At 43.3% G+C, this 264,367-nt stretch overlaps 4 protein-coding genes, 1 long non-coding RNA gene and 9 other non-coding genes across 22 annotated transcripts; 8 read left to right on the top strand and 6 right to left on the bottom strand.

Moving 5' to 3' along the window:
• Positions 1–2,317: 2,317 nt before the first annotated feature.
• Positions 2,318–26,324, top strand: TTF2 (transcription termination factor 2). Its single transcript, XM_064143217.1, has 23 exons — positions 2,318–2,376; positions 2,469–2,580; positions 2,814–2,900; positions 4,135–4,201; positions 4,668–5,606; positions 6,427–6,553; positions 7,677–7,868; positions 8,316–8,473; positions 11,987–12,068; positions 12,366–12,479; positions 13,308–13,458; positions 14,714–14,819; positions 16,261–16,451; positions 17,383–17,536; positions 18,226–18,317; positions 19,130–19,212; positions 19,638–19,777; positions 20,528–20,698; positions 21,319–21,377; positions 22,472–22,625; positions 23,983–24,065; positions 25,158–25,232; positions 25,928–26,324. Exons 1-23 carry the CDS (start codon positions 2,349–2,351, stop codon positions 26,070–26,072), a joined length of 3,510 nt encoding a protein of 1,169 aa, XP_063999287.1. The 5' UTR covers positions 2,318–2,348; the 3' UTR covers positions 26,073–26,324.
• Positions 26,325–29,944: 3,620 nt separating this feature from the next.
• TRNAL-CAG (transfer RNA leucine (anticodon CAG)) lies at positions 29,945–30,027 on the top strand. The gene has a single exon. It is a non-coding gene; the product is annotated as a tRNA-Leu (tRNA).
• A 332-nt stretch (positions 30,028–30,359) lies between these two features.
• TRNAI-AAU (transfer RNA isoleucine (anticodon AAU)) lies at positions 30,360–30,433 on the top strand. The gene has a single exon. It is a non-coding gene; the product is annotated as a tRNA-Ile (tRNA).
• A 425-nt stretch (positions 30,434–30,858) lies between these two features.
• On the bottom strand, positions 30,859–30,932 carry TRNAT-AGU (transfer RNA threonine (anticodon AGU)). The gene has a single exon. It is a non-coding gene; the product is annotated as a tRNA-Thr (tRNA).
• Positions 30,933–31,227: 295 nt separating this feature from the next.
• Positions 31,228–31,309, bottom strand: TRNAS-AGA (transfer RNA serine (anticodon AGA)). The gene has a single exon. It is a non-coding gene; the product is annotated as a tRNA-Ser (tRNA).
• Positions 31,310–31,552: 243 nt separating this feature from the next.
• On the top strand, positions 31,553–31,626 carry TRNAI-AAU (transfer RNA isoleucine (anticodon AAU)). The gene has a single exon. It is a non-coding gene; the product is annotated as a tRNA-Ile (tRNA).
• Positions 31,627–31,966: 340 nt separating this feature from the next.
• TRNAH-GUG (transfer RNA histidin (anticodon GUG)) lies at positions 31,967–32,038 on the bottom strand. Its single transcript has one exon. It is a non-coding gene; the product is annotated as a tRNA-His (tRNA).
• Positions 32,039–32,185: 147 nt separating this feature from the next.
• TRNAD-GUC (transfer RNA aspartic acid (anticodon GUC)) lies at positions 32,186–32,257 on the bottom strand. The gene has a single exon. It is a non-coding gene; the product is annotated as a tRNA-Asp (tRNA).
• Positions 32,258–37,031: 4,774 nt separating this feature from the next.
• On the top strand, positions 37,032–37,103 carry TRNAD-GUC (transfer RNA aspartic acid (anticodon GUC)). Its single transcript has one exon. It is a non-coding gene; the product is annotated as a tRNA-Asp (tRNA).
• A 462-nt stretch (positions 37,104–37,565) lies between these two features.
• Positions 37,566–37,639, top strand: TRNAI-AAU (transfer RNA isoleucine (anticodon AAU)). Its single transcript has one exon. It is a non-coding gene; the product is annotated as a tRNA-Ile (tRNA).
• A 772-nt stretch (positions 37,640–38,411) lies between these two features.
• CPOX (coproporphyrinogen oxidase) lies at positions 38,412–48,919 on the bottom strand. The gene is made up of 7 exons (XM_064143215.1): positions 48,499–48,919; positions 48,267–48,410; positions 47,538–47,648; positions 45,954–46,095; positions 43,114–43,332; positions 41,266–41,370; positions 38,412–38,949 (listed from the first exon to the last, which is right to left on the bottom strand). Exons 1-7 carry the CDS (start codon positions 48,917–48,919, stop codon positions 38,862–38,864), a joined length of 1,230 nt encoding a protein of 409 aa, XP_063999285.1. The 3' UTR covers positions 38,412–38,861.
• Positions 48,920–49,066: 147 nt separating this feature from the next.
• Positions 49,067–58,915, top strand: LOC135175649 (uncharacterized). Of its 2 annotated transcripts, none has more exons than XR_010302421.1 (3): positions 49,067–49,328; positions 54,573–54,729; positions 58,730–58,915. It is a non-coding gene; the product is annotated as an uncharacterized LOC135175649 (long non-coding RNA). The 2 variants fall into 2 exon arrangements; XR_010302420.1 differs by having other exon boundaries at positions 49,067–49,625.
• Positions 58,916–88,609: 29,694 nt separating this feature from the next.
• ST3GAL6 (ST3 beta-galactoside alpha-2,3-sialyltransferase 6) lies at positions 88,610–141,339 on the top strand. Of its 8 annotated transcripts, XM_064143211.1 has the most exons (13): positions 88,610–89,050; positions 99,686–99,740; positions 99,846–99,930; positions 109,242–109,341; positions 110,435–110,503; positions 111,765–111,842; positions 114,493–114,596; positions 116,375–116,438; positions 125,531–125,626; positions 128,920–129,106; positions 130,360–130,497; positions 135,596–135,748; positions 137,255–141,339. In XM_064143211.1, exons 4-13 carry the CDS (start codon positions 109,253–109,255, stop codon positions 137,333–137,335), a joined length of 1,059 nt encoding a protein of 352 aa, XP_063999281.1. In that variant the 5' UTR covers positions 88,610–89,050; positions 99,686–99,740; positions 99,846–99,930; positions 109,242–109,252; the 3' UTR covers positions 137,336–141,339. The 8 variants fall into 8 exon arrangements, with proteins under 8 accessions (XP_063999281.1, XP_063999280.1, XP_063999279.1 ...); XM_064143210.1 differs by lacking the exons at positions 99,686–99,740; positions 99,846–99,930 and adding an exon at positions 91,191–92,213; XM_064143209.1 differs by lacking the exons at positions 99,686–99,740; positions 99,846–99,930.
• Positions 141,340–143,056: 1,717 nt separating this feature from the next.
• Positions 143,057–251,710, bottom strand: COL8A1 (collagen type VIII alpha 1 chain). The gene is made up of 4 exons (XM_064143206.1): positions 251,624–251,710; positions 186,584–186,699; positions 148,874–149,189; positions 143,057–146,638 (listed from the first exon to the last, which is right to left on the bottom strand). Exons 3-4 carry the CDS (start codon positions 149,184–149,186, stop codon positions 144,732–144,734), a joined length of 2,220 nt encoding a protein of 739 aa, XP_063999276.1. The 5' UTR covers positions 149,187–149,189; positions 186,584–186,699; positions 251,624–251,710; the 3' UTR covers positions 143,057–144,731.
• Positions 251,711–264,367: the final 12,657 nt, after the last annotated feature.

Below are 264,367 nucleotides of genomic sequence, written 5' to 3'. Positions count from 1 at the left end.
ACATTTGGCACTTAACATTGCACTTTGCATGTTCTTAAGCACTGTACAGGCATTATCATGTTAGGCCTTTGTGGGAGGGTTGATTAGCCCTGCTTGCCAAAGAAGGAGAGCTAGGCAAGTCAAGCTGCTGGCAGTGGAACAGACTGCAAAGGTGGAAAAGTCTGTTATGAAAAGGATGAGTGGATGGTACAAGTATGCCCAGCTTGAGGAACCTTTCTGTGCCTATCTAGGCTGGGCCCTTCCTTACTTCACTGGGGGTCTCCAGCTTTGCCTTATTGCTTGTTTCAAAGAGAGGGAGGCATAAGCGAACAGGATAAGTTCTTGTGGGTGTCAGTAGCAAGTGGACTTGAGGACCAGTGGTTTGCATTTGTTTACTCTGTGCCTGCTCCCCCATGCCTCCACGTTTCACCATAAATGGTTTGTATGAGGTTTTGCAGCAGGTTGTTTGGAATTCAGGGGTAGAATGTTTCCATCTGAGCAAAAACCGTACGCTTGTTAAATTGTGGCCGTGTGCGACTTACTCAAAGGTAGAGGAGCAAGCTGCTTTTGAAGCAGAGCCTCAGTCCACTACTGTATTTAGACAGCCTATTTGTCTTTGTTTCTGACTCAGAAGTGTATTTCAGCACCAGCTTATGTCCATCTCTGGACAAAGCAACTTGACTTCATGAACTAGTGTGAATCCCATTGCATTCCCATGTCAGCTAGAACCGCATGCTTAAAATTCAGTACATGGTCTGCTGATTAAGAACAGGCTGTTCAAGAGCACTGAAGCACCAGTAAGATGGTTCTTTGCATAATGCAGGAATGAAACAACTAATAATAGTGAGGTCCTCAATTTCTGTGTGTTTTAGTTCTAATGCAATAGACACCTGTCAGCACTTGTTAAAAAGAAATAATTAAAAATCCCTGCATTTGCCAGGAAATATCCTTCACTGAGATCATTATTGCTGCTATTAACATTACAATCACAGTTTTGTTAGTAGGCTTGATGTACCTCATCTGCATCCCTTTTCTTTGATGCTCTTGCCTCGGAATAAACTGAGTAAAGCTGTTGCTGGGTGTGCAAATTGAGGTGAAGCCAGTGCTAGTCCCAGACGCTGTACATCTAGGAGGATAAATTCCAAGGCACGTGTGAAAGTACGAAGTTTGTTAGTATTGTGTAAAAAAGCACATTTTCCACACAGGTACTGAGCCAAATTCAGCCTTCAGGCAGGTCAGGGGGGTTGCATCACTTCACACCCTGGGTTTGGCTGTCAGTGCTCATGTCACCCATCCCTTTATGTAGTGTAAATGTTAATGGGTTTTGTACACACATTATAACCTGTTGTTGCCAGAGTCATTATCTCACTTGAATTGTCATTAACCAAAGCCACTAAGAAATGGACACGTTTTGTAAAACTGTATTGCCCATCTTCAATAAAAAAGAAGAGATAAAACTTTTATTTGCAGCTTCTGTGGTGTTTTGCTTACACAAATGTTCTTTCACCTTGCACTTAACGTGTATTAAACCAAAGGACTTCGCATGGAATACGTGGAGGCACTGATGCCTCACCACGTGGCTACTTTCCGGCGTGCGGCAGCGGCCGCAGTGCCCCCGGAGCAGGTACCGCCTCACGGCCCAGGCGGAGCTTGAGAGCGGAAGGACTCGCTGTGCGTCCGGCCCGGGCACCGCCTTGCGGCCCGGGCACCGCCTTGCGGCCCAGGCGGAGCTGACAGCGGAGGGTGCCGCTGTGCGTCCGGACCGGGCACCGCCTTGCGGCCAGGGCGGAGCTGACAGCGGAGGGTGCCGCTGTGCGTCCGGACCGGGCACCGCCTTGCGGCCCGGGCACCGCCTTGCGGCCCAGGCGGAGCTGACAGCGGAGGGTGCCGCTGTGCGTCCGGACCGGGCACCGCCTTGCGGCCAGGGCGGAGCTGACAGCGGAGGGTGCCGCTGTGCGTCCGGACCGGGCACCGCCTTGCGGCCAGGGCGGAGCTGACAGCGGAGGGTGCCGCTGTGCGTCCGGACCGGGCACCGCCTTGCGGCCAGGGCGGAGCTGACAGCGGAGGGTGCCGCTGTGCGTCCGGACCGGGCACCGCAGCGGATGGGCCGTGAAGGAGGCCACGCCCCCCCTTCGCCATGGCCTCGTCCCCCTCGGCGGCCGCCAGCCAATGGCAGCGCTCCTTGCTCTTCCCGCCCTTTCTCCAAGCGCTCGAGAATCAACCGCGCGGAGCTGGGGGCGGGAGCTGGGCATTCGCAGACCAGCACTGATTGGCTCCACCGCCCTCTTGCCCCGCTGTGATTGGGCGAGCCCTTGAGCTGAGCAGGATTGGCCACTTTCAAAGGTGGTCGTGGCCGCTGCTGCAGAGCAATGGAGGCTGTGCCCTGCAGCAAACACGGTGAGGGGTGAGCCGCTGGCCGGTTTGGCGCGCCGGCCCCGGTCTCCTTCCTGCGCCTGGCCTGACTCCTCGCTCTCTTTTCTGCCATTCAGGGTCCCTCTGCCTCCTGAAGACGGGTGTCCGCGATGGCCCAAACCAGGGAAAAAGCTTCTACGTGTGCAGAGCTCAGGGTCCGGCGGTCTGTGACTTCGTCCTACCGGCGCCGTAGGTTCAGGGCTGTGGGGTCGGAGGGCCTCCTGCAGCTCTGAGGAGAAGAGTCACACCCACTACTCTTCTGAAAGAACTCCAATGCTAGGCCAGACGTCGCATGCTTTTGCTTTCTTAGATGTGTAGTCTTGGCGAAGATTGTCTCAGTAGCTTGTCACAAGTCATGTTTTTTGCTGTTCATCGAGCAGCCTGTGTTGTCGTTTTCATGCTTTCTCCTTTCCTGTTTTCAGTGTTCCTGCTTCTTACTGCCTGATTCATGAGGGATGCGTGGTGGAGTTACAAGTCCTTGTTCAGCACCAAGACAGAGATGAATACCAGTAAGTTCCTCCAAGTGGAAAAAAAAAAAGCTCGGATGTTTAGGTTTGAATATTTCACAGATTCATAAAATAGTTTGGGTTGGAAGGGACCTTAAAGATCATCTTGTTCTAACCTGCCTGGCATTGTTGTGAACACCTTCCACTAGACCAGGTTGCTCAAGGCCTCATCTAACCTGACCTTAAACACCTCGAAGGAGGGGATATCCTCAGCTTCCCTGGGCAGCCTGTTCTAATGTCTCACCCCCCTTATTGTAAAGAATTTCTGTCTAAATTTACCCTCCTCAGGCTTCAATTTGGAACTGTCTGGTGGCAGCTGACTTGCAGTTTCCTTCCAGAACTAAAAAGCTCTTCCAGCCTTGAGGTCTTCACTTAGCAAGTTTCAGAATGGTTGCTCTTTTTATTAGCTGTTAGATTTATACCATCAAATCATGTTTATTTTTAAGATAATTGAACATCCAAGACTCATGACGGTTGCATTGAATTCACTTGTTTTAATTTTGATACCCTTGTTGCAGCAGTCCTCCTTGGCTGCCAGTTTAAATTAAAAATCACATCCAAAGTTCTTTCTGTTCCCGTGGTGCTTTAAAGGTGAGGTGGCCTAGTTATACTAGTAACTAAAATAATAGCTGTTCCCTTACACCTTGAAATCATAGAATGCTTCTGAGGCTTTGAGGATAAACAGTATTTTTGCCTGAGTAGTTACTGTTTTTTATAGTTAAAATACTCTTGTTGACTCAAGAACCAAAAAGCAGCCCAAAATACTAGGAATCTTTATCCAGAGAACAATGCTTTTGTAAAGGCTATATTGCCAGTGTTCATGGCCTTTTAGTATGTGTAAATCTGGATGTAAAGTACACGTGAAAAAACTTGTCCCTGCAAACTAAGTTTAAAGAGAGCTGTAGCCAGGTGGGGGTTGGGCTCTTCTCCCAGACAGCCAGCAACAGAATGAGGGGACACAGTCTCAAGTTGTGCCAAGGGAAGTATAGGCTGGATGTTAGGAGGAAGTTCTTCCCAGAGAGAGTGATTGGCATTGGAATGGGCTGCCCAGGGAGGTGGTGGAGGCACCGTCCCTGGGGGTTGAAGAAAAGCCTGGCTGAGGCATTTAGTGCCATGGTCTAGTTGACTGGCTAGGGCTGGGTGCTAGGTTGGACTGGATGATCTTGGAGGTCTCTTCCAACCTGGTTGATTCTATGATTCCTTTACTGACTCCAAGTCTTGTTTTATTCTTTGGTAGGTTGTTCTACCGATGTCTTAAGAGTAAAGCGGATGGGAAGAAGTGGTGTGGAAGTGTCCCATGGCAGGTATGAATGTTTCATTTGTACTAGTATAATAAGTATTAACTTATTCTAGCATGACTTTTAATTCTTTCAACTGTAATCACCTCTGTGGCTACCTAGTGGAGCTGTTTGTATTTTCTAAATGAAAAGCTATTGGCCTGCTGTAATCCAGATGAGACTTCTTTTAATCCAGATTTGTGTCAAGTAATCACTGTTCCTCTAGTCTTGAAAGAAACTTGATTTTGATTTCTGGCAGTCTTCTCTTGAGGTTGATGCAGTGGGAACTTGATCCTGAAAAAATCCCATTGGAATGGAAAGTAGAATATCAGCAGTTTTGTTTTCCTTGTAAAATATTTATCTTGATCCTGTTAACATGATAGGAAAGATGATGCTTGCAGGAAACGAGATCTTGCTTGGGAAGATCAGTTTGTATGTATAGTTAGCAGGCTTTAATAGTTTATACACTGGCATTTATTCATATTTTTTGCAGGATCCAAAAGCTACCAATGTGTCACAAACCCTGAAATCCCAGCCCAACATAGCACCTCTCTTCAATCCCAGTGGCCAAAGAAATCCATTCAAAGTGATAGACAAGAATTGTGAACCACCATCCTGGAAACAAAGCAAGCAAGGAGATGGAGAGGAAAGTAAAGCAAAAGAAGTAAAAGCAGAGAAAGAAAGTGCACTAGTGTCCTATAAAGAAAAGAAATCAACCTCTGATCCCTCCAGAGAGCAAGAACCTCTAGAAGGGCTGAAATCTGAAAGGAAGCAGTCCATGGTGAAGACTGATGCAGAGTTTAAGGAGGGCGCAGTGGAAGAATCTATACTTGGTCATTCTGAGACTTGCAAAGGGAAAAAAGTCTTTCAGAAGGAAGAGAAATGCAATGACAGTGACAGAGTATTCAGGAAGCCTTCTGAACATGGGGAAAAAGAGCCAGGTGCAAGATCAAAATTCTTTACACAAGGATTTGGAAAGCAAAGTAAAAGTGGCAAGCCTCTGGAGGAGGAGCGGCTTGGAGAGAAAGGTTTAAAGAGCTACGGGGGTAAAGAAACCAGAGGGAAGGAACATGCTTGTCAGAAGACTGGAGAAAAGAAACTGCTGTCTGAAGAAGATGCAGTTTCCCCAGCAATACCACAGTTGGTATTGCAGCATGCTGCCCCGAATGGAGGAGCAAAGACAGTGACACAAATCGGACCAGAGTTGGGGCAGCCTCTTGATAAAGTCTCTGACAGTGATTACTCTTCACGTAAAAGTCAACCTAAGAACTCAGATGAGTGTTTGCAATCAAGAGAGATTCCTTCAGAAAAAACAGGGAAGAGTATGCAGGGGATGCCTTTGCCAGGAGCTGCACCATTGCGTCACATGCAAGGACCCCAGGATCCTAAAGCTGTTCACAACCATATTGTAGTCCAGCTGAAACAGAAGAAGGTAATTTATTTCACCTATTACACTGTTCTGTTGTTCTGTGTTGAGTGTGGCTTCCCTTATTTGTGACAGGCACCAGAATAGGGTATCCTATCACATCAGGACCTCAAAATACTTAGATGGTTTAGGAAGATGAGGCATGGGAAGGAGTTCAGCCTAGGAAGAAGTTTTAAGTCATGTATCAGACAATTGCCCCTAAGGTAATACAACCTTCATTTGAGGGTGTTCAGATTTGACCTGCCTGAGGTTGTGTCTGTCTTTTACTCATGCAGTAATTTGTGTAAGATGGAGCAGTGCACAGCCAGCTGAACCTTTTTAAATAATTTATGTGTTTCTGATGGTCTCTCTTGGCCTTGTGGAGTGAGAATCATCTAACCCTGAATATTTACAGTAAGATGAAATAAATTACCTGCCCGTTTGCTTTTTAAACCATTCTTAGTAGCTGTGTTCCTTATTTTTCTTTTATTATAACCCCCCTGTTTGCCTAGAGTTCCAAACAGAACTTCAAAATAAACCAGTCTTGGAAAGAAATGTGCAGGTAGGCTGAACGTTAGGTACTTGAGAACTGTGAAGATTGTCCAAGTCTACCTGTTCATCCTTCAAAGAAGGGAAGGCCCTACATCCTTCCATCTCTTGTTAAGTACCCTAATGCTTAATTTGTTTTCTTCTAGGAGACTTAATCACAATGAGTGGCTTTTAGAAATCGTAGAGCAGTATCAGAATTGCTATGGCATGAATGTTTTTAAACTTCCAACCTGAGCTCTACTGGCAGAGAGCTCGGTAAGCACACTCAGGTTTTGAATTCTTTTTCTTTCTTTTACAGAGTACATTGGCTACAGTGAACCTACAGATGCTGCCAGATAAAGGGGAACGGTTATTAAAGCAGGTGCAGGATTTGGAAGCTGCACTTGATGCTCTGAACATTTCAACAGCAGATACAACTGAAAAAGGTGGGGGTAATTTGTTATGATTTGGTTTTTTTCACCCTAGAACTTTGCAGAACGGTTTATCTTACTGTACTTGTTAATACTGAGGAAAAATAGCATAAACTTGCATATTGTATGTGCTCTCTGTTAAAGCTTGTCTGATGGACATGTGCTTAGTGTAAAAGTTGTCTGTTGAGATTGAAGATGACAAATGTTATTTGCTACCATATGTTTCTGGGAGAGCATGAACAACTCAAACATTGGCTCTGAAGTGTGGTTGCCCGAAAGTGTTTCCTCTCATGAACAGGGCTACTAGTTCTATTTCCAGCCTTGTCTATGTGACTGAGAACTTAGCAGTGAAGTGTGAACTTCCTTTTTGCTGTATGGAACCAGGCTGCTTATGCCTATTTTGGCTGTTGTGTCTTAGAGTTTCAGCTGCCAGGTACACGTAAATCATCTGCTGTGCCATTCCTGTAAAATGATTTCCTAATTCTATTAACTAGTATTAATCACCTATGGTAGAGAGTCATGTTGCTGTTACCTGTATGATCACCTCAACAGGAGAGTTACTTTGTAATCATAACATCAATTGTGGTGAGGACAAGATCCAGTCTGACAGCTCTGGAAACAGGATCTCTAGCAAGGAAGCAGTAATTCACAAACTATTACACAATAAGCACTCCAAATGTTTTATGCCATATCTGGTTTTAAGCAAGACAAACCTTTCCATAAAGGAGAGAAAAGCTTACTGTTCTTGGCCCATTTGTTCTTGGATATTTAGATAGTTTTTGTGACCAAAACATAGTCTTCAAAAGGAATAAATCCTTTGGGAAGAACTTGCAGAATTGTTCTTATTTGTATTGTGATCTCAAGTGCAAAAATCCTCGTGTTGATATAAACCACACACTGAGGTCTGAGCTGAGCTGCATTGCCTGTCACATAGGAGCAGGATCAGAGCATGCACATGAGTAGCTCAGGTGCTGTGCTAACCTCCTACCCTGCCGTTATTTGTCACATAGATACAACTAATTGTTCGTACTTTGCATGCAGACTGTTGGACAAAATCAAAGTCCTTCTCTGTCCTGGCATGAAATGCTCTGAGGTCCCTTGTGCAACCTTTTCAACCTGCAATTCTTTTCCTCTTAAGGGGAGAGTAGCACAAGCAACATCTGTCACAAGGAATCTTTGCCTAACCCATTTGGCAGGCCAGGTGGTACAAAATTGACTCCACCACTACCACTCCAGGATCCTACAGCAAAGACGTCTCCAGGCTCACACTGTCAACTCTCTGTTGCTGGTACTTTGGGTTCCAGTGAATATTACAACCACAGTTTTGGAAGTAAGTAAAGAAAGACTTCATTTATTAAAGAGAGCACTAGAGAGAACTTTCTGAAATAATCCTTCAGTGTGTCAATGTACATGAGAGTAGTAAACCTTTTTTTCATTAGTCTAAGCTGCATAGAACCCCACCAGGCATCTGTAAGTACTGAGATCCATCTGACACAGTCTCAAGTTGTGCCAGGGAAGGTCTAGGCTGGACCTTAGGAGGAAATTCTTCACAGGGAGAGTGACTTGCCATTGGAATGGGCTGCGCAGGGAGGTGGTGGAGTTCCTGTCCCTGGAGGTGTTCAAGCAAAGCCTGGATGAGGCACTTAGTGCCATGGTCTAGTTGATTGGATAGGGATGGGTGATAGGTTGGACTGGATGATCTTGGAGGTCTCTTCTAACCTGGTTGACTCTAAGATTCTGTGATCTGCTTGAAAGTTAGTGTTGTGTATCTTTCCAGTGAACTTTGGTATGCAGAACCTATATGGAGGAAGAATGACAGAAGACCGAATCAAGGCTGTACACAATGCTATAAGTGAGGCTGTTAATCATCTTCACAAATCCCTCGAATCTTGTCCAACTGAGCAGACAGCAGCTGAAGATCCCCCTGGATTGAAGGTGAGTGGGCAAGGATGAAGGATGTCATGCTGATCAATGAAATATTATCATTTCAGTGATCATAGAATCATAGAATGATTTAGGTTGGAAGTGGCCTCAAAGATCATCTAGTTCCAACCCCTTGGCACAGGCAGGGACACCTCCCACTAGAACAGGTTGCTCAAGACCTCATCCAGCCTAGCATTGAACACCTCCAGGGAGGTGTTCATGCAACCAGAGAGGTTCATCCACAACATCCCTGGGCAATCTGTTCCAATGTCTCACCACCCTCACTGTAAAGAACTTATTCCTAACATCTAATCTAAACTTTCCTCTTCCAGTTTAAACCCATTACTCCTCATCTTATCATTAGCAGACCTTGTAAACAGTCCTTCCCAGCCTTCCCCTAGGCTCCCTTCAGATACTGGAAGGCGACTGTATGGTCTTCTCGTAGCCTTCTCTTCTCCAGGCTGAAGAGCCCCAACTCATAGCCTGTTCTCATAGCAGAGGTGCCCCAGCCCTCTGATCATCTTCATGGCCCTTCTCTGGACTCACTGCAACAGTTCAATGTCCTTCTTGTGTTCAGGGCTTCAGAACTGCACACAGTACTCCAGATGGTGTCTCAGGAGAGCAGAGTAAAGGGGGAGAATCCCCTCCCTTGCCCTGCTGGCCATGCTTCTCTTGTTGCAGCCCAGGACATGGTTGCTGCCTGGGCTGCACGTGCACACTGCCGGATCAAGTTGAGCTTTTCATCAACCCAGACCTCCAGGTCCTTTTCCTCAGGGCTGCTCTCCAGCCATTCGCCACTCAGCCTGGATTTGTGTTTGGGGTTGCACCAACCCAGATGCAGGACCTTACACACTTGGCCTTGTTGAATTTCACAAGGTTGGCCCGGGCCCACCTCTCCAGCCTGTCAGGTCCCTCTGGATGTCATCCTTGCCCTGTAGCAAGTTGACTGTGCCACACATCTTGGTGCACTCGGTTCCTCTGTCCATATCGCTGACAAAGATGTTAAGCAGCACTGGTCCCAACACTGACCCTGAGGGATGCCACTTGTCACTGGTCTCCAGTGATTCCTCAGAGCATCCTGTCCTTTCAACTTTGAAGTACTTTGCAGGTTTCATCCTCCTGCAAGGGTTGCTTTCCATCCATGAGAATTGCTTCAGATAGTCAATACTTATCACAGTATCAGGGTTGGAAGAGACCTCACAGATCATCAAGTCCAACCCTTTACCACAGAGCTCAAGGCTAGACCATGGCACCAAGTGCCACGTCCAATCCTGCCTTGAACAGCCCCAGGGACGGCGACTCCACCACCTCCCTGGGCAGCCCATTCCAGTGTCCAATGACTCTCTCAGTGAAGAACTTTCTCCTCACCTCAAGCCTAAATTTCCCCTGGCACAGCCTGAGGCTGTGTCCTCTTGTTCTGGTGCTGGCCACCTGAGAGAAGAGAGCAACCTCCTCCTGGCCACAACCACCCTTCAGGTAGTTGTAGACAGCAATAAGGTCACTCCTGAGCCTTCTCTTCTCCAGGCTAACCAATCCCAGCTCCCTCAGCCTCTCCTCGTAGGGCTGTGCTCAAGTCCTCTGACCAGCCTCGTCGCCCTTCTCTGGACACGCTCAAGCATCTCAATGTCCCTCCTAAACTGGGGGGCCCAGAACTGAACACAGTACTCAAGGTGTGGTCTAACCAGTGCAGAGTACAGGGGAAGAATGACCTCCCTGCTCCTGCTGACCACACCATTCCTGATGCAGGCCAGGATGCCACTGGCTCTCTTGGCCACCTGGGCACACTGCTGGCTCACGTTCAGGTGGGTATCAATCAGCACCCTCAGATCCCTCTCTGTCTGGCTGCTCTCCAGCCACTCCGACCCCAGCCTGTATCTCTGCATGGGGTTGTTGTGGCCAAAGTGCAGCACCCTGCACTTGGAGCTATTGAACCCCATCCCATTGGACTCTGCCCATCTGTCCAGGTGGTCAAGGTCCCGCTGCAGAGCCCTTCTGCCCTCCAACCCAGTCACATCTGGCCCCAGCTTATTGTCATCTGCAAACTTGCTGATGACTGACTCGATGCCCTGATGTTTAGTGCTTCAGAATATTTAGTAGTAGTGCCTCAGAAAAAGCAACAAACCCACAACCATTTGTATATGAGTGTCAGAGCAGAGGCAGGTGACTAGTGAGGAATAGAGAATATTGTTCTTTTCTTCCACTTTGGTCTCCCACTGAGCTATAAGAAACAGTCTATTGAAAACAGATTTGCAGATCACCAAGTTCATAGAACCCCACAGACTCCAGAGCCATCTGTTCTGATCTGCCAAAGAGCAGCTATATCAGGTGGTGCAGAACACATAGCTAAGGTTATGTGCAACATGTTGGAAGGTGCATGCCTCTACAAGACAATGTGTTCATGCATGCATGTTGTGTCATTTGTCACATCCTCTCAGGACCTTCTCAGCGAGGGGGAAAGCCATGTAATATCCTATGATGATAACGTGTAGTCATTCATACTATCTTTTAAGAGCCTTGAGAAATGGGGAAGCATTCTCAGTCTCTTTCCAAGACAGCAGTGTCTATTGTGAGCAGGGCTTACTTGAGTGGGTTTTCCATCTGAACCATGCCACCTTTATGTGTTCACAGAGCGCTGTGAGGTGCTAAGTTGGTTTGTGCATGAAACAGGTGCAATGCTGATGTGTTCTACTGCTGACCTTCTCTGCAGGATTTGCTTATTTTGAGTATGTATGTCCATATAGGAAAATAATAGGAAGGCAAACTCCTTGTAGTAAAATTGGAGGAGGACTTTGGGGTATTACTTGATGAAAAACTTGGCCAGCAATGGTCAATTGCAGCCCAGAATGCAAGCATGTCCTGGACTGCATCAAAAGAAGTGTGACAGCAGGATTAGGAAGGTGATTCTGCCACTCTGCTCTTGTGAGAAACTACCTGCAGTACTGTGTCCAGCTCTGGTGTCCCCTGGCACAAGAAGGACATGGAACTGCTTGAACAGGTCCAGAGGAGAAAACAAAGACAGTCAGAGGGTTGGAGCAGCTGCCCTGTGGGAACAGGCTGTTAGAGTTGGGGCTCTTCAGCCTGGAGAGGAGAAGGCTCTGGGGAGACCTTATAGCAGCCTTGCAGTAGCTGAAGGGAGCCTACACAAAAGCTGGAGAGGGACTTTATGCAAGGATGTGTAATGACAAGATGAGAAGGAATGGATTGAAGCTTGAGGAGGGTAGATTTGGACTGGATATTAGAAAGAAATGTTTTACAGTAAGGGTGGTGAGACACTGTAACAGGTTGCCCAGGGAGGTGTTCAGCCAGGCTGAATGAGGCTTTGAGAAAGCTACTCTGGAGGGAGATGACTCTGCCCATGACAGAGGGATTTGAAGTATCTGATCTTTAAGATCCCTTCCAACCCAAATCATTCTGTGAACGTATGAACTTTAGTAGGCTGGTTCAACTGGATAATTTGGTACACGAGAGAGGAGAGTCTTACCTTTGCTGGGTATTTCCTTCAGATCCTCTGTCTCACCCTCTCAGGTTCCACTGCTGCTGCACCAAAAGCAAGCACTTGCATGGCTGCTCTGGAGAGAGAATCAGAGGCCACATGGAGGAGTTCTGGGTAAGCAATAGAACACCAAAGCACCTCGAAGGGAACACTTATGGCAGCAACAATTTGGCACATAACCTACTTGCAAATGAATAACTAGTTGTTTGGGAGAGATGTTGAAGGGCCTTGCTTTTCTGTGCCCTTTTGATCAGTTACAGCTGTTAACCCATTACTATTTCATGGCCTGAAATGGTCATGTGGGTGTTGTTATTTCCTGGTAGTTACTACTGCAATATTTACATCAGTGTAGATCTGAGCTAGAGTGGCTCATTTCTGCAGGTTGTGACATCATCTCTGTCTTTTTCCCAGCGGATGACATGGGCCTGGGGAAGACTCTGACGATGATTGCTCTCATTCTGGCCCAGAAGCAGCTGAAGACAGAGAAAAAAAATGATACATCAGAAATATGGCTATCCAAATATGGTACAGATGTTTTTTTTCTGTCCTACAGCACATACACTACCATGCAGTAACATTTGAAATGCCTCAAGCATTACATATTAATGCCTCATAAAACAACAGACTCTCTGTGCTTACTTCCCTTCTGCAGGAAAACTCCATTGGGCTTAAAGTTTACTGCACTCACGTGAAAAGCCTTTGTCTTGATCAGAGGCATTTGTTCTTCCAGTAGATGTATAGGATTTTGCAGCTCATTACTTTGTGTTGTTTTGAGATTTATATCTTTTAGAGATGAGTTTCCTGAACCAGTTAAAGCCAACATTTGCTGTTGTGAAAAAAAGTTTTTGCTACGTACACAAATATATGCATAGTTCTCATGAGGACTTCAATTAGTTACTAATTACCTCCCTGTAGCTCGTCACTCCCTCTCTCATTGCCCCCTCTCCCCCCTTCTTCAGTGTTCTGTCACCCTCACAGTGAAAAAATTCCTCCTCATGTTTAAATGAAACTTCCTATGCTTCAGCTTCTACCCATTGCCCCTTGTCCTGTCATCAGCCATCACTGAGAAGAGCCTGACTTCATCCTCCTGGCACTCAACCTTTACATATTTATAAACATTGATGAGGTCACCTCTCAGTCTCCTCCAAGCTGAAGTGATGTGTTAACATTTAAGTGGAGTTTTTCCCAGCCAGAACTAACAGCCTCCAAAAATGCAATGTAGAGATGTCTGCTTCACAAACAGTGCGCAAAGGAAACATTGACCTGTTAGTAGTTGTGAATTTCTAAAACTTTAATGTTTGTTTGTCATCTAATGTGAAGGCACTGAAACTTGTCTGTGATGTTCCCCTGCAGATTCCACTGTTGTCCCTTCCTGCAGCACCTTAATCATTTGTCCTGCATCCTTAATCCATCACTGGAAGAAAGAGATTGACAGACATGTGTGCAGTGGCAGACTGAGGGTCTGTTTGTACCATGGACCAAACAGAGATAAACATGCAAAAGTGTAAGTGCTAAACCATAAATATGGCTAAAAAATACTACTTAGCAAGAGATTGTGTACATAGAATCAACCAGGTTGGAAGAGACCTCCAAGATCATCCAGTCCAACCTAGCACCCAGCCCTAGCCAGTCAACTAGACCATGGCACTAAATGCCTCATCCAGTCTTGAACACCTCCAGGGACAGTGCCTCCACCACCTCCCTGGGCAGCCCATTCCAATGCCAATCACTCTCTCTGGCAACAACTTCCTCCTAACATCCAGTCTATATTTCCCCTGGCACAACTTGAGACTGTGTCCCCTTGTTCTGTTGCTGGTTGTCTGGGAGAAGAGACCAACCCCTACCTGGCTACAACCTCCCTTCAGGTAGTTGTAGACAGTAATAAGATCACCCCTGAGCCTCCTCTTCTCCAGGCCGAACAACCCCAGCTCCCTCAGCCTCTCCTCACGGGGCTATGCCTCAGGCCTCTCACCAGCTTTGTCGTCCTTCTATGGACACATTCCAGCACCTCAACATCTCTCTTGAATTGAAGGGCCAGAACTGGACACAGCACTCAAGGTGTGGCCTGACCAGTGTTGAATACAGGGGAAGAATAACCTCCCTTGTCCCACTGGCCACACTGTTCCTGATGCAGGCCAGGATGCCATTGGCTCTCTTGGCCACCTGTGCACACTGCTGACTACATCAGAGTCAAAATTCAGTGGCTTTAGAACTATGAGGAAAAATGAAGTATGTGAGATACAGAAGGCCAAGCTCATGTCTGCTGTCAAGGTAGCAACATCTTTATGGCCTGTACCCATGCTAGGTAATTGTGGTACAGGCTGATCTTAAAAGTGTCATATTCTCAAAACCATCTCTCTTGCAGAGATTGTCATTGGCCATTTCCTTGCTTGTTCTTTGTGGTTGTGTTTTTTTTTAATAAGCTGTAGGTATAGACCAGGAAGTTTTCTACACCAATTTAGGCTATGCTGAGTATTTCTAGGTGCCAGATTTTAAGCAGCATTTGTCTTGCATGGTGTGCATTCCATGCCACTGGCTTTTACTGTCTCCTTGAGGTTACTTTGTCTACATTCAATATCCATATAATGGGGACAATGTGTCCATTCCTGTGTGACTGCTGTGAAGCTCAGCTTTCTGTAAAACTCTGCATTTCAGCTCTTGTAAAAGTGCAATGTTCTGGAACCTTCAGCACGCATTATGTCTCTCTTAAAAATGAATTCCTCATTTGTTCTTCTGATCACTACTTTTCTTTTATGCAGGCTCTCTGGATATGATGTTGTTGTCACAACCTACAGCCTTGTCTGCAAGGAGGTTCCCACGAGCAAAGGGGAAGGGGAAGTCCCTGCTGAGGACTATGATGTGGAGGTGAGAAGCCATGTTGTTGATGGGGGTTGCTTTAGCATTTTCTTCTGAGGCATTACAAGCCGTTATGTATTTGAGTAGCACCTTAGGTATGCTGAAGTGAGCTGTGGGCTGTCTATATTTTATGTTTTTCTTTAAGCTTGCTGCTGAATTTGCACATCAGAAATAAAGCAATGAGACAAAGTGCTGTGAAGTGCAGCCAGACAGTGGGGAAAAATATTCACAGTAAACCTGTTCTGTAGTAATATAGAACATGCTCCTGAATCAGTGTGTGACAGAATGGTAGGGGTTGGAAGTGACCTCTGGAGATTTGAGTCCAACCCTTGTGCCAAGGCAGGTGCACCTAAGGTCACAAAGGAACACATCCAGGCAGGATTTGAATGTCTCCAGAGATGAGACTCCATCATTTCTCTGGGCAGCCTGTTCCAGTACTCTGTCACCCTTAAATTAAAGTTTCTCCTCATGTTTAGATAAGACTTCTTACATTCAGGTTTATGTCTGTTACCCCTTGTCCTGTCACTGGGTATCACTGAGAAAAGACTGGTCCTGGCCTGACACTAACTCTTTAAGTATTGATCACCACTGATGAGATTCCCTCCTTAGTCTTCTCTTTTCCAGACTCTGAAGATGCAGTTCTGTCAGTCTTCCCTCACAATAGAGATGTTCTAGCCCCCTCATCATTTTTGTAGACCTTTCCTATGTCCTCTCCAGAAACTCCCTGTCCTTGAACTGATGACAGTGTATTATAGATGTGGCCAGTGGACTGCTAAAACGTCTTAAAAAGTAGTTTTAACAGCATAGTGGTGGATCTCTTCTCCTTTCGAGCTGGAACTGTGAAGGAACACTAGAATATCCTGAGTTGTGTTCTGTACTGCTTGCAGTGCTACAATCACTTGAAACTGTTGTGCTCTGGCTGAGGCTCAGTCTGGACTGAGGCAGCTGACATGCTGTGCTCTCAAAAAAACAGCAGCATAATTGCTAGGCTATGAAAAGATTGAAGTGGTTGCTCAATGCTAACTGACCTTGGCTACGCAGTATCCTGATAGTGGATATTGTCTAACGTCTGTGTACAGATCTAGGTGTAGCTCCTAAACAGGCCTTTGAATTTCCTGAAATTTTGAGGAGAGATCTACTAAACTGTAGAAAGATGAATTACATGTGGTTTTTAGCCCCCAGCCTGGAAAAATTTTACTCATGTGAAATGCCTGTTACAAAACTTTATGGAAGCTTTGGAGATAATTCTTTGAGAGCATCTCTTACATGACAGCAAGAGCTCAGATTACTGCAACCTAGCATCAGGAAGAGGCTTTTTTACTGAGAAAAAACTTTGCCTGAAGCTCTGTATAGAGTCTGGCAGGTTTATTACTCTGAATTATACCTTGGAGATTCTTACTCTGCTTAAGATTCAACAGTCTCAAGGTTATTACTCTGCTTCTTCTTTCAGAGTGGGTCATCTCCCTGTTCCCCTCTGCTCAAGGTAGCTTGGGCTCGAATTATATTGGATGAAGCTCACAATATTAAAAACCCAAAGGTTCAGACCTCTATAGCTGTGTGCAAACTGAGAGCCAGTGCCAGATGGGCTGTCACTGGGACACCAATTCAGAACGACTTATTGGACATGTACTCTCTCCTAAGGTGAGCTGGCTGCACATGAACACATGGATGGGGCTCTAAGTTCAGTAAATCTTCCATGATAAGTACTGAAGCTGTTTCTAAGCTTGAGTGTTCCTAAGGTATGTGGGGTAGTGAGACCAGCTACATTAACACTTCAGACCCTGGATTGCAAAGACTGTGGATGAGGCATTGCAAAGGGCTGTCCATGTCGATACTGCTGCATGTGGAAGCAGAACAGTTACAGAGGACATCTACTGAAGATACCACAGAATATATCTGATTGGAGGAGACCTCAAAGATCATCTAGTCCAAGTTTTGACCCAGTACTGAAGGCTCACCACTAAACCATGTCCCTTAGCAACAGGTGCACATGCAGCTTGAATACCTCCAGAGGTGGTGACTCCACCACTGCCCTGGGCAGACTCCAAGCTAGTTTTCCACAAACCCAATTTTAATGAACAGAAGTTTTGTGCAATAATCCTTGTTCCTACCAGAGCAGTCTAGGAGCACCTTATTAAAGAGTATTGTGCTACAGGGGCATTGAAGGAAAATGTGAAAACTTCAGCTTCCCTAAACAAATGATAGGTTAAATTCTTTGCCTCTCATTGCTGAAAGGGAAAAGATTATGTAGCATGTTGGAGCACCAAAGACATCTTGCACTTGAAATTAATTCTGGATAATTTTAATTCATTTTCAAGGAAGAGGTATGGGATTCTGAAATAACAGATGTCAAGTGCCCTGCATCTTGATCTCCTTCATTTGCTTTCACGCTCTTAGTGTTGGTAAGATTTTGAGCAAACAAGTTACCAACACCGTAACACTAGAAGTGTTTGACTGCTCCTAGACAGCATCTGGAAATGGTTTGGTTTGAATAGCAAGGAATTTGGTTCTGATCACTAAAAAGTAATTGAAGAACTTTTCCCTTGGTATGAAGTCTTCTCCTCTGTCATAGGTTTCTACGTTGCTCTCCTTTTGATGAGTACAAAGTATGGAAGTACCAGGTGGATAACAACACAAAGAAAGGAGGAGAGAGGCTAAGCCTGTTAACCAAGAGCCTTTTATTACGGAGAGCTAAGGACCAGCTGGATTCATCTGGCAAGCGCTTGGTAAGAACTGCATCCTCCACAACTGGACAATCATTCCAGTTTGCTTGCACCAGCCCGTTCTGTGCATGCATGAATTTGTTAATGAATGGGTTTTCTTGTGTGCTGCACTCTTGAGCAAGAGTTGAGTACATGCAAGTAGAGGTCCACTTAGTGGAAAGTTAAACCTTAGCCTAGGTCCATGAGATAGCGTACATCTCTGAGAATCAAAGGTACTGCATGTCCAGTGGATCTGGTGCATGCTGTGGTGCTGGTTTTCTGCACTGCATTTCTACTTTACAGATAGTCTTTTAAACTGAGCATTAGGTCCTTGGTGTGTCTGTAAGCCTTTAAAAGATGTTGTGTTGGTGTACTGTCTCATTCTGAATGTGGAACTGTGAAGCTACTTCTACAGTGCAACAAGTTAATCCCTCCACAGTAGTTCTCCAGCAGTCTGTCCTTAACAACTGCTATTGTCTTTTGTGATAGGATGATTAGAAATACAGATTTGTATCTTGAGTGTTAACCAGATTACTTGGAATTCTGTGACTATCAACGTTGAATCCTAGTTGCATTAATACAAATAACTAATGCAGAAACAGCTACCTTCTGAGATTCAGAATACTGTGTTATATCTTGGAATGCTCATTGTTCGTGATGCTGTAAAAGTTTTTTGCATTATATACGACTGGCTTTGTGTATTTTCACTTCAGGTACCTCTACCCCAGCGCAGCACACAGTTGCATCAGTTAAAACTTTCAGCAGAGGAGCAGTCTGTGTACAATGTGCTCTTCGCAAGATCCAGGTATAAATGTGGATATGAGGCATTTTGTGGCTTTGTTTCTTACTGATATGGAAAAAGACAGAGGCATCCACTTCAGATAAGAAGAGCTTTGGGGCAAATTCCTGTTAATTTCTTCCTCTTTGACTACCTGTCAAAAATACATTGATTGTTCTGGTAATAGTTGAAACTAGTTTCTGTTGTCCCATATGCTCGTGCCATGAATGAGCCTTGTCTTCTAGCCTTACACTTAATCTGATTGATTTCAAGACTCCAAAGACATGGAATTGCAAAAGTAGTTCTTAGGTTATGATCATTTGGCAGTAGTGGTGGGATTGTATCCTCTAGGCAACCACTTAAACTTGATGATCTCAAAGGTCTCTTCCAACCTCGACAGTTCTATAATTCTGTGTGCCAGGACCTGTAAAGGAGAGTATTCATCTTCTTTGCTTCTATGCTGGCCTCTCCAGATGGACGTAAAACAAGCCAGTGGAAAGTAGTTTTCTTCTGGGAGCTCTTCCAACACTCTTGCTGTAAAGAGTCTTCGTTCTTTAAAATACACATTTAAAGATGTCCTGTTATGAAGACTCTTAGTCACTGAGCCGTGGCTCTTGTTCCAATAAGTAGACTTCCCTCCTCGTATGTTTTCCATAATGAATCCTGGTTTGGATCATATTCAAATGAAACAAAACTGGGGTGTGTTGTGATAATTTTGTGATGAAATGTTTAATGAAATCTTCCATACCTTAATGCATCATCAGCTTGGGCATTAAGCTTAAGCACCTCTGGCAGTTTCTCCAGCTGTAAATCCCACAGTCTTTTTCTTGTTTTTCCAGGTCAACACTACAATCCTACCTAAAGAGACAAGAGCATAAAAATGAAAGCAGAGAGTATGCTTGTGGTAACCCATTTGAGAAAGGTTTGAGCACACGGTCCCCTGAAAATACTTGCAGAAGTGACTTTTAAGTGCACACTTAAGGAGGGGAAGCAGACCTGGGAAACGATCCCCTAATGTTAAGAAGAATCGTGCTATGGCATTCCAAAAGTCTATTCCTACTGTTGTTGCTCTGGGCAAATCTATTAACCTCCTTGGGTCTAAAATTCCTTTCTGAAATAGAGGTCTAATTGCTTGCAGAAGAGATGTCAGTGTTACTGTAAGGTGTGGTACTCCTCAGTTGTGGTTGTTGTCTGGATTGGGTTTTTCTTAAAGTGGGTTTTGATGGTTTCCTATAGTAAGTTAGGTATTTGCTTCCCTATTGGTTCCTGTCTCTTACTGATGAAACTGAGAGGTGCTTGGAGATGCCTCCAAGAGTTCTTGATTGTTTTGTCTTCCTTCCTTGGCAGTTGCACAAGAGTTTGGGATCAGTCAAAAGGAATTTATAGCAAGTTCCCAAAGTGCCTCCCAGGTCTCAAGTACCGTTCATGTCTTGTCCATCCTGTTGAGGCTCCGTCAGTGCTGCTGCCATCTCTCCTTGCTGAAAGTGGTAACTGCCTTGGCTTGTAGTAGTGTGGGGTTTTTTTGTGGAGGCTTTTTAAAGTGTTTATATAAGTCAGCAGACTTTGTAACACCCTTGCATCTCTTAGCTGGAGGTGTATGAATTTGATCCCTTTCTAGGAGTGTGTGTTTTATATTCCAAGAGGTTTCAAGATGGTCACACTTCAAAGTGAAAAGTTCCCTAGCCTGACCAATGTGGCCAGCTGTGTCTCTGAAAATACCTTTATTCACATTTTTAACAAAGGTTATTTAAATGTCAAATCTTGATCTTAACCTGGCCTTGAAAAGTGCACAAATCCACTCTAGCCTGTTTCAAAGGCTTATGTATTGGAGAGCTTTGTGTCTTGACTGAAGCTGCCCTGCATGAAGTAGACAAATCTTTCAGAAGTTCTTTGCTCTGTCATATAAAGCAGCTTCAGATACTAATGGAACACAAGATATATCTTCTAACATCTTTAATCCTGCAATTGCTAAATGCTGGGGAGGAGGAATTTAATGAGACTGAACCACAGAAAATGTCTGAGTTTGCATGATTTCCCTACAACTGCCCCTTCTTGGGGCAAAAGAATGGGCCAAAAGAAATGTTGATCTGACCCAGGAGTATTTCTTCACTGTTCTGTCATCTTGCATAACATAGTTTCCTTCAAACCCACTGTCCTCAGCAGACATTGTGCAGAACGCGGGTCAGTACTCAATTTGATCTGATGTTTGACTGTGTTATCTTATTGCTTACTTGCAGGCTCTGGACCAAGTTAACTTGAACAGTGAAGGCCTTTCCCTCTCTGTTGAGGAACAGCTTAGTGCTTTGACCCTGTCTGAGCTCCAGGCTTCTGACTCCAAGTCAACAGTTTACCTCAATGGCACAGCTTTTAAAACAGATCTTTTTGAAATCACCAGGGAGAGCACCAAGGTACTCAGGTTGTGGTTTTCTGACCTTCCTTGAGATGCTTACATTTCAGCACTTTGCCTTTTAATTTGTTAACGAATTGTCACACCTTGATAACTGCTGACTAGGCTAAGTTGGCAATTCAGATAAAATCAGGTGATTTTATTGATAGTCTGGTGAACCCCCTTGGGAAAGACTTCAATTCACCAGTTGTTGATGGAGACGTCTAATAAAGCTGAGAATATAGTCTAATGAAGTGAGAATCTGACTGCTGATAAACTGTCAGTGAAAATCTTGAGCATTGGATTCACAAAAGTTTAGAAAAGATGCATAGGAGGGCATGATGATTGTGTAAGAGCTAGGAAAACTGAGGGCAGCAGCAGGAGAGGTGGCAATAAAAGCTGCTTATAGGAAGACTGGAATCTAAAAACCATGTTTGTATGGTTTGATTTTTTTTTCTTTGTTTTCCATGGTGGAAGCATTCTTAATAATTGTTACTAAAGTATCTTGACAGTCTAAGCACAGAGGAAATTCCAGTTGAAGAGTTTCTTTCAATCACTTCCTATTCTAGGGAAGAATATCCAAGCATCAGCTGAGTTATGATAGTATGAAGACTAAATTTGTTGGGATATTTTGTCTTGCAGATAGCTCACCTCTTGTCTGAACTGAAAGCTATTCAGAGGCACTCAGAATGCCAGAAGAGGTTAGTGGACATGTCTTTTTCTTCAGTCATAGTGCTTGAGAATGTCAAGAGACTTCTTGACAGCAGGAGAAGTAATATAAGCCAAATGAATACAAATCTTCTCATATGGTAACATAGTTGCAGTGCTGCAGTATTGGGTAGCTGATTGTGAGGAAATACTTCTGATAAAAAAGAGAGTAGTTTAAGAAGTAAATTGTAAATATAGGTGAATGTGTGAGGAATCTCAGGCCTTGAGGCCTAAGAGGAGTCTTCTCCAAACGCAGAACTTGGTAGAAATTTGATTGTGCTGAGAAGTACCTGTGCTCTGCTCTGCAAACACCACCCCCCTCTCCCCCACAAAAAAGTGAGGAAATGCAGCAGTGTACCTTTTTGAGATAAAGAAATACACTGATCAGAGGACTTAAGTGCCACTCAAGTCCTGTGGCTCTCACTAGGCAAGATCTGTGTCTTTGCCCTCCACCACACTGCACTGTTACAGGATTTTCTGCTTGTTTTTGCTAAACTATGCAGAATGCACTCAGAGGTGTGTGTCTGCAAAGTAGTTAAAGGTGTGTAGCTGTGCTGGGAGTAGATTAGAAGGGAAGTCCTGTTCTTGAGCAACTCCAGAGTTGCACCATATGTAGACAGCTTTTTACCAGTCTTTTTCAAAAGCATTCCCACTGTAAGAAATGAGACCTCAACATTGGTTTTGTTTTCTACCAAAAAGTTACCGAACAAGTGATTGCCTCCCAAAATGTTTAATCTGAAAGGTGAGGTGTGGGGAGTGAGTGGCTTAGGGGAATCTGAGTATGGTGTTCTTGGTCCATTTTGCAGAAAAAGCTCAGAATTGTGATTGGTAGGTGGCAATGTAAAATCAAAAAACAGAGGTGAAAGTTGTGGGCTTAATTTGTTTGAAGATTATTAGGTATTAGCTTTCTACAGCAGGTTCTACTACTGCACCTACAGCTGAAACTATTTCTAAAGTGGAAAGGGACTTGGCTCCAGGGTGCAGTGAGGAAGAGTGCCTGAATCGTTGTCTCTTCTTGGGTGAGACTGCAATAACTGTTACAGTACACACAGAGAACTTGTTCTAACTCCCTGTTCTCTCTTTCCAGTGTTGTTGTCTCTCAATGGACGAGTATGCTGAAAGTTGTGGCTGTGCACCTCCAGCGTCTAGGGCTGAAGTATGCGACAGTAGATGGCTCTGTCAATCCTAAACAAAGAATGGATGTGGTAGAAGAGTTCAATAACAATCCCAAAGGGCCTCAGGTATGCAGTTAGTGCAGGACAACAGTTAGGAGCACTGCTATGAGCTATGTCTGACTTTGTGTTCAAATGGGAGTTTGTCACAGAAGAATAATACGAAAAGCATGTTGGGCATTTCCAGCTCATGCTTCTGCATTGGAAGATGTTTCTTTCTGTCTGTCACCTGCTTGCCAAGGAGCCTGTAAGACTTTACTGCTGTTTTTCAATATATCAGATACTTTTAACCAGACTAATCTTTTTGAGAGGATGACAGCTGAACCTGAATGAGGCTGAAGTTGGCAAAAGCATATCTCGCCCCAGTATAAAGATAGGAAGATTGGGTTTGGCACAAGAGAAATGGATTTTGCACACATGCAAAGTGAAGTGACCTCGTGATTTCTTTCACTTTTTAGTTGTTGGGGGACTAAGGGGAGGTGAAGGGGTGTGTGGTTGTGTGTATTTAAATACTTATGAACTAGTTGTTGAAAATAACTTCCAGCGTGGAATTTTGGTCAAGGAAAGAAAGCTTGCCACGTTTTTATAAAGACATCTGAATCCAAATTAATTGTTCATACTTATTATGCTTTCCTCTGGGCTCTGATGTTCCTATGATTGAGGCAGGACAAGCTGTCTTCCTGTGAGGATGGATCTGTCTGAAAGAGGAGGATATGGTGCATTAGCTTGTTCTCTTTAAATTTCTTGAACAAGCTGCTGTCTGCAAAATAAGTATTTCTTCTTATAGCTTTTTATTTAAACAAAGGAAGACTTTTGCCAGCTATGTGAACAGCTGACCCCTTAAGACGAGGGTTTTAAGGTACCATTCCATGAAACTGAGTAATTAATATATATCTAGCAAGTGTCTCTGACCTTAATTATTTTCCTGGTGTACAAGGCACCTTGTCCAAATTATCTGCTGTGCTCCCCATTTCTCCACAGCTGGTCATCTGCTTCTAAATGCTAAGTTATTTGGAAACAAAGTGAAAGGAGCAGCAGGTCATTTCAGTCCAGTTGCCAGCATTTTATTATTATTGTTAATTTGAGAGATAGTGCTGATTGGTCCCACTGTTGGCAACAGGCTGTCATTTGAGTGGGACATGGAGAGTCTGACCTTCTTACTCCTTTCTCTGGTCTCTAAAGAAATGTATCAGGATAATAGATATGAAATGATAGGATAGGCTGGCCTCTCAGAGCCATAACTTCTACATCCAGGCTTCTGTGTCTCATTGAGTAACATCTGTCAAGCTCCCAAATACGTAATAAATACAGACATGTAATACATATATGTAACAAAGAGATCCTTTGATTCAAATTAATATGTCAGGTATATGAAGCACTGATCTTCTGGAAACAAGCTCCTTAATGTAACTCTTTTTCTTTGAAGGTAATGCTGGTCTCATTGCTGGCTGGAGGTGTTGGTCTGAACTTGACTGGAGGAAACCACCTCTTTCTTCTTGACATGCACTGGTAAAGAGAAATGAAAGTTCCATCCTGGAAGATGGGGGGAATGATGCTTGCTTTCTTGCCACATGTACGGTTTCTGATACCGCTGAGTCAGGAGGGGAATGTTTAGCTGAAAGTAAAGCCTAGTGATCATCTGGGGAAGAACAACCCCATGTAGCAGTACATACTGGGAGCTGATCTGCTGGAGAGCAGCTCTGAGGCAAAGGACCTAGGAGTCCTGATGGGCAACGGGATGACCATGAGCCAGCAGTGTACCCCTGTGGACAAGAAATCCAATGGCATTCTCAGATGCATTAAGAGGAGTGTGGCCAGTAGGATGAGGGGGGTTCATCTCCCCCTCTACTCTGCTGGTGAGGCCTCACCTGGAGTACTGTGTCTAGTTCTGGGCACTCCATTTCTTTGTGAACTGGAGTGCCCTCTGGCAGAAGGGCTGGACTCAAGCTTCAGAGGTCCCTTCCAACCACTAGCGTTCGATGATTAGTTGTGGAAAAGTGTTTTGGGGGTTTTCAGGGCTACAAACATAGTGCGTGGGAGCTTGTAATATTTATCTTGTCTCTCATCAAATTCAGGATCACAATGTTTTGTATTAATGTTGTCCATGACATCTTACAAACTGAGGCAAACTAACGTGCCTCAGTACAAAATTAGTAGCAGCATGGAGGTTTTTCTACAGTGTGGAAGTTACGCCAACAAGTATTGCTTGCAATTGTGTGTCAAAGGCAACCTTTTTCTGATGTAAATATTCTTGAGCAAAGGCCTTCCCCACTGGCTACTTGGCTTTTTCTGCCTACTAACTACTGGCCAGAAATACTGTGCTACATGGAACAGTGGCGTGATTCATGCAGCTGACTTTGTGTGGAGTTGTAGCACACTTGTACCAAGGGCAAAGGGAAGTACAGTCAGGGTGAACATTCATGCTCAAGCTAGGAAACCGAAGGTAACCTGGGAGCAGTTGTAGTCCTGCACAAGAAGAAAATGAGACAATCTGGAGCTTCCATTAGGCATGCACAGACACTTAAATATTTCAGTTATTCCTGAATACAAGGCCTTAAGTTGATGGATTTGTTTTGGGGTTTGTTTTTTATTACCTTGCAGGAATCCTGCTCTTGAGGATCAGGCGTGTGACCGCATTTACAGAGTGGGTCAGCAGAAGGATGTTGTGATACACAGGTCAGGATTTTCTTTAGCAGCAAATGAGGTTGTTGCCACTTACTGTCTAGCTTCAGTTGATGAGACAAGGCCTTGGTCTACATGAAAATGTTTCTGTGTGGCAGTTGTCTGCTTGTTGCTGTCCTGATAGGTAGCAGTGGCTTATTGCTCTTCAGCCTGTGGCAGCTGAATGTCCCCAGTTCAGGCACCAAACCATTTCTTTACTCTTACTGAGTGGAGAGTTTTCACTGTGCTCCCCAAGCCTGGATCTTTCTAATATCAGTAACATAAACAAATATAGAGCACTTCAAAAAAGTGACAAAGTTGGCCTTTAGAAAAAGCATCTATAATCATAAGCAGTAAATGTTACACAGCAAATTCAAAGGAACTGGAATCTAAAATACTACTTTGTGTACAATGCTTTTAGTATAGCAGCAGCTAGCAGTTATAAAACGATCATTGCAGGATTTTGTCACAATTACTGCTGCTTCAGATGACCAAAGCTGAGGCTTAAAGTACATCAGATACTGCTTATTTCAATTGTTAGAGTATCTGGAAGTGAGAGCACCTGTTTGCTGTGTACAGGTGTACTTTGTCAGTCATGCAGTAGGCTGTTAATTTTTAAGTGAGACAAGTCTTGGGAAAACAGGTAAGCATTATAGTAAATTTCCAAGCAGTTGAAATGGTGTGGCTTTGGGTTGTCATTTTTTTATCAGGTTTGTCTGTGAAGGAACAGTAGAAGACAAGATCCTACAGCTCCAGAGGAGGAAGAAAGTTCTTGCTCAGCAGGTGCTGTCAGGCAAAGGGGACACCTTTGCTAAGCTCACTCTGGCTGACCTCAAAATTCTCTTTGACATCTAATTACAATGCACAACAGAATGTGATTTTATACCTACAAGTAACTGAAGATTTAAATGAAGGACTGCTGGTTTAAAGTGGTTCTTTATTTGAAACAAATAACTACCTTTTTTTCAACTGTTCCAGAAACAGAAGTTACCAACTTCAGTAATTTGGGTACATGATCTAGTTTCAATGTTAGAAAGAAATTAATAAAGTTATAATTTAAGCTATTGTTATAAAACAAGTGAATATTAAAACTGTATTTGTTTCTTTCTTGGTTTCCTATTTGTGCTTTTTGGATAGAAAACCTTCCTCTTTGGAACAGAAAAAGCACAGGCATAAGCAAAACAAAAGAGAGGAGCATGAAGTAGTGTTACAGTTCTAAGGCTGTGCCTAATTTTCCAGAGGAATTTTGAGTCTAAACAGTTTTAGGGATCAGACACAGAAAAATGCAAGGTAAGTTTATCTCCTTCCATAAGACCACTGAATATCTTTTATTTTGCAGCACAGGCTTCTTTATCTCTCTCTGCCTCCTACTTGTTTCTAGCTTCTCTACCCTGCCTGTCACCTTGCATATTGCCTGCCTGATATCCTTGATTGGATTTGCAAAGGGTACAGGGAAGCAGGTAGAAACAGAAGCTGTAATACAGCCCTCTGGGTCCTTTGTGTCCAGGAGAGTGTATTACTGTGCAGAGGAGGAGAGAGAAAGAGATAAAATATAGCACAATACCCCTTGTACAATTGTAAATATACCTTGTACATGTTTATTGCCTTTTATGCTTTTAGATTTAGTCTACTTTTGTAAATACAACTTAATTTGACTTCCAAAATTCTTAGTAAGAAATTTACTCTTGGGGGTAAATTTCTGATTTATGGGTGGCAAATACAAACCAGAACAGGTAGGAAGGTTCAGAGGTTGAGCAGGCATGAAGGATGCAAAAAAAAATGAGTACTGTGCTATAGGAAGACTGTAAACTGTAGAATGTATTGATTACAAAATAACTTCTTAACAAAATTAAGGAAGGAGGAATAGTTCACTTCCCTTCTTTTGTTCCTTAAGAGAACTTTTTATGTCTTAATTGAAGAAGCATTTATCTACACTACTTGAGGCATTTATTCAAGAAGGGAAGTAGATTTCTGTTATGTTCCAATGAAACAAAAACTGAATTCCTGATTGTTCTATTTTCTGAGTGTTAATGTAAAGTTGCCTTGGTGCAAACTCTTGAATATTTAGGCCATTTGTCCTTAGAAGATGCTCCATTTTTTTTAACAGTAAATGAGCTGCAAGTCCTGATTAATGGTTAGTACTTTGTCTCCTACCAGAAATGGTATGTGCAGGTGAGTGTTCCAGGCATTTTTTGTTTAACTGGTAGTGCATCTTCCCTGCTTCCATCCCACTCTGCTTTGTGGGAGCTGACAGCACTGTCAGCAAATGGCAGGAGTGACTGACACACCTGAAGGCTATAGAATCATAGAATCAAGAGACCTCCAAGATCATCCAGTCCAACCTATCCCCCAGCCCTATCCAGTCAACTAGACCATGGCACTAAGTGCCTCAGCCAGGCTTTTTTTGAACATCTCCACGGACAGTGACTCCACCATCTCCCTGGGCAGCCCATTCCAATGGCAATCACTCTCTCTGGGAAGAACTTCCTCCTGACATCCAGCCTATACTTTCCCTGGCACAACTTGAGACTGTGTCCCCTTGTTCTGTTGCTGGTTGTCTGGGAGAAGAGGCCAACCCCTACCTGGCTACAACCTCCCTTCAGGTAGTTGTAGACAGCAGTGAGGTCACCCCTGAGCCTCCTCCAGGCTAAACAACCCCCAGCTCTTTCAGCGTCTCCTCATAGGGTTTGTGTTCCAGGCCTCTCACCAGTTTTGTTGCCCTTCTCTGGACATGTTCCAGCACCTCAACATCTCTGTGGGACCTAGACAGGCTGAAGAATTAGGTGGGGGGAAATTTAATGAAATACAACAAAGACAAGTGTAGCATCTGGCTAAGAACAACCCTGTGGACTGGTATAAGCTGGGGACTGATCTGTTGGAGAGCAGTGCAGAGGAGAGGGACCCAGAGGTCCTGGTGGATAGAAGGGTGACCATGAGCCAGCTATATATCCTTGTGGCTAAGAAGGCTAGTGGTATCCTGGGGTGTATTAGAAGGACTGTGGTTAGTATGTTGGGAGAAGTTCTCCTCCCTCTATTTTGCTTGGCATACTGTGTCCAGTTCTGGGCCACTTAGTACAAGGATAGGGAACTGCTTGAAAGAGTCTGGCATAGAGCCACAAAGATGATGGAATGGACATCTCCCTTGTGAGGAAAGGCTGAGGCAGATGGGCCTCTAGCTTGGAGACTGAGGGGTGACCTCATTAATGTTTATAAATATGTGAAAGGCAAGTGTCAGGAGGACAGAACCAGGCTTTTCTCAGTGATGTTCAGTCACAGGACAAGGACCAATGGGTGTGAGCTGGAGCACAGGAGGTTCCATGTGAACATAAAGGAAAATTTTCATGGTGGGGGTGACAAAACACAAAGTGGCTATCCAGAAAGGTTGTAGAGTCTCCTCTGGAGATGCTCAAAACATGCCTGAACATGTTCCTATGTGACCCATCTAGCTGATCCTGTTCTGGCAGGGGAGTTGGAATAGATGATCATTTGAGGTCTCTTCCAACCCCTAACATTGTGTGCTTGTCTATTGATTACACTATTTCTCTGGGATTTGGCACAGCTTGCACAAGTTCAAAGACCTTAATGTGCTGTGGAAGAGTTTCTACTGCTCAGTGGTAGGGCATGATAAGCTAAGAGTGCTGATATGAAACTAGATGTTGGTTCATATAAATGTAGACTTGTTTCAGTTAAAGACCTCCAAGATAATCAAGTCTGTTACCCTAAGACCACCATGGCCATTAAACTATGTCCCAAAGTACCATGTCCACACCTTTCTTGAATGCCTCCAAGGATGCTGACTCCACCACCTCCCTGGGCAGCCTGTTCCAATGCCTGACCACTCTTGCAGGAAAGAAATTTTCCCTAATACCAAATACAAACCTCTCCAGCACAATTTCAGGCCATTTTGCTCTCTTGCTATGTGATACTAGGGAGAAGAGACTACTGTTGTATGATCATAGAATCACGGAATGGTAGGGGTTGGAAGTGACCTCTGGAGATCAAGTCTAACTGCCTTGCGAAAGCAGGGCAACTTTTCCATTCTCCCCCATGGAATCAGACAATTTGGTGCCCTCTTGTGGAAAGGAGAGATCTATTTGAAAATCAGTGGTTCCTGTTAGTACAACAGTGTCCTCGTGGACTATGGTACAGCTGTCAGTCTTTTTTTACCTGCCTTGGTATGATGTGGAAGCAAAGGTGTGGAATTATTCCAGTGTATTGCACAGAGCCACAATTTGGGGCAGAGGAAAGTAATTTGTGTTTTTTGTGTGCCTATGTCTATAAATTCAACCATGGTGGAAGTGTCGAGCAGCTCGAGTCTTCCTTGAGAATCTTATTCCTTGGGATCCAAGGAAGGCTCTGCAAGTCAGGCACTTTAACAAGAATCTCAGTTTGAGTAGCAGCAACATCCTGTTCATCTGCCTTGTTACACTGGTTTTCTGGAAAACAGAACTCCATAAAATAGGAATACTAAAATACTTTGTGTTGCCTACCTCCACCTGGGGCAGATGTTGCCCCAACGCCATTGTCCTTCCTTAGCCCTTGTCCTGCCACAGTAGCTTACTCTGCCGTAAGCCTCTGCTGTCCTTACGCGAAGCGCTTCCTCTCCCGCGTATGTGCGCAGTGCTGTTCGTAGGACGGGCGAGATGTAGGGTCAGGAAGTGTGGGGGCACTGGTGGACTAGTGCCGTGGCACAGCCGAATTGGGCCGACTGAGACATCCCACCAACAGTCAGGATGGCCGAGCGGTCTAAGGCGCTGCGTTCAGGTCGCAGTCTCCCCTGGAGGCGTGGGTTCGAATCCCACTCCTGACAAGTGGTTACTTTTTGTTTCTGCTTCTCAATGCCGTTTTTGAGGTTCTAGACATCCTGATCCAGTATGAAGTGTCCCTGCCCATGGCAGGGGGGTTGGAACTGGATGATCCTGTGGTCCCTTCCAGCACTGACTTAGTCTATGATTTCACGATAAAAGCGGGCGCGTGAGCACAAAGGAGCTGTTGTTTGGGTACTGCGGCAGGCGGAGGAGGAAGCTGCGTAGTGGACACGTGTAGTGCTCTCATACGTATGCGTCTGATCTTTTACGTGCTGACATCAGCACTCAAGCCATCACAATGTCCTAGTGGCGTTGTGAAAGGACACTGCAGAGTGGCCGGTTAGCTCAGTTGGTTAGAGCGTGGTGCTAATAACGCCAAGGTCGCGGGTTCGATCCCCGTACGGGCCAAGCGCTCTTTTTTTATCCCACTCTTTTGTTTTCTGGTCTGCTTAGTTATACCCAGCCACTCACAGCTTCCATTTTGTTGATAAACACAGCTCAGCAGTGCTGCTTCCTGTAGTGGAAGAGAAGCACAGAAGAAAGCTCTAAGAGTATAAAGTGGTCCTTGTGGAGTCACATCCAGTGCATTATGGTTCAGCTAGTATGCAAATTAAGCTGAAAAGCTGCTGCTGCGAGTTTGTCCTGACGAGCCGACAATGTTTCCTGAGGTGGAGGTGTTGTCTAGTGGGAGAAACTGATAAAAGTGAGGATACATTAAAAAGCGGTCCTGCCAAGAGAGCCTGGCTAGAGTCCTGTAGCTGCTGCAGGAGCGGATATTTTAGCCGAGGTCAGGATCCTTCAAAACAAGTAGGTGAAGACCCCATTAACGACGCAGGCACCGCTGGGATTCGAACCCAGGATCTCCTGTTTACTAGACAGGCGCTTTAACCAACTAAGCCACGGCGCCGTGAGAGCCGCCGCAGGCCCCGCCTCACCCTGCCCAAAAAGGCGGGAACACTACGGGGGCACCCAGTTCCTGCCGTTAGCCCTTCCCTACTGGTGGGACAACTGCCGTTAGGGGCGCCTACTGTGAGCTGCAACTGCCAGTAAGCACTTCAACGTTCTTTCATCTCCTTTTTTATTAGCGGCAAAACCTTTTACAATGTAAGAACAAGGAGGAGGAAAACAAAACAGCCCCCCAAACCTGTGAGGGCAGCAGGAGCACCAGCAGAAGGATATTCGGGATCACGAAAAGAAATAACCGTAGTCGGCAGGATTCGAACCTGCGCGGGGTGACCCCAATGGATTTCTAGTCCATCGCCTTAACCACTCGGCCACGACTACTGCTTTTGAGTGTACTTTGGTTTCCCGCCTTTTACAAGTTGCACGATCGTCATCCTGTTCCACCTTCCCTATTTGTGCAGCAGACATGGTGCCACCCTGCAGCTAGCACATTCTTATCCTGTCTCAAGTCACCACAGCTGGGCACAGGGACAGGGGAGGGATGTGATGTAGCAATACATATGTGACATCACGCGAAGCCACTGATAGGCTGCTGAATGATGCAGTGAAAATGCACCTACACAGGGCCGGTTAGCTCAGTTGGTTAGAGCGTGGTGCTAATAACGCCAAGGTCGCGGGTTCGATCCCCGTACGGGCCAGGAAGTGTTTCTTTTTATTTTCTCCTGTTTGTTAGTTTTGGTTTGGTCTTTTTTAAGACATCGTACACGTTATTCCCCCAGAGTGTCCTGCCAGAAAGTGCCCTTTGTAGTTCACGTGTTCCGGGAGCACTAAGAAGCAAAGACCTGCAGCAACAAACAGGGCAGAGCACTGTAGACTGCACTACAACCTCGGTCTAACACCCCCTTCTCATGCGTTGCACCCACTGGGAAGGAGCAATTTAGCACTGTCTCTGCTAAAATGCTCACGAGCACCGCCCGGGGCAGAAGCCAGTAGTTGTGGGGGTGAGGTGCTGTGTGGAATTACAATAAAATAAACTCCTGCCGTGACTCGGATTCGAACCGAGGTTGCTGCGGCCACAACGCAGAGTACTGACCACTATACGATCACGGCTACTCAACGCCCGGCGCCACTGGTGCACCCACAATAACATTTTACAGTTGCACCCATCCAGCCTTAGCACTGGCAGGGAGGTTCTACCAGAAAACCGGTGAGGAAAAAAATAACGACGGCACTAGGTTTGCAAAATGGCAGCGTTGACTCCCCGTCGGGGAATCGAACCCCGGTCTCCCGCGTGACAGGCGGGGATACTCACCACTATACTAACGAGGAGCGAGCTGTGAACATCCTGGCATGCAGCAGTCCAGAGGGTGGAAAAGCACATGAAGCAAATGGCGGATAGGGCAAGTGGCCTCAGGGAGATCTGCCGCACTGACGTGATCAAGGTACTCTGGGTTGCAAAGTGCACTGAGCTGAGCTCTTGCTATCTGCCAGGCTTAATTCCTTCTGAGTTTGAAAATGATGTTTGAACTGAGTCCTGATTCATGGAATGGTGGGGCTAAACTGGAACACACACACCCCCCACCCCAACCCAGCAACCTGTCGACTATTGAATCATAGAATGCATCAAGTTGGAAGGAACCTTTGAAGATCGTCCTGTACAACCTCCCTGCAGTCAGCAGGAACATCTCCAACGAGCTCAGGTTGCTCAGAGCCCTACTAAGGTTGACCTTGGATGTCTACAGGGATGGTGACTTATGGAAAATTGACCCCGCAACTCCAGGGAGTTACGAAGGAGGTATATTTATTACAGCACTAGGTACAGGGGGGTCACTGCACCTAACCTGCACACCCTACGCTGGCACAAGACGCTATTTATGTTACAAAAGCATACATACTCATGATAAAAGGTAAGGTTATTACAATTATTTCTTAGAATATTCATTAATATAGGTGTCCTCCTATTCTCCACTCCAGTTCTGCCCTCCAATGCTCTTCTGATGGTCATCTGAGATGAAGGCCAGTGGCCTTCCTCACAGGTTTCTTTTCACCTTTGGTCCAGTTTTGCAGCTGGCTTCCTTTATTTGCTTCATTAGTTTGTTCTGGTTCCTCTTTATAACAGCTATTCCTGCCTTCTTCGGTCAAAAAAAAATGCAAACCTTGACTTTCAAAGTGGCATATTGCAAGTGTCCAACTAATGGTTACAAATGCCTTTGCAAAGCTTAACATTTATGGTTACATATTATAACTGTTCAGTTAATTGCTACAAACATTTTCTTACTCCTTTATCGGAATGGGCATCTGGTCTTTGGGACCCTGTATTTGTGAAACTTAAGGGGCCCTTTACCAATATTCCTTGGTTTTATACTTTTCCCTTCATCAATGGGTCCTCAACCACATCTCTGGGCAACCTGTTCCAGTATTTCACCACTCTCATTATAAAGAACTTCCCCCTAATGTCCAACCTAAATCTACCCTGCACTAGTTTAAAACCATTGCCCCCAGTCCTATCCCTATATGCCCTTTTAAAAAGTCCTTCCCCCAGCTTTCCTGTAGGTCACTTCCAATACTGATACTACTCTCTGGCAATACATGAAGGACATGGCCATGATTTGATGGGTGGCTTACTGCATTCTGAACTTCAAAATACTTCTTCCAAGGCACACTGCTTTTTCTCTGGCTAGGAAGGCAGCTTAACCTCAGTCAGGTTGCTGAAGGCTACAAACTCTAGGGGGGAAAATGATGTTTGAGACTTAGTAGAAGTGTTTTTCAGATTGTGCCACAAAGTTGGCCCTGTGTAATCAGTTTTCCTTTAAATACCAAAAAAAAAACCAACAAAAAAAAACCTCCCCCCCCAAAACCCTAATAATTTAAGATATAAATATGAAACTCAGCAATATACTCAGCGTTCTTTCTCACACTATCTGATTCTGACTAGCAATTTTCTGGATCCTCTAAAGCAGTCACTGCAAACTGGCTCCTAAGTGGAGGAGGCAAAACTGTTAACAATCAGCACACTTCACTTGGCTTTGAAAATCTGTAGTTTCTTCCTCCATAAAAAAAATCTAATTATAATATACAGCCTGTGGTCTGCAAAGCAAACAGTTCTGCTTGTCATAACCTAGAGTATTAACTTCAGCTTTGTGCATTCTACAATCTTTTTATCAGTGCACAGCCCTCAGGTGTTATCTAGGTTTAGTGCAAAACTGAGAGGCTAGAGAAACTTAACAGTAAGTCCAGGACTTATTCTGGTTCCCAAAAAGGCAGGCAACCTTGTCTGTCTCAGTGTTAAGGGGAAAAGGCTACTATTTTGCTTGGGATTTTTATGTACTTAAATTCCTCTAATTATTTGGGAAAGTCAGGCCAAGTCTTTTAAGTTTTAATTTAAGGGCTAACAAATAGGACTTAGTTTAAGTCTGTCATTATCACAGTGTCACAGTATCACCAAGGTTGGAAGAGACCTCACAGATCATCAAGTCCAACCCTTTACCACAGAGCTCAAGGCTAGACCATGGCACCAAGTGCCACGTCCAATCCTGCCTTGAACAGCTCCAGGGACGGCGACTCCACCACCTCCCCGGGCAGCCCATTCCAGTGTCCAATGACTCTCTCAGTGAAGAACTTTCTCCTCACCTCCAGCCTAAATTTCGCCTGGCACAGCCTGAGGCTGTGTCCTCTCATTCCGGTGCTGGCCACCTGAGAGAAGAGAGCAACCTCCTCCTGGCCACAACCTCCCCTCAGGTAGTTGTAGACAGCAATAAGGTCTCCCCTGAGCCTCCTCTTCTCCAGGCTAACCAATCCCAGCTCCCTCAGCCTCTCCTCGTAGGGCTGTGCTCAAGGCCTCTCACCAGCCTCGTCGCCCTTCTCTGGACATGCTCAAGCATCTCAATGTCCTTCCTAAACTGGGGGGCCCAGAACTGAACACAATACTCAAGGTGTGGTCTAACCAGTGCATTGTACAGGGGCAGAATGACCTCCCTGCTCCTGCTGACCACAGTTACCTAAGTAGTTTTTAAGCTTGTGAGTGTCATTTTGGTTTGTGCGGGATTTTTATTTGGGGTTGGGGTATTTTTTTGTTTGTTTGACCATTTTTAAGAGGGAAAATCACTTTATGGCTTTAAGGATGTTGCTAGGTCATGTAGGAAGAAAATTAGAGAGGCAAAAGCTCAGTTAGACTGGCCACTGCTGTGAATGATAAGAAGACAAAAAGAGGGGTGAGGAAAACCTCCACTCTTTATTGGACACGAAGGGGGAAGTAGTGACTAGAGATGAGGAAAAGGCAGAGGTGCTTACTACTTTCTTTGCCTCAATTTTCAATAGCAAGGCAGATTGTACTCAGGACAGCTGTCTCCTCAGCTGGTAGGTGGGGTCAGGAAGCAGAGCAGCCTCCCTCTAATCCAGGAGGAAGTAGACAGGGACTTGTTGAGTCTCTTGGATCCTCGCAAGTCTATGGGACAAGATGGGATCCATCCTAGGGTGATGAGAGAGCTGGCAGATGAGCTCACTAAGTCACTCTCCATCATTTATCAACAGTCATGGCTCACTGTCCAGCAAAGGGCAACAAGGCTGGTGAGGGGGCTGGAGCACAGCCTTGTGAGGAGCGGCTGAGGGAGCTGGGGTTGTTCAGCCTGGAGAAGAGGAGGCTCGGGGAGACCTCATTGCCATCTACAACTACCTGAAAGGAGCTTGCAGGCAGGTGTGGGTTGGTCTCTTCTCCCAGGCACTCGGTGACAGAACAAGAGGACACAGTCTCAAACTGTGCCAGGGCAGCTTCAGGCTGGATGTTAGGGAGAAAGTCTTCATGGAAAGAGTCATTGCCCATTGGAATGGGCTCCCTGGGGAGGTGGTGAAGTCATCATCCCAGAGGCTGGATGAGGCACTTAGTGCCATGGTTTAGTTCATTAGAAGTGTTAGGTGATAGGTTGGACTTAATGATCCTAGAGGTCTTTTCCAAGCTGGTTAATTTTGTGATTCTGTGATTTCTTAAATGTTGTTGAGGATTCAGGCAAGCTCAGGACATCTGATTAAAACTGTATGCTGAAAATATTCCTTAATTGTCTATCCCAAAATCCTCAGCAATGGCTCCATTGTGAGACAGCAGTGTCTTGTCTGCACACAGATCAAGTTATGAACGGCTACCATTGTCAGCTTAGCGTACTATGGTAAAGACTGTATGGTTTGCAGGGGAAAATGGAAACAGGGCTGTAGGTGGCACAGATTCTCTCCTTGATGTTTTTCAACAATTCAAGCCTTATTGGTTGGAAAATGGAGCTTGTCATAAAAATGTATTGAAGGAAGACATGGCTCAGGGATTTTTGAAACTGCTGTCATCTTTGAAAGGTACAGTGGCTTTCCACTTCTTCCCTTCCCAGAACTTGATTGTAGAAAAAAAAAACAACAATTTATTTTTCTCTCTGTTCCCTTCCTGTTTTAAAAGTTGCCTAGTTTTGAGAAAGTCCTTGCAGTATCAGGACACATCTGTGCGCATTTGTGACACTTCTCTCTGCAGCTGTTGCCCTTCTTTTGGTGTCTAATATGCTACTTTTATTAATGTATTTTATGATGGTACTTACAAAGGAGACGGTAACTGAGGAACTCAGCACTAACACAGTTTGCGAAGCAAAGAGCTTCGAATTTGATGACCTCCTCCTCCTCCAACTCTTTCCTTGGCTCACCAGTATGAACATATTTTCTGTGCTTTTCTAAAGTAATGCCTTGAATTTCACATGCATCTTTCCAGCTGGGGAAGGGTTCACATATATACAGAAAACAGGGCTCATCAGAGATTTAGGAAATGAGCCTGGTCTCCCTTTTGTGGGTCATCTTCCTTGAGACCGGCTGTTGCCACTCCACAGAGAACCCCCAGGTTCACTGCAGTGAGCTCACCACCAGCAGCCGTAGGCCCAGGCCTCACCCCAGGCTTCGGGCATGGCACCTCCTCTGCTCTGCTGGCCAGGCCAGAGAGCTGATTTGGCGGCAGGACACCATGTGCTGTGTGCTGGGGCCCGAACGAAAATGTCACATCTCCGCTAAGTTCATCCCTTGTCTGCGGCCCCCTCGTAGACGGCTGTTGAGGTGTGGCTACTGAAAAAAGGCATTGCACTACTCCTCGTTAGTATAGTGGTGAGTATCCCCGCCTGTCACGCGGGAGACCGGGGTTCGATTCCCCGACGGGGAGAGGGTTTATGTTTTTTACCCTCCGAGGACCGCTTCTGCACCTCCTTCTTCTGCCGGAACCGCGGTCGCAGTCATGCAGACGATTTGGAGCGGCTCCAGAACGAAGTGCACGGGGAAAAGCGTGGCCGGTGTGTGGTCCTGTCGAGTTGCTCCTTGGCACCGGTAAACGCAACCCGCAGACCGGAAGATGGGATCAAGGACAAAGGTGAAAAAAAAACCAAACCAAAACAAAGTAAGCCAACAGAACTCCACCAGGTGGGAAAGTCTTTCTTTTATCAATTCGTGTCACCCCAGTAAATGCCCACGATGCTCTGCACAGCTGCTTACCGCGACTCGCTGCAGCGGTCCTCGAAAAGAGTGGGCTCGGAGCACGTCCCAACAACTGCACCAATTCTAGTGCCAGCACAGTGGGCCTGCAGGAGCGTCTGAGCTGTGGGAGTGTTCAAAAACACCCTGCACATCAGGCCGGTTAGCTCAGTTGGTTAGAGCGTGGTGCTAATAACGCCAAGGTCGCGGGTTCGATCCCCGTACGGGCCATGTCTTTTGAATACGGCTAACTGTTGCTTTTTTGGTACTTTATTTTACAGTAAGTCATGTAACGTAGAAGCAAACTCGGTAGCTCCCAAGGGGAAACTTGGCTTTGGCGATCAAAGGGCAGCCGTTTTGGTAGGGCTCCACCTCACACTGTGCAGGCCTTGGAAGTGACTAGCTCTTATGCACTAGAAACTGGTTAGAGATGGCATTGTACTAGGTCACGGAGGGAATCTATGCAATCTATTTCTTGTTAGTATAGTGGGTAGTAGTCCTGCCTGTCACCCAGGAGACTGGGGTTCCATTCCCCGATGAGGACAGCTATTTTGTTGGGACAAATGGGCAGTCTTGCATTTTCATGGGACAAGGAAGGAGATTCTCCCTTGTCTTTTCCTTAGGGGGCAGTCAACAAGGTTCATGCTGAAGAAAGCTCAGCCTAGCACAGGGAGAAGGGTGAAATGCTATCTGGAGGAACTTAGGGCAAAACCCAACAGCTGTCTGATCTGCTCCTGGCCTTCTTGACAAAAGAGCTGGTTGCCTTCCTGTCTTAATCCCAGCTGAGACACACAGTGCAGGAAGATCATCTCCCTGAAGTTGCCAGCTGCCAGGCTCCACTCTCATCAGGCGAGACTGGGGTCCCAACTCAGAATCTCCCAGTTACACTGCTGTAGCACATCTTAAAGCATTCCCCACCACTAAAGTTAATGCAGAGAGTAGCAAAAGACGTAATTAAGTACCACCTTTTTCACAGCTTCCTGAAAGCAGAGTTTGGGTATGATTTTGAATCTTAATATTCCCTTTATTCTTTTAAAAAAACATTTCTAAAACATCTCAACATTTTGTAAGGGTAAGAAGTGCTATTTAGGCACAGATAATGCTCTCATTGCACTGGGGGAACACTTCACAGTAGTTTGCCATTTTGCAGTCCAACAAATGATCTGAGGAACTTTTTAAGCATGCACTGTGGTCCTGTGAGGGTAGTGCCTGTCCTTCACAAGGCAAAAATCAACATAGGGAAATAACATTAGCTGATCAATCTTAAACAAGTTCACATATCTGCAAGTAATAACAAGTTGCAAGTAAATAACAATTAAGGCACCAGGTAAGAGTATAAATAGCTCTATTAGAACACCATGCAACAGCAGTTTGAACGAGCTGGTGTTTTGCAGGCATTCGTGTTCTTTCGTAATGGCTCAGTGTCAGCAGTCTGTCTTGCTCATGATCCATGTCAGTGCACCCAGTCTTTGGGATTACGCAGAACCTCCAAGATTTCTGCTTCTTTTGAGCTCTCTGGGGGTATGTGCATGTACTCCCACCTGCAGGGAGAGGAGAAGCTCACTCAGACTGCCAGCTGGATGTGTTTGGACTTGAGTCGCCTGTTCTGAGAAAGCTCCAGCCACAGCTGACAGTCTTGGATTAGGTGACAGATATGACCACAAATCATTAAATCCAGTAAAAAAAAAATAATCAACCAAATAGACAGGAGAAATGTTAGCTCCATCTTTTTCCAAACTTTGAGAGAGGCTGGAAGAACAAACAGCAATGACCCCTACCCCACAATGCCCTCTACCTCCCAGTGCCCACCCATTTATTTGCAATGATATTGCAGCAGTCTCTTGTGACACACAAGTATTACAAAGATGAGCAGAAAAGGAACCCAAACAATTTTGACAGTAAGGACACAGAACCTGTTCTTCCACCATGTGGACTAGAAGCTCTACAAGTCCTTGTTGAATACTGGTTTTAAAAACAAAGGTGATGAAAGTCCACTTTTTATTGAAAAGGCCATTAAAAGAGGCATGACAGAGTAAGAAAAGTGTTTGCAGCCACAAAGGGATGGGACTAACTTCTTTGATTTTTTCCCCTAAGAAGGACCCATTTATGCTGTGAAGTGACCTATTTACATTGAAGGAAAACAAAACTACATCATCCCAGCAATGGAATTAAAATATGAGAGCATGCTACACCACCAGGTCAGGGACACTTCTAGTAACAGCAGAGTGATGAAGCTATATGGCAAGAACAGGACTGCCTTCATGGTTAATGGGTAGCAGGCAAAGGACAGTTTTCATAATGGAAGTCACAAATTAAGATTATGAACTTCATGATCTGGTTTGTGCTACTCAGCATATATAAAAGCAATCACAAAGGGGGCATAAACAGTACATGAGACAGTTTGCTGATATTGCAGGATTAAGCACAACAGTTAAAATCTAAGAAAGCATCTGAGAAAAGCCAAGCAACTGAGCAATAAAACAGTAAATGAAATTCACTGTTGATTGAAAGTGATGTACATAGAAAAAAAAAGTTACATATTGTGCTAGTTTGAAGCTAATTGGAATATTTTAATGAAATTAGATAATTGGCTGTGAAAGTAAAATAACAGTGACATCTCTATCACTCATTTGTTCTGCTGAGGGAGAGAAAACCAAGAAACATAAACCAAGTCAGTCAGCCTCTGGCTGCTGTTTGCTTCGCTAATTCTTCTGCCTGGACCTGTATAACTCCAACTAATCTTTCTGCTTTTAACTTCTTATATGGCTTCCACATCTCACCCCTTGCACATAAGAGATTCTGAAATAAGGGGGGAATGGTGGAGAGAAAGAGAGGAGTTGGTTTGACAGCCCTCCTGGGTGGTTCTGCTGTTCAGGAGGTGTTTGGTATTTCTGTATTACATTTAACTTGTATATTTACAACTTATATAGTTGTAAATATCTGTATATATGCTTGTAAATTGTGCCACATTGTAAACATAGCTTCATTCCTTAACTCCCAGCCAGCTGAGTTAGTCTGGTAAATTCATGGGGAGGGTGGGAAACTCCCCAACATAAACATTAAGGGACTGAGTTAACTTTTGTTGCTCAGAAAATATCCTGGCATCGTAATTCAGTGAAAAAGCCAGCTCAATGCTTAGCAGCAGTCAAAACCAGCAAACAGCATTTTAGGATTGTGAAAGGAATAATGAACTAAAATATCATGATACCATCATACAAGTCAGCAGCACACCTGCATCTTGGATACACATATGTAGTTTATGCTATCTGCTCCTTATCCCCAGTTCAGAAAGGGCACAGAAAACTTAAGCTTAGAGAAAGTGGCAAAGGTATGGAACAGCTACTGAACAAAGACTAAAAAAAGCAGGACTTGCCAGCCTGGAAAACAGACAAAAACCCAGAAGTCTGTAAAATATTAATTATAATGGAGAAAATCAACAGGAAGCAAATCTGGTTACTCACTGAAGAGTCAAATGAAAGTCACTGGGTTCAAGTAGGAAACACAGAAGCACTTTTTCATAAAACGTACAGTGGAAATCCTTGCAACATCCTTCTCAGGACTGCCAGAAGCTCACATGGTTTCAAAGCACTACTAAACAAAAAGCTCATGGAGCAAGGAGGGGAAATCTCTCAAGAAGTACCAAGCACAGAAAGTACCACTTCTTGACAGAAAACCTCTAGACCACATATTACAGGCAACTGGGTGAGTGTAGTACATCAGAGAAGCATCTGCATGTATTTAGCCCTTCCAGTATCTCTGTTAAGAAACTGGACACCATGATAGGCTTTGATTGAATCCTGTACAGTATTTTAATAAGAACAGTGCCTACCTGCAACTCCATATAACCATGACCTTACCTTGCAGTCAGAGGCAGAGACATAAGAATGCTTTCAATCCTAGAACCTGGTGTCAGGAGGCCAAACTTTGTACCTCTGTCATAAACCAAGTTGAATTCTACGTACCTATGGAGAGTGAAGAGATGCAACAGAAAAATAAGTTGGTTACCAGAAGGTTGTGTCATCCTCAACTAGCAGACATCAAACAAAACCAGGCTGTCTTTCTGCTGTGTTGGGTATCAAAATGAACCCTGTCCTGGAGCCAACTGTTATCCAGCATCCTCTGTATAGAACTGAAGGTGTGACCTTTCCACCCCACAAAGTACAGAAGTAATGACCTTAAGCTAGCAGACTAGAGCAGACAAACTATACAAAGGACAGCATTCTCCATAGTATTATTAGCTCACTTCTCCCAGGTCTCAACACTGCTGGCAAGCTCAACAACAACTTTAGCTTGGTTATGTTAGTACTCTTTTGTGTGGTGATCCCAGACATTAAAAAGAGCCTTAAAGGAAAGTCAGAATAAGATTTTGTCTCTTGGCAGACTGGCAGACCTGGAGAGAAGCAGGCTGGGACTTTCAAGTGCCAAAATGATTTTCTGTCCCCAGCACAGGAACAAGGATAATTCTGAAGCAGGGATTATCTTAATAACCAGTACTGAGGTATTAGTACTTAACAGAGGTTCAGGAAGGGAGGAGCTCTTATTGATCTGCAGAAACAAGAGAGCATTACCTAGCCCAATAGCCTGAAAACAGGTCCACGGAAATAAGCAGGCCTTAAAAGCTGGTCCTAGCTGCAGCTTAAAAAGAAGCTACTCCCCCTTACAGCCTTAGGAGGCTTGCAAAATTCTGCCCACAGGCTGGCTCCTGAAAGCCCAACACTCACTGGAACAAATGAAGCACTTATGCCTGAGTGACTGAGGCAGGCCAGTGATCTAAACTCAAATGCTTATGCTCTCTCTATGCTATGCTCACAGATTTCTGTGCAGAAGAAGCAGAAACTGAAAAAAGACTCCCTAGTTCTGCACAAAGCACATGCACTACATGTGGATATGGGACTTCGGGACAATGTTTAATGGCCATGATGGTCTTAAGTTGGTGGTTGGACTCAGTCTTAGAGGCCTTCTCCAACCAAAACAATCCTATGGTTCTATTGTATTTTCTCCATATGCTTACACAATCACAGGATACAGGGAAAGGAGTACAACTCTATCTATCAGCATACTTGAGTTTTTGCTGCAGAAACAGTTGTTCACTTTAGTAACCCTCCAAAGTCTTTCAGGTTACAGTGACTTTGCATCATGCCAAAAACCCAAAAACTCTCTTTATTCCTTTACAGAGCTCACTGCCTCCTCATTTCAATGCCACAATCAAACTAAATATATTAAGAAGTTAAAAGTACTCTTGGGTGCAGTTATGACTTTCTTGGGTTTAGCTTCATTACTGAATAGGAAGCATGACTCCTTCACCCTTAGCTCCTCATGTCATAGGGCAAGTCCTATATCCCACACCATGAGGCTGCAGGAAAGGGCAGAATTCAGGACAAGGGGAGCACATGCAACCCTTTGCCTTACAAAGCAGCAGCTTCTCTTGGTTTTTGAAGCAGCTGGAGAGAAGCCATGGCATTTCATAGGAGTTGCTCTTGCTGCAACATGAAAGAGTGGGAGATACAGATGAGGGCATGCCAATACCTCCTTTGCATCCTCTTCAGCAGTCAAGCATTGGATTCGCTCTGTGCATAAAAATACTGAAATTCTCTTGTGAGCCTTAGAGCACTCATGCAAACTTAGCCCACAGGACACAAACTTGCAACCATTAAGAACCATCTGATTCCACCTCCCTTGTATTCATTTGCTCCTTCAGTACTCACCGTCCTCTCCGAAGCTGCTGCCATAGCTTTTCCTCTGGTGTGAAGGAGTCACGGCAGTGCTTTTTCACAATGGGAACATAACAAGGCACAACAGCTTTGGCACAGCTCTTCACAAACTGGAATACTTCCTCCTTGGAGGGAGAGTCCATGTCATCAAAGAATATGCCTCCAATCCCCCTTCGCTCACCACGGTGTTTGATAAAGAAGTAGTCATCACACCTAGAAGCAGCAGCAGAGGGTTATTAACACGGGCCACAATACTCAAAGAAATGAGCAGAACTCCAAGCAGCTACATGGCACAACAGAGTGCTAGCAAAACACTGATGACAAGTCAGTCCCTTCAGTGCCAGGCCTACTGCTGCTTCACTGACTGCCACCAGCCAGGATGGTCCAGCACCCTCTAGAAAGCACTCCCACCTTCACTTATGGCAAAAACCCTGATGGTATGGTCCCTGCCAAGCTACACATCACCACACAGTCACTGAACAGCTAACAATCAAATGCCACGGCAGATGCTTCCATGTGGAGTGATCCAATCCACACCTTCTATCTACACAGAGGGACACTTGATCTCAAAACTTCACCCTCAGAGCTCTTTCTAGATTTCACTGCCAAAATTATATGTAGATACCACACTGCTTGTACAACTTTGAGAAGAACTCAAACTTGTAAGAGAATCTCTTTTTTTGCCATTCTAGTGAAAGAACTGCTTTTCCTCATCAAAACTAAAAGAAGCTAAAAGCCCAAGACCAAAGAAGAAAGCCATTATCACTTAAGGAAAAATCAAAAGTGAAGAAGCATTGCCTGGAAAAAGACTTAATAGTTAAACCTGGAAGGTGGGAGTCATTGTAGCAGTGACTCTTCATGGCTTATGTCCACATTTATGAAGGATTAAGTGCACCTTGTCCTACAACAGAGGCAATTAATCTCTTTTGTATTTACTGGGAGTATGCAGATGTGCAATTCCTCTAAGTTAGTGATTCATTCTCTCCACACCCTATCTTTCTTATGGTTGCTTGCCTGGGTAGCTATACCCTGCAAGCAAGTCTTTACATGGGGAAACAGAAAGGAAGAAGCAGAGACCATCACAGAATCAATCACAGAATAGTTTCGGTTGGAAGATTTGGACCTTAAAGATCATCCAGTTCCAACCCCTTCACCACGAACAGGGGCACCTTCTAAATGAGTAAGCCAGGTTGCTGACAGCCTTGTTTATCCTGGCCAGTCTAAATCACAGAATCAACCAGGTTGGAAGATCATCCAGTCCAACATATCACCCAGCCTTGTCCAGTCAACTAGACCATGGCACTAAGTGCCTATCCAGTCTTTTTTTTAACATCTCCAGGGATGGCAGCTAGTTCCTTAAATCTGCCCTCCTCCAGCTTTAATCCATTCCTTCTTGCCCTGTCACAACAGCAAGGAAACCTTGCCTTCCTTTGAGACCTTTTTTTTATATATATTAATCCATCCACAGTTGCTGTTCACAAGCAATAAAAATGACATGGCCATAGCAGGACAATGTGGAGCTGTAAAAGCTAACCTAAGCTAAATAAAGGGATAGTCATCTTTCTGGGTTTTTTTTAACTGCAGCAGGAAGAGTTAGGAAAAAAGGCTGAGCCAGAAATACAAAACCTGGCCAAAGTCTAAACCGAAATCAGGGACACAGTGGGTGAATTCATTGTGTGTGGGGCCACATAACTCCCAGAACCACTACAGTGGTGAACGTAGTAAGAGCATTTATATTGGATAAAGGTAGGAAAAGGGGCAATGCTAATTACTAAAAGCTCTGGCAGTGAGAAGCACATGTCCCAGACAGGTACTTCTTACAGCAAACAATGCAGAGAAAACTGCCTTTGTCCATGGGATACAATTAGTCCTCTCCTGAGCTGCCCTCAGACTAAGAATGAGTGTCCTTCTCTCTGAACCCCTGCTAGCCCACTTAGGCTGCAAACAACCTGACCATTAAGGCAGACACTCTGAACATGCAAAAAACTCCACAGAGAACAAGACTGTAGCTCTAAGCTGTGCTTCTCAAATAAGTGGTTGCCACCCAAGTTACAACACCCACTTTATCTTCTGTCCACAGGTAAAACCCGGTAGCTTACAAAAGGGTAACCCCTCCTTGCTGGACACCACAGCCTGCAGCAGATAGAATTATCAGACACAGAGCAGCAAGCCCCTCCTAGCAGTGAAGGATCTTACTACTTGTATCAGTCAGCTCAAGAAGAATGCTCAAGGTTTGCATCTTTAGATTAATATGCTGTTGAACTCTCACTGGGTGTGTCACTGGAAAAAAAAAAGTACAGCTCCATCAAAACTATGAAGCTTCTACATCAAGAATATCTCCTCTAGCTACCTGGCAAAAAAAACCCCAAAGGTCATGAAGGTCACTCTGAAAGCAGAAAAACTGGAGTGGAATATTCAGCCCTGGCCCACAAGCTCAGGCTAACGTCATGCACATTTACCATGAATTCGCTGTAAGCAGAATTTGTGCAAGTCTTTGGAACAGAAGTCTTGGTTTAACATCAGAGGCTACCATTAAGTTGCCTAGTGAAGTTTGTGCTTTAAAAACCTCATAGTCAGCTCATTTTTTATTTAACCTATAGAGCTATGATCTTAGTTGTCAGTTCTCTGATTTGAAAAACTCAGGCCTTTGTAAAAAAAAAATAGGCTCAAATTATGTTTTGCCCTAGTGCACATGTGCTAGTTTTCATTAAGGTTTGCTGATACTTTTCAAAAAGCAGCAGAACCTACTGGTCCTAGAGCACATTTAACTGGAAACATCCAGTGTTGCCTTCTGCTCTCACAGAATGAACCCAAGCACATGTCTCCCCACGTACCATTTCTTGTACTTGGGATACAGCTTCAGGTCATGCTTGTCACAGGCTTCTTTCAAAGTCTTGTGGAAATGCACAGCATCCTCTTCATTCAAGTAAGTTGGAGTGAGATCAGTCCCACCACCAAACCACCACTGTTTAGTTCCTATGGGAGAAAGTAACATTTTTCCTTTTGAACTTCCAAACAGCAGTATGCTGGTAGTGGTTCACAACAACTAACTACTATCTTTACAATATGAAACAAGACATGAGTTGCTGGAGCGTGTCCAAAGGAGGACAACAAAGCTGGTGAAGTCTCTAGAAAACAAGTATTATTAGGAGCAGCTAGAGGGAGGTGGGATTGTCTAGTCTGGAGACTAAAAGGAGACCTCACTGCTCTCTACAGCTCCCTGAAAGGAGGCTGGAGGTGGGGGTCAGTCTCTTCTCCCCAATACCAGGTGGCAGGGATGTGAGGTCAGAAACTGTGCCAGGGTAGGTTTAGACTGGATATTGTGAAAAATTTATTTTCTGTGAGAGTGGTGAGGCATTGGAACAGGCTGCCCAGGGAAATGGTGGCATCACTGTCCCTGGAGGTGTTCAAGAAATGTGTGGACATAGCATTCTAGGACATGGTTTCATGGCCATAGTAGTGTTAGGTTGACAGATGGACTTGATAATCTTAGAGGTCTTTTCCAACCAAAACAATTCTTTGACTCTGTGATTATTCATTGGTGTCCCTAAATCTCAATCAGCAAAAACACTGACTTTGATACAGTGTGATGACCAATGACCTCAAGAAACCATTGCAACAGATTTCAAAGCAGCAAACACCATCTGCACAGTATTTAAAGCCCCTGATCCTAACACCCATGACAGGATAGGCTGGCATCTTGTGGCAACTTCAAGAATTCAGAAACATTTTATTGCATGAAAGGGAACATCATGATTAAATGCAGGGAAGTAACTGACTAAAATGATCCATAATGCTCCAGGAAAAAAAAAAAAAAGAAAATGGAAGAAAACTCTCTTCTTCTTTCTTGGAAGTATATCCACTGCCACAAGACAGTGGTGGGGTCTCACTGTTAGACCACTTAGCTTGCAGTGGTGGGGTCTCACTGTTAGACCACCTAGCTTGGAGCCCCCATTTCTGACAGCAGAAAGTTGCAGAAACTCAGGGATAAAAGGCACAAAGCAATTAGAGAAAGATGTTTCTGACAGTAAGTCCTGCCCAGCTTCTGAGACAAAGGTACCACCTGACCAGAACACTTATTGGTCCTTCACAGACCTTTCTTCTAGTAAATTCCAGAATTGGCTCTTTGAATATATTTTACACATACTTGAAACAACCTACATTTTAACTTATATCTGGAACCCCTGATGTACTCTGCATAAAAGCAAAGTACAAACCCCTTTATCAGAAGAATGCATCACTCTGATTTTACAAATGCACAAATGAAGGCCCAGAGATGCAATGCTACACAACTGACTCTTTGCACACCTGAGAACAAACCTGGACCAGTTCTTTACCTCTCACCCTAGCTGTGCATTCTTGCTTCATTCATCTAGAATCATCTATTCATACGCGCTCCACTAGAATGAAATTCTTACCATCTGCTTCTTCAATCTCAAAGTATCTGTAGTTGAAGTGCATGGTTGGAACATGAGGGTTCTTTGGATGGATAACAGAGCTCACACCCATGGCGCAAAAAGGCAGCTTCCCTAGATAAAAAGATGCACGAAGATGTTCAGTTTTTTGGGTAATTTATTCTCATTTAAGGAACATCACTATCTTCTCCCTGGTTTCCAAGCTACTGTTCCACTACAAGAAAATTCCTCATGGTGGGTCACCACAATTATTCATGTGCAATGTGCTTCTCATCCACACTCCTCTCTGCACCCTAACTAAACGCTCCTTTTGGTGTTTGTCCTATTATGCAACAGCATGTTAGATAAGGAGCACTTAAAATTTAAGGCTGCTATAGCTTTTCACCACACCCAGTTCTCGCAATCAACCTTTGCTACACAAACGTGGGCTGAATCCTCTTTAGTCTTCAAGTCTTTTGGTTCTCTCTGCCTCTTTGGTACACAGTGTTGAGCTACGGCGTTGTCATTATTAAGCAACCTACACTCACAGTACACTGCTTAAAGCAGGGCACTCTGACACCCAGCGTTTCAGGAGTAAGAAAGTCCACCTGCCAGACTTACTGGCTCGAAAGCACCGATTCGGCCTTCTTCACGTTCTATTCAAAGGCCAGGCTCTGCTTTCAAGTCCCCGCAAGGGAACACCCAGGTGAACGCATCCCTGTCCCCGACACCACATCCCCGCCGGACACTTACCGTCCTTGGCTTTCAGAGACTTGCCCCTGCTCCGCATCTGCCGCGCTGCCTCCTCGGACAGGAGCCCGAACACGACCGACACGTTCACGCCCGCCTTCTCGAAGACCTCGCCGTCCTGCAGCACGCAGCTGATGCCGCCTCCACCTGCCAACACCAGGGTCACCCTGCGTCGGGGCTGCCGCCGACCTCCAGGGTGCCTGAGCTCAGGGCGCCCCTCGCAGACCCCTCGTACCTTCCTTCCTCTCCCAGGTGTCAACAGCGAAGGAGGCGCCGGGGTCCAGCGCGGCAAGGGCGCGGCACACCTCCCCCTGTGTCTCCATGATGAGCAGCTCCATGCGGCTCCGCAGCTCCCGCCGCCGCCGCCGCAGCTCCCGCAAGCCGGTCACCGGGGGAGCCATGAACCGCTGCCGCAGCTCCTCCTCCTCCTTCTCATCCTCCTCGGCCGCCGCCATCACGGCCCGCTGCCACTGCCATAGCCCCAGCCCCAGCCCACCCAGCGCCCCCGCCGCTGCCAGCACCGCCCGCCGCCCCCTGCGGCCGGCCGCCGCCTCCCGCGGCGCGGAGCCCAGCGCCCGCCGGCCCGCCACGGCGGCCAGCGCGAGGGCGGGCGGGCAGCGGGCGGCGCCGCGGAGCAGCTGAGCGGCCGCCGCCATGACGAGCACCACAGCCGCACTACCGGCGGGCCGCGGCCGGGGCGGGGCGGGGCGGGGCGGAGGCTGGGCTGGGGCGGGCCGGGCCGCAACGCGCGGTGTATAAATTCGTGACCGGAGGCGGGAGCTCACTTCAGCGTCCGAGCGGGGCGGTCGGTCGCGGCCGGGTGCCGCGGTGCGGCGTGTTCAGCGCCCTGTAGCTGTCCGGCCTGGATTTACGCCGTGCTGCCCGCCCTGTGCGAGTGCTGAGGCCTTGAGAGGCAGCGGCGGAGGGAGCCTCAAGCGCCGCGGCTCGCCTGGTGCGGCGGTGGGGACAGGGCTGCCGTCCGTGGGCCCGTGGCACGTTTCTGTCCATGGGTATTGAAAAACCCGGTTCTGTCAGTGCAGCTGCTTGAGACTGCACAGGCGTCGTGTGAGTAAAGGCACAGGGCTTGGCGTGGCTGCGGCAGGTGTAAAACTTCTTGAGTCACTCTTGAGAGCGCAGGGGAATTGGTGACCTGTGCACGGCACTATGGGCTTTCAACTCGAAGTAATAACTCCTGAACGCTGGTCAGAACAACCCTCAGTACCATTCCAGGTCGGGGAACGATAATATTGAGAGCAGCCCTGCAGAGAAGGACTTGAGAGTACTGGCGGATGAGAAGTTTGACATGAGCCAGCAAGCCCAAATGTCATTCTGGGCCGCGTCAAAAGAAGCGTCGCCAGCAGGGTGAGGGAGGGGATTCTGCCGCTGACTCTGGTACCAGAGACCTTACCTAGAGTATTGTGTCCAGCTCTGGGACCCTCAACAAAGGAAGGATATGGACCAGAGTAGGTTCACCAAGATGGTCAGAGGGCTGAAGCATCTCTCCTCTGAGGACAGACTGAGAGAGTTGTGGTTGTTAATCCTGAAGAGAAGGCTCTGTGGAGACCTTATAGTGACATTTCAGTATCTGAAAAGGGCCTACAGGAAGACTGAGCAGAGACTGTTTCCCAGAGCATGTGGTGATAGAAAAAGGGCCAATGTTTTCTCTACTTGAGCAGGTAGGTTTAGGCTGGTCGCTAGGAAGAAGGAAGCTCTTTACAATGAGGGTAGTGCGATGTTGGAACAAGTTGCCGAGAGAGGCGGTGGAGGCCCCGTCCCTGGAGACTTTCAAGGTCAGCCTTGATGAAGCCCTGAGCAGTGGGATCTAGTTGGAGATGCCCCTGCTCACTGCAGGGTGGTTGGACAATGTGGCCGTTTGAGCTGATCCTGTAGCTCAGACATAGGGGAGAAATGAACATTCCAGGGATAGGCCACATAAATGACCTTCAAGGGTGCTTTCAAACCCAATGCATTCTGTGATTCTTTCTGTGATTAGAACCCATTTGGTTTGTGGGGCTGCTAGTGTAGTGCAATGGGAGTATTTCCAATACATTTGAGAGGGCATACACTTAACTTTCTCCATTCTTTCCAAAGTTGAGCCTTGTTTTACTTCCTCCTCACAAAAGAAGAGTTCAGATTAATAACAACTTTGAATATTGTATCCCTTAATGGGTTATCCATTTTTACACTTGTGTGCATTGTGGTAGTGAGGTTGCAGTGAGTTTCTTGTACTGAGATCCAGCTCTAACACCCTATTCCCTGCCCTTGTGACAGTGTCATAACATTTTTTTGTCTCTTACTGCCACTGTAACTGTTTATATTGACTGAATGCAATGTTTGCTGTTATGAAAGTCCACCAAGAAGCCAAAATACACATGTTCCCATCTTCTCTGGAATAATCGGTATGTTGTTTATGGTTAAGCTAAAGGAGAAGCTGAGTTAGCTCACAAGTCTTAAGAGACTTGTGTCTCTGACTATTTCTGAGTAACAGACATATGCTGTGATTGTGGGCTTGAAACTGCTGTACCATCTTGGCAGTTCTACAGAGCTCCAGAGATTTACAGTCTTTGAAATGCTCCTGCATGACTACAGAACTGAACTTTAGACTTGTAGATCTAAAATCATGATCTCAGGCTGCCCAAGGTTCAGTAATACCCCCCAAGAAGCCTTGATTCTAAGGGCAGCAGATAGCACTACACATTTTAACATGGTATAAAATAAGATATTTCCCACTCTCACAAGGGAGATGCTAAATTATCTTTGCTGTGGTAACCACAGGAACTTGAGTTAGAAGAGCTGCAGTGCTGGTTTGATGTCTTCTGTATCTATAATTTTTTTGATGTAAAGCATGATGGCAAGATGAAAGCTGTGTCACTAGGTTCAAGATCATCTTTAATCAACTGGACTGAATCATGTGCAGTAACTTTGTAGCTGTTCACATTTGTTTTGTACAACTTGCTGCCATTTTAAAGATTTTTACGTTAGAGAATTTCACAATCTGTGCTTGTTGATCAGAGTTCTGCAAGACACACAGGAGTGAACATCTTAGAGCATTCAGCAGGTTTGTAACAGAGTTATTAAAAGTGAAATGTTAGAGAAGAAGTAGCTGTATGAGTGCCACTGCCCAAGATAGCATTAGCAGGAGTGCTAATGGCAGGAAGGGTTGTCATGTGTATGTGAAGAATCAGCAGAGAACTTTAGGATGGGAAAGCGGTTTCCATGGAGAAACGCTTGCCCATGCTGACAAGGAAGATGACCAGTGTTAGAATCAGAGGCAGTACACAGGAAGGGTGCTGTGATAATTTAGAAGTTGTCAGTTTGGGATTAATGATGGTTTCTGGCTGTGGCATTGCTGTCCTGGTGATGAGGGATTGTTTTGCCATCTGGTAGAACTGTAGGCTTGATGTACCGTTCTAATCTTACCCTTACACTGTGCTATAGGGGTAAGGTTGGGCAGGAGTTTCATGAACGAGGAGACAGAGTAGTTTTCCTGTATTGATGCTAGAAAACTAATTATAAAAACTCTTATTATTTTAATTACTGTCAACAGATTTTCCTTCCTTGTACCGTTAGTTCATCTTAGTTATAACTACAGGTTTTACAGTGGCTATCATTCTGTTGACCAGATCTAACTATCAGATGTGATTTTCTCCATTGGGACAGATCTAATGTAGTAATTCTTCTCCTCAGAGTTGGCAGAATGACATCTGTTACCTCAGCATAAAAACCTGGTGGGATTGGAAGATCTGTCTTGAGCAGTTTCTTCTTCTCTCAGAACTCTGAGAAACTGTGGTGGTTTAGGTCTTCAAACTAGCACAGAAACAAGGAAATCACTGTTCTTTTGTGTAGCTTGAAAAAAGGCGCCTTAAAAAGGTCAATCAATAAATGTTTTGGCAGCACTCTGTTTTTAGTCTTGTCTAAGAGGAGTCACCATCTGTTGAATCACGACTTTCACTTCCTTTGCCTGCATTTCTTAATCTTTCATCTCAGTCTATCCCTGTGAACGAGGCAATGTTACCAAAGCAGAAATGATCTTGCTGGGTATGAGGCCAGGGACTGCAGAGGCAAGTTTATGAAGAGGGACCTGGGAACTAGGTTGGAGTGGAGAACTGAAGCAGCTCCCATATTGATGGGGTACTTTGAGGGAGAGCAGATGGCAAGGGCAGAGAGTAGAAGTTTCTGGGGACAGTTTCATAGTTAGTTTGGAGACCACTAATGTTTTTTAGAAGTTACTTTTCTCAAGTGGGCTAAACTACTCCAGGGTAGCCCTGTTTGGTACAGTGTGGTTTATAAGGATTGAAATGGGTTTGAGGAGCAGGCCAACATATTGAAAGCTAAAGAATCCATTTGCTACTGATGCTAGTGTCTGCCAGGAACTTTCTCTGTACAACTTCTTACCAGAGATATCAAATGCTGATGGTGTAGCATGTTATAGGACTGCCACACCACTTTGCATCAGACTTCCTTTTTTATCTAAGTCAGCCTGCCTGGTCATGAGTTCTGTGAGATTTGTCTCTGGGTTTTAAATGAAGCAGTATCCCAAACAATTCTGGATCTTAGCACCACGTTATCTTCCCCTTCTGGGTATTTCTTCAGTTTCACTATTTTTCAGTGTAATAAAGCTTAGAGCTCTGTCCTGATACCTTCCTTCCCTCATTCTTCAAAACTACCTTGAAAGTCCCTAGACTATCATATGATCATCACTGGTTTTCCCCAAAGAGCCTTATTTCCTGGACACGTCCTTAAGGTTATTGTCCTGAATCTACTTGTTGCAAGAGAGCTGTTTTCTGCTCTTACTTGTGGGAAAATTCCTGCAACTTTTTGTTCTCCCACAAGTTTCAAATTTTTTATCTCTTCTAGATTTCCTCATTCTCCATTAATGTGAGACATTGACCAATCACGGCAGCACTATGCCTGCTTCTTGGAGAAATAAAATATCTCCCTGTAAGTTTCTTAGTAAGAGGCCCTGAAGAAGTTTCCTTGTCCTCACCTATCAAAGGAACATGTAGGAGGATGGCTTTTATGTTTAAAACAAAGGGCCATGTGAAACCCATGCCTTTGATTATTAAGAAAGGTTGGGTTTTACGTCATAAAGTTGAGTGGCACAGTATCAAAATTCATTTTAAAGCAGGGCTTTAATCCACCACTGTTATTACAGTCACTATCTTAAACAGATAAGCAGCTGTGTCTGTTAACTGGGGAAAGTGGAGTATGCAGACATGATGCAACAGCTGAATGGTTGTTCTCTTGCCTTACCCTGGTATGAGTGTGACTCTTCTCTTTCATTGTGATCTATTTCCTTCCCATTTTATATTTAGCTGTAAGAAGTGAAGGAAGGGATATTATACGTACAAGATTAACCTATCATAGAATGCATTGGGTTTGAAGGGACCCTTGAAGGTCATCTTGTCCAACCACCTTGCAACAAGCAGGGACATCTCCAACTAGATCAGATTGTTCAGGGCTGCATCAAGCTTGACCTTGAATGCCTTCAGGAATGGGGCCTCCACCACCACTGGGAAACCTGTTCCAGTATTTCACTACCCTCCTTGAGAAGAACATTCTCCTAATGTCCAACCTGAATCTACCCTGCTCTAGTTTAAAGTCATTGCCCTTGAAAACAGTCCCTCCACAGCTTTCTTGCAGGCCCCCTTCAGATATTGGAATGCTGCTACAAGATCTCTCTTGAGCCCTCTCTTCTCCAGGTGAACAATCCCACTTCCCAGCCTGTCTTCATAGGAGAGATGCTCCAGTCATCTGCTCATTTTTGTGGCTCTCCTCTGGATCCCCTCCAGTAGGACCATGCCTGTGTTGGGGATTGCAGAGCTAGAACTGTGCACCAAGTCCTGCAAGCCTGTGGAGCATTATCTGAACCATTCAATGTAACCAAAGCAAGTTATTTTTTATTACTGCTGCAGCATTTCTGTAGCTAATTCAAAAACATGTCAGTGTATCCAGGTTTAACACCATTTAATACTCTTATTGGTATGTGGAAGTGTGTAAGATAAAAATGTTAATTCCTACTATGCTTTCAGGTCAGTTTTATCATAGGATTACAGCAATATTATGGATGATTGTGGGGGCTTTATAGAAGCATGAATATTTTAGAGAGCATGCACTTTTTTTGAAGCATAATCTTACAATGTAGGAAACATGCAAGGCTCTTAACTTCTTTTTTAAGTGACTGGTTTCTGTCTAATTTGAATTTAGTATTTTGGATGAGCTCTATGTAGATGTTATTTCAGTGGCACTTTTGTAAAAGACAAATTATTTAGACTGCTCAGTGGTTTTATATGATTTAATATGTTTTAGGTTTGGCTGTACATCCAAAGCCCTGCCCTGTGAAGCCAGGATGAGGGGAAGCGGAGAAGCTGTGATAGAGGGAATCAGGGGAAGACATCTCCCTGCTCCCAGGGCTGTCGTTGGTGGACTCAGGCAAGTCCTTCTCCCAGGCTGCATGCCCTGCCAGGTATGATGTGACACAGACCCTGTGATGGAACATGTTTGGGAGGGCAGGTGCTTCTCTGCTCCTGGCACCTACTTTCTTTTGTCGGTTTGGCTTTCAAGTGCCCTCCTGTTATGTGTGACAAAAAAGATGGGTGAGCTGCAGAGCAAGTGAGCTCTTTCTCTTGGGATTTGCCCCTACCACACACGTGGGCTAAGCAGCTGTAGCAGTTCAGTAGAATTTTCTGATTAAAAAGAGATGATAAGAGGAATTCACACAATCAGCAAACAGCATTGTGAGCATCTGATGTATTCCTAAGTCCCTGAGAAGTTCCTTCCTTTTATAAGTGGAGTAATAATACTGCTTTTCAATCTAATGTTTCCAAATACTATTCTTATTGTGAAGATAACCCTCAACCCAACTATTGAAGCTTTATAACCTTCATGTCACCTTATGTGAGAGACTGAGCCAAATTAATAAAGAAATAATATATTGTTATTATTTTTGTGCCTTATCCCCTGTTTTTTTTCACACCACCAGTTTTTTATATTATTTTTTTGATACATTCTCCATAAGCTCAGATAACAAGTAGCAAGTTACAACTTGTACTCAAGCAGTTCGGTATTGATTGACTTTTTCAGTGCTGACAATCTTTGGATCTTGAAAAATGTTTGAGCTAGCAGGTTTTCAAACCCATTCTGGAAGTACTGGAAGGGGAACTCCAGCTTCTGTCATTCAATAGCTTGAGCAGTTTGTTTGAAGGAAACCTTAGGCTTACTCTGTAAGGTAGATCTGCAAGATCTATGAAGGCTTTGGTTATTATTTAGCAAGTTCAGAAACTATTGAGGTTCAATGTGTTCTTTTCTCTCTGTAACTTTTCCCTGTAATTTCTGGGTATAGTGACTGCAAATGAAAAAACTTAAAAGGTTTTCATATGTCTGTATATCTCCTTCTGTACTTCTAAATCCAGCCTCCTGCCCCATCTGTTGTGGGGCTGATTGTGGTGACAGTGGTTCTACTGCTGATAACCTGGTATTCAGTGTATGATCCATGAGTGGTTAGAGTGCGGATTATTCTAGCATGGGACAAGATCACAGTATCACCAAGGTTGGAAGAGACCTCATAGATCATCAAGTCCCACCCTTTACCACAGAGCTCAAGGCTATGTCAGAGTATCTGTTAAACTCACCAGGCAGTAAGCTTACATTGAACAAAGGCAAGTCCTTTTTACATAGCACAGGAGAAATAAACTGTGAGACTGATGTGCTCAGGGCATGATGGAAACATGAGGTATAAAAGGTATCAATTATCTTGAAAAAAAAAGCTGAATGAAATCACAGAAAGGCTACTAAAAGCACAGATGCAAACCCAGCTTGGTTCTATCTATCCATGAACAGCAAATTACCAGAGCTCACTAGGGTTTATTAAAGGAAGAGGCAATCTTGCCCTATTTTTTGTCCTCTTTCCCAAAGTACTTATTACTGGCTACTGTCTGAGAAAGGAACCTGGTTTTTTATAGATTTCATTTGGTTCACCTATGTTGCTGACCCCTTACATCTGTGGAACAGGAGCAGGATTCATGGCCAAGGACACTTTTCTTAGTGTGCATAAAAAAAAAGTCATCTCCTGAGCTCCACCACAACATGTTCTCACTAGGTTAATATGCAAGGTTAAGCATAATCTGCTTGACCTAAGCATGTTTCTTAGTTAAGAGCAAAAGTGTGTTGAATCTGGGGATGGTTTGAGAAGGAAAAGTAAAAACATCAAGTTACTCTTAATTCTGCTGTGGTCTTACTTGGTTAGCTCAAAAGCATTCAGTAAACAGCAAGAAAAATGCAGGCTTCCAGTGTCACCCAAAGCCAAGAATGTAATCCACAGTTTGTCCTTAATCCCATGAGGATCATCTCAAATGTTTCCAGTGCTTTTGGCAGGAATATTAAATTACAAAATCTAGGATAGTTGCCAGAAGCAGGGGAAAAAATAAAAAAGGAAGGTTCACTGTAAAGGCAATGCCCCTGGTCTGTGCTTCTGCAGGATCAAAATGGCATGCCATTCTGGATGACTGCTTTGAAAGAAAGCAAAAAGGCAGTTTCTTGTAAGTGTCCTTGAGCAATCCAATCCAATTAGTTCCCATTACTAGAATATGCACTGGTTGGTGCCTGATAGCAATTCAAGGAAGTGAAGCTGACTGTCTTGTCAGTATATTAAGCTTCTCTGTTATGGAGGTAAAATTACTTATCTGTCTCATTTCCAGCTCAGACTGAGACCTGAGCCTGACTTCTCTTTTGTCTCTGTTGGAAAGAACTTGCAGAACACAGTGGGGTTGCTTCAAATTCACTGATAGAGCCAAGGCTGGAGTTCAAAGACCCATTTTTTGTTGAATTTATCATAAGAAGGTACTTAGACCTTTACAGAATCCTTAACTAAATAAAGAGTTCCAAGGTGAGTTGGAGAACTGTAAGCTCTGTTGTGTGTATGTCAAGCCTCCTTTGACAATTACATGCAACTCAATACTGGCTTTCTTTGTCAAGATTAAAGTCCTCTTTTACTTTATAGAGTGCATCTTTAGCCATTTCTGATGAAACTGTTATACTCGAGTACTAGTAGAGGAAAGGACAAACTATAGACTGTTTGTTTAGTTGATATAGGGAAAACATTGTCTTACAGCATTTTTCTTCTTTCTCTCTTCATACTCACTGTCCCACATAACTGCTTTTCCAGGGTCTGCGGAGGAGTGTCTGGCATTTGCATCTCTTCTAGGCAATAGTCTAATTGCTTCTGCAAGAGATAGAAACACCAATGATTTATTTAGTAATACATTTGAATTTTGTCACTATTGGTATTCTCTTCCCCATGCTTTATTGAAGAACTGCCTTTGAGATCAGCTAAGGATTTAATTTAGAAATTCCAGCTGTACCTTACCCAAAATACACATCCTACAGAACACCAAATGTATGTAGATATCCTTTATTTGCTATTGATTTAAAATAAGAGGAGTCTGAGCTTCAGACTTGAGATATTTTCAGTGCTTACCCTATTTGGGTCCATTGATGCTATAATGACACAAAAAATGTGGTTATGTAATGTTGGTAACAGTATTTTATTGCCATACTGCTTAGCACTAATGCCAAAAAGTCTTCATGTATGGTGCTGTACTCTACTGGTTCTCTCCCACTCTTTAAGTGTCTTCTCTCAGGCACCACATGACAGAATCAGTCTCTTACTTTCCATTAAGTATGGAGTGAAAAACACTTTTCTCCTTCATGTCAAACAGCTGTGTTTTTCTACAGTGGTAGAAGAGATTGGAGAGGAGGAAGTTCGGAGCTTAGCTTAATTTAATCTGGTCTGGAAAAGAGGAGGCTGAGAGGAAAACTCGTTGCTCTCTACAACTATCTGAAAGGAGATTGTAGGGAGGTGGGGATCAGCCTCTTCTCCCTAGTAACAGATGATTGAACAAGGGGAAATGGCCTGCAATTGTGCCAGGGGATATTCAGGTTGCATATTAGGAAACATTTTTATAGTGAAAGAGTGGTCAGGCATTGGAGCAGGCTGCCTAGGTAGGTGGAGGCATTACTGTCCCTGGATGTGTTCAAGAAAAGTGTGCACATGGCACTTTGGGACATGTTTTAACAGCCATGGTGGTAGTAGGTTGACAGTTGGACTTGATCTTGGAGGTCTTTTCCAACCAGAACAATTCTATGGTTCTAAAAGTGTTGACCTTAGAGCTGCTTTCGTGCTCATTTTTCTTGTATTTTCTTTATCTGGGAGACATTTATGTCTTCCAGCTGGGACTTGCCTCTGGCTGGGTGTCACACCTTGCAAAGCAAACTGAGTTTTTAGGGTGCCTAAAAGACCTGTGTGTGCTGTTGTGTTTACATCAGATATATTAGAAGCCACATCCTGTGTCACATACACGCTTGCTGCCACACATAGAAAGCAGGATGTATTTTCCACTTGTTACTCAAATGCTGATAAACCTAAACATGAGACAGCATCTGACATGTTCTCTTGATTCTTTTGGCAGCTCTGTCCAGATGAAGGGGTTGAAAGAACATTGAAACTAGAGGGAAGGCAATAGATCAAGTATGTGAAAAAGCAATGCATGCTCTGCCTCTCTTGTGAAAAAGGTAGATCTAGTTTCTGGAAAGTTTTGGAGGCACACAGCCTATTAAATCTTCTGCACATGTTGCTGGCAACATTAAAGTTGCTTTAAAAAAAAAAGCCCTTCTGTCTATATATAAGCTCCTGGGGTTTTTACTTATAAATCAATAGCTACTTTTGTCAATGAAAACTGTGAAATGCATTTTTCTTGTTATCTGTATACCTAATTACATGTTTGGTTTTTTTATTGTTGAAGATCAACTCGACCTTTTCTTAATTACACAGAGTAACTACTTAGAGTGCTAAGAGTAGCAAAGCAGTAGCATTGGCAGAGAGAAGAAAATTGAGGCTTGCCAATTGTTAGTGTTGAAAATGTACATGACTGAGTGACAGCCTAGTCAGCTAATTTTGTACAGCAGCTATTTTGCTTTGTAACCTCAGTTTTCAAAACCTTGGGTGCTTAAACTATGTCAAAGCAAGTTAAGAAGATTTGCTGAGAAAGCCTACCTTTCAAAGACTGGCATTTAGACACTCATATAAACTCCAGTTCCTCAATTGCTATGTGTGTTGGTTGTGGCTGGGATAGAGTTTATCTTCTTAACAGTGGCTGGTTTGGGGCTGTGTGTTGGATTTGTGCTGGAGACAGTGTCAGAAATTCAGGGAGGTTTTAGTTACTGCTGAGCATTGCCTATGCAGTCAAGGCCTTTACTGCTCCTCACACCATGTCACCCAGCAAGTGGGATGAGCGTGCACAAGATGTTAGGAGTGGGGCATAGCTAGGACAGAGGATGCAAACTGAGCAAAAAGAAGTTACATGCCATATGACAGTATGTTCAGTTGACAAATCTGGGGGAAGAAGGAAAGGAGAATGTTTGGAATTATGGGAGTTGTCTTCACAAGTCATAATTACGTGTGATGGAACTCTGCTTTCCTGGAGATGGATGGGCACCTGTCTGCTCATGGGAAGTGGTGAATGAATTCCTTGATTTGCTTTGTTTTCCTTTCCTTTCATTCACAGCTTCTGCTTCACCTGTTAAACTGTTTCTCTCAACCCATGCATTTTTACACTTTTACTCTTCCAATTGTCTCCCCTGTCTCAAACAAGAGGGATTGAGTGGCTGAGTGTGGGGAGCTTAGTTGCTGGCTGATGACAAACCATAACAATCTTTTTTGGCACTCAGTGTGGAGCTTGAAGTGTTTGAGGTAATAGGTTTGACTGGAATGTACTAGGTCAGTTTTATAGCTGTTTGACTGTTGACAGACTCTAGTGGCTCCCTTACTGTACACTAGAGTCTGGTGTTCATCAGAAGCTGGCTTTTGCTTATGCCGCTTGCTGTACCACCATGCTTCTTATCCTCCCTCTTCCTCTGCTGTGCCTGGGAACATTCTGATACCAGAAATCATAGAATGGTGATGGGCCTGGGCTGGCAGATGATCAAGCATTGCTGCTGTACTGGACAGGCTGAAACTCTGGTGTGAACTTGAGTTGAAGGGTCTGTGACCTGTGAGTGAGTCCTGAAGTGGCTGTGGCTATGAATAAATCCAAAGCACAGCAAGTGTATCCAAAGCACCACAAGGTGTGGTGGTTCAGGAGTTTCCTTCCCCCCTGCTTGGGATCATCAGACTAGCTCAGATGGCTGGAAGTAAGATGAAGCTATATTTTTACAGCACCTATTTACAAGTATATATATACACAAATATTTACAATCATGTATAAGTTAGGAGTAATACAGAAATTCAAAATCCCTTCCTAGCAACAAGACTGCTCAGGAGGGCTCCATACCCCCCTTCTCACCCCCTTTATCTCTGACAAAATAAACAAAGTAAGCCCCAGGTAGCTCACATGATTAATTGCAGAGATCAGAAGGTGAGATATCAGAGCCAATGAGGAGTTAAAAGGAAATTATTAGATTGAGTTACACGGACTCAGGCAGAAACAGTAACAGTGAGCAAGGCAGCCAGAAAAGACCAAAGCAAGCAGCAGCCAGGCACAGACTGAGAATCTTGTTTTATGTTTTGGCTTTTTATATCTCTAAGTTATTACCAGTAGGTAATATAGACATGAGTATTATTTTATTTTCACAGCAAATTATCTGATTTCTTTCATTAAGATATTCCAATTAGCCTCAAGCCAGCACACAAGTCTGTGGCCATAGTTATCTGTGCTGCAACAGGTACAACTCTGAAGTGATTACAGCTAAGGATAAGCTTATGTCACAGCAGACATGCCCCTGAAGAGACTATGGCATATAGATAAGGCTCCACTTGGAGCAGATACACCCCTAGAGTTCTGTGGTTCATGAGTAAGTCTGAGTCAGAGCACAGGCATGGAAAGGAGTATGTTGCAGTGTTAAACCCTATAACCTGACCCAAATTGTTGTAACCCATGATTTAGCTGTATGTCATAGGAATTACTATAGCAGGAACCACCTGAACCAATGGAGAACAAGGCTTACAAGAAACAGTGCAAGTGCCCCATTTTTGCTGAGCATCTGTGAAGTGGAGTCTGCTGCAGAGGACAGATGTTTCATATGCCTGTGCTGCCAACAGTGTTATGTTGTCATTGCAGTGTGGGTGCTTACAGTGCATAGACAGAGTACAGGAGATATCTGAGACTAAAGCAGACCCACTAAAGATACTGAATAATTAGTTTCATTAAAATCAGAAACAAAATGCCAAGCATTTAAACAAGAAGTGCTTGTCTCTTATTTGTTCTATATACAAGATGAAAAATCAAGTATGATTAATCTTGAAACACAATCTCAGGCTTGGAGTCCTACATGTAAAAAAGAAAAAGGACACGTTCAATAACTGAGTTTGAAGCTTTCAGTAACTCCAGACTTCCAAAGCTTCCAGACTCAGCATAAGAGGATCTGAGGAGGGTGGAGCCCAAACCTCTTTTTGCAGATAAAGGGAGAGCCTTAACGAAGAAAAAGAGGGATAGCACAGCTGGCATGGTGTGTGTGTATATATACATGTGTGTATATATATATAGGCTGGTGAGGGAGCTGGAGCACAAGCCCTATGAGAAGTGGCTGCAGGAGCTGGGATTCTTGAGCCTGGAGAAGAGGATGCTCAAAGGGACCTCATTGCTGTCTACAACTACCTGAAAGGAGGCTGTAGCCAGGTGGGGGTTGGTCTCTTCTCCCAGGCACCCAGTGACAGAACAAGAGGACACAGTCTCAAGTTGCACCAGGGCAGGTTTAGGCTGGATGTTAGGAAGAAATTCTTCGCAGACAGAGTAACTACCCATTGGAATGGGCTACCTGTGGAGGTGGTGGAGTCACCATCTGTGGAGGTGTTTAAGAGGAGGCTGGATGAGGCATTTAGTGGCATGGTTTAGTTAATTAGAAGGGTTAAGTGATGGGTTGAACTCGATGATCCTAGAGGTATTTTCCAGCTTGGTTAATTCTGTGATTAATTAGTTTGCTTGTGTAAAACTGGTCTCTCAACAGGAGTTCTAGGAATTCTTTCTTTCACAGAAAGAGTGGTCAGGCATTGGAATGGGCTGTCCAGGGAGGTGATTGAGTCTTTAAAACTCTGGACATGTGCTAGATTGTGTCTGTGCTAGATTGCATAGTCCTGCTCTGACAGGGGGGTTGATCCCTTCTGGCTCCTAACATCCTGTGATCCTGTGAAAAGTCATTTGGATGTGGTGCTTGAGGATATGGTTCAGGGTGAACATTGTAGTGTTATTGGTTGGGCATTATGATTTTGAGGATCTTTTCCAACCTGAGAGTTTCTGTGATTCTGTAACTTTAGTGGAGTATTGCCAAAATAGAACTGTTGGGCACCAAACAGGATCTCAGAACTTCAGTTTTATTCATGTGCTCATTGACATAGTTTGTAGTAGTCCCTTCAGAAATTGTGACAATCACCTATATTCCCCTTAGAATGACACTGTAATTTTTCTTTCTGCATCTTACATGGTATTGTGCAGGTTTGATAAACAACCTTCCTTACGAAGCATTAGCGTGTTGCTGTAATGTGTAGTGCTGATGTGAAATTAAATAGCAGCAGTTTTAAGACTTGCACAGCTTTGGGGGCTTTCTTAGTATTTTTTTGTATGATCATGTTCATTTTTGCCTTCTAGCAGTCTGGATAGCAAGTGGGTGCTTTTAGATGAGAAGAAACTGGTGATTTCTATTTTTCTTTAATGTGTTTTTTTTTTAGTTAGCATTCTTGAGGCATGTCAGTCAAATCATACTGATGGCAAAACATTGAGCAGTGATTAGTGAACCCTTCAGAGAATGTAGGTGAGTTCTGCTTCACGTTACATTCTGATGAGCAGAAGGACAACCAGTGGCACTTTCAGAATGTTTGCTGGTGCTGTGAGCTTCAATACTTCGGAGATTTGCTATGAGCTGGACCATATTAAAACATCTTAGTTTCCTGTTGGCAAAGCATACACCTTTAAAAATGACAGTGACAACCAAAAATTTTGGCCGCAATATCTTGGACATAACTTGTTCATTTCTTTAATATTTTTGAAAATGCTGAGGACCTACAGTCCTGGTTTTTACTGCTGAGAGGTACTTCCACATGGGACCTGAGAAAACTAGCATAAAAACAAAAGAACAAGGGAGGAAAAAAAAAAAAAGAAAAGAAGAACAAATCTGCCAGGGGACGTTTAGGTTAGATACAACTACCTGAAGGGAGGTTATAGCCAGGTGGGGGTTGGTTTCTTCTCCCAGGCAATCAGCAACAGAACAAGGGGTCACAGTCTCAAGTTGTGCAGGGGAAAGTATAGGCTGGATGTTAGGAGGAAGTTCTTCCCAGAGAGAGTGATTGGCATTGGAAGGGGCTGCCCAGGGAGGTGGTGGAGTCACCATGCCTGGGGGTGTTCAAGAAAAGCCTGGATGAGGCACTTAGTACCATGGTTTAGTTGACTGGATAGGGCTGGGTGCTAGGTTGGCCTGGATGATCTTGGAGGTCTCTTCCAACCTGGTTGATTCTATATTAGGAAAAAGTTCTTTACTTCAAGAGTGGTCAGGCATTGTAATAGGCAGCACAGGGAAGTGGTGGGGTTCATGAAATGTGAGAACATAGCACTTTGGGATGTGGTTTAACAGCCATAGTGGTGTTAGGTTGATGGTTGGGCTTGTTCTTAGAAGTCTTTTCCAACCAAACAATTCTATGATTTGTTGTTTCTATGATAATGTGCTTCAAGCTGAGTATCCAAAAATTACTCTGAGTCACTAAGTAATTAATACACACACTAAGGGTTCAGCTAGTCTTGCTGTTCTGCATTTAGCAGTGTGTAACATTATAGGGCTCCTTATCTAAGTGTCTTATGAGCTATGAAATACACTAGATATTAATAGTAGTCATAACTAAGGGATATTGTTTGGCTGCTTTTGAAATGTGACTTTGATGAGATCAGATCTTGCAGGGCTGGATTTAGAAATCCAAAGTCTAGCATTACCCTTCATTGTCTACTGTAATTGTTCTGGTCTAGACACAGTAGGTCCCTGCAAAGTAAAATAAAAACCGAGATGCTTGATTCAGTGACTGACATTTGCTCAAATGGTGTTTACCACTCTGCAGTGTGGAATTGGAAATGAGGTCTCCTTGTGCCCTGTCCTATGCAAATATTCTGAAAGGGACAATCTTTTCCACGTGATTCTCTTATAATTATATTGCCTATTGAGTAAAATTTTTACTGGAGCACTTGAGATGATCAGCCAAGCATAAGAAAAATTTAGGAGATACAATGTTACTCAAGCCATCCATTCAGAGATGACTCAGTCACAAGATATCCTTAAAATACATAACTTGGGGTTTTTCTCTATTTGTCATCTTGCCAAGGGGTTCAGAGTTTTCAGCTTTAGATCTTTAACCAGGCTGATGAAAGATAGCTTTTATCAAAGGAGTTGGAAGTCATGTGTAGTCATGTGATTGCATGAGTTTGCCTTCAGAAAAGGACACTAGATGTTACATAATTCAACATCATGGAGTAGCATTATTGTCCTTTTGAGTTGCTCTTCAGAACCAGGCAAAGATGATATTTCTAGGTATTGTTCCTAAGCATATGAGCAGACCCTCTTGTTGCTGCATTCTCAAGCAGTGATAGTGAATCTATTTTATAGCTATAGGGAGATCACATTTTGCAGCATGTGGGGGTAAAGCATATCTTGGAGCAGCACACTTGTGTGTGAATGAACGCTCCTGCAATGGCACACCCACATTTCTTTTTTGGGGGCTGTGTGTCAAAGCAGGGCTTGCAAAATACCAGCTATGATTCAGGCACTCTCATGACACCGGAGCAAGAAAAGTGAACGTTGTTGAGAACCGTTACAGTATGCAGCTATCCTCTTTTTGATTTAATCTTGATGGCTCATCCTCTGTGAGCAGCAAGATTCATGACATTTAAATTGGAGTCTGAGTGAATTGATTCTAGGATTTCTTTAGTGGCTTTGGTATAGCGTAAAAGCCACACACTCCTAAATGCCTTTCCTCTCCACTGGGCCTTACAGAAGGAACTGGCAGTTATCAGATGTGAACCTTAGATCAGATCTACAGCCTGTCTTGGTAGTAGCCACACACTTTAAAGCACTGAAGTTCTGAGTTTGAGGCTGGGACTTGGAGGCTTGTGAACCTTCCTTATGTACAGAAGGAGTATCGTGCCTCTAGGTACACTTTATTTCCATTCCCCAGTATGCAGGTTAAACCAAACTGCATTATATTAATTAGACTAATACACCTTATTTCTTCTTACTGGACTAAAATTTACATGCTTACATCATCTACCACTTCTTCTTGTTGCCCAAAATATATGATGTATCAGAAAGTGTCATGTGATGAGCTTGTGCTGGCACTCATAGAAAATAACAGTGCAACAGTTCCAGGCAGAACCTGGGGTAACCCTCTTCTGTTCAACTCTGGTCTGGTAAATTTTAAGTACTGCAGCAAGGCCACATTACACTGGCCTGATGGCTGTCTTAACCTGAATTAGGATCTCTCTTGGTTTGGGGATTTGTGTGGAGTTTGGAGGTTTGAGTGTGGAGTCTTGGGACTGTTTCTGAAGGGTATGTTAAAGAATCTAAATTATTTGGATTCCTTATGCATGGAAGGAAAGAAATAGTAATTAGAAAAGCAGCTAACAAGATTAGAGAAGACTACAGGTTTATGGATGAGGAGACTTGAAATCGGGGTGACATAACTTTGTGGAGGTCACACCAGAGCCCCTGGCAAGGCAGATATTAGAATACAAGTTCTCTTGGCCACTTTTCACTGTTTATTCATACCTACATTCTTGTATAAGTCAGCAAAAACATGTGTGAGGGAGAGAGGGAGGAGACTAGCTTATTCCTGAGCCTGTGCTGCTATTTCACAATCAGTCTGTGGCTGCCTCTTGTGAGTTTCCAGATGCATAGTATTCAGTTCTCCCTCTTGGTAAACAGAATTCAGGTGCAAGCTTGTGTACCTACACACTTCTAGACATATCTTAATTTTGGACCATTCATCAACACATAATGGCAAATCCCATAAGCAATTTGAAGTGACATAGGGACTTTACTGAGCCCATGTGGCGTGATTTGTTCCCTGCAACGGGAAGAGTAAGCAACAGGTAGCCATATTATTTCTAATGCCAGCAGGAAATCCCATTTATACTAAGTGAGAAGTGAATTGCTTAGGTTGCAGGTTGGACTGATAGTTATGACCCTAGTAACCATTCAAGTGATGTTTATTATTTTTCTAGCCATTCAGGGAGCAATCATTATCAGATGAATTCTGGAGTATCATGCTTATTTTCTTAATTCAGTCGAGTGCTTCTAATACATCTTTGGTTCATGCACATTTCCTTTACCTTGTGCTGTATCTCTTCCTCTTGCTGGCTTTTTCCTCCAGCAGAAAATGTTTCCTTATGAGAACAGACATTTGAATAACCTCCCAAGGGAAGCAATGGATTCCCCTACATTAGACATTTAAGACTCAGCTTGACAGGGTGTTGGACCATCTCATTTCAGCTTTACTATTGCCTAGAAATGTGGGACCAGACATTCTGTGATGTTGCTATATTTTGCATATATCACAGCACAATATCTGGAAAGATGTGAAATATTCTGATATGACAGAGAAGCTGTGTAGAACCACACCTTTTTTTTTTTTGTTTCATGTGCATTTAGTATAATACCATCAGGTTTCAAGTAGAAAACGTCTTTAACCCAAACATTGAACACACCTAATTGTCCTCCTTCTAGCTCTGTCATCATTGTTTCTGTTCACCCAGACAGACTGGAAAGTGCCTAGATCTGAAGGAAACACTATGAAATATTTTCACTATCAGTCTGGATGACATAGTGCAGCAAGTGGTGAACACAAGTTACTGAAATCACACAAAACCAGGCTTTGTCAATCAGCATTAGGTTTTGGGTATAGTGGGGTTTGTCCCTTCTACCTCTGTTTATTCCACCTTGTCATGATCTTTCCCAGATGCTTATATATGCACTTGACTTGGAAAAAATCTTCTGAGCGGATGAAGATGATTGTTTTGCCTGCATTTTCCAGGAAGAAATCCTGTGTCAAGGTCTGCCTTTAAAGTTGGATTGAAAAGCTGACAGGAAGTTGATCAAGACAGTTACATCAGTTTGACTCTTATCAATTTAATCAGTATGGGTACCTTTTGTGGACCCCTCCCTAAGTCATAAAGAGCTGAATGTGATTCAGTGTCTTTTCTTTTGGTAATTCAATTTCAGATTGTCAGTCTGCAAAGGTAGCTACTTTGGCTAAAGTCAGTCAAGTGAGCAAGCACAACCAGATCTTGGCTAGTTGTCCTCTTTCATGGAGCACGAGGATCACTGTTGACATTCTGAAGATGAAGAAATTAGCATCTCTCATAAATTAATTCATCCTTTCCTATTCATGCCACAAGAAAAATTACATTGATCAAAAGGGAAAGAACATCAGAAAAAAACAATGGGTTGGAACAGTTGTGCAAAGATGAATTTTTTCTGAGTGTGATGGTTTGGGTGTTCCCTGGCCCCCCCATACTTTAGAAATCACCAGACTAGACTCATTCGGCTCTGGAAATATGAGTGAAGCTTATATTTACAGCTAGCACAATAGACAAGAAGATATTTACAATATATAGAATCATAGAATCAACCAGGTTGGAAGAGACTTCCAAGATCATCCAGTCCAACCTAGCACCCAGCCCTATCCAGTCAACTAGACCATGGCACTAAGTTCCTCAGCCAGTTTTTTCTTGAAGACGCCAGGGACAGTGCCTCCACCACCTCCCTGGGCAGCCCATTCCAATGGGAAATCACCTCCCCTGGCACAACTTGAGACTGTGTCCCCTTGTTCTGTTGCTGGTTGCCTGGCAGAAGAGGCCACCCCCCACCTGGCTACAATGCCCCTTCAGGTAGTTGTAGACAGTAATAAGATCACCCCTGAGCCTCCTCTTCTCCAGGCTAAACAGGCCCAGCTCCCTCAACCTCTCCTCATAGAATTTGTGCTCCAGGCCCCTCACCAGCTTTGTGGCCCTTATACAGTTATAGACAGAAATATACAAGGTAAAAAGGTAATAAAGAAACACAACTCCCCTCCCAGAAACCTGAGTCCCCAGGAGGGGCTCTCAACCACCCCTACACCTTCCCCCTCCCCCTCTCAACCTTACCCCAGTCCTAAGGAAGAATAGAGATTCGGCCAAGAGGTTAAGAAGCAAAGGTGGGTTAGTCCAAATTGAGGGTGTGTTAGAGAGATGCAGCTCAGTCAGCAGCCCAAGCCAGAGTGAGAGAAAATGGTGAGAGTGTTATCTAATGTTTTCATTTCTTGTTCAGCAAGACTGTGAGCAAAGTAGACATCACCACTGTTTTCCTTTCACAGCCTGTAATCTACTACTTCTCATCAAAACATTCTAGCTAGCTTCAAACTAGCACACTGAGTCACTGATGTTGGGAACAGCTAGCTGCCTTAAAAGTAAGCCATTTTTGCAGGAGCAAGACAGTGTTTGGTACTTCCTGTAAGATTTCAAATGTTACAGTTAGAGGACATGTTTGGGCCCTTGAATCAGGAGCTAGGAGCCTTCCTCGCTCAGTGTCTGCTGCAGAATGCCTAATGTTATCATGAAATATTTTGTAATGGCAAAGTATCATCAGGAACAATGTGTGGATAAAGTGATTTAGGAGCATGTTTCAAAAACTAGAAATGTTCTGAGTGGACACTGCAGGAACAACACCTGTAGCTGGAAAGGGCCTTATGGAAAATTCCTGTGACTACTAAAGCTTTGTAAGCAACAGCAAAAGAAAATAAATAAAACAAACCACTGGGGGGGAAAAAAGACAGCAAACCCCCCAAAACCCCACCACTCCGTGAAAACAAGGCAAAACAAACCCCACCCCCCAAACAACTAAGGAAGAAATATCTCTAGAGGACTTTCTTGTATGATGCTTAACCATATTTGTCAAACTTGCATGTAGGGTGGGTTTAGACTGACTATTAGAAAAATGCTCTTTACAGTCAAGAGTCTGTGGAACAGGTTGCTCAGGGAGATTGTGGCTGTCCAAGTCCTTGAGGTGTTTAACATCATGTTGGACAGGGTCTTGAGCAACCTGGTCTAGTGGAAGGTGTCCCTACCCATGGGGGGGCGGGGTTTGGAACTAGATGATCTTTAAGGTCACTTCCAACCCAAAGCATTCTATGATTCTTTGATACTTCTGTGTGGTAATTATATTTGAACACTAAAAGCCATATTTTCATGATGCCCTCTATTTGCACGTGAGCATTCGCCCTCTTGGTTTTAAAACAAACTCTACAAAGCAGGGGAAAGAGATTCTTATGAAATCAATTTAAATACTAAGAAAACAGAATCATAGAATAGTAATATGCTGCTTCTTCCAGGAAAAAAAAACCTGTCTGTGGAGGGGTGCTGCAACTCAAGTTTTCTACACACTGATTCACGGAGATGCTAGTTTGTAGAAACCTTTCTAGTTGGAGATGTTCAAATATTCTTTTAATGAAAATCACCTTCCAAGTAAAAGGAAATTAAATGTGTTGCCAGTTCTTGAAATATTAATTGATATAACACTGGAAGAACTCCAAACACTTCCTGATCATAAGAACTTGTCTTCTTCACTAAGAGGAAATGGTGGAGCCACAACTTGCATGCAAGTACACATGTGGATCTGTCTTACCATAAGGTGACCATGAGTACATTTATGTTAGTGAGTAGCACAGCACAATAGGAATTGATTTGTGGAAGCAAACAAAGTGCTGAAGACCCAGTGCTTTTTCAACGTGATTAGTTTGGACTGATGTTGTTCAGGTCCCGTAGACTTGACTGTCTTTTAGCAACTGGAGCATCCAAGGTGAGGTTATCAAGTACGTATCCTAGTTTCATTTTGTCCAAAAGTCCATGTGCTCTGGGGCCTTTCAGTAACATGAATCCAAGTGCTGAATGTTGGAGCTATTGAGAGACTATCTGAAAAGCACCTTCCTGCTCTTAAAACAAGTACTAGTTTTGGTACCCTTCCTCAACTGTCAGCTACACTGAGGTAAAACCCTGGTGTAACAGTAATACTTCCATTTTCTTTAAGGAATGTTCATTGTAGCCAGGTGGGGGTGGCCTCTTCTCCCAGGCAACCAGCAATAGAACAAGGGGACACAGTCTCAAGTTGTGCCGGGGTAGGTATAGGATGGATGTTAGGAGGAAGTTCTTCACCGAGAGAGTGATTGGCATTGGAATGGGCTGCCCAGGGAGGTGGTGGAGGCATCATCCCTGGAGGTGTTCAAGAAAAGCCTGGATGAGGCACTTAGTGCTATGGTCTAGTTGACTGGATAGGGCTGGGTGCTAGGTTGGACTGGATGATCTTGGAGGTCTCTTCCAACCTGGTTGATTCTATGATCAAGATCATCATAGGAGCACTGAGTAAAGTGCTCTTTGTGATTAATGTCAAGGGTTTTTTTTGTAATCTATTTCCCTGTCTTTAAGTCCAGGCAAAATAGTCTTTAAATATGTATTAAGGTCTTTACACATTGTATCTTTGTATCTTCTGACTTTGTTCCACTTCATAATACCTCTTAGCCCACTTCTAATTTTGAGAGGTGGTCAGTGATTTAGATCAGACTCAGGCTTTACACCATCCAACAAAAGCATTTTCAGAATTCTTTAGAATGTTTTTCTTGTTTTTTTTTTTTTTTTTAATAGTTCTCATTTGACTTTCACAGATTGTTACATGAATAAAAGTGTCTGCTGGCTTTGTTCCCAACTATGATGATAGACTGGGTCATTGCCAGGGGTTATCGTAAGTCATGGCATATGTTGAAGCCATTTATGAAAAGCTGCATATTCCTTTCCAGTTCAGCCTGGAGAAGAGGAGGCTGAAAGGAGACATCATTGCTCTCTACAGCTTCCTGATGGAAGTTGTAGTGAGGTAAGAGTTGGTCTCTTCTCCCTAGCATCAGATGATGGGACAGGAAGAAATGGCCTGAAACTGTGCCAGGGAGGTTTAGGTTGGATATTAGGAAAAGCTGTCATTGGAACAGGCTGCCCATAGAGATGGTGGAGTAACTGTCCCTGGAGGTATTCATGATACATGTGGACATGGCAATGGTGCTCTTAAGTTGATGGTTGGACTTCATGATCTTACAGGTCTTTTCCAACCAAAACAATTCTATGGTTCTACATGTATGAACATACCAGAACAAAATGATTGCATTCCACAATTTGTTGACTGAAGCTGAAGCAGCAGCTTTTACCTGTGGAAGTATTTTCAATTTTGTACATGTCTGTAAACCAAGTGAAAAACTTGTTCTATAATAAATTCTGTGCAAGAGGTCTTTTAGGATCACTGTTTTGGCTATCCTAGTGCTACAGGAGTAGTACCTCTTGATGGGGACATAAATACTGTCTTCCACAACAGTATTTAGCTACACCACACCAGTAATGCTGTTGCTTTTAGCCTAAGTAGAGACAAAGCATAAGTGAGTTCTGAGAACTACATAAACAGGAATAGCAAAGCTCAAGTAAAAGAGATCTTTAAAAAATACAATTGATAGCAGTAGAAAAGTTTAATGGAAACTTTTTGCTTTTCTTCCAACAGTTTCCAATATTGGAGCCAAAAAGCTTTGGACAAACTGATGCACCAGACTAAGAACAGAGAGCAGGGGAGTTAGCTTCAATACAGGGATGATTTTTTTCAAGGAGTTTTGGCATTTTGTTTGTTTGTTTTTAATTTGAAGAGTAGATCATGGGATCAGGGAAATCTCTTTCTAAGTGACTCGAGAACTGGACAGAAACCAAGGATGTGGATTGTGAAAAGACTGAGGAAGGAGGGAACCTGGGAACCTTTTGTATGTGTGTTCTTTCCAGAGGCAGGAAAAGAGAATATTGAAGTATCAATTAGATGCCTGAGGAGGAAAACTGAAGTATGGGAATTTTCATGCTTTAGAGCAGAGCAAAAAGGAGGGAGCTTGGCAAGAGGATATGAAAGAGAACAGGAGTGCTGAAAGGGCATCCACATGGAAATTAGTCACCTGAGATAGGAGGTAGGTTATAGCTCCTGTATATATAAATACAGACATCACAAACTGGAACACGTTTGTGCCATAGCGAGTATCACTCTTCATTTGTGGGAATGCTGGCCTAGAGTAGCTTCAGTAGTTTTCTCTGTTGGTTTTATCTTCAGCTGCCAAGAAATGTGTGGCATAGCAGCTGTGCATTAACCACAGAATCATAGGTATTGGAAGAGACCTCTGAAGATCATAGAGTCCAACCCTCCTGACAGAGCAGGATCACCTAAAGCAGATCACACAGCAACACATCCAGATGGGCCATGAAAGTCTCCAGAGACAGAAACTCCACCACCTCTCTGAGCATCCTGTTCCAATGTTCTGCCACCCCGAAAGTAAAGAAGTTCCTCCTCAGTTTAGATGGAACTTCTTATGTTCAAGTTTCTACCCATTACTTCTTGCCCTGTCACTGGGGACCAATAAGAATAGTCCATCTCCATCTTCCTGACACCCACCTCTTAGATATTTGTAAGCATTCATAAAATCTCTCCTCAGTCCCCTCTTCTCCAAGCTGAACAGCATGAGCTCTCTCAGCCTTTCCTCATATGAGTGATGTTCCAGTCCTCCCATCATCCGAGTGGCCCTGCACTGGACTCTCTCCATAGTTCTTTGTCCTTCTTGAGCTGGGGTGCCCAGAACTGGATGTAGTACTCAGAGGGATCTGATTTAAAAAAACAAAATGTCCATAGGGAAGGGGGGAGAGGGAATGGTGGATGTATGCATATGATTCCTTAGGCCTGTGTAGCTGGCTGTGTCCTGTGATCTGGTGGTGGCGCTAAATCATGATTCAATAGGTAAGAGAGATCAAGAAGAGTTTGAGGCATTTCCAAGTAGCTGTAACAGGTTTTTAAAGGTGGTCATTTGCTGTGTTTCAGAAACCTTCAGAGCTTCCACTCCACTGGTGGAGGGAGAATGTTAATACCCAAGACTATTAATATGAGTTTCAGATTTAATGTCCATTTTGCCTCCATCAGCTCCTTTTAAACTTTGGCCATCCATTAGCATTTATCAGATCTGCTTTGGATGTTACTTGGAGATCCAAGCACAAACAGAAGTACCTGTGTTGTGAAGCTGTTGGCTAGGCAGTGCACCAAGGCTATATTACAGAAGGAATCTCACAGGTTGTTTGGGGGGAGTTTCCCTCTTTTTTTTCTGTCAGTTCCTTGCAGTTCCTCCTCTCCTGAGAAGGAGAGTGTATTAGGGCACCTGATAAGCACACTAAAAGCTGCTAGTGCTACGGAGATGGTGTTCAAAACTTTATGGACTCTCACCATTGCTGTTAGAAACCAGCTGGGTCATATAGCACAGCCCAGACCTCTGTTGTTTCCTCCAGGTGTTTTCCTTTGTAAGAATCATTAGTGTAACATTATGCTGATTGAGTAATTCAAGCAATGAAAACTTGACTGTTTTTGTAACTACTTCTGTTAACAATGTATTCCAGTTATTTCATTCTTGAGATGTGAACATGACTTCGAGCGTGGCAGATATTTCTCAGGTCACTCCAGGAACCTACTTACGCAATTGTTTGGTAGTTCTTGAAAATATGAGTCATGTACTTTTCTGATTCAAAGTCTCACTGGTGAGCTCCTTCTTGCTACTTGTCACCTTCCCACCTCGACATGTATTTGTGCCTGCTTGCACAGGACAAAATGTTTCTTTTGTTATCCCAAGTGACCTGTCCCTGCAACTGTTACATTACTGTAAGTAGTTTAGGTCCATTTCTGAGCAAACACCTAGCTGAACACTGAGCTTACCTGCCTTTTTTGTTTGGTTGTTGTTTTGTTAGGGGTTTGGTTTGGGGTTTTTTTGTTTGATTTTGTTGTTTGGGTTTGTTTTGACGTTTGTTTGGCTTTTACAAATTACACTCATATGAGCCAACTAAAATGAATTTTCAGCCAAGATGCTACAAATCTGCTTGCAGTTCTTTCTACAAAGCCAGCAGTAATTACAAATGAGGGCTTTTACAGATTGCACTCATATGAGCCAACTAAAATGAATTTTCAGCCAAGATGCTACAAATCTGCTTGCAATTTATCCTCCTAAGTCAGCAGTAATTACAAATGAGCAAATATAAGTGTCAAGATTTACATGTAGGCAAATGAAGAGCAGGACAAACAGATAAAATTATCAAGCATGCTTCTTTAATCTACATATGTGCTATTATTTTTAATAGAGTGGAGTCTTTTGCTTCTTACAACAAAGTTATTGGCAGAGTTGATATTGACAATTGAGTTTATTGTGTTCAGTGATAAAACACGTAGCAAGAGAAGCCATTTGACAGTGTTGAGCCTACAGGCATATAAACAAATGACAGAGGATTTGTATTGTAAGTGTCAATAAATTTTGGATTTGTTGAGTGTTGGTTGGGTTGGGTTTGGTTTGGTGAGTTTGGGTTTTGTTGTTGTTGTTTTTTGGGTTTTATTTAACTGTGTTTTAATTGTTTGTTTAAAAACTGATGGTTTAAAATCCTGGACATTTTTTTCCTCTAATTGATAGAGCATCAGCCCAAGTACTAGTAAATGTGAGTTTGACCATCCTGTGTAAGTGAAAGCTGCAAAGAAACCTGTACCAATTTTGAAAAAACAAAACCCACCACCACCTAGCTTGTTTAGCTGAAAAGAAATAATAACAATCAGAATTGCTTCATCAACTAGGAAGGGAAGAAAGGTTCCATGAACTGGATATTAATAATGGTTTGTTTATCTTTTTTACATTGTCAATTACATTTTCTGTTCCTTTTCAGCAAGGCTGTTAGGCATACTAATAAAATAAATGGAGCTCCAAAGTGGAGCATCTTTTTTTTAACCCTTGGATGAAAAACAGCAACAAAAAAGGTGGTTTAAAGCTCATGGTATAAAATTTAAATACATGTGTGGGAGTAAAATTAGTTTAGACCACAGACAAACATCAGGATGGCCAGATCTGTAATCTGCCCAGTATTTAAATCAGCTTGGCTGTCTCTTTATTGCCTCTGAGGACTGTGGATACACTTAATCTCAGAGATACTGATAATTAAAATAATCTGATTCAGGCTCTCTGTTGAATTGCAATTTATTTGAGTTCTTACTTAGTGAAAAGTATGAGGGTTTTTTTCTCCTGTTGTTTAGAGAAAGATGGTTTTACTTAATCGGTGTGATCAGCTCAACAGCCAAGCACTGCATCTTCAAAATTTTCAGTAACACTGATTCCTGAAGAAGTACTGAAGTAGTAAAGTGAATCAGCTTTAACAGTGGTCATACCAGACAATGCTTTTGCAAATCTTCACCTAAAATCTTTTCACTGCAGCTTTAGTATTGTTTTTTTCCTTCAACTCTATTCTCATGGCAGAGGTCAATACCATCTTTGGAAATTTTTTTTCCCAAATGTCTCAGGAGGCTTTTCCTCTTCAACCTAGTTACTGTAGTATCTGCCATTATTAATTACCTCTTGTTCAGACTTGTATTTACCCACCTGCCTTTAAAAAGACACAGTTCTGACACTTCCCAAACCAGAAGCAGGAAGAAAGAACAGTAAATTTGCATTACAGACAGTTTGGAAAATTGCAAGTCTGTTTTCATTCCAAAATGCAATGAAAGATAATTGCTGAGCTCTCCACAGAACAGCAATCTGAAAAATGCTGTCTTGCTAATTTTAACAAATTAGAACTGAGGAAGATTAAGAAAGTGCATCCCATTTCAAAAAAAACCCTTGGGTTTGCTGTAGAAGCTATGGTTTGTTTGTTCCCTTTCAGCCCACATAGTGGGATGTCATGAGAGGGAGGGGAGCATCTGTGATTCTATGATTTCTACAATTTGGTACAAAGAATCTGACAATCCTGGATACTCCTTCCTGAGAGAACTGCCAGGATGTGTAAGGTTGTTGATAATCCTCACTTGGAGGGAGGAAAAAAAAAGTCTGCTTAGTAGGCTGTCTGCAGGCCAAGACACCAGAAGTACTCTCCAGTCTCTCTGCTGAACTTCTGAGGAGCTGAGTAAACCCATAACAATTCAAGCAGGATCCCAAGGGAAAGGTGCTTCTTGTCTTTGATTTAAAATGTATTCCTTAAAGTTTACTAACAACTGTAATTGTAGATAAGGAAAAGCAGGCGATCTGCATAACAATGGTTAAAATGCCAGCAGTGACTGACTGACTGACAGACTGCAGAGTTAAACGCGGCTAATACAAATCTTGCACAATTTCTGCCTCTTGGTGTCTCTCACTGACATCATATCTGTGCTGGCTTAAAATAAAATTGATCTTCTTCCTCAGTTTTATAGCTACAGCCTGTCCCGAGCTTCTTACTCCTAAGCTCTGAAATGCTTTCACAGTCATCTGACTGTTATCAGCAGGACTCATAGATTCCAGCAATCAATGATGGGTCTGTACCATGCCACCTCTAAACTAAGCTCTAATACTGGCTGAAATTCTTTTATCAGATACTTTGGACATAAGCAGAAATTACAGTCTAAAAATAGTGGTTGAAAAAAAATGAACTGAACCTGTGCAACGTCAGAGAAGTCCAACCCTTTTTTGACCTTTTTTTGTTTCTTTGTAAGCCACCCTTTTCCTTATTCTTCTTGTGGTGTGGTCTTCTTCCTCTGTGTTTGCTTACTGGTCTGAAAGACCTGATAAATCAAGATATATGTTATCTTTTATGTGGCAGCACTTTGGTGTCTTGGTTCAAGAGACACAGCTGGGCATGTCTTTTGAAGAGGGGAAACAAATCACCTCCTCTTTCTTTTTTCATTTCCCCCCTCCCCCCCCCCTTGGGAAGCAAACCCCTTCCCACTCAGAGTAGCAAACTGCAGCATTGAATTACATTTATTTAGCAGATGCCGCTTAGCACTGACAGACACTTTGATAAGTTTTAAGTGAGTATCAGGTGAGCTCTAGTGACAAGTGATAATTAAGCTGGCATGAAGGTTTTAGTGATCAGTGACTTTTCAGTCATTTTAGATGGAAGAAAACCTCAGAAAGCAGATTGTGTTAGCTACCACATTTGATGAAACACTGTCTCTTCACAAGCAGACATGGCAGTGGATGAATCACTTTTGGAATAATAGCCTCAGGTTAGAGTAGAAAACTGGAAATGCTGGAAAGACTAAAGGTAAAGAAGCTCTGTCTGGAAAAGGTGAAGTTATGAGTTCTCTTCTTCCTGAAAATACCTCATTAGTTCTTGGTGTGACTCCTGCAAATGCCACCTCTGCTTCTGTTAAGAGATGAAGGGCATGTGACTAATTCAAATGTTCGCATCCCGTGTTATTTGCCCCTTTTGCAAAGGTCACAGGAGCCTTCCTTCTGATAAACTGGACCTTTTGACTTCCAGTATCAATGTTTGAGATGCTGCCCTCAGTTTTATCTGTCATTGTTTCTCTGTTTTCTCTTATAAATCACTGTCCACAATTGCTTGTCAGCAGCAGAGGCATGGTAGCCCTGAGGTAATTGTAATGTTTGTTCCACATGTCCATGACACTAGTTCTTCCCAGAGAGAGTGATTTGCTATTGGAATGGGCTGCCCAGGGAGGTGCTGGAGTCACCATCCCTGGAGGTGTTCAAGAAAAGCCTGGATGAGGCACTTAGTGCCATGGGCTAGTTGACTGGACAGGGCTGGGTGCTAGGTTGGACTGGATGATCTTGGAAGCCTCTTCCAACCTGCTTGATTCTATGATTCTATCAGAGTGATAGGAACATATCCACCTGCAGGATGTGGACACTACTGCTGATTTTTAGATAAATCATTCTGTCACCTAAAGGTAGCTGTCCACTTTTCTCTGGTTTCTCAATTCAGCTTTAAGTGTATGTTTAGGCAAAATTTAAGAGGCAGCAGCCCATGAACATTGTCTTTGTTTGCTGTGGGGATACCAGGCATCCTAGTAGATCTTTCAAAGCACTGTATTGGGAAATCCTTAACAGAGCTATTGATTATGTAGAATCACTTTGAGACAAACTATTAGATATATACATTAGATTTAATTTGAATTGTGACTTATGACCATCCCAGATAGTGTTATTCACATTGCTCTAGCTCATGGGATAGCTGACTCAACTGGCAAAGTAAGGCTGTTTGTCCTAGGTAATTTAATTCTGTAATTAGCTTTTCTCTCTTCCTATGTGCCTGCAGAATCAGCTTTTGTTCAATTATATGCATAAGGAAAAAAAAAATAAAAAGGCCTCTCATCAGCTGAGCTTCCCAGTTACAAAACAGGGGGGAGGTGGGGGGGGGGGGGAGGGGTAGAAAATCCTTGGCAGAAAAATAAAAAGAGAAAATGTTTATGAAAACAGGTAGTGAGGTGGATTCCTCTTTTAGATGTATTGATTTAAAACTTGTTTCAGTGACATGAAATGTAGTTTTATATAAGAATATCTAAATACAACTATCTAAATAACTAATGCAACTATCTAGTTGTATTGCAGTGACAGGCTCCACTTGTGCTTCTGGAGATAAGACACTTCCACGTGGTCATGCCAAGTCCAACGGCCAACTGCAAAACACAAGTAACGGTGCAAGCCCCTCCTGTGCCAGGGGGAGAGTAATGTAACTGAGAGTTACTTCATTCTGGTCACACTTCTGTAAGAGAAAAAGTGAGCTTGCAATCTCAGCTAGGTGACTATGTGTGGTTTTAAGTGTTCTGAGTTAACCCTTCCATGCTTTTATGGGAAGAAGGAGAGAGGTGAATGACCTCGGGTTTTCAAATGATGCCCATTGTGTGGAGAGAATCTCATACTTAAGAGTTTTCACCCACTTATTTGTACACTTAAACAGTATGTTTAGGCAGATAAATACCTCTGCTTTCTAAATCTCACTTCCACATAATGAAAATCAAGTAGAAAATCATGATTTCTCTAACAGGGCTGTGAAACTTAAGTGGCATCGTTGTGCCAGTTAGGCTGCAACCAAGAGAGCTCCTAAAATAGGAAGATGTAACCTGACCCTGCGCTCCCTGCAGTGAACTGCAGAGGATGAGAGCTGCTCACTGCACCACTCTGAAGAATATGACCCTTGATGACATAACAGAGGTCTCCCTTCTGATTCTGTTGTGCTTTCGACACTCCGTGGAGACTGGAGTCTAGTTCTGACCGTACTGGATTCACCTCTGCTGCTAGAAGAATTTACATTTAGTTAAGGATCAAGGTTAAATATGCCTGCAGTAACACAAGAGTTGGTAAAATGTAGTTCGAGTGTGTGCCAAGGTCGGCGCCGGGGGGGGAAGGGACTGTGTGAGCTGCCTAAAAGCTCCTGCCAGCGTTTTTAGCTTGTACCCAGTGAGAGCTGACTAAGCAAGCAAGACTCCTCTGCTGAGCTACAGGGTCCTCTGAATTATTTGTGCAGCAGAATTTGGCTAAGCACCACCAAGAGTCTGGATTTAGGACGTCTCCTTTTTGTTGTATATACTGGACTGCTGATTTTTGTTTGTTTGTTTTCATTCATTTCAGGTGGATCACCATCATTTCCATGCTTATAGCACAGATCCAGAGCATGGACAAAAACACCACGGAGACAAAGACAGGAGGAGAAGCATACTGAGCTCCATTCACCAAGAGCGCAGGTACCTGCTTCCAACCTATTTATGCCAATCAACAGGAAATGAGCAGGGAATTTTGCCCTGCCTTGTGCTGCAAGTGGGATACACCAAACCACTTCTGGTTATCCTTATGGTTTCCTGTAATTTCCAGTTCAGGCTGAAAAGACCAGTGGTGTTATCTGATTCAGTTCTTTCATTACCACAGATAGCTACGTGTAACAGGCATGTGGATATTTTAAGTACCTAAAACGTCATCTGTCTTGGTTTTGTAAATTGAGGAAAGGAAATCAGTTTCAGTGTCTGATTCCTGGCTGACAGGCTTAAGTGGGCTTTATTCTAAAAAGTAGGGAAAGTCTAGATGTATGTCTGTGTCTTTTAGGAGAAGGAGTTCTGGAAAAAAAAAAAAAAAGGTGGGTACAAATCGGGTTTCCAAGAAAGAGAGGAGGTGTTCCCTTGCAGGACTGAAGGTGATGGCTGCCAGACATGAGGACGATGTTATGAAGTGGCATTCTTTATGGAAACGGGTGTGAAGAGCAGGAAGGGAGAGGTTTTGCAGCAGAGGAGCCTAGTAGTACTCAGAGAATTCTAAGGTCTGAGGTATGGCTGTGCAGACTTAACATAACAAGTGTCCTATTTAAAAGTATCCATAAATCATTCCTTCATAACCCCCCAAATTATGTGTTGCCAAGGGTCCTTTCAATGCTTTACAACAAACTTGAGATTTGTAGGAAACTGCCAAAGAGCCAAAGGATTGCGTGCTGCGTGCAGATAGAGGGGCAGAAAGCAGACCAAGGGCACCAACAAATCACTGTGTTTCTGCTCTGGCAATGAATTAGTTAAATTCGCAGTTAGTTTTTACCTCTTTGTTCTCCTGCCAGCGTTGTTTAGCTGCTCTCACAGGCCAAGCTGCTCATTCTCTTGTAACCCTTCTCTACATCTTCTCCAATTGTTTTCTTATGGAGTGTGAGAGCCTAAATCACATACTGTGTTCTGGGGAAAACACCAGAGTCTTGTGCGCCTGCAGCAGTTCTTCCCTACCTCTAGCAGAGAAATATTAACTTACCTAAGGTATGTTCTCCTTTTATATGAATGACTGAAGATTTCTTTATTTACTTCAATTAACTTTGACCTGTCCTATTTCATTTGACTTTTGACACATCTGGCCTTAATCCTATGCATCTCTGTCTCTACACCACAGCTATCAAGTATTGAATTTGTTTTTTTTTCCACTTATGTTGGCTTAAAATGCTTCACAAGAAGATTTTTCTCTTGTGTGGAATTTATACGGAGGATAGCTTTTTTACCTTTGATCCAGATACATTCCAATCTCCCTCCTCTATTCAAGTCTTTCAGCTCTTCAGACAAATTCATTAACGAGTTTCCTTAATTTGACAGTTTGCCCTTCTGAAGTGGAAAATTTAATTATCAACCTGCTTCTGTTTGTTCAGTTTGTTCAGTTCAATGTAAATGGAAACAGTTGCTAAATACTCAGCCCAATGCTGTTGTCTCTTTTTCATCTTTGTGACTACTAACAAGAAACTTGGCAGATATGGTACACATGGCTATCTGGTCCCAGGTTTATTATTAGAAGTGTTTGTTTCCCAGACTGTATCTGGGAAGTTAAAACTGATCATGGCACAATTCCCAGGAGTGTTCCTATAATAACGTTTCAGTGACAGACCTCTACTTGCACCATTATATTTTAGTGACCAACAAGAAAGGCCAGGTTTTAATGAGGTGTCCAAATCACAAACAACCACCCTCCAAAAAAAACAAAGGCTGTGAGCAGGTGGTCTCTACTGCTGGAAGTGGAGCTTCCTGATCATGGTCAATAGGGAATTTTATGATGAATGAAATGATGATGTGTTAAATGACAGATGGCTTATTTTGTAAAAAAAATGCCAAGATCACTTGATAGTTTCCACTTCTCTGGGTGAAATGGCTAAGCAGTGGAACAAGAGTACTGTACTGAGACTGCAAACCTCTTGGATATTGGCATGTTGATCATATTCACATGAGTCACATCAGCTGCAGCTTGAACTCTCAAATATAAGAAACATGCAAAGCATTTTTCTTCCCAGCCTGTGTCTGTCTCTCATTGAAATTAGCCTGCTGTTCATGTATGACAAGGCTTCTGGCAGATTCTGGTCTCTTCTCACAGGTAATTACTAAGAGAACAAGAGGGAATAGCCTCAGGCTGTGACTGGGTAGGTTTAGACTGGACATTAGGAAATTTTTTTTTCATGGCAGGAGTGGTCATCATTGGAATGGGCTGCCCAGGGAGGTGGTTGAGTCACCAACCCTGGATGTGTTTAAAGGTCATTTGGATATGGTGCTTGGGGCTATGGTTTAGGGGTGAACCTTATAGAGTAGGGTTATCAATTGGACTTGATGATGATCCTGAGAGTCTTTTCCAACCTGAATGTTTCTGTGATTTTGCCATACCATTCCTGATTTACAGTGGCTTGCCTAGCCTTTGTGCCCTCCTTCATCTTGCAGTCTAATCATAGCAATTTGGTTGTTTTTATAGCTCTCTTTTGTGTCTTGTCTTGCTACTTTTGATTTTCAAGCACAGACCCAGTCTGAGTGGTACCTAGAGGAAATATTATGTACCTATTCCCAGATCTTTGGCTGCTGCAAACTGGTAAAGGAATACAGGTCAGTTAACACTGTCCAGAGAAGTGGACCAAACGTTTCAAGTTGGAAGTTCATAGAATTAAGAGCTGCAGTAGCTACCTTAGTGCTTGTAATAACAAGCTGACTGTGCAGGTGAAGCCATCAGGACACGGGGCAGAAACTTGAAGGTCTGAAAGCCAGAATGCTGTGCTGTGCAATGGAGGGCCAGTGGGAAAAACATGAGGTCTTACTCATAGAATGCACAGAGAAAGAAACTGGGCATTAAGGTATAGTTTTAAGCATGGTAAAGGCATCGACATGCTGGCCTCTTGTTGAAAAGGAAACAAGGAACAGTAAGTCCTGGCATAATACTGTGAGAATGACAGAGCTATAATAAAAGGGCAGATCTTTCATCTTACAAAAGCAGCTTGTATCAGTCATCCAAGCACATGAGGCCAAATGAATAGGGGCACAGAGCCACGGGTTTAAGGACTTCTTGTTCATTCTGAGCTCAGAGTCTATCTACATTTGGCACCAGGGCTGTGATCTAGCAGAGATTGAAAATTGGGGTCTCTCACTGCTCTCCACTCCCTGTTTGGTTACTACCTCCTGTGAACCACCTCACTTCTTTCCATCTCCCAGTCCTCCCTTGTGCCAGATGCCACAGCTGGCATTCTCTGTGAACAGCAAGTCCACAGTATGTTCTTCAGCTATGACAAGGGGACTTCCAAGTCCCTGTCAGATGGGTAGGAGAAATGGATCTGGAGAGGTTTTTCTCCTGCGTGGTGAAGAAGCATCAACTCTTGTCTTCTTTCCTTGAGGAAAGGAATGTTCTCAGTGTTATGAAACTTCTGTTTGGCTTACCCTTGGACACAGATAGAGTCATAGAATCAACCAGGTTGGAAGAGACCTTCAAGGTCATCCTGTCCAACCTATCACCAAGCCCTGTCCAGTCAACTAGACCATGGCACTAAGTGCCTCATCCAGGCTTTTCTTGAAGACCTCCAGAGACGGTGACTCCACCACCTCCCTGGGCAGCCCATTCCAATGGCAAATCACTCTCTCTGTGAAAAACTTCCTCCTAAAATCAAGCCTATACCTCCCCTGGCACAACTTGAGACTGTGTCCCTTTGTTCTGTTGGAGTCATGCCAACTGGTATTCATTGGAAGGATGGTAGGGATAAGTGGGAAACTTAGCTGGAGTTCCACTTGACAAGTGTCAATTAATGGAAACAAGGCAAGAAGTGGAGAGGAGGAATAGGTGGTTTAATGTTGCTCTTGACCTTATGAAAACCAACAGCTGCTCAGGACACATTTTCAGTAATTTTGCAAAACCTTTTCCTTCTTCCTTCCTGTTGTTTTGCTCAGAGTGATCTTCAAGTGGGTGTGTTTTGACACATTTCTTCTTCTGCACATGCCTAGTGAAGCACAAGGCTGTTTAGAGCCTATTGGGTAATGTATTCTTTATGGACTTGCAGATCCTCTTATGTATAGGCACATGCCCTAAGGGCTTCACCTTGGTTAGCAAATAGGGCTTCCTGATGTGCTCATCACTTCAGATTGCACTAGATGGGCTGGCAGGGAGGCTGTCTCAGCTTACCTCAGTCGTCTCCTTGACGTTTCTTGCCATCATATGTTTTATTTGGGTGTGTTCTCTCTCCCAGATGCAGTACAGGAGCACTGAACAGCTCAGGGCACGAGAAGGCACTCTGCACTTGCTATAAAAAGCAGTCTTTGGGGACCATAAGAGCAGTCACAACCTAATGTAGTTCTTTGGTTGACCAGATCTTGCAGAAGTGATCTTGAACTATGTGGGGGTTGCATGCTATGAACTCATGACAAATGCTGTGGGTTCTGATTATATGTCCTAGAGCAACTAACTAGATTTTTTTAAAAGCTTTTGAGACAGGCTTTAGCAAGTCATCTCCTGGCAAAGAGTCTTTGGAATAAATGTGCAACCACACACCAGTGACTAAACAAGCTACGTGAGGACTAGTGTGCTTACTATAGCTGGAGTGGTCAGTGCAATGGAGAGCAGTCCCCTAGCACCTAGAGCATAGGGACTGAAAGAAACTAGGAAGCAGAGCTGTGCTGAAACAAGTTTTGGGGCTCAATATCAGAAATCTGGGCATTTACGGGACTCTGGGCTGGTCTCAAGGTGCAATGTAAAGATGTTTAGGATCGTACTGTGATGGAAGATAGTAAAGGGAGAAAATTAGTGGAGAAGGGATGGCTGTGACAGTCTGTATTTGTATGCATGCATTAATCTCCTAAAGTAATTACTAAAGGGGGATTAGTTTTGTGGCATTTTAATTCTAGGACCAGAGGTGTGTGATAGACTGCATGGTGCATTGCAGACATAGAGCCTGAGCACTCTTCTTGCTTATTGGGTTGATGGCCAGGAAATCACTTTCATGATACTGCACCTTTCAACTCTGTTTATTCCATATCCTCCAGTTTTGCCTTCCCGCTATTCAACAGCTTTTTTCTTTCCATTTCCTGTAATTATTATATTTCTCTGGTCCTGCAACCCAGGATAGAGTCTGGCTGCAACATATTCCTGGTCTAGTAGGGACTTAGGAGGTACATAGTTTAAATAAGACTCCTCCTGAAACTTAAAATAAGATTCCTCATGGAACTTAACTGAGGCTCCATTATATTTGGATTTATTTTAGTTGTTGCTTTGCATTTAAAGGTTTCTGTGGCTTTTGTGTTTGGTTTGGGGAAAAGTTTGTGTCTCAAGAACTTATTTAGAACTGAAATAGAAAAAAAAAACCAACCAAATCTGTGGACTCTTTGGTCACATGTATTGGTTTTGCTTGCAGGAGCATTCATTTAACTTCCTGACAGTCATCCTTTTCTAAAGCATTTTGAAGTCTACTCATTGTTTTCAAATCATTGTTGACACTATTTGTGTGCAGCAGAATATATAACACAGAAATGATTCCTTATACTTTTTGCCAAATAAATTAATTGCAGATTACTTTTTAATTTCTTGTACAGCTCATTCTAAAAATGTCTAGAACTAATTTTCTTTTTTTTTTTGCACTATATTAATTGTTTGGATTGTCATTTGAATCCTTAAATTTAATTTGACATATTTAGATGACAACAAACACTAGCTTTCCTTTTGTTGTTGGTTTTGGACAGTTGCCAGGAGAAACTGAAGTGAAATTATATTATTGTAAATGAAATGATGACATTACTTGACCAGTGTAGTTACAGTTTGGGATTTTGCACTTTGTTGCACATAGAAACATATGGCCAACAAAGCTAGGGAAGCATCTGGAGAGTCTTAAGAAACATCTGAGGGAATTGGGTTTTTTTGGAGAAGATGAGGCTGTGGGGAGACCTCATTGCTCTCTACAGCTACCTGAAAGGATGTTGGATTGAGGTGGGGGTCAGTCCCTTCTCCCTGGTATAGGGTGTTAAAATGAGATGAAACAGCCTGAAATTGTGCCAAGTGAAGTATCGGATATTAGGAAACATTTATTTCCTGTTAGAGTGGTAGGACAGCACTGGTCAGACCACACCTTGAGTACTGTGTCCTGTTCTGGGCACCTCAATTCAAGAAAGATGTTGAGGTGCTGGAACATGTCCAGAGAAGGGCAACAAAGCTGGTGAGGGGCCTGGAGTACAAATCCTATGAGGAGAGGTTGAGGGAGCTGGGCCGGTTTAGCCTGGAGAAGAGGAGGCTCAGGAGTGATCTTATTACTGTCTACAACTACCCGAAAGGGCATTGTAGCCAGGTGGGGGGTGGCCTCTTCTCCCAGACAACCAGCAATAGAACAAGGGGACACAGTCTCAAGTTGTGCCAGGGTAGGTATAGGCTGGATATTAGGAAGAAGTTCTTCACCGAGAGAGTGATTTCCCATTGGAATGGGCTGCCCAGGGAGGTGGTGGAGGCACCATCCCTGGGGGTCTTCAAGAAAAGACTGGATGAGGCACTTAGTGCCATGGTCTAGTTGATTGGATAGGGCAGGGTGATAGGTTGGACTGGATGATCTTGGAGGTCTCTTCCAACCTGGTTGATTCTATGATTCTTCAATTATCTTTGAGTGACATTGGAACAAACTGCCGAGGGTGGTGGTAGAGTCACCATCTCTAGAGGTGTTCAAGAAATGCGAAGACAGGGCACTTTGGGATGTGGTTTAATTGCCAAAGTGGTCTGAGGTTGGTGGTTGGACTAGGTGATCATAGAGGTCTTTTCCAGCTGAAATAATTCTATGATCTGTATTTGGATATCTTAAGAAATATAAATAGCTGTATCTAAACACATTCCTTCAATGCAAAGGAATAAAACTGTGAGCAACACATCCTCTGTTCACAGTGCTACATCTTCTGTGGACTTTGGCTGCAAATGAAAATCCTTAGCTCTTCTTAGAGTTAGATTGACAAGCACATAACTTAAAGCCGTCTGTGAAATCAAATGACTTCTTCTAAGTCATCATATAATATCACCATAGGAACACTGCATGTCTAAGTATCTTCAGAGATGTGATGGTAACTTGAATTGACTTCTCTGAACCAGTGGCACTACCCAGCTAGTAGCACATTCTTGTCTTTCATCCTGTTGCTTTTCAGCCTGCCCAAAGGTCCATGTTAGACAGTTATCAATATCCAGGTTAGCTAGAGCGAAATTAGCTCACACCCATGAACTCATGCACAAATGATGCAGCTGCAGCACACACATCCTGTCTGGAACAGAGGCAGGAATAGCATTCATTTCCTCAGGGTTTCCTACACTTCTCTGTGGTGAATTCTCCCAACATCTTGTCCTGCAAAAATCTGGTGTATCCTGAGAGTAAGTCTATCCCATATCCTAAAACAAAGGCAAAGCCAGAACAAAATATACTGGGCCATATAAATTAAGACTGACATGAAATGTATGAGCAAGGGCACCGAAGGGGAGTCACATTCTTGCCTACAATACTTAGATGAATTGAAGGGTAAGGACAGAAGAGATGAGAGCTAATAAGGAAAAGATAAAGCAGAGTTATATAAACTAATTTTGGAAGGTGGGTAATTTAGCCATATACTTTGAAGCAACTTGGTTTTGTAAAGGCCAGGATATGAAGGGTGAATGAAAGCATGAGAAACCTCATGGGAGAAAGGGCAAAAGTATGAAGGTATTTTGAGCTCAAAGAAGAAAAATTATAGAGGGCTAAACTCTGGTTCCCTGCCCAGTACACACTGGAAGCCATCTCAGCAGGCTAAGGAGTGGGATAGTCCCTTAAGAATAGACAGATTTTTCTGCTTATTTTTACTCCATGTATGTTCAGGCTATATAAAACTGCTGCTGAGAACAAACTCCACCTCTGGTCTTTCCCGAGGGTAGCCACTGAAACAAAGCTGGGAGCTGGTCTTCCAATAAAGGAAGTACCTTGTGATAAAATGCTAACATTTGAAACAGGAGAGGACAATGACATCATTAACAACTTCTTGGACTTCTTCTAGGACGATGCACTGCTTTGGGCAAAATATGACATTGAGGCAACACATCATTCCAGACAAACTGGTTCTTGCTGTCTTTCCTTCTGTGCTTTGTTTTAATCTCCTGTATTATTGGCAGAATTATTTAACTTTCTTGTCAAATAGCAATGGTCTGTTACATAAAGTTAGGTGAGAAAAATTTCCAGGAGCCCCACGGCTTTCTCCCAGGTTGGTAATGCAAGGCAAAGCTTCATTTTAGCCCTGGCAGCAGACTTCAGGGAGATAGTTCCTCCTCCGGTGGCTGACTGGAAGGAGGTACTTGAGAAGGGAGATCCCTGAATCCGAAATCATAGAAATAGCTTGAGTTGGAGGGTACCTTAAAGATCATCTAGTTCCAACCCTCCTGCTGTGGGCAGGGATACCTCCCACTAGCCCGGGTGGCTCAAAATCTCTTCTAACCGGGTCTGAAACTCTTCCAGGGATGAGGCGTCCACAATTTATCTGGGCAACCCGTTCCAGTGTCTCACCACCCTCAGAGTCCAGACCTTCTTCCTAATGTCCAATCTAAACCTACCCTGTTCTAGTTTGAAACCATCACCCCATAACTGCTGTGACTTCCAGAGGACTTGGCTTCCCCGTGACTTGCCTTCCTGCCATACATCCCCAGGGTGGGAATCGGTTTGTTAATTAGCTGTTAATTCCTGGAGGCTGAGGCAGAAGGGGCTAGAAAAGTTCCTGCGGTGAGTGGGCAGCTCGCTGCCTCCGGTCTGCCAGGTCTCCCGCCCACCGCGTAGTGGCGGGCGCGGAGGGGGAAGGCTCCGGCTCCCGGGGAGGAGGAACAGCGGAGGCTGCGGCTCCGGCTGGATTTCAGTCAGGGAAGATACTCTTTTTGCAGGCAGGGGGACGGGGTAGCGCAGTGGTGTTCATGCGAGTCTCTGTTCCCCCGGAAAGCTTTGGAGCAAAGCGAGGAGGAATTTCAGCAAGCTGGAGCCAAGTAACATCTGAGTCTAAACACACAACGTGCTTCCTTCCTTTTACGTTTTCTCTTGCAGATGGGGCTCAGCTGAAGCGAAGCCCTCCTCTTCATCGCGATTGTTAACACCGCCGCACCAGCATCGGGCTGAAGCAGTTCTGGTTAGCAGCGAGAAGTTGTGCTCTCTTCTCTCTATCGGCAACTGGTGAGTGGACACCTCTGCTTTACAAAGTGTAGCCAGTTCTGTCAACTGTTGCACAGGCTAAGAAGCTTTGGTGGATGATGCCTGAACCCATAGGATTGGGTACGCTGGAAGCTCTTGTTCCCGAATTCGGCAGCGTTTCTGTCGTGAGACATCTTCTCACCACGCTCTTGAGTTATTTCAGACGGGAAAGCTTTCAGCTAATCGTATGTAAAGCCTATGCATGCCTCCAATTTTAAACCTCCTTCAGGTAAGCCCTGATGGCAGCAGCTGCCAGCAGCATTGCTATTCAATGTAAATTACCCCACGTTCAAAGGCAGAGCCGCCTGTTCCGATACTGTGGCGTGTTCCTCGGTGAAAGCATTCAAGGAATTACTTGAACTTCCAGAGGGATGAAGCCTGCCTCTACAAGTCTCCTTTGAACAGACTACAATTGTAATCAGTTAGAGAGCTGCTGAGATGAGATGTCCCAGACCTTTCCCAGAGGTTCCTGGGAACTTCCTGGTAAAAATTAACATCGCGGCATAGCAGGGACCCGCTCACCCGCGGGGATGAGCCGCAACAGCCGAAGCGCCGCCGCCGCCACCCGACTTCACGCCGGCGGCGTTTGGATGTGCTTGATGCCGCTCACGGGGGGCGAGTGCTGGGACTTGCCTGCACCGAGAGAGAGGCCGGGCTAAGGCGCTGCTGCGGCCGCATGCGGGGCCGGGGCTTGCCGCCGGCCGGAGCAGGGCCCCCCGAGAAGAGGGCAACCGTGAGCAGCGGAGCCTTTCTCCGCCAGGTAGGCGGCCAAGGGGATTCTGGGAGAGCGGGGGCCGTGAGATTAAGGGGACATCCCCGTTCCCCCGGCGGCCCTTGCCGGCCGGGGGGCGGGGGAGTCGCTCGCCTTATCCCCGGCCTCCCGGAGTAGCCCCGCTCCGCGACAGGGCGGCCAACGGAGCCAGAGCCTGCCCTAGCGCCGCATGCCGCCGCTGAGTGAGGTCCCGCCGCCGCCGCCTCGGGGGGCCCCGCGGGCCGTGAATCGCGGCTGGCGGGCGTGGCTGGCGGCGGGAAGCCCTGCCGGGGCTGGGGGTGGGGTGGGGGGAACTAAGTAGCGGCGAGGCCCAGCAGGCTGCAACGGGGCTCTGGAACCGGGCAGGCAGCAGAGTGGGCTGATGCAGATGGAGATCAGGAGAAACCCCCGGCTGAGCTGCGGCGGCCGGCGGCGGTCGGAAAATAAAATTTGAGGAGAGAATCATGGCTTCTGCTAAGCTGCTTGGATCCGGTAATCCCACCGTGTTGCCATGGCTGCCGGTCAGGCAGGTTCCGAGAGAGAATCGCTTTTAGCGGGGGTACCGAAAGGGAGGGAGGAGGCTGCCCCTTTGGAAATGCCGCAGGCCTGGGGGAAGGAACAATGGCCCTGGGTGGACTCTGCCTTAAGCTATGCAAATCTATCGCCTGTAGTTCAGGGAAGAAAAAAAAAGCCCTGAAGTTTTGTGTTGTCTCTCTCTCTTTTTTTCCCCCTCCTAAAGTATTCGGATTATTATTTGGCTGTGGGGGTGGTGTTTCTAATTTTAGTTATTGCGAGCTGTGAGATCAGCCCTGCTGTCCTTTCTCAAATTAGAATTTCCAGTGAGATGAGCAGCTAATCTATATCGGAATTTGTGGTTGTTGCACTCCTCTTAGCGAGCTGAAACTTTGCGACCAGGCTCCTGCCGTTTCCCTCTGCTTTCTTCACCCGCTTTATGCCAGGCTATTCTTATGTACAATGTGGTTGCAAAACTCTTTAGAAATGAAGAACTTGACAACGGGACCAGATTGCATGTTTTATTCTGACAATTTCATTGCAGCTGAATTGTGCAAAAAAAAAATATACATAAAAAAGATGTAACTTCTGCTGCGGAGAGTGCCATGTGCTGGGCCGGTCACTCATAAACTTAAAAAGCCCTGAGTTCAGGGAGGGCTTAAAGCAAAAGGAAATGTGTATGGAGTGAGACTTCCTACCCGTCCATTTTTGAATAGGAAATATTTCTGATTAGGTCACAGAAGTGTTACTTCTGAAACTAAAATTACTTTATTCCATATATAAGACTGCACCAGCTGTATCCTTGTTTTTTTTTCTTCCTGAGCGCATGACATAAATCCACAGATCTTTCTTTTCCAGGTTGATGCCTCTTCAGCATATCTCTTTCTTTCCTGAACTGAAGCAGTCAGTTAAGTTACTCTTTTAAGCTTATAGCTGTTTATCGAAGCGTTGGTATTCAAGGTGGCTAAGTCCCATGATTTCCCTGAGGGTCATATTGGCTACGGGAGAACTCTGCTGCGTGTGGGACGGGTGAATCAGCCCCTAAGACTCTGGAGACTCATCGTGTCCAAATACTCTTTTTAAAAGCAGGAGGAAAGTTTCTCTATGGAAGCAGCTGCCTGTTGGGGAAGTTCCCATGGGAGCAGATGCAGAGTGTGTATGCAAGATGGCAAAACCTGAAAGCTAGCAGGAAGATCACAAGTGCCTCCAAGTCTTAAGTTGTAAAGAAGTGGGGAAATAAGTGATTTATGGCGTCTTGACTGAGGCGATTGGCGAGACATTATTTTCATATGTACTTTGAGTACTGCTAAATGATGGCTTTAGCAATTACCTAGGGGAGTTGCATGAGCAGGGAAATACAGCAGCCGAAGTGACAGTGGCAAATAATTGAGGTGCTTCTCCTTCACTGCTTCCTCGGACCTACATTTGAAAGCTTACAAGCAGAGGCATTTAGAGGATTTTGGATTGTTGCTGATAATTTCTGGATGGAAGACAGCAGGGAGTGGAAATAGTCTTTCTTATAGCTTCTTTGTGCCATTAATGCTCTTCTCCTGGGTTTGTTTTAATCGTTAGTTCATGGGCATACCATGATTACTGCCTTTCAGTAAAGGTGTGATCTGTCCTCCCAAGAGAGGCTTGGGAAAGTTCTCATAAACATTCTTTGGCTGATTTGTGATTTTTGTGCTAACTGCTGCTGGGCCTGGAAGAAGAATGCAATAAGATGGCTCATTTGGAAATATAACTTGAGACCTCTATGAAGCAATCCACACCACTGACTCCAAGAGACTTGTGAGGAAAGCCTCTTTTCTTTTTTCCACCATCCTCAGTATAACTTGAGCTGGAGTACAGGATCTTGATTCATCTTTGTACATTAACATTAAGGTAATTTTACTTATACACATGAAAAATTGTCTTCACTGTGTGTATGATGCAAGACGCTCCACTGTGGCTTCCTAGTTAAGTGTGTTTTAGGAATGGGCTCAAGACTATGTGAAATATCTCTCTACAAACATCTTAACACCATTTTAGCTAATTTGGTTGAAATGTGCACTGTGCATCTAAGAGGAGTTTAATTTATTAAGCTTATGACAGCTCATTTCTCATTCATTTAAATGATTTGTTCATCAATGTATCTACCTTATAGAGAAGCGAGTGAATAATACTTGGAAATTAATTTATGTGGTAACTGAGTATATAGTGGGGTTTGTTTTGTTTTGGTGTTTTTCTTTCTGAAAAAGAAAGTCACCATTTCTTTAGTCAAATGACCAAGAACTTTGCCACAGAATAAAACCCCCCTGAATTTCCCCTTTAATCCAGTTTCTTCTATTTTTGCGATGTTACATATGACTGCTTCTGTACCTATTCATAGTCTTCAAGGGAAATGCAATTCTGTTAATTGGTATGTGATTTTTTTTGAAGTGTAAAGTCATTATCCTTCTACAGAAATACCTGAAACCTTGACTTTTCTTGGTTAAGAGGAAAATGTGGTATGCAGGCTGCCATTTCCTTTATAAGTCACTTCTCAGTAGTGTGGAAATTAATCTGCTCTCCCTTTCTGTTTCCGTGTTAATCACTGATACCAGTAGCTACTAATTGTGCAGAGCAGCTGAAAAGCTGGAAAGTGACTGGTGTGTACTATAAAGGGAAAAACAACACATGGCTTGCATGTGGTATATTTGCTCTTTTAAAAGGCATTGAGCAAATGCTGATGTAGATTGTGGTAAAATACTTTGTGATAATGCTTCTTGCTGTGTTTTATATCTATTAGCTTAAAACATCCTGCCAATCTGTTTGGGTGGGATGGATCCTCAGTGTTTGAAGTCGGTCATTCCTTGGTCTTGAAAGTACAAGTGAAGCCTTTATCTCAAGAGCAAGACCCTTTACTTTTTACTGCAACAGAGGAGGAATTTTTATGTGTCTCCCAGATAATACTCAAAATTTGTGTGTGACTCTTCTGTGTTGTTTCTGCTGCCAACCCTGACAGCAGACATAAAGCTGGAGTACATCGTGCTAGAGTTATTCTTTACATTCCAGAATCCATGGGGATCCAGGAGGAGCAAGGCAAAAACTTGAATAGCCTAGCCTCTGCTTGCCCAGGCTGGAAAACTTGAGAAGCCACAAAGCTCATCCTACCTCGTATTAGGAGGGCAGGAATTAAGTAATCAAGGAATTGATTTTTAAAAACTGACAGGACTGAAACGCTCAGACTTTCTCATTGAAACTTACAGTGCAAGTTTCTATTCCTCTAGCAGGAATGTGGCTTTCTTTAGGGCCACTGGGAAACTTTATTTGTGAAGTGGGTGGCTAGAAGACTTAGATTACCACAGAATCTTCAACTAATTTTTTAGAAAACAGTTTGTAGCCCATGTGAGCACAGGTCAGTTCAGCTGCTGCAGAGCTCAGAAGAACTCTTTGTTAGGCTGGGTGGGCAGGCAGACACTTCTGCAGTGCAGCAATGGACAAACCGTTGCTTGCTTTCAGTGCTGCTTCTCAGAGTCCCACAAACAGCAGTGAAACGAGAACGGTGTGAAGGGCACATCATCAGCTTACCAGAAGCCCTGGCAGAGGAAATATGCATGTGTGATGGCCAATGCAAAATGTTTCTTTGTATAAAATACAAATGATGTCACACATGGAGTGGGGAAAGAGAAATTCCTTTCCCAAGAAACTGAAGTCACAATTTTGCCATTTTCTTCCCCCCACTCCTCTTTTTTTTTTTTTTTCCTAATGTAATTGTTGCTTTTTGTAGCTCCCTCTTGGGTAGTTAACTTTTGCAGTTGCACTGACTCAGCTTTTATAGCTGCATTATGACCTGCATGGGAGAAATCATCTGGTGAAGGAAAGGGCCCTAGAAGCACTCTAGCATGGAGCAAGGGATAGTGCAGAGAAATAACTGGTGGGATTTTCTCCCTGCAGTGAGAAAAGTGCTTGCTGCTTAATGTTGTTGCTGAATGAGAAGACAATCTTATTTATCTTTTGGCAGTCAAAAATAGATTCTTCTTGTTTCTTTGGAGTTCTTGAACTTGCCTGTTCTATGATCTCCACCAGTGTCACATCTGAAGACCCTGGAACCGCTATCACCTCAGTCTCCACAGTGCTTCAGGTAGTCTGAAGTCAGCAAGCAGGAGGAGGGTTATTGGTGTAGATGGGAGATACTCTGTAGGGTTTCTTTGAACGTAACATTTGCACAACATTAAATAGAGGCACAATATTAAATCTATTTGATGAAGTACCAGAGCAAGTTGAGATTTGTCTGTATTGGTGAATGCACACAAAGCTTGCTAGCATGTGGTAGCTAGTCTTGGTTGTGCCCCCTGTGTAGACAAGTTGTTGCCTTTTCCTTAGGAAAAGCCTGGTGTGTGGGTTGTTTTTTTTTTTGTTTGCTTGTTTTGTTGTTGTTTGTGTGTGGTTTTTTTTCTTTTCCCTGGAAACAGTGGGGGGAAAACTGTAGTTAGCTCTGCTTGCCCAAGTGTTTTGCAATATTTAATGAGGCAGGGAGACTGTTACTTGTCTGAGCTGAAAATTTGGAAGGCTGCATAAGTCTGTTTTTCTGCACCCCCATCTCCACTCCTCCAATAGTATTATCACCCTTGGCAGCTTTGATTTCCCATCCTCAATAGCTCGGGAGCCTCTGGACTCTATCTGTAGTGAAGTGTCCTGTGATTCAGCAGCTGCAATGTAGCTGTGCTACTTCACTCTCCTGTCCTTTTTTTTCTGCTCTATTTCCCAAGTGTAGACATTGGCAGGTCCATGAAAGGGTGAGAACAAGAGTAGGCAGGGATGTTATCCTCCAACTTCTCTATTAAGGAATTGTAGATTCTGCAAGTGGAGCGTGTGGACAAGGGGAATGGACCTCAAAATGTCCTCAGTGTTCTGTCCCTAGATGTCACCTCCCTCTGTCACTGTTGGAGACAAAGCAGTGGGCTAGATGAACACTGGTCTCATAAGCATTTCTTGTGCCTGTGTTGCTCACTTAGTGTGGGGGAGTGCACACCAGTTGTGTAAACTAGGTTTGCGGTAGCCAGAGGGCTACAATACTGTTCAATGTAAATGCTGCTTGTAGAGTTTCTCAAAACTGATTGCCTTTTCTTGCAAAACATGTCAAAGAAATACTGTTACCTCATTGGAGTAACTTGAATGGAATAGCTGCTATTATTGCTTCCTTTGTTTTGTGCTAATGACATGTCATGGTGTGTTTTCAGTTTGGGACATTAGATCTTAGGTGGCTCAGCCTCAAATTTTAGGTTTTGTGTTAGTTTAAAGATTTCTTGTCTGATTTGAGAATGTTTTTCAGAGCCTTTTGGAAAGTGGAATGAAGTGAAATAGATTATGCATCTTATTCTTCAGATTTCACAGAGAGTATTTCCCGTAATACTGTTTGGTGTCAATGACTTTTCAAAGCTTATCTATTCAGTGACTGAAAAGACTATTAAAAATGTTAAGATAACTGTTCTGGGAAATTTAGACACTGCAATGTTTGATCAAAGTTTTTCAAAGTTTTAGTGTTTTTTTTTTTTCCTTTATTTTCCACCTCTAATGGTTAGAGCCTCTTGTATCTGCCACACAATTGTGCGATGAGCAGATACAGTGAAATCAGGTTTCCAATGTCTTTCTGCATGTAGACTTTCTGATCTTTAATGAAAGATGAGCTTATAGGATTTCTTTGTTCTACCCGGCTGCCTGTTTATTTTCACATACTTACAGAGGCCTCCAAAGCATTAAGTTCCTAATCTCCTGTCAAATTTGACTGAAATTAGCCAAAAGGGTTCAAAAGTTCTATAGGGAAGGAAGGACATTCATGCGTGCATACAGGGTATGACTGCATAAATTCTCATTTCATGCTAAGAACATGTGCAGCAGAACAGAACAAAAAGCCCTTTACTGTACTGCATTTCATGCTCTAATGGAGTTCTGTGTCCTTTGTGTCATGAATAGCAATTCATAATGTTGGAGGCTGATCTGGGTTTGGTGCGGGCAGCGTAGCAAGGAAAAGATATCAGTAGGCAAGCAGGACAGCAGTTCCTGCCTGCAGTATGTCTTTCTCTAGAGGACTTCCAGTTTTATGCTGAAGCAAGTATCAGACTTCCTATTTTATCCCCGCTGCAGCATGGGCCAGTTTGGTTATGGAAGAGCAAATCTGTGCCACAGGAGTCCATCACCCTGCTGTGACTCATGGGGAGATGAGCCCTGTGTTGTCACAGGGCTTACTTTTATCTCCAGTGGGGGTACAGCCCTGGGTGAATCCAACGCTCAGCAAAGGTCGGGTAGGGGAGGACAGATAATCTCTTTGAAAATACTCAGGTCCTGAGGAAACTCCTGTTCATTTTATCGTAGCATTTAAGGACTGCTGAAACTGAGACTCAAACTGCCAAAATAGACACTGTTTCACCCACAGCAAACCAGGCTTGGCTTGGAGAGAAACAAATCAAAGTGATGGAGTGAGCTGATGACATACAGCAGAAGGTACTGTGTGAAGCCATTGCTGCAGCAGAGCCAGGCTGTAAGCCAAAATAGACACTGTTTCACCTACAGCACACCAGGCTTGGCTTGGAGAGGAACAAATCAAAGTGATGGAGGGGGCTGATGACATACGGCAGAAGGTACTGTGTGAAGCCGTTGCTGTAGCAGAACCAGGCTGTATGTGTGCAGTCTACCTTGCAGAAAAGCTACCTGAATGCCTGCTGCCTCTTAGCTGGGTTCACAGCAAGTCTAGCCACTACAGGGCAGCCCAAGCAGGAGAGCTGTGAGAACTTGAAAGAGGATGTGTGGGTGGGGTAAAAAATGATTTTTGACTTCCTTCTGTTTTAGGGGTGACCTTGGAAGAGCAAAAAAACCCAAACAAACCAACCTTCCAGGAAAATAGGAAAAAAAAACAACCAAAATGGTGATATATCAGTTTTCATTTTTGGGGAGGAAGTGGGTTGTGTTTAAATTCAGGGAGGACTGAAATCTGGAAGTCCTAAATAGGTGTCTCTGCAGCACTGAGTAAAGCATATAAGCTTTCCCATCATTCCCTACTGACTCATTTAGGCTGCTTTCCTCTCGACAGATGGCAAATGAAGATTACTATCACAGATAATTAGCTTTCCTCATGTATAGGTAAGGAAATGAAGGTGTAGAATTCAGGGCTTTATACATCACTGTGGCATGAATACCCACTAAAAGTCAGCACTGCAGTATGGGCTGTGGTAGTGTTGTTTTGTAGCTCTTATTGTACAGAAATGTCTAAATGAACTTGTGTGAACATTTCCATGAGAAGCTGAGTTCCTTTACAGCAGCTGACAGTTGCTCTGTGACCAGTTCCATTTTTCCCTCCCCTGGTCTTTTAGCCTGTTCCTTTCTCTTGGCTTTTTGTTGTGAATTTGATTTCAGCTTTGCCTAAGGAAGATACTCTGAATGCTGCCCTCAGGCACACCTGTATCTTTCTTTGCTGTCCTCGGACAGCTTCATTGCCTTGCAAATTGATTTTATTTTTTCCCCCCTAAATCACATCCGGACTTACCAGCAACTTTTCCCATTCAGAGAAGATGGATGTTATGACTTTGTGCTGCATTAAATATTCTTCAGGACTACAATTTTCAGCTATACAATAGGCATCTCGTAGCTCTCAAAATCCTCAGGTTAAGTACTGTTTGGATACTGTATGTACATGGTGGTTTGCTCAGTATTGACATTTGAGAAATGAAGCGAAGCATTAAAAGCCTTGAGTGGATCAGATGCAACCTCCCCTGCAACCTGGACAACAGTTCTTTGTTAGCTCAAAAAGCACTTTACCTCCAGAAAGCATTCTCATAGTTGTGAAGTCGCTCATTAGAGCTTTTCTTATTTCTTCCGTTGTAAATAATATTTTCTGAGCTTTAGTGCTGCATACAAAAGAGGCTTTTAAAAGCAGTTGTAGTGTTTATCATATTCAAGCTTTTCCAGTTTGTCACAGTCAGTCTGGGTTTAGCTTTCTTGTTAGCAGTTGCAGTGTGTATTCTGATTAATTCTCAAGATCCAAAGGCAATGCGAATGTATTGCCTATTGAATTGAGAGCAGAGATACATGGCATTAAAGGTACTAGAGAAGCTATACGTTCTGTTGGTGTCCTGCAGCTTTCTCCTGAGCTGTCAGGATGGATGCCCTGGGAAGCTTCCAAGCATTAGCAATAGTGTAGGCTAAGTGCCACTACTTATCTCCGTTTTCCTACTGAATTAATGTAGCTTTACACTTTTCATTGACTTGCTTTGCTGCATTCCTGAGAATCCCAGAAGCTCTCCGTCGCCACACATGCGTGGAAGCAGATGCGTGGACTTGCAGAATCTGCTGCTGGGGTAAACTCACCTCAAACAGATGGAGGTTTTTTTGGGGTGGATTGGTGTGAGGTGGTTTTGGTTTATTTTAATTTTAAGCAGTCGAGGCAAGGTAGGGAGCAACACAGCAAAAAACCAGCAAACATGACATGTTCTGGGCTCTTACTTCTGCCCTTCTTTGCATGTTATTGAAATGAAAATTAAACTGTTCAGGTTTGTGTGCTGATAGGAGCACGTTCACACCTGTGTGTGGATTAAGAGGCCCAGCAAAAACCTGCTTAAGGTAACTTGCTGCTTTTAAGACTGTGGGGACTAAAAATTCTAATATAAAGAGCTGCAGCATCAGGTAAAGGCAGACTGTAGCTGGACTTAATCAGGACTGCGGCTTGCTACTGTGAAAGCTAGTCACACAGAAAGCACCCATGGCTCTTTAGAAACAGACTCTGAGAAAGTGTTCTGATTTGCTTGGAACTTACTGGAGCATTTCATTCTCCAGGTGCTGGTAGTCCAACACATAAATTAGCCATCTTTGTTTATTTTTTCTTTTAAGATAACCATGTTATTTCCCCTGCCCTTGAGAGTCCTAATTTCACTTGTGAGTGTTTGGGGTTTGGTTTGGTTTTTTTTATGTGTGTGATTTATCTTAGCCTAGAGTTGAGATTTTCTTTACTTCCCCCTAGATCAGTTTAGTTTCATAATTCCCAGCCATTTGTGTGAGAGCTGGGCTTAAAAATGACTAGCTCCAAATCAACCAGAGCTAGATGGTAGATGTCCTAGGCATTCTTAGAAGACAAAGTGTGCCTTGTTGTAGGGTTAGCTTAATGCTGTAGTGAATGTGCACCTCTAATACAATAGACTTCTTTGCTTGGGCCTTTAAATATTTAGATTGATCATGATTTCTAGGAGGGGAAAATATTGTGCTCACATGGTTTGTAAGTGAACTGTTTAGAAGCCTGACTAATTTGATTATTTCCAGTCTTTTCTCCTTCTACTTCTTTCCATCTTTTCTGTGGGAAACCTAAGAAGGATTGTTTGTTTGACCTCAAGCCTCTGACTCCGCAGGCCCTGGTGGACAAAGAACAGTGGGTGTGAATTGAGTAACTGATGTTGTGGTGAGGTATATATGTTTCTCTTAACCGTTTTCTGTTTCTGTTAAAGCAGAAAAGCATTAGGTAGTATGCCTGACCCCTTCTCCTTTTTTTTTTTCCCTTAAAAAAAATAGCAAAGAAGCAAAACTCAGAATTGTAGTGTTCTCCTTCAGGAAGGGCACTTCAAGCTGACAAACCTTTCCAGTTACACAAGTCAAGGTATAAGAAGCAAACAAACTCTGACTCTCAGAGCACGTTGCTTGGCTTGTTTATATTCCAGTCTTTCTGGAAGACAGGCTGAAGGGAGATGGGAAGTATAGGCTGAGAAGGAACAGTGTTCACCACAGTATGCAGGAGGAGCTGTGTGGATTTCTAGCACCTGTTCTCTGTGTATTTTATTCTAGCCGGTATCATACTGACACCTGTGATGTGTAATGTATAAATAGCAGCCTAGCTTAGGCTGACTAAAGCTTTAAAAGGTTAATCTGGGAGAGTGTAACAGGGCTCAAAGAAATCTTTCAGCTAAGGCTGTATTACTAAATTTGTGATTTAAAAAATATTTTATTTTTAATGTGTATCTAGAGCTGGATTTGTGATGTTTGCTTTGATTAAATCTTTGGCAGTTAAGGAATCAGAGACAGCTCACACCTGCTTTGGACTTAGCATGCATAGGTTAGGAATTGGCTGTATTCTAAACAGTGCAGTACAAAACCAACTATCTCAGTGGCTGATGGGCATGGCAGTAACTGCTGGTCTGTGTGTGTTCAAGTGCGCTGGAAGAGGATAGAAGACACACACACAAAAAGCTAAATGTCTTGGGGGTGAGGCCTGCAGAGCAACAGGATAAGGAAAAGGCATGCAAATGTGTTTCCCAGACCTATGCCCCTTTACATAAATTAACCATTTCCTTTCAGTTCTCGTCTCAAGGCACAAAATCAGGCAAGAAGCTGAGGCTATGGACTTAATCTTTTCCTTGATGTTAATTTAAGGCAAGTTTTCTGGGAATTTGTGGTACTTAAAAGGCATTATAATAATCCAGTAGTTGTTACTACTGTTCTTTCTCTCACAGCAACAGGCTGGATTTAGATGTACCCAGGGCTGACTTAAACTCAAGTTAGCAGTTTTTAACTGTGTCACAAAAGGTTTGCTTAGGTTGGGAAAGACCTTTAAGATCAGGTCCAAACATTAACCTAACTTCACCATATCCACTGCTAAAGCTCCAAGGCATTTTGGAACATTAGGGAATATTGCTTACTGTATTGGAGGGGGAAAATAATTAACATCAACATTTGCTGGCTGAGAAATAAAACCCCAGATTATTTTCTTTTCACACTTGTAGGTTTAATTATGTCTACACCATGCAGTGTAGCCTGCTGTCACCTTGAGCTGGTGCCAGGGATCCACACTGCATTGAGATAATCTAAGCTAAAATATTAGCTTCAGTCTCAAGGGTGGCATAGCAACCCTGTGCTAGCCCCAAGCTGGTGGTAATATGTTCTGTCTCTTAACAGGGCTAATTAGTTCAGCATCAGGCAGTTGCACCAAGTACTGCTGCTAGTTGAGGGCTATTTCAGTGTTAGCTAATGCATGTGCTCCACTACGTTTTGCTCCTCATGTTGTTTTGGCAGGATGCACTGGCTGATGCTTTGTACTCCTGTTTGTCATCTGTGGAACTAGTATTTGGTGTCAGTATAAATGACATGAACTTTTGCATTGATAGGCCCAAAAGTGATCTCGCTGGGAAACCACATCAGTAGTGGCACCTCTGAGACCAGGGTCACAGTAGGTTTTTGCAACTTGAAGTGCATCAGTAAGTTTTAAAAAGCTTGTAGTAACTTGACCTAGGCTTATACTTGTGTCATCCTGCTGTCCAGGAAACAATCTTGAGTACATGCAAAGTAGCTTCACCCTCTACTCTGCCCTTGTGAGACCACATCTGGAATACTGTGTCCTGTTCTGGGCTTCTGAGTTCGAGAGAGACCAGAGATATACTAGAGAGTTGGACTGGATGATCTCTAGAGGTCTCTTCCAACTCTACCATTCTATGATTTTTTTTTTCTCTTACTCTGGATTTTCTCTTTTCTGGTCCTGCCCCTACTGTGGGGTACTTGTAGAAGTTCCTGAGCACTCAGGCAGAGGTGGGTAAGAGGAGTGGTCAAGGAACTTAGACCACGGACCAAATGATACTGTGCTAGATAAGAAGCAGATAAGAACAAGAGAGCATTGGTGTGGTGATAAGACTGTAAAAGTAAGTCAGGACCTGCAGGCTTTTTTCAGCTTTTGCCAAACTCTCTGTACTAATGGCATGTCTTCCTGAAGGGTTACAAGCTTATGTTTTTAAGATCTTGCCTGAAATGTTAGAGAGCTTAGGTTTGACTGGAACAGGCCACCATACCTGATTTCTTGCATTTAAAGTGGTAATAGAAATGAGGTGAGAGAAGAATGAGGGGTTGGAGGGGTGCAGGTGCTGCATTGTCTGTTATGCTCAAGATACAGAGATAAACTGTGTTTTCTCCTGGGCTTGCAGCTTTCTGAAAGGGAGCTAACTTCCCTCTTCTAGCTGGCCTGTGGAGGTGAATGATGATTACACAAATACAGTGAATTTGAGTGGACTTAGATTCTTAGAGTTTGAGCTTATTGGTAGCACTGCAGTCACACAAGAGTGAAAGTAATGCAGAGATTTGGAAGACTTTGGCCAGAAGCAAGATGAGATGGTGATTGTCAATGAAAAATACTGATTAAGTTGCTTTTCCTTCTTGCTTGACCCAGCTGACACTCATGTTCTGGTAAAGAGCAAGATGCTGGTGTCTGTACTTAAGACAAAAGTAGAACAAAACAGTAAAAAATTATCCACAAATGGATGATTTTTGTGTTGCTGTCTCTTGAGGTATGGAAGCTTCACCATTACCATGGTGATGAAAGGGAGAAAAGGTCAAAGGTGGGCACATCTGTAGTCTACATCTCTCCCCAGCAGATTAATGTCAGCAGAGACTACATTTCTGACTGTAGCTGGTAAAGAATATTGAACATTACTACCTCTGTAATACTATACCTACTGAACAGTTGCTTGCTGTTGAGTACTTGGTGAAAAGACTGTCTTGTTTCACAGATTGCATTGGATTGGAAGGGACCCTCAAGGTTCATCATGTCCAACTCTGTTTCAGTCAACAGACCCACCTCCAGCTAGATCAGGCTGCTCCTGACCTCGACAAGTCTGGTCTTGAATGTCTCTTAAGAATGGGGCCTCAACTGCATCCCTGGGCAACCTGTTTCAATATTTCACTGCTGTCATTTCAAGGAATTTCCACCTTATGTCCAATCTAAATCTACCTTACTCCAGTTTATAACCATTGCCTCATCCCATTGCTACAAGCTCTTCTATGCAATCCCTTTCCAGCTTTCCCATGGATCTCCCTCAGATATTGAAATGCAGCTGTAAAGTCTCATGGGAACCTTCTTTACTCTGGGCTCAACAACCTCGGCTCTCCCAGCCTGTCTTTGTAGGAGAGGTCCTCCAGCCCTTTGGTCATTTTTGTGGCCCTCCTTTGGAGCACTCCATCAGGTCTGTTTCTCTCTGGTGTTAGGGATCCCATAGCTGGACACAGTACTCCAAGTGAGGTTTGAGCCGAGTAGAGCAGCGGAATCACCTCTCTCAGCCTGCCAACCACATTCTTTTGATGCAGCCCAGGATGCGACTTGTCGTGTGGGCCTGCAAGTGCATGTGTCTTTTCAAGTCTTCTGCAGTAAGAGTAAGGGGAAATGCTTTGAGGAAACAGAATAAACCTTCCTTAATAAAGAGAAGCTGTCTCTAGGGAAAAAAATACTATCCTTTTTTCCCAGTTGTCAGAGATTTTTTTCTGATGAAGTAGCTTACCACTTCGAAACGAGGTCATTGCTGCTGGAGTTAGAAATGTAGTTTGCATTCAAGGGCAATTTTCTAGGATAATCCAATGTATATACCTTCCTATTTAAAGTTAATATTTCTGAGGACTTCCCTTTCTTCTGAAACTAAAATCAAAAGGATCATTTGAAATGTAGGAGTGTGTGAGGGGGAAGGCACTAGACTAATTCAGAACTTTGAAGACTGCTGCAGGGCTGGTTTTGTCTGCTACAGCTTTTCCTTTGTCAAAAGATGGAGAATTAATGAACTGTACATGTACTTAGATCAAGATCTGGAAGGATTAATGATTAATAGTGTGCAGATTTGTCAGAAGAAATATAGATGTGTGCCATACTGTGCTTAGTTTTGAGACGATGACATGAGAAAACTCCTCGGTTGTCTTTTTGCTGCACGGTTGTTCCACCAGGCATGCACTATATCTTGACCAGAAGGACGCAGTGCTGCAGGACTGGTGATCACAAGCAAACCCTCAAAATACTGACTACATTAAAAAAATCCTGATGTTTCTTTTAAAACTTTTTAGTAGGTGTTTATGTACTTCTTCTGCTGTCACTTTAATTTTAAGGTCTGCTCAAAGCACATTTTCAAGCTTGCTTCCCTTCCTCCCCCACAACTAGAAGGGCTAGGAATTTGATGTCTGACTGAGCTGAAGCTTTCCTGCTGGCTGTTGCAGCAGCAAGAAGATAAACTGCCACATGATTGGGTATGGAGCTAAGATTGTTATAAGATGAGTAGTGTTTACCAGTTCTTGGGTGTAAATACTTACTGGTTACTTCAGTAATAGTCAAAGGTGCCTTACAAAGTAAGTAGAACAAATGGAAGAGCCTCCTACTGTGTCTTACCAGCAACCTGATTTTAAGCAAGAAAGCAAAAGGAAGGCTTACAAATGTTACACAAAAAGGTTATCATGGTGTGGTCCTGTGATTACCCAGTCCCAACAGCTGCAGTTTCCTTCATGATTATTCTGTGGCACAGCTGAATTAACTGCATATATAAGTTGAAAGATAAGCAGAGGATATGAGAGAGTGGCTCCTATCAGATACCACTCTTACTGAGGTAGCAGAACAGAAATTAACTGTGAGTAAAGATGCAGCTCTGACAAGGCTGTTGGTTCTCCATAGCTTCTGAGGGAAGAATAGATTAGTCTCTGGTCTTCTCTAATTTGTCATATAACCAGATGTGGTATATAAGGTGAGTTGGTGTGAGCTGGAGTGGACCAATCTGTTCATAGCAGATGCAGACTGATCTCTTAATACTGTAAGACTCCATCTTGTTTGCTTCTGTGGTGGTAGCTCTGCCTCTGTAGGCACTGGGAAGTCGAACAGTGGAAGTTAGCTTAGATTCTTATTTAAAAATACTCATCAATCTTTTATGCATCCTGCTGCCAGCTAACACCATGAACATCTGGTGTTGCCATGCGATGTGCCTCACCTCTTTCTTTGTGTGGGTCACTATAGGGGTTTTAGAAAGAGGAGGGGATTGAATAATTGAGTTTCAGCTTTGTCTTGTTCCACTTAACTGACTGACCTTGACCTAAGGGCACAATGACCTCCTCAGGTTAATGGGTTTACATCAAGATGCTGAGTTTTGTGTTTTGATAAAGAAGCTGGAATGGAACTGTCATTTTACGTCTGACCTTTGTCTTTTCAATTGCCTACTTTCTTGTGTATCTCTGGGAATTTTCTAGTATGATATTTGCACAAGAGGAGTTTGTTTTCCTTTTGACTTTCTGTAACACTCAGCTGTTTCAGAATAAGAAGGGAAATGCTGTCTGCATCAAGAATACGCCTAGAATAATTTCTCCTGTGAACATGGTTCTATATACTAAACCAGGTTAAGAAAGTCTCCACTATAAAGACCATCTTTCTTGATTACAGAACTTTCTCTTCACAGCACTGAATGAAGCCAGGCACTGGTGGGTGGGATAGTGAGAAGATACCATGTTTTGTTCTGAAGAGCTGAGTTAGATACATCTGTAATGATGCTACATTCTCATGTCCGTGCCAAGCCAAATGTCCAACATAAGATGCTGCAAGATTTCTTGTCAGCCTGTTTGAAGAACGAGGTTGATTTCTGTTCTCCAGTTTTAATGATATTTTCATATCTTTCTGTGTGCATATTTTTGTAAACACTTTACAAACAAAACAGTCCTTTTTTGTTTTCTCTGTTGTGAATACTGTTACCTTTTAAAAGCAAAAATATCATCGTTTATGGCCAGCCTTGCCTCATCTTTTCTCTGATTAGCAGCTTGGCCTAACTTCAGCAAGGTCTCTTGCATTGCAGTCAGCAAAATTAGCAATTTAATCAGTTGTTAATTTAGTAGCTTGATCTGAAGAGCTTGCTTCATTATGTTCTGTTGTTTAACTGCAGTTCGCACTGATTGAATTAGGGAGGAGAAAGTAAACAGTTGACTTCCACTTGAGAGGGATATTTCAGCAAACTTTTTCAAAGCAAATACAATGAAATTTTAAAAAGAAAAGGTGCAGTATCTTTTTCAAGTAAATCATAGAATCGATTAGGTTGGAAAAGAGTTTTAAGATCATTGAGCCCAACTGTTAATGTAGCACTGCCAAGTCCACCACTAACTCACCACTAATTGTCAGCACTTAACATATCTGTTAAATGCCTCCAAGGATGCTGACTCAACCACTTCCCTGGGTAGCCTGTTCAAATGCTTGATCACTCTTTTGATGAAGAACATTTCTTTTAATATGTAATCTAAACCAGTCCTTGTGGAGCTTGAGGTTATTTTCTCTTGTCCTGCCTCTGGTTACTTGGGAGAAAAGACCAACCTGCACTTCACTATAACCTCCTTTCAGGTAGTTGTAGAGAGCAGTAAGGTCTTCTCTGAGCCTCCTTTTCTCCAGGCTAAACAAACCCACTTTCCTCAGCTTTTTTTCATAAGGTTTGTGCTCAAGGCCTTTCATGATCTTTGTTGTCAGTCTTTGGACATGCTCAAGCAACTTGATTTCCTTCTGGTTGTGAGTGACCCAAAACAGAAGACAGTATTTGAGGTGCCACCTCACCAGTGCTGAGTAGAGGGGCATGATGATTTGCCTGCTCCTGCTGCCCACGTTGTTCTGATCCATGCCGTTGGCCTTCTTGGCCACCTGAGCACACTGCTGGCTCATGTTCACATGGCTGTTGACCAGCACCCCCAGATCTTTCTCTGCTGGGCAGCTTTCCTGTCACTGCCCCAGGCCTGGAGTGTTTCGTGGGGTGGTTGTGACCAAAGTGCAGGACCTGACACTTGGCATTGTTGAACCTTGTGAAATTGACCTCAGCTCATCAATCCAGCCTGTCCAGATTCCCCTACAGAGCCTACCTACCTTCAGGCAGATCAACATTCCCCTCCAGCTTGGTGTCATCTGCAAATATACTGAGGGTGCACTTAATCCCCTTGTCAAGATCACTGATAATGATGTTAATGAGATCTGGCCTCAGTACTAAGCCTTGGGGAGCGCTACTTGTGACCGTCTGACAACTGCATTTAACTCTAACCACAACTTTTGGGCCTGGCCGTCCAGCAGGTTTTTAGCTCAACAAAGTGTCCACATATCCAAGCTGTGAGCAGTCAGTTTCTCTGGGGGAATGCTGTGGGACACAGTGTTAAAGGCTTTACTAAAGTCCAGGTGGAAAACATCCACAGACTTTCCCTTATCCACTAAGCACGAGTCACCTTGTCATGGAAAAAGATCAGGTTAGTCAAGCAGGACCTGCTTTTTGACTGGGCCTGATCACCAGTACATGCCATGTGATGGCACTCAAGATGCTGAGCCAGGTGCTGTCCATGACACTTGACTAAAGCCAGCAGATGAATTTTCTTCTTGTTTCAGTTTTAGGAAAATAACATTTAAAAAAATTATGGCAAAAATGTGGAGTTTGCTCTAGAAGTTTAGAGTGACTGTCAAAAGTCTGCAGTGACCCTTCAAGGACAGTTGGAGCTGTGAGGAAAAGCAGTGTTAATTCCTAAAGAGGGATGAAAGTTTGAAATTGAAACAGCTGCAGCCTGGGACTGTTTCGTCCATGTCACTGCAGAACAGGCTGGAGGATATGGTTAAGGTTGATAGAATATAGCTTGATGGTTGCATGGTTCTGTTACTAGTAGGTACTGTTATGAAACCCCACGTTTTACTCTGCAATTAAATTCCTATGAAGGATGTGGGGGGAGGGGAAATAAGGAAGTAGTAGTGGCTTGTGCTCAAGTCCTTGTAACAGTTCAGTGTTATTTTTTCAGGGTGAAGCTTTGTGAGGGACAGTAGTTTTGTTTCTCCATTTCTAGTAACAAAGTGCAGATCTCTGTGGTAGTTTTGTAGCCTCTAGTAGAAGGCATGCTGTTCAGATGTACTGGCATAAAGAATATTGCTGTAAATCACTTGGATTCTATCTGCCTTGACTTTTTATTGCTTTAGAATGGTTTGATACAGGCTTAAATTAACAGCAACTCCTAAATATTCTAAGCAACAGGGAATTAAAAAAAAAAAAAAGAACTTCCCCCCCTCCCCCAACAATCAAACAAAGAGCAACAACAAAAGCAAAGAGATGAAAAAACTAGCAACCAAAAACCTATAAAGCTGAAGGCTTGGAAAATCAATCAGCATTTCTGGCCAGCCGTTTGTTACCTTCAGTTTAAGACATGCAAGTAGATATTTATGCATTGTGTGCATTGAACCTGTTTTCTGTAATAAGGGGAGAAAAGAATGGAATGATAACAGCTTTTGAGCATATTTCTACCGTAGCTTCTGGCCAGAATGGCTATTTTGGACTTTCACAAAATGAAGCAACAACAGCTCATTCATAGCTGCTGAAAGGGCAGCTCAGTGTGTTAGACGTGGGCATTGCAGAGCCTGCTTTTCCCCCAGAGTGTCTTGCCAGATACATGAGCTTCTGATGTTTTTCTGGTTTTCTTTTATTAGACCATGCAGTGAAATGAAAAATCTGTTAAGAAGCTAACACTTCCTTAGCTGTTTCTCCATAATTGAATAAGTTTCACAGATTGAGTCCTAACTTCTCCTCTTTACTTTGTGATATGCAAAAATAGAATTTTTCTGTCACTTTGAGCAACAAAATCTGGAATGTGTCAGGAGCTAGAGACTGTAGGGTATGAGAGCATAAGCAGACAGCTTCAGTGCAGCTTTCAATGTCCAAAACCAGAGCATTCAGTGATCTTTAAAAGGCCAAAAAGAATTTGAGCAGCTGATACCCTCTTCTGCTTCATCATAAATCTACCTCCTGTGAGGTGATGGTGTTTATTTACCCTTGGAAACTGATGGAAGCACAAGAAAGATAAGTGCCAACTTCTGACACAAGAGGCTGATTTCTTTGAGGACAGAGTGCTTCTGTAAGAGCTCATCTTCCTCCTGCATCCTTAGGGACAACCTAGAGTGAGGTTTTCTCAATGCTTCTGTGCCAAGCATGCATGTGTGGTAGGTGCAAAGCAGCATTAAGTTCCTGTCAGAGGGGACTTAGAGACATCAAAGAGGAGTGACCTCCCTGGCAAATCGGTGGTAGTGGAGAGCAGCAGTAATAATGAAAATTTCCTTTTGTAGGTTTCAGTTTGCTTTATAAAAGTTCACCTTAGCAGTATAACTTGGATTTAAATGTCTTGGTTGTTTTTCTTACATTTCAGGTCTACCAGTCATGAAACGAATTCTTCTGTGTTTTATCCTGGCTGCTGCTGTTATGTATGGTATACTGCATGGAAATCTGTGGAGAAACAACCTCTACTGGTATAGTGAAGATTTGTTTGCTTGTAATCACACACCCATGTTACTGAATAGCAATTTAATAGTTGTCAACAGAAATGATTACTGCTCTGTGTTTGTTTTGTGTATGAAGTTGTTGGGTTTTGTTGTAGTGTGAGGGAATGAACGTGATTGTTCTGTCGCTACTTACCTCGTGTCACTTCTAAACCTTGTAGTCAGTTTGAGCCTGGTTGTATGGAGAGCTCAGGACCTCAGAGGTAGGGAGCCCCTCTGAGTTTTGTGTCCAGTTCAAGAAGGACAAGGAACTACTGAGGAGAGTCCAACAGAGAGCCGCTAAGATGATGAGGGGATTGGAACACATACCTTATGAGGAAAGGCTGAGAGAGCTGGGGTGGATGGAGCCAGGCTCTTCTCAGTGGTGTCCAGTGACAGGACAAGAGGCAACAAATGCAAGCTGTAGTACAGGAAATTCCACAGATACATAAGGGGAAAAAAAAATCTTCATTTTGAGGGTGGTGGAGCACTGGAACAGGCTGCCCAGAGAGGTCGTGAAGTCTGCCTCTGGAGGCATTCCAAACCCACCTGAATGCTTTCCTGTGTGATTTATTTTGAGTGATCCTGCTCTAGCATGGGGATTGGACTAGATCATCTTCAGAGAGTCCTTCCAACCTCTCATTTGTGTGTCATGTGTCCATATCTCCTTCCACTCTGTGTGTGCTTAGTGTTGGCCTGTTCTTTAGATGTCTGATAAATGGCATGGGAGAGAGCTAACCCACACATTGCAATAACTGCAGATGTAGTGGGCAGCTTTTGAAAGGCTGAAATTTGTTGAGTCCCAGTGGTGATCTTGTGGGAAGTGAGCCTTCACTGTATCCAGGCTGCATGGGACAGGTGGTTTGGGACCCAAAATTCAGGGTTGAGTTTCCTTTGGCTTTTGCACAGCTGTCCCTAGGACTGATGGTTATGTTTGTGTTATGAAGATAGTGATAGCTTTTAGAAGCAGTGATTGATGTGCCCCTATTGGTCTTGTTTATAGCATACAATTAATACAAATTACTTTCTGTTGTGGTTTCTATTTATAGCAAACCACAGTGTTGTGACATTTCCCTTTTTGCAGGATTAGCTTTTATGGACAGACTTCCTCTGTGAGGGCTCCTCCTTCCTATGAGTCTAGTGGAGTTACCCAGTAAGTTCAGTAATCGAGTGTCTGTGATGGGGTGGGGACTGGTTGATTTTTGGGCAGGTGGGAGGGATTGAGACTAAAATCTGTAGCCTTTGTCTGCAGGCTCCCTGTTCATTTGGTTATTGTACAGGTGTGTCTATTGTCTGTTTCTGTTATGAACACAACTGTAAGACGTCTGGCAGAAAGGATTTTGTCCATGTCATGTTTCCAGTACTTGGTGAATATTTTATGGCCACTTACAGTGACTGTCTGTAGCAAGCAGTGAATTGTTGGAAGGATGTTTGCTTACAACTTCCAAATTTCTGCAATTCTGAGTTACTATTGATTAAAAATAGCAGGGAGATGAGGGCAACTTTTGTGCTTAATATTTAATAAATCAGAGGTGAGGCTCACTTGTGATAGGCACATGTGTATATTAAGCAGATCTTGTGCTAGTAAATGCCTGCAGTTGGGTTTCTGGGACTAACGAGTGCCTATGCTAAAACCTAAAAGCAGGCTTCTGTTCTCTCTGAAGCTATCTGCAAAATGCCAGCTGTGAGGCTGATGCTGGAAAGCAGGCAGCTGGACAGCTGATCCATTTCACAGGATGCTTTCTCAGTGTCAGTATTCATGTGACAACTTGAGGTTACCAAAAGCAATTAACCTTAATGGTCTGTTGGGTTTGTGGTTCTAATGTGGTGGTTTCATCCTTCTGTTCTTAGTGCAGCCCAGGCGCACACATTGTGCACGCTGAACTTTACCCTCCCTTCTGGGCTTTGTATTTGCTATTAATTGGGCTAAATCATTGAGGTGGGAATGTGCTGAAATGTGTAAGTTCTAGCTTTATTAGAAGGGAGTGACCTATCCAAAAGAATGTAATTTTCCTTGAACTATCTTCTCCAAACAAGACATCCCTCTGTTCTGAGGAGGGCAGTTGATGCTACTTAGTATGGCCACAGGGACGATTCAGCCCAGATGTCCTGCTTCTCTGCAGCTGGTCCTGAGATTTCATCTGGGGATATGACTGCTTTGATAGCTGCTGAGCAAGAGGAGGTCACAGAAACCTCGGAGCAGCACCACAAGATAAAACCATTTATAAGTAAAAGAAATTGTACCACACTAAGAAGGATACATCTTTATCACGCAGACAGAGGCATCATGAAAATCTGGTGTGATGCTAACTCAGTAGTCAACTTTTACTAATTTGGCTTGTCCAGATTTTACTGCCTTGTTGCTCCCTGTGCATTCCTCTCCTTGTGATTTCTTTGAAATTCGTCTTTTGCAGGTTGCCACCTACAGCAGTGGAGAGAAGGAATGCACTGGATACTTGTCTTCTGAAACCAGCATTTGAATCTTTACTGGGGTGAGTCTTCTGTGGGGAGAGGGGGAAGGAAAGGCTGTTATGTCAGTCCAAAATATGTAAATAGCCCATTGTTATTTCCACGTTTTGATTCATCTCTGGAAGTACAGCTTTTGGCCTTGGGTTTGTTGCTGCTTTTCTCAGTTGTGGCAACACAAATTGTTTAGCTTTCCCCTGATTAGCATCTGAGCAATACCAGACATCTAGCTCAACATCCTGGTGTACGTACCAAATAAATATTCCCTGTGCAGATATTCTAGTAACAGTGTAAGCATTTTCTTGATTGAATTTAAGCTTTTTTTTTCTCACACATTTCCTGTAGAAGAAACCTTCTTGTCCAAGACTGAAGCTCAGTCACTCTGCTAGTATTAACCTGAACTTTAAGGTTTTTTTGGTAGCTAAGAATTTCTGTAGTAATCAGAGATCAGAGAACTTTTGAAAAAGTCTTAATTTTATTTGGAAAGAGGACTAGGAAATGTGCAAAAATCTGTGATGATATAAGATTCTTCTCCATTCAATGAAAGTTTGATGACATTTGGGATTAGTCATGTTTTTCTTCCTTTGATGGTGTTGTTGAACTGTGTATAGGTGTCTTTAACTTTAAGGTGCTCATAGGAAGCTTCCCTTATAAAGAAGCAGTTAGATGAAGATAGAGGTTCGGCCCAAAACAAAGGAGGCATCTGGTCAGAAAAATGCATCCTAGAGGTTTTGTGAGGAAATACCGGGAGTTTTTTGTTCTTAGAAGCACAAGTCTTAAATAAGAGATCAAGGAAGTGCTACAAAACCAGAAGGGCTTTATCATTGGCTTTGTGTTTTACCAGGATGTTATAACAGATTATGGCCCTGAGAAAGCTTGAGAAGATGTTTAAACCAAGTCTTGGCTGAAGGAATGTTAAAGCTCTGAGCAAAGACACCGTTGCTGCTGTTAGGTGTTTGCTGTTTATTTGTTTCCTGGTTTTTGGGGGGTTTGTTTGTTTTTTTTCCCCTTGGTCCTTTTAGTGTACAAGAGAATATAGCTTTAATTAATTGCTATTACTATTTTAAAGAACAAGTTTGTTCTGCACAAAGTAGTCCTGTAGTCTTTGAGATGAAGACCTGGCCTGTGCACTTTGGTAATAGCCTGGGGAAGCTGAAAGGATTTCTGACCTGGCAGAATTGTTTATGAAAAGAACCAGAGCTACGAGAGGTAGAATTAAGAATCTCTATGCAGTAGGTAAATTATTTATTGTGTCTAAACTTACCAGCTGCTTCTGAACAGCAAGGCAAGTTATTAAATTTCATATGGGTGGTTGGCACGATGTCTCAAAGTTAGCTGATCTTATTTAGTTAACCTGTGGCCCAGTTCTTGGTGTGTGGCCTGGCCTGTGGTGTTTCATTATTTAGGTTTGTGGGGTGTTTTTTCACTCCTTTTTTCCTCTCCTCTTTCCTACTGTTAGCATCATCTGACTATGTAGAGCTTAAAGAATGAGGCACTTGATTTGTGAAACTGAGGGGGAGGATTTTTTTTAACAGTTGCTAATATTCATAATGGAGAAATAGGTCATGTGGGGATTTATGATCAAAACTAGAAATTTTTTTCCCACTGTGGTTGTATACTTCTATGTTAACATTTTAAGATCTGGGATGCAGGATTGCTGCAAAGTCAATCAGTTCAGGGAGTGGGTGCCCACTTCACTCCTAGATGAAGCCAAGGGTGTGGTAGTGGGGACAGGATATGGTTTACTGTTCATTTATTTGGCTTGACATGGCAAATAGGGTAGTAAGGGTCCCCTCTCTGCTATGAGATAGGCTTTGTGTTACTGTCTTTTGAAGAAAGAAGTGACTCATGCTTTCTTGACAGAGTATGGTATTGTCATGTTCTAGTTTGCAGGAGGAATGTGCTTTTGAGAGAAGCCTCCTTGTGTTCCTCATGTTCTAATCTATGGGTGGCCCTGGGCTCCTATCAGACATCTGACTTCTGGCTAAGCCAGAAGATGCATTGCAGGGCCACACCCAATGTGCTGTGACACTAAGGGGTCTTGAATCTGTAAGAACCTGCTAGAACTAGCCCAGAGTAAAAGAAAACCACGAGATAGGTGTAATGCAGATGCGAGAACACTGTACTTTTCTTGCTGTATGACTATACCCTTATTGCTCCATATTACTTGATGCACAGTCATAAAACACTGTTTGGAATAGGAAGACAGCTCAAACAAGTTGATGGCTTCAGGATATGATATTTTTCAGTTAAAATGCCTTGATTCAAACCTGTTATTTATTAAACTGCTGTAAGTAGTAAGAACTCTTAATTTTGCTTGCTGACTCTGTTATGTACTTTTCAAACCTGATGTTATTAATTCTCTTCCTGGGTTACCTATTCTCTTTCAATATGCTGTTTTATAGTATAAGCTTTCAGACATGGTTTTAATGATTGTGTAAGCTATACTAGCAAGGAGATCATCTGATCTTACTCCCTGCATGTATTTTCCATTTCTCAGTCTTCCCCTTTTGACAGCTGCTTTCTTTCCTTGCATTCATGAATTTTCTTCTTTTAAAAGTGGCTGATACTTGAAGTAAAATAAAGAAGGCTTTAGTAAAATTAGTTGTGTGAGCTGTAGGCTTACTCAAATGTATTATGTGGATTTTTTGAAACTTCTTCTTTTCCCTTTCTTAGTTCTGACAAAATATACCCGTTCCTGTGTGCCAATGATTTTATCAGAGTGGCGGAGTTCCACGGGAGTGATAAGTTTGAACTACCTTACGGAATAAAGAGAGCAGGTTTGTGTTCCCCATGCTCCCTTCTTTTAAAACAAACAAACAAAACCCCAAACCAAATATCTAAATGATGTGTAAAGCCACCTTAATCTCTGGCCTTAGTCTTTCCTGTTCAGTGATGTCAATCCTTCTAGGAGTATCTAGTAATGGAGTGGGTCCACAGGAGTGCCACGAAGATGATTAGAGGACTGGAGCACCTCACCTATGGGGGCAGGCTAAGGGAGTCTGGTCTGTTCAATCTGTAGAAGAGTAAGATTTGAGGAGACCTTATAGTAGCCTTCCAGTACCTGAAAGGGACCTACAGGAAAGCTCAGGAGGGACTTTTACAAGGGCTTATAGTGATAGGATGAGAGGGAATGGATTGAAGTTTGAGGAGAGTAGATTTAGATTGGAGATTAGAATGGAATTCTTATAGTGAGGGTGGTGAGACACTGGAACAGATTGCCCAGGGAGGTTGTACCTCCTCTCTGTAAGTATTCAAGGCCAGGTTGGATGAGGCCTTGAGCAATCTGGTCTAGTGGTGAGTGTCTCTGCCCATAGGAGGGGTCTTGGAACTAGCTGATCTTTAAGGTCCCTTCCAGCCCAAATAATTCTATGAATCTATGAATTTAGTCCTTTTGTCCTGGGACCTTCCTGTTGGACTTGCATCTCTTAGTAGAGGAGCTTCAAAAAGTTGGGAGTGAGGAACACTGGAGCTTATTGATCTCCCTTTCGTCTGTCCATGGTCCATACAGTGCTAAAGATACTTAGCTAGTGCTTTGCTAGGTGAAGTAATATTTGGGTCAATGTGATGAAGCATGAACAGCATGTCTAAGCAGAATGGGATCCAGTGTCCTGCTGAAGCAGAAGCCACCAGGTTGGGACAGTTACACCAGCAAAATTTCCTCTGGTGTGAGAAGCTGGTCCAGTTAAAGGAAAATTGTGTCACGAGGGCTGCAGTGAGAGACTTCTGCAGTTACATGGCTGCTGTACCTCTTTGAAGTTTTTGCCTACTCATACCTCCTGCTTTTAGTCAGGGCACAATAAACAGGGACAGAGACCTTAAGGGTCTCAGTTGCCCTGTTAGGGAGGGCTGTAAAATCTCAAGTCTCAGGGTTTTGGTTTTTTTTAACACTGAACAATGCACCTTCTTAGTACCCTGTGGAGCTGAACTTCAGACTCTTGATTAGCTCTTCATTAGCATAACAAGGATCGTGCATTTTCCTATAGCTTTTGGGCTTGTAATGAGGAAAAGTACTTTGAGTTGTGGACTCTTCTCAAAGGCACTCTGAGTGTGCACCAGACTTCTGCCCACAAAGCCTTTTGCCAATGGGCACAGTCCGGTTGGATGTCTTTCAAGGTATGTCACGTTACTGTCCCTGACTATGTGGCTTCTCCTCTTGGTTCAAGGCTCCTTCTGTTTCAGTTGAAGGTGGATAGAAGGAAAACCAAAGTCAAGTAGGATGCAGGTCGTGGGAGATTTTCTGGTGCTTTTAAACTGTGCCTAAGATGTTTATTATCATTGGGGAGTTTCAATGCAAATGCTATACTCTTTTCTGACAGCAAAGTGTTGGGGGGAGTGTTAGGGCAGGAAAAGCTTCTCAGAGAAGAGCTCTAATAAATGTGAATTTCTTTAGCATCATTGTTTGACCTGGGGCCCTAGATTACAAAGTTTCTTATTCTGAGTTTTTAATGCACAGCACTTAAAAACTACTGCCTGGAACTCAAGATGGGATGGTTGCTTTTATATTGGAAAGCAGCAGTGAACATTTTCATCAATCTTCTTTGTGTTTACTTTCTAGAGCAGTTTTTTCGTTTAGCCCTCTCGAGACTGCAGAACTGTGGACTCTCCAATGAAGAGGATAGGTGAGGTGGTTTATTTACTACTGTGTCTGTTCATTACATTTTTCATATTTATCTGAAATGTCAATGCTGCTATGCTGACATTGCTCAAGCAAGCCAAGTTGCAGATCTGACCGAGTGTGTCCAAGCAATATGTAACTGGTTCCAAGATTTAGATAAGTTTGGTTTCTGGCCCCAGCCTGCCAGAATTAATTTTCCTGTTAGGGACCTTAAACTTTCACATTTCTTTCTAGGGGTTTGCTAGCTGAGTGTGATCCTGTAGTATCCTTTTATACTTGAGGAACGTGAAACTAGCCCTTAAAAACTGAATGTCATCTCCTATTTCCAAGTCATTGTTAGTGTAAGCTAGAGAATGTTTGTGATAAGCAGATGCAAAACAATAACTTTCTACACAAAAGAAATCTTAGGCACATCCTCATATCATTGTATCTGCTAACCTGCTGTGCACTTTTGAAATGTAGGGAGCCAGGAAAGGCTGTTCCTGGCATTTTGGGAGTAGCAAGGGTGTGGCATGGAGTGGAGCATGCCTTAGATAACTTGCTTCCCATACATTAGATTGCCCTGGTTCAAATTTCTTTGTTAGAAGGTGCTTCTACTGGGCTGTTTGTGTTGGTTGGTTTTGGAGGGTCTTTCCATGTGTGTGTCTTGCCATTGGGTTAGTTTTATGTTTTAGTTTTCTGGGTGTTGGGATTTTCTTTTGGTTTAGTTGTTTTTGAGGTGTGTTGGTTGGTTGATTTTTGGGGTGGGGGGTGTCCAATTTGTTTTTTTTAGGTGGTGTGTGGTTTTGTTGTGAGGTAGTGTAGTAGGGTTAGCAAGTATACTAAAATCCTGTTTCCCAAGTGATACAAATGACTCCTTAGAATTGCAGTCTAGCAAAAATGGGCTGACAACCTGCCATGAATCATGCTAATATGGAAACTTCTGAATGAAAGTCATGCTGAGGTTGGCTGCACTTGGGTTTGTTTTTTAATCAAGGAGATCGAGCAGAAGATTGTTGCTTCAAGCCAAATGACAGGATCATATTTTAAGTAAACCTGTTTGGAATATGATCAAAATAATTGAGATTCAAGCCTGAGACTTCTCTTGATTTTTATTTTTTTTAAATACCCAGTTCTTCTTTACCTGTTGTACTCCTTCCTTTCCCTGTGTTTAGTGTCTATTTCTAGGATGCTCAGATTTACTCTTAAGGAAAAGTGGGAGAAAGAGGCTAGTCTTTCCTGTGGAGTTTGAAGGAGGATGCCAATGCTGTATTAGACACTTCATCATATTGCAACTTTTGGCTTGTACAGATGCTTGCAGTGCAGCACAGTACATTTTAAATGGATGTGCCTGTCCTATAGGTTAAACAGTAATAGTTTTTTAATCTTTGAACATAGTTTCTCTGATATGTCCAATCTAAACCTCCCCTGTCACAGTTCCAGGCCATTTCCTCTTGTTCTATCACTAGAGAGAGGAGTCTGACCCCTGCCCTACTCTAACTTCCTTTCAGGTAGTTGCAGAGAGCAATAACGTCTCCTCTTGGCAGCTTCATAATGCTGCTGCCTAATTCAGCCTCCTTGATGGAAGAATGTGAACCCTGTAAATTTGTCATGGGGCAGAGTGAGGGAATGTACTATCAAGTATTTTAACAAGTATTCAGCTTTAAAAGCACCAAATCTATGGCCCTCATATAGGTGCATTTTGTGTAACTGAGGTAAAACTCTACATAACGAGACACAAATGTGGTGTGTGGTTTTGTGTTTTATTTGTTCCTGAACAGTGCTGGTTTCCATACTTCAATGGCATTTTCATTGTGTAAAGGTCTAGCTCTCCAAACCTGGAAGTGAACAGTGTCACTGGCTTCAGTGAAATGGGCTGCAGGAGAAGAGCTTTCCAGGCTAAGGCTGTGTCCACAGAGTAACCTCTGAACACCTGTTCTCCCCATTTCCTCACCATTACTTGCTGGACTTTTAGGATTCAACAGCAGTAAACTCTTACAAGTGCATTTACACTATTCTGAGTCAACAATATGTGACCTCTGCATCTTCCTTTTAGCAAATAACCTCAAAGGAAATAATTTGCATTCCTCGGCTGACTATGTGAATATGTGTTAAAGGAGTTGTGGTTGAGATCTTCTTTTTCCTTCTCCAGAGAAGCAGAATTTCAGTGCAATGTGGAGGATGCAAGCCTTCTGACTTTTAAAGGCTGCAATATTGTTCTGCTATGCACTGGGAGAAAGTTTCTTTAAACATTTCACTGTATAAACAAAATATTGAAAGTAGTTCTTGGCCTTGAGATTGAGGAGCTTTTGTACACCACATGAATAGAGCAGTGCTTCGAGTGACTTAAGGGGCTGCTTTTAGACGTTGGAGATCAGTTACCGTGCAATTTGCATCAGGATCCATTTGCACTCTAAGCAGATCTCCAACTGCACTCAAACTGTTGCTGTAGCAGATGTTCGCTTCAGTCTTTCTATTTTAGTTGTAGCACACCTGATGTTTAGTGACATCTAAATTTATTTCTCTTCTTGCCAATGTATTGGCATGGAGAAGGGATGAGTGTTAGTCACCTTTTGGGTTTTTTTAATACAAAAATACTATGATAAAGGTAAATTTAAATATCTCCCAATTAAGTCCAGCTTTGTTTATATATCCTTTTTACTGCAGGGAAGTTGGACTAGATGACCTTTGAAGGTCCCTTCCACATAAAGTTGGCAGCCAGTCACTAGTGGTGTTCCCCAAGGATCAGTGCTGGGCCCAATCCTGTTCAATATCTTTATTGATGATCTGGACGAGGGGATTGATTCCAGCATCAGTAAGTTAGCAGATGACACCAAGTTGGAGCAGGTGTTGATCTGTTGGAAGGTAGGAGAGCCTTGCAGAGGGACCTAGACAGGCCGAATGGGTGGGCAGAGGCCAATGGGATGAGATTTAACAAGGCCAAGTGCAGGGTTCTGCACTTTGGCCACAACAACCCCAAGTAGCGCTACAGGCTGGGGACAGAGTGGCTGGAGAGCAGCCAGACAGAAAGGGACCTGGGGGTACTGGTAGATAGTAAGCTGAAGATGAGGCAGCAGTGTGCCCAGGTAGCCAAGAGAGCCAATGGCATCCTGGCGTGGCTCAGGAACAGTGTGGCCAGTAGGAAAAGGGAGGTTATTCTGCCCCTGGACTCAGCACTGGTCAGGCCACACCTTGAGTCCTGTGTCCAGTTCTGGGCCCCTCAATTCAAGAGAGATGTTGAGGTGCTGGAACGTGTCCAGAGAAGGACAACAGAGCTGGTGAGGGGCCTGGAGCACAAATCCTATGAGGAGAGGCTGAGGGAGCTGGGGTTGTTTAGCCTGGAGAAGAGGAAGCTTAGGGGTGACCTCATTGCTGTCTACAACTACCTTATGGGAGGTTGTAGCCAGGTGGGGGTTGGTCTCTTCTCCCAGACAACCAGCAAAAGAACAAGGGGACACAGTCTCAGGTTGTGCCAGGGGAAGTATAGGCTGGATGTTAGGAGGAAGTTCTTCCCAGAGAGAGTGATTGGCATTGGAATGGGCTGCCCAGGGAGGTGGTGGAGTCGCTGTCCCTGGAGGTGTTCAAGAAAAGTCTGGCTGAGACACTTAGTGCCATGATCTGGTTGACTGGCTAGGGCTGGGTGCTAGGTTGGACTGGATGATCTTGGAGGTCTTTTCCAGCCTGGTTGATTCTACGCTTCTAACCCAGATGTTCCAGTGAGTTCTTCAGGACCAGGGAATGCTCTCACACACGGGTACCCTGCTCTGGGTACAGTTTCAATACTTTTATTATAGCTTAAACACTAAAACCATAGTGAGAAAGGTATATACACATTACATACAGCTCACCTCCCACAGCCATAGGGAGATATTACCATGCTGAATAAGATGTGACAAACAATCCCAAGTAGCTCTGTTGATTGAAGGGCAGGTTATACTCACCCTACCGCCCTGGCCAGCAGAGCTCCCGAGATGCGTAGATAGCAGAGCCGGTCAGCTGCTGCCTCGGAAGGTAGGCGTCCTCACCAGGAGCCACGCCATCATGGTGGTGAGACTGGTGCTGCTCCAACTCACCTGCCCACGCTCTCAGCTTGTGTGTGTTCAGAATTCTGTGGCACGTGTCCAGTGCATCCCAGAATTCTGAACCAAGGAGAACCAAACTTCTTTACTTTGGAATCTGTTCCGTGCCATCTTTCCCTACTGCTCATGCACATGCCTGCAAGCCCTGCTTCCCTCGGGTCTTATCTTTAGTAACCCAGTGATTATCAGCTTGTTGGAACTTCTGATCACACGCCAACCAACTCTTCCCTCTAACACCAGACCATTCTGTGATTCTTTGTCTCCTTTTTTGTATGTTGGTTCCCTATAATACTCTGTGTTTGGTGGTTGTTTGGTTTGTGGTTTTGTTTTCACTCTAGCATAACCGATTTCCCTCTCTGCTTGTCACTGTCTGTGGAATCTGTGCTACTGTGGACTTATGTTTATTACTGGGCACGCTTGAATACTGGAGGTGGTGGTTGCTCATGGGAGGAGACAATTCAGAAATTCATGCCAGACTTCCTGTTTGAGTTGGCCCACTTCAACTTCCTGAGCTTGACAGAGATTAAATGCTGGTCTTTCTAATTTGTGTGACTGTATTTGCAACTGTAGTCTTGTACAATTAATCAGGAGTATTTGGTCTGCTTGTTGACTTTATCCATTTCAAAAGTTCACATACCAGTGTTAGAAGTGTTATTGGTTATTTGAAGGCAGCTGATAACTGTTATGAGTATGCATGTTAAGGGTCCTGGACCTTGAAGGCTTTATCAAAAATTCACTCTGTTTTCCACTGCAGGTAGTGCTGCTCACCTCTTAGCCATCAACAAATTCTAGCTTGCATCTGCCAGTAACAGGGAATAGGGTTCAGGTTTGACTTGAGAGCAACTCTCCAGCTTCTGTAGATGCATGAACCTTGGCTGATTAGCTCTAAAGCCACGTGTTATTTTTACCCTGCCTGCCCTTAGTATGTCCTTCTGTACAGTGCAGAAAGGAGAAACTAAAGAGCTCTTCAGTTTTATACTAAAGTAGAAGACATTATTTCAATAGCTACAGACTGACATAGTAAAGAAGCTTTTAAATCATAGCCTCCTTTTGGTAGATGGTTTGATTTACAGAAGCATGCTGTAAGTGACAGGAAAACATGATGCAGTCATACACCAGTCCTCTGAGTTTTTTCTCTGCTCCCTCATTCCACCTTCATCTTCATAAATCACAGTTTTTGTCCAATCTTCCTTTTATCCTTCTTGTTTCTCTTCACTGTTGCTTCTCTGTAGCCCAGAGCTTTGAGCTCTGTGATACAGCTGCAAGTAACAGAAGTGTAATTCAGAAAAAGAGGAACTTCTGTTCCCTCGGTCAACTTTTCAAGAGGCACATGTTCATCAGCCTGCTTTCTCAGGATATCATAAAACTAGACTGAAAAACTTACTTGAAAATGGACTGAAGCACTCCTGAGGTAGAGAAGGGAAGGGTTGTGTGGGTGTAGAGGGAATGGGCATACTGAGGACAAGATTGTGTTAAAATGCACAGAAGCCGCGACTGGGAGCGACCGCAAGGATCATCTGGTCCAACCTCTCTAGGTAATAGCAGAGTTGAAATTTGATGGCCCAGTACCCTGTCAAGCAGGGTCCCTCACTACAGGAAGAACATGTTGGTGCTAGATCATGTCCAGAGAAGGGCAATGAGACTGGTGAATGGTCTGGAGCACATGACCCATGAGGAATGTCTAAGGGAGATGGGGTTCTTTGGTATGAAGAAGAGGAGGCCAAGGGGAGACCTCATTGCTCTCTACAGCTACCTGAAGGAAGGTTGGAGGGAGGAGAGGGCAGCCTCTTCTTGGGGGTAAGGACTAGATGAAATTGTTTCAGGCTGTGCCAGGAAAGGTTCAGGCTGGATGTTAGGAAATACTTCACTGTGAAAAGGTAATCTAACATTGGAATGGCCTGCTTAGAGCACTGCTGGAGTCACCATCAGTGATGGATGATCTTTGGGGTCTCTTCCAACTGGATGTGTTCTGTGATTCTGTATTCAAACTGTCAAGTGTAGGCAAGTCCACTGCTTCCCTTGGGAAGTGATTCCAATGTCTAACTGTTCTCATGGTGAAAATTTTTTGGTGGATTCCAATCAGAATCTCCCCAGGAGTAACTTGTACTCATTACCCTATGTGTTTTCCATGTGAGTCCTTCTAAGGAGTCTCCATGGTCCTGGTAGCTGCTCTTCATGTAGTCCATGGTAGTAAGATCTCCCCTGAGCCTTCTCTTCTCAAAGCTGATCAAAATCCAGTTTTCTCAGCCTTTCTTTATATGGCAGTTCTTGCAGTCCTCTGATTGTTCTTTTGCTTCTGCTTCTATTTGTCAAGCTACTTGACTCCTCATGTGGGGGCAACAGAGTTGTTCAGTTCTCCAGTGAAACTCATGACACAATACATGATCCACCCTGATGGTAGCAAGTTCTATCTTTAGCAGACAGCAAAACGCAAGCCAATAAAACCCATTCGTTTTAGCCATGGTTAGACCTCCAGTCCAGTTCATCTCACAACTGCAAAAACACTAGCACAGCCCCATGGGGTAGAATCACAGAGCAGCTTCTCCCCTGACTGAGGTCTGAGCTACTGAGTTAGAGGGACCTGTGGCATTAGCTGGAAGTCCTTTTCTGAATGCTTGGGTTCTACTAAGCTACTCAGGAAACACTAGAAGAAGGTGTGCCAGCTTTTTTTCCATGTCACCCTGCCCTGAAAGCTGCATTTAGCAATACTATTTACATAGATAGCTATTTTTAAAGGTAATTCCCTCTGCAGATGTGGCCCTAGAGCAGCAGGTGTGAAGGTGCTGTTCCAACTTTTTTATCTTGTTTTAATACAGTGCTTTTTACAGTTAGCTTTGAGGCCAAGATTCTCTTTCCCTGTGCAGCACAGCATAAACAGTTCTGAAGGAACTTTCAGTACCTGAAATGGGCCTACAGGAAAGCTGGGGAGGAACAATTTACAAAGGCTTGTAGTGATAGGATGAGGGGGAATGGCTTTAAGTTTGAGGAGGGTAGATGTACACTGAGTACTAGAAAGAAATTCTTTATGGTAAGTGTGGTGAGACACCAGAACAGATTACCCAGGGAGGTTATGGATGCCCTCTCTCTGGAGATGGACAGGACCCTGTTCTAAATTCAAAAGGCATTATTGTTTTGGCTGTTGTATAAGAGATGTTTTATATAGCTAGTTTATATACTGGTTTATATACTTAGTATACTACAGTATACTGTAGTAAGTGTGGTGAGACACCAGAACAGATTACCCAGGGAGGTCATGGATGCCTCCTCTCTGGAGGTGGACAGGACCCTGTTCTAAATTCAAAAGGCATTATTGTTTTGGCTGTAGTACAAGATCTGTTATATATAACTAGTTTATATACTGGTTTATATACTTAGTATACTACAGTATACTGTAGTAAGCGTGGTGAGACACCAGAACAGATTACCCAGGGAGGTCATGGATGCCTCCTCTCTGGAGGTGGACAGGACCCTGTTCCAAATTCAAAAGGCATTATTGTTTTGGCTGTTGTGTAAGAGATGTTTTATATAGCTAGTTTATATACTGGTTTATATACTTAGTATACCACAGTATACTGTAGTAAGTATGGTGAGACACCAGAACAGATTACCCAGGGAGGTCATGGATGCCTCCTCTCTGGAGATGGACAGGACCCTGTTCTAAATTCAAAAGGCATTATTGTTTTGGCTGTAGTACAAGATCTGTTATATATAACTAGTTTATATACTGGTTTATATACTTAGTATACTACAGTATACACTGTTTTATATACTTAGTAGCACTGTCTAATGTGAATCTAGTCTTGTGAGACACAACTTTTAATCAAGCATATCCCTCTTATGACAGCACACAGTTCAGCACATGTTTAAACCTGTTCAGACAGTACTTTCTAAATAGAGGAAGAAAAGTCAACATGATTCATCTGAAGAGCTGTCCTGTGCCATTGGGCTGCATTTTTTTTCAGATGTACAATTCAGAGGCCTCTGAAGTGAATTGTGAACATCAGTCCTGCTGCTTTAGCTTATGTTAAAGATCTCTAGAGGTCTGGAGTTGTACAATTTTGCACAAGTATCTTAGTTTTTTCTCAGACATATTCTGTCCTGGTTGATATACCCATAGAATGGGACAAGTTTTTCAGCATCATGGAAGACAATCTAATGGCAGCTGTATCACCAAGTGGTTGGTTGATAAGCAGCAAACCAGTGGAAAAAGGACATGTATAAAACTGGTTTCACATGATAGAAACTGTCATAAATAAAAGGCATAAACCTACATTCATGTAAAATAAGGCTTTTAATAGAGTTACAGAAATCAAGCAATGTACAGGCCTGGGTGTGTGGGGAGTCTCTGCTCTACCCTAACACACACCTTTTGGTTTTAATCTTCTCTTTTGATATCCTATTTTAATACATATTCATTACTAATTCTAAGAAAAGGTTGGATTTTTCTTATCAGTTCCAAGAATGGGAGGTGTCTCTTCTATGCATGTCTCTTTTTATCTGGTGGTCTTTAGTGGTGAAGTAAGGGGTCTTCCTCAAGTGACCTTTTCATGAACCTGGAACTAGTAGTGTCCTTTGTATGGATCTTCCTCTGTTTGCTCATGCACAAAGGCTGTCTCACTCACCTGTTTTCCTCCCCCATCAGCCCTTCTAGTTTCTAATTATCTATTGCTCTGTTATCTTAAGCTAAGTGCACGCTTTTGTGGTGGTGCAAGGAGGAGTGCAGCTCCATTCAAAATCCCCCCTCCCCCCTGTCTGTAGCCTCTTGCCATGAATTGATCAGATGAAAAATATATATCTCACAGAAACCATTTGCTGACTTTGTCAATCCCTTGAATAATGCAGCTGCCTTTTATTCCTTTTGTTTGTTTCTGAAAGCAGCTGTAATATTTGATACAGGATTGAGGCCGCTTTGTAGGGGCCAAAGTAAAAGATACATGACAGCAGTCAGTAAACAAGCCAGCTAAATGCAAATATATCACAAATAACAATATGAAGGAAAGGAAATTGTGCATATAAACAAGTTCTGTTTCTTCCACAGCATTGCCTGCCGACGATGTGTTGTGGTTGGTAACGGAGGAGTTCTTCGAAATAAGACCTTAGGGGAGAAAATTGACTCCTATGATGTGATAATAAGGTAAATAGAATCTCCATTTTGTGTATGTTCAAAGAATTCACAGACTTTTGCTGTCAGCTAACAGCTTTGGAGTTCAGGTGTTATCTAAATGAAAAGTTATAAAACCTCCTGTTTTGCTCATTCTGTCACAACCTTCACTTAAAAATATTTAGGGAGAAAATGGATGTGTGGTTTATTGCACAGACTGATTGATACTTGTGAGGGAGGATCACTGGCTGGTCACTCTGCCTTGAGGGATGGTCAGACGTCTTCTGGATGGATCAATCATGTGACAGCCCAGAGCCCTGTGTGTGTCCCTCATTGTAAGCCAGCATCGTGGGCAGCTCTGCCTCTTGCCTCTCACACTATTCTTGTCTTACCCCTCTGCTGGCATGTGCCTTGCTCAAAGCAGACTAAACAATGCTTGTGCTGGGAAGTCCACCTCAAGGCATGCCTGAGCTGGAGGGTGATGCTGATGTCTGCCTCTTTCTGAAGCATGTTAGGTTCGTACTGAAAGTTTATGAACTACCAGAGGATGGTGGGGTCTAAAAAAGAGGCATCTGGACTAGGGAAACTGGGGAGGTGCTCAGAGAAGAGCAGGAAAGGAGAGGGTAGGGAGGGGGGAAGGCTCAAATGCCAAGCAACATGAAAACAAAAAGATAAATGTTTCTCCTGTGAAGAAAGTGAGATAGTAACTGATTAAATAGGCATTCTGCCTGGAAGTCACCCTGTAGATAGTGTGCTTGAAATCTTTTTGACTAAAATCTCTGAGCTGCCATTTCACTTTGTCTTTAACATTGAACAGAATCTCATTTTTGTAACTTTGCCATCAATCCTAATGCTTATTTCAGTAATGGTATTTCAGTCTTCAAGCACTACCATTAAAAAAAAACCTGTATACAAAACCTGGAGATTGATGTGCATTTGAAAATGTGTTGATAAAGTGGAAATGAATACATGCATGTGATACTTTGGGTGTTACACACAGCCCCTCTCTTATGGAATCATCCAGACTAGACTCAGCCAGCTGGAAATTAAGGAATGAAGCTTTATATTTACAGCTTAGCACAATATACAAGCAGATACTTGCAATATGTACAGCTATGTACAGAAATATACAAGGTAGAGGTAACAGAGAAATACAACAGCCCTTCCAGAAAACAAAGTCCCCAGAAGAGGCTCCCAACCACACTTCCACCTGCTTTCCACCCCTCTACCTTATCCCAGAGTCTGCCTTACGTGCAAGGTGGGTTTGGAGGATTGGCCAGGGAGGTTAGAAACCAGAAGGATTAGTTACACAGCAAGCAGGCCAGGGAGGAAAGTACAGACACTAGCTGCAATGGAGACCCACTGCATTATCTATGTTTTGTGTTCTTGTTTTTATACATCTCAGCAAGCCTGTGAGTGAAGTAGACATCACCAGTGTTTCCTTTTCACACCCTATGGTCTAATTCTTGTCACCAAAATATTCCAGCTAGCTTCAAACCAGCACAATACAATTCTTCAATTGTAGCTACTCCTATAAACTTGAAACTGTAGAAAGTGACCCAGATAAAATCCTCATTCTTAGGAAACATGACTTGCCTGACAGCTTTATGAAAACAAATCAAAAAACATCTTCCACTTATTTTTATTTTATTTAAATTGGTCCATTTATTATTGTAAACCTGAAATGGCAAATATGGCTTTGTTTAGATATTGAAACATTTTTCTCCCCATCCAACAACTGCAGCTGACCAAAATGCAAACACCAGTCCATTCTGCCTAGGAAGTCTTTAATTCTTTGTGACAATGAAAATATGAGGATGAATTTCATGTAAAACTAATTTCTGTAATTCAGTAAATCAGTATGTAGATGGATTATGGTTATTTATATTCTTGAGGAGGTAGTTGTCTTCTTTCAAAATCTGCAGGGTCAAAACCCCGTTTCACAAATGGATGAGCTCAGGAGTTTCTCCAGGGGTCTGGAATAGTCTAATTCCAGAAGCCAGAAGGACAAATGCAAACCTTTAGTGAGGTGTGTCCAATAAAGATGTGGACATGGCACTTAGGAATGTGGTTTAATGGCCATGATGGTGTTAGGGTGATGGTTGGACTTTGAGGTCTTCTCCAGCTGAAACAGTTCTGTGATGCTATGATTTTCAGTGTAGTATAACCACACACTGTGATACAAAACAGCTCCATGGATTATTTTGAAGCTGTTTCAAGTATTTGGGCTCCCTGTAAATCTGTTCACTCTTCCTATAGTGGACATCTTCCTCTGGACTGCTGTCACACATTTAAAAACAGCTCTGAATTCAAAACTTTTTCACAGATGAGGCACTCTCTTGTTTACTGTGAATGGAAAGGTTCTGTTTTCATTCTGTATTTTATGATGAATTCTGATGAAACTTTGATGTATTTGTCTGCACACCTTTGTTTTGCAAACATTGTCTCCTAAGCACTGTGTTTCTTACTCTGAGCAGTCAGCCATGCTGGCAGGCATGGAGCATAGAGAGGAGCTGCCTAAATTATCCAAAGAATATGCAACATGCTTACCAAGCAAGTGCTACAAGAAAAGAGGCTGAAACACAGCCCCTTTTATACCTCGGAGCAGAGACCTTACCCACCTGCTCACTGCTGCTGCCTTGCTATATCCCAAAGCAGTGGTGGCTGGGCAAGTAATATTTTAAACTAAGAAACTCAACTAAACTCCCTAAATAAATTAAAAACTCAAAGAAAGATGTATCAGCATCTGGTACACAACCCTAATCCCTGCTTGCTGACGACAGTGAAGAGTATTAAAGCCTTCTTGAATTGCCTCCAGTGTGACTCTGATCATCTTAATAGCATGAACAGAGCAATAGGTAATTTTCCCAGGCAGATACTCTCCTAGGTCTTCTCCAATGTCTGTGTTTGAGCCAAATCAGAAGAATGCCTGCTCAAGTGATGTGATAAGCAATCGCGTGATTGTATTCTAAACCACTTTGGCCAGGTTCCCAGGTGTGCTTGATCCCTGTGAGTTAGAGGTTGAGTGCACCTGATAACCGCTTATCTAGCATGTAATGTGATAAATGCTGGGCCTCTAAACCCTCCTCTACCTGGTCATGCTGCCTGCCCTGCATACTCTGTATGTCAGCCATGCAGTAAGGACGTGACTGGGGTAGTCATAGAATCTTTTTGCTTGGCAAGACCTTTCAAATCAAGTCCAACCATGCTAAACTGTGTCCCTCAGCACCTCATTTCTGTCCTTGAAACACCTCCATGGGAGAGCTCATTGCAGTATTTCAGAGCCTTTTCAGTAAAGAAGTTATTGCTGTCTCTTCTCTCTGCAGAATGAACAATGGCCCTGTTATAGGGTATGAAGAGGATGTTGGGAGGAGGACCACCTTCCGTCTGTCTTACCCTGAATCTATCTTCTCAGATCCCATCCACTATGACCCTAACACAACTGTTGTTATTATAGTCTTCAAACCACGTGACTTGAAGTGGCTTTGGGAGATACTAAGTGGTCAGAAAATAGTAAGTTTAACTATTTGTGCACTTTGGCTTAGCTTGACACACACTTCTGAAATATCTGGTTTGCTCCTAAGCTTAGTCACAGAATTGCAGAATGGTAGAGATTGAAATGGACCTCTGGAGATCATCTAGTCCAGCCCTGTTGTCAGAGCAGATGCACCTAGAGCAGGTCATGCAGCATAACATCAAGGTGGGCTTTGAATGACTCCAGAGGTTGGAAGCTCCACCTCTCTGGATAGTCTACTCCAGTTCACCACCACCCTGAAAATATGGAAATTTTGATCACTCTATCTTGTATTCTGATCAGTATCCCTTTTCTGTAAATGATTCCATTCTCCTTTTAATGCACATATTTGATCAGTTCCTTACACCAAAGCAATTTTCCTCTGGAAATACCTTTTTATTCTCTTCCTAGCACTGCTTCATATTCTGCAATACATAATCCAGACATTCTCCAGATTATTTTATACCACATACATGGTGGAATTACAGAATGATGTTGGAAGTAATCTCTCTCCAGAGGTCTTTAGTCCAAAACCTCGTTCAAAGAAAGTAGGGCCAAGTTCAAAGCCATACCAGATTCTCAGGGCATCATCTAGGTAAATTTTCAGTATTTCCAAGGATATTTTTACAACCTGTTTCAGTGCTGCAGCACTCATGAAATAACACTGCAGCACGCATGAAATATTTTTTCACTTCATTCTATACCTCTGAGAAGAGTTTGATCCTGTCTCTTTTTTAACCCCTGACAGACAGTTGAAAGTGTGCTGAACAAACCCAGTCTTCTCAGACCCTTCTTGTTTGATATGCTTTCTGTTTCTCCCACCTGTTTCAGTAATCTTCTGCTGAGCTTGCCCCCATTTGGCACTTGCCCAAGCCCAAAACATCATTTGTGAGATTGCAGAAAGGCACATCACAAAGCACTTCAGAATGATAACGCCTGTCTACCTGATCTCTCTGCTTTTATTAATGTGGCCAAGCCCACAATGAGCACTTACTATGCCCTGGGCACACTGCTGGTGCCTGTTGGGACCTTCCTGCAAAGCTGTTTGCCAGTCAGCCTCGACCTCTGCTGCTGCAGTGGGTCATCCTGTTATAGGAGCACAATTTGGCACATGTTTGTGTTTGAACTCTGCGATCTTCAACATTTCTTCCTCAGTCCACTGCCCTTGGGTTTGACTCTGGTTAAAGTTGCTACAAAGCCAAAATCAACTGTTTATAGCTGTTAAAAGTGTGCATTTGATTGCATGTTACAGAGTGCTAAAGGCTTTTGGAAGAAACCAGCTTTGAACATGATATACAAATCTAGTCAAATCAGGATTCTTGATCCCAGCATCACCAGAAAGACTGCTTATGAATGGCTTCATTTCCCAACAAGGTTTCCCAAGAAAGAGGTAGGATTTTTTTCTTTCTGTGCTTTTCAGTTTTGTGCAGCCAGATGTGTACTCAGAGGTAATAATCTCTTTGTTGTGGACTACGCTAGAAATGTCTTTTAGGTTCACTTTGCAGTAGTTTGCATTTAGCACTCAAGAAAGATGGGAAAATGGAACCCAGGAAGAGAGTGGGGAGCCTTGCATGCTGGACTTATATTCATGGATGCTATAACTAGTGTTAAATGAGAATGTTTTTTGTGGACAGGCATTAATGTCTTTTACAAAATTAGGAAAAGCAGACAGGCATTGGAACATAGCAGATCCCAACAGCCTCTGGAAATATACAAGGAGTCTTGAATGATGAAATGTAGGATGTGTTTTTAGTTTTGTTTGTTTTGTTTTGTTTTTAAAGCCAAACAAAAGGCCACAGAACAAACAAAAAGAAGCCTCACCCCCGCCCAAACAGCACAAACCAACACAACGCTGAAACCCACCCCCTGCACCAAACGATTGAAGCCCCTCAACAACTCAGTCATTCTAACACTGCTGCATTTTCATGCTGATGGAGATGGGTGAGAGCTGGGGAGCACACAGGATATTCCAACCCTGTGCTAATGGCATGTGTCTAGCAGCATTCTTGTGCTTACTGATTTGATGTCAAGCATTATAATGAGCTAACCAACAATTTGGATGTGAAAATATGTTCTAAGTGTCAGTTTAGGACTGAAGAATGTTCCTGATGAAAGGTAAACCTTCAAGCTGGAGACGTCCCTTGAGCAGCCAGGACTGACCACGTGCTGTTTAGCACAAATAAGGTTCCCTGGGGTCACATCATGGCACAGAGCTGCTCCACAAGACTCAGCCAATTGACATGTGTGGAAACATTTGACAGACTGTTTGTTTGTGTGTGTTTTTTTTTCTGGGGGGGGGGGAGTTTGTATGTCCTTTTTTTTTTTTAATTAGAAATTTCTTTCCTTTTTTGAGCCTAGTAGTGACACTTCCCTCCCTTATTAACTGTTGAACTGGAATACTCAGTTTAGCTGTGTGCTTCCTGAGGCTTCATGGCATTTCAAGTCTTCAGCAGGGGTGGGAAGGGACCACAGTAATATTTGGGCGCCTGTCTCCTAGAGGGCTCCAGAAATCCCCCTTCTTCTTGTGCTCCACTTTCAGTGAGAGAAAAAGTAGGACTGGTGCTGTCAGTGAGCCAAACGTGTGGTGTCCTGGCACAGCAGCACAAGGCTCTCGGTTGCTCTGGGTAGCTTGCATGCAGTCTGGTCCTCTCCTGCTTGCCGTGAGCCTGCCTGTGCTTAGAGCCCTTTTCCCACCACCTACACATCCTGCTTGCTCCATCTCGGGGGTTTTGCATTCCCTTGCTCCTGGCAGCCCCAATGGTAAAGCTCAGATGTACTTTTCCTTGCTGTTCTTTCAGTCTCTGAGGCAGGCAGTGGCTGGGTGCCTGCACATCTGCGGTTGCTCTGACGCAGCTCAGCTAAGCTGCAGGTCATGCCTCAAGGATCCCTGTTTTCATAGTGACATTTTGCAGGACTGGCTTTGGAGCCCTCTGCCCTGTAGCACCTTCCTGGAGAGCTCTGATGCTGCTGTTGCTGTCCTGTGCTTCAGCTACAAGAGATCCTAAAGATTACAATTGTTTCTCTGCTGTCTGTCATATCCATTAAGACAGCCTCATGTTCCTTGTGTGCACATCTGTGCATAGCCCAGCAAGCACCTCTGTTTCTCTGTAACAACTGTGATGATGTTAGCAGAGCTGGGAAGAACAACTGCAAAATTTGATGTGATGCTGTAGTGGTGAAATCAGAAAGTGTTCCAGTGTCCTTCCAGGGCATATTCCACTTAAACAGGGCTGGCCAAACAAATTCCATTACTGGCCCAGGATGTCTGGATATAGCTTAGGTGCTAATCGCAGGATCAGAGAATTGTTTCAGCTGGAGAAGACCTCCAAAATCAAGTCCAACTGTTAGCATAACACCACCATGGCCATTAAACCAAAAGTGCCATGTCCACGTGTTTCTTGAACATCTTCAGGGACAGTGATTCCACTACCTCCCTGGGCAGCCTGTTCCAATGCCTGAGCACCCTTTGTGTCAATTTTCCTAGTATCTAATCCAGTGTGAGAATGCATTTTAAAACTAGTGTTGCTTTTATTTCTTCCCCCCTCCCCCTCTTGTATTTTCTGTTGAGGTGAATATAACCAAAGATAAGCAGAGTCAGTTTCAACCTGTGGTATTTCTGATATTCCAACTAGCACTAACCCTGACATGTAGCATTCCTACCATAATTCTTGGGCCCTATTTAGTGTGGTTATTGCGACAGAGTCACCATTAACTTTATGCTATTGTGTCCCTGGGGCAGAATCATAGAATCATAGAATCAACCAGGCTGGAAGAGACCTCCAAGATCATCCAGTCCAACCCTATCACCCAGCCCTATCCAATCAACTAGACCATGGCACTAAGTGCCTCAGCCAGGCTTTTCTTGAAGACCCCCAGGGACAGTGCCTCCACCACCTCCCTGGGCAGCCCATTCCAATGCCAATCACTCTCTCTGGGAAGAACTTCCTCCTAACATCCAGCCTATACCTACCCTGGCACAACTTGAGACTGTGCCCCCTTGTTCTATTGCTGGTTGCCTGGGAGAAGAGGCCACCCCCCACCTGGCTACAATGTCCCTTCAGGTAGTTGTAGACAGTAATAAGATCACCCCTGAGCCTCCTCTTCTCCAGGCTAAACAGGCCCAGCTCCCTCACCAGCTTTGTTGCTCTTCTCTGGACATGTTCCAGCACCTCAACATCTTCCTTGAATTGAGGGGCCCAGAACTGGCAAGAATGTTATTTTGCTTACTGGCAAGAACCTTGGGCACCATGATGTGTTTTAAGGTGATGTTATTTGGATTACTTCAGAAATAGTATAACATTACAAAACACCCTCTGCATAAAAGGGGATAGTTAGTTCTGTGACTTTAGGCCTACAAAGCTCATGTTAGTGATTTTTTCCTGGGGATTTGGCCCTGTATGATACATTACAAAGAAATATTTTTCTGTATCATTGAGTGTGTTTACTTTCTACTTAGAGTTGTCCAGTGCTGCTTTGCCTGCTTCATTTTCAGAGGTACATGAATCATAGAATGGTTTGGGTTGAAAGAGACTTTAAAAGATCAGTTAGTTCCAACCTTCCTGTTATGGGCAGGGGTCCCTCCCTCTATACCAGGTTACTCCAGGCTTCATCCTACCTGGCTTTGAACACCTCCAAGGAGGGGGCATCTATAACCTCCTTGAGTAGCTGTTCCAGGGTCTCACCACCCTTACTGTAAAAAATTTTTTCCTTGTACCCCATTTAAATGGATCCTCCTCAAGCTTCAAATCCATTCCCTCTCATCCTATCACCACAAGCCCTTGTAAAAAGATCCTCCTGGAGTTCTTGTATCCCCTTTAAGTACTGGAAGATCACTGTACATTCTCCCTGGAGCCTTCTTCTCTCCAGGCTGAACGGCCCTATCTCTCACAGCCTGTCCCCATAGGTGAGGTGTTCCAGCCCCCTGATCATCTTTGTGGCCCTGCTCTGAACCCACTCCAACAGTTACATGTCCTTTTGTTGGGGACTCCAGAATTAGGTGTAGTACTCCAGGTGGGGTATCAAAAGAACAGATTAGAGCAGGAGAATCACCTTCCTCATCCTGCTGGTCACACTGCTTTTGATGCAGCCTAGGATGTTTGGCCTTCTGGGCTGCAAGCACACGTTGCATTAAAGTTAGCCTTGGGTAAGAGAGCAAAAAAGTAGGTGATTTTTTGAGTTCAGATGAGGTTTGATTGCAGTTAGTGAAAATGTTTAGCTTATTTGGTCTCCAATAAAATGTTTTTTTTTTAATTGAGAAGGGCATTAGTGCCTGAAAGTTTTGTCCATTTCTGAGGGTATACTTTCTCCTCAGTTTGGTCAGGCAAATGGAAGAGTTCACCTCTCTGTACCCACCTTACCTCTTCTACTTTCTTAGATCATTTGAGCTGCTGCTGGCAGGAGTCATATACCTGATCACAAGATAAAGCAGGTGGTTGCAATGAGTTGTTCTCTGCTCTTGTAAGAAAATCTAATTTTTCATAGAGTTCATTAAAGTTGGAAAAGATTAAGATCATCAAGTCCAGCCTCCTACCCAACACCTCCAGGACCATTAGACCATGTCCCTAAATGGCATATCTACTCATGAAGGTCCATGGATAGTGACTTCACCACCTTCCTGGGCAGCCTGTTCAGTGTCTGACCATTCTTTCACTAAAGAGATTTTTTCTAATATCCAATCTAAACTTCCTCTAGGGCAACTTGAGGCCATTACCTCCTGTCCTGTTGTTAGTTACCTGGGAGAAGAGGCTAACATCAGCCTCACTACAACCTTGTTTCAGGTAGCTGTAGAGAGTTTTGGTTAGGTATTCTTAATTTTGCATGTTTAAAACCTGTTTAGGACCCATTCTTGATATTTTACATTGCATTTACTTCTGAACTGTCTCACTGCAGGGAGGAATTAAACCATTTTTCACTTTTTCCTCTGAAGGAAATAATGAGAGAGGGTCTAAAGCTGTGTTCTTCTGAAATTTCCCTGGCTTGAAAAATTTCAAATGAAAAGAAGTTGATGCAGCAGTGCATTTATGCATTTTTAGTTTGTTATGAAGATTTGAGGCATGCCATATTTTTTATGTTTTTTTGACTCTCTATCATTGAGAAACTTCTGAACACATCTACTAATTCAGTCAAATTTGACCGAGTGGAATGGTCTTTAGCATAGTGAAGACTGAGCAGTTTCATGAAAGTAGGACAAGCAGAAGGATGAGGAAGCTTTCCTTGTGTTTCTGCCAAGGAAAGGACTACAATATGGGCTCAGCCCACACTAGAAACCAGAGAATCCCAAGGGAAGCCAACATGGCAGATAGCCCTGGTCATGGAAAAGGTGCGGGCAGCATCTTACTCATTATGAGACACAAAGAGGTGAAACCATGAAACCAAGTGTCTGTGGAACAGCCAGGCTGCCTGATTTCTGCTGCCTGGGCTCTTAGACTTGCTGCTTCCATCCAGCTGCCAGTTATTTATGTATGTGTGCTCTTTATGTTCCATTTTAGAAACCCAAGCATCCAACCACAGGGCTCATTGCCATCACCCTAGCATTTCATATGTGCCATGAAGTTCACCTGGCAGGCTTCAAGTATGACTTCACTGACAGAAACAGTTCTTTGCACTACTATGGCAACGACACAATGTCTCAGATGATGCAGGTATGACAATGTGGATAATGACATTTGTGCCTCTTGTGCTGCACTGTATTCTGCAACGTCTGCATGAGAGGTGTAGGCTTCATTTTGCATTACTGGGGTTATCCTTTGGCCAGGCAGCTCTTGTTCCTGGAGGTGTATTTGCTGCCACTGTCAGAACATGGAGAGTGTTGTTTCTGGTTGCATCTTTTTCTTTGGCAACTGCTTGCACAATTTTTCTTAGTTGCCAAATTTGTTAAAGAGAAAGAAGAGTAAAGTGGGAAAGGAAGGTGTGAAAGGCCTATACACTTGCAACTGAGAAAAGAGCTGGAGTTCAGAAATGGAAAGCAGAAAAGCACAGCAGCTTGTAGAGGGTGGTAGGAAAAGAAGGAACTGCATGCAGGAGGGGGAAAGCCACAGCTTCTTAAGCGGGGAGCTACAGGAAGCTGGCAAACATCAGGGGTGTCTTCTCCCATTCTATGGAGAAGGATCTCCTGCTTTGCTATGGTCATACCTCTGTTTTTATTTTGTTTTTGTTGTTGTCTTCATCTCTGTACTCTGACTCCAGCTCAGCCCTTGACCTCAATTCAAACAGTTTTCTATGTGCATGTCCAGTGTACGTAGGGAATTTCTCTCCTCCTCCCTTTCCTGAATAAGGAGGGTGGGGGCAATGTCTGTAGAAGCCTCTCATGTTTCTGTGAAGACTTATGGGTGCCTGCTGCTCTGAGATTTTTCTGACACTGAACTTCCCCTCACTCAGGTTCCTCTTTGGAGGTGCTTTTTCACTTTGTGTGCAAAGCTAGGGTGAGGTTGCTCACTGGGTTGGACACATATAAGTTTCTTAAACTCAAAACTTTAAAACCAAGCAAACAACTAAGGAAAAACTTTGTAATTAATTCCTTAGTGGTGCTGAGCTGCAAATGCTATACTATGTAGGTATGATACTTTAGCATTTAGATAAATTTCAACTCACTGGTCCAGTGTGCCAGATTGTCAGTCAACTTACTTCCCTTGTGCTGTCCTCCACTAACTTCAGTGGTCCTTTTTGTACCCAGGATCTGGATACAGCACAGAAGATGTTTTTTGACTTCTTGAAACTGTTTGGCAGAACACACCTAATTTACAAGTGTTCAGTGTGTGCTTTTCAGGAACCTACACTGACCTTTAAGAATTGGTCATTTTCAAACTAGTTGTGCTGTAAATGTAACTATGCAGTGGTTTCCTCCAAGCACAGGGAAGAGTTGGGAGAGTTAGTGATGGAAGGACTTCTCTGAGAGCACATCTCACCTATTCTTGCCACTGAAGTGTCATCCCCTGTGGTTTGTGTCGAATCAATTTTTGAGCAAGAGTCACTCACTAGTTTTCTGGGGAGACTCTGCTACATCATTTGCTAAGAAATCTTTTCCACAGAGCTGTCCTCCTCTCCTCTTCCAATGACCATGGTAATTAAGGGGTGAGGCAAACAAAGTGATGTTTCTGATAATAACTTGAAATTATTCTTTCTTTAATTACTCTGTCACATCTCTCTAGAATGAATACCACAACATCAATGCTGAGCAGAAATTTTTGAAGAAGCTTATAGACAAGAACTTTGTGGTCAATTTGACATGAAAACTGAGTGGGAAATGCAAAGAACAATCTCTATTTTCAAGATCTGAAGTTGAAAAAAGATTTTTGTAATGACTTTTTTTCAAGCTCAACGTAACTGTTTACTGTGGAAAAGGAGCATGGAAACTTCACCAAGGCAGAAGTGTCTCCTGAGCCTGAGGGTAATGGACTATTGCAAACAGTTAACTGAATTTCTGTGAAGCTATTTAATAATGGGAAAACCATGAAACTTTCAGCTGAAAGTATCAGGGATATATAAAAATGTGATGCACATCACTTATTTATCAGCAAGAACTCTCTCCAAATGATCGATTCTCTGGAATACTTTTGTTTCTAATAGAAGAACAAAAGACTTACACTGTCAAGAGACTGAGATGACCAGTGTTTAATTTAGTAGATGGATGTAAAGTCTTGAATGTCTGTCTTGAAGTATGAAAATGGCTTTAAAATGATACCTATAAGTCATTACTGTCTGTTTTGGAGAAGGGGGAGCATACAGCAATTACAGGCTGGGTCTGCCCTGCCTGGGAGGAGTACACATCCATCTTCAGGAAAGAAGCTGCAGCTTCTGCACTGGCCATGGACTCTGAACTGTTGCCTGCTTTTGCCGGAGGTGAAGAGCCTTTGGTCTGATCTGTGGAGGTGCTGGTATTGACATGGTTTGTGTTATGCCCAGGTTATGGAAATCCATACTCCCCATGCTGCATGTCCAATGCATTTTACAGTTGGTGACTTGACTGGGAAAAGACAGAAGAGTTGTCCCAGCTGCGTGTCAGTTGCTCCCACCAGACCACAGCAGAAGTGTGAGCTGGGACAGAGATGTTCAAGGCTGAGTTTAAATTTAGAGCCAATGCTTGCTGGATTCCTAGATCTCCAGAATGGGATCTCTCATGTATCTTTCTGTTTGTTCCCCAAGAATTGAGGTGTATTTGTCCGGCCCAGCACAATCTCCCTCCCTTGAAATGCATTGCTAAGTAATGAATGTTCCTGGTTTTGGCAGAGGAGTGTGTCAGGGACTACACAAGATGTACCTCAGTTGAATTATCATTTGGCTTCTGTTTACTTCTTCCTGTCTTGACATTTTGGTTTAAAGGATGTGGCTGAAAGAAATAATTTACCGATGGGGACTTACTTGAGGTTTTAACTGAAGCATTTAATGGGACATTTGTTTCCTGTATTGGTCTGTCCCAGACAAGCCTGCTGATTAAGTTAAATCTGTCTGGGAATGCTCTTGACAACTGCTAGAGAAGAACAAGTAGTGTGCTGTTCCAGTTCTCTCATAGGATGTATATATTTATGTTCATTTTTTAAAATGGTGATAGATTTGCTTGAAGAACTTTTGGTTACATTGATCAATCACACCTATAGAAAGAACAAAAGTCTACTTCCCAAACAAACAACCCCCCCAAACCCAAAACAAACCAAAAGCCAAACCAACAAAGAGTCTTTGAAGTTGGTGGAAAAACCTTTGCTGCTTTTTAAATAAAACTGTGTAGGGTTTTGTACATTTAGGAGCAGTGGAAACAATTCCAGTATGAACACAAAACTCTAGCAGGTCAAGAGCACAGTGTTTGTGTTTTCAGAAGCTGAGCATTGAACACAATTTCTTTGCTGCCCCACTCTAGAGTAATGAGCATTGAAGTGACCAAAGAGTCCTCTTTCTTTTCCCTGCTTATCTTGCTAAGTGCAACTTCCCACATTTCTCATCTCCATCTTTAGCTCTATGGCTCTGCCATTTGGGAATTGGTGAGGGTGGTGTGCTTTTTGGAGAGGAGCCACGACTTAAGGGGAAGAAGCTCGTGTTTTAATTTAGTGACTCCTGAGCTCTTTGGTGTTTCAAGCAAATCAGGCATATCTGAGGTAACTCCAGGTGTCATAAAAATCTGTGATGCAGATGAGGAAGGACCCAGATATGTCCTCAGCAAGGGACGAACAGTGCCACAGTGTTCTGCTATCTGGATGTATGTCCCTCAGACATGCTGCTGCAGGGAGTTGCCCCTTGTCCAGCCACGTTCAGAGTGGTGGGCAAGAGCATGGAGGAGAGGGGTATGCAGGAGGTCCTGGGTACTGGAGCAGGTGACTGTAGTGGTGTTGGTGATGGGGAAAATGAGAATTACTTCACCAGGTGGCAGAAGGGCTCTTACTGAGTCCTCTGGGTCCTGTCTTGTCCTCTCTGTGTGTGTCCCATTGTGGTTTTTTTGTCTGTTTGTTTTGGTTTTGTCTTTTTTTTTTTTTGATGGATTGTTGTGGGTGGGTTTTTCCCCTTCCTTATTTTTCAAGGATCTACGTTTCTGAGGCTCTGAGGAGGTCTTTGTTTTAAAATCTGAATACCAACAAGTGGAGTCTCCTTCAGGAAACAGTCACACTGCTGTCTTTCTCTTTACTGGCATTTATTTCTCATTACTATTTCAGTTAATTAAAGGCATGTCTGTGACCCTGCGTCCACAGAGCTGCAGTGTTTCAAACTACTGACAATAGCAATTCCATGTGGGAAAATGCTGAGGTAAGGCTGTTTGCAAAGCTGGTGATGCTGTCTGAGTGCTCTTTATGGGGCATCTTTGGTAGATCTCGCAGCTGAAACAGAGCCAGGCAGAAACAGCTGCCTCTTCTCCCTCAAAACCTAGAGCTGATCCTAGAGCCAGGTGCTCCCAGTGCTCTCCCACAGGCTGCCTCTGCAGATCTAGGCAGGTCCACGTAACATGACACAGTATGCTGGTCATGAAGATTGTGTCCAGGAGAGCTTTTGAATTTGCCCTCTCCTTAAAGTGCCTGCTTCTTGTCATGGTGCAGGCTGCTTCCCTCTGCCTCTCCATCCCTGTCCTCAGTGACAGGAGGTGGGTCCTTATCTCCTTAGCTTTGCTTTTGAGAAGATGTCTTTATTTTCTCTCCTGTATTTCCTCTCCAGAGATGCTTTCTGCTAATCTGATTTCCTTCTCCTAATTTTCCTAGGAGGTTTTCTGCATAGTTTTTTTTAAATTTTAAAGGACAGTGACATAGTTCTGCTATAGTTAGAATCCAAACAGAATAACTGGAAAAAAGGCTACACGGAAAAAAATGGTGTCTCCCACATCAGCTTTTTTTTAGTCTCCCTAAGATATTTATTTAAATAACACATTTGGTATTCTTGGTGCATTTAATGTGGTGTCTGCAAGCACTTATTGGCTGCTCTTTTTTTATTTCTTTTCAATCAGCCTTGGCATTTGTGTGACAGACTTATTTTTGAAACTAAGCAGCACTCCCAGGGTTATTTTTCTCACACTTTTGTGCTCCTTTTCTTGCTGTATGAGTTACAAAGTCAGATGGTTTTGTCCCTTCTTCTAGCAGCCTGCTGAATTTCAGGATAACAGCCTGTCGAAGCCAAGGTGCTCCTGTGTTTTATATGCCACCCCCTTCAAAATGCTGCACCATCAGAAAGACCCACATTCAAGGTACCCAAGCACACAAACCACAGGTGGGGGGTGATATGTGTCAGCTGAAAGCTCTGCTTGGCTCAGACTTTTAGGGGTGTTTTTGTTTGTTTCCTGTCAGGAAGGTTTTTTTTTTTCCTCTGCTGTAATAATTAAGGAAAGTACAGAGATACACCTTAAGAAGGAAGGCCCCAATTTATTGCACTAAATATGGATCTGAGAGTGCCTAAAAGGTATGACTAAATGACATTGCCAGTGGCTGTATTGGTGATAATAAAGAATCACAACTCTGGTCTTTAATACTCAATAGATGGTCCCTTTTGTTCCCTGTGCCACACTTTTTAACAGTGCCCTGACAGGTAGTACAAGTACCTTAACTTCTGTGTGGAGTCTGATTTTTATTTGTTTTAAAGAACATAGGAAGCTCAACATCTGTTTTTGGTATTGGTAAATACTTATTTGCCATTTGTCTTAAGTTTTATATGTCTTTGAAGTGCCAGCTCTATTTGGAAGACATCCTTGCAGTTGTTCCGAGCAGCATTTTGAGTGCTACAAATGGAAAAAGATTCTTTTCCTGTGAATAAAAGCTGTATTAGGAAATGGTGCCCTCAGGCTTCTTTCTGTAAGGTCAGTGCTCTCTGTGTGTGGATGTGTGAGTGTGCCCAGACCCATTATTCATGGTGATGGTATGTCAAGTACACATGACCTTGTCTGCCAAGTTTTAGAACAAACTTTGGTGCTCAGTAGAGCAAACTGAGCTGAAAATCTTTGAACTTCAGTAGGCTGAGCTGTACTGCAGATGATCTCTCACCAGGCTCAGCAACAGAAGGGACATAGTTTTTGTGGGTAAACTGAACAGCAGCATCCTCCTGATTCTAATTTGTCCTGGATTTTTGACTGTCTTACAGAATTAGAGAGTTGTTTGATTTGGAAAAGACTTCTAAGATCATCAAGTCCAACCATTAACCATGTCCCAGGTGCCATGTCCCTGTTTTTCTTGAACACCTCCGTGGATGGTGACTCCAACTTCCTGGGCAACCTAATCAGATGCCTGACCACTTTCAGTAAATTATTTCCTAATATCCAACCTTAACATTCCCTGGCACAATTTCAGGTCATTTCCTATCACCTGATACTGGGGAGAAGAGTCTGACTCCCACCATACTCCAACCTCCTTTCAGGTAGCTGCTGAGAGCAATGAGGTCTCCCCTTGGTCTCCTTCAGACTACTAAGCAATCACATCTCCGTCAGCTTTTTCTCTGTAAGATTTGTTCTCTAGACCCTTCACTTACTGGGGATTTTCAGATGAGTGCTAAAATAGAAGATGTTTAAAACAGAAGGAGGAGGACAGTTATCGTGATACTTTTCATGTTTGTTTTTTTCTCTCTTCTCTCTGTGCAGTAAAAATGAGTTGCTGGATTGTGGAGAGCAGTTTAGCCAGTGCCTTCAGGGAGTCTAAGCGAGATCAGAAAAAATATTGCCTCACTGAAGAGTTCAGTGACATTCAGTTAAAATTATTTGATGCATTCAATTTAGTAATGGTAGTTCAGTTTACCAGCCTGGAGGAAATGAGGTGAGACTGAGGTGGGGAGACTTTCAGGTGAGTCTCAGGGTGGGAGCTACACCATGGGTTCTAATTTACTCTCCACAATAGAGACATGTTTGAGTGTGCATCTCCCAGTCTAGGCAGCCATTTGATTGGATAGGGCTGGGTGATAGGCTGGACTGAATGATCTTGGAGGTCTCTTCCAACCTGGTTGATTCTATGAAAGCCAGCTCTGGCTTTTGGTGAGCACAAATCCTTGACAGCACACCTCTGTGATGTCTGGTTCTGTGGGTGCCCACACTGTCCCTTTTGAAGATGCATTCCCATGTTGGCTGGGTGCCCCCAGCTCAGTCCCCACTCTCCCACAGAATCAAAGAATCATTAAGGTTGGAAAAGACTTTTAAGGACATCAAGTTCAACCGTAACCCAGCTACCATGGCCACTAAACTATATACTGAAGCACCACATCTACATGCTTCTTGAACTCCTTTAAGGATGTTGACTTCCCCCCCCTCTCTGAGCAGCCTGTTCCAATGCCTCACCAACCCTTTCAGGAAAGAATTTTTTCCTAATATGTAGTCTAAAGTTCCCCTGGCAATGGTGCATTGCTCTCAGCCACATGGGGCAGGTTTGCCAGTAGAGGGTAAGAGGATGCTCTTTTTCTTTGTGTCAGGCAATCGGTGGTTTCAGAGTGTCTTTTGTAGTCTGAAATGTGGTGGCTTGAATGTTTGCTTCTAACAATTCTGCTGAATGAAGACAGGATTTTTAGTATTTTTTTTAAAAGATATTTAATAAGATAATTCTTTTTCAAATCAGTACAAAAATTTTAAATACAAAATTATTTGCTTTTGACATATCTCATATATTTTGGGAACACAGCGAAGTCACCAGTGCCTGGTGAACTGTCTGTCCGTTCCTGCCACCATTCCATAAAATTTCTGAGATAAAGCACCACATTATATCACTGGAGTCCTTAAGTCAATGTTAGACTGCATTAAACTCTGCATTTAAATAATGGTAATGCCAGTTAAATCCAATCTTAGTTCTGCATGAAAAATCTAGTTCATTTTTTGAATCAAAAGCAGTAGCGTTAGCTAAAGACATTGAAGAAGTGATGAGTATTTAACTCTTTCAACTAGCATTAACAGTGTGTGATGTGCAGCACTGTACAGGGAACCACAGCAAAGTACACTGCCCTTTGGAAAGGAGTAGGAGGTGAGATTAGCACCATTGATGAGCCCACAGCTCTTGCAGGGAAGTTGCTTTCCTCATGTACAGAAAAGATGGAGGCCTGCAGGTTCTCCTTGACCATTGGTAACGTACATAAATAAGGCTGGAAATCAGCTTTTATGTGAAATGAAGTTCTTGGGAAGTTCGTGTGATTTGTATTGCTGGGAAAGTTGCCAGTCGATCTCAGGCAACAAATGAGTTAATTAGCAAACATTGCTACTTCTGGTTTGCCTAGTCATTGTAGAGGAAACTGATTTCATTTTCACTGAGTGGCAGAACAGGTGTCTCTCCTGACAAGCAAACAGGTGCTGGTCCTTAGCACAAGCACAGACATCCCAGTGAGTTTATACCGCCCTGCAGTATTGCCATGCATTGGCCAAAATAATCAGGGGGCACAAAGCAAATGGGGAACCCTTCATTTTTCTCTCTACCTCATCTAACTTTAGCTGTGCAAATGCAAATAGAGGCTTTTTGAGTGCTGTGGCATTTGGAAGGGATCCCAGCACCCCTTGGAGTCAGTGGTGGTGTTCTGGGTCCAAAGCCTTGTGGGGAACAGCTACACCATCAGTATTCCTTTTCATTATAAATAAATTGTACAGGGAAACAAAACAAACCCAAACAAGAAACCCTGAAGGAATATTTCATATGGAGGGAAAGGAAATAAAGGCTTCCAACTAAGAGGACTTTTGCTTTTGTCAAAAAAAAAAACAACACACCAACCAAAAACAACAAGAAGAGCCACTCAAAACTTTCCATAGAATTTGAGACAGACCTGCTTGGGTTTCAGTCACTGCTTTTCATTTCATAACTATGGTTAATGCAACAGTCAAATACGCAGCACAAGTGAATGGCGTACACTGATTCGAACCTTAGCGCTGAATTATCGTGAAGGAAATTAAGTAAGCATGGCATCACAGAAATACATAATTACAGCTAAAGTGCCCCCACCCCCCCCCCCACCCCCTTGGGTGCAAAACAACTGTTTGTGAACGTGATAAACACCTCCAGAGATGTTTACCACACCGTTTATGTATTGACCTTTTTCTGTTTCCTTCGTAAGTAGCTGTGCATAATGTTAAACCTTGCCCTTGTGTGGGTTTTGTACAAGGATGATCCAAACCGGTCATAAAATGCATCTTTCACGGTACAGAAGTTTGAAAGCAGAGAAGGAAAGTGTTGAGTGTGTGTGTGTGTGTGTGCGTGTCGGGGTTTTGTTTTACATGGGATACAATAAATATCCTGAAAAAGACGAGTGAACGTACTGCCCGGCATAGAGTCCTGCCGCCTGCTCGGATGGCATCTGAACGTAAACCTTGTCTCCGTGCATTAGCGGGACGACAGCGCTGCCTGACGCCTGGTCAAGGAAGCCCTTCTTGTACTCGTCGTAGGTGTACATCAGGGGCTCGTTGTTCTTGAACAACGCCACCCAGACGCTGGCCCCTTTACAGTGGACGTGGTAGGCGAAGTAGTAGATGCCGGGGATCTCGCAGGTGAAGATCCCTGTCTGGGGGTTGTAGTTCTGCCGGCCGTTGTAGAGGAGCTTGTCAAACTTCACCGGCACCCCAACGCGGGGAAAGGGAGTGAGGAGCTCCGCTGTGAACGCGGGCATCTCGTAGACGACGCCGGCAGCTTTGCTCTTCTTGCCCTTGTAGCCGTAGGGGGGCTTGAGGCCGTCTATGCCCGGCCCCGCCTCGGGCAGGTACTGTCCCACGGCTGGGGGAGTGGGCGGGATGATGACTGGGGGCCCCGGGGGCCCGGGGGGTCCGGGTGGCCCCTGGAGGCCTGGCTGGCCAGGAGGACCGAGTGCCCCGGGCTTCCCTGGGGGGCCCTGCAGCCCCGCAGCGCCAGGCTTGCCCACGCCAGGGAAGCCGGGGGGCCCGGGCAGGCCAGGCTCTCCCTTTGCCCCTGGCAGCCCCGGGGGCCCAATGGGACCGCTGGGCCCTGCGATGCCGGGGATGCCTGAGGGGCCCTGAAGGCCCTGGGCACCAGGGAGCCCTGGCTCACCTTTGGGCCCCATGAGCCCTGGGACGCCTGGCAGCCCGGGTAAGCCTTTGTGGCCAGCTTCCCCTTTGGGCCCCGTGGGGCCTGGCAGACCCCGCAGCCCAGGGGCCCCCACTTCCCCAGGGAAGCCTGGCTTCCCCGGGAACCCTTGCAGCCCGGGTTCACCCTTGGGGCCCACGGGTCCTGGGGGCCCCACAGCACCACCCTCCCCTTTGGGTCCTGGGAAGCCGGCAGCGCCTGGGGGGCCCATGAGGCCCGGCAGCCCTGGCTGGCCTGGTTCCCCCGGCGGACCCCCCATGCCAGGTGGTCCCGCATGCCCCTTCTCCCCCTTTGGTCCCAAGGGCCCTGGCAAGCCACCCATGCCACGGTCGCCTTTGGGCCCAGGGAAGCCTGGCTTCCCAACCCCAGGCATGCCGGGGGGCCCAGGTGGGCCTGGCAGGCCTTGCTCCCCTTTCCCCCCTGGGAAGCCCGGCTGGCCAGGGACCCCATCCTGGCCAGGTTTGCCCACTCCGGGCAGGCCAGGAGGGCCTTGGATCCCAGGAGCCCCTGGAGGCCCCTGCAGCCCCAGCTCTCCTGGGGGTCCAGGTTTGCCCGGAGGTCCCTGTGGGCCAGGGAAGCCAACCATGCCTGGCTTGCCAACCCCTGGCAGCCCTATGGGACCAGGGGGGCCAGGCAGCCCAGGGGGACCCTTCAGCCCTGGTAAGCCTGGGATCCCAACGCCCTTCTCCCCTTTTGGCCCTGGGATCCCAGGGGCTCCTGGGGGCCCCTTCATGCCAGGCTCGCCCTTTGGCCCCGGTTGTCCTTGCAGCCCCGGGGCGCCTGCTTTCCCTATGCCAGGAAGCCCGTGAGGCCCTGGTGGTCCTTGTGGCCCAGGGATTCCCATGGGCCCAACCTCCCCCTTGGGCCCCATCTCCCCTCTCGGCCCCGGGGGCCCCATGACCCCGGGTTTCCCTGGCATCCCAGGCAAACCCGGCTTCCCAATTCCTGGATATCCTTGTGGCCCTGGTTTGCCTTTGGCTCCTGGCACGCCGTGACCTGGCAATCCTGGTGGCCCTGGTGGCCCTCGTGGTCCAGGCTCACCAGGGGGACCTTGCTCGCCCCTCAGACTGCGCATGGGTATTTCTGGGTCAGGGAGAAAAGAGAAGAAAAGGGAAGGGGGAGGGATGAGAGGTGTTGGCAACTGCATCCTTTGAGAAACACAACGACGGTTTTGAGCCAAACACGCTTGCTGCCGTGCTTCGTGGCTTTGTGGCAGGTGGGGAGGCAGAGCTGGCTAGCGTGCTACAGGGTGGTGGTTGGATTGGAAAAGATGTCCCTGCTGTTTGTATACTCTAAACTTGCATGGGCAACAAGAATGATCAGGGGACTGGAAGAGCTGCCATGTGAAGAAAGGCTGAGAGAACTGGGTCTGTTCAGCCTTGAGAAGAGAAGGCTTAGGGGAAACCTTATTACTATGGACCAGTACCCCAAGAAAGGCTACCAGGTGTATGGAGCCTCCCTTTTTACAAGGAGTCTCACGGAAAATATAAGGGCTAACAGGTACAAATTACTCCTGGGGAGATTCCCACTCGATTCCAGAAGGAAATTTTTCACCCTGAGAACCGTTAGGCATTGAAATCATCTCACAAGGGAAGCAGTGGATTCCCCTACATTGGACAGTTTTAAGACTCAGCTTGACAGGATGCTGGGCCATCTCATTTCAACTACACTGTTACCTAGAAAGTTTGGGCCAGATGATGCTTGGGGTCCCTTCCAACCTGGCATTCTGTGCTTCTGTTTCCATAAAGTAATTATATTTGCTGATTTTTTGCCATGCAAAAACCATTTACACTTTACTAGTGATTTCCACCTCTACAATCTTAAGCAGCAAGATCTGGGGGTCCTTTGTCCCCTATTGCTGTAAATTAATCTGTTTTTAAGAGGTTTTGCCAAAGGTCACAGGAGCTGCTTGGCGCTCTTGTGCTGTAAGGGGAGTTCTGGCATAAAAGTGCTTTTCCTGGAGGGACTTGCACTAGCACGATCAGCTCTAAAAGGCTGCATCAATAAGAGGTTTGTATGCAGGCATGACTGCATTTCCACCAAGGCTTTGGTTCCCATGAAGATATTACTGGAAACCTACAGCTTTACCCAGCGTTGCTAAGCTCCCACAGGTTTTTGGCATAGCCACATCTAGTTAGAGCTCTTCTAAACTCTTCATGAAATATTTTTATTGTCCAAACCCACATTTTTGTGTATGTGACCACTTTAGCGTTGCAGGTCAGGGTGAAGGAGTTGCTGTGTGGGAGTGCTTGTGCTGAGATTGGTTGCTTTTCAAGCTGCAGGCTTTTTGTGTTAAGTGAAAAGTCTGCTTCTTTCTGGCTCTAAAACGGATAAAGAAGTGAGAGGTTTGGGGAAGGCTAGGGATAAGGTTTCAGAACAAGAGAATTAACTGTTCTTTGGAAAGCAGGAATCCTCCTTCCCTGCACATGTTGTGTTTTACGCACGTAGAGAAGCTCCTTTGCTCACTCGATGAGTTTGTTTTACTATAGCCAGTTGTGCTTGTTCAGATACTCCCAAAACAGGCCCTGAAATGTTCCATTTCCTTCTGAAGCCAGTGGAGGCTGTGGTTATGCTGAACCCTCAGTAAAACAAAGAGTTAACCAGCTTGTCTGAAGATGCACAGACATTTGCTGTCCTCAAAAGGCTGTTCCTGGCTGTCCTTATTTGTATTGCTTTCCTAAATATCCTAATACTGTCTGAACTTCCTTTACTGAACACTGAAAGCACTTGGACATGCAAACTTGTGCAGCAATGGTGACCTACAGCAAGAGGGCTACAGGGTCAGGAGAGCAATTGTATGTTTTTTTTTCTGCAAACCACTAAATCACAAGATCTGGACAAATCCAGACAAACCCACAATGTTCCTGTCAATTTGAATCTTGAGGCTCTGAGCTTCTATTTCACATCTGGTTACTGCAGCAAGAACAGGAGTGTCTCCAAGCAGGACCCCAACCTCATATGCCTGGACTGTCTTAGAGGATTTTCTGCAGGCAGGTGGTATTAGGAGGCTATTCCTTGCCTCCAACACCCAAACAAATCTGAGGCCAGCCTTGGCTGCTGGAGGCTTGTCACAGGCAGGGGTGCTCAGAGGCTGTGCTGCAGCCTGGAGGATGACTGTGGCCTTGATATGGTGACCCCATGGCCAGAGGCTGCTGTCCACCTGTGGCTAGGTACCAACCTCACCAAGTCCTTGGGGCACCTGGGTGCTGTGCCCAGCCTGCAGCAGCAAACTTCCCATTTTCTGTCCTCCTGGATCAAAAAGTGCTGGGGGCACCAGGCAGGACTGTGCAGGGGTGGTGAGGCATGTGTTGAGCCTACCTTTCTCTTTCTTGGGAGCCATGTCCTTGCCAAGCAGAGGCATCTGTGGGACCTCCTTCATGTACTGAGGCAGGTGGGGGTACTCTTTCCCATACTGCATGTGGGGCATCTCCTTGCCCATGTGCTGCATTGGAATTCCTTCTTTGCCCAGTGGCATGTGAGGTACTTGTTGTCCAAGAGGTTGGTACTGGGGCACTTGGGGTGGCAGCTGCTTGATCCCATAGTAGGCACCACCTTGAGCAGACCTCACCAGCTGTAGGTAAATGGTGACAGCCACTGCCAGCAGCTGCACAGGGAAGAGCAGCACAGCCATCACCTGCAAAAAAAAACACACCAAAGTCCACAGTTGGCAGAAAACATTTGTTTTATGTCATGCATCTCCCATTAGGGCCATCTGGCTCTTGCTTTCTGCAGCAAACTGGACCTAAACCTCTGAGAACTGGCCCTGGTTTGTGTGTTGCCCTGAAGGATGTTCTGCAGCTGGTCTGTATCTGGTTTCTTAGAGTCTTACTCAAATACTACTGTTAGAGCAAATGTCTTTACATGCATTTAGTTTCATACTCTCCTGCACACCGTGAGTGATGCCCTCTGTGGTTTCTTTGTACCAGGACCTGCTCCCTCCCATCCTCAAGCTGCAATTTGCTGCTGTCTTGCTTGTGACACAAGGTTTGGGAAGCACAGCTGCAAGCTCCAGCACAGGTAAGCAGGGTCACGTGGGAGTTTCTTGAATGCATTCTGCTCATGAAGGCTAAACTATCAGTGCTTATCCTGCTATGGTTTCCATATCTCCGTTTCTTCAGCTCAGATCTGTGCCTAGGATTGTGCTCCGGGGCTGCAGATTCCAGCAGCTCTCCATTTCTATCTCAGCTCCTTACTGGCTCTCCTCTTAAGCTAGGTCCTAATCTTCTCAGCGTTCACCCAGGCGAACTGGGCCATCTAGGGGCCGTCTGGGCCATCACGGCCTTTAGTCAGCATCAGGCAACCCAAGCCTTTCTCCGACGTTGGGCGGCCACTTTCTGAAGGTCTTTCCTGCTGCAGGCAGCCCACCCCAGCACCTCAAATTTGCTGCTAATGCAGCAAAACAGCATTGATTTTCCTTTCTTTTTTCTTCGATATAAAAATAGAAGTTTGGGACTTCTATCCCAGCTACTGTTGCCTTTCCTTTCTGCAGTAAGTGCATTAGCAGCAGGTAAGCAGCAAATCAGGAACCAGGAAAGCCCCAAATGAATGCAAATTTGGGGGCAGCCTGAGGTAAGGAGACTCCATGTGTTTGAGCGATTTGCAGTTTGTCCCATAACCAACTCAGCAGGCAAGTCCTGCTCTTTTCACATGCACATGGCAATTACCAGGCCCAATGGCTGTCTGTCCCTCTGTCCCTCCTTTTCCACCACATAAAGACACTTTTCACCCAACCCAGGCACTTGGAAAAGCCCCCACCATGCAGACACACCAGAGGAGCTTTGCCAACCTGCTCACTGGGACTCACTCCAAGCAGCTGCTGAGACCAGGTGTGAGCAGGGTGTTTTGATGAAGCAATGAGGGATTTGTACCACCTGCTTACTCTCTTATCCTTTCCTGGCATCCTGGCTTACAACAAAAAGCCCTTCAGTCTGTGGCAAAGGGGCTCAGCACCATGCTCCCCGTGCCTTGGGAAGTTGTCTTTTGGGAGGAGAAGCTTTTCTGCCTTTCTGGCTGTGGCTGTTTTCCACCTGAGCTCAACTGCTCACAGGACTGATTCTGCATCATGCAGGAGAACCCTCCTCGATTGAAGGACATCTGACACAACACGAGCTAGGATACGTTCTTGCAGTGACAGTACAGAGACCTGGCTTTGGGCAGCTGAGGCCACCACTGAGAGCTGGGGGAAAATATAAAAGGTAAGTGAGGATGGAAGGGGTAGCAGGTGGCTCTGCTTGCTTCCTCTAACACTGCATAGTCTGCAGCAGGCCTCCAAAATGGGCCTCGCAATAAGATGGGAGAAGACAATGCAACACAAGAGACTCAAGGCCAGCAGGCAAAGGGTGTGAGCAGGTTGCAGGGTGGCTGTGAAAACGTGCTGAGCACACTGGCAGGTCAGTGGCACCACAGGAATCCAGAATTTCCCCATTTAACAAGTAGGCTAGCATAGACCATCCCAAAGAAACCACTTCTCTTGCTGTCCTGTGCTGCGGTGAAGGTTACTGACCATGAGGTAACACTGGGTCTCATTTAGTTCTTCTGTTTTTACTCCTGCTCCAAGTTCTCCATTCACTTTGCATTAGTAAAGTACCTGGAGAAATGCTCACTGGTCTTTTAAACATTTGTTCTCCATTTTGTTCTAAAAGATCTAATCTCTCAATGGAAATCACCCTTCCTGAAGGTGAGTGGAAGCTAAAGCAGTGTAGTTAATATGTAGTTAAAAAGACCAGGAGAAGGTTAATATTTTCTATACTGATCCTAAACAGACTAACAAACTACAGAAGAGATGGAACTATGTGTTAACAGCAAAGGAAACTACTTTAAAAAATGAAGTATTGGTGAATAAACACTAGATGGAGCATACGTTGCACAGCTGAATCTCTAGGCACTTCTCCTGCCAGGAATTTAAGGTCTTGGATAGAGCCAGCTGCCATGTGGCAGAGCCAAGACTTACAGGAGTTTGTAAGTGTAGTTAAAGCCCAAGCACAGTCGCTCATCTTTGTTCAGCAAAGGCTTCATCTCCAGTGAGCTGGATCTGGCTTTTAGCCCATGGCTGCCTGCTTTGCAGTCAGCTGAAGGGTTATGGCCTTGGGACGTGGTATTTCTGCTCAGTGGCACTGGGCTGCAGGACAGCCTCTGCATGATCAGTGACCATGGTTCAGCTGGGACATGAGAACATTAACCTGCTGCACTTTCACCTGGGCATATAGACCCCAAGAAACCCTTTTTGGGTGGAGAGAAGGTAGCTGCACTCTTATCTGTTGGCCTTTCTGTGCCTTAACTAGTAACTGGCTGCAGCTTTGACTCTCTGTAGATGAGCAGAGTAACACCAGGAGCCTGCAGAGAAAGTCCCTGCTACTGCAACATATGGAGCCTTCTGTGCATCTCTCCCAACAGAAAAGCACTGCCTGTATGAAGAGAGAAATGCAACAGAACCTTTTGTCAAAACCAAAACTAGAAAATATTGAATGATTTAAAATTGCTGAAACCTACATATATGAAAGACAGGGTGGACTTTGAAGAATGAGGTTATTAAATTAGCTTCTTGGCCACTTCATTGTTCTGGTGAGCAGTTTTGGGGTGTTTGTTTTGGTTTTTAAAGATAACTTCAGTGGAATAAGTGAGGAAGGAAATAGGTAAAATTCCTTTGGATGTGGTTGTTCTCCTTGTTTTTATTACAAAACATAGGCTTTGTGTGTGAGTGGGGGTTATTTGAAATAACTGGAGAAAAACTTCTCTATGGGGAGACGTCAGCCTGGCTGCAGCTCGGGACCAACTCAGCCTCCTGCTGCTTCTGCCAAGCTGCCTTGGCCATGCCAGGCGTCATGCAACACACCTGCACTTTCACAGGCATGACCACGCAGCACATGAGATGGAAACTTTGAGGGAGATCAGGCAAGACTTCCACAGATAGGAAGGCTCCAGAAAATGAGGTGATCTCACTACATCTGTGTTTCCTTCAGTGTTTTTTGACTCAACATAACCAAAACAGTGTGGTTTGGAAATGACAAATTGCTTCTCATCTATTGATTTTGGCTGGGGCTGGTGCCTGTGAGTAGCTGAGGTGGAAGGTGGGGGTTTATTTACTGAACAACCTCAGGATAGCTGGACTTGGCCGACATCTTTATGGGAGGAGGTCAGAGCCTCCCCAGAGGCCTCGTATGAACTGTCTGGGTCTTGGGATCTGCTGGAAGCACCTGGGAAGCTGCCCGTGTTCGGAGCTGGCCGTAGAACTTGTCTCTCCCCCTGCTCCCAAAGGAAGGAGGAATCAGACAAAATTAGTCTTGATGAGAAATGTAGTAGAGGCATGTGTGTGACTGCTACTGCTCACTGCTTCCTGGCAGTGGGTCCAGCTGGATCGTCACTATCAAATACCGTCACCATAAGGCAAGCCTGCCCTGAAGCATGAGATGCCTGGGATGGTCCTTCAGTATTTTAGCTCATTGCCAGTCTCATCCCACTCAGCTTCTCTAAAGAGTTTTCTTGTGTACTGAGAGAGAGAGGTCAAATGTCTTGTTTTCTGCTATGCAATTTGATTCCGAATGCCTGGGTGCACAACTGTCACTGCTTGAAGATCTCATTAGGGAACCACTGGTATCTTTGAACACATGAAAACTACTGAAAATCTTGCTCTTGGTTTTTAAAAGAAATGTGTAGGTCATAAGTGTTGGCCAGATTCTCTAGAGCTTATGAAGAACAAAATATTCCCAGCAGTGACAGGACTTACGTAAAATACTAGAGTGAGGAGGAGAAAATCCTGTGCTGATGATGCAGCCAAAGAAGAAGACATCTCACACCCTTCACTCAAATCCAAGCAATTTAGAGATAATCTCCAAACATGTTCTGCTCTCATGAGACCCCACCTGGAGAACTGTGTGCAGAGGAGGGCCATGATGATGATCAGAGGGCTGGAGCACCTCTCCTATCAGGACAGGCTATGAGAGTTGGGGCTCTTCAGCCTGGATAAGAGAAGACTTTGAGGAGGCCTCATAGTAGCCTTCCAGTATCTGAGGGGGGCCTATAGGAAGGCTGGGGAAGGACTATTTACAAGGTCATGTAATGATAGGATGAGGAGTAATGGGTTTAAACTGGAAGAGGGGAGATGTAAACTAGATGTTAGGAAGAAATTCTTTACAGTGAGGGTGGTGAACAAGTTGCCCAGGGAGGTTGTTGATGCTCTCTCCCAGGAGGAGTTCAAGGACAGGTTGGATGAGACCTGTTCTAGTGGGAAGTGTCCCTGCCTAGGGTGGGGGGGTTGAAACTAGATGATCTTTGAGGTCACTTCCAACCTAAACCATTCTATGTAATGTGATCTGATGTGCTTCCAAAGATGTCCATCATCAGAGCAATAAGCTGGCTCTGGAATGGGATTTTCCTGAGTTCCTGTCAGAAAGCAATGGGAATGTGTCTATGTATTTATGGTAAGTCAGAGTATGCATCTTTAGAGAGGCCAAAGGTTTGGAGAGAGCAAAGTTCTACCTTAACTATTTGAATGGCTGAAGGAAGACGGAGGAGAAGCAATTGTGTCTTCACAGTGTCTGACATGTCATCCTGCACCAGTCATTCAGATTAAGACACAATAAAAGTTTTGCTTTACCTAGGGTGGGGCAAGCCTCTCAAGGATGGAGGAAGATTATCCTAAGCCACAGCGTTCAGCTGCCTGTGGGTGAACTTGTGTGGTTGGCTCTGTGGGTGAGAGACAGTCTCTGCAAAACCCCACATTTTTACAGGCAATGCTCAAGTGAGAGCATTTCTCAATAATCTCTTCAGTAGAACTGCTCTCCTGAGGAAACTAGAAAGGACCTTTCTCTGGCTATTTGCATCTGTCAGTAGAAACTGAAGACAAAACACAATGTACCAGCAGTGTGGTGTGAAGAAATAACGGCTGGTTTAGCTTAATTGTGTAAAGGGTGTATGGAAAGAGTGATGCCTGTCCACATGGGACTTGAACTCATAGGTTGTCATGCAAAGAGTGGAAGCCAGACCTTGATTTATTGCTCTTACAGGGAAGTGATTGCTCCTCAACCAGTTTTGGGGTTAACTGAAATTTACTTGTGTCTTGGACCCTCTGCACTGCTTGCTCAGAGATTAGCCTTGTGGGCTTCATTTGCCACACGTTGCTTTTGAACTGCTGTATTTCACAAAGAGGCACAAGGCATGAGCAGATCTTGGTGACTCTTCTGCCTCAGGGTCCCTTCCACAGGCACTGCCTAAAGCTGCAGGGACCTGTTTCCAACTGCGCTGAGGGGATAGATTTGCTAGTGTTTAAGTTTCCTCATGGAAAATGACTGCTGCAAAGCAACAATTCAGTGACTCTGCAGAATTTGTGCCTAGAAGAGCACTACTAAACCAGATTTGGTGCTAAAAACCTACATTTGCTAGGATGTTTTTGACTGGAGATCAAAGGTGGTCAGGAACACTTTGAAGCCACCTGGATAAATGATTATATTAGCGAGTATCATAGAATTATTGAATCATTTTGGTTGGAAAAGACTTCTAAGAGATCATTGAGCCTAACCATAAACCTAACACCACCATGGCCATTAAACCATGTCCCAAAGTGTCCACACATTTCTTGAATGCCTTCAGGGATGGTGACTCCACCAACTCCCTGGGCAGCCTGTTCCAAGGCTTGACTACTCTTTACGAAAGAGTGTTTCCTAATATCCAACCTAAATCTCCCCTGTCACAGTTTCAATCTGTCACCTGATACCAGCCTCCTTTCAGGGAATTGTAGAGAGCAATGAGGTCTCTCCCCTCAGCCTCCTCTTCTCCAGACTAATCAATGCCAGTTCCCTCAGCTGCTTCACATAAGACTTGTTCTCTAGACCCTTCACCAGCTTTGTGTCCTTCTCTGGACGTATCTACAATGGTGTAGCCAGGGATGGCTCTGCTCTTGGGGGTGGGGAGTGGGGCACAATTTCAAGGGAACATTATGAACCTCACTGAAGTGTCTCTTTGTCATACAGAGATGTGCGATGATGGCATAATGCAATGGAGATGGCAAATCACGTGGGAAGTTCCATGTACCACAACTTCCAGGCAGAGGTTCATGGCAGCTCATGGGGAGTCAGACAAGGGCTGGTAAGAAAATGCTGCAGAATTTTTACAAGCAATATCTATTTTTTTGGTCTGTTTTCATATTTAGTGTCATTTTAGTAACAAATAATCTACCCTGCTCCTGTTTTCTACAACATGCTTCCCTTAAACTGCTGGGTTATATGTGCCAGTGTGGGCACACCCCCACCTCATACGTGTTTTGCCAAGGTCCTCACCACCTGAAAAGCATTCGATTGATCACTGGGCATCTCATTTGTTTTTGAATTTGTGAACTAATTTTGGTTAGCCAGGTACCTCTCTTCTAAGAAACGTTACCTCAAAAGGAGAAGAGCAGCTATTGAGGCCTTAGTTGCTGTCACTCAGCACCAGTGAAGAATTCAAATGGGGGATGTCTATAGATGCGAAAAGCCAACACAAAAAGGACACGAGTCTGTTGGAGAGGGCCAAGAGAAGATCCACAAAGATGGTCAGAGGGCTGGAGCACCTCTCTTATGAGATCAGGCTGATGGAGTTGTGGCTATTCAGTCTGGAGAAGAGTATGCTCTGGGGAAATCTTATGGCAGCCTTCTAGTGCTTGAAGGGGGCCTACAGGGAATCTAGAAAGGGACTTTATGTAAGAGGCTGTGGTAATAGGACAAGGGGCAATGGTTTTAAACTAGAGCAGAGTAGATTTAGATTGGATATTACGAAGAAGTGCTTTGCTATGAGGCTGGTGAGACATTGGAACAGGTTGCCCAGAGAAGTTCTGGATGCCTCATTTCTGGAAGTGTTGAAGACCAGGCTGGATGAGGCTTTGAGCATGGGCTCATTTAGTGGGAGGTGTCATTGCCCATGGCAGGAGAATTTGAACTAGATGATCTTTAAGGTCCCTTCCAACTCAAGACATTCTATGAAATGTTGGTTGCTGTTCTCAGCAGCAGTGCTGCAATGTGTAGGTGATTTGAGCAGTGATCTTCCCAGCAAATTGCAATCCACAGTTTTCAAAGGCACTATTTCAAAACTTAATCTCGGCTATGATTAATCTCTGGGTCATTAAACTCCATTGAGGAGTGATTTAGTCACTGAGTACTTTCTGAAGGAATCTGATGATACCCTGTACTGCATGGCAAGTGAGTCAGGAAAACCCAGCTAATCCTCTGCTTGCCAAGTGAATTTGTATTTGCTCAGAGTTTAGGGTGCCATTTAATGCACGCATTACCACTTGACTATAAAGCTCTCTTCTGCCTTTCTGTGCCAAACAAGTTTTTATGTCATTTGGACAGATGTTTATTTCTGAGTTGGGCCTCTCACTACCAGAAGAATCACAGTATCACCAAGGTTGGAAGAGACCTCACAGATCATCAAGTCCAACCCTTTACCACAGTGCCCAAGGCTAGACCATGGCACCAAGTGCCACATCCAACCTTGCCTTGAACAGCTCCAGGGATGGCGACTCCACCACCTCCCCAGGCAGCCCATTCCAGTGCCCAATGACTCTCTCAGTGAAGAACTTTCTCCTCACCTCGAGCCGAAATTTCCCCTGGCGCAGCCTGAGGCTGTGTCCTCTCGTTCTGGAGCTGGCCACCTGAGAGAAGAGAGCAACCTCCTCCTGGCCACAGGCACCCTTCAGGTAGTTGTAGACAGCAATAAGGTCACCCCTGAGCCTCCTCTTCTCCAGGCTAAACAACCCCAGCTCCCTCAGCCTCTCCTCGTAGGGCTGTGCTCGAGGCCTCTCCCCAGCCTCGTCGCCCTTCTCTGGACACGCTCAAGCATCTCAGTGTCCTTCCTAAACTGGGGGGCCCAGAACTGAACGCAGTATTCGAGGTGTGGTCTGACCAGTGCAGAGTACAGGGGCAGAATGACCTCCCTGCTCCTGCTGACCACACCATTCCTGATGCAGGCCAGGATGCCACTGGCTCTCTTGGCCACCTGGGCACACTGCTGGCTCATGTTCAGGTGGGTATCAATCAGTACCCCCAGATCCCTCTCTGTCTGGCTGCTCTCCAGCCACTCCGACCCCAGCCTGTATCTCTGCATGGGGTATTAAGGTGCTGGAGCATGTCCAAAGAAGAGCAATCAAGGGAAGTGCCTTGAACACAAATTCTAAGAGGAATGGCAGAGGAATCTAGGGTTGTTTAGTCTTCACAAGGGAAGGCTGAAGGGACACCTCACCACCCTCTACTGCTGCCTCAAAGGAGGTTGGAGCAAGGTGGGGGTTTATCTTTTCTCACATGCAACACGTCACAGGACAAGAGACAATGGCCTCAAGTTGTTCCAGGGCAGGTTTAGATTTGATATTAGGAAAAATGTCTTCACATAAAGGATTGTAAACCATTGGAACAGGCTGCCCAGGGAAGTGGTGAATCCACCATTCCTGGAGGTATTTAGAAGACACATGGTGCTGAGAGAAATAAATGGTTTAGTGATAGTGGGTTAGAAGTAGTTGTGTGGCTGTGAACTCTAGGTGAGCAGTTGGGCTTGGGGATCTCAAAGGGTCTCTTCCAACCTCAAGAGGTCTATGATTCTATGAGTTCAGACTCAGACTAGGTGGGGATCTCAAAGGGTCTCTTCCAACCTCAAGAGGTCTATGATTCTATGAGTTCAGACTCAGACTAGGTAAGTTCATCTTGGGGGATTTCTTTCAGAAAATGCAGTCATACTCCACCTAAAAACACAGAGTGGAGGCAAGCAGATGGAACCTGACACAGATGTCCTTGAAAGTTAACCAGTTTCATAATACAAATCAAGAGCAGGAGGACAGTAAAGGAGAGTGCAGCCCTTGTGTGAGAGTTTAACCATGCTGTTGGCAGGAGGTGGTTGCTCTGTGCTTGATTTCAGCTCAGGGAGGATTGGAGTCCTGCATCACTTTACTTTGAATGGTGTCTACAGCTTCACTGAAAGTGATACCTGTTCCTTGAGTAGGCAAAGAGATCACTTTGCTAAAGGCTTTGCACATTCAGAAGGCAGGGAAGTAGGATTTATGGTAGATGTAATCCTGCCTTCTTGCCTCTTAGGAAACTCTTCCACAGAGTTTATTATTTGCCCCCCCCTTTCTTTTCACTGTCCTCTCCAAGGAGACAAAGTAGTGTTGAGTGGTCTGTGTTGAGTTTAGATTACCAAGAAACAGCTATTCTTCAGTATGTGAAAAATAAATTTAATCATATTTTGCTCAAGGTCTAACAACTGTATCTGATTATCATGTGGTATTTATTAAACCTAAGACAGTCACAACGAGGATTGTCATAACAAACATTTTCAAATGCATACATGCATAGACCTGCTGCTGCTGGGGAATATTCAACATGTGGCAGATGCCTGGTTCTTTTTTTTTCTTTTTTCTTTTTTTTTAATTCAAAATGGTGCCTACAGTTGGTAAGAGAAGTGTGAAAAATGTAAACAAACAGTTTAATCTCAAAACCTGATGATCATCTATAAGACAGCTTTAGCTTCAGTGGTAATTATATGATCTTTTCTTTCAATGGGTGGGGAGATCTCTGTTTATTCATTTGCAAATCTGCAAGGGCCCCTAAGATGATCAGATGGCTGGACCATCACTCCTGAGAAGATAGGCTGAGAGAATGGGGTTTGTTCAGCCTGGAGAGGAGAAAGTTCTGGGGAGACCTTAGAGCAGCATTGTAATATATAAAGGGGACACACGGGAAAGCTGGGGAGAGAGTGTTTAGAAGGGCTTGCAGCAATAGGATGAGGGGCAGTGGTTTTAAATTGGAGTGGATTACATTTAGGTTATGAGGAAGTTGTTTACAATGAGGGTAGTGAAATCCTGAAACAGGTTGCCCAAAGAGGTGGTGGAGGCCTCATCCCTGGGCACATTCAAGATCAGATTTGATAGGGCTCTGGACAACATGGTCTAGTTGGAGATGTCCCTGCTCACTGCAGGGTGGTTGGACAAGATGACCTTTGGAGGTCCCTTCCAACCCTATGCATTCTGTGATTCTCTGACAAGAAGGAGGTATTAGGCCATGTGGGTGATTATGTTGCCTTTAGTCTTCTCCCCATGCCCAGTCTGCTGCAAGCCCACCTACATGGGTCTGGGTAGGCATCTCCATCTCTCTCTGCAAATCTGGGTGTAATTACATTGACATCTCCGCAGCCCCTAACTTCCAGGCACAGGGCTCTGCTGACTCAATGCAGACATGAAGCTTGTGATTTATGGCGGTTTTCAGATTCCTGGCGCTAGTAATTGATTTCCAGGGAAGTGAGTCTCTTGCGTGTCTTTGAGGATCTGGCCCAGAAGCTGTTTGTTGGGAAATGCCTGAAAGCTACTTGCAGTCAGATGGCAGGGAGTCGTGACAAGCATCAGCATGCTGGGCATCGCTGGCCGGGTGACCACAGTCCCTGGGGACGCAGCTCTCTTGCGTGGTGGCATGTACTTGTTTGCGCGAATCACTGCCTGACCTCGGGGTGGGGAGGAAGGACCAACATGGGGGAATGTTTGCAGAAAAGCATGCGACTTTAATTATGGGATTAGAATTAATTATAGGTAGGATTTAGCAAATACCTGCCTTTGAATACATTTTCCTGTTCTCTGCCATGCAGCATGCACTTGAATCCTCTGCCTAATGCTCTCTTCTGGGCAGTTTGCCTGCAGTCTTGGTGGTGGGCAGCTTTGATGGAGACACTTAAGCAACTGCCACTAGCTCCCCCATTCAGTGACCAGCTGTGTGAGGCACGTAAACTCATGCCTGATAATGTGGAACACACAAAGTGATCAAAGCACAGAGTTTCCTCCCTGCTTATCGGTGCACAATCGGGCTCCTGGCGCTGTGCCTGGGACTGGCAGCCAATGAGTCCGAGCACAGGCTGTTTGTTCAATGTGGGAACTGAACTGAAGTGATCCTGCTACCAGGTGCTGCAGAATGATCTCCCCATGGGGCACAGGCTTTGACATCCTCCAAGGATTTTGATGTATTAGATGTAATGGTTTTGCTGTGTGTGGCTCACTGGCAACGTGGCTGCTTTTCATGGAAGTGCTTTTAGAGTTATCCAGCCATCTCCTGGGGGCATTGTTAGTTTGGGGACTGTTCTGATGAAAACACTTTACTTCTACTGCCAGTCCTCTACTCCAAAATAAATACAAACCACTGAAGATGTGCTTCAGACTGAAGGGCTTCATCCAGTAGGCTGAACCTCAAGGTGCTGATAATATTGAACCTTCCTTGGTGATCACTGATTGTGAAACAGTGCAGACAGGGATCTATAAGCTTTCTTTGGAAACCTCCCTTCTTGGCTGTTGCTCATCACCCTTGGCCTTACTCTGGCCTGAGACAGAATCACAGAATCATAGAATGGCTTGAATTGGAAGGGACCATAAAGATCATCTAGTTCCAACCCCTCTGCCATGGGCAGGGACATGTCCCACTAGAAGGTTGCTCAAAGCCTCATCCAGCCTGGTCTTCAGCACTTTCAAAAATGAGGTGTCCACAACTTCTCTGGGCGACCCATTCCACTATCTCACCATCCTCATAGTAAAGAACTTCTTTCTAATGTCCAATGTAAATCTACCCTGCTCTGGTTTAAATCTGATAGGTTGTGCTGGCTGCACGCAGCAAAAGCCTCCCAAATTTTCATGGTACAATTGTTATTATGGTAGAACAGTCAGCAAAGTGCATCACAGCATTTTATTGGCTTAATTCAAAGCAGTGCCTCTAGCAGTGCTGCTGTGAATTAAACTCACTGCTATAAGTGTAAAAAGTTTCCATTTCACTACCTCTTGGTTCAGCCAGCTACAGCTTTGTGAACAAGCCACACGCTAGCAGTTGGCTCTAGATGACAATATAGAGTTTAGTGTTAAGCTTGTTAATGCTCCATCTTATTAGAAATAGTGAGTAGACAAAAGTGAGAGTAGAAGATTGTCTCTTTATGTGGCAGTTAATAAAATAAAATATATCCTCAGTCTTCATGTGAATGCTTAAAAGTGGCATAGTTTTATTCTGAAGAATATCTGCCAATTTTACTGCTTAGAGAACTTTTAGTTCTCCATTTGATTAATCAAAAATAATGTACTTAATGCAGAAAACCCTCTTTGTGAAGGTGCATTGAGCCCTAAAGACACCAAAGGTCATCTTAGGCTGTGTGTATTTTACTCTAACATGAGCATGGTTTAGGGTTTTCTTTCATGTGTAGGTTAGGCATAAGGAAGAAGTTCTTGACAATAAGGGGAGTGCAATACATCTGCAAAACACAAATAGATACTAGAGTACCTATTTTTCTAAAACAATTCCCAAGAAGTGGCAACAGAAATTAAAATCCTGGTTATAAATGTGCTTTTGGTAATGACAATGATTGTCACAGATGCTGCAGCATAAATAATCTGTCTTTTGATTAGATTAAACCTCATGTAAAGCAGTGTGGATGTCTGCAGATGCAGTATCCATGTAGGCTTGATTTTTCAGAGCAGCTAAGCTATGCTTGGTGACAAACTTGAGGACACAAGTTTAAAGTGTCTAGAAACTGCTCTTGTGCTTCTCTTGATCCTGAGGCTGTAGCATGTGCTGCTTCAGTCGCTGGTGCCATTTGAGGTCTGACTAGCCCTTCACAGCTGCAGGCACCTTGCTGTGGTGTGACATCCTGAGCAGATAGAGCCAAGCTGCAGCTTTGGGTGAGGCAAGTGTCTGGCTCCATTGCCACTGAGGTCCAGCCCATGCTCTGCAGTGAGGCATTTTAGGGGATGAGGTCTCCTGGCACCCCGAGGGTGCCTGGGGCAGGCAGGAAGATTGGCTCTGTGGAAAGGGCTGAGTTTTAGCCTCTTTCTTGTCAGCGATGGAACAGGGACTTCTCTAAAGTTTAGAACTTTATGTCTTCTTCTCTTCCCTACCCTTTTTAGCACTGCACACATACTGGTTAAATTGAAGAGCTTCACAGTGATCTAGGCAGGAGAAATTGATCCCTAACAGGGCATGAAGATCATGAAGTCTCATTAAGAGTCTTTTCTGTGTGCACTGGTTCTTTGGCTGGAGTCTTTTGGTTACAGAGAATCTTTCCTTCGTGTGCCCCTTTCTAGGGCCTTTGCAACCTTTGCAACGTTTACTGTAACAGTCCTGGGAGTTCTTGAATAATAAAGCAAGAAGTCTGTGTGGGACTCTGAAGTACGTGGCCTGATCTTAATTTGAAACAATTTATTGTTCCCTGTGACTTCTGTTGCAATCCTGTGGCCTTGCATGTTGCCTTCTTGCCATAAAATTTGCTTGATTGCCTCTTTCTGAAACTGGCACAGCATAGCATTTCTGTTCCTTTTCTCACTTTGATGGTAGACAAAATGTGTTTTCTTGGCTCTCACTCTCATGCAGCTTCATGACCTTTTATTTAATTTTTTTAAAATAAAGTAGGCTCTATTTCAGAGATGAATTTTTACCACTCACAATATTTGTTTGCTGTGCTCAATGAGCTTGTCAAAAGAGCAGCTTCTCCTTTATTCTTATTTGTCGTGTCCTAACTTTGCAGCTCCTTGCAACCCCAAAGTCCCAGTCCAAGAGAGATAGGAAAACAATCACTAATGTCTGTAAAATGTTTTTCTTGAAACCAAAAACTCCTCTCTGCCAGACAATAATTATTGGAAGATTACTTGCCATTAAGAAGTTTCCTGCCCTTCAAGTACTTTGCTCAAACAGTGGAAGAAATGATCTTGCCTTAGAAGGGTAAACATACTAATCTACTCCACCCAGACTGAAATCAGAAGGAGGCTTTAAAATTATTTAGCAACAGTTAATTTTTGATATAATAGGACATTACAGATATCACCTTATTCCATGGGATGCGCTGACCTTGGTGGTGACCTGTCACTGCACTGCTCACAAACATCTAGCATATATTATCTCATGATCGTATTTCCTAAGTCACAAACACCTAGCATATATTATCTCATGATCATATTTCTTAAGTCACAAACATCTAGCATATATTATCTCATGATCATATTTCCTAAGTCACAAACACCTAGCATATATTATCTCATGATCATATTTCCTAAGTCACAAACATCTAGCATATATTATCTCATGATCATATTTCCTAAGTCAGTAATTTGTATTTTTGTTAACATTACTTTTCTCAGTGTGTAATGAGATTGAAATAGCCACACCTAAACACTCCATTGAATGGTTCAGATGGTTTCAAAACTTTAGATTTTCATAAAAGAGCCTTTGTCCTCTGGGAAGGTTGAAGTTGAAAGTGCTAGATGATTGACAGTGGACCTACCAATGCACTTCTCTTCATAACCTGGCACCTTGGATGCAATCACCAACAAAAGCTCTGCTGTACCCCTCTGCACAGCCACAATGAGAGTGATTTCTCATTGGAATGGGCTGCCCAGGGAGGTGGTGGAGGCACCGTCCCTGGGGGTCTTCAAGAAAAGCCTGGCTGAGGCACTTAGTGCCATGGTCTAGTTGATTGGATAGGGCAGGGTGATAGGTTGGACTGGATGATCTTGGAGGTCTCTTCCAACCTGGTTGATTCTGTGATATGATATGATTCTATGATAATGGCTGAACTACACACATACATCCCTGTGCTATGCCAGATAGGTCTGCCCATTAAAGACCTTCTGTCTTCTCCTGTGCCGAAGGTAAGAAATGCTTCTTAGTCAAGTCTGCTTCAACACATAACCACTCAACTAGTCAATGGGCAGACTGTAGTAATTGTTACTTGTTAACAAGTGATTAAAATAAACCCCAAAGAATATACTCTAAAAAAAGTCCAAGAAAATGTGTATAAAATAATTAACCTCTGTAGAATTTGAGATATTTATTGGAGGGAATTTGTAGTGTATCTCTTGCATGAAGTGCAAGTATTGTAGAGCAGTGAGAATTTTATATAGAGGCATTTGAGAAGCCTGGCAGAGGGAAGACTTAAAGTAGATGTTAGGAGGAAGCTCTTTACAGTGAGGGTGGTGAGACACTGGCACAGGTTGCCAGGGGAGGTTGTGGATGCTCCCTCCCTGGAGGTGTTCAAGGCCAGGTCGGATGAGACCTTGAGCGACCTGTTGTAATGGGAGGTGTCCCTGCCTATGGCAGGGGGGGTTGAACTGGATGCTCTTTGAGGTCCCTTCCAACCTAAACCATTCCATGATTCTGTGATTCTAAGTGTTAACAAGTACAGTTTTACACAGATGTCATTTTTCCCACTCTGCAAGTGCAGAGAAAAGCACAACCACCAAAAATGTTTTGTTGTGAAACAGCTTGCAGCTTTGGTTCAGTGAATACTTAGAGTAAATGTTTGATATAGCTCTTAAAAGCACAGTAGAGAAGAAAACACTTTTGAAACACACACACATGTAAGGTCCTTAGAGGTGTTAAAAAACTTGTAGACATGGCCCTTCAGGACATGGTTCTATGGCCATGGTGCTGTTAGGGTGATGGTTGGACCTCAGCCTTAGAGGTCTTTTCCAACCAAAATGACTCTATGATTCTACTCTATAAAAGACCCTCCCACCTCACTCACACATTCCTATCTTCTATCCACGAAAATACATGGTCATTGAAACTCCAAGGATGTCACGAGGCAGAATTAATTTCCCAAATGCAATCCAATGTGCTGTGGTTTAAAGGACTTGAGATTACCCTATCTGTCAACTTGGAATAACCCAAACAAAGCCAAACACTGAAGAGCAAATACTATTGCTCACTCAGGTCTCTCAACTCTAGTCCAAGAGAAACAATGTTCAGCTCAGCCATTTGGAGCTTGATGACTGGTAACTGTGAGACTAGCAAACAGACAGCCTATAAAGCTGGTCAGCACTCAGCTGTCCTAACTGTTACAAAATCTCTGCAGCAGGACCTGGCACTTCCTCAGTGCTGCAGCTAGGACAAAGGACCATGCCAGCAGAAATAGGCTGACAAACCTGTCGCTACCCAGCTGCTAAACTGGATCAAAGCAGGACTCAGCACTGCAGGACAGAGGTGGGGGCTGGAAGAACTCAAAAAAGCAGGACTGCAGGGGGAATTTAAAGTCCATAACCAAAATCCATATCCCTGATCAGGGACTAATTAATTGTTGCTTGAGCCAGCAAGTCACTAAAATCCTCCTCAAGGGCTGCTTAGTCCCAGTGCACAAACCCTTCTTAGTTCAGGACACGGACCTGAGGCTTTCCTTGCCTTCTGACACCTCTCAAGCTTTCAGAATCTCTCCTGACTCCTCTCCAGGCCTCCTTGTGTCTGCTGTAACCTGTGTCAGCTCCCACCCAGCTCCCGGTAGCTGGCTTACTTGGGCGTGCCTAGAAGTTAGGAAATGCACACTTCTATACCCTTTGCTAAAGGAAAGAATTAGATCCCTCTTCTGCAGCCTAAAGACTGTGAGCTTTGGAAGAGGTTTGTGGGCTGTAAGTTTAGAGCAGAAGCACCTGTTTACTTCATTCACCACAAGGTACTTAAACCCAGGAGAGAGCTAGGGTTTAGGATGCACTGCAGTCTTCAGCTTTTCCTATTTGGCTGGCTTAGGCAGCTCCCCAAATAGTGGCTTTTGTGAATCCCCCTCTGAGGCACTTAACTCCTCTTACATACATGCATGGAGTCCTGGCATCTCATTCAGGCATGTGGACTCCATTATGGGGCCAGATGCAAACATCCTGTCATGGATTAGGAACCAAAGGGTTCTATATCCTGGGCTGTCAATCGGCTAAGGCCTCTGCTTTCCCTGCCCAGTCTTCCTTTTTTGTTTCAAAATCTGGGTTTTTTGTTTTGTTGTTGGAAACAGCTATGTATTTTTAAACCTTCTTCTTGTGCCAGGGCAAAGCAGTAGCTAAGGCACACGCTGGCTACTCTCAGGGCAACACAGTTAAGACAACAATGACTAACTTCACAAAGTCTGGTGCTAGAAAAATCAATGCATGTAAATGAAATACTCTTCTGCCCCACAACAAATTCTGAACCAAAGGTTCATGGCTACCTACAGTGGCCTAGCCAAATGAAAAATCAATTTGTTGGGCAGGAGATTCAGTAGCAAGGAAAAAGGAATCCTGTTTCTCCAAAGAGCTGAAGAGCAGTGCTGACAATGATATTCTCTTGTTTGGTTTGTAGGGCACCTACGTTACTTTTAAGTTAATTTTGTGTTAGGTTAAGAAGTCTGCTCAGGTTTTCCTTCCATTACATGAAGAGGGCCTACAAGAAAGCTGTGGAGGGACTTTTTTACAAGGGCTTGTAGTCATGCAACAAGGGGGAATGGATTTAAGCTGGAAGAGGGTAGACTTAGACTGGATATTAGGAAGAAATTCTTTACAGTGAGGGTGATGAGACAGTGGAGCAGGTTATCCAGGGAAGCTGTGGGTGCCCCCTCCCTGAGAGTGTTCAAGGCCAGGTTGGACATGGTTTTGAGCAACCTGGTCTAGTGATTGCTGTCCATGGCAGAAGGGTTGAAACTAGATGATATTTTAAAGTCCCTTCCAACCCAACTCATTCTATGATTCCATGTTAGTGGAAATCATGTATTCTTAACAGGAATACTAATATGCTTTGTGCAAGGCTTGTTTAACTGTGCTAATGAAAGAGATAATTTGGAGAACATAATTATAGCCCAAAGGCTCAGTGTTTGAGAAAGAATTTTTTTTTTTTTTAGGTCTGAGCTGTATTCCCTGAAAATTGTTGCAAAATTCCCAATAAATGAAATAACAAGCTGATTAGGTCCTGCAGAAATGAACTCCCTAAAGGACCATACTCTCAAGTTGTGCTAGGAAAGTCATGCAAGGACTGATATTTGCAAAAGATCCATCTTTCTGAGCTCCAAGAACCCCTGAGGGATACTTTGGCAAGTGACAGTACTGGACACTGGGTGCAATTTAGGCTATATTTAGAGTAGGCACACTTTACTGCCAAAGGAATACTAAATCACAGAATCATAGAATTGTTTTGGTTGCAAAAAGACCTCCACAATCATTGGGTCCAACTGCCAATTTAACACCCAGAAGGCCATTAAACCATGACCCAAAATTTCTTGAACACCTCCAAGGGCAGTGATGACACTACCTCCTTAGGCAGTCTGTTCCAATGCCTGACTACTCTTTCAGTAACTATTTTTCTCCTAAGATCCAATCTAAACCTCCCCTGGCACAACTTGAGGCCATTTCCTCTTGTCCTGTCACCTGATACTGGGGAGAAGAGGCTGACACCCACCACATTGCAACCCCTATTCAGAGAGTTGTAGCAAGGAGCAAGAAGTCTCCCCTAAGACTCCAAAAGGCTTCAGGCAATGTGGCAAAGTGCTTCTGGCTGAGAAGCAACCACACCAGCAACTCTGAACAACATGCTGGGATGGTAAGCCTTGACATGCACACACACACATGCATATGCACACAAATTAAACCATCAGTAAGAATTAAAGAAATCAAAACCTCCCAAGTCAGCTTTGCTGGTGTTACTCCATCTATATGAATAGCTTGTAACATAAGTGTTTCAGGCTGAGGACCCCAGAGTGCAACAGCTTCATGGCAGACAAAGGAAGAAGCACCTGGAGGAAAACTGGGTTATGAAAGAAGGGGAAGGTGTGAAGGAACTAATTGAAACACCAGAGACTTAGCAGTTTTCTGCTTGGAACTGAGAAGTAATCTAATTTCTTTCATCTTCAGTGATTGAAGCTTTAATTGATGAATCAGCAGTGACCCTACTGCACAAAAATTTAAGAGCTTTTATAATCTGTGGTATTTTATAGCACCCTTGTTTGCTCTTTCATTAGATACTATTTTCATTAAGGGTTTTTGGAACTAACATTTCAGACAGAGGAAGTGACACAACCTTAGGGAGGATTTTCATCTCTACCTTTAAGACATAGTGGGAAAATATACAATAACAATGCAGATTTGGATAGATTAGTTTCAAACAATATCTATAGAAAAAAAGCCAAATATCACCCTCCTTTTTTCTTCTATTTGACCTAAAAGGCAGAACTGCTAGTCATAAGAATTAGGAAATTTAACAAAGCTACCAAAAAAAAACCAACCCAAAACCAACCAAACAAACAGCACCCAAACAAAAACAAACTGCAGTAACCCCCCAGATAAAGCCAAAACTCAATCAACCAACCAAAAACCAAACCAACCAGGCAAAAAAAGCAAGCCAACCAAAGACAAAATTCTCAGCTCAGGGTCTTCCGTTTTTTGGCAGTTCTTTCTTTAGCCTGTTTAGCCTCTAGACTGGATGAGACTGGTGAGGGGGCTGGAGGGAAAGTTATACCTGGGAAGATTGAGGGAGCTGGGGTTGTTCAGCCTGGAGAAGAGAGACTTAGAGGAGATCTTATTACACTTTACAACTACCTAAAGCTCTTCTCCCAGATGACTTATGACTGGACAAGAGGGCATGGTCTGAAGCTGTGCCAGCAGAGGTTTAGGCTGGATATTAGGAAGCACTTCCTCACAGAAAGGGTGATTAGGCATTGGAATGAACTGCCCAGGGAGGTGGTTGAGTGACCATCCCTGGAAGTCTTTTCATAAAGACTGGATGTGGCACTTGGTGGCATAGTTTAGCTGATGTCATGGTGTTGGGTCATAGCCTGGACTTGATCTCAGAGGTCTTTTTCTGCCTCAATGATTCTGTGATCTAATGTGTGTACAAATCTCACAAATTACTTTGCTGTGAAATTCTACCTATGTCTCTCCCCTTCCTGAATTCCTTCCTATATCTCTTCTCTTTATGACTGATAGCTATGCCTCATTTTGTCCTTTCTTGTGCTTAAAATTTATCCTCCAAACAATGCAGAGTCTCATAACAGTAGTGAGTTGAAAATGATTTGCTTTTTTGATACTGCAATAATGATTACATGCTGTTAAGCCTTTGGCTTGCAATGAACTCTTCGTTTTGATTCAATGTGACACCTGAAATGGATGCATCTTCAAAGGACTAAGCCATGAGAAATCATCCAGAGGAAGGGCAGAGGTTCATGTTTTCATCTACTCACACTCTTAAGTATATGGTGACCATGCAACAGTGATGTGCATTGATAATGTACTGATAACTGTTGTGGAAGAGAAGACAAACCTACTTATTTTTCATTTCAAAATGCAAAACACAGAAACACAGTACCGTTGAAGAATTTTCTTGGCTACCTTTACCTTGGCTGCCTCACACTAAAAATGACTGATAAAATTCAACATATTTTGACTCCTCATGACTACCAAGGCTTAGTAATTTACCTTGGACAAAGATAAAATGCAGAAATCTGAACAGACATGATGGAAAACTATATGCATTAGTGACTGGAACTTGAAGGAACTTGTGTCTTAGCAGTTCCTGTACATCAGTTACACCAGTAAGTATCTGGTTTTTAAAGTAGAAAGGCATATTTCCTAGAGTTCAGTAATTCAGGCCTCCACATGATCTGAAACAGATTTTTCTCAAGTGATTCCCTTAATTAGTTCCACGTGACAATTACCAACATTAGAAGCTTGTGAAATTCACCAGTGAGGAAACTGTTCCCTTGTGCAGACCAGTTTACAAATCTAGGTAACTTCATTAACTTTTAATGAGAAGTCCAAGCCTTTCTAGTTGTTAAATATCACAGTATCACCAGGGTTGGAAGAGACCTCACAGATCATCAAGTCCAACCCTTTACCACAGAGCTCAAGGCTAGACCATGGCACCAAGTGCCACGTCCAACCTTGCCTTGAACAGCCCCAGGGACGGCGACTCCACCACCTCCCCGGGCAGCCCATTCCAGTGCCCAATGACTCTCTCAGTGAAGAACTTTCTCCTCACCTCGAGCCTAAATTTCCCCTGGCACAGCCTGAGGCTGTGTCCTCTCGTTCTGGTGCTGGCCACCTGAGAGAAGAGAGCAACCTCCTCCTGGCTACAACCTCCCCTCAGGTAGCTGTAGACAGCAATAAGGTCACCCCCCTGAGCCTCCTCTTCTCCAGGCTAACCAATCCCAGCTCCCTCAGCCTCTCCTCGTAGGGCTGTGCTCAAGGCCTCTCACCAGCCTCGTTGCCCTTCTCTGGACATGCTCAAGCATCTCAATGTCCCTCCTAAACTGGGGGCCCCAGAACTGAACACAGTACTCAAGGTGTGGTCTAACCAGTGCAGAGTACAGGGGCAGAATGACTTCCCTGCTCCTGCTGACCACACAATATGTTTGAATGGATCTCACCCTCTATACACCCAGACAGCCATGCAGTAGACTATGGCCTGTTTTTCTTAATCAAACAAAACTACAATGAGAATTTTGCTCAATTAAGAACTGAAGGATTTGGCTAAGTTTTACAGTCAGTTCTTGGCAGTAGGAAAAATGGTCTTTCCAACAGTAAGTGCCAGTGCAAAATATTTTGGCAAAGAACAAATGTCAATTTAGAACTAAGAAATTACCTTTTTTTTTTTTTTCAGGCAGTAAAATTAGAATCACTCTGGTTTGTATTAGCTTAAAAGCACCCAAACCTGGGCCTATTATTGTGCAGCCAAGTAAACAGGTACCCGCTACACTGGCTCAAATAAAATAGGATTTTGACTGCAGTGAAGGTGATTCCTATATATGAGCAGAATAACCAATATCACTGAGTCCTGACTTTTCTGTGTGCTCAACTTATTTGTAGTGGTACTTTTCTGATGTAGAAATGATCACGGTGGGCAGCAGTGATTGTTAACTGTTAACTGAGTCTGTTGTACTGCATCTTATCTTGCTAATGAACAGCTTTACTGGTCTAAGCCTTTCTAAGCTAAAAGGAAAGTTTCCAAAGATGGAAGAGTCAGATGATAAGTGGGAGTGTTGCTTTCCTTTAATTATTTGCAAAGGAAATGTTTTTCTTATCATGTTTTTCATCTATTCAAAACTATACCAAATTCCTCCTGGAAACTGGGCTGGAGATGTCAGGAGAACAGACATGATTTCATAAAGCTGAGATCTTTTTGTTTTTCACTGACGACAAAGATCCCATTTAATTAAATGAAAGCAGCCTTTGGAAGCTCTGTTGATGTACAGTCCTATAGGCAATAGGAAAATGAGAGAAGAACCTGTAAAGCAAACCTATCTATAGGCTGGGGACTGAGTGGCTGGAGAGCAGCCAGGAGGAAAGGGACCTGGGGGTACTGATAGATAGTAAGCTGAAGATGAGCCAGCAGTGTGCACAGGTGGACAAGAGAGCCAATGGCATCCTGGCCTGCATCAGGAACAGTGTGGCCAGTAGGACAAGGGAGGTTTATTCTTCCCCTGTACTCAGCACTGTTCAGGCCACACCTTGAGTACTGTGTCCAGTTCTGGGCCCCTCAATTCAAGAAAGATGTTGAGGTGCTGGAACATGTCCAGAGAAGGGCAACAAAGCTGGTGAGGGGCCTGGAGCACAAATCCTATGAGGAGAGGTTGAGGGAGCTGGGGGTGTTTAGCCTGGAGAAGAGGAGGCTCAGGGGTGATCTTATTACTGTCTACAACTACCTGAAGGGGCATTGTAGCCAGGTGGGGGGTGGCTTCTTCTCCCAGGTAACCAGCAATAGAACAAGGGGACACAGTCTCAAGTTGTGCCAGGGTAGGTATAGGCTGGATGTTAGGAAGAAGTTCTTCACAGAGAGAGTGATTGGCATTGGAATGGGCTGCCCAGGGAGGTGGTGGAGGCATCGTCCCTGGGGGTCTTCAAGAAAAGACTGGATGAGGCACTTAGTGCCATGGTCTAGTTGACTGGCTAGGGCTGGGTGCTAGGTTGGACTGGATGATCTTGGAGGTCTCTTCCAACCTGGTTGATTCTATGATTCTATTATATCAAAAGTTCAGATTTGACTGTTGTTTTACAAGGAACTCCCAAGAAAACATGCATGTGGATCCCATTTCCTGCAGAAGTTTGCTTTAAATGCTCATGAAATCAACATTTCATTCTGCAAAGATTTCTGAGTTTAGCTAGAAGTAGGGCTGTAAATGCTCTGCTCACATCCTTCACGTGGCTTATCTGATGCTATCAACTAACCCACTTCATACCTGTGGAAAAGACTGCTCTCCTTGGCCTGCTAGGGAGCTCTTTAGGCCAAGTGTCAGCATTGCAATCAGATCTATACATCTAGATTATTTGTGTGCTGGAGTTTCTCTTGCCTTTGTGAAGAGGAAGTAATTGAGTTGCAGAACTCCACCAGTACATATGAAGCTCACTGAATTTTATTCTCTAACAAAAGTATTATTTTGTAAATGGAAAGGAAAAAAAAAGGAATCAGATACATATGGTTTTTATATTTGAACCCTTTTAATTATATTCATTAATTTTGCCAAATAATGTGACACAGACAAGTTAGATGTAAGCCTTTATATAATTTAACCAAAGTGATCACATACATTGTGTTCTGGATACACTTAGTACGTTTGTTTTTTGTCCAACCACAGCAAAAAAAAAAAAAGGCATGGGAGGACCCAGGGTTTCCAAATGTGTTAAACTCATTACAAAGACATTTTAAACTTACTCATCATTAAGTCTTGTTTATCCTTGGTGATGATGCCTTGCTGACTAAAAGTAATATCCTAAATTGAATTGTCTTGTATAGAAATGCAGTGGTGCTATCCTTTCCCTGCCCCTCTCCCCCTCCCTCCCTTTGTAATTATATTATAGATGATTCTCAAGGAAAACATATTTTGAAGGTTAGCAGACTTTAAAATGCACGTTTGTGGTGCTGTTCAGCTGTGTGCTGCCAAAGGACATGTGTTAGAAATAAGCTGAGGTGGCAGTGTCACAATGTCAGACCCAGAAAAGCCAGCATTTCTTACTTGCAGATATAACACAGACCCCACAGTTACAGTCTCTGAATGTGGAACTGCTGCTCTGAATCAGGATGGTGAAACAGACACGTGCTGAATTTTCACTGTTCTCTAAGACATTCTTTCCCACAAGGCTGAGGGGGAGTGGGTTAGAAAATGCTGATCATGAAAACACTGCCTCCTATGAGGATGTGCTGCCCCTAGAGAACTAAGGAAATACCTGGCTTATACTTTTCCCCAAATGATTGCTGAGGATAGGTGTAGACATGCTAGTATCTGAAAGAAGACCAAAGGCAGATTATGGACTGTCTGGTATTGCTAAGTTAAGTAATGAATTGGCTCCTGGCTCTCAGAACAACTTCTGTGTTGGACTTGAATCCCACCTGTTCCTCACATCACACAACTGTGGCAGGGGGTTGCAGAATTCTGGTTGTGAGTCCTGATCCAGTCAGTCTGGACACCTTCACTCAAGAAGTAGGCTTCAGTTTTAAAAGAACTAGAGATTTTTAAGCACAGTCTGGACACCTTCACTCAAGAAGTAGGCTTCAGTTTTAAAAGAACTAGAGATTTTTAAGCACACATGTGAGGTGGTTCAAAACTACCTCTGTGACCATAGGCATGTTATTTACAGCACTATTTTCCTTTTGTGCCTAAGGAAAAGGCAGGCCTGATCCACCAGCCCCTACTCTCTCTCTGGATATGTATGTGATACTTACTGTCACTCCTCAATTCCTACCTTTTGGCCTGTTCTAACTCCTGCTTACAAGTTTCTCTCACCTTAAGTATTACTTGGAGAAGCAAAGGAGCACTGATGAGAAACAAACCCATAGGCAGTGGAGTTTCTTGTAGTGTCTTAATGTCCCTCAGGTCACATACCTCATTCAGGACATTAGATCTAGGGTTCAGGACTCCAGAAAGGGTCTATAGTTCAGGAATATAAATAACTTGGTGAGCCAGCCTGTGGTTGGGCATCAAGATGGTGCAGCTTGACTAGCTAATGGTATGCATGCTACCCAAATAGAATTAGATCTTTGATACCTCTGCAAAACACTGCAGATGCTTCTAGAACTGCTGTATAACTATTGCCATGTTTTGCCAGTATCCTTTACTCCCTCATTTGTAAAACGGGTCTCAAACTCAGTTAGCTCTGAGTGATGCTGTAAGTATGCAGAGAATTTCATGAGGGTCATCAGTTTTATTTTCTCATGCTCATGAATGTGTAATGCACTAATTTATGGACAGAAGAAATGTTTGGTGGCAGTAAACTCTTTCATGTGCTACATTGTTTCTCACAGTCCCTACTCCCTTCGGTTCATAAAATCATGTAACAGCTTGAGTTGGAAGGAATCTTAAAGAGCATCTAGTTCCAACCTCCCTGCCATGAGCAGGGACACCTCCCACTAGACCAGGCTGCTCAAAAGCCTCATCCAGCCTGGTCTTCAACACTTCCAGGGATGAGGCAGCCACAACTTCTCTGGGCAACTTGTTCCAGTGTCTCACCATCCTCATCATAAAGAACTTCTTCCTAATGTCCAATCTAAAGCTACCCTGCTCCAGTTTAAAACCATGGTTCCTGGGTCCTATCACCACAGGCCCTTATAAGAAGTCCCTCTCTAGCTTTCCTGTAGGCCCCCTTCAGGTGCAGGAAGGCTGCTTTAAGGTCTCCTGGCAGTCCTCTTTTCTCCATGCTGAGGAAACCCAACTCTCTCATCCTGTTCTTGTAGTAGAGGTGCTCCAGCCCTCTGAGCATCTTTGTGGCTCTCCTCTGGACCCACTCCAACAGATCAATGTCTTTCCTGTGTTTAGGACTCCAGAGCAGGATGCAGTACTCTAAGTGGGGTTTCACAAGAGCAGCGTAAAGGAGCAGAGTAAAAGGGGAAAGCCACCTTCCTTGACCAGCTGGCCATGCATCTTTTGATGCAGCCTAGGACACAGTTGGCTTTTTGGGCTGCTAGCACACATTGCTCATGTCAAGCACCTCATCAAACAGTAATGCCAAGTCTTTCACTGCAGTTGACTATTTACAGGTCTTTCTGAACCTTCAATGTTAAATAAAGCTGTGCAGAGATCCCAAGTCAGTCCTGATAAGCAGACACATTTATTCAGGTTTTCTTCAGGACTATGAGACCCCAGAGAATAGTTTCCTGAAATATGTCAAGAAGATGAGCACTCAAGATAAACAATATAGTGAAGGCAAAAATAAAGCCAACTAAACCAAGACATCCCCCCCAACATTGCTTGCTTAACCAAAATCAGATGGATTTGTCGTTGAGGATCCCAGAACTGGAGATGCTCTTTTTTTTCATTCAAGGTGACATATTTTTTCCTGTCCTTGATTTTGTGTTTATCATAGTGTCTGAAGCAATTATTCAAATCAGTTATTCTACTTCATCCATGCAAATCAGAGCTATAGCTGCAGTTAATATGAAGCCATAGGTGCTACCCCCAGTTTTTCTTAAATCCTCACTGTATTACTTAACTTCTACATTCTGTTGCTTACTCTGAATTCATTGCTCGGTCTATGTAAATGCAATTCATTAACTCTATTTTACTCCCTCACAAGGATCTTCCTTATGCCTTTAATTACAACAACTTCCAAGAACGTTTGCCATCACAGTCTATGATGTCATTAAGAGATGAAATAGTACTTTACAAGTAAAGGGACACATTCAGAAGGCTGGAGCACCTCTCCTACAAAAACAGGCTGAAAGAATTGTGGCTGTTGGTCCTGAAGAAGAAAAGACTTCTCAGAGAACTTACATGTTTTCAGTATCCAAAGGGGATCTAGGGGAATCATAGAATCAACCAGAGACCTCCAAGATCATCCAGTCCAACCTATCCCCCAGCCCTATCCAGTCAACTAGAAGGCTGGAGAGGGACTGCTTGGAAGGGCTTGTGGTTATGGGACAAAGGACGATGGTCTCAAACTGGAGCAGAGTAGATTTAGGTTGGATTTAATGAGGAAGTTATTTACAATGAGAGTGGTGAAATACTGAAATGGGTCCCCTAAGGATGTGGTTGAGGCCCCATCCCTGGAGACATTCAAGATCAGACTGACAGCCTGATCTAGTTGGAGGCATCTCTGTTGACTGCAAGGGGATTGGACAAGATAACTTTTAAGGCTCACTTCCAAGCTGATGCAATCTGTGAATTTCTTTGTCATGACATTATAACTTACCCTGAATTACATCACTATTTGGTATGTTTTGGAGCCACCTGAAATTAGCTTGCTTCTTTAAAATACCTGTTTCCTCCCAAGTTTAAAACCACCAGAGCAACCTTTTCCAGTACATTTCCAGGAAATGCTTTGGTTCTAGAAAAAAACCACATGCTTCACTTAAAATTTATATCTTATAAAAATAAAAATTGTAAGAAGAAATTGGTCTTACTGGAAGGAAAATTTGCAACCACCCTACATATTGTCAGAGAAGACTAAAGTTTTAGTGCCTGATACTCATCTCTAATATTTATGCGTGCGATGTAGAAGAAGCTGGAATAATATGACTGAGTAGAAACAGCAACTGTGTCTTGTTTGTAACGAGTCCACCTTCTGAGAAACAGCAGAGGAGCTCTCCTTTCTGCCAGCTTTTCCAATAAGGCATTCAGTAAGACTGTAAAAGTCTTGGGAGGAAGGAGTTGAAGAATGTAAAGAAACACTGACCAAAAACTGCACTAGCCTGATGAGCTTTAGTCCATTTTTACAAAAGAGTGTAATTAGGTCTGCTGTAATTGTTTATTTTAACTTCAATTTTAATCATGCAAACCCTTGACGTGCTGTAAACAGCCCAGTTTGCTGAAGGGTGAAAGAAAAAACATCAAGGCATGATTTGGGTGAAATGGATGCACTAATATCCTGCCACATGCCTGCTTCCAGTGGTCCAGCTGAGTGGGGAAGGAATGCTGCAGTCCTTATATCTTTAAACATTCAATTGCTGGTACCTCCACCTCCACCCTCTCCCAGGCTGGGTAGAAGAAGCCAGCCTGGGGCCTGCTGTCCCACTGGCTGCCCCAGGCCCTGTGGATTAGCCCTTTGCTAAGGGGGGGGGGTCAGGAAAAGAGTCCTACCACAATCAGTGGCACCCACCTTCAGGCTGGGCTGCTCAGGTTGAACCCTGCTTTGGAAGCTCATCTGTTGTGACATAATGGCTAGGAAGTACTAATGAGTGGGGGGAAAAGGAGCTGAAAGGGTGATGGAAATGAAACTCTGAAAGCAGGGGGAAGATTGGCACTTGCATGGTTGCATAAAGGAAATACTGTTATTCCTAAGGAAAGGGTGCTATGTCTACACCTATAATGTAAGGCATTTATCTCTTTCACACCAAAGTCACACACGGGTGTTCATCTAGGCTAAACACAGACATTACACTGGGAAGTCCAGCGACAGTCAGCTTGTAGGAGCAACTGTAGCTTTTGAAGCTTAGTTTGGAGTCTCCAGTAGAGAAAGCAGGCTTGACATTCAAACCCCATCTTGTATAATGTTTCTGATTCCCCATACAGTCAGCATAACCAATTTGTGGTGCTAATAGTAAAAGAGAACTACGTGTTTATGTATCCTTCTTGGTAAACCAGGGTGAGAAATGAACTGTTAGCAAGTATATTTATAAAATCAAAGATGCCAAAAGTCTAATGTTGTAGCAGAGTGTCTGAAGATCCAATGCTTCTTGCCGATGTAGATACAGTATTTCAATACTGAAAGGTGCTGCAGCTGACTCAAATGTCTGTTGGATCAATTTTTCATCAGTATGGGCTGTCCCAGCAATGCCCTGTAAGCAGGGAAGTCTTGCTGCTGAGGCTGTCCCATAGGTGGCGTGAGCCATCCACCCACCCAAGCTCAGTCCCAGGCCTAACATTGCTTCATCTTTACAATAAAAAGCAAAATAACCAAACCACATTTGTTACATAGGTGCTATAGCCCCTGCTGGCTGGGGCACAACTGCCTTACACTGCCTTTGAGCCAGAACTACCATGTCACGGTAAATGATAAAGATATTTCATAGAATCATAGAATCAACCAGGCTGGAAGAGACCTCCAAGATCATCCAGTCCAACCTAGCACCCAGCCCTATCCAATCAACTAGACCATGGCACTAAGTGCCTCAGCCAGGCTTTTCTTGAAGACCCCCAGGGACGGTGCCTCCACCACCTCCCTGGGCAGCCCATTCCAATGCCAATCACTCTCTCTGGCAAGAACTTCCTCCTAACATCCAGCCTATACCTACCCTGGCACAACTTGAGACTGTGTCCCCTTGTTCTGTTGCTGGTTGCCTGGGAGAAGAGGCCACCCCCCACCTGGCTACAATGTCCCTTCAGGTAGTTGTAGACAGTAATAAGATCACCCCTGAGCCTCCTCTTCTCCAGGCTAAACAGGCCCAGCTCCCTCAGCCTCTCTTCATAGGATTTGTGTTCCAGGCCCTTCACCAGCTTTGTTGCCCTTCTCTGGACACCTTCCATTCTGATAAAGGTAAAACTGCATCTTCAGACACAGTATTCACCTGTGTCTTTGAAAGAGGAAGGTCCTCTCTTCTCCCAATTGCTTTGATCATCTACAAACAGATCATTAGAAACAGCACGTTCCTGCTATTGTCCAGGAAAGATGCATTAACAAATCCCTTTCTATTTTATATAATGTTTTGGGCTGACAGGGACCTTTAAAAGTCCTCCAGTTGAACCTCCCAGCAGTCAACAGGGACATCTTCAACTAGATCATGCTCAGAGTCTCATGTAATCTGACCAGGAACGTTTCCATGGACAGCGCATCGATTACCTGTCTGGCCAACCTGGGCCAGTGTTTCACCGCAGGGTCACAGGATGTTAGCAGTTGGATGGGACCTCTGGACATCTTCAGGTCCAACCCTCTGCCATAGCAGGACCGTATTTTAGGATCTGGATGCACAGGAATGCATCCAGATGAGTCTTGAAAGTCTCCAGAGAAAGAGACTCCACAACCTCCCTGGGGAGCCTGTTCCAGCGCTCTGTGACCCTTACAGTAGAGAAGTTCTTCCTCATGTTGAGGATTCATAGTAAAAAAATGTCTTCCTTATATCTAGCCTGAATCTCCCTTCTTTTAGTTTAAAATCATCACCCTTTGTCTTCCTGTCTTGTAGCCTGTGCTTAGTTTTTCAAACACTATCCCTTGTCTGTCAAAAAGGACTTTGTGTTCTTGCTCTCCTAGAGATCTATCATATTGGAACATGCTTTGCTCTGAGCACATCAAAACCTGCAGAATTTTGTGCTGGTGGGTAGAAGATAGTCAGCACCAGCCCTTTGCTCTTATCTTTCTATATTTAAGGAAGAAAGGGAAAGAATTTGAGTGTTTCTGCAGTTCCTGTGGAGTTATACCTCCCAATTAGGGATCACATTTATTCCTGGATAGGCTTAACCACAAGTGTTAGTGTTTCACACCTGACCACAGTAGAGGAGGTACCATGTACATTCAGGCACCTGTTCTGTTCTGTTCAGCACTACTAAGCCTCAGAACCAAACTGTCCATATCTAGGCAAAAAGTGAGGGCAGAGAGGAAATTGAGAAGAGAGGGAAATGAGGATTGTCTGGAGAGACTTTCTGTCTTCAGCTCTTCACAACTGCTGAATGTTTGGTTTCAAGCACAGTAAAGAAAACCTACTGAAGGGACTCAATAACAAAATATGTTTTGCATCTCGGGGCACAAAACCACCAGTATTGGGAAGGCTATGAAGGAATATTTTGCACAGCAGCTGGAACAAGTATTCTGCCTGAGGTGGAAGGACAAGGTGTGAGAAGTACCCAAACACCTAAGACTGGAAATAGACCCCTCATGACACTGTCAGGTATGGCAGTGGGAGTTACAGTGGATATCCCACTGGGCAGCCCTCAGCACCTATAGGCATAACATGGTCTTGAGTGTTTGGCATTCGTGACGTGCATGACAAACCCCTATCGTGTAATCATGCCGAGATATGCCAGGGGTTGCAAACCTAGGAACGAGAAGAAAATCTTCATTTGGAAGATTAAAAGAATATGCTTTGCAAAAAATATAGACAATACCTGTCTCACCTACTGTCTTATTTTTACTATGTAATCCCATTCACGCTCCTAAAATATCTCTGAATATTCTAAGCCCAGGAGAGACACACTCAAAGATAAGATTAATAAGGAAGTTTTTGTCTTAATTTGTTGCTTCAGCAGTACAGGCCTGAATATAATGTTTTGTCTTAGATGACCTGGACAGTCTTTTCCAACCACAGTGATTCTGTGATTGGAAATAGTGACTTCAGAAAAAGCAGCAGCTGCACTCATGTCTTAGGTATACAGATAATAAAACCTTTTTTTCCCCCATTTCTTTCTTTTTGAGGTTGCATAGCTCCAGCTAAAGTCCTTCCTTGGTTTAAATTCAGTTGAGTTCAGGAAACAAGAATATCATTGTCAGTGTTTCACAGGTCAGAGCTGAACCTTTCCTAAAGACCTTACAGTAATATCCAGAGGAGGGAATGAACTCACCACAGACTGTAGGAGATTTCTCAAAAAGGCATTTGATATTTTGATGTGACTGTAGATTGGTTGGGAAAAGAGGAATGTAACTCATTGAGAGTTGATATTTTAAGACTCTTCTTCATTGTGCTACATTCAAGAAAACTGCAGACTGCTTGGCCTAACTGAAGCTGGGTAAGCCTCTGAGATTATCAAACGTCACATGAAAAAATACCAGGTGAGCTGGGGCTGAGTAAGCGCTAAAGCTGTGCTAGGATGGCGTCTCCGCAGAGAACGGTAGCTTCCCCTGTTCCTTCAGGCTAAGCAGGGATGCCAAATATACAGAATTGGAAGCTGTCTATCACTTTTTTTTTTTTTATTTGCTTGATACTGTGCAGACAGCAGAGACAAAATAGCAAAAATGCTTGAAATCCTTATGACCTTTCACTGCAAACTGTGAACTTTGTCTGCTAAACTCAAGTTCCTGTTCACACTGCCCGGAAAGGCTCCATGCTGTTGCCTTTTCTTTGCCTTTCCAGCTTGTCATCTATGAGGGACAGCTTTACAAACACTGCACAGGAGGAGGGACCTGAGCACATTCCAGACCTTTTGCAGGTTCAAAATATGAAGTCTCCATGTTGTGTATTGCTTAGAAACAGATGTAATGTGAGTGCAGTAGCATGAAAAATGATGTTTCTACTCAAAAGCAATTGTCCTACAGAAAGCCTTAGCTCTGCCATCAGCTGGGATGGCTCACATGTTGTGCACCAATGCCATGCTGCAGCATAGGTGACCCCATTTATACCATCCCTCATTTACACCACAAATGTAAGATGACTACAGAGTAAAGAGTGTAAAAATGCATTCAGGAAACTAATGAATCAGCTCCTCAACTGAAATATTCCTGATTTCAGCATGGTACTCCCAACATTCACCTGTTGCCTGCAAATCATGAGTTAGGCTGCTGCAGTGACCAGATACAGAGGACATTTCAGATGTATACAATAGAAACTGTGAGATAGAGTAGAAAAGTGAAGATGACTGAGCACTGACATGAGTTGCCCAGGGAAGTTGTGGAGTTTCCATCCTTGGAGATTATTCAAAAGCCATTCAGACATGGTCCTGAGGAACCAATCTAGATGTCCCTGCTTGAACAGAGGGATTGGACAAAATAAACTTCAGAGGTGCCTTTCAACCTCAACCATTCTGCAATTCTGTGACATTGTTCCTATGAAAGACTGCTATCAACTGTATTAATTGACAATATCTGCATAACATTTGCAATTGAGAAAGGATATCCTTAATCTGTTACTTAAACCCAACAATGACACTGAACTCTTTTGAAGTTAAATAGAAGCTTGAATTCTATAAAACAAATATTTTAGCTGAACTATCATTATTAGCTGGGTAATTCTTCTGACTGTGTTTCAAGTTTAATTTCACTCTGAACTTCACAAGAAAAATATTAATAGAATTCTGTGCCTGAAGTCTGTAGGGTCTAAAAAGCTGTCTTAAAAGGCGACATTTCCAAAGAGACTCCTGTACAGAAAATACATCAGTGTTTCTTGAAGTGAGGTCAGCAGGAATCATGACATTGATAAATAATGCCAATGAGGCTTTGGAAAGAAGATGGTTCACTTAGTGCCATTTTTCCCTTGAACATGGCAGCTATGGAAAATGTGTGTAAAACATTTGTGAAGTGCTGGCTGCAGGGATATGCTCTGGTACATTAGTTTCCCAAATCATAAAGGCACACTGTCCTAGTCTTCTGTGAGCTTTCTGTTCCCATGTAGTGGTTTGGGTGTTCCCTGCCCCCCCACATTGTAGAAATCATCCAGACTAGACTCAGCCAGCTCTGGAAATATGAATGAAGCTTATATTTACAGCTGGCACAATATACAAGCAGATATTTACAGTAGATACAGTTATATACAGAAATATACAAGGTAGAAAGGTAATACAGAAACACAACTCCCCTCCCAGAAACCTGAGTCCCCAGGAGGGGCTCTCAACCACCCCTTCACCTTCCCCCTACCCCTCTCAACCTTACTCCAGTCCCAAGGAAGGACAGAGGTTCAGCCAGGGGGATTAGGAAGCAAAGTAGATTAGTCCAGAATGGAGGGTGAGGTTAGAGAGTAAGATGCAGCTCAGCCAGCAGCCCCAGTGAGAGTGGTTATCTGTGTTTTTATTTCTTGTTCCTATACATCTCAGCAAGTCTGTGAGCAAAGTAGACATCACCAGTGTTTTCCTTTCACAGCCCGTAATCTAGTTCTTCTCACCAAAACATTCTAGCCTGCTTCAAACTAGCACATCCCAGTAGAAAGGTCTGCTGCCTACTGGCTTGAGGGCTCTTTTCAGACACCTTGAGTTAGCTACTTCTCTTCACCTTGCAAAGGAGCAGCCACTGAGCATCACGAGTTAGAGTACTACCAAAGAACTTATTGCCAAAGACCAAAAGCGAGCACATGTGTGCACATGAGGCTGTCTGGGCAGCAGGGGACTAGAGAAGCAGAGGTTTTAATGAGCAGCAGGTTGTTCAGGTCTCTGCTTTGCACAATCTGGGATCATAAACTTGTCATCATGGTTGCAAACAGCAAGCAGGAGGTATCCGTGGAATATGCCCAACTCTAATGATTTGTGGAGGCAAGCTCATCTTGTTCTTTTTCTGTGTTCTTCTGTACTAGAGCTTTATGTGTCAATTGTCAAGACAAAAGCCCTAAACAAGCCCCTCTTTGAAACACAGACAAACGACCATTGGGTTTATTTACAGTAATGCTTGGATTAGTTAAAGAAACCACATTCACCGACAGGAAAGAAAAGTAAATTTCGAAGCTATTGAATAACACTGCTATGTTTGGAAAGGATTTTTCTTTTGTAATTCCCCTTTAGTTTCCTCTCATCCAGAACTGCTGGTTTTCATGAGTAACTAAAGGAGTCTAGCAATTGACTCTTGTAAAATCGATGGTCCTGGAAATGTAAGGTAACATTTCCATAAACACTGAGTAATTTGAGGTTAAAGTTCTACTAAAAATCTTTCAGGACTTCCAGCTCCCCTCAAGTCAGACAGGGAGAAAGCAGAGCAGTAAACCAATCATTATCAGGGATCAAATGGGGGAACATAAAGTACAAGAAAATGAGGAGGAAACTGAGGACAGAGAAGATGATGAGGTTAAAGAAGTTTATACATGGAGAGGCATAAAAGGCAGTTCAACAGGAAAAAGAATAGACAGGAGGAATATCAGACTATATAAACCAAAGCATTACTTTCAGTTGCTTAGGTTTGCTTTTCATTTTGAGGTATGACCTCAGTAAACCCACAGAAAATTGTGAAACTTCATCACCTGATTCAACGCCTCTAAAATTCAACACAAACCAGAGCTTTTGTTGTTGTTTCTTCACTGCTTCCTAATCAGATTAGAAAGTGTCTGAAATTAAAGTGTGCATTCTGGTATCCTTTCTGAACAGTTTTGCTTTCTTCATATCAATTGTGTCTTTTTTTTTTTCCCCCTTCAGTTTAAAACTATTATTAAAATACCACATTTGGGTGGGTAGTGACTACCATGACACTGTGTAGAAAAGCAAAGCAATCTGAAGCAAACTAGGCATTCTGAGTACATTTTTCAAATATCTTATTGCTTAAATAAAATAAACTTAAATCCCTTCGTCTGGCAATTACTTTCAGATGTTTGATTGTTTATTTTTCAAGGACTGTCACATCAATCATTTAGAACTGACAAGTACTATTCCAATTTCTTCACAAGTTTGCTCTAACATCTGCTTCCTGCTTTATGTTAGGAACTACACACTCATCTGCATTGTCTCTCATATTTATCTTAATTTTGCTGTCTTTTATTTTATTAGAGGAAAAACTTAGAAGAGCTGCTTGTGGTAAGATTTAGTTACAGGAAACCCAAAAGCTAAGCCTCAGTTTCAGCTGAGACAATTAGACTGTTGATTTTGGTAGCAGCTCAGAACTTCTACTGGACTCAAATACCTTTCAATTCTATCTGCCAGATTGATGCTTGTCTGAAATCTTTCTCTGCTCTTGTCGCAGACAAAGGACTTTGTTTCCTTTTAATTTGAGGGATATTTCTATCAATTTCTGAATGTTTTCTGAAATTCTTTTCTATTCTCTGAAATAGATAAAAAAAAAAAAACAAGCCAGAACTTTTATCTCTTTTTAAAGGCTTTTTTCCCCCTCTCCCTCCCTCAATCTCTATGAATTGTTGAGGACAGGTTTTTTCTCAAACCAATTTTGGCATGCTTGAAAAGTAGTAGGTGCTGATTTTTAACTCTTAGCTTAACTGTTGCCTTTTTCTGCCTAGTAAGTATATTTAATAGCTCAGATTGCTGTTTCACCTGCTGTAGGTAAAGGATTCTAAAATACTGAACAGGTTTGACAAAATGCTCTATGTTACTACACAATACCAGAGGATCAAAAGGTTTGAAGAAATTGCTAACCCAAAAAGATGTGTTCTTATGCAGTCTTTTCAACAACCACTGTAGAAACTTTGCAGCCAGGTTATCAAAGTTCACTACCAATATTGAATGGATGCTTTATTGCTAGGTGTATTGGGCTTTATAACCTTCTTACAGATGCTCTGGGAAAATGTAAATATTAGCTAGGAAGTGTTTTATTCCCTATTAATATTTTGTGGGATGGAGTCTTGGGCTCTATAATTTCTTTTTTTATTTCTATTTTCTTTTTTTGGTAATTATTCTTCCTTTTTTCTGTTTGTTCCTTCATTCTTTTTCTTGTCAGGCTTATGTAGCACCTGACATTGGGTGAGGCACAGCAGCTGATGCTGGGTGAATGGTTACCAGGGACAACTCCAGTGGCAGATGCTGCCAGAGATCCTAATGTCCTGGCACAGCACCAGCCTGCCCCAGTGCCTGGAGAAAGAAGCTCAGTGGGCTTTCAGAGATGAGTGTCTGCCAGGGCTTGATGCTCCAGAGTGGTGTGTTTGTAGAGTCATGTTTATATGACACTAGTGGTTTCATTGCAGACAAATTGTGTAGGACTCCTCCACACGAGAGAAACATGAGCCAAAGTGGAGTTCATTCTCCTTAAAAGATGTTCAGAAAGACTGAGGAATTCAAGTGATTCATTCTTAACATGTGGATTCTTTTAATTAGCTATCTAGAAACCAAAACAGAGTGAAGGACACTACTGCAATGCAGCTTCTTAAGCAATAATGCATTTTTCCTTCCAAAAGTCACACTTGATAACAGACAACAGTCATAGGCATAAGATGACTGTGGATACTATGAGCTAATGTCTAGTTGTCAGAAACTTTTCCATTAAGGCTCAGAATGATGTTTAACATATTCTTCCCATTATTGAGCTAAACTAAACATTGCATTAAACATGGATTTCCCAATGCATGTTGCTGCTGTTTATCTGTACGTGTGCATGCCTATCGAAGGAGACACGTGTACATCTGCATTTTGTACATCAAAAGCACATCAGTAGCTCTTCCCAGCATATAATGGTTTGGGGCATCTCTTTTTCTTTCTTTTTTTTTTTTTTTTTTTTTACTCTTTCCTGACCATAAAAAATAATAGATTGAAAACATTCTCTAAACAAACAAGAAATGCCAGAATTACATGTTCTCTCCTATTAAACAATGGAGAATGACTGAGAGGGTAGATTTCTTAGATTACCTAGGGAAAAAAAATGCTGCTGAGGATCATTACCAAAATTTACATAACACATATTTTTCTACTCAAAATCCAAAAGCTTTAGTGCATAGGGAACACTTGAATGACATCACAAATCCTGTGTGGGTGACATAGGTGGTAGCTTTAAGGTATCTTCGTTTTTAAGAGGTTTTGCTCTGGTTTTGGCATTCTGTATAGCTCATTTAGAATTTCAAAGCTGGATATACTTACATTTAGATTTCAGGAAAGGGCAGAAGGTTGCCAAGTTATTTGCTCTTCACTTTAAGGGACCTGGATTTCCTGACTGTGTTTGGCCTGTTGTTACTTTGTTGATTTTAAGCTGGTCCCTAGGGTGAAAAAAAGAAATGTATGAGCACACTATCCTTTTTTTTTTGACTGAGATATTAAGGAACACTGGCCAAGATCTTCAAACATAGAGGCTTAACAGTGTTTTAACTTCATGTTCAAAGTTCTTATTGAAGGTCTACTGTTCAGAAGTATGAAAATCTGGCAACTCATTCACTTTGAGCAGCCTTTTTAGTTACTCAATACTTGTGAAAACTGATGTAGCAGTTTGAATATGAACTAAAAATCCTAGTGTTTGGTATTTTTGTTGGCAATCCTGTAATAATTATGCTGTAAATCAAAACATGGGTTTGGATTTCAAGCAAAATGCCTCAGGCTTTGTTCCCACCCTTCTACAGAGACACTGCATAGCTTTTTTCAGATTACTAGGTATAAAATGATCAGTTTGAAGAACAGCTGAAAATTTTTTACTTAATCTCATCTTTCTCTACATGTATTGCACCCATGAAAATGCGCACACAAACTCTTTCATGCAATGTGCAGTTTAAAATCATTGGTTCTCAAGCAGCTTGGTTTGATATGATGTGCTTGGAAATGCCATACAAAGCCCCAGGAGTGACTGCACACAGCATGTGAGGATGCTAACAAGGTGAGCCACAGGCAATGCTGAAGTCCTACTAAATATTAAATATGCTCATCTGCTTAATAGGCTAGTCACTCTTATGTACCTCACCTGGCCTGAATCCCACTGACATAACTGGGAAGTGACTCTGCAATTTGGTGGGTTCAGCTGCCATCAAAGTGTTTAGGGTCCAGTGTGACAAAGCCCTGCATGGTGAATTCTGGAAACTTGTGTTCCAGCTGGAGTGTGAGTACATACTTGAGTGCTTTGCTGGATCAGAGCTACAGAGGTCCCATCACCTCTCTGAACAGCCCCTGCACTCAGCTTCTCAACATGTTCCATTTTCTGCCCAGTGCCCATCCTGTGTAAATGGATGGGTTATTAGAAAAGCATCTCTTTGATATGTAGGGTGAAGTTCTTCACATGCTGATTTGCTTTGGTGTTGAAAATTGAGATATCTGGCATAGCGTTTTCATTTTTCTGTATTTTTACTCTCCTGAGCCACTGCTTTCCTAGTAGTCAGTAACTCTGACTGAGGCCAAGGGAACTGGGGATGTTTAGTCTGGAGAAGAGGAGGCTGAGAGGAGATCTTATTGCTCTCTACACACCTGAAAGGAGGTTGGAGTGAGGTGGGGGTTGGTCTCTTCTCCCTAGTATCAGGTGATCAGGGGAGGGAATGGCCTGAAATTGTATCAGGTGAGGTTTAGATTAGATATTAAAAAATTCTTTACTGCAAGAGTGATCAGGCATTGAAACAGTCTGCTCAAGGAGATGGTGGCACCACTGTCCCTGGAAGTGTTCAATGAACATGTGGACATGGCACTCTGGGACATGGTTTAATGGCCATAGTGATTGATGGTTGGACTTGATGAACTTGGAAGTATTTTTCCAATTGAAACAATTCCATGATTCTATCATTCCATGCAGCCAAACACACCTGAAGATACCTCTCCATTCACCTTAAACATTTTATCTGCCAGAGCAAAATGAAAACTCAAGAGGAGTGGCTCCTAACCTCTACACAGCTGGCACACTGCCACCCACCTGAACATGAGCCAGCAGTGTGCCCAGGTGGCCAAGAGAGCCAGTGGCATCCTGGCCTGCATCAGGAATGGTGTGGTCAGCAGGAGCAGGGAGGTCATTCTGCCCCTGTACTCTGCACTGATTAGACCACACCTTGAGTACTGTGTTCAATTCTGGGCCCCCCAGTTTAGGAGGGACATTGAGATGCTGTCCTGGAGTCCTGTACCCCTAAATTCCTCTCCTGCCCGGACTTCGGGGGGGAAGGGGAAAAGCCGCCTGGTTTCCCCCCCCCCCCCGCCTGCCCTGCAGCCGTGAAGGGGGCGGGGACTGCCCCGTGAGTTCCCGCGCTGGAGCCAGGCTGGGATTGGCCGTGCGCTTTCGCGCCCAAAGTGTGGTAACTCTGCCCTTTGTCTAGCGAAGGGTATAAATATTGGGGGTCTTCCCGCCTTTGGGGTTCCCGCTTTGGATTTTGCGTGTGCCTGGACGAGTTCGCTCACTCTCCTGTGCCTGCACTGCAGAGAGACCAAAGGACTTGCCTTGGTGTTAGGCACACCTTTGTCTGCCTAACGACCCTTAACGACTCTTAACGACTCCTGTAGCCGCTGGAGGAGGAAGACCGACTGCACGAGCCAGCCTGAGTGAGTTATTTGGCTTAGCTTAATTTAGTAAGAAAACCGCTATTAATTAATAGCTGAGTCCTTTTCCAAAAAACTGACTTCCAAATATATATAGTCAGATTATTAATGGTATCCTCGTAGAATTCTCATGCAACTGAACCTGTTTATCAAACGAAATTAATCTTTGTATATATAGTTGTGGGGGCGGGGTTTGTAAAAATAAAAAATATCTATTTTTGATAAATTTTCTTCTCGGCCACGTATTTCTGCCCTCCGCAACAGATGCTTGAGCGTGTCCAGAGAAGGGCAACGAGGCTGGTGAGAGGCCTCGAGCACAGCCCTACGAGGAGAGGCTGAGGGAGCTGGGATTGTTTAGCCTGGAGAGGAGGAGGCTCAGGGGTGACCTTATTGCTGTCTACAACTACCTGAGGGGTGGTTGTGGCCAGGGGGAGGTTGCTCTCTTCTCTCAGGTGGCCAGTGCCAGAACGAGAGGACACAGCCTCAGGCTGCGCCAGGGGAGATTTAGGCTGGAGGTGAGGAGAAAGTTCTTCACTGAGAGAGTCATTGGACACTGGAATGGGCTGCCCGGGGAGGTGGTGGAGTCGCCGTCCCTGGAGCTGTTCAAGGCAGGATTGGACGTGGCACTTGGTGCCATGGTCTAGCCTTGAGCTCTGTGGTAAGGGGTTGGACTTGATGATCTGTGAGGTCTCTTCCAACCCTGATGATACTGAGATGTGTCACGGGTAGTAAGACTGCTGCAAGACTACACTGAACTTAAAGGGAGGAAGCATTTGGAGAGGAAGTAGAGCAAACAGTACTGATTTCATATGAGAAACTTGTGGCTAGCTTGACTGTTTTACCTCAGATTTATCCAAGCCCATCTGAAATGTACTGACTTACTGCTCTCTACAATTAGCTGAGAGGAGGTTGTAGGGAGGTAGGCACTGGTCCACTGGTCTCTTCTCACAAGTAACTAATGATAGAATGAGAGGGAACAGCCTCAAGCTGTGTTGGGTGAGGTTTAGGCTAGATATTAGGAAAATTCCTTTCACAGAAAGGATTGTCAGCACTGGAACAGGCTGCCCATGGAGATGGTGGAACTACCATCCCTGAGTGTGTCTAAAAGCTGTGTGGATCTGGTGCTTGGGGACACAGTGTAGTGACAGATTTGGTGGAGTGGGTGAAATGGCTGGACTTGATGATATTGGAGGTCCTTTCTGTCCTGGATGATTCTACGATTCTACAACTGTCCTCTGTTTCATCTGAGTGCCACACCTGGGCTATTTTAAGGTCTCTCTTTCAAATTAAATTTTGGTCAAAAGAAAATTGAATCTTGTAGGCAAAGGAGCATTTTCTGCCAGAATCACAGGACCACAGGATACTAAGGTTTGGAGCGGACCCAAGGAGATCACCAAGTCCAAACCCCTGACAGAGCAGGACCACACAATCTAGCAGAGATCACAGAGGAATGCATCCAGACAGGCCTTGAAAGTCTCCAGAGAAGGAGACCCCACAACCTCTCTGGGGAGCCTGTTCCTGTGCTCTGTGACCTCTACAGTAAAGAGGTTCCCCCTTGTGTTGAAGTGGAACCTCTTGTGCTGCAACTTACACCCATTGCTCCTTGTCCTATCACAGGGAGCAAGTAAGAAGAGCCTGTACCCTGCTCCTGACACCCACCCCTCAGGTGTTTATAAATATTTATTAAATCCCCTCTCAGTCTTCTCCAGACTAAAAAGCCCCAGGTCCCTCAGCCTCTCCTCATAAGGCAGTGCTCCAGTCCCCTAATCAACCTTGTGGCCCTCCACTGGACCCTCTCCAGCAGATCCCTGTCCCTCTTCAACTGTGGAGCCCAAAACTGAACACGGTATTCAAGATGGGGTCTCACGAGGGCAGAGTAGAGGGGAAGGAGAACCTCCCTTGATCTGCTGGACACACTCTTCCTAATACACCCCAGGATCCTGCTGGCCTTCTTGGCCACAAGGGCTCACTTCTGTCCCATGGATAACTTGTTATCCACCAGCACTCTCAGGTCCCTCTCCACAGGGCTGCTCTCCAGCAGATCACCTCCAGCCTGTACTGGTGCAGTTTATTATTGCTCCCCAGGTGCAGGACTGCACTTGTCCTTGTTGAACCTCATTTGTTTCAACAAGGCTCTCCAGTCTGTCCAGGTCTCACTGGATGGCTGCACAGCCTTCAGCTGTATCAGCCAAACCTCCCAGTTTGGTGTCATCAGCAAACTTGCTGAATAGACTCTGTCTGTCCCCTCATCAGTGTCATTGATGAAGATGTTGAACAGGACTGGACCCAGCACTGATGCCTGGGGGACTCCACTGGTTACAGCTCTCCAGCTGGATCTGGCACCATTGATTACCATTCTGGACTGTCTTGTAACCAGTTCCTAATCCACCTCACTGTCAGCTCTTCCATCCCACACTTTCTGAACTTGTTCACTAGGATGTCCTGGGAGATGGTGTCAAAGGTTTTGCTAAGGTCAAGGCAGACTACATCCACTGATCTCCCTGAATCTACCCATTCAGTTATGGCATCACAGAATGCCATCAGGTTAGTTAAGCAAGACTTCCCCTTGGTAAATCCATGTTGACTACTCCTGATAACCTTCTTGTCTTCCAAGTGCCTTGAGATGCCCTCAAGCAGGAGCTGCTCCATCATTTTTCCAGGGATGGAGGTGAGGCTACTGGTCTGTAGTTTCCTGGAACCTCTTTCTTGCCCTTTGTGAAGACTGGAGTGCCATTGGCTCTCCTCCAGTCCTCAGGCACCTCTCCTGTCTGCCATGATTTGGCAAAAATGATGGAGAGAGGCAGAGCGATAACCTCAGCCAGTTCTCTCAGTGCCCTTGGGTGCATCTCATCAGGGCCCATGAACCTGTGAATGTTCAATTTGTGTAATGGATCCCTGCACTGAGCAGTGGGGAACATTCCCTTCTCCAGGCTTCCTCTCCTTCATCCAGGGTCTGGAATACATAAGAGAGTTCAGCCTTAGGTGTAAAGACTGAAACAAAGAAGGCATTCAGCAGCTGTGCCTTCTCTGCATCCTCAGTTCTCAGTGCTGCCTCCACATTCAGCAGTGGCCCCACACCTTCCCTGTGCTTCCTTTTCCTGCTGATATATTTGAAGAAACTTTTCTTGTTCCCTTTTACTTCCTTTACCAGCTTCAGTTCCAAGAGGGTTTTGGCCTTCCTTGTTGCCTTCCTACATGCCCTGACAACTTCTCTATATTTCTCCCAAGTGACCAATCCCTTCTTCCATGAATTGTAAGCTTCTTTTTTCCCTGAGATTTCCTTCAGGAGCTCCTTGCTCAGCCATGCAGGTCTTGTAGCGTGTTTACTCAATTTTTTACTCAGGGGAAGACACCTAGCTTGGGCTTGGAAGAAGTGGTCTTTAAAAATTAACCAACTTTCTTGGGCTCCTTTGCCCTCCAGAACCTTAGCCCATGGAATTTCTGCAAGCATGTCTCTGCAGAGCACAAAGTTAGCTCAGCAGAGGTCCACGGTTGTAATTCTACTTGTTGGTCTGATTCTACCCTGTATAATACTAAATTCCACCATGTCATGATCACTGTCCCCAAGGCTGTTCCCAACCTTAATGTCCTCAACCAGTCCCTCTTTATTAGTTGATAGAGAGTCCAGCAGTGTACCTCTCCTTGTTGGATCCTCCACTACCTGCATCCAGAAGGTATCACTGATACACTGCAAGAGCCTTTTGGACTGGCTCTGCCTGGCTGTGTGAGCTTCCTAGGAAATATCAGGATGATGGAAGTCACCCATGAGTACCAAGGAGTTAGCTCTAGAGGCTACCTCCAATTGTCTGTAGAAGGCCTCATCAACATCTTCCTCCTGGTTTGGTGGTCTATAGCAAACACAACAATTTCACCTCCTTTCCTACACCCCTTAATTCTCACCCACAGGCTTTTGACCTGTTCTGCCTGCCCCCTTGGATAGAAGTCAGCACATTTCAGTTGCTCTTGCACATGGAGAGCAACTCCCCCACCTTGTCTTGCTGGCCTATCCTTCCTGAACAGTATGTAGGCATCCATGATAACATTCTAATTGTGGGAACTGTCCCACCATGTTTCAGTGATGGCAATTATATCATAGTTATTCAGCCTAACACAGATCTCCAGCTCCTCCTGCTCCATGCATTGGTATATAAGCACTTCAGGGAGGGAGTTAATCTACTGGATTTCACTCTTGCTGTTTGACCATTCCCAGCCTCTTCCATGGCCACCAATTTAGCAGTAAGATCTGCATATGCTGATTCCTCATTATTTGATTCCTGTGGTCCATCTCTGTAAGATTTAAAGAGTTCTTGTGTGTCCCCAGCATGCCTCAAGGTAACAGACTGAAGGCTCTTGTTAGTCTCCCACCCTGATGTGCCATCTCTTGCATCCTCTCCAGCACACAACTCATTGTTATCTACTTCCTCTGAGATAGCAGTGCCCCACAATTGTCTCAGGCTTGCTTATAATAAGCCTGCCCTTCACGCTCCCCACCTTCCAACCTAGTTTAAAGCATGATTAAATAGCCCAGCCAACTCCTGCTATATAACTCTTATTTCACTTGTGGAGAGGTGCACCCCATCTGCTGCCAGCAAACCTAGTATTATGTGGGGTAATCCGTGGTCAAAAAAGCCAAAATCCTGCTGAAGGCACTGGGCTTGAAGCCAAGAGTTGAGCAAGTAGCTGCTCCTCTTTCTTTCTGGGTTAGTCCCTTCAACAGGAGGATAGAAGAGAATACTACCTGTGCACCCACTCCCTTGACCAGCTCACTCAGGGCCCTGAAGTCTCTCTTTATAGCCTTTACTTTTCTTCCTCTAAGGTCATCATTGCCTATCTGGAAGGTTAACAATGGGTAGTAATTTGTGGGCTGTATCAGGGAGGGAAGCCTTCTTATCACATCCCTGACCCAGCCCCCCAGTAGGCAGCAGACCTCCCTTTGGAGTGGGTCAGGTCTGCAAATTGGACCTTCTGTTCCCTTCCAAAGGGAGTCTCCTACAACAATGACTCTTCTTTTTGATGTAAGACGTTTGTATGACAGGCTTAGGCTTCCTTAATTTTGGAAATTCCTCCCAGCCAGATGATTCACCTTCATCTCTGGCCAGCTGCACCTGCAGGACATCACACCTCTTCTGCAGGGGCACCTGGGGGGCACTGTTAAGAACTGAAGCAACACTCCCACCACATCGGGCAGGGACTTGTTGCCACAACCCCTCATTGAGAGCGTAAGGGGAGTCTGGGGCATGGAAAGTGGACAAGGCAGGAGCTTGTTTACTGTCTTGACCATGGACTTGCCTCCACTCCCTCTTTTCCTTTAAGTTACTAGCCTCAATCTGACAGGAGGTGGATATGGGGGATACTTGACCCTCAGTATCTTTTAATGGGTCACCCTGTCTCTCCATGGGGGCTGCCAGGGCCTGGCACCACCTGTCTATCTCTTCTGCTTCCCTGATTCTTCTACGCCTGGGAACTTCATCCTTTAATCTTTCAACCTCATCTTCCAGCTGTGCTGCTCTTTTGAGCGGAGAATCTACCTGCTCACAGCACACACAGTTTCCCGGTGATGCGGAGAGACTGAGACATCCACTGCAGCCTGTGGTCTGCATCATAGCCTGCTTCATTTCATCCTCTGTCCGTGTTCCCATCTCCATCTTTGCTGGCACCAGGAGCCTGCCCTTCTTCTGTCGGTTGGAGACCACGATGCTTACCCGCTATGGTAATCTGGTCTATAGGTGCATAGGTTAGGTTTTGGGTTGCGTGGGTTTTTTTAATTCCCCGCCCCTCAGGCGCTGCTCGCCGCGTCCCAGTGAGGAGATGGCTGTGACCGAGGCGTTCGCACCGCTGCGGGAGCGAGGCTCTCGCACCAACAGCCATTTACCTTTGGCGCCGTGCCCTGGCTGCACCCCCACCCCCGTCACTAGCCCAGCCGGCGCGGTGCCCTGGCTGCACCCCCACCCTGTCACTAGCCGAGCCGGCGCGGTGCCCTGGCTGCACCCCCACCCCTGTCACTAGCCGAGCCGGCGCGGTGCCCTGGCTGCACCCCCACGCCTGCCACTAGCCGAGCCGGCGCGGTGCCCTGGCTGCACCCCCACCCTGTCACTAGCCGAGCCGGCGCGGTGCCCTGGCTGCACCCCCACGCCTGTCACTAGCCGAGCCGGCGCGGTGCCCTGGCTGTACCCCCACCCTGTCACTAGCCGAGCCGGCGCGGTGCCCTGGCTGCACCCCCACCCCTGTCACTAGCCGAGCCGGCGCGCTGCGGACAGCCCTCGCCGCCGCCGCCCTTCGCCCGGGCTCTCCCGCCCTCAGAAGCCCCCAGGCCAGCGCCAGGCCCGGACGCAGCGAGTGCAGAGCGCGCCCCAGCCGGCCCTCACCGGGGCCTGCCCTCCGCTGCGCTGGCGATCGCAGTGTATCTGCCCGCGTAGCTCCGGAGTACATTGTTACCGAACAGCCTTTGAGCTTCATGGCTTAGCTTGGAAATGCCCTCAAAGATCATCTATTTCCAGCTGCCCTGCCATGGTCAAGCACAACTTCCGACCTCATCCAGCCAGGCCTTTTTTATAGCGTCTGAAGTTGCCACACCATGGCAGCCAGGTGGGTGCCTTTCTTGTAAAGCCCAGAGCCCTCAGAAACCCATGGGCTGCTTTTGAGTCCCTTTGGTTTAGATTACGAATTGGACTAGTGATGGCAAAGCTGCCTGCTCTCTGGCATTGAATTTATTTCTTATTGCCAGCTCAGTTCTCTGGCAGTACCAGATCTGGCACTTGCCCTTGATCCGCTCTGACTTCGGTAGATAATCCATGGTGATTTCCTCTTGGTTCCCTCCGTGTCTCACAGCAGGACTCCCGTTCGGTTTATGATGCAGTTTAGCTGCCACGCTGCCCCCTGGAGAACTGTGGGTTATTGCTAACTGCTTTCAGCCAGTTCACCTGAGCTATACAAAGAACAGTGCGTTTGGCATCTTTCTGAGAGGACTTTAAAGCCTTGAGTAATTGTCAAACAAGTCTTCTCCCTCAAACAATGAGTAATTCAGAGCATACCTATACCCATTTGGCACTTTTGGAGACAACCTAGGGGCCCACACTTCAGCTCTGGATACAAACTCCTCTGCAACTTACAGGCGTTTAGGTTCGGGCTTTGGCTTAGCTATTTGTGTGGATGAAGGAAACTCACTAAGCCAGAAGTAGCTTTGAATAGTTAGCAAAATGGAGAGCTGCCAGGCTGAAGGGGATGGCAAGAGACTTTGCCTGTGCCTGAGGAGAGAGGGATTAGACATTGCAGCCAAACAGCTCATTCCTGCCTCCTGTTTGTACCATCCATGCTGCTGTTACTGGCTTCAGGGGATTAGAGAGGGTAAGGGAGTGCCAGTGTGTACCATAGGGCCTTAGCACAGCAGCAGCAATCACATCTGCCCTTTCTACCTCCAGCATCAGCATTTCCCTAACTTGATGCTCTAATGCTGGCCTAGTTCCTGTCCTTTCAAACCAGGACTAACCCCTGCTTGACAATCAAGGAGGTACAGAAAAATGTGTATATGATGGTGGAGATAGTGGAAGTGAAGGTCCTTGGGTGTTCTGCCTCTGGGAAGGAGGGAAAGGGAGGAAAAGAAGTGACCTAAAGGAGAAGAGGCAACTGTAGAAGCAGAAAAAGTGCCCTGTCCCTTCACAACCTCCATGCAGTCTCTCCAGTCTACAGAAAGCTCCTACTATATCACTGACACAGCCCTCACCTTTGCCTGTGATGTGCTGGGCCACCTCATTTAAACTAAAATAATTACCTAGAAAGGTTGGACCAGATGATCGTTGAGGTTCCTTTCAACCTAGCATTCTGTGTGCCTTTCCCCATGCCACACCACCACCACTACCTGTACCTGCCTTGCCTGCTTCAAGGATGTCCTTGGTCAGTGCTCAGAGTTTGGTTTTGCTACACAGAGCAACCAACAAAAAGCCAAATTCTGTCTCCAATAAATCACTCAGCAGCCTCCCACTGATTTTTCTTAGTGGGGCTCCTGGCTATGTAGAGCTGTTATTCTCTTTAAAATTCATCTGCTGTTACTACTACACAGCTCTTCCTATCCTGAGACTAATCACTGCATGTGCATTCTTCCACTTAACTGCTTTCAGAACAGAAAACCTATAATGGTGCAAAATTGTAGGTTTTTTTTAACCTGAAAAAAATAACCTCATGAAAAACTTTCTACTGATACAATCCCCATCCCTCTTGTGTTATTCAGTCACATGAGGATCCCAATACATATATATTAGGACTATTTAAGTAACTTCCAAGTCTAAAGCCATAATGTTGAGGAACATGAAGCAATGGGAGGTATCTTTTCTACTAATTTTGGCTAACAGAAAATGATGTAAACTTTGCTGGCTGTTTTGTTTGTTTATCTGGGAAAGTAGATGGAGAAAGAGAGGGTATCTTTGAGTCCTAATGGGCAGTTTTTCTTTGTCCAGGAGGGAGTTTGGATTTCTGTATTATTTCTGATTTGTATGTAATTGTAAATACTTATAAATATATTGTGTATATATGCTTGTAGATTTTGCTTTGCTGTAAATATAGCTTCATCTTCCAACTCAGCTAGTCTGGTAAATTTCAATATTGCAGGGTGTGTGTGTGTGTGTGTGCGTGTCCTAACCCACCACAGAGGAGCAGTGGGAAGCAGAAAGTTGCAAGGAGACCAAAGCCAAGGATAGAAAGAAGAAAGAACTCTTTATACACTGGCTTTTTATCCCAATTACGAAACAAAAGGAATAATATAGATTTATCTTTGTTATTCTTTTTGCATCCAATAGCCAACTATTTACATTTTTTTAATTTAACATCTCTGGCAAGTTCCTATTCCTTGCCTACAGTTAGACACAAAAGTGAAGCTAAGCCTCAAACCATAACATAAGTCCCAAGAAGGCTTCCTGGAGAAGCAAAGGGGGGAGGGAATATGAAAGAGACAGGAGAATGAGAGAAACTATTCCTTAAGCATTATATTTTCTGTTTGTTTCATTTCATTGCTCCACATTGAAGAATTACTTAGTGCAAAGCTGTAGCTGGAAGGAGAATTTATTTTCTGTGTACTAAATCTTCAAACACAGGTGACATGCACTCTCCCTTTCCACTGTGCTGCTTGCAGGTACTAACTGGGTGTGGAAAATAACATCTTGTGTTTGCAATTCAAATGCAGGAAACACAAAAGCAGAAAGGCGGGAAAAGTACTTTGTCCTCTCTCTTAACACAGGCACAGCATGAGCACTGGTTAATTTAAGCAGCCACATAAATGTAACTTCTATTTTAAACATGTATTTAAGTCCTGCTGATTAAATATTCAGTTTAAGGGCAAAGTAGGTTTGCACTGAACTAGATCTACTTAGTGAAATACTTTGGTCTGGTGTTCGAGGGAGAAAAGAGGGATCTGGTTAATTGCCGAAAATACCTCTAGCAAAATCCTTGCTCTACTTACTGCTTGTGCTGTTTTCTAGTGATTGTTCTGTGAGAGAGAACTACTGTGGAATAGAAGGCTGGTCTGGAGAAAACTCACAGGAATATGTAGACATAATTAACATTTCTGGAAATAGTACTCTACCTACAACTCCCTAAACTGTATCAGAAAACACTGACATCCTGGAACTTACGTTTGCAATTTCAAATACCAGCTTTCCAAGCATAATTAGTATCCTTGTAAATGTTTCAGTATCAAATTTGGGACTCACTTTGGACAAGCCAGTCCTTAAACTATACTTTTTTTCCCCTCCCTCATTTATTATTTCCTTTTCCAATGTTCCAGGAACGACAGCTGTGATACTTCAAGCTAAGGAATAATAAATTCAAATAGCATGTTTAGAAGTATTTATTACATTTAATTACAATATATGTATAAGTTGCTTTCATTTCTAATTCACTCTTTTCTCTTAACATTGTTCCTTTTTTGGTTTTGCTTAAAGTACCTGTAACACACAAACACTTTCACATAGCTACAGCTTTGCTCTAGCACACACAATACGGAGGGTAGAGGATGTGGAAATTACTTATGACAGATGAATCACATTAATGTGTAGCTCTAAGCCATGAGAAAAATGAGACACAAGGCATGGGGAATCAGAACAGATCAAACCTCTTAGTGCTTTCTCATCCAAACCCACAACTGTCTGTTGAGGTGCAAAATGTTCTTTTTTCAAATAAAGTGTGAGAAAAACACAGAGATTTTTGTACTGCAAATGCTGGCAGCACACAATGTTGCAAGTATTTCCAATAATTTGAGACACTTGAATCATAACCAAAACTTTAAGCAACAGTGAGGTGAAAACATTTTTATAGTCCTTCACAAAAAAAACAACCCAACAAATCAACCAATCAAAAAACAAAACTAAAAAACCCACAACCAAGAACCTGTCCCAGTTGGTTAAGAAATGGTGTGCCAAGTTTCTACCAGTGGCTGATAATAAAAACAGAAGCAGGAGAGGTCATGACATCCTCTTGTTTTGTTTTGTTTGTTTTTTTCTCCACTGTAGTAAATTCACACTCATTCAGATAATACTTCTGTTATCATCATCAGATTTCTGTGCTCCTAAAAAAATCTTGTATATTCTATTTTTGAAAAGAATCATTCTGATTGCCTTTTATAGGTGCATGTACTTGGTCTGGACTTGAAATGGACAGAAGTGTGACCAGCAGGACGAGTGAGGTGATTCTCCCTCTCTACTCTGCTCTGGTAAGACCCCACCTGGGGTATGCATCCAGTAACTTAAGGGGGCCTACAAAAAAGCTGAGGAGGGGCATTTTACAAGGGCTTCTAGTGATAGGATGAAAGGCAATGGTTTTAAGCTGGGAGAGGGTAGATTTAGACTGGCTATTAGGAATAAATTCTTTACAGTAAGGGTGGTGAGACATTGGAACACTTTATCCAGGGAACTTGTGGCTTCCTCCACCCAAGGTGGATAGGGCCTTGAGCAACCTGGTCTTGTGGAAGGTGTCCCTGCCCATGGCACAATGTGTTAGAACTAGAAGATCTTTAAGGTCCCTTCCAACCTAAACCATTCTATGATGCACTACCTTGCTTCCTGTTTAGAAGACAGTAAAAAGTACTTGTCGCATTAAATAGGTTCTCAGTAAGTTACCACTCACTATTAGAATCATAGAATCAACCAGGTTGGAAGAGACCTCCAAGATCATCCCATCCAACCTAGCACCCAGCCCTATCCAGTCAACTAGACTATGGCACTAAGTGCCTCAGCCAGGCTTTTCTTGAACACCTCCAGGGATGGTGACTCCACCACCTCCCTGGGCAGCCCATTCCAATGCCAATCACTCTCTCTGACAACAACTTCCTCCTAACATCCAGCCTATACTTCCCCCAGCACAACTTGAGACTGTGTCCCCTTGTTCTGTTTCTGGTTGTCTGGGAGAAGAGACCAACCCCCACCTGGCTACAACCTCCCTTCAGGTAGTTGTAGACAGCAATAAGGTCACCTCCTGAGCCTCCTCTTCTCCAGGCTAAACAACCCCAGCTCCCTCAGCCTCTCTTAGACTTAAGATGAAACATTAATCACTCCACCTGATGAGATCAAGTAATATTGTCAGTCATTCAGCTCACTGCTGGGTGAACTAGGTGTTCTGCTTCCTAAAACCTAAGTATTCTCTTTTTTTCCATTTCTTCTTCTTGACCTAGCATGCAACAGAGAACATGAGTAGGCAAAATGGTGAAGACCTTAACCAGCCAATGAGCAAACAAGTGCTTTATTAGAGACCTGAGAGACAATACAACCTGCTAGGTTCCAGTTCAGGAAGATACTTCAGTGAGCAGCGATCTAAACATGCGTGCAGAGATGTGCATTTGTGAAGTGTAAACTCTTCGCAAGTACTTTACAGGGATGAAGTGGAGCAGTGTTTCTCCTCATGACAGTGGATGAGGTAGGTAAGGGCTTAATGCCTTTTTTTTTTTTTGCTCTTCCAGCTAATAGCAAGGGCCCTGTTTCTACCTACTCCCCATCAAAATCTGTCTCATATGATAACTGAAGTAGCTGTGCACACTGCATACTATGTTGTGTTGGGCTGGTCTTATGCCACTTTTTCATACCATGTAGGTAGAGTTTAAATGTGGAAATTGAATAGGCAATTTATGGAAAATCAACATGAAGGATTAAGAATGAAAATTTAAGAACTAAATGTGTGGTCCTAGCCAGACAATTCCTGTGGACTTTATTCAGAGAAATATATGGCTAAATAATTTGAACCCATCACAATGCTTTGAATATCTACTTGTAAAGGTGTTCCTGTAAGTCCATAAAAGCAAGTTCTTCATTTTCTCTATTTTTAATTTGCCTCATCATGCCTACAGAATTTTTCTGCCTTCTCCATTTATGCAATACTTCCAACTTGTTCTATAGGTATAAAAAGCATTTCTTATCACACATCCAATATTAATAGTTTGATTCATTATGGTTAGGCTATTGTGGCATAATTGCAGCTTGCTTCCAGGTAGATATAGTTGTTGCACTTCAGTGTACTCCATGAAAATCCAGCCACTTAGGTTTTGTTTGCTGGAGACTGAGATACCTGTCTTGAAGTAGACATAGACACTGGGTAAGGACAGGTAATTTCTTTGGTGATGCTGGAACTACCACAAAACGTGCTTGTTGTTAATAGCTTATAACTGTCATAAGCCTCTCAGGTTTTTCAGTCAAAGCAATGCTTACAATACCACCTCCCCAGAAAAGGTTTGTAGAAGCATGCTGGACTGCAATTAAAGAGTAGGCTTCTGAGTGCCAAGAAGATTATAGGCAGGTATTATGGGTCCAGACAGAAATTTCACTAGGCCTTCTAGACAGAATTACATATCACCGCATGTTTCTACACCATGAACTTGGAAAGAATTTAAATTTATGATGAAATCTAAGCTCTGTTAAGACTACTGAATTTCTGCCTTGATTTTTTTTCCTGGTTCTAATGAATATATACAAAGATTTGCTAGTGCTAGCCAAGACTAGCATATGTGGGAGAGGTATCTGTAAAAGGAAGCAGTAGATACACAGCGTGTAAATGGTAAAATGGTGTAATTTTACCAGGTTATTAATGTCTGCCTCTTAAAGTCACAAAAAAACCAAACCAAACAAACAAAGAAAAAAGAAACAAAAAAAAAAAAAAAAGAAAGAAGAAAGAAAAGTACACTTTCCACTTTCTTATTGCTGCCAATCTCAACAAACCAATTCTTTATCCATTCTGGAATTTTTATCAGATTAGTCTCATGTTATAAGGAAAATGAAGTGAAATGCACATTTTTCATAGAATCTAATAAAAAGTCAGAACACATAACTTTCAATGACCAATGTGCTCTATTTACCACAGACAAAGGTAGTGTTCCTTACCCAAACTGGCACCAGCCAATTCTTGCTGCTTTGTTCCTGTGTTTGGCTAAGCTCCATGAGCCACACCACATCCTTTTAAATAATTTGCCTTAAAAAAAACTGACAGATATAAGGACTGTACTTACTTCCAGCTAATGTATTTGAAAAAAAATGTTTTAAACACCATTAAATACAATAGTGATGACATATTAGAGCGGAGAACAACCTTGACTGTCATTTGCATGCTCTTTCTCGGCAGAAGCAAACAAACAAAAACCAGAAGTAAATTCTGTTCTCCATTGCTGACACCCAAATAATTAAATATTGTATACTCTGTATCTTTGATCTTTGGCAAATGGAAAAAGGTTAATGGAGATGCAGTTAGAACCATAGAATCAGTCAGGGTTGGAAGGGTCCACAAGGATCATCTAGTTCCAACTCCCCTGCCATGGGCAGGGACACCCTACCCTAGATCAGAGTACTGATCACTCTACCCCCAGATCAGTTTCTAGATTACCTACCCTGGATCAAGGTACTAGATCACCCTACCCCTAGATCAGTTTCTAGATCACCTACCCTGGATCAGGGTACTAGATCACCCTACCCCTAGATCAGTTTCTATGCTGGCATTACAGAATCTCACATTATAAGGGAAATGCAAAACTTTCTTGTTCAAGTTTCTAGAGCAATGAGTTGTTAATTAAAGATGTATCTTTATATAGTTGAGAGTAATTAAATGTCATACATGGAGTTATGTGCACCACTAGTTTATTTGCTGAATCAGGGGCCTAAATTAAACTGGTGGAAATGTGCCCATACCTAGCAGAGAGTAAAATATCAGCTGCAGACAAGCATGGGAATTTTTTCTTCCAGAATACATTTTCTGTATAAGTAAAATCAAACCAATTAAACATATTCAGACAGATGTGTGCTTCCTAGTCAGACTGGGATGAAGAAATCCAAAGGAAAAGGTCTACAATTAGTACAAAAAAGTACAAATGTTATATTTATATTTCATCATAAAGTGAAATGCTTTCAGGTTTCTAGATGATATGTTCAAAATGCCACTCTTGGAAATAAAATGTTTCTGTGGATTTTAAGTATGACCTCCCTTTCATCCCCCTTAGGGATTCATGCTGTTTGTTGTCCATTCCTTTTAAGGCAAGATTTTAGGAGTTTCCCATTACAGGCAAGCAGGAGAATTCCTTTCCGTGCTAATATAGTACCCAGTAAGCTTATGCCAGTGGCTAATTTGGTCATCGTTACAGTACTACCTAAATATTCACGTATTTATCTTCACAAAACCTTTTAAGATAGAGAAGAGAAACTGCTCCCATTCTGTGGCTGGTATGAGGCTAAATCCTTTCCTTGATGCTGATTATAAGGTGCCTAAGAGATGTGTGGCACAGGAAGGAGGTATTCCCTGCCTCAGGGTAGTGCCTTAGTGAACCACTTTTGGTTTTTACAGAAATATAAAGCCTTATGCAGGACCAGCAGCACGAACACTGCTTGTGTTTGAAGAAATCACGGCACATCCCACCTCTTGACCTGTGCGTCACTTGGGATATGTCCTGTGATCTGTGCCAGATCTCATGTTCCCCTGCCCCTTGCCTCCCTAAACCCAAAAAGCATAGCCTGCATTTTTCCAAGCTCTGAATTATTTTTATCTTATGAATGTCATTAGCGAATTAAAACTTACTGTGCGCTGTGTTTCTACCATGCTCGGAATTTCTATTCCAAAACTTTATCAGTTGATGTGATTATGTAGGTGGTATTTATGCATGTGACTGTACTAGACTCCCAGCAAACTAAAAGGCTTTAAAGAGACAGCAGTTATAAAGTGAAGTGTGTGACAAGTTAGAAATAATTCTCAGATGCCATGCAGGAATGATGAAATAAACATTTCATATCTCACTGAATGTATGTAACTAATAAAACAGGCAGGTAAAAATGAGAATGTTAACTAATGACCTTAAAATAAGCTTTTAAAGATTTTCCTCCAACTTATACAACAAGAGAGAGCACAAGCACTGCAAAATGCAAAATGAACTTTGACTTAGCCAAAGCCCTACAGGCAGTCTAGAAACTGATAAAACATTTGGACAGAAACATAACTAAGCAGAGATTCTGGAAATAATTCAGCTATAAAAAGCTACAGGAGATCAGGCTTTGATGAACTCCTGAGACAATTCTATAATGAATAAAAATACATACTAGTGCTAATTCTAAGGAAAGATACCTCTTCTGAACTGGGCAGAAAGATTTTGCTAATAAGAAGATGTGTTTCACTTTAAATTAAATAAGTTCATAATGGTATTTGTTGCTCAATTTTATGTTACGTATAATAAATGTAAAACTGAGTCCAATGCCAGCCTTTTCTGACAAGAAGGATTTGACAGAGTGGAATGGATTTGCTACATCCAAGCTGTTCTCCATATTGTAGCTATCTGAATGTGGTAAGGTTATCTTGCCTATCTGAATAGGTGCTGGAATGGACTGCCCAGGGAGGTGATGGAGTCACCATCCCTGGAGGTCATTAAGAAAATATTAGATGTGGCACTTGGTGGCATGGTTTAGCTGATGTCGTGGTGTTAGGTTATAGGTTAGACTTGATGATCTCAGAGGTCTTTTCCAGCCCCAATGATTCTGTGAAAACATCTCTGTTCCAGAGTTCACATTGCAATTAGTAACAAAATCATGTCTGCTTGCATGTGGGAGAACAAGTCGAGAAGTTAACCCCTCTTTCTTTTACCTCTAGCATTTTAAGCTGTATTAATTTGAAATCATATGCTATGTCAGTTACAAAACCGTTTTCTAAGTGAGTTCCATCTTCTATATGACATCAGTGTGACAGCACAGAGTGACCTATCTATACAGTTGTAACTTCCAAGATATGTATCTCCATTACCTGCAGATAACTTAGATGTTACAGGTATTGCAAAACAAATCTGTCCTATGTTTCCATGGCTTAAACTGAGAGTTTAACAGACATGACTTGGACACCAATGAAGATATTGAAAAGATGATGGGGAATTCCCAGATACTTAAATATTGCAATTGATTTCTTATGTTATGTTCACTAGTGGTAGTCTAAACCTACATGGGAGGATGGAGTTAAATTGAATCACCATCTTTTGAAACTGGAAAAATACCAGCCCTTGTTCCTTTAAAACTTAATGCAAATAAGAATACAAAATTATTTATCTTCCACAGCAGCTGGTTAATGCTCTTAATTTCTTAATAGCATAAGGTTGCCTGGATAAGGTTTTGGTTTGGCAAACATTAAAAAGGTATTTCAAATCTTAGCAGGATAGCAGGCATGTTTAATGGATTCTGTATTTGGTTATGATTACAGTAAAAGAGAAGTTATGGTTATTTGGAATTTGAAATTGGACTTGAATAGGATGAGGTCTGATAAAGGATGATGGGTCAAGCTGCAAATCTGACTGATAGATATAACTGTGTTGGGGATCAAAACTAGCAACTGAATTCCACAGTCTGTTCTTATATCACTGTTTCTGGGTGAATTTCTGCTGGGGAAAGAAGCATAAAATTTCTGAGTATAATGGGATGACACTGACAAAGAACAGAGGAAAATGAGATATGCTTAAGCTCCTCAAAAATGACAAAGAGAAAAATGAATCTTTCATTCTTCTAAAATGAGCAGTTCTTTGAAGAAAGATAGAAATATAGCTTTGTGGGTTGCTTTTCCCCAAAGATGAAATATTCATTAATTAGATGTATGAATTCTTGCAGAGAGCAGCACTTTAGTGAACCTAAATGTCTCTAGCAGAAGATGTGGAATGTGATGGTTTTAAGAATCAGTGTATCACCTATGTGGTAGATGTTGTTCTGAGAGTGAAAAAAATGATAGGAGTAAATTGGGCAGAATATGTAAGGATATGTAGTCAGCTTGTCTTCAGCAGCTTATGAGCACAGGAAAAATAGCCTTCTGAGATAAAGAGTGAACAAGAAGCTGTATCAGCTAGCAGGCAAATATTCTAAAAAGCTCTGTGCTAATGTCTTTCCATCTGCAAAATGATTATATTAACATTTACCTACCTCATAGTGGGAGCTGAAAGAGCATAATTAGCATGTGTAGTGATTTAAAGGCCTTGGGTTGAAAGCTGTGCTAGAGGTCCAAAAAATCAGTTATTTTCTCAGTTCTCAAACGATTTGCTTACATGCTTGCAACATGCCAGTGTAGAAACCCACCAAACACAACGTGGTATTGGACAGTCCACTAAATGAGATGCTCTACAGTGTAAACAATAGTTCTACTTGGCAGGGTGCTTTGGAAGATCCACCCATGTTAAAGCTTTATTGCAACTCTGTGGCTATACAAAATACAAATCAGCTTCACTTTATGATTCTATTAGCGCCAAAGCCTCTAAGGAACAAAGAGCTAAAGTCTGGAATGGAGCCAGGAATTCATTCCAGCAGCATGCAATCTCATTTGGGTGGATGTCACAACCTCCACCTTGGTCTGAAAGCTCAGTCTGAGCCAGAAGAAAATACATTTTTAATAAGGCGGATAATACGGCAAATGCTGGTATTTGGGGCTGCTAGCAAAGGCGCCTGCTGACAGTTGGCATGGATAGCAATGGCACTGGCTAGACTGAGTAAGGGGAGAGGTGAAATCTGATCCTTAGTGAAGTCAAGGGAAGTTTTACTGTATGCTTCAGACATACCAGAGTTTCTCTTACAGTAATTAATGGGTATCTACAAGGTTGTGGGTAGTTTATGAAACTTCTATACAGAGGCAGATGTCCATAATGTCAAATAATGTGAATGCCGAGATACTGAAAGAGTATAGTTTGCATAATAAATACCTAGTAGAAAAAAAACAGATGACATTTTGCATTTAAAATTGATTGATTCCAGCCACCAGCAACAGAACAAGGACACACAGTCTCAAGTTGTGCCGGGGGATGTCTAGGCTGGATGTTAGGAGGAAGTTCTTCCCAGAGAGAGTGATTCGCCATTGGAATGGGCTGCCCAGGGAGGTGGTGGAGTTGCCATCCCAGTAGGTGTTCAGGAAAAGCCTGGCTGAGGCACTTAGTGCCATGGTCTAGTTGATAGGACAGGGCTGGATGATAGGTTGGAGTGAATGGTCTTGGGGGTCTCTTCCAACCTGGTTGGTTCTATGATTATGCAAGTCCATGGACTTTGACAGAGATCAGAAATAATTTATCCAAAGCAGGCGCTGAGGAGTCCCAGCTCTGAGTTTTGGTTGTGTATTTTGCCTAACACCTCTTTCTTCCTCTCTATTTTAGTATTTTCAGTGCCTTGCGTCTACATTTTTTACTCTTGAAATTGTATCCAAAAATGTGAAGCTTTTAATAATTTGACAATAAAACCTCTGCAGCTGATTCTGCTAAAACACTCTGTTTATTCTCTAAAGGGAGCAAATTTGCATGCAGAGTTTTGCGTTTTCTGAGAGAATATTTCTGTTGAAGTAGTATCTTCCATTAAAATTCCAGAATGCTTGTTCAGGAGGCTGGTTTTACAGATCGACTTTCACAGGGAGGTGATTGTCCCCTTGTACTTGGCCCTGGTGAGGCCACACCTTGAGGACTGTGTTCAGTTTTGGGCACATCAATACAGTAAGGATGTGGAGGTTCTGGAGTGAGTGCAGAGGAGGGCAATGAAGCTGGTGAAGACCCTGGAGAATTAATCTTCTGAAGAGTGACTAAAGGAGCTGGGGCTGAGAGGAGGCTGAGGGGAGACCTCATGGCTATCTACAGCTACCTGAAAGAATGTTGTGGAGAGGTTGGTACTGGTCTCTTCTTACATTTTATTAGTGATAGAACAGGAGGGAATGGCCTCAAGCCATGACTGAGCAGGTTTAAGCTGGACATGGGGAATTTTTTTTCATGGCAAGAGTGGTCAGGCGTTGGAATAGGCTGCCTGAAGTGGTTGAGTCATCAACCTGGATGTGTTTAAAAGTTGTTTGGATGTGGTGCTTGGAGATATGGTTTAGGAGTGAACCTTGTAGAATAGGGTTATCGGTTGGACCAGAGGATTTTTTCCAGTCTGAATGTTTCTGTGATAAGCTGAAAAAAAGAGTTAAAATTGATTGGTTGTGTGCTTCCAGGGTATAACATCATTAAAGCAGCACACAGACATGAGAGGTTTTTATGCAAAGCCTGGAGAGCAGCCTGACATCTTATTTCAAACCTCGTGCAGTCAGCCATTAACCTGCAGCAACAGGCACAGAACACAGACAAGAAAACCATTGAGAAGGCACTATTGAGCTGTTCTTGCCTATGATCTGTGCAGAAAATTGTCATGTTGCCTTGAGGTGATATAACTCACACCCAGGTAAAATGGAAACCTGAAAGGTCCAGGTGGAAGAGTCATGCAATTCCCTTTCTACATAAGCATCAGCAGCTAAGATTTCCCCTTCTGGTGCTTCAGGATTTAGTTATAACTGTCCCTAATGTTTGTACCTCACTATGGTCCTTAGGTTCTCTCTTTCTGGTTGAAGATGGAGAGATGATGGACAAGTTCCTGTGCAATCTGATCTAGGAGAACCTGCTTGAGCAAGGGAGTTGGACTAGATGATCTCTGGAGGTCCCTTCCCCTACCACTCTGTGATTCTGTGGAGAAATTACAGTATCTGATGTACTTCTACTAAAATCCTGGTTTTGGATGAACTCACAGTGGCCAAGCAGTACCATAGCAGTTACACTTCCTTTCTGGTGACTAGAGCAGAATAAAAGCTTGTGTTCATGTGAGGGACAGTAACTGAGTTACTATATCAGAATGACTGTTGCAAAGCGATTCTACCACCACAATGAAAGCACGAGACTAAGTCATCTGTATTTCTGTAAGTCCTCAAGAGATGCAGCAGCTGCTATCTCATCCCAGTGAACTGTGTGGCAGATGAACTCCCCAGACTGGTTTCAGAAAAAAGGTCCTATGTGCTTAGGAAAATATACTGTGATGTTTTGCAGTCCACAAAAAAGGGCAGAAGAACTCAGTGGGTTCTGTTTTCTTCCCCTAATGTAACTGGTTGTGACGGGCAGTCTAGTTTTAACAGATGACTGTGCTTTAAGGGAAAGTGTAATTATAATCAAGTGTCATGCTGCATGACAGGTGACAGTTCCACCTGCTCTAAACTGATGCAATCACATCACATGTCATAATGTCTTTTAAATTTCAATAAGCACACTGTTTCATTTTTTCCTGCTTTATAGTATTTTCTTCCTAAATCTACCTCTAGATCCTGTAATAGTCTTAACATATCTGCAAATCTACTACAGTAGCTACTTTATTTAAATAACAAGACTGCCCCTTCACTGTGGAATTAAGCAACCTTTGTTAGCAGCAGTCTGGCATGGTGCTTAATTCTGAAAAGGTTGTGCAAAACCCAGGCTAAACTATTGAAAGAATGTTAAAAAAAACAACAAACAAAAAACCCACACCAAAAAAGCAGAACTGAAAGTTTGCTCTGTTGCAGAGTGAATAGACTTCCATTAGGTCTGTAAAGCAGACCTCATTGATCAACGGCTCTCAGGCAGCTGTTACTTTCTCAGCAGAAATGTTTGTCATTGTTTGAACAAGTCCTCTGACTTTTTCACTGCATAAAATGGTATCAGTAGAAAATTCTGTGCTCTACATGACCAAGAAACCATTTCACCGTATTTTAAGCAAGTCTGTCACTAGTGCAGTAAATATCAGTATCTTTTACACTGTATTTTTATGGCTTACACTGAACTGCATCCTACTGAGCTCAAAATCTTTGAAAAACGGGGTTTTTAGAAGGGTCAAACCACCCACCTCATCTCAGTCATCTCTTTGGAAGCTATATTAAAAAGTATTTATTTTCCCATGTCATGACAGGTCTCAGAATTAGAGCTTCCAGCACCTACTGCTGGTTTTCTGAGACCTTTCTCTGAACTGAAGTGCTAATGCATTCCCTCTTGCTGCCAGTGACAGTGCAGTTTTACAAAAGCATATCTTCAAGACATTTGGTTAGGAGACTCGAAGGAAGTGCACAGTGTATTTCACAGCATGCACTGTAACTGTCCTTTAGGGTGATTTGACATGACCTCTTCTCCCATCTATCAGCATCTTGTTATGTTAAAATGACAAGGTGTCAAATCACCAAGGGAAAAAGGCAATATGGTCTCTGTACAGGTAGCTAAGGTAAGAATATAGATAAGAATCTGTGGCCTATGCAGTGGAAGTGAAGATAGACCCACAGGCGGTCAAAGATGTATCACAGAATCATAGAATGGCTTAGGTTGGAAGTGTCCTTAGAGGTCATCTGCTACAGCTTCCCCACCATGGGCCGGGATGCCTCTCAACTGCTGCTCAAGGCTTCATCCAAAATGGTCTTGAACATCCCTAGAGAGGACATGTCCACAACCTTCCTGGGCAGCCTATTCCAGAGTCCCATCACTGAAGAGCTTCTTCCTCAAATGCAGTCTACACCTACTCTTCCTCAGCTTAAAACCATTCCCCATTTTCCTATCACTAGACAGCCTTAGGAAAAGTCCCCCTCCAGCCTTCCTGTAAGATGCCTTCAGGTATTGCAAGGCAGCTCTAAGATTTCCCTGTAGTCTTCTTTTCTCTAGCCTGAACAACCCCAGATCCCTCACCCTGTCCTCACAGCAGAGGTGTTCCAGCCCTTGAACAAGAAGGACACGTAACAAGCCAAAAGATTATCATGGAAGCAAAAGGACATAGTTGGCTAAGAAGCAATGTAGACTTGAATGCTGCAAATAACATCTGCACCGGTCTAAGAGAAAAAGAAGACAACAGAAATGGATAGAATGATGAGGCAAGTAGGCAAAATTTGGAATATTTCAAAGAAAATATTGGAAGCCTTATGCCTGAAGATAAGAGCTGTTTCTGCAAAAGATATCAGAAAGTGACATGGGGAGATTATCCCTATTTGGCCTAAGCTAAGCTTAGGGTTTTGCATTTCTGTATCCTACACATAGATGAGGTTGCTTCTCTCAGCCTATGCAGTACTTTGATTATTAATTAACCTCAGTGCCTCTCATGAAAAACTCAGGGACTACAACCAAGGACAACTTGGTGAGTACAATCAGTACAACCCAGTGTCAGCAAGGGACAAGTGATCAGTCTTTAAGTTTTGTGGGTGGAAAAGCCTGCAAATCATTCCTCCGACAACAAATATATGTAGAGGTGGGAACAGCCCACTGACAGGAGTGTTAGCAGGTGAGAATGCTGTTTTCCAGTGAGGCTTTAGAAACAGTTGGAGGTGATTATCACTGTATTTGGGGGCACACTGAGGTGCCATAGCTAGAGGAAATGAAATGCTGCCTCTTTTTGCAACAAAACCAAGTGCCTGTAACAGCCAATTTTGTGCTAATGTTTAGAGCTGAAGATCCATTAGCTTACAGCCAAGAGTTGCTAGGGTAAATACGTTGTTACTACCATTTCAGTGTCAGGAAGCACAGGAAAAGGGAGAAAATTGTCTGCCCGAAGGCTCCTAGCCTAGTATAAGCTTTAGGTTTCATGACTTGTTGGTCAGCCTGCGTAGAGGCAAGTAACTCTTTGTGCAGAGATCTTAGCAGCCCCCAAACCCATTCCCACTCTGTGAAAAAAATCAGTTCATGTCAATTTATATTTCATTTTGTAACTTGGCTTAGGACACAACTAGGCCCCAGTAAAGTTAATATGTTTTTTATCATTTGGTTCTGTACTAAAAAGTTGAGTCAAGTTTTATATTTAATGTAGTGTGAGTAAATAACTACATACATATATATGTAGGGCAATGAAGCTGGTGAGAGGCCTGGAACACAAGGCCTATGAGGAGAGGCTGAGGGAGCTGGGGTTGTTTAGCCTGGAGAAGAGGAGGCTCAGGAGGTGGCCTCATTGCTGTCTACAACTACCTGAAGGGAGACTGTAGCCAGGTGGGGGGTGGTCTCTTCTGCCAGGCAACCAGCAATAGAACAAGGGGACACAGTCTCAAGTTGTGCTGGGGGAGGTCTAGGCTGGATGTTAGGAGGAAGTTCTTCACAGAGAGTGATTGGCATTGGAATGGGCTGCCCAGGGAGGTGATGGAGGCGCCATCCCTGGAGATGTTCAAGAAAAGCCTGGCTGAGACACTTAGTGCCATGGTCTAGTTGACTGGATAGGTCTGGGTGCTAGGTTGGACTGGATGATCTTGGAGGTCTCTTCCAACCTGGTTGATTCTATGATTCTGTGATTCTATATCAGCTCAGTATACATGCAAAAATGTCTCATCTTTGCAATTTTCCAAGGATTCAAATAAATTCCTTATCTGTTGATATACAGATCAGTAGTTCACTGCAAATGTTTATATAATGAGAATGCATGTAGATAACCTAATAACCTGTATCATTAAGTAATATAAAGCCATATAAAATTGAAGGTGCACTAATTTGCAATATTATTACAATGCCTAATTTTCTCTGAATTTAGTTTTAAGTTAAAGGAATTTCTTAAATCTTAGCCCTTTCCCAACTTTTCAGAAACCTGAGAGCCTCCCTTTGAAGAGCAGATGTTGTCAGATATCAGGGAGTTAAGCTGGATGTCCTTGGTTTAAAGTTACAGAATCACACAATCACAGAATTAACCAGGTTGGAAAAGACATGTAAGATCATCAAGACTAACCTATCACCTAACACCTTCTAATTAACTAGAGCATGGCTCTAAGTGCCTCATCCAGCCTCCTCTTAAACACCTCCAGGAATGGTGACTCCACCACCTCCCTGGGCAGATCATTCCTCTTCTGTGAAGAACTTCTTCCTAACATCCAGCCTAAACCTGCCCTGTCACAGTTTTAGACCGTGTCCTCTTGTTCTGTTGCTGGTTGCATGAGAGAAGAGAGCAACCCCCACCTGGCTAGTGCCTCCTTTCAGGTAGTTGTGAGAGCAATGAAGTCTCCCCTGAGCCTCCTCTTCTCCAGGCTTGAACAACTCCATCTCCTTTAGTCTCTCCTTTTAGGGCTGTGCTCCAGCCTCCTCACCAGCCTTGTTGCCTTTCTCTGGACGTGTTCAAGCACCTCAACATCTTTCTTAAATTAGTTGCTAATGTCTATCTCATCTACTGTCTCCTATACTCAATTTGTGAGCAATGTGTAGGAATAGATTTGATTCATTATAAGTGAAAAAGGATGGTGAAAGCAAGTAAATATGTTAGTTAAACCCCACAAGTATTAAGTCACCTCAATTTGTTTGTCTGGTAAAACTGGGTGAACTGAGGCCAGCTTGATTCACCACCAAAATCTGAATCTGGAACCAACATTGGATTTGCAGATGTGCATAATAGAAGTCCCTGGAGTTTTGAAATAATTGACTTTAAGGAGAGGCAGGAAGAATGTAAACAGCATTGTTAAGCAGACTAAAGTTAATCAGTTGCTGTCATTACTATTGAAATCAGTCTCAGTTTGACACCATGTTGATTTACTAATTATTTTGTCTAAATAAAGATTAAATTATTTTTTCAATTTTACTTAAGATTACACAAATCCAGGACATTTCTGAACAATCTTCTTGCTTATAAACAACAAAAGGAAGTGATATCATACATGGGATTAATGGCTGAGTGAAGTTTTTGCGTGTGCAAGGATTTTCATTTTGGAGCTGTCAGGGGAGAAGGAGGTATTACCACCAAAAGAAAAACAGTGTGAGTTGGAAGGAAGAGTGATGAAAATATCAAGCCTGTATTGAAAACACCAAGCATCTCATTAGATGCTGTGCTTGTAGAAAGGGCTTTCTAGCTGTGAATTTGAGTTCTTGGAAGCTATCACAACAACAATGCTGTAGTGAAAAAAAGAGAGAGACAATGTCTCTCTTTCTTGCCTCTCTGTTTATGTAGGCTGTCATCCAAAGCTGTCAAAGATTCAAGCCCTCTTAGCAGAGCTTTTCCAGGTGTTTTCTGTCTGGTGGAAGTTTACAGATAGGCTGATTCAGAAGTGCAATGGCTACAATTGGGTTACTGATGTTCAAGTACATTTATGCTTCCGTTCTCTGGTATTCAGCTGAGCCACAGAGTATCTTTTGAGTCATTTAGATCTGCATCAGCCCTTCTAATGGGAGTGATGTACTTTACATGTCAACACAGACTAACTTATCTGGCTCATACATTCTCTCTTGGAATGCAAGACTGAAAATAGATGCCATTTTAATACTTGGCTTTCATTTAAAGATCCATCTGTTGATGCCTGATGGAACATTTTTAAACACTCCATTTAGAAGCAATTTTGCTCATATGTTACACATTTCTTCTAGTCTTCTTTTTCCAGCTTAAATCAGCAGGAAAAAAAAAATCAGCTGATGAAGATTTCAGGTTTTTATTCCAGAGTAATCAACGATGCTGTTGCAAAGAGAACTTGTTTTTTAAAAGCAGTGAACATTTATGTCTCACCTTCCTTACTGTTTGGGTTTTTTTTTTTATGCTAACTCTGTTATTATACTTGATACAAATGGTGATGATATGCCTACATTTTGAAAAGTTCTAATCCTCAGTTCAAGACACCTAAGGCAATCTTGTTGGCAGAAATGGGTGGGCAGCACTTGGTGAAGTTTGACCTTGCTGCACTATCTGCAGTTAGGCACTTGGAAAGCCAAATATCCCAAAATGACTCTCTCCTTTGAATGTGTATTCCTGTCACCTGATATGTGTGGAATGAAGCAGCTAAATATGTGCCCACAAACTCTGAGTGACAAGAATTAAAATGGAAATCAGTTTTATAAATTATGACTGATGGTTCAAATGAAAAGTAAGTTCCAATCTGAGATCTGAAAACAGCCTAAGAAAAGATTGCTAAGGAACTCCATAAGCATAATTCTGTTTAGCAAATGTAAACCCTTTTATTACCACTGTTACTCAGACTGTAGCAAATGGTCATGGTGTCATAGAATTTCCCGGATTGGAAGGGAGCTCTACAGGTCATCTAGTGCAATGCCCTGCAGTAAGCAAGGACATTCCCAACTAGATCAGACACCTCAGAGCATGATCAAGCCTGACCTTGAATGTCTCCAGGCACAGGGCCTCCACCACCTCTCTGGACAGCCAGTTCCAGCATCCCACCACCCTCATAGTGAAGCACTTCTTCCTCATGTCTGATCTCCATCTATCCTTCTCTAGTTTGAAACCATTGCCCCTTGTCCTGTTGCTACATACCCTCCCTAGCTTTCTTGTAGGTCACCTTCAGATATTGAAATGCTGCTATAAGCTCTCCCCAGAGCCTCTTCTCCAGGTTGACCTCAATTGAGGTCTCACAAGAGCAGAACAGAGTGGCAATTGGCCTCCTGGGCTGCAGGTGCACGTTGCTGGCTTAGGTCCAGCTTCAGTCCATGAGTATCCTCAAGTCCTTTTCCACAGGGCTGCTCTCATTCTCATCATCCCCCAGCCTGTATTGACAGTGGGGATTTTCCCAACCCAGGTGCAGGGCCTTGCATTTGGCCTTGTTGAACCTCACGAGGTTCACCTGAGCCCTCTTCTCCAGCTTGCCCAGGTCCCTCTGGAAGACATCTCATCCCTCTGTCATGCTGACCACACCACTCAGCTTGGTGTCATCTGCAAACCTGCTGAGGGTGCACTTGATCTCACTGTGTAAGTCATTGATGAGGATATTAAACACCATTGGTCCCATAATGGATCCCCGAGGGACACCAGTTGTCATGAATTAAGGAGATTAACCAACCAAAAACCACTGTGTTGAGCTAAAACCCAGTAAAATCAGTGAAGGGCATATGTCTGCTTTTGCTGGAATGAGACTTTAAAAAATGTAGAAGGAAATTACTTTTTGCTGGTAAAGAGAAATAAAAGGCAAAATCTCAAGTAAACAGAGTATAGTTAGTGTTTGGGCCTTTTGCTTTCCTTACAATTCTTCTGCCTATCATGCTGAGAGATGCATCACCTTATCCTCAGTGCTGCCTCTAGACATATCATGTGTAAGAAGGCCATTGTGAGCAGCCAACATGGTTTTACCAAGGGTGAGGTCATGTTTGAGCAACCTGATAACTTTCTATGAGGACATAATTAGGTGGATAGATGATGGTAGAACAGTGGATGTGGTTTATCTCGATTTCAGTAAAACATCCTCACAGCCAAACTGAGGCAGATGATTGAGCAGTGAGGCAGATTGAGAACAGCTCAAAGGAAAGAAGTCAGAGTTGTAGTCAATGGGAGAGAGTCTAGTTGGAGGCCTGTAGCTAGTAGAGTCCCTCAGAGGTCAGTACTGGGACCAGTTCTATTGAGTGTATTCATCAAGAACCTGTAAGAGGGCACAGAGTGCACTGCCAGAAAGTTTGCTGATGACATCAAACCGGCAGTAGCGACTGACACACCAGAGGGCTCTGCTGCCATTCAGTAGAACCTGGGCAGGCTGCAGAGTTGGGCTGGGAGGAACTTAATGAAATAGAAGAGGGACAAGTGTAGACTTGCACAAGGGAAAGAACAACCCCATAGACCAGTAGAGGTTTGCAACTGACTTGTTGAAGAGCAGTGAAGGGCAAAGAGACCTGGGGCTGTGGTGGACAGAAGAATGACCATGAGCCAGCAATGTGCCTTTGTGGCCAAGAAGCCCAGTGGTATCCTGGGGTGTATTAGAAGGACCATGGTTAGTACGTTGAGAGAGGTTCTCCCTCTCTACTTTGCCCTGGTAAGGCCACATCTGGAATACTGTGTCCAGTTCTGGGGCTTTCAGTTGAAGAGGGACAGGGAAGTGCTTGAAATAGTCCAATGCAGAGTCACAGAGTTAATTATGGGAGTGAAACATCTCCCTTATGATGAAAGGCTGAGGGAGCTGGAGCTCTTTAGTTTGGAGAAGATTGAGAGGTGATACTGTTAATGTTTGTAAATACGTGAAGGTTGGGTATCAGGAGGATGGAGCCAGGCTCTTCTCAGTGACACGCAGTGACAGGGCAAGTGGCAGTGAGCACAAACTGGAGCATAGGAGATTCCACATGAACATAAGGAAATTTTTTTTCACCATGAGTGTAATGAAACACTGGAACAGACTGCCCAGAGAGGCTGTGGAGTCTCCCTCCCTGAAGACATTCCAAACACTCCTAGATGCGTTCCTGTGTGACTTACACTAGGTGATCATGCTCTGGCAGGGGGATTGGACTAGATGATCTATTGAAGTCCCCTCCAACTCCTCACATTATGTGATTCTGTGACAATCTGAGCTGTGGGTTATGTTATAAAGAACTTTGGATATTTAACTCATAAAGTGGGAAACCCAAACCACAGAAAGAAGAAACATCAACTATGTCTGCCTTTGCATTTATTCAGTCATTTGGTGGACTCCTCTTAGCAGCCTCAAATGAATGTTGAATTGGTATCACATTCTTCTAACCAAATTGCTCCTTTTGTCTGTATCCCAAATAGTGCTTGGTCTTCAGCCCACAGAATGACAGCTTGTTTGCTTCGTTGTTTACAGAACCTCTTAACATGATACCTACAGCTTAACCAGTGAGCTTTGGCCAATGTTTTCTAGATGTCATTGCCTGAAGCTTGGAATTTTTTAGAGGTGCTGAGCATCAAAACTTTTTAGAGACTTGAAGAAAGAACTGTTGCTCAGCATTTTATAGCTTAGAGTTAGGGACTAGATGTTACAACACCTACCTACAGAGTTTCTATCATATACATACAAGTAAGGTGAATGTTTAGGATATATTAATGACTTATGATGATGATGAGAACAGTATGGATATATTATATGTGGATAAAGTTAATTTGTCTTTTTCATTCTCTCTTCAGAGGAAATTGTAGATGCTAATTACCTGTTAGGAATGAGTTCTTGCATTAGAATATGAGTCCTCCATGTAAAAGCATACATTTGTTTTGTTTGGAAAAGGCCTCTAAGATCATCAAGTCCAACCACCAATCTCACACCACCATGGGCATTAAACCATGCCCTAAGGTGCCATGTCCACATGTTTCTTGAACACCTTGACAGATGGTGACTCCACCACCTCCCTGGGCAGCCTGTTCCAATGTCTGACCATTCTTTCAGGAAATCGATTTTTCCTGATATCCAACCTAAACTTTCCCTGGCACAGTTTCAGGCCATTTCCTCTTGTCCCATCACCTGATACTGGGGAGAAGAGACTGACCCCCACCTTACTCCATGCTCCTTTCAGGGAGTTGTAGAGAGCAATGAGGTCTCAGGCTCCTTTTCTCAACACTGAACAATCCCAGTTCCCTCAGCCACTCCACATAAGATACATTCTCTAGACCCTTCACCAGCTTTGTTGCCCTTCTCTGGACATGCTCCAGCATCTCACTATCCTTCTTGTAGTGAGGAGCCCAAAACTGAACCCATTATTCGAGGTGTGGCTTGACTAGTTCCAAGTACAGGGGCACAATCACTTCCTCACTCCTGCTGGCCACACTGTTGGTGATCCAGGCCAGGATGCTGTTGGTCTTCTTGGTCACCTGAGCACACTGCTGGCTCATGTTCAGAAAGCTGTTGACCAGTAGCTCCATGTCCCTTCTGCTGGGCAGCTTTCCAACCACTCTGCCCCAAACTTGTAGTATTACATGGGGTTGTTGTGACCCAAGCACAGGACACAGCACTTGGCTTTGTTAAACCTAACAAAACTAACCTTGGCCCATCAATCCAACCTGTCCAGTGCCCTCTGTAGAGCCTTCTTACCCTCAAGCAGATCAACACTCCCATCCAGTTTAGCATCATCTGTGTTGACAGAAAGAATGTCTGGCAGTGCCTCTGCCTTAGGCTTGATGCTGTGGGAGAGCTCATGTTCTAGGACCACAGCTGTTATGTGAACAAGGTTGGTGCAGGAATCAGCACAAAAGTAATCTGATGTTTTTCAACTTTCTCTCCCTTTACTGGGTAATGAAAAAAAACCCCAAAAAACAACCAAGAAAACCCTCTGTCTGCAGTGATTCCATAGAAACCCAGAGTGGCTCATTAATATCCATATGTGCATGGATCAGCTCCTCACCAGTCAAATTGTGCCAGAAGTAGGCTCTACAGGAGTAATTTTTTATAAGGTCAGGTCTGGATTAACTGTTTTATGGAACAGCATTAAGCAACAGACTTTGCTGTTGAGTCATTAGGGAAGAAATGATGCTATGTGAAAGAGTGGGCTCAACTTCAAATTCCATGTCTGAAGCCATGAGAGGTCAGGATTTTTCAGTGTGAGAAATGTAAAGTGGAGCTTAAGTGTGTCTAAGTTCCAGGATTCAAGCACATTTTTAGCATAAGAATGTTCATTATGAAATGTTATTTTATTCAGATTTCAAACTTTGCCTCTTTTCTTGGTCGGGTTTTGATTTATTTTTGGTGTTTTCCTGCAAAACTGCCTGGCTCATGTTACCTAAAACAAAGATCCTCTCAAAGTCACAGTATAGGAGTAAGCACCTTGGAACAGCCTTTCCTGAGACTTTGGTTCTTATTTTCATTCAATTTTAAACTTCAAGCATCATTAGTCCCCTAGTAAATGATTTTGTCTTTCATGTTCTACTTGTCAAGAGGCCTCATCACAGGACAAAGTTCTTGAAGACACCTATGAAGTTTAGGTCCTCCCATGCTTAGGTAGCAGTTCAGTGGTGGTTTTCAGGATGGCAGCTTCAGTCAAAACTCTGCATGTTACAGGTGGGCCTGGTTTTATTCTCTGACATGTGAATGACCAACTTTTTGTAAGACAACCTGAGACTTTTATTGACAGTGCCCATGCAAATACATTTCTCTAGTCCTATCTCTCTAAAATAAAAGCAAAGGTAACTATTCCTGATTTTTGCTGAGAGAGAAAGTATCTTCTGTTTACTATAGAGTTTGTGTATGGGCATATGCCACAAACCAGCCACTGGAAGTTAGTTTCACAGAATCACAGAATTAACCAGGTTGGAAAAGACCTTTGATATAATTGCATCCAACCTATCACCTAACACCTTCTAATTAACTAAGCCATGGCACTCAGTGCCTTATCCAGTCTCCTTTTAAAGCACCTCCAGGGATGGTGATTCTACCACCTCCCCAGGCAGCCCATTCCAACGGCAAATCACTCTTTCCATGAAGAATTTCTTCCTAACATCCAGCCTAAACCTGCCCTGGCACTGCTTGAGACTGTGTCCTCTTGTTCTCTCACTGGTTGCCTGGGAGAAGAGACCAACCCTCACCTGTCTACAACCTCCTTTCACATAGTTGTAGACAGCAATGAGGTTCCCTCCGAGCCATCTCTTCTCCAGGCTAAACACTCCCAGGTCCCTCAGCCACTCCTCGCAGGGCTGTGCTCCAGCCCCCACACCAGCCTTGGTGCCCTTTTCTGGACACATTCCAGCACCTCAACATCTTTCTTAAACTGAGGGGCCCAGAACTGGACACAGTATTCAAGGTGTGGCCTAACCAGTGCTCAGTACAGGTGCAGAATGACTTGACTGGTCCTGTTGGCCACACTATTCCTGATACAGGCCAGGATGCCATTGGCCTTCTTGGCCACCTGGGCACAGTGCTGGCTCATGTTCAGTTAGCTGTTGATCAGTACCCCGAGGTCCCTCTCTGTCTGCTGCTCTCCAGCTATTCTATCTCCAGCCTCTAGAGCTGAATGGGGTTGTGGCCAAAGTGCAGAACCCAGCAATCAAACTTGTTAAAACTCATGGCATTGGACTGCACTCATCTATGCAGCCTGTCCAGGTCCCTCTGCAGAGCCCTCCTGACCTCTAACAGATTGACACATGCTGACAACTTGGTGTCATCTGCAAACTCACTGATGCTGGACTCAATCCCCTTATTCAGGTCATCAATTAATATATCAAACAGGACTGGGCCCAACACTGATCCCTGGGGCACACCACTAGTGACTGGCTGCCAAGTGCATGTGGCACCATTCACCACCATCTCTGGGCCCAGACATCCAGCCAGTTCTTAACCCAGCACAGAGTGCCCCTGTCCAAGCCACAGGCTGCCATCTTGGCCAGGAGTTTGCTATGGGAGATCGTGTCAAAGGCTTTGCTGAAGTCCAGGTAGACTACATCCACAGCCTTCCCCACATCCACCAGGTGGGTTACCTGGTCATAATGGTCAGGCAGGACCTGCCCCTCCTAAATCCATGCCAGCTAGGTATGATCCCTTGACCATCATGTAGGTGTCCTGTGATTGCACTCAGGATGATCTGTTCACAGGATCACAAGATGTCAGGGGTTGGAAGAGACCCAAAGAGGTCATCGAGTCCAACTCTCCTGATAGAGCAGGACCATACAATCTAGCTCAGGTCACAGAGGAACACATCCAGACAGGCCTTGAAAGTGTCCAGAGAAGGAGACCCCACAACCTCACTGGGAAGCCTGTTCCAGTGCTCTGTGACCCTTACTGTACAGAAGTTCCTCCTTGTATTGAGGTGGAACCTCCTGTGCTGCAGCTTATAACCATTGCTTCTTGTCTTATCACAGGGAGCAAGTGAGAAGAGCCTGTCCTCCTGCTCCCACCACACAGCCCTCATATATATATAAACATTTATTAAATCCCCTCTCAGTGTTCTCTTCTCCAGCAGTGTGCCCAAGTGGCCAGGAGAGCCAATGGCATCCTGGCCCGCATCAGAAACAGTGTGGCCAGTAGGACAAGGGAGGTTATTCTTCCCCTACACTCAGCACTGGTCAGGCTGCACCTTGAATACTGTGTCCAGTTCTGGGCGCCTCAATTCAAGAGAGATGTTGAGATACTGAAATGTATGAAGCTGGTAAGAGGCCTGGAACAGAAGCCCTATTTTAATGCCAGGCTGGATGGGGCTCTGGCCAGCCTGATCTAGGGTAGTGTGTCCCTGCCCCCGTGGCAGGGGGGTTGGAACTAGATGATCCTTGTGGTCCCTTCCAACCCTGACTGATTCTATGATTCTGTGATTCATTGCTGTCTACAAGTACCTGAAGGGAGGTTGTAGCCAGGTGGGGGTTGGTCTCTTCTCCCAGGCAACCAGCAACAGAACAAGGACACACAGAGTCTCAAGTTGTGCCAGGGGATGTCTAGGCTGGATGTTAGGAGGAAGTTCTTCCCAGTGATTGGCATTGGATTGGGCTGCCCAGGGAGGTGCTGGAGTCGCTGTCCCTGGAGGTGTTCAAAAAAAGGCTTGATGAGGCACTTAGTGCCATGGTCTAGTTGATTGGACAGGGCTGGGTGATAGGTTGGACTGGATGATCTTGGAGGTCTCTTCCAAACTGATTGATTCTATGATCCCATTCTATGATCCCATTAGCCACAAGGGCTCACTTCTGTCCCATGGATAACTTGTTATCCACCAGCACTCTCAGGTCCCTCTCCACAGGGCTGCTCTTCAGCAGATCACCTCCAGCCTGTACTGGTGCAGTTTATTATTCCTCCCCAGGTGCAGGACTCTGCACTTGTCCTTGTTGAACCTCATTTGTTTCAACAAGGCTCTCCAGTCTGTCCAGGTCTCACTGGATGGCTGCACAGCCTTCAGCTGTATCAGCCAAGCCTCCCAGTTTGGTGTCATCAGCAAACTTGCTGAATAGACTCTGTCTGTCCCCTCATCAGTGTCATTGATGAAGATGTTGAACAGGACTGGACCCAGCACTGATGCCTGGGGGACTCCACTGGTTACAGCTCTCCAGCTGGACCTGGCACCATTGATTACCATTCTGAACTGTCTTGTAACCAGTTCCTAATCCACCTCACTGTCAGCTCTTCCATCCCACACTTTCTGAACTTGTTCACTAGGATGTCTTGGGAGATGGTGTCAAAGGTTTTGCTAAGGTCAAGGCAGACTACATCCAGTGGTCTCCCTGAATCTACCCATTCAGTTATGGCATCATAGAATGCCATCAGGTTAGTTAAGCAAGACTTCCCCTTGGTAAATCCATGCTGACTACTCCTGATAACCTTCTTCTCTTCCAAGTGCCTTGAGATGCCCTCCAGCAGGAGCCGCTCCATCATTTTTCCAGGGATGGAGGCAAGGCTACTGGTCTGTAGTTTCCTGGAACCTCTTTCTTGCCCTTTTTGAAGACTGGAGTGCCATTGGCTCTCCTCCAGTCCTCAGGCACCTCTCCTGTCTACCATGAGTTGGCAAATATGATGGAGAGAGCAGAGCGATAACCACACTGTTCCATAATCTTGCATGGCACTGGGGGTATGCTGACAGGCCTGTAATTTCCTGGGCCCCTAATTTTCCTAGATGACCTGCTAGTCATTTGTCAATATCCTGAATAGGATTAGGCCAAACTTCACTCAGTTGTGTCTTACGGGACAATTTTCAGCTATTTTCCAGGAGTTTATAAAAGCTTGGTTAGTTATTGACTAGGTTGAAAATAATTTAATGACTTGGAAGCTGTACAGCATTTTAAAAGCACACACAAAATAATTGTTCTAAAGGCTGACTGTAACAACAAAAATAGTCCATGAAATGTGAAGATGGAGAAAAAAACTTGCAATATTGTGGTGATAGAAAACAACTGCTAAGTCCCTCAAAGCCTTTGTAATGTGGTACACCTGATCTCACTTAACCCTTCCCACAGCTGATTTTCTATGGTACATTATTGCCATCTCTCTGTCTTTAAAGTGATTCAGAAGCCTCATTCATTTGGCTTGTTTGATAGTTTGTGCTTGTATTTTTATGTAAATATGTTTGATATCTAGCTTTTAATGAAAAACATTCTGTCTGAAAACTGGCAAGACTGAAACAAGAGGCTTTTTTTCCCCCACTGCTATGCTTTTTTTGTGGTTTTCTCTTCGTTATTGATAGAGCCAAGCAACTACAACCCTAGAGGGGCCATTCTGGAGCTGGCTGCTTCTAAGTAGTTAAGTGCTCTTGATTCTTGTTGCATGTTTATTACAATTTGTTTCTCCTTTGTCACTCTCAAGGAGACAGTGAGTGGAATGATGGGTTTCTGAGCCAGAAGGAGTGCTAAGGCTTTTGAATTGGCTTTGTATGTGTTGTTTAATTTTCCTGAGGGAAAAGTAACAATGAGTTCAATAATAAATAAATAAATAGTTTAAAAGTATCATAGAATCATAGAATCAACCAGGTTGGAAGAGACCTCCAAGATCATCCAGTCCAACCTAGCACCCAGCCCTAACCAATCAACTAGACCATGGCACTAAGTGCCTCATCCAGTCTTTTCTTGAAGACCCCCAGGGACGGTGCCTCCACCACCTCCCTGGGCAGCCCATTCCAATGGGAAATCACTCTCTCTGTGAAGAACTTCCTCCTAATATCCAGCCTACACCTACCCTGGCACAACTTGAGACTGTGCCCCCTTGTTCTGTTGCTGGTTGCCTGGGAGAAGAGGCCACCCCCCACCTGGCTATAATGCCCCTTCAGGTAGTTGTAGACAGTAATAAGATCACCCCTGAGCCTCCTCTTCTCCAGGCTAAACAGGCCTAGCTCCCTCAGCCTCTCCTCATAGGATTAGTGCTCCAGGCCCCTCACCAGCTTCGTTGCCCTTCTCTGGACATGCTCCAGCACCTCAACATCCTTCTTGAATTGAGGGGCCCAGAACTGGACACAGTACTCAAGGTGTGGTCTGACCAGTGCTGAGTACAGGGAAAGAATAACCTCCCTTGTCCTACTGGCCACACTGTTCCTGATGCAGGCCAGGATGCCATTGGCTCTCTTGGCCACCTGGGCACACTGCTGGCTCATCTTCAGCTTACTATCTATCAGTACCCCCAGGTCCCTTTCCTCCTGGCTGCTCTCCAGCCACTCAGTCCCCAGCCTATAGTGCTGCTTGGGGTTGTTGTGGCCAAAGTGCAGAATCCTGCACTTGGCCCTGTTAAATCTCATCCCATTGGCCTCTGCCCACCCATCCAGCCTGTCCAGGTCCCTCTGCAGGGCTCTCCTACCTTCCAGCAGATCAACACCTGCTCCTAGCTTGGTGTCATCTGCAAACTTACTGATGCTGGACTCAATCCCCTCGTCCAGGTCATCAATAAAGATATTGAACAGGACTGGGCCCAGCACTGAATCATTTTGGTTGGAAAAGACCTCTGCTGATAACTTTTGTTTTTGCCAATACCACAGTTTGGAAGGAAACCCAGAACCCAGAGGAAAGATTTCCTTTTAATACTTGGGAGATTTTTATTGTATATCTGTGCCTTTGAAATGAACTTCTTCAGTTACTAAGGTCTTGGATATGCATGAATAAAAGGCAATTGGGGAAAAAAACCACAAAAAGCTGTTTGGTTGATTTTAAAAATCTCTTCAAAGTTAGCTGAAATTATTTTCTATTTAAAAAATGCAGATAGCTAAAGCCTCTTGCTTTGTCTGTACCTTTAGGCCCACTGAAAACAGTGAAAGGTGGGGGATTTTTTGTGAGGGATGTGGACTCAGAGTATTTAACCATTTTTTGTTTTGCCACCTATTCCTGTCCTCTTTACCATACTGGCACTCATTTTCCCCCCATCTGGTATCTGTCAGTAAAGTCAAGGCAGATATGTTTCAAAGGCATTGCTTAGCTCCCCATCTCCTGAAATTCACAGGATCACAGGATATTAGGGGTTGGAAGGGACCCAAGGAGATCATCGAGTCCAACCTCAAATTGTGAGATTACATTAGAATTTTGCATCTTACTTACTAAATCTGCCTATTTCAAGAAGTGTAGAAATAATTCCAAAAAATATGGACAAAATGTAATCCAAATGAATGAATGTTGAAGAGGTTAAAAAACTGGCTTTGAACACAGTCAACAGCTTCGTGCATTTTGATGTTTTATCAACTTCACAAACACTACCAGTGTCACCTCAGCAGGTGACTGTAGGAGATGGATCACAGGGAGCTAAACTTACTGTGCTTCCTTCCTATGTCTGTTCCTAGAGCTGAGAGGAAAAGTACCTTGTGTTCCTAATTCTGAGAGCTCTCTTTTACTTACCTCCAGACAAAGAAATCTACCTGGTATTTCCTATGTTTTTCTGGGATCTAGAGGTGTATTTGCAGAACACAAAGAGCTAGGATGCACCAAAGAGTCCTGAAATGCTTTGATTTCGTAGAATCACAGAATGGCTTTTGTCAGAAGGATCTTATAGATCATCTAGTTCCAACTCCTTTGCCATAAGCAGGGATACCTCTCACTAGAGCAGGTTGCTCAAAGCCTCATCCAGCCTGGTCTTCTGCACTTGCACGAATGAGGTGTCCACAACTTATTTGGCAACTCATTTCAGCATCTCACCATCCTCATAGAAGAAAACTTTTTCCTACTGTCCAATCTAAGCCTACTCTGCTCTAGTTTAAAGCCACTGCCCCTTGTTCCGTCACCAGATGCTGTTATACATAGTCCCTCTTCAGCCACCTGCCTCATTCCTTTTCTCACTTGAGTTTAATAGCAATATGTGCAGTGAGGAGGAATAAAACATTCATACTTATATTTGTTTTTGAAGAGGTTTCTGGGGTTTGTCCTCTTAATATTGCTTTATGGACTAAGATTGTGCTATTAAAAATAACCTCAGGTGAGAAAGCACTTGTGGATATTAGGAAAGGTGTCTGTATCTGACTCTGTTCACCTTCCTTTTATAAGTAAGTAGAAGTGTTATCTGAAAGCAAATTGGTAAGCTGTGTCCTATGTGGGTGGTTTTAGTATTTGAGTGAAAGCATAAGAACTTCACACAAATGTTTGAAAATTACAAAGCTTGAAATATGTCTGCAGTGGATGTAGTTGCACTTTAAGCCACAAAGGACTCTGACAAGGTACATACTGCTGTGAGAACTGCTCATGACTGTCTGAAGACCACTTCATAATTTTTCTTGTAGCCTGGAGATTATTTATTTACTTTCAAATTTGTGGACTTGAACATTTTAAAGGTTGTTTTACTATTTTCTAAGGCATGGCCAGTAGGACAAGGGAGGTTATTCTTCCCCTGTACTCAGCACTGGTCAGGCCACACCTTGAGTACTGTGTCCAGTTCTGGGCCCCTCAATTCAAGAAAGATGTTGAGGTGCTGGAACATGTCCAGAGAAGGGCAACAAAGCTGGTGAGGGGCCTGGAGCACTAATCCTATGAGGAGAGGTTGAGGGAGCTGGGGTTGTTTAGCCTGGAGTAGAGGAGGCTCAGGGGTGATCTTATTACTGTCTACAACTACCTGAAGGAGCATTGTAGCCAGGTGGGGGGTGGCCTCTTCTCCCAGGTAACCAGCAATAGAACAAGGGGACACAGTCTCAAGTTGTGCCAGGGTAGGTCTAGGCTGGATATTAGGAAGAAGTTCTTCACAGAGAGAGTGATTGGCATTGGAATGGGCTGCCCAGGGAGGTGGTGGAGGCACCGTCCCTGGGGGTCTTCAAGAAAAGCCTGGCTGAGGCACTTAGTGCCATGGTCTAGTTGATTGGTTAGGGCTGGGTGCTAGGTTGGACTGGATGATCTTGGAGGTCTCTTCCAACCAGGTTGATTCTATGATTCTAATTTTGCTTAATCCTTAAGGTGTAGAAGTGGAACTGGATTAAAAAAAACTCCATGCAGCATAGAATCTAGTATTTTAGTAGTAATATAGTAAATTGTATGATAAACTTTCAGGTTTCTACTACCTGTATAGAATTTTTCTGGAAAGCCTTTCTTTGACAAAAAAAAAGATTATTCCTTCACCTGTTCTTTCAAGTAAATTTAGCATATAGTCATCTTGCTGGACAATGGTATAATAACTAGCATCTGTTTTCCCTTCAGTGGGATATCACAGAATGGCTTAGCTTGGAAGAGACCTTAGAGATCATCTATCCCAGAGAGGCAGGGATGCCTTTCAACTAGACCAGGGTACATGTAACCCAGAATGATGATTGCTCTGCTTTTCTGTCATCTGGGTCATTCAAAATTCAAAGTGCTTTTAGTTAGAATGCATTGCTAAATAGAAGACTCTGCAGGAGGAAGTCAGAAGTAGAAAAGATGTATCCTGCTTTTAAAAAGGCAATATATCAGGCTGTTCTTTCACAAACTCTGTGTTTATCTCATTGCTGGAGATGAGTAAGTAGTGGTAAAACCAGGTGCTAGTAGGTGGACTGCTGAAGAACAAATAATAAAAAGGATCTGAGTAACTGCATTTCCTCAAACCAATTAAGTAGGGCACATATGTGACCGAGTCAGGATGCTGGATGCAGACAGTGCATATGAAGAGGAGGCAGACAGTGCATATGAAGAGGAGACAGACAGGAACATGGCAATTTCATCACAATGGCAACAGCATGGTGCTTTTCTTGGATCTGCCATATTCAGTGATATTCTTAGCATAGCAATCTATTGTTTCACTGAGCTACCCTGTTTCTCTGAATAGATTGGGTTGGGTTTTCTCCTTTCTTCCCTGTCTGCCACAGACAAGTCAACACAACAGTGAAATTCTAGGAAAAAAAGAAAAAATTCCAGAAATGTTCATCTGAATTCTTTTACTGCCTTTAGGCTTCTTTGCTCAAGTTCTAAACAACAAATATGCTTGGTAGATGTATTCATTTTAGTAGCCGGTTCCAGCTGAATCCAGTTGAAAGCAGTCTGTTAAACCTGTAATGACAACTTCTGGCTCTTCAGATGAGAAATGAAGCATTCTGTCACTGAGTCAAGGAGAACATATCTTTTGAAATAAGTGTATGCCATAAGGACACCAAATACTGGAAATGGGCAGCAGTGAATATGCTGAAGACTGAACCCTACTTAAGTAAAATTATTATTGCAGATGTTGATCACAAACACTTTGTTAACAGTAGGAGATGGGCAAAGGGAAAAAAAAAACTTATATTTTACCACTTTCTAGCTGGATTTTTTTACAATCAGCATTCATATTTTGTCACATTGTTTACACTGTGATAGGCCTACAGAAAAAGTTTTGGAAATAAGCTTTTGGATCACTAAAGTAGCTTTAACAGTTCTCCTTTATTTAGGACACAATTTGCTGTAGGTCTCAAGGTTAACTAGTGGACTGAAGATGAATTCTTCTGTCGTGCTCAAAACCAGTGTAACATCCACGTGGCTAAAATCCATCCACTTTGTGAGCCAATTAAGTTAGCAAAAGGTAATTTCAGAATGAAAGATGAACTCCTATCCCTGTCTGTTTTTTCAAACTAGGCTATTCCTAGAGTTTTTTTCCTTTAAGCCCAGCCTATCCATAATTTCCTTTCCTGCCTCAGTCTAGAGTTTTCTTTGTTAAGGGAAGTTACCTTTAGATGACACCCGAACAGCTGCAGTCTGAGTTAGCCAACAAGAGAATCCTGGCATGATTTTACATGACAAGTTGAGGCAACAAAAAGTGATTTATTCTTATTCATTTATTTAATTTTCCATTTAGATCACCCTGGACTGGAATGCTTGACAGACTTGAATTATATGTTTAGCTTTGCTATTCTGTATCATTAGTATATGCTTGAGAGAGTACCTTATGAAGCAGATGTTCCTTAGAGAGCATCCATTACTCTGGAACATGGAAGTGTCCTATGTGTTTTTCAAACCAAAAAATCACAACAAATTGCTGCTTGGTAGAGGTAGTGTTCGAGAAGAATAGAAGAGTGAGCTCCTAAACTGTATTATCTTACATTTCCACTGTCATTCACCTCAACTAGTAATAAGGGAGCAGGATTGGATCTTGAAAGCTTCCTTTGCTGTATCACCCAACCGGATTGTGAGCAGCAAAAGCAATGAATTTTGATTTCTTACGGACTTGCATTCTTTCCTGAGGCCAGAATGAATGACTAACAGATGAATCTTGTCTGCCTTTCCCTCTGTGAGAATGCCAAGTTCTGTCTCTACCCACTGCTCGCCCACTGATTTTCAGGAACTTGTGTAAGGATATAATTTTCTTTTAGATGCTAGGCTTCTTACAAGATGAGTTTCAAACTGCCCAGCAAGCTCAGAAGTTATTCAGGGGAGGAACAGATAGACAGGCAGGGAAGCACCATGCAGAGACAAATGTTACTTTCTCTAAAACAACATAATAAACATAGGAAAAAAACCCAAACAACCAACCAAAACCCCCCTCAAAGCCCAAAGAAGCCAAACAAACAAACAAAAACAATACAAAGAGAAGCAAGACTTTCATGTGATACTTCTCAAGAATAACATTGTCTACAGCAGCATTTAAGGACTTGGATAGAAAGTCTTGCAATTCATGTAGATTGTTGAAAACACTAGAAATGGTATCTGGCCCCAGTGAAGGCAAAGGCTCAGCCAAGATAGTATATGAGCTATCAGCTTCCTTTAGCATTTTTGGTAGGATGGTGAGGAATTGCAGATCTTACTGTTGGAAATGTGTGTACACCGTTTTGAATCGCACCTACATGTAGAAGCATTCCAGATCTTCAGAGGTGCCAAAGCTTTTGCTATCTAGCCTGGAGGTTATATCTTATTACATTTCTCTCTAGAGTAAGGTCTCAGTTTAGCTTGCATATACTACACACTGATTTAGCACTTTTAAAAATACTAGGTTTTTTAAACATATTGATGTAATTACAAAACCAAATGTGCATCACTTATTCCTTTAAACCTTTCCACTAAACTGAAATACTTCAGCATTTCTACAGCCAACCATATGATCACTTTAACATTGCATATATGAGGATTACTGCAATAAATCAGATGACTTGTTGGATAGCTTTAGCTTTGCTTCTTCCTTCAAAATAAACTCTTAGTGACTTTGAAAAGGTGTCAGTATAATGCTTGCAAATGCAATGGATGCAGAAAACAGCTGTTCTATAAATACATATTTTTAAAAGGTTGCTTAAGGTAGGGACTATTGTGGTCCTGTTTCTGATTCAGCCTCTACAAGGTTTGAAATGCCTGGCTGGAGGTAGAGAAGGTAAGTAAATAAAACCACTATAGATGTATAATGCTACCATCAGAATTGATGCTGCTTATCCTTTCCACTTCTGCTACTGTAAGTACATAATCATGAGCACATTGTAGGGAATTAGACCTTTCAATTCTACTTACATAGTAGAGGAAGCTGGTATAATGTTTCCTGTCTTGCAGGACTAAAGCATTGGTTGGTGTTAATTATGTTTTCAAGGAACTGTGAGATCTGAAATAAAATAATGTTATGGGCTATTGGTCAGCTAAAGGCTGAAATAGAAAATGCCTGACTTTCTGGAGTTTCAACATCTACAGCCTTATTCAACTCAATACAAGACACCACCAGAAATTAATTGTGTTGCTTTTCACCTTTGTTATGGATGCAATGTCATCAAGAGAAGTGACTGTCTTTGGCTGGTTGTTTTTGGGTGGGTGGGTGTGGTTTTGGTTTTTTGTGGGTTTTTGTTTATTTGTTTACTTTTGTTATAAGTTGGGTAGCTGAAGAAACATCCTGAATGTGAGCCAGCAGTGTGCCCAAGTGGCCAGGAGAGCCAATGGCATCCTGGCCCGCATCAGAAACAGTGTGGCCAGTAGGACAAGGGAGGTTCTTCTTCCCCTACACTCAGCTCTGGTCAGGCTGCACCTTGAATCCTGTGTCCAGTTCTGGGCGCCTCAATTCAAGAGAGATGTTGAGATACTGAAATGTATGAAGCTGGTAAGAGGCCTGGAACACAAGCCCTATTTTAATGCCAGGCTGGATGGGGCTCTGGCCAGCCTGATCTAGGGTAGTGTGTCCCTGCCCCCGTGGCAGGGGGATTGGAACTAGATGATCCTTGTGGTCCCTTCCAACCCTGACTGATTCTATGATTCTGTGATTCATTGCTGTCTACAACTACCTGAAGGGAGGTTGTAGCCAGGTGGTGGTTGGTCTCTTCTCCCAGACAACCAGCAACAGAACAAGGACACACAGAGTCTCAAGTTGTGCCAGGGGATGTCTAGGCTGGATGTTAGAAGGAAGTTCTTCCCAGAGAGAGTGATTGGCATTGGAATGGGCTGCCCAGGGAGGTAGTGGAGTCACCATCCATGGAAGTTTTCAAGAAAAGCCTGGCTGAGGCACTTAGTGCCATGGTCTAGTTGACTGGATAAGACTGGGTGATAGGTTGGACTGGATGATCTTGGAGGTCTCTTCCAATCTGGTTGATTCTATGATTCTATGAAGTGACTGTGAGCAGGGCTACAAACAAGTACACTAGCTCAGTTAGTGTTTATTTCCTGATACCCTACTATTGCTAATTTTAAGCCATTTATATTTTTATTTTTCAAGATGTGACTCACTGAAGTATGTTTCTCAAGTGCACTGCAGCTCTGTGGTACAAACCAGAAATGGAGCATGCCTGTGTTTTCCTTCAAACTTCACCTCATAAACACTGTGCAAAGGCCCCATTTAAACACCCTAATTGAGCATTTAAATTTGCTATAGAGTTATTGTTTAATAAAGTTAAGATCTTACAGATGCCAATAAGCCAGTCTTTTTTGTGAGCAGAGCAAAATGAAATCTAGACATAGATAAATAAATGCTAACAGTTTCAAAGATTCATATGCATGGAAAACTCTGAAGGGTGTCTCAACAAATATTGTGAAAAACATTATCTAATCTATACTTATGACACTATGAGGAAGATATTTGCCTTCTCTTAGGCAGCACTTGTCACAGTGGGAGAAGTGTGCTCTTCTAGTTTTGGCTTCAATTGTATTAGGAAATTACCTGAGTATCTGGTAATACTTTGGTTTAAATGCAAAAAGCTTCAAGGTTGGGCTGTAATGTTGACAGGTCTTTGAATCACAGTGTGCTCTGATAAGGGCCTTGATGATTTAGTTTAGAATATAAAACCCTTTAACTCAGAGGCTGCTTTCTTGTTATACATTTAAAGTGTCAAAAAGAAGTATTGATCCATGACTCAAGTATTACTGCTTTTTAAATACTAGCTAGAATTTTAGACATTAAGTTATCCTCTTTGTGGAATACACTGCTCGTGTGCACACGCACAAAAAGTCCCTATGCTCCTTTGCTTGCCTCTTACTGTTTCCTGCCCTGTCCCATATTCACAGGGCAGGAAGAAAGAAAGACAAGCTTGTTCCCTTTTTGAAACCTTTTATTTGGTTTTGGTCTGGCAAGGAAGTGACTCAAACGAAAAATGTGTTGGCAAGTCCAGGGATTTGTGAAATCAGTCAGAAATCAGACAAATCACTTAAGGAATTGACTGCCGGAAATAAGCTACAAAATAATGAAGCCGCCTTATTGCTGCTTTAGCTGTGTCTCTGTACTGGAATCTTTCCATTAGATACTCATAGGAAAGACAGAATCTGAGTGCCCCTAACAAACCAATAAAATGAATGGGGTCTGTTGCACAGAAATTTACACAGAGTTGACATTTAATATGAACTATTCAGTAGACCTTAACCATGGTGCTGGAAACCCACTTTAAAAACAGTGTACCCTGTCTCCACAATACATGGTAACTATGAAACTTAAACATACATCGTAGGATAAATCCAAGATAGTTCAAAAAAAGGAAGGAAGGAAGGAAGGAAGGAAGGAAGGAAGGAAGGAAGGAAGGAAGGAAGGAAGGAAGGAAGGAAGGAAGGAAGGAAGGAAGGAAGGAAGGAAGGAAGGAAGGAAGGAAGGAGGGAGGGAGGGAGGGAAGGAAGGAAGGAAGGAAGGAAGAAAGAAAGAAAGAAAGAAAGAAAGAAAGAAAGAAAGAAAGAAAGAAAGAAAGAAAGAAAGAAAGAAAGAAAGAAAGAAAGAAAGAAAGAAAGAAAGAAAGAAAGAAAGAAAGAAAGAAAGAAAGAAAGAAAGAAAGAAAGAAAGAAAGAAAGAAAGAAAGAAAGAAAGAAAGAAAGGAAGGAGAAAGAAAGAAAGAAAGGAAGAAAGAAAGGAAAGGAAGGAAGGAAGGAAGGAGGGAGGGAGGGAGGGAAGGAAGGAAGGAAGGAAGGAAGAAAGAAAGAAAGAAAGAAAGAAAGAAAGAAAGAAAGAAAGAAAGAAAGAAAGAAAGAAAGAAAGAAAGAAAGAAAGAAAGAAAGAAAGAAAGAAAGAAAGAAAGAAAGAAAAGAAGGAGAAAGAAAGAAAGAAAGAAAGGAAGAAAGAAAGGAAAGGAAGGAAGGAAGGAAGGAAGGAAGGAAGGAAGGAAGGAAGGAAGGAAGGAAGGAAGGAAGGAAGGAAGGAAGGAAGGAAGGAAGGAAGGAAGGAAGGAAGGAAGGAAGGAAGGAAGGAAGGAAGGAAGGAAGGAAGGAAGGAAGGAAAGAAGGAAAGAAGGAAAGAAAGAAGGAAAGAAAGAAAAAGAAAGAAAGAAAGAAAGAAAGAAAGAAAGAAAGAAAGAAAGAAAGAAAGAAAGAAAGAAAGAAAGAAAGAAAGAAAGAAAGAAAGAAAGAAAGAAAGAAAGAAAGAAAGAAAGAAAGAAAGAAAGAAAGAAAGAAAGAAAAGAAAGAAAGAAGGAAGGAAGGAGAAAGAAAGAAAGAAAGAAAGAAAGAAAGAAAGAAAGAAAGAAAGAAAGAAAGAAAGAAAGAAAGAAAGAAAGAAAGAAAGAAAGAAAGAAAGAAAGAAAGAAAGAAAGAAAGAAAGAAAGAGAAAGAAAAGAAAGAAAGAAGGAAGGAAGGAAGGAGAAAGAAAGACAACTTAGTTGTAGCAGACCAAGTGTGGAGTTCAGGACTGCATGATTTCTTGATGCATTTTAGAGAGTTCATATCTCAAAATACATCACTTTTTCTTCTTTAAGGGTACCTGGTAAACGTGTCCTCCTGATAAACATTCAAGTGGAGTGTTTGTGTCAGAACATCATGTTTGAGTCTGAACATCATGAACACTCTGATATATGAGGAAATTGCTAAACACTATCACTCATGTAAAAGTAATTGTTGATATTACTAAACACCGTGTAAGCTTTGATGAGGTCCTTTCCAACCCAATGCATTCTATGATTCTATAATTCTATGATTACTGAGAGGATATACAAAATTGAGGTCTTTCTTCTCTGTCAAAAACAGCTGTAGGGTTTCTTTCCCTCTTCAGGAAAAAACTGGGTCTTGACAGCATGAGTTGGGGGAGGAGTAGAAATGGAAGCCCTACTCACTAGTTGCACCGCTTATTTATTTTAGCAACTGTCAGGTGACTGGCAGAAGTGTCAGATCTGACAGAGAAGTAACCAGGTGTTACTAGCAAGGAACACTATGTTTGCCTTGTGTGGGAGTTAAAAAGGCACTGGAATTTTTTGTTAGAGGACTTGGCTATGACCTCCATAATCAAAACTTGCCCTCTGCTCCTTACAGTTAGGTGCTGTTGTCAATCATTTTACACCCAAAGAGTGAGGGTGGTTTGTGCTGCTGTGTATAGAGCTGGGATGTCTGTGGACTTATTAGCATTCCTGAAATACCTGAGCTGAGCTGGTGTTGCAATACCACGAACTAGTGAGATTTTCATCAGCTTTCATAGCCTCTCCAGCTTGTCATTGACTCCACTTATAGTTAAGTACTTTCCATGATGTAGAACAATAAAGAAGCTGGGATGAGGCATCAGCTACAAAATAAATGGCATGGAATATCAATTGGAGCTTAAATGGAAATGGTTTATGTCAAGCTGACTTCTGTTGGCAGACATACTAGGAACAGAGAGATTTTCAACTGCTCTGTTCAGTGTACAATCCCCAGGGCTTACTGAAGAAGGTGGTTTGCACACTGCATGCAGAATCATGAAGTTCATGAAGTCGCTCACGACTGAATTAGAGGGCACTTGCCTCGCAAGTGTTCTGGCTGGTGAACAGAGATTCTTTTGCTAGCAGGAAAGGAAATGAGCCAGCTGGTAATTTGGCTCTGCAGTAAGTCTTTCCAGGAGCAACATAACTGCATTATAAAGAAGATGTTTTAGATGTGACAAGATGCTAAAACTAAATTACAGTTTGTTATATTAACTTGATTTCATCCTCTTCACTGGGCTGTTTCAAGGTGGTATTTTCAGTGAGCTTGGAAGCTGTTACAAAGTATATATTTAGATGCCTGATAGGCTTATTCATGGGAATTTAGACTTAGGAAGCTTTACTCCTCTGTTTTTATCAAAGTAGTCACAATACAGAATTATCTGTCCAAACTAGAAGAGGACCTCTCCTATGAGGACAAACTGAAAGAGTTGAGGCTGTTCAGTCTGCGGAAGAGGAGGCTCTGCGGGGACCTTATTGTGGCCTTTCAGTATCTGAAGGGGGCCTACAAAAAAGCTGGGGAAGGACTTCTCAGGATATCAGGGAGTGACAGGACATGGGGGAATGGAGCGAGCTGGAGATGGGTAGGTTCAGGATGTAAGGAGGAAGTTGTTCACCATGAGAGTGGCGAGAGCCTGGAATGGGTTGCCCAGGGAGATTGTCAAGGCCCTGACCGTGGAGATGTTTAAGGCCAGACTGGATGTGGCTCTGGCCAGCCTGATCTAGGGTAGGGCATCCCTGCCCATGGCAGGAGGGTTGGAACTAGATGATCCTTGTGGTCCCTTCCAACCCTGACTGATTCTGATTTTATGATTCTATCCCTTCACAATAGCTGAAGTGGCATACAAGAAAGCCAGGATGGGACTTTTTATAAGGGCATATGGTGATGAGAGGGAATGGACTGAAGCTTGAAGAGAGTAGATTTAGACTGGATATTAGAAAGAAGCTGTTAAGAGTAAGGGTGGTGAGGCACTAGAAGAAGTTATCCAGGGAGGCTGTGGATTTCCCCTCCATGGAGGTGTTCAGGGTTTGGTTGGGTGAGACCTTGAGCAACCTGGTCTAGTGGAATGTGTCCCTGCCCATGGCATGGGGGTTGGAATTAGGTGATCTTTAAGGTTCCTTCCAACCCAAACCACTCTATGACTATATGATAATGCGAAGAAAACAAGAAATGTACCTCAAGAAAACATTCCTCCTGTGTTCCAAGAGGCGATGGGCTGGCTCATTAGACTTTGTCTATCTGGGATGTGCTAGGGTGCAAATCTGCTAACTTAAAGCAGCAGTGTTACATTGTTCACCCATATCTTTGTGTAATACCTGCCAAACTGATTATGGTGTTTTTGGGAGTGTGTGGTATTTGTTTAATTTTTTTTCTGATGATGAATTTCTAGATGAGCAGATGCATGAATTACTTGACTTCTGTGAGCAGAAGGGACCAGAAGCAGGGAAAAGGAAGCTTTCCCTTTGTCTAGATGGGAATGGAAGTAGTACAACTGTGTAAAAGTCCTCCTTTTTCCAATTTTATGCACCTTACACAAGCTCAGACATATATCTGGCTGTTCTAGTGGCTATAGAGGAGAAAAGGCCCTCAAATTTGATTTCTCTCCCTTATGGGTTTTCAGGGAAATCATCCTTCTCTTTGTTTTCTGATTGGCTGTGCATTTGGCTGGATAGAAATATTATAGAAAGCAATTTACAAGCATAGCTCTAAAGAAGAAGGTGTTAGTTTTTTTATTTTAAACATGTAACAAAGCACTGTTGATAGAGAATACTGAGTAGACCTTGCAGTATTATTGTAGTCTTCACCCTGAAACCACCTCAAACACTGACAGGAGGCTTGCCTAAACTGCAGTCCTATCCATAAACACAACCTTCCACAGAAGCATATGGTGGTTCTTTATGTGATGGTCTGTCAGGGCACAGATTGAAACTGGATACCTTGTCATTTGCTGTCAGAAACACTCCATGGCATGGATCAAGCTTGCTTTGCTCAAATGGGAACAGTTTTCCAGTGCCTTCACAGGCACAGGCTTGACACCAAGCTGGGGGCACATGTTGTTGAGTCCAGGGCAGAAGGGCTCTGCAGCGGGACCTCGACCACCTGGACAGATGGGCAGAGTCCAACGGGAAGGCATTCAATAGCTGCACTTTGGCCACAACAACCCCATGCAGAGATACAGGCTGGGGTCGGAGTGGCTGGAGAGCAGCCAGACAGAGAGGGATCTGGGGGTACTGATTGATACCCGCCTGAACATGAGCCAGCAGTGTGCCCAGGTGGCCAAGACAGCCAGTGGCATCCTGGCCTGCATCAAGAATGGTGTGGCCAGCAGGAGAGGGAGGTCATTCTGCCCCTGTACTCTGCACTGGTTAGACCACACCTTGAGTACTGTGTTCAGTTCTGGGCCCCCCAGTTTAGGAGGGACATTGAGATGCTTGAGCGTGTCCAGAGAAGGGCGACGAGGCTGGTGAGAGGCCTCAAGCACAGGCCCTACGAGCAGAGGCTGAGGGAGCTGGGATTGGTAAGCCTGGAGAGGAGGAGGCTCAGGGGAGACCTTGTTACTGTCTACAACTACCTGAGGGGAGGTTGTAGCCAGGAGGAGGTTGCTCTCTTCTCTCAGGTGGCCAGCACCAGAACGAGAGGACACAGCCTCAGGCTGCGCCAGGGGAGATTTAGGCTGGAGGTGAGGAGAAAGTTCTTCACTGAGAGAGTCACTGGACACTGGAATGGGCTGCCCGGGGAGATGGTGGAGTCGCCGTCCCTGGGGCTGTTCAAGGCAAGATTGGACGTGGCACTTGGTGCCATGGTCTAGCCTTGAGCTCTGTGGTAAAGGGTTGGACTTGATGATCTGTGAGGTCTCTTCCAACCTTGGTGATACTGTGATACTGCCTTTCCACAGTTTAGTGGGACAGAATTTATGGAAAGCTTAAATTTACCACTAGGTGCCCAATAGACCTTTGCTGCCCTTTCACAGAGTGTGATTCACTCAAAGAAGAAAGTACTGTGTGCTGGTGTGAGCAGTGATTACTGTGCACCTTGGTTTTGAATATTCCATGTTCAGCACTGCTACATATTCTGAATGGAATTTCCCTCTCTTAAAAGCAACAAAGATGCATTTTTTTTTTTCCTATGCATGTCACAACTGGAAAAAAAAAAAGGCTTACTGATCCCTAAAATTATAAACTACATGTCAGTTGATGATCATAGAGTGGTAGGGGTTGGATGTGACCTCTGTAGATCATCAGGTCCAACCCCCCATCTAAAGCTGGTTCACATAGATAAGGTTGCACAGGACTGCACCCAAGCAGGTTTTGAATGTCTCCAGAGAAGGAGACTGCACAACCTCTGGGAAGCCTGTCCCAGGTGCTCTGGTACCCTCACAGGGAAAAAGTTTCTCCTTAAATTCAAGTGAAACTTCCTGTGTTCTGTTTTGCACCCATTGCCCCTTGTTGTATCACTGGCCACCACTGAAAAGAGTCCAGCCCTATCCCCGTGACCTTTGGATATTTATATGCTTTTATAAGACCTCCTTTCACTCTTCTAGGTTAAAATGTACCAGGTCTCCCAGTCTCTCATAAGACAGTTGCTCCAGTTCCCTAATCATCTCTGTGGCCCTCTGTTGGACATTCTCCAATACTTCCCTGTTTCTCTTGAACTGGGAGTTTGAACTGCTCATGCAGTTTTCTTTAGTTCAGGACAAACATTTCACAGGACTTCCATTCTGCTTTGCTCCTTTTTCATTGAAGTTCTTTAATATAAAGATCTAAACTTAAGAATGGGGTTTTTTTATTCCATGTTGTCTTTACTCTCATTTACTACCTTTGCTTGTCTTTACTCTCATTTACTACCTTTCACTCCTCAAATCAGTGCTGTTGAAATAAGCAACATCCAAAACAGTCACAGTAAAATATACAGGAAAATGAAGGCACTGATTTAACTCTCTGAATTTGAATTCAAATGAGGTACTGATGCACCTCTTCTTGCTGTTTTTTTGTTTGTTTTCTAAAGTTGATCTCTTCTCCCAGGCAACCAGTGACAGAACAAGAGGACACAGCCTCAAACTGCACCAGGGCAGGTTTAGGCTGGACATTAGGAAGAAATTCTTCCCAGAGACAGTGATTGGCCATTGGAATGGGCTGCTCGTGGAGGTGGTGGAGTCATTATCCCTGAAGGTGTTTAAAGGAGAAGAAAAAGATTTCTTCAAATTTCATTGACTTGTATAAGTTGCAAGTTGTAGATACTTCCCAGATTTACACAAATTAGTTATAGAACTATTTCTATTTCTCTTCTGGGTGCTTTAAATACCTTCAAGAACAGTTGCATTTAAAGAGAAGGTTACTTTGCTGGCAAAGCGATTCTGTCAGTGACAGTATTAGAACAAATGGAGGCTGAAGCAGTTTAGGGGAAAGAATACTCTAACTGTGCCCTTACATTTGTAATCTGTATTAATATGTCAAAACAAAGGACACATCCAAGAATATTTCTGTCCCTTCAAAGAGACAGAATTACAACTGAATTCTTTCACAATTTTTGTTTTCTTTTTGGCCAGTCTTTTGAGTTAGGTAATGGAAACGTAATCCTTTGCTGATGCAAACTGTTTTGCAAGACCAACAACTTAAATGTTCCCCTGCTCAAATTTGAAGAACAAAAAAAGATATTTAATATCTGTTGTTCTTCTAGGAAAGCACTCCCAAATGCTCTGGTTAAGCCCCTTCAAGGCAAAGATAAACTTCTAGTTCACAAATGGTATTTAGCAGGAACTATAGTACAGTGTTTCCATCAAGGTAGCAGACTTGGACTGTTCGAGGGGTACATAACTCAATCTGTCGAGGTTAACACTTAGCACTTCACAAACCACACTTAAATTCCTGTCTTGACCTGACTCTTTAGATGTCTAGAAACACCCAGGCCATATTTGGTCTGTGGTTCCTTATGACTCACAGCTTTTGCAGGAACTGCAGGGGAATCTTTGCAAGCACATGAGGATTTTATGATGCTGAGCTTGCACACAGCTTATGAATGGGAATAAATCTTTTCCCACAACAGTTCTTTCAGTAACAGAACTGTTTGGAATGAGTTTGGTGTGGGCTACTGTGTCTATAGCATGACTGTACTTGCTGTGTGTGAGTATTGTGCCTATATGTGGATACTGTCCTGAATACATCCATACATCACAGAAGGTTAGTTCTGTGTTCAGTAACTGCTGCATCAAGAAGATCTAAGTATGATTCTACTTTTTTTTTTCCCCCCAGGCATCTTTCTTATGTTCACTCATCTAAAGAGACAAAACACTAGTGACATGGTACATGGTGAACTTTTCATTGCAAGATTCTTCATTGCTAGACCTCTTTCAGCAGTCCTTCTAACCTGATCTGAGACAGTCAAAATTTGGCTTTAACAGATCCTCTTCCTGAAGTTCATACTGAATAATTATTATATTAAAAATGTTGAAAGGTAGCTAAGCACTTTTTACGTGCATTCTTCCCATCTGGCACACAATGAACAGTAAACAAAATGAGGCTACTAGACTGTTCTACATTTTTCTGCTTCAGATTTCTATACTGAGAATGACTAGGGGACTTGAGCATCTCCTCTATGAAGAGACTGAGAAATCTGGGGCTGTTTAGTCTGGACAAGAGAGAATTGAGAGGGGAGCTAATCACTGCTGTCTACAACTACCTGAAGGGAGGTTGTAGCCAGGTGGGGGTTGGTCTCTTCTCCCAGGCAACCAGCAACAGAACAAGGGGACACAGTCTCAAGTTGTGCTGGGGGAAGTGTAGGCTGGATGTTAGGAGGAAGTTCTTCCCAGAGAGAGTGATTGGCATTGGAATGGGCTGCCCAGGGAGGTGGTGGAGGCACCGTCCCTGGAGATGTTCAAGGAAAGACTGGATGAGGCTCTTAGTGCCATGGTCTAGTTGACTGGATAGGGCTGGGGAATAGGTTGGACTGGATGATCTTGGAGGTCTCTTCCAACCTGGTTGATTCTATGATTCTATGATTCTATGAAGGCGATGGAGCACTGGTAGAGGCTGCCCAGAGAGGTTGTGCAGCCTCCTTCTCTGGAGATTTTCAAAACCTGCCTGGATGCATTCCTGTGTGAACTGCCCTAGGGGATCCTGCCTTGGCAGGGAGGTGGGACTCGATGATCACTGGAGGTCCCTTCCAACCTCTAAAGTTCTGTGAATATCTTGTTCTAGGAATATCTGTACCTAGCTGAGTGTCCCCTTTGGATTCCTGAAAGGCCCTGGCACCAAGGAAAAAGAAGAATTCTTGAAAGGAAGAGGAAATAAGAGACAATAAATACTTGTCTGAACAGAGTGAGGAAAATCCTCCCTAATAGAGTATGCTAGGATGTATTCAAAGGAAATGCTGGAATCTCCCCTCTTAAGGGACTTCAAAACCTAAGTACTAGAAAATGTATTGCAGGGAACAATACTGCATTGGCAGGAAAATTGGATGGATGATCTAATTATTTTCCATCTTTAACTTGTCTACATCTATGAATAATCCAAATCTTGCTAGCTGCACTTTTTCTTAGTAATTTCCAAAATATTGTTGGGAATGGCTTCTTTTGAAAGAAGTAATAACTGTTGTAATTCATCAGTCCTGAGACTCAACAAGTTCTGAACTTTTCTATACCGTGTTCTTTCCAAAATTGTGACATGCTAGGAGTAGAGCTAAGCTCAGGCAACTGTTAAAATAGTTGCAGCTGGTTTCTGCAATGTATGTCTGCAGCTTTTTGAGGGCAGTCATACTGAAGTTTCTAGTGGCTTGGTATTACTCATTTTCTGCAAGTAAACTCGTGGAGTTTGAATAATAATCTTTAAAAAGCCTTGATGCAAATTGCTTCATTCTCTTGCTATCATAGATTTTTCCTGGTATATAATGACAAGTATCTCAGTATCACTATGGATGTGAGTTAGTGTGAGCATAGTTTGTGAAAGGCAAGCACACACCACCTGTGTCTTCAGCAGCCTTGGTAGCATGGATTCATTGCAGAAGGGAAAAGAAAAACAGAAGGCATTTTTTGCAGAATTGTAGATTTTATGGGGTTTGTGTTGTGCTGTTCACCTATAAGGTTTAAGATTTTTTTTTTCCCACTTGTTCAAAGAGCTTTCAGGTTCTCCATCTCTTTATTCCTACCGTCCAAATACAGCATTGTTCATATATGGTTTCTATACGACTATTGATTTTACTTGAATGTTTATTTGTGCCTTTCTCCCAAAATATGAGGATCTGTACACTTGTATAAATAACAATACATGGTTTAGCAAATCAAAGGTGAACTATCAGCAGACACTTAATTTTGTCCCAGTGTGGCAGGTATAACATAAAAGACTGACTTTAAGTACAGTTACCAGACTGTATTACCTGTAGCTGCTTTAAATCAGCTCCACAGGACACATGAACAGATCAGGTAAGCAATGTGAATGTTTCTTACGGTTCAGTGTCAAGATTGTAAATTCTCTAAGAAGGAATTTGTATAACTCTATCCTTGAGTTCAATGAATATTGATAAGCAGTCTTCAGCATGCCATTACTTCACAAACAGTAATCAGTTCATCGTTCTAATTCCTCTGCTAAGGAGTCTCTCAGTGTGTTTTCACAAACAGGAATTGAGGCACACAAATAAGACTCAGACTTTTATAAGGAGTGGGTGGCTGGACTCCTGTTCAGTGGAAATACTCAAAGTTATGTGCCTGAATAATGTGGGTACAAATCCTGCATTCAAGTCTTGCACTGTGTGTTCTTCTTGACACACGTGCTAACTTAACCCCAGAAACATCTTGCTTAGTAAGTCAGTAAGATAGTGCAGTCTAAAAGCAAAATGTCAATGTTAACTTTCATTTAGAAGCAATACTGAGGAACCAAATCTAAGTATCTACCTGTAAAGGAGGACTCACTTTGAAATCCAAGATATTACAATGACTTGTCTGTGATAGACTTTCAAGGCTGCAATTAATGCTGAGAGCCAGTTTGCTTTCACTAAACTCATAAAACTGCCAATCCCTTTGTGGGGAACTTGAGTTAGTCATCACAATGAGAAATAAAATTTTTGAACTGTCCATACTAGAATTCATGGAGTAATTTGAGAAAACAAACATTCATTTAGCTCCTGCTCCAGTGAAACTATTATGATGCACTCAAAATAGGAGCATTCAGCACTTACACAGTATGGTCTTAATCAAGACAAATTTACTGTGAGCCAGGGGTCACCAAAAATGGAACAGGAAGCTTGCAGCTCTCCTTCTGAGCTTGGGTAAACCTTCCCAGCAGTTTTGTATGTCATAGCAACATCTAAATGAAAAATCAGTCAAATTTTAATTTGCCTGTAAGCAGCTGTCCCATATGCCATTAATGATTTGTGACTCATTTAGATCTTTTAAAATAAAGTTGTTTTAATTAGATGTAGCTGGGGAAAATTGTTTCAAGGACTAAACCAATTAATAGTTGAAAATATGTGAAAAAAGTTATAATTAATCTTTTAGACTCGGTGCTAGTAAAGTCACCCCTGAAAGAGCTTCCTAGAGGACATAAAACTGCTGAGTTGGTTTCAACTCAGTTTAACATTTGTCTAAATCACAGAATTTTTTCTAAGAATCTTGGCTCTATTTTTTGCTTGGCTATTTGAACAGTTCTTTGGGTTTTGGAAGATTCTTCTTTTGAATTGGAAATATTTTCAGCCTTTAAAGAATTCCTGCAACTTTTGTGCAGCGGAGGTTTAACTATCTTGAATCATTCCAGTAAGAAAAACACACCTCTGTTTCTTCTCTACATATCCAAAATTTAAAATCTGCTCCTAGCCACTACAAAAGGAAAATGGTATTAGAGAAAGGCGTTCAGTTGTTTGGGTGGTTTTTGGTTGGTTGGTTTTGTTTGTTTGTTTTTTATGTTAGTTTTGGTTGTCGGTTTGGATTTGTTTTGTTATTTTTAAGTAGCTATTATTTTGAGTACTGCACCTCTAAATTTAGGCACCTAATGAGAGGGAGTGTTCCTTTTTTTCAAATAATGTTTTTTGTTACTGTTGAGGCTAGCCTCATTCTACAAAGTGGGAGAGTGGAATTCTTCAGCCTGTTTCAAGCTATGTGCTTGAATCTCTAAGCATTTTGACAGTCTTATATACTTTCTCCCTGCCCGTGAAAAACCACAAATTTCCTACCAAGGATGCGATTTCAAGTTCACTGAGCTGAGAGACTTTATTTGAATACAGATAAAGCACTTAAATTTTTTATTTACCCTTCCTTGAAATGTGCCTGTGATTACTAAAACAAGGGGCTTGTTATGTACACACATAAAATATTTAATAGAAAGGAACTAGTTCTCCAGCTTTGAATAAAAGACTGCGCAGAGAAACTTTGCCAGATGAGAGCAGATCGTTAAGTGCTTTATGAGAAATGTCTTGGCCTATTCTAGTGACTGATGGAACTTGCTTTCCACTTCAGTGAGGCCAACATTTCACAGTTGGATGATGCCCTAGAGATTATCAAGAACACTAAGAAAAATTTCCCATCATCTCTGATTAACTACCCAGAGTAACAAATGTTCCCCCGGGCAACTTTGTCTCAGCTATAGATAAGCACTGCTATGTGAATTTTAATGAAGTGCAAACTCTGCAACAAGCAGGATGAGTTTATCATTGCAACCATCTTGCTTTATAGTCACTGCTATACAAGCTATGTACCATGTTCTATCTATCTAAATAAATAAATTAAAAAATATATATACATATACACACTATATATATATATATATATATATACACACACACACACACACACATATATACTTAGCCAGCAGTGTGCTCAGGTGGCCAAAAAAACAACAGCATCCTGGTCTGGATCACCAATAGCGTGGTCAACAGGAATTGGGAAGTGATTGTGTCCCTGTACACAGCACTGATAAGGTCACACCTCACATAATGGGTTTAGAAGGTCATTTTGGTTCTGGAGCATGGCCAGAGGGAGGCAACAAAGCTGGTTAAGGGTCTAGAGAACAAGTCTTATGAGGGGCAGCTAAGGGAACTAGGGTTGCTCAGTCTGGAGAAGAGGAAGCTGAGAGGAGACCTCATCACTCTCTACAACTCTCTGAAACCAGGCTGTGGTGAGGTGGGGGTCAGTCTCTTCTTCCTAGTGATAAAGGGATAAAATAATGGAAAATAGCCTGAATTTGTGATAGGGCACGTTTAGATTGGATATTAGGGAAAATTTCTCCAATGAAAGAGTGGTCAGGCACTGGAATAAGTTGCTCAGGGAGGTGGTAGAGTCACTGTCCTGTTCAAGAAATGTGTGGACATGGCACTTCAGGACAAGGATTGTGCTGAGTAAATTTACTGGTGGTGGATATGAAACAAGGAGTCGAATTGATCAAGCAGAGGACGCGCATCAGAACTGCTCACTTTCCATCATAGGAGTGCATATATATGTGTTAGTACATGGAAGCCTATACAGTGCAGTTACAGCCTAGGTTCTTTCAGGTATTCATATCTCATCTGAGCCTACAGTGACCCCATAAGTTTAGGAAAAAATGGTCATGTTTTTCCATAGTCAGTGTGGAAAGACTTCTCATAGAATGTTAGTTCACTGCATTACAAAGAACTCAAACATCTAGCACCATGTGTTCTTGCTGGCAGCCTTGTAACATAAAGCTAGAATAATAGTCATTGCTCTCTAACACTGTAGTGCTAAGAACTCCAGTTACTGAATCAAGTGTATTTTAGGGTAGGGAGGATAAAATGAACACAGAAACATCCTAAAAGGGTTTAGTAGAAATTAATTTCATGTATCAGTTATTTGTAGAGGCATTCAGGGCACTGTACTAGCATGAGTGTGGAATGTTTCCATAAAAAAACCCAGAAAGACATCTCCAATCCATTCTGTAACATGAAGAGTGATTTTGTCTTCATTTCTTTTAATAGAAACCCCACACCTCTTTTTTATTTATAATTAGCTATCTATTTTCTTTGACATTAGTAAGTACTTTAAATGCATTATCCAGTAGGAAGATGCCAATAGAAATTAAAAAAAAAAGAGATTACTCTTTTGTTGTTGTAATTATGATAGAATATGTAATTAACTCATGAATATCATGACCACATCTGATTAGAACATTGAAAATAATTCCTAAATTCAGATCTTTCGGTAGATTTGGGATACAAGTCCTTCTTCAGTTGGTTAAAAAAGCCAAACATTTGCTTTCTAAACATATCTTTCCTTAATTATATTCTCATAACAGAAGGGGAAAAAGGTATTTGTTTAACTACAGAAATTAAAACTCATTTGGGTTGTATTTTTGGTTTGCTAATTCATGCTTTTCAGTGTCCTCCTCCTTTCCATTCCTAAGCTGAAGAACTGCTTTTCTTCAAACTGATGTGGAGGCTGTATATGTTTTGAGCTGCAATAATAGAGAGACAAGTGCCTCTTAAAATCTGCATCAATATCATAGAATCATAGAATAGAATGGTTTAGGTTGGAAGTGACCTCAAGGATCATCCAGTTACAACCCCCTGCTATAGGCAGGTACACCTCCCACTAGAACAGGTTGCTCAAGGCCTCATCCAGCCTGGCCTTGAACACCTCCAGGGAAGAAGAATCTACAACCTCCCTGGGAAATCTGTTCCAGTGTCTCACCACCCTTGCTGTAAAGAACTTCTTCCTAACATCTAGTTTAAATCTCCCCTCTGCCAGTTTAAACCCAGTAATTACTCCAGGTGGGGTCTGCCAAGAGCAGAGTAAAGGGGGAGAATCCCCTCCCTTGCCCTGCTGGCCACACTTCTCTTGTTGCAGCCCAGCACACAGTTGCTGTCTGAGCTGCATACACACACTGCCAGCTCATGTTTGAGCTTTTCAATCAACTCAGACCCCCAGGTCCTTTTCCTCAAGGCTGCTCTCCAGCCACTCAGCCTGTGCTTGGGATTGCACCGACCCAAGTGCAGGACCTTGCATTTGGCCTTGTTGAATGTCATGAGTTTGGCCTGAGCCCACCTCTGCAGCCTGTCCAGGTCCCTCTGGATTAGCATCCCTGGGTGCCTCCTCTGTGTGGAGGGAAGCATGTTTTTTCTCATTTTATAGATAGGTAAACAAAGAAGTGGAGAAGCTACATAATCACAAAACCAGACAGACGATCCCTGATATTTGAGATGAAAAGGCAGAAAGGGGTGGTGGTTTGGGTTTTTTTTTTGGGTAGTTTGAGGGGGTTTTGCCTTTTTTTTTTTTAAAGGCCAGAAAACCTCCCAGAATTACTACTGAGTTTATCCTGGGAAAAGATCTGATGATTCACAAGTGTCTCTTGAGCTGCCAGTCTTTTCACTTTGCTTGCTGTGCATGTAGTGCTGCCCATCACCTGTTGTTAATTATAACATCCTATAAATCTAACGTTAGAAGACTAGCAGCGGGACATGGTGCATGCACTGGCTTAATGAACACTCTAGGAACAAAATAATTTTTCAAGAGCTTATTCCTGGATGAGCTTCTATGAATCTGGCATTGTCATGAACTGATATTTCTATTAAGAAAAATACTATTGGATGCCTTTAAACAAACAAGGTCCTGGCTTTATACAACCGTTGCGGTTTGAAACACCCTATGAGAAAAATACTATGATGGGAAGCTATCATTTAATAAATCAAAATAGCTTGCTTGGTAATAAATATTTTTCTTAGAAACCACAATATTCTCTTTCCTACAGCTCGTATGACTTCCCAGTTCCTGCCTTTCTTGACATTACTGGAGTAACAAAGGAACGTGGGAAACAACTCAATATGGTGGAATCATTCAGTTCAGTTGTGCCTACACTGCTGTTAGAACAACTTAACAATGTGTGACTTCAGGCACGGGTGACCAGATTCTTCCCTTTTTCTGGTAGCCACCATTTGGCTGAATGGAACAGTACTACCTTTTTGAGATGAGGAAAACTCATAGGTTTGACTAAATGACCTTGACTTCATTTCAGCTTTATGTTGTACAAAGGGATAAGCAATAATTCCATCTCACAGGCAAGAAACTATTTCTCATACTGTATGAAATCTGAGCATAAAAAAAACCCTAGGAAACAAAGTGTAAAAAAATTAGACACATCATTGCTATTGACTCTGCATTTTGTGTTGGCTGCTCTTCAGATAACTTCCACTTGCATCGATAAACTTGCCTTTGTAGTTAGAAATGAAAAGAAAGCAAATACTAAGTAAAAAAATTAAATAACAGTTCGAAGCAACACACAAAACTTTGTATTCTGCTGTCACTGACAGCAGTTTAAATCCAAATTGGGTCTAGACTACCTAAAGGGACATTGTAGCCAGGTGGGGGGTGGCCTCTTCTCCCAGGCAACCAGCAATAGAACAAGAGGACACAGTCTCAAGTTGTGCCAGGGAAAGTATAGACTGGATGTTAGGAGGAAGTTCTTGCCAGAGAGAGTGATTGGCATTGGAATGGGCTGCCCAGGGAGGTGGTGGAGGCACCATCCCTGGAGATGTTCAAGAAAAGCCTGGATGAGGCACTTGGTGCCATGGTCTAGTTGACTGGATAGGGCTGGGTGCTAGGTTGGACTGGATGATCTTGGAGGTCTCTTCCAACCTGGTTGATTCTATGATTCTATGATTCTAGACACAACTCCTGTGCACATAAATAAGACACACGCACGTAAATAAAATCTATATGAAATATATTGTTGCCCATACACAGATTTATTCTCATGCTTGCTGCCATAAAACATCGAATTGACTGGGCTCTATCTATTGACATAACCAAAGACTGTGAGTTCCTCCAAAACATTTAGTGACACTTTGCTAAAACATATATATTCACTTGCATGGTTGCATGTACTCATATACGAAACCATACACAAGTTTCACTTAAAGAATACAAGGAATAAATCCTTCTCCTCTAAATAATACCACTCAGTACAAAGTCCTTCAAGATTTCTAATGTCTGCTAAGAAAGTAATAAAAATTGTATAAAATTCTGGAGATTCAGCTGGTTTTACTGGGATCCCTTTCACAACACACTTCTCATGTAAAGTATTCTTTCATTTATTTGTTCCACAACTATTCAGTATTCCACTGCAAGAAGCTTTGTGTTCTTGGGTGAGAGATTCTTTTTAGAACGAAGTGCAATGTGGGTACGAATATATTTATATAGTTTCAATGACTTTTTGGCTCTCCTTGCTAGTAAAAATATGGTTTTGATTATCCTTACAACCATCCAGCCCGCTTTAGGAAAGTTGAGCTCTATCACTTTTTACTATCCACATGACATACTGTGCACTCTAGCTGAGATCCAAGGTACTGTACAGTGGACTTGCATCAAAAGAGAAACTGTTGCAACAAACCTTGATTGGAAGCTGAAATGTAACTTGAGGAATATTAATAACAGAAAAGTATTGAAAACAGAGTCCTGGTTTTAGGCAAACGATTTCTCAGTGGTTCAAAATTGCAGTTTAGGAGACAGATAGGACAAAAATTGCTGAAAGTATACAGGAAATATTATGAATCCTTGGAAAAAAAGAATAAATTGGAGTAATGTTTGTTTAACAGGCAGGCTTTAAATTACCTCAAAGAATTATGTGCCACGTTGGTTACTGCCTCGCAATAAAATTCCATTGCTTTGAAAGCAAATGTGGAGCCTGAGGCAGCTAAAAGATATACAAGAATATACCTATCCTCTAACTGATCTTCCTGTGCACCTATCTATGGTTTTGCTTTGTTTTTCTTTTCCTCTTGTCTGCAGTGGTTGTTATATAACCTACTGAAATCTGATTTAAACCAAGATAGGCATTTCTAGAAGACTTTTTTTTTCTTTAATAGGGTAGAAAAGGAAGCTGCAAAGTGAAACAGCAGCTTCTTTAAAGTTTGCATTAATATACTGTGAAAGGCATGCAATTCTTTTAGGGCAATGGACAAAAACCTAACAGTATCTTGCTTACTGACAGTCTGATACATTAAAGAGTGAAAACTAGAAACTTGAAATATTTTAGTTTTAAAGTTAACCTGCTGCTCCACATCTTTATGGCTCGGTGGCTGGACTCAGAGCCACCTTTTCTTTCTCTTTCTTTCTTTCTTACACCAATTCTGCAAGTAAGTGGTTTCCCACCTGCATCCAAGTATTGTAACATGCTATGACTATATCAGGTCTGCACTGGGTAAAGTTCTGCTCTTGAGGAAAGGTGTGGCACTATTAACCAGTGACAGGTAGGCTTTCATAAATGCAGTTTTTCATGCTGTGTGAATAATATTTATGAAATAACCCACTGTACTGGACTCCCATCCCACTAAGTTTGTGCCTGAAAAGCAGTTGATGTCCTTGGCAAAGCCTTCCTCCATGGAATAATACCCTTACATATTCTGGCTTAGCAGATGAAGTTCTCTCCTCATCTCTGGCTTGGAGCTTGTATTGTCATGGAGTTTCTATGCTGCCTGACAAATTAAGATTTTTGACATGATCCTCTTCAATGCCAGTAATTTTCCCCAGGAAATGAATCTTTGAAACTCTTGTTAATTGCACTATTTTGGCATTAGATGTTTTCACTAGTTATGCTCTCTCTCCTCGATGACTTTAGCTTTTAATGCCAGTGCAGCAAAGAATATAGTCTCTGACATAGCCATAATGGTTGTACAGTAGTCTTTTAACAGGCTCTGAATCTAGGCTGTTGCCTCTGTCATGGTGCTTTTCCCTCTATGAAGAAAAATAAGCTGACACTCACAGTTCTTTCTAAAACTCACTTCAGTGTGGTCATCTTAATGCATTCTTGCTAAATATATATTAATAAATGGGGCCTGAATCTCCATGCCTGGTAGCAAAAGGATTAGTTCTCACGTCTTCCACATCAACTAACGCTGTGTGTATAATGTTCTACCCAGAAATGTTTTTACTGGCAGGGAATAGAGGGTGGGAAGGCATCTTTTTTTTTTCATTCTTTTAAAACAACTGAATTGTTAGGAAGAAAATTACCTCAGCTTAATAGAAGAGTATTTCACTGTACTGGTTCTGATATCCAGACTCAACATCCAGTAATGAAGATATCATAACAGCGCTGAGTATCAAATCTGAAGAATTCTGACAATCTGTGGTTTCTTTTTTTTTCTAGAAAGAGAAGGGAAGAATATAGGTATGTTAATACTCTTCCAAATATGCAGGGCAGCAGATTTTTTTTTTTTACTGTACTTGAATAAATAAGCTACATGAAATTTATTTTATTTTCCTCTTTTAACTGTTTTTTTTTCCCAGAATCAAATGTTAACACATTAAATAAACATGAAATGGCACAGGAAAACTGTTAAAACCTGTTGCTCAGGTTACAAAGGCACCATGAAAGGCTTACATTTTGTTTTATTTTTATGAGTAACATTGTCTGCATTCTCACATTATGCTTATGTTAGCTCTAGAATTCACAGTAAACTGATTTTTCCCCCCTCTTTGGACTACTTCATTTATTAGAGTATTTATTTCTGCTTGTACAAAACTAATTTTTATCTCCTCAACAGCAGTCAGTTTAAAGCTTGCTCAGAGTTTTAAACAAATAAAAGCTGTAATGGTGAGAGAGAAAACAGAAACATTTCACTGTACAGTGAAAACTCTTTGGTTTAGCATAAAATATCAGCTAACAACAAAGTGCATCAACGAAAGCCTAAAATCTAAGTAGTTTCCCCCCTGCTTCATAAATAAGTCAACGGCTTTGAAATTTGCACTGCTCTCTCATGAAAACATTTTTCCACTCTGCCTTTTCCAAAAATCAAGAGTTCAAAGCAAAACAGCTACATGTTAGAAAAGAACAAATTTGCCATGACACTTAAAGACATGAGTCAGTGTATTCAGCTTTCTTGAGGGAGGAAAGAGTTATGTTTGCTGTTAAGGCAAGCTTTGCAGTACAGAAGTTTTGTTTTAATAGTTTTATGTATATTGTTAAAATTATTTATCCACACAGATGTTCTGTCTTATGGTACAGTTAAGGGTGTAACTCATGCCTTTTTATCACTGATATATATATATATATATGTATCATATATATTATTTATAACTAAAGTGTGCAACTTTTCTCCTCAGAAAGCAAAGCATTAACATCCTACATTATACAAATGAAGAAATGCAATCATGGACATTAAGACACAGAGTTCAGTATTATTTAGGATACTTGTGGCAGTGTGGAAACCTCTGCTGATCCTTTTTGCACTGAAGAGTGCTACTGTTGTTCATGGGAACGGTGCAAGCAAGATGAGCAGCATGTATGCCAAGGGCAGAGACAAAATGAGATGGCTTTGGGCTGTTGTGGGTAAACCAACTTCCATCTCGAATAAAAAGCATGTGATTTTGTGCCCTCTTAAATGTGAGGTGTAGAACACAAAATATTAAGCAGCTGAACTGCTCCATGTAGTTTTTAAAGCTGTCTAGGAAACTTGGAACACCATTTCCATTTATTTGGAACAAGTGGCTGACTCATTTGTCTGCCTTGAAAAACCTCTGCTTCTGTTGCTCAATGAAACAAAATGGATATTCTGAAAGCAATTCCTCTTGTACAACAGGAAAGAAGTGCAGAAAGTCACAGAGTTCCTATGGATATTGAGTCTGGCTATCCCTGAACATATGGTCTAACAGGAATACCTCTATTAGGTACAGCAATAGCAAAAGTCTTGCTCTTTGTGGAAACAAATCTGGGGTAGGTAGATCAAAGATCTGCTTTAGATCTGGACCTTTGACACAATGTCATATTCAGTACAGTAGAACCAATATCAGACCATGGAAAAAGCTGACATCTGCAACTATGTCCAGCAGCTTAGGCACATCATTAGGATTCAATTTCCCCTTCTTAATATGTAAAGATGTATTAGGACATTCCCTAAGAGCAGTGGGAAACTTAACCCCCCCCCTTCAATTATTTTAACAAATACAGATTAGACATGAGGTATTGTATTTTTTATAGATGCCTCTCTCTTTCTGTTGCTTCTGTAAGATGACACCTGCAAGGACCTTACATGATAGTTACCTATAGTCATAGATTCTCTTTAGCCTTTTTTAAATCCTGTTATTTCAGAGAGGGACACCAAGAGGTTGTAATGTAATCAGTAAAAAGGGCTTTAAAACCTTTTCCATAGAAAAGTTTGTATTTTTCATTTGTCTTTATGAGAGCCCTTAACTAATTGTGCCACTGAATTTAATGTTAGGTATGAATGAGATTGTAGAAAATAAAGGGACAAGGTAATGGAGAGTACCAGAGTTAGTTCTGTCAGATGCAGGCATATCACACTGGTTACAATGGCTAGAAGCATCAGGCAAATAGAGAGAGGAACATAGGACCTTCTACGTAGATAAACCACATTTTGACAGCCTCTGGGATAAAGACAAAAGTGAACTCTGCTTGATAGACAGACTAATTTAATTTTCAATCATCATGTAGTAGTCTGTAAGAGTACTAAGAAAGCCATACTAGGATATATCATGTTGTTGAGTAGTAAGGAGCCATTAGGTGAAGTGCCTTGGTAGATAGAGGGCAGGTGATTCATGCTAGGCTGGCAGTAGGTACACTTGCTGGCTATGTGCAAATGAGGGTGAAAAGTGGGTTGCATCACCCTCTGTCTGGAGCCATGTGTAGTCCTCACTTATGTGGTGCTGTACAGACAGCACAGGCAGTAATATCATGTATGTTCTGGAACCACCACAACCACAGTTCAGCCAGATTTGGTACCAAACACTGTAGTAAGTATTGCACAGGGCAAATATGTATTCTCTCTGGCCTGTGCTTCCACCTCCCACATTATACAAGTAAGCAGGAAAAAGACTCTTAAGAGAGGTTAGGCAAACTGTGTAATTTATATCATTGGTAGTAGGTGGAACATGGGAGACTGTGGGACCAAGACAGCCAAGTATTTTAAGCATCTGTTATAGGCTTGTGCCAGATGCAGGATACCAGACAAGATGTGCCATTTGTCTGTTCTTGAATGGAATTTCCTATGTCCCTAATACCAAGCAAACTCAGTTTATTTATAATACAACTACTTCTGGTTTTGTAGAGATGATATACTGCACATTTCATCTTTTCACTCTCACAATGGCATTTAAACACTTTAAAAGTGATTTATTTAGCTATGTAAATTCCTTCAGGCTTGGAGTGCATTTTGCTTTGTCATGGGTGAATCTGTAAAGGCTGGAAAACTTCTCTGTTTAGGGAGGCTGAGTCATGTAGTTTCTAGAAGTACAGGTTTTTTTAACACTTGTGTGCTTTAAAAATGAGGCCCAAGTTCTTTGTAAGACCTATGTCAGTAGGCAGATTTCAAACTACTATTTTCATGAGCAGAAAGAGAATGATTTGGGAAATGCCAGCTCTTCTCTCCTGAAAGTGGATTTGTCATTTCCAAGCCCCCAACCCCAACTTCTAAGTGATTGTACTTAATAACAGATACCAATTATTTCCCAAACAAATAAGCAGGAATTTCTAGGCACTTTCTTTTTCTTCTTTTTCTCAGAATGTGTCAATTGAAAACTGCAGCTCTTTGGTGGAAAGACAAGCATTAGTTATGAAAAGAATCATCTTTCACTTCTTGATGTGCATTTCTGGACAAAATGAGACAGAAGCATAACCTTCTCTGAATAACCATATCTCCTAACAAGACTGATTACCTGAGAGTTGAGTATTCCACCTTTTAAGTCTCTGTCCTATCTTGTTAATACCAAGGACACAAGCTCCAAACCACACTTTAGCCCAGGTGGAAAAGCTAGTGCTAGGGTGTCTGGACCTAGAAGGAAATTGCAACAGCTTCACAGTAGGAGACCTTGGAACTACAGTAAGCTACTTGTGTGGAAAGGTCAATCTTTATTAACATTGCTGCTAATGTTGGAATGTCCATTTGCTTTGCTTCAAAGGCAGAACAGACTGCACTGTCAACCTTACCCATCTATTTTCACGGGTCCTTTCTGATACCTCCACTCCAGAGTCACATCTCCTCGTCCTTTACCAGCAGGCTGTGTCCTGACCACCTTGTTACACCTCAGACTAAGGCCTTTTTTTTTGAACTGTTGCTAGCTTTCAAGTGCAGAAAAGATGACACCCGAGACAGACTTCATGACTTGGACCCTCAGCAGACCCCAGATTTTCCATGGAAATGTCCTGACGTTTTTCAAGGAATTAAAAATATACAAGAGAACTAAATGGAAATTAAAACCTAAACAAACACAAATCTGCAAGATGAAAAAAGTGAAAAGTTGCAGTTACAGATTTGCTGACAAAAACATGAGGGCCCACAAAATTACTAATTGTAATTGAAGTTCTCCAGTGATAACTCTAACTTTTTAGGTCACAAGGTACATTAATGCATGTGCAATTAACTGAATACTCAGCCATTTCTGCTTCAGCTTTTCTGTTTGCAGAGCTGAGGCTGTAATATTTGACTGGACTATTGCACTCAAGCCCAGTTTCTGACTAGACTTGTTATTACTGCAGCAGATGTCAGAATCAAGTGCAAGCGCTGTCATTCAACAATTAAAATACAAAACACAGCCATCATTTCCCTTATGCTTTAACAGGTATAGACCTGAGAGAGCAGAAAACAAATGTACACACTTGCTACTAGGTGTAATGCTCTGTTAGGAGAGTTTTTTTTCCCTGCTTCCAAACTCCCCCCCCCCCAAAAAAAAAAAAAGGTTCTCCAGTACACTTAGCTGTTTCTAACTGTAGCAAGAAAAGCTACAGCTGCGTAATTTGGCTTATACAGCTTGAGCTCAACCCTCAGAAATAGCTTAGTCTGAGCTGTTTCACAAAACTATTTTTTTGTAAACATTTTCATTCAAAAGTTATCATGTGGTATCTATTCTCCCTTCAAACACACCAGTGACTGGATGCCTTATCTTTCTATTACCAGACTGGTCAGATTTTGACTTGGGAGGTTGTCTGAAAACTAGGGACAGAGGTCAGACAGCACACTTAATGAAAGCTGGACGCTGAGAGCGAGTCCTGTGATAGATGGTCCAACAAGCTGATGTTAAGTGACACACATGGCAGCATCTAGAGGGGCAATTGAATGGCTGTGGTCAGCTTGGAGAGGAATTCCTAAGCTAACCTTGGGCTTATGAGTTTGGAAACTGTCTTCCAATGGTCCATGTACAGAAAAGGCACAAAATACAGCATCCAGGCTGGGCTGGTTTGTTTTTTTTTTGCATGCATTCATACTTTGGGGTAGTCAGAATCTGGAGACAGTTCCTTGCTCTATGTTCAGGATAATCTCTACTGTAGCTAAATCATGCAGCCTACAGAGGCTGCTGTAAGAAGGCTGCTGCTTCCCACAGAGGTAAAATCCAGCCAAGAATAGCATGTGTTTCCTCCTCTGCATCTAGCACAACTGCAGCTAAATGATTGCTTATGTTCAGAAATGAATGAAATGTTCAATGAAAACAAGATTCTTCACTGATGCGACCACTGCTTCTTGATCGTTGCACAAAATGGTGTTGTCTTGCCCAAACGTGCCTGGCTCTCTAAGGATAATGGAGACAGCACAGTGTTTGGATAGCTGCTGTTTTTCCTGAAGAGTGGGGAGGGTGTGCCTGCATGAGGGCATGTTCACAAGAGTTTTAGCCCAGAAAGAAATAGGTACATCTGGAAAGAGCATAATTCAGGTTGCCAGACTCTGGCATTGATACTAGAAAGAATCCTTTCTCAGAAAAGTACCAAAATGTGGCTGTCTGGTTTGCCCACAAGTATCCTGGCATTTTTCTTGGCAGGTGTGGGTGCTGGCAATTATTTGGCATATTGATTCCTGCCCCGACTGGTGTCTGTACTTTCTTTGCTGAAGACGGAAGGATATTCCTGTGGTTAAATCACAGGCCTAGGGATTAGGCAAAGTGGGTTCTACTTAATTTTAGTCTGCATCCTTGGCCAGGTCACTTAAGCAAGAATTTTGTAAAGTGCTCTGGACCCACAAACAGGATCAGGTTTTTCAAAAGCTCTCTGCTTCTACCGAGGCAGTGTCCAGAGGATCAAAGGGTCTTTTCAGAAAGTCTGGCTGTGGCATTGTGAGAACTACTGGGTGCTGAGCACTCATGAAAATCTGGCTCTCACTGAGATGCCCAAATGGGAGCGAAGATCTCCGACAAACCCTCATCATGATGGGAAGCCATCTGAAAATCTGTTCAGGAGCAATGTCTTGAAATGCTATACCAGCAACTTCCTCTGCACCTCAGTTTTCTCTAAAATGAGAGTAGTGTTGCCAGGGTGCTTCTAAGGTGACATTTGCTAATCTACTGTAGAGGATGTCCTTAGATGGTTCTGCAGCCAGGAGAGGGGGGTGAAGCATTTGTAGTATTGTATCTTTCCAGACATACCAAACATTTGTGTAAGCAAGAATGTGTTAAAGGGACTGGAGCAGGAGTCAGCTTTGCTCTAGTACTATTTACAAGCATTTAGGTTCAGGAGCTGCTGCTCTTTGTCTTGAACACTAGAACATGAGTAAAGGCTCTGCCATGCTAGAAGACACAACAAATAGATCAAAAACATGCACCCTGGGAAACCTTTGTGTTAAACAAGCAGCACAGGGAGAATATATTGGCAAGAAACGATAAAGCTGTGCCATTCAGCTGTTTGTCTTCTGAACTCTCTGTCTGTTGAGTACAATAGTTTTATCATTTTCTCTCCTCACATTCCACAGCAGCATTTGATACTTTGAGGGGAATTTCAGCTTTACCAGACTGCTTAGTCTCCTTATATTAGATATGCAAATATAGTAGCATCTTTTGCAGGCAAAGTTTGTGCTTTTGGTTGATTTTGTTTGTTTGTTTGGGGTTTTTGTTTTTTCTTTTTTTGGAGGGGGGAGGCTTTAAAAATTATTTATTTCATTTTATTTTTAAACTTAGAGTGGCCTCAGTTTTGCTGCCAAATGGGGAAATCCAAAGGGTCCTGAATTTCCTGTAGTGCATGTTGGAGCAGTCTTCTTTCTCTTTCTGAGCAGCCTCCCCGCACAGGATGCGACTGTTTCTTTCCAGCCGAGAGTGGAGCTCCCTCTTCTGCCCTCTCCCCGCCCCCACCCTTTAGTTTTGGCCTTCCAGGACCGTCTGCATCTGTGCAAGTTAATGCTCCCCAGATCCTTCGCAAAGGGGCACTGAAGGCTGGCACGCAGAAGCAGCCCCTTAGGCTGTGCCTCGGAAAGGCAAGAAGCCTCAAACGCATTGTGTTTCCAGAAATGCTCCTCAGCTGACTGGGCTGTGGGGACTTTCTGCTCTCCTCAACCCTCGCCTCTCAGTTGGGAATGGGAGGCACAGGCTTTAAATCAATTTTCTGGCTGCCTGTGGGCAGAAAGAGTGTTAACGTCAGAGCTGGCTGGAACCGCAGAGCCACAACGTGAGGCAGGAGATGGTAGCTCAACGCGAGGGGCCCCTCACCACGGCTGCCTGGGCCCTGCCTGCTGTCACCACCCCACCAGGCCATGGCGCCTTCCTTCAGGGCTGGCATGGGCTCAAGCTGGGACTCCTACTGGCAGGTAATGGCCACCAAGCAGGACAGAGGCCTAAGGGTGTCCCAAGGCCGAAGGGATGCAGTGTGGCCTCCTCAGCAGGCTTTGTTGGATGCGGGTGCCCAACAGTCACTCCTGTTACAGTGCTTTAAAGAAAAATGGGGGGGTTGCTGCTTTCCTGGGTAGGTTTCTTTGTTTGTTTAAGTGAAATGTCTAAACTGACTAAATTGAACCTGCTGACAGAAACCCTTGCTATGGTAGGGCCGGAGTAAACAGCCTCACATGGTGCCTGGGGGAGATTTAGGTTGGCTATTAGGGAAAGGTTATTACCTGGAAGGGTTGTAAAGCACTGGAACAGGTTGCCCAGGAAAGTAGTGGAGTCACTGAGGGTGACCATCTCTGAAGGTATTTTTTGAAAGACATATAGATATGGGACCTAAGGGTATGTTTTAGTGGTGGGCTTGGCAGTGCTAGGTTAGCAGTTGGTGTTGATTTTAGGAGTCTTTTCCAACCTAAATGATTCTGTGGTTGTGGAGGCTCCATCCCTAGAGTCATGCAAGGTCAAATTTGATGGATCCCTGAGCAACCTGATCTGGTTAAAGACTGCTCACTGCAAGGAACTCGGACAAGTTGAGGGTCCCCTCCAACCTGATACATTCTATGATTCCACCTTGATGGCTTTTGGGTATCTCATAGAATCATAGAATCAACCAGGTTGGAAGAGACCTCCAAGATCATCCAGTCCAACCTAGCACCCAGCCCTATCCAGTCAACTAGCCCATGGCACTAAGTGCCTCAGCCAGGCTTTTCTTGAAGACCCCCAGGGACGGTGCCTCCACCACCTCCCTGGGCAGCCCATTCCAATGCCAATCACTCTCTCTGTGAAGAACTTCTTCCTAATATCCAGCCTATACCTACCCTGGCACAACTTGAGACTGTGTCCCCTTGTTCTATTGCTGGTTGCCTGGGAGAAGAGGCCACCCCCCACCTGGCTACAATGCCCCTTCAGGTAGTTGTAGACAGTAATAAGACCACCCCTGAGCCTCCTCTTCTCCAGGCTAAACAGGCCCAGCTCCCTCAACCTTTCCTCATAGGATTTGTGTTCCAGGCCCCTCACCAGCTTTGTTGCCCTTCTCTGGACATGTTCCAGCACCTCAACATCTTGAGCAAGCAGTTGAGCAAGCAAAAATCTTTCTTCCCACCATCTTTGCTGGCAGAGAGAGAGGAGCTGGGAAGGAAGAGTTGTACCCTGAGTTAGGGTTTGTGGTGCAGTGACTCTGGAAAGCACCAAGTTGCTTCTTCATTTAGCTTGAGATTTGGCAGGAGTTGAACTCTTACTCTCACGGATGTAACTGATGCTTTGAAGGATAAGGCTGGATGTTGTGAGCATCAATCAAGCTAAAATTCCAGCTCTCAAAATATGCTTAATTAATGGAGCATTGAAAATATAATGGGTTTCTGTTCATTTATTTTTGAAATACTTGTTTTTATGGGATAAACAATTAGTAGAGAGTTGAAAGCATGTGTAGCAGAGAAGATGTCTCTGAGCGGTCGCAAATTGCATGTTTTGCTTCTTTCACAGTCCTTCTGTGTTGTGTTCTTGAGAGCATTCAGCATATAAGTGACAGATGTGATGTTGAAAATAGAACACTTCAAAAGAATCATACATAATACTAATTGCAAGTAAATTCTCATCTCAGTGAAAAGTAGTTTTTGTGCTTGAAATTTGAATCTAAAACCAACGTTGCCCTAATTGTGGAACAGACATACACCACAAGAACTGCATGCCAAAACTAGCTTGGATTTTAGATGCTCATTTGGAGCTAGTTGCTTAAGAGTAACCTAAAACCAAAATGTATCAAAGGCAATATTACAAAAGATAGGTGAGATGAGTGGATCTCCTTTAAACTACAACATACAAAGGTAGCAGATGACTTTTATTGCTAAAAACTTAGAAAAAAAAAATGCTGCAAGTGACCTGTTAATCAAGTATCAGGCTTGAATGTCAGACATCCAGTTTTCTTTATTTCCAGGACAGTATAAACAATATTTTTAACTGAGGCTATTAATGCAAGCTTAGGGAATAATCCAAAAATGTTTTCCATGCTCTCTGACGCAACAAGTTATGCCCTGATTTTTCAAGGATAATTATAGTCTGTAGGAGTTCCTAAGCGTAAGATCTAAGAAAACACTCCTTGCAGTGGTAGCTTGGGCTGTACTGCATAGACCTCCTAAACTGAGCTGTGCTGGTTGGAACTGGAGGAGAGATGAAATTCCTGGTGATGGGCACAAAATTACTTAGCCACTTTCTTCTGTGATAGAACAGAAACCGCTGCCATTTCTGCACCTATATACACACACAGCAAATTAGTTTGGAGATCTTGCTGCCCAGACTTGCATACAACTTTTGTGCACAGTAGGAACTCAGTTCACTATGAACACCTCCATCCTACAATGAAACATATTTTTGGAGCTATTCATCTGGATAGCTGGGATAGGATGGGACAGGATCTTTTCAGTCGTTGCCTTGTTAATTCCTGTTAAGTACTGCTTAATAAGTTAGGGAGGGTAGCTCCTGTGAACTGACACTCAAGCTTGTGAATCCTGCATTAAAGTACCAAGTCTTGTCCAGTCATCTAGAGCAGCACAAATTACATGTCCAGCAAGTATTCCAGTCTCAGAATGCATTCAATTACAGCTGCTTTTGAAAGCACAGATTGATTTTGCTAAGCTCTGTCCACCCTCAGCAAAAGTCTTTCCATTCATTGGAAGGCTTGTGCTATGAGAGCTCTTTTTTTTGACTTTGAGTTAACCAGAACTTGGCTTTGGCCCTTTAAATCCTTCTCCCTATCAACTCAGCAGCCACAGAGGCAGTTTATTACTGAAAAGAAATCTAAGAATCAGTTTTGGCCAGCATTGTCTTGGAAAGTTCATTTTATTAACATGGTTTTGGTTTTAGTTCAAAAACACTTTGACAAGCACTGACATTTTTGGAACCAGTGAAGCACAAGAGACTTGCTCCTAAAGACCTAAGCTTTGCATTTTTCTGCAGCGAACAATGTGATGTGCTACTATGGTAAATTCAATTCTGGCCACTGACTGAAAGGAAGTAAGTAGTGAGTGTTGTGTTTTCCCCCTTCATTTTCTAAAATACATTTTGTGTGAATGCTAGTGCTTGTGGGATGTACTTGCTAACTACTCTTCATTTGCTTGCTTTTTATCTACAGGGCAAGTGACAGATATAATCAAAGCTGGCAAAAACTTTCCTCACAACCCTGCTTTTATTACTTAACTTTCACCTAAACCAGCTACCACTTGACTTTTTGCTGAGATTTGCCAACATGGGTCCCAATTGTGTGTTTCCTATTAATGTCCATCAACTGAAAGTTGGACTAAGATCACCTAATTCATTTACAAAGAAACACTGGGAAATACATGGCCTTTTTTTTTTTCCCTCTTTTTTTTTCCTCCAAGGCAAGCTGAAAGAGAAATTCTGGTCTCTGAGCCACATAAAAGACCCTTGTTCTGATACTCTGCATTCACCAGAGCTCCACACATGGTGAGAAGAATGGAAGGGCAGAACAGAGGTAAGTCTTGTGCTGGCATAAGCAAACTTGACTGCCGGATTTCTTCAGTGGTAAGTTGATTGTATTTGGTTTGAATGTGCCTGGGGCTGTGCCATTTTTCATTCTCTTCCTTTGAAAATTATGTCAAGTAAATGAAAGGCAACATAACCATCTCCATTTCAAGGACTGTAGTGTATTACATATATATGCATATATCTATGCATTGTTGTTTCACATCATAATACTGCATTTTGTTAGAAACTTTTTTTGCTCTCTGGAACTTTCAGTTGCAAAAATGGCCAGCTTCTTTTCCTGAAGTTTCCTATGCAAGCCTACCATTTGCTACTGTCCCCTTCACTTCTTCCCTTCTTTTCAGAGAGAAGAATGCAGCATTATGTTGCTCTAGAAAGAGTGGTTGCTTTTTTTAGTTAGCAGGAAACATATGCTGCAGATGTTTCAAAAATCTGGCTTTTAATGTACCTTTGATACTTCCTATGTCAAGTTGTTAGTTTTGACTTTAATAGGATAGGTTATGTGTATCCTGTATGTTGCTGTAATAACAGATGATTAGGAGCTGGAGTGAAGTGGCATGCCCTTCCCAGGAGTTCATGAGTTTTAGTGCAATGGATATTTATTTCAAATGGAAACTCTCAACTTTACTTCACAGTGACCTGTTTCTCCAGTTGCATAACCAGGCCTTTCCCTACAAGAATGGGAAAGAACTAGCTAGGGGGTTTATTTGGTTGGTGGTGTTTTCTTTTTAGGTGGTACCATTAACTTCCCTTTTTTTGCAAATGTTGAGTTCTCAGAAGCTGATGTTCTGAAGTGTTACAGTTTGGGATTGCCAAGAATATTCGTAGTAGCTGGCCAGATGTCTGAGCTGAGTGCAGTCAGTGTGCACACACACACACACACTTTTATTTGAGATGGGAAAAGTGCACTGTGCATATAATACCTAACTGAAGGATGCTCTAGCTGGGCAGTATTATGAATGGCATAGTTGCTAGCATGCTTCTCAAATCCTAAGTGGAAAGTTTCTTACCTCCCAGGAACTCCATATTATTTTTGAGTGCACTCATGTTGAACTCAGTGTAGTTGTTGATGAGACCCTTTAAAGAATGACGTCCTCAGACACTAGAGTCATCAGTTTACCACATGCGTGCAGCACTAGGGAATAGAACTTAAGACCTTCGCCTCCGCAAACACAGCTGCTCGTCTAGTTGTGGACTTTGTAGCCAGCAGAGGGAACTGACAAACACTCTCATAGGGCTGCTTTATGTATTCTTTCTAACCAAAAGAGGGCACTAATTCTCACTCCCTTTTGAAAAGGGTCCATTACATGTCACCCCTCAGCAATTTCACCTGCTATTCAAGAAGCAAAAGACTTACATTCATCTCGCTTTTGCTATAGAACATGGACTTGCACGAAGAAGTTCTGATCATCAAAAGATGTCCCTAGACTACATAGTGGTATTAATCCCCTGCAGTGCAATTACAAGACATTAAATTCATTACACATCAAGACAATTACAGAAACACATCCAACATTTCAGGAGTTCAGGGAGACCAAGCACAATTGTTTACTGATGTGTGCAGAGAATAGGCACAGTTATTGCTCAAGACCCACAAAAGGCTTTAGAACCAGGACTCATCATTATCTTTTTAAACATACAAAGTTCCACAACTTTTGCTGAAGGAGA

Source organism: Pogoniulus pusillus, chromosome 5 (genome assembly GCF_015220805.1).
Source record: "Pogoniulus pusillus isolate bPogPus1 chromosome 5, bPogPus1.pri, whole genome shotgun sequence".
Lineage (NCBI taxonomy): Eukaryota > Metazoa > Chordata > Aves > Piciformes > Lybiidae > Pogoniulus > Pogoniulus pusillus.
This window is presented reverse-complemented; position numbering and strand designations above follow the sequence as displayed.

Coding starts and splice junctions, on each gene's coding strand:
- TTF2 (XM_064143217.1), top strand. CDS start 2,349: ATGGAGGCTGTGCCCTGCAGCAAACACG. Junction 4,202..4,667: donor GTGGAAGTGTCCCATGGCAG/GTATGAATGTTT, acceptor TATTTTTTGCAG/GATCCAAAAGCTACCAATGT. Junction 12,069..12,365: donor GCCACATGGAGGAGTTCTGG/GTAAGCAATAGA, acceptor TCTTTTTCCCAG/CGGATGACATGGGCCTGGGG.
- CPOX (XM_064143215.1), bottom strand. CDS start 48,919: ATGGCGGCGGCCGCTCAGCTGCTCCGCGGCGCCGCCCGCTGCCCGCCC. Junction 48,411..48,498: donor CACCTGGGAGAGGAAGGAAG/GTACGAGGGGTC, acceptor TGGTGTTGGCAG/GTGGAGGCGGCATCAGCTGC. Junction 38,950..41,265: donor TCTCTGCCTCTGACTGCAAG/GTAAGGTCATGG, acceptor CTCTCCCTGCAG/GTGGGAGTACATGCACATAC.
- ST3GAL6 (XM_064143207.1), top strand. CDS start 89,267: ATGCATGCCTCCAATTTTAAACCTCCTTCAG. Junction 110,504..111,764: donor GAGTCTAGTGGAGTTACCCA/GTAAGTTCAGTA, acceptor CGTCTTTTGCAG/GTTGCCACCTACAGCAGTGG. Junction 114,597..116,374: donor TTACGGAATAAAGAGAGCAG/GTTTGTGTTCCC, acceptor TTTACTTTCTAG/AGCAGTTTTTTCGTTTAGCC.
- COL8A1 (XM_064143206.1), bottom strand. CDS start 149,186: ATGGCTGTGCTGCTCTTCCCTGTGCAGCTGCTGGCAGTGGCTGTCACC. Junction 146,639..148,873: donor GGCTCCCAAGAAAGAGAAAG/GTAGGCTCAACA, acceptor TCCCTGACCCAG/AAATACCCATGCGCAGTCTG.